Raw genomic sequence first — 284,386 nt, 5'->3', positions numbered from 1 at the left:
CCAAGCACCCTCTGCGTGAAGAGCCTTTTCCTTCTATCCACCCGAAGCCTGCACTGCCACATCTTGCAGCCCATTCTCTTGGCTCCTCCCAGTGGCCCCAGGACTGAAGAGAGTAGTGCATGGCCTTCTGCTTCCCCTCCTCAGGAAGCTGCTGACTGCTAGAGGCTCCTGCCTAGGCAATTCCACCTCAAAAGCACGGCAATGACAGCAAAAAGAAAGGAGCTGGCACAGAGGAGCTCAGGCTTTGCAACGATGAGGTCGAGAAGGAAGGCTACTGACACATCCTGGGCGGAACCATTTCTAACTGGAGCATTGTTTGGATCTTTTGCAGGTGGAAAGGAGAGGCACAATGAAAAGGAAAGCAAGAGGCAACAATCAGCCGTGAGTTTTGGCCTAGGGTTAAAGGACAGCAAACTGGAGGAATGGCCAGGAGGAGCACTGCTCTTTCAGAGTCAGGCTGGGATTGCTTCAAGCCTGTGCATCCACAGCAAGGCTCTCTCGAGCACTTGCCTATCTTACCTTCACCTCTTTCTTCCTTTAGGCACATCAATGTTGGCAGCGACTTTCAGGCTAAGCTCCCAGAGCTGCAGAGCAGAGCACCAAGTGAGGATGAAGAGCCTGCAACCCTGGTCTGGAAGCCCTGGGGAGAAGACGATTCTGACATGGAAAAACCTGACAGAGGTAGCTTCTCTTCAAGCTTTTCTTCCACCCCTGACATACTTGGATCTTTCCAAGTCTCCTTTTGCATAGAAAGGCAGGTTTTTGCAGGCACCGCTTCTCTCCCTGTCTCGCCCATCTTCCCATCTAGAAGTGTTAGAGGCAAGGAGAACGCTCTGCTTCTGCAGCAGAGCAGCAAAAAGAGCAAGCATCTTGCTCTCCAAATTGCTCAGGCCCATTTGCCACTGCAAGAGAGGAGATTGGCCTCCACTTCTTCTACAAGAAGCTGCTCTGAAGGGAGAGCCAGCACTGCGGGGGCCCTTGCTTCAGCTGGCCCTGTCTTTGCTCTCCTTTTCATGCTCTCCAAGCTGCTGCCTTTAGCTCCTGGCCTTTCCTTCCGCCTTGCATGGCAACCTTTGCTCTTGCTGGCCTCAAGGCTGACTTGGGCTGGCTTTTTCTTGTGCTTGCAGTAAGACAACTGCTGGACATGGCCAGCTCCCGTGGCATTGCCGGCCCAGCAGCTGACCTGGAGCGCGCCCTGCACTGCCTGCACCAGGCACGCGGCAGCCTTCCGGTAAGAAGCCGCTCTGTGGGCGCACAGAAGAGGGCACAGGCAATGCACAAGGCCCGGCCACTGGCACAGCCTTTCCTGCCTGCTCCTTGATGAAGGCTCTTCACAGGGAGCAGAGCACCTGCTGCCTGCTGTGTCTCCTCCAGCTGCGGCAGGGCTGAGCCCAAACGGCTCCAGCAGGGAGAATCTCCCTCCTGCAGGCGGCGGCGCAAGCTCCTGCAGCCTGCTGCCTTGGAAATCGCCTGCAGCTCTGGCTGCTCTAAGACATTTGGAGAGGAAATTCCCAGAAGCCTCACTCAGCTGAGGCCATTCTGGCTGCAGCAGCCGCAAAATCATTCGCTTGGGGAGCAAAATGCCACTCTTGGGGACCAGCATCAAAGGGCTGGGCAGCAAAAACTAGGCACTGGGATCAAATCCCAGGCTTTCACCCACATGGCATACAGTTGCTTGAATGTCTGAAGAGGCAAAGTAGCTGAAAGGCAGCATCTGTGCTTTTCGGCTCATTTTGGATGTGGTGGGGTGCCTAAAGCCTTTTCCCCTTGGATCTTGCAGGAGGCTCTGGAGATGTTGCTCTCAGGGGGGCCTGCAACAGCTCAAGGCCATCCCTTGGCTGATTATCATTACGCAGGTAAGCAAAGCAGAGCTTCTTCCTTCACTGACAGATGCTGCCGTCCCCTTCAGTGTTGTGGCAAGTGTTTCTGCTTCAACAAATTGTGCTTAACACCAGCACAAGGGCTTCTCTTCTCGGGGGCTGGGGAAAGCACCAGCATCTAGTCCTTCAGCTTTACTTCTTTTCCAATCCTTTTCCCGGCGGAATGCCTGCTCTTGTCTTCATACCTTCTGAGGGAGCAGACGTGTACTCACATGGGAATGATGGCCTGCAACCATTTTCTTGCGGCGGCCAGTGGGATCTACTTCATGTGGATCGAGGGATCCATTTACCTGCTGCTTTTTATTGCCAGGCTCCGACAGATGGACACCTGAGGAGAAGGACTCCTTCCAAAAGGCTTTCCACACCTACGGCAAGGATTTTCATCTCATCCAGAAGCAGGTAAAGCCGCAGGACATTCTTTACCTGAGTAGATCATCAGGAGGAAAGCTTGCTTCTATCTGGTAACAAACACTGGCCTTCGGTCTCTCTCTTCTCAAGTACCAAAACTGCTCAAGTAGGAACAAAACGGGACATCAAAGGCCTGTGTGAAAAGGATGATCCTGTCTCTCCAGCCCTTTTCTCCAAGCTCCTTTGCAATATGATGATTTATTCTCTCAGACTTGTCGCACACGTCTGCTGCTGCTTCCACAAGACATTGTGCTGGCATAACTGCAGTGAACCCGGCAAAGAAGACCAGTGCTAGATGGATTTCTTGTTGATCTGTGCATTACGTGTGCTACTACCTAGCATGATACACGCTTTACTACATTGCACGATGCCTCTCTTTCTCCATCTTGATTTCATTTTACACCCTACTCCATTTACTTCATGATTTTACTTCCTACTTTACTCCATCTTCTTCTTTTTCCCCAATGCACCCTACAAAGGAATTTTAGATTCCTTCTTTTTCTCTTCACAACAGATCCAGACTAAGACCGTGGCACAGTGTGTGGAGTACTACTACACCTGGAAAAAGGAGCATAGAGTTGCTAGCACTCTTGCTCAGGTGAGGGGCAAGAAAATCCAGGCATGCCAGGAGGGTGGAGAAACTGGGAGAAGGGGAGAAAACCTGCTGGCCAGCCATGCCAGACGCCGCTTTGCCAGGATCACATCGTCCCATGTGCTGGGAAAGGCACAGCAGATGCTGCCCAGGCCTTCCTTCTGCTGCTGCTGCCCTGAAATACGCCATTCTGGAGCCTAACTCTGAGCCAAAAAAGCCGCACCACCACCCAAATGGCCTTGCACTCTCTACAGATGGCTTTCTCAAGGGCTGCCACCTTTGCTGACTCCAATCACACCCTTCATTCCCCACTTCACTCCTCCTGACATCAGCAATCCCTGTCTTCAGGGAGATGTTGCAGATTTTCAGGCAGTTTTTCTAGCACCCCAGCATACTCCCCAAGATGCAGCTGCCAGTGCTGTGGCTCCCCTCAGACTTTCCTTACCAGCAAAGAGCAATTTGGTTGGCAAGAGTGAGAGAGAGAGAGAGAAAGAGAAAGAGAGAGAGAGATTATTCTGGGTTGTAGAAAACGTCTAACCATGTGTCTTCCCTAATTTGACTGAATTTCCATCCCATTCCCTAGACATTTCTGCAGGAAAACCCAAGGGAAATAAATGTTAGGCAGAGAGGTAGAAATAAGAAATGTAGAATTCTAGACAGCCACACATTTATCCCACCCCTTTGGCCTGTAGGAAAGAGGAGCATTTCCCTCCAAGCTCTGCCTTGGCAGCCCGCCGCAGCCCACTGGCAAAGGCAGCCCTTTCCTCAGCTCTTGAGGCTTTGCAAGGATTTGCTTAGGCCAATCGATTTTTGTGCTGGACGCAGGCATTTCCAGCTTTCTGACGGGAAGGAAACATTGAAAGAGGATTCTTTGATTTCCAGGCTGTGGGCGAAGGCAAGAGGAGCAAAAGCCCCCCCAGAAAGGAGGATGGGCAGACAGGCAAGAGAAGCCGCAAGAGGGCTGGCAGCGCCCAGTGTCCCTGCTGCCAACCGCGCCAGCCGCCCCGTTCGGCGGGAGGCCCCTTTCCCTGCGGCCAGTGCAAACGGTGCGCAACTTCCTGCTCTTTCTGCTCCAACCTGCGCCTTGCCACTCAAACAGGCTGACCCTTTGCAAAGCCGCCGCAGGGCAAGCTCAGGCCACTTGCACCATCGCCCCTCGCAGCCCTGCTCAAGCTTACAACCCACCTCAAACCCAAACAGCTCACTTCAAACCCAGCCTTCACAATGAAACCTTACCCTGCCCCAACAACACACACTGCATACAAGGAGCAACAGATCTGTCCAAGCTTGCTTTGATGCTGCTGATCAAATTCCAAATAGGATGCAGCAAAAGGAGGAAGACATTTCAAGGCATTGAAACAAGAAAGATCGGACTCATGCTCTGATCAATTCACAACTTGCCACTGCCCAAAACGACAGAAAGTAGTCATACTAAAAGGCAGATCTTGCCACTTGCTGTAATGGTGTGTACTAAATTGAACAATGGATGGTTTGTTTCCTATCTTCCAGGGTGTTTGAAACCATGCAGGAAAGGAACAAACACAGGAGAAGACATCGCCCTCGCAAAGAAGCAGAGCCTCTCGCCAAGAAGAAAAGACCAAATTAGACAAGCCTGCAGCTTGTCCAGCCAGGCCTAGCAAGGCTTAGGCGTCAATAGGACTAGATAGGAATAGGACTGGTTTTTAAGCTTTTAGACTTGCTGAAATTCTATTTAGTTAGTTTACATGATAGGAATCTCCTCAATTTCTTAGTTAAGGTACATGAGTATTATTCAAGATTCATTAGTAGGATTAGATTGATCAGTCAATGGAAGAGGCTTAGTGTTGGCTATGCTCTGTCTTTTGTCATTTTGCCTTTGTTGAGACACAATCTGTCTTTATCATTAAACCATGTTTGTTCCACTTTGTCTTTTGGTCTGTATGAAATCACTGCGGCAATCAAAGACGGCACTTGCCCTGAGAGGAGAATCTGGGCACGCACCACCTCCCCAAGGCCCGGCCCCTTGCTCAGCTGGCAGGACTGGCAAAGGTGTGTCTCCTTTCCTGCCAGGGAAAGAACGCTGGCGCTTCATCCTTTGATTCCTACAAATCTCAGCTGCCAGTGGAAAGGGAGGCTTTGTTTAATTCAATGAATTGGATCAAAATGAGTGCTCTGCTCTCACCATCATTTCTGCCCTAAAAGCAACAGCTTTAGTCCTTTTTGTAGCCCAGCAACATAACTTTGTTTCATTTTGGGGCACTGATGCACCTGACCACCTTGGAAGACCTTTCTAGAACCCCTCCAATTCTGTCCAATTCATATCCCATGCACCACAAAGGCATCAGTAGTTCAGTTTCAGTTTCTCTTGAAAGGACCTCTCTCCCGCTCTGGGCCTCCACCAATCTCCTTAGCTAAAGCAGAGCGGCTGGGATCATTATCCTCTCTCTGGCTTCCCCCAGCTTAGGTATTTGCACGAAAGAAGAAGCAAACTCCCTCTTTCGTCTAGCCCAGCAAATGGCACTGCCCAGCAAGGCTTTGGTGGCAGGGGCTGTGCAGGGTGGAGAGGGGGCCAGGGAGGGGGCAATTGCCAGGCTGCTTCTGGGAAGCGCAGGGAAGCTTGCCCTTGTCTGATGGAGCCAGTGCAGCTGGGCCTTGGAGCCTACAAAGTATCTGCCTTGCAGTGGCACTTGTTACAGCTGCCCCCTCACTTTGCTGCCCTGTGGGCAACATGCAGCCTGGCAAGGAAGCAAGATTGGGACTGAAGCAAGATTTGCTTTGCCTTAACTAAAGGCCGGGAAGCAGCAAAACTGGCTGGGTTTTATCCTATCTGCCATCTAAGTATTACAAGAAATGCCAAGGCCATCAGTGTGGAAAGATCATTCCATCAGCGTTCCTTTGTTAGAGGAATCCCTGAGTCTTTTGAGACAAACAGCTAGTTTCTCCAAGGGAGCTGGAAGAGGGATATACAAAGTCTGCATTCATGTTTGCTACAGAAATGCCACCGTGCTGTCCCTGTCTGTGTGTCCCCATCAGTTCCCCTGAGAAACATGCTGTTTCTCTAAGTTTCAAGGAAGGAGTGATGAGGTGAGTGACCAGCTCAGAGGCCAAAGGAGGGAAAACATCAAGCCACATTATTGGGCACCAAAAGGAGATTTGAGAAAGGGGGCAGCATGAATGCCTCCACTTGGAGAGGAAGCTTTGGAGTTGCCTCTCGGCCGAACAACTTGCAAATTCTAGCTCCTCTCAGAGCTGGAGGAGAGCCAGCGGGAGGAGTCCTGCTGGTTCTCCAGGACAGGAGATAAGGTTCTGGGCCCTTGGACACAGACAGCCTCCTGGGCACGTTCAGCTGGAGACACCTTGCAGAGAAGCACCGAGAAGAGCCAGGGCTGTCCCTGCACTGCTTTTGCCCGTCTCCTCAGACCACTCAGGAGAAAAACCCAATGGCAAGGCTCTCAGAGCAAGCTTGCAGCAGCAGAAGTAAAAGGGACAGAGGTGGCCCATGCCTCTTTCTCTCTCATGGCTCCCCTGGGGTTCTACATGGAATGTTGGGCTGTGCCCATAGCAACTGTCGTTGTCTCCTGCTCCTGCGGCCCTTGGTGGAACGCTGCTGGAGCAGCGCTGGAGCAGCAGCTGCACGATCAGCTCCTGGGCTGTCCCTGACCAGCCACCTCCTGCACTCAGCGCCACACCCGGCCTCTGCACCCACATCCTCGTCTTCTCGGCTGCCTCCAGGCATCCCCACAGCACTTGGGGATCCTCAAAGGTAAGAAAATCCCCACTTGCCCTCAAAGCACTAACACAAGGGCACCAGGCTCCAGCTGCCTCTCCCACCAACCACCACACACAGGCTGCGTGCTCACTTTCCCCACGCCACCTTCCACGTCAAAGCGGGCTGCAGCTTCTGAAGGCATCGTGTTGCCTCCCAGGCAAACACAGACCTTTCCATAGAGGACGTAGAGAGCTGTCCCAGTGCAGTTGCAGATCCTCCTCCACGCATCACCTGCTTCAAAGTTCCTGGCACCCATTGCAGTCCTAAACCTAGCTTGTGGTGACCCCAAAACAAATTGGTCATGCCTGAGGAGTTCAGGGCTTCAGTGTCAACAAATCCCCTTATGCCCTGACTCAGCTCACACCTGCTCCAAAGCTACAAAAACCAGAATGATGGCACTTCTCCTCTGGGATCCCTCTCATTCAGGCCATGCAAGCATTTCACTGGCCTTGTCCTCAAACACAGGTGTTCAACTTCAAAAATCATCTGCCATCAGCAATCCTTATGTGCTCACATAGTTACATCTCTGATAGATACATTCTATTTTCATATCCTGTAGATACTTCTTTCAATGCATGTAGGGCTGCTTCTACCTCATGCTCAGGGGCAGCTGTGAAATGCCATCTTCTCAAGAACACAATCACAGTACCAGAGAATTTTCTGGCTTGCAAGGGATTCTCAAAGATCACTGAGCCCAACTCCAGGGCCTGCCCGGGGCAGCCTCAACAATCACATGCCCAAGAGCGCTGTCCAAACACTTTTGGAGCTCAGTCAGCCTTGCTGCTGGCACCCCTTCACTGGAGAGCCTGTTCCAGTGGCCAAGCACCCTCTGCGTGAAGAGCCTTTTCCTTCTATCCACCCGAAGCCTGCACTGCCACATCTTGCAGCCCATTCTCTTGGCTCCTGCCAGTGGCCCCAGGACTGAAGAGAGTAGTGCATGGCCTTCTGCTTCCCCTCCTCAGGAAGCTGCTGACTGCTAGAGGCTCCTGCCTAGGCAATTCCACCTCAAAAGCATGGCAATGACAGCAAAAAGAAAGGAGCTGGCACAGAGGAGCTCAGGCTTTGCAACGATGAGGTCGAGAAGGAAGGCTACTGACACATCCTGGGCGGAACCATTTCTAACTGGAGCATTGTTTGGATCTTTTGCAGGTGGAAAGGAGAGGCACAATGAAAAGGAAAGCAAGAGGCAACAATCAGCCGTGAGTTTTGGCCTAGGCTTAAAGGACAGCAAACTGGAGGAATGGCCAGCAGGAGAACTGCTCTTTCAGAGTCAGGCTGGGATTGCTTCAAGCCTCTGCATCCACAGCAAGGCTCTCTCGAGCACTTGCCTATCTTACCTTCACCTCTTTCTTCCTTTAGGCACATCAATGTTGGCAGCGACTTTCAGGCTGAGCTGCCAGAGCTGCAGAGCAGAGCACCAAGTGAGGATGAAGAGCCTGCAACCCTGGTCTGGAAGCCTTGGGGAGAAGACGACTCTGACATGGAAAAACCTGACAGAGGTAGCTTCTCTTCAAGCTTTTCTTCCACCCCTGACATACTTGGATCTTTCCAAGTCTCCTTTTGCATAGAAAGGCAGCTTTTTGCAGGCTCCGCTTCTCTCCCTGTCTCGCCCATCTTCCCATCTAGAAGTGTTAGAGGCAAGGAGAACGCTCTGCTTCTGCAGCAGAGCAGCAAAAAGAGCAAGCATCTTGCTCTCCAAATTGCTCAGGCCCATTTGCCACTGCAAGAGAGGAGATTGGCCTCCACTTCTTCTACAAGAAGCTGCTCTGAAGGGAGAGCCAGCACTGCGGGGGCCCTTGCTTCAGCTGGCCCTGTCTTTGCTCTCCTTTTCATGCTCTCCAAGCTGCTGCCTTTAGCTCCTGGCCTTTCCTTCCGCCTTGCATGGCAACCTTTGCTCTTGCTGGCCTCAAGGCTGACTTGGGCTGGCTTTTTCTTGTGCTTGCAGTAAGACAACTGCTGGACATGGCCAGCTCCCGTGGCATTGCCGGCCCAGCAGCTGACCTGGAGCGCGCCCTGCACTGCCTGCACCAGGCACGCGGCAGCCTTCCGGTAAGAAGCCGCTCTGTGGGCGCACAGAAGAGGGCACAGGGAATGCACAAGGCCCGGCCACTGGCACAGCCTTTCCTGCCTGCTCCTTGATGAAGGCTCTTCACAGGGAGCAGAGCACCTGCTGCCTGCTGTGTCTCCTCCAGCTGCGGCAGGGCTGAGCCCAAACGGCTCCAGCAGGGAGAATCTCCCTCCTGCAGGCGGCGGCGCAAGCTCCTGCAGCCTGCTGCCTTGGAAATCGCCTGCAGCTCTGGCTGCTCTAAGACATTTGGAGAGGAAATTCCCAGAAGCCTCACGCAGCTGAGGCCATTCTGGCTGCAGCAGCCGCAAAATCATTCGCTTGGGGAGCAAAATGCCACTCTTGGGCACCAGCATCAAAGGGCTGGGCAGCAAAAAATAGGCACTGGGATCAAATCCCAGGCTTTCACCCACATGGCATACAGTTGCTTGAATGTCTGAAGAGGCAAAGTAGCTGAAAGGCAGCATCTGTGCTTTTCGGCTCATTTTGGATGTGGTGGGGCGCCTAAAGCCTTTTCCCCTTGGATCTTGCAGGAGGCTCTGGAGATGTTGCTCTCAGGAGGGCCTGCAACAGCTCAAGGCCATCCCTTGGCTGATTATCATTACGCAGGTAAGCAAAGCAGAGCTTCTTCCTTCACTGACAGATGCTGCCGTCCCCTTCAGTGTTGTGGCAAGTGTTTCTGCTTCAACAAATTGTGCTTAACACCAGCACAAGGGCTTCTCTTCTCGGGGGCAGGGGAAAGCACCAGCATCTAGTCCTTCAGCTTTACTTCTTTTCCAATCCTTTTCCCGGCGGAATGCCTGCTCTTGTCTTCATCACCTTCTGAGGGAGCAGACGTGTACTCACACGGCAATGATGGCCTGCAACCATTTTCTTGCGGCGGCCAGTGGGATCTACTTCATGTGGATCGAGGGATCCATTTACCTGCTGCTTTTTATTGCCAGGCTCCGACAGATGGACACCTGAGGAGAAGGACTCCTTCCAAAAGGCTTTCCACACCTACGGCAAGGATTTTCATCTCATCCAGAAGCAGGTAAAGCCGCAGGACATTCTTTACCTCAGCAGATCATCAGGAGGAAAGCTTGCTTCTATCTGGTAACAAACACTGGGCTTCGGTCTCTCTCTTCTCAAGTACCAAAACTGCTCAAGTAGGAACAAAACGGGACATCAAAGGCATGTGTGAAAAGGATGATCCTGTCTCTCCAGCCCTTTTCTCCAAGCTCCTTTGCAATATGATGATTTATTCTCTCAGACTTGTCGCACACGTCTGCTGCTGCTTCCACAAGACATTGTGCTGGCATAACTGCAGTGAACCCGGCAAAGAAGACCTGTGCTAGATGGATTTCTTGTTGATCTGTGCATTACGTGTGCTACCACCTAGCATGATACACGCTTTACTACATTGCACGATGCCTCTCTTTCTCCATCTTGATTTCATTTTACACCCTACTCCATTTACTTCATGATTTTACTTCCTACTTTACTCCATCTTCTTCTTTTTCCCCAATGCACCCTACAAAGGAATTTTAGATTCCTTCTTTTTCTCTTCACAACAGATCCAGACTAAGACCGTGGCACAGTGTGTGGAGTACTACTACACCTGGAAAAAGGAGCATAGAGTTGCTAGCACTCTTGCTCAGGTGAGGGGCAAGAAAATCCAGGCATGCCAGGAGGGTGGAGAAACTGGGAGAAGGGGAGAAAACCTGCTGGCCAGCCATGCCAGACGCCGCTTTGCCAGGATCACATCGTCCCATGTGCTGGGAAAGGCACAGCAGATGCTGCCCAGGCCTTCCTTCTGCTGCTGCTGCCCTGAAATACGCCATTCTGGAGCCTAACTCTGAGCCAAAAAAGCCGCACCACCACCCAAATGGCCTTGCACTCTCTACAGATGGCTTTCTCAAGGGCTGCCACCTTTGCTGACTCCAATCACACCCTTCATTCCCCACTTAACTCCTCCTGACATCAGCAATCCCTGTCTTCAGGGAGATGTTGCAGATTTTCAGGCAGTTTTTCTAGCATCCCAGCATACTCCCCAAGAAGCAGCTGCCAGTGCTGTGGCTCCCCTCAGACTTTCCTTACCAGCAAAGAGCAATTTGGTTGGCAAGAGTGAGAGAGAGAGAGAGAAAGAGAAAGAGAGAGAGAGATTATTCTGGGTTGTAGAAAAGGTCTAACCATGTGTCTTCCCTAATTTGACTGAATTTCCATCCCATTCCCTAGACATTTCTGCAGGAAAACCCAAGGGAAATAAATGTTAGGCAGAGAGGTAGAAATAAGAAATGTAGAATTCTAGACAGCCACACATTTATCCCACCCCTTTGGCCTGTAGGAAAGAGGAGCATTTCCCTCCAAGCTCTGCCTTGGCAGCCCGCCGCAGCCCACTGGCAAAGGCAGCCCTTTCCTCAGCTCTTGAGGCTTTGCAAGGATTTGCTTAGGCCAATCGATTTTTGTGCTGGACGCAGGCATTTCCAGCTTTCTGACGGGAAGGAAACATTGAAAGAGGATTCTTTGATTTCCAGGCTGTGGGCGAAGGCAAGAGGAGCAAAAGCCCCCCCAGAAAGGAGGATGGGCAGACAGGCAAGAGAAGCCGCAAGAGGGCTGGCAGCGCCCAGTGTCCCTGCTGCCAACCGCGCCAGCCGCCCCGTCCGGCGGGAGGCCCCTTTCCCTGCGGCCAGTGCAAACGGTGCGCAACTTCCTGCTCTTTCTGCTCCAACCTGCGCCTTGCCACTCAAACAGGCTGACCCTTTGCAAAGGCGCCGCAGGGCAAGCTCAGGCCACTTGCACCATCGCCCCTCGCAGCCCTGCTCAAGCTTACAACCCACCTCAAAGCCAAACAGCTCACTTCAAACCCAGCCTTCACAATGAAACCTTACCCTGCCCCAACAACACACACTGCATACAAGGAGCAACAGATCCATCCAAGCTTGCTTTGATGCTGCTGATCAAATTCCAAATAGGATGCAGCAAAAGGAGGAAGACATTTCAAGGCATTGAAACAAGAAAGATCGGACTCATGCTCTGATCAATTCACAACCTGCCACTGCCCAAAAAGACAGAAATTCATACTAAAAGGCAGATCTTGCCACTTGCTGTAATGGTGTGTACTAAATGGAACAATGGATGGTTTGTTTCCTATCTTCCAGGGTGTTTGAAACCATGCAGGAAAGGAACAAACACAGGAGAAGACATCGCCCTCGCAAAGAAGCAGAGCCTCTCGCCAAGAAGAAAAGACCAAATTAGACAAGCCTGCAGCTTGTCCAGCCAGGCCTAGCAAGGCTTAGGCGTCAATAGGACTAGATAGGAATAGGACTGGTTTTTAAGCTTTTAGACTTGCTGAAATTCTATTTAGTTAGTTTACATGATAGGAATCTCCTCAATTTCTTAGTTAAGGTACATGAGTATTATTCAAGATTCATTAGTAGGATTAGATTGATCAGTCAATGGAAGAGGCTTGGTGTTGGCTATGCTCTGTCTTTTGTCATTTTGCCTTTGTTGAGACACAATCTGTCTTTATCATTAAACCATGTTTGTTCCACTTTGTCTTTTGGTCCGTATGAAATCACTGCGGCAATCAAAGACGGCACTTGCCCTGAGAGGAGAATCTGGGCACGCACCACCTCCCCAAGGCCCGGCCCCTTGCTCAGCTGGCAGGACTGGCAAAGGTGTGTCTCCTTTCCTGCCAGGGAAAGAACGCTGGCGCTTCATCCTTTGATTCCTACAAATCTCAGCTGCCAGTGGAAAGGGAGGCTTTGTTTAATTCAATGAATTGGATCAAAATGAGTGCTCTGCTCTCACCATCATTTCTGCCCTAAAAGCAACAGCTTTAGTCCTTTTTGTAGCCCAGCAACATAACTTTGTTTCATTTTGGGGCACTGATGCACCTGACCACCTTGGAAGACCTTTCTAGAACCCCTCCAATTCTGTCCAATTCATATCCCATGCACCACAAAGGCATCAGTAGTTCAGTTTCAGTTTCTCTTGAAAGGACCCCTCTCCCGCTCTGGGCCTCCACCAATCTCCTTAGCTAAAGCACAGCTGCTGGGATCATTATCCTCTCTCTGGCTTCCCCCAGCTTAGGTATTTGCACGAAAGAAGAAGCAAACTCCCTCTTTCGTCTAGCCCAGCAAATGGCACTGCCCAGCAAGGCTTTGGTGGCAGGGGCTGTGCAGGGTGGAGAGGGGGCCAGGGAGGGGGCAATTGCCAGGCTGCTTCTGGGAAGCGCAGGGAAGCTTGCCCTTGTCTGATGGAGCCAGTGCAGCTGGGCTTTGGAGCCTACAAAGTATCTGCCTTGCAGTGGCACTTGTTACAGCTGCCCCCTCACTTTGCTGCCCTGTGGGCAACATGCAGCCTGGCAAGGAAGCAAGATTGGGACTGAAGCAAGATTTGCTTTGCCTTAACTAAAGGCCGGGAAGCAGCACACCTGGCTGGGTTTTATCCTATCTGCCATCTAAGTATTAAAAGAAATGCCAAGGCCATCAGTGTGGAAAGATAATTCCATCAGCGTTCCTTTGTTAGAGGAATCCCTGAGTCTTTTGAGACAAACAGCTAGTTTCTCCAAGGGAGCTGGAAGAGGGATATACAAAGTCTGCATTCATGTTTGCTACAGAAATGCCACCGTGCTGTCCCTGTCTGTGTGTCCCCATCAGTTCCCCTGAGAAACATGCTGTTTCTCTAAGTTTCAAGGAAGGAGTGATGAGGTGAGTGACCAGCTCAGAGGCCAAAGGAGGGAAAACATCAAGCCACATTATTGGGCACCAAAAGGAGATTTGAGAAAGGGGGCAGCATGAATGCCTCCACTTGGAGAGGAAGCTTTGGAGTTGCCTCTCGGCCGAACAACTTGCAAATTCTAGCTCCTCTCAGAGCTGGAGGAGAGCCAGCGGGAGGAGTCCTGCTGGTTCTCCAGGGCAGGAGATGAGGTTCTGGGCCCTTGGACACAGACAGCCTCCTGGGCACGTTCAGCTGGAGACACCTTGCAGAGAAGCACCGAGAAGAGCCAGGGCTGTCCCTGCACTGCTTTTGCCCGTCTCCTCAGACCACTCAGGAGAAAAACCCAATGGCAAGGCTCTCAGAGCAAGCTTGCAGCAGCAGAAGTAAAAGGGACAGAGGTGGCCCATGCCTCTTTCTCTCCCATGGCTCCCCTGGGGTTCTACATGGAATGTTGGGCTGTGCCCATAGCAACTGTCGTTGTCTCCTGCTCCTGCGGCCCTTGGTGGAACGCTGCTGGAGCAGCGCTGGAGCAGCAGCTGCACGATCAGCTCCTGGGCTGTCCCTGACCAGCCACCTCCTGCACTCAGCGCCACACCCGGCCTCTGCACCCACATCCTCGTCTCCTCGCCTGCCTCCAGGCATCCCCACAGCACTTGGGCATCCTCAAAGGTAAGAAAATCCCCACTTGCCCTCAAAGCACTAACACAAGGGCACCAGGCTCCAGCTGCCTCTCCCACCAACCACCACACACAGGCTGCGTGCTCACTTTCCCCACGCCACCTTCCACATCAAAGCGGGCTGCAGCTTCTGAAGGAATCGTGTTGCCTCCCAGGCAAACACAAACCTTTCCATAGAGGATGTAGAGAGCTGTCCCAGTGCAGTTGCAGATCCTCCTCCACGCATCACCTGCTTCAAAGTTCCTGGCACCCATTGCAGTCCTAAACCTAGCTTGTGGTGACCCCAAAACAAATTGGTCATGCCTGAGGAGTTCAGGGCTTCAGTGTCAACAAATCCCCTTATGCCCTGACTCAGCTCACACCTGCTCCAAAGCTGCAAAAACCGGAATGATGGCACTTCTCCTCTGGGATCCCTCTCATTCAGGCCATGCAAGCATTTCACTGGCCTTGTCCTCAAACACAGGTGTTCAACTTCAAAAATCATCTGCCATCAGCAATCCTTATGTGCTCACATAGTTACATCTCTGATAGATACATTCTATTTTCATATCCTGTAGATACTTCTTTCAATGCATGTAGGGCTGCTTCTACCTCATGCTCAGGGGCAGCTGTGAAATGCCACCTTCTCAAGAACACAATCACAGTACCAGAGAATTTTCTGGCTTGCAAGGGATTCTCAAAGATCACTGAGCCCAACTCCAGGGCCTGCCTGGGGCAGCCTCAACAATCACATGCCCAAGAGCGCTGTCCAAACACTTTTGGAGCTCAGTCAGCCTTGCTGCTGGCACCCCTTCCCTGGAGAGCCTGTTCCAGTGGCCAAGCACCCTCTGCGTGAAGAGCCTTTTCCTTCTATCCACCCGAAGCCTGCACTGCCACATCTTGCAGCCCATTCTCTTGGCTCCTGCCAGTGGCCCCAGGACTGAAGAGAGTAGTGCATGGCCTTCTGCTTCCCCTCCTCAGGAAGCTGCTGACTGCTAGAGGCTCCTGCCTAGGCAATTCCACCTCAAAAGCATGGCAATGACAGCAAAAAGAAAGGAGCTGGCACAGAGGAGCTCAGGCTTTGCAACGATGAGGTCGAGAAGGAAGGCTACTGACACATCCTGGGCGGAACCATTTCTAACTGGAGCATTGTTTGGATCTTTTGCAGGTGGAAAGGAGAGGCACAATGAAAAGGAAAGCAAGAGGCAACAATCAGCCGTGAGTTTTGGCCTAGGGTTAAAGGACAGCAAACTGGAGGAATGGCCAGGAGGAGAACTGCTCTTTCAGAGTCAGGCTGGGATTGCTTCAAGCCTGTGCATCCACAGCAAGGCTCTCTCGAGCACTTGCCTTTCTTACCTTCACCTCTTTCTTCCTTTAGGCACATCAATGTTGGCAGCGACTTTCAGGCTGAGCTGCCAGAGCTGCAGAGCAGAGCACCAAGTGAGGATGAAGAGCCTGCAACCCTGGTCTGGAAGCCCTGGGGAGAAGACGACTCTGACATGGAAAAACCTGACAGAGGTAGCTTCTCTTCAAGCTTTTCTTCCACCCCTGACATACTTGGATCTTTCCAAGTCTCCTTTTGCATAGAAAGGCAGCTTTTTGCAGGCTCCGCTTCTCTCCCTGTCTCGCCCATCTTCCCATCTAGAAGTGTTAGAGGCAAGGAGAACGCTCTGCTTCTGCAGCAGAGCAGCAAAAAGAGCAAGCATCTTGCTCTCCAAATTGCTCAGGCCCATTTGCCACTGCAAGAGAGGAGATTGGCCTCCACTTCTTCTACAAGAAGCTGCTCTGAAGGGAGAGCCAGCACTGCGGGGGCCCTTGCTTCAGCTGGCCCTGTCTTTGCTCTCCTTTTCATGCTCTCCAAGCTGCTGCCTTTAGCTCCTGGCCTTTCCTTCCGCCTTGCATGGCAACCTTTGCTCTTGCTGGCCTCAAGGCTGACTTGGGCTGGCTTTTTCTTGTGCTTGCAGTAAAACAACTGCTGGACATGGCCAGCTCCTGTGGCATTGCCGGCCCAGCAGCTGACCTGGAGCGCGCCCTGCACTGCCTGCACCAGGCACGCGGCAGCCTTCCGGTAAGAAGCCGCTCTGTGGGCGCACAGAAGAGGGCACAGGGAATGCACAAGGCCCGGCCACTGGCACAGCCTTTCCTGCCTGCTCCTTGATGAAGGCTCTTCACAGGGAGCAGAGCACCTGCTGCCTGCTGTGTCTCCTCCAGCTGCGGCAGGGCTGAGCCCAAACGGCTCCAGCAGGGAGAATCTCCCTCCTGCAGGCGGCGGCGCAAGCTCCTGCAGCCTGCTGCCTTGGAAATCGCCTGCAGCTCTGGCTGCTCGAAGACATTTGGAGAGGAAATTCCCAGAAGCCTCACGCAGCTGAGGCCATTCTGGCTGCAGGAGCCGCTAAATCATTCGCTTGGGGAGCAAAATGCCACTCTTGGGCACCAGCATCAAAGGGCTGGGCAGCAAAAACTAGGCACTGGGATCAAATCCCAGGCTTTCACCCACATGGCATACAGTTGCTTGAATGTCTGAAGAGGCAAAGTAGCTGAAAGGCAGCATCTGTGCTTTTCGGCTCATTTTGGATGTGGTGGGGCGCCTAAAGCCTTTTCCCCTTGGATCTTGCAGGAGGCTCTGGAGATGTTGCTCTCAGGAGGGCCTGCAACAGCTCAAGGCCATCCCTTGGCTGATTATCATTACGCAGGTAAGCAAAGCAGAGCTTCTTCCTTCACTGACAGATGCTGCCGTCCCCTTCAGTGTTGTGGCAAGTGTTTCTGCTTCAACAAATTGTGCTTAACACCAGCACAAGGGCTTCTCTTCTCGGGGGCAGGGGAAAGCACCAGCATCTAGTCCTTCAGCTTTACTTCTTTTCCAATCCTTTTCCCGGCGGAATGCCTGCTCTTGTCTTCATCACCTTCTGAGGGAGCAGACGTGTACTCACACGGCAATGATGGCCTGCAACCATTTTCTTGCGGCGGCCAGTGGGATCTACTTCATGTGGATCGAGGGATCCATTTACCTGCTGCTTTTTATTGCCAGGCTCCGACAGATGGACACCTGAGGAGAAGGACTCCTTCCAAAAGGCTTTCCACACCTACGGCAAGGATTTTCATCTCATCCAGAAGCAGGTAAAGCCGCAGGACATTCTTTACCTCAGCAGATCATCAGGAGGAAAGCTTGCTTCTATCTGGTAACAAACACTGGGCTTCGGTCTCTCTCTTCTCAAGTACCAAAACTGCTCAAGTAGGAACAAAACGGGACATCAAAGGCATGTGTGAAAAGGATGATCCTGTCTCTCCAGCCCTTTTCTCCAAGCTCCTTTGCAATATGATGATTTATTCTCTCAGACTTGTCGCACACGTCTGCTGATGCTTCCACAAGACATTGTGCTGGCATAACTGCAGTGAACCCGGCAAAGAAGACCTGTGCTAGATGGATTTCTTGTTGATCTGTGCATTACGTGTGCTACCACCTAGCATGATACACGCTTTACTACATTGCACGATGCCTCTCTTTCTCCATCTTGATTTCATTTTACACCCTACTCCATTTACTTCATGATTTTACTTCCTACTTTACTCCATCTTCTTCTTTTTCCCCAATGCACCCTACAAAGGAATTTTAGATTCCTTCTTTTTCTCTTCACAACAGATCCAGACTAAGACCGTGGCACAGTGTGTGGAGTACTACTACACCTGGAAAAAGGAGCATAGAGTTGCTAGCACTCTTGCTCAGGTGAGGGGCAAGAAAATCCAGGCATGCCAGGAGGGTGGAGAAACTGGGAGAAGGGGAGAAAACCTGCTGGCCAGCCATGCCAGACGCCGCTTTGCCAGGATCACATCGTCCCATGTGCTGGGAAAGGCACAGCAGATGCTGCCCAGGCCTTCCTTCTGCTGCTGCTGCCCTGAAATACGCCATTCTGGAGCCTAACTCTGAGCCAAAAAAGCCGCACCACCACCCAAATGGCCTTGGACTCTCTACAGATGGCTTTCTCAAGGGCTGCCACCTTTGCTGACTCCAATCACACCCTTCATTCCCCACTTAACTCCTCCTGACATCAGCAATCCCTGTCTTCAGGGAGATGTTGCAGATTTTCAGGCAGTTTTTCTAGCATCCCAGCATACTCCCCAAGATGCAGCTGCCAGTGCTGTGGCTCCCCTCAGACTTTCCTTACCAGCAAAGAGCAATTTGGTTGGCAAGAGTGAGAGAGAGAGAGAGAAAGAGAAAGAGAAAGAGAAAGAGAGATTATTCTGGGTTGTAGAAAAGGTCTAACCATGTGTCTTCCCTAATTTGACTGAATTTCCATCCCATTCCCTAGACATTTCTGCAGGAAAACCCAAGGGAAATAAATGTTAGGCAGAGAGGTAGAAATAAGAAATGTAGAATTCTAGACAGCCACACATTTATCCCACCCCTTTGGCCTGTAGGAAAGAGGAGCATTTCCCTCCAAGCTCTGCCTTGGCAGCCTGCCGCAGCCCACTGGCAAAGGCAGCCCTTTCCTCAGCTCTTGAGGCTTTGCAAGGATTTGCTTAGGCCAATAGATTTTTGTGCTGGACGCAGGCATTTCCAGCTTTCTGACGGGAAGGAAACATTGAAAGAGGATTCTTTGATTTCCAGGCTGTGGGCGAAGGCAAGAGGAGCAAAAGCCCCCCCAGAAAGGAGGATGGGCAGACAGGCAAGAGAAGCCGCAAGAGGGCTGGCAGCGCCCAGTGTCCCTGCTGCCAACCGCGCCAGCCGCCCCGTTCGGCGGGAGGCCCCTTTCCCTGCGGCCAGTGCAAACGGTGCGCAACTTCCTGCTCTTTCTGCTCCAACCTGCGCCTTGCCACTCAAACAGGCTGACCCTTTGCAAAGGCGCCGCAGGGCAAGCTCAGGCCACTTGCACCATCGCCCCTCGCAGCCCTGCTCAAGCTTACAACCCACCTCAAACCCAAACAGCTCACTTCAAACCCAGCCTTCACAATGAAACCTTACCCTGCCCCAACAACACACACTGCATACAAGGAGCAACAGATCCATCCAAGCTTGCTTTGATGCTGCTGATCAAATTCCAAATAGGATGCAGCAAAAGGAGGAAGACATTTCAAGGCATTGAAACAAGAAAGATCGGACTCATGCTCTGATCAATTCACAACCTGCCACTGCCCAAAAAGACAGAAATTCATACTAAAAGGCAGATCTTGCCACTTGCTGTAATGGTGTGTACTAAATTGAACAATGGATGGTTTGTTTCCTATCTTCCAGGGTGTTTGAAACCATGCAGGAAAGGAACAAACACAGGAGAAGACATCGCCCTCGCAAAGAAGCAGAGCCTCTCGCCAAGAAGAAAAGACCAAATTAGACAAGCCTGCAGCTTGTCCAGCCAGGCCTAGCAAGGCTTAGGCGTCAATAGGACTAGATAGGAATAGGACTGGTTTTTAAGCTTTTAGACTTGCTGAAATTCTATTTAGTTAGTTTACATGATAGGAATCTCCTCAATTTCTTAGTTAAGGTACATGAGTATTATTCAAGATTCATTAGTAGGATTAGATTGATCAGTCAATGGAAGAGGCTTAGTGTTGGCTATGCTCTGTCTTTTGTCATTTTGCCTTTGTTGAGACACAATCTGTCTTTATCATTAAACCATGTTTGTTCCACTTTGTCTTTTGGTCTGTATGAAATCACTGCGGCAATCAAAGACGGCACTTGCCCTGAGAGGAGAATCTGGGCACGCACCACCTCCCCAAGGCCCGGCCCCTTGCTCAGCTGGCAGGACTGGCAAAGGTGTGTCTCCTTTCCTGCCAGGGAAAGAACGCTGGCGCTTCATCCTTTGATTCCTACAAATCTCAGCTGCCAGTGGAAAGGGAGGCTTTGTTTAATTCAATGAATTGGATCAAAATGAGTGCTCTGCTCTCACCATCATTTCTGCCCTAAAAGCAACAGCTTTAGTCCTTTTTGTAGCCCAGCAACATAACTTTGTTTCATTTTGGGGCACTGATGCACCTGACCACCTTGGAAGACCTTTCTAGAACCCCTCCAATTCTGTCCAATTCATATCCCATGCACCACCAAGGCATCAGTAGTTCAGTTTCAGTTTCTCTTGAAAGGACCCCTCTCCCGCTCTGGGCCTCCACCAATCTCCTTAGCTAAAGCACAGCGGCTGGGATCATTATCCTCTCTCTGGCTTCCCCCAGCTTAGGTATTTGCACGAAAGAAGAAGCAAACTCCCTCTTTCGTCTAGCCCAGCAAATGGCACTGCCCAGCAAGGCTTTGGTGGCAGGGGCTGTGCAGGGTGGAGAGGGGGCCAGGGAGGGGGCAATTGCCAGGCTGCTTCTGGGAAGCGCAGGGAAGCTTGCCCTTGTCTGATGGAGCCAGTGCAGCTGGGCCTTGGAGCCTACAAAGTATCTGCCTTGCAGTGGCACTTGTTACAGCTGCCCCCTCACTTTGCTGCCCTGTGGGCAACATGCAGCCTGGCAAGGAAGCAAGATTGGGACTGAAGCAAGATTTGCTTTGCCTTAACTAAAGGCCGGGAAGCAGCAAAACTGGCTGGGTTTTATCCTATCTGCCATCTAAGTATTACAAGAAATGCCAAGGCCATCAGTGTGGAAAGATCATTCCATCAGCGTTCCTTTGTTAGAGGAATCCCTGAGTCTTTTGAGACAAACAGCTAGTTTCTCCAAGGGAGCTGGAAGAGGGATATACAAAGTCTGCATTCATGTTTGCTACAGAAATGCCACCGTGCTGTCCCTGTCTGTGTGTCCCCATCAGTTCCCCTGAGAAACATGCTGTTTCTCTAAGTTTCAAGGAAGGAGTGATGAGGTGAGTGACCAGCTCAGAGGCCAAAGGAGGGAATACATCAAGCCACATTATTGGGCACCAAAAGGAGATTTGAGAAAGGGGGCAGCATGAATGCCTCCACTTGGAGAGGAAGCTTTGGAGTTGCCTCTCGGCCGAACAACTTGCAAATTCTAGCTCCTCTCAGAGCTGGAGGAGAGCCAGCGGGAGGAGTCCTGCTGGTTCTCCAGGGCAGGAGATGAGGTTCTGGGCCCTTGGACACAGACAGCCTCCTGGGCACGTTCAGCTGGAGACACCTTGCAGAGAAGCACCGAGAAGAGCCAGGGCTGTCCCTGCACTGCTTTTGCCCGTCTCCTCAGACCACTCAGGAGAAAAACCCAATGGCAAGGCTCTCAGAGCAAGCTTGCAGCAGCAGAAGTAAAAGGGACAGAGGTGGCCCATGCCTCTTTCTGTCCCATGGCTCCCCTGCGGTTCTACATGGAATGTTGGGCTGTGCCCATAGCAACTGTCGTTGTCTCCTGCTCCTGCGGCCCTTGGTGGAACGCTGCTGGAGCAGCGCTGGAGCAGCAGCTGCACGATCAGCTCCTGGGCTGTCCCTGACCAGCCACCTCCTGCACTCAGCGCCACACCCGGCCTCTGCACCCACATCCTCGTCTCCTCGGCTGCCTCCAGGCATCCCCACAGCACTTGGGGATCCTCAAAGGTAAGAAAATCCCCACTTGCCCTCAAAGCACTAACACAAGGGCACCAGGCTCCAGCTGCCTCTCCCACCAACCACCACACACAGGCTGCGTGCTCACTTTCCCCACGCCACCTTCCACATCAAAGCGGGCTGCAGCTTCTGAAGGAATCGTGTTGCCTCCCAGGCAAACACAGACCTTTCCATAGAGGATGTAGAGAGCTGTCCCAGTGCAGTTGCAGATCCTCCTCCACGCATCACCTGCTTCAAAGTTCCTGGCACCCATTGCAGTCCTAAACCTAGCTTGTGGTGACCCCAAAACAAATTGGTCATGCCTGAGGAGTTCAGGGCTTCAGTGTCAACAAATCCCCTTATGCCCTGACTCAGCTCACACCTGCTCCAAAGCTGCAAAAACCAGAATGATGGCACTTCTCCTCTGGGATCCCTCTCATTCAGGCCATGCAAGCATTTCACTGGCCTTGTCCTCAAACACAGGTGTTCAACTTCAAAAATCATCTGCCATCAGCAATCCTTATGTGCTCACATTGTTACATCTCTGATAGATACATTCTATTTTCATATCCTGTAGATACTTCTTTCAATGCATGTAGGGCTGCTTCTACCTCATGCTCAGGGGCAGCTGTGAAATGCCACCTTCTCAAGAACACAATCACAGTACCAGAGAATTTTCTGGCTTGCAAGGGATTCTCAAAGATCACTGAGCCCAACTCCAGGGCCTGCCTGGGGCAGCCTCAACAATCACATGCCCAAGAGCGCTGTCCAAACACTTTTGGAGCTCAGTCAGCCTTGCTGCTGGCACCCCTTCCCTGGAGAGCCTGTTCCAGTGGCCAAGCACCCTCTGCGTGAAGAGCCTTTTCCTTCTATCCACCCGAAGCCTGCACTGCCACATCTTGCAGCCCATTCTCTTGGCTCCTGCCAGTGGCCCCAGGACTGAAGAGAGTAGTGCATGGCCTTCTGCTTCCCCTCCTCAGGAAGCTGCTGACTGCTAGAGGCTCCTGCCTAGGCAATTCCACCTCAAAAGCATGGCAATGACAGCAAAAAGAAAGGAGCTGGCACAGAGGAGCTCAGGCTTTGCAACGATGAGGTCGAGAAGGAAGGCTACTGACACATCCTGGGTGGAACCATTTCTAATTGGAGCATTGTTTGGATCTTTTGCAGGTGGAAAGGAGAGGCACAATGAAAAGGAAAGCAAGAGGCAACAATCAGCCGTGAGTTTTGGCCTAGGGTTAAAGGACAGCAAACTGGAGGAATGGCCAGGAGGAGAACTGCTCTTTCAGAGTCAGGCTGGGATTGCTTCAAGCCTCTGCATCCACAGCAAGGCTCTCTCGAGCACTTGCCTTTCTTACCTTCACCTCTTTCTTCCTTTAGGCACATCAATGTTGGCAGCGACTTTCAGGCTGAGCTGCCAGAGCTGCAGAGCAGAGCACCAAGTGAGGATGAAGAGCCTGCAAGCCTGGTCTGGAAGCCCTGGGGAGAAGACGACTCTGACATGGAAAAACCTGACAGAGGTAGCTTCTCTTCAAGCTTTTCTTCCACCCCTGACATACTTGGATCTTTCCAAGTCTCCTTTTGCATAGAAAGGCTGCTTTTTGCAGGCTCCGCTTCTCTCCCTGTCTCGCCCATCTTCCCATCTAGAAGTGTTAGAGGCAAGGAGAACGCTCTGCTTCTGCAGCAGAGCAGCAAAAAGAGCAAGCATCTTGCTCTCCAAATTGGTCAGGCCCATTTGCCACTGCAAGAGAGGAGATTGGCCTCCACTTCTTCTACAAGAAGCTGCTCTGAAGGGAGAGCCAGCACTGCGGGGGCCCTTGCTTCAGCTGGCCCTGTCTTTGCTCTCCTTTTCATGCTCTCCAAGCTGCTGCCTTTAGCTCCTGGCCTTTCCTTCCGCCTTGCATGGCAACCTTTGCTCTTGCTGGCCTCAAGGCTGACTTGGGCTGGCTTTTTCTTGTGCTTGCAGTAAGACAACTGCTGGACATGGCCAGCTCCCGTGGCATTGCCGGCCCAGCAGCTGACCTGGAGCGCGCCCTGCACTGCCTGCACCAGGCACGCGGCAGCCTTCCGGTAAGAAGCCGCTCTGTGGGCGCACAGAAGAGGGCACAGGCAATGCACAAGGCCCGGCCACTGGCACAGCCTTTCCTGCCTGCTCCTTGATGAAGGCTCTTCACAGGGAGCAGAGCACCTGCTGCCTGCTGTGTCTCCTCCAGCTGCGGCAGGGCTGAGCCCAAACGGCTCCAGCAGGGAGAATCTCCCTCCTGCAGGCGGCGGCGCAAGCTCCTGCAGCCTGCTGCCTTGGAAATCGCCTGCAGCTCTGGCTGCTCTAAGACATTTGGAGAGGAAATTCCCAGAAGCCTCACTCAGCTGAGGCCATTCTGGCTGCAGCAGCCGCAAAATCATTCGCTTGGGGAGCAAAATGCCACTCTTGGGCACCAGCATCAAAGGGCTGGGCAGCAAAAACTAGGCACTGGGATCAAATCCCAGGCTTTCACCCACATGGCATACAGTTGCTTGGATGTCTGAAGAGGCAAAGTAGCTGAAAGGCAGCATCTGTGCTTTTCAGCTCATTTTGGATGTGGTGGGGCGCCTAAAGCCTTTTCCCCTTTGCATCTTGCAGGAGGCTCTGGAGATGTTGCTATCAGGGGGGCCTGCAACAGCTCAAGGCCATCCCTTGGCTGATTATCATTACGCAGGTAAGCAAAGCAGAGCTTCTTCCTTCACTGACAGATGCTGCCGTCCCCTTCAGTGTTGTGGCAAGTGTTTCTGCTTCAACAAATTGTGCTTAACACCAGCACAAGGTCTTGTCTTCTCGGGGGCTGGGGAAAGCACCAGCATCTAGTCCTTCAGCATTACTGCTTTTCCAATCCTTTTCCCGGCGGAATGCCTGCTCTTGTCTTCATCACCTTCTGAGGGAGCAGACATGTACTCACACGGCAATGATGGCCTGCAACCATTTTCTTGCGGCGGCCAGTGGAATCTACTTCATGTGGATCGAGGGATCCATTTACCTGCTGCTTTTTATTGCCAGGCTCCGACAGATGGACACCTGAGGAGAAGGACTCCTTCCAAAAGGCTTTCCACACCTACGGCAAGGATTTTCATCTCATCCAGAAGCAGGTAAAGCCGCAGGACATTCTTTACCTGAGTAGATCATCAGGAGGAAAGCTTGCTTCTATCTGGTAACAAACACTGGCCTTCCCTCTCTCTCTTCTCAAGTACCAAAACTGCTCAAGTAGGAACAAAACGGGACATCAAAGGCCTGTGTGAAAAGGATGATCCTGTCTCTCCAGCCCTTTTCTCCAAGCTCCTTTGCAATATGAGGATTTATTCTCTCAGACTTGTCGCACACGTCTGCTGCTGCTTCCACAAGACATTGTGCTGGCATAACTGCAGTGAACCCGGCAAAGAAGACCTGTGCTAGATGGATTTCTTGTTGATCTGTGCATTACGTGTGCTACCACCTAGCATGATACACGCTTTACTACATTGCACGATGCCTCTCTTTCTCCAGCTTCATTTCATTTTACACCCTACTCCATTTACTTCATGATTTTACTTCCTACTTTACTCCATCTTCTTCTTTTTCCCCAAAGCACCCTACAGAGGAATTTTAGATTCCTTCTTTTTCTCTTCACAACAGATCCAGACTAAGACCGTGGCACAGTGTGTGGAGTACTACTACACCTGGAAAAAGGAGCATAGAGTTGCTAGCACTCTTGCTCAGGTGAGGGGCAAGAAAATCCAGGCATGCCAGGAGGGTGAAGAAACTGGGAGAAGGGGAGAAAACCTGCTGGCCAGCCATGCCAGACGCCGCTTTGCCAGGATCACATCGTCCCATGTGCTGGGAAAGGCACAGCAGATGCTGCCCAGGCCTTCCTTCTGCTGCTGCTGCCCTGAAATACACCATTCTGGAGCCTAACTCTGAGCCAAAAAAGCCGCACCACCACCCAAATGGCCTTGGACTCTCTACAGATGGCTTTCTCAAGGGCTGCCACCTTTGCTGACTCCAATCACACCCTTCATTCCCCACTTCACTCCTCCTGACATCAGCAATCCCTGTCTTCAGGGAGATGTTGCAGATTTTCAGGCAGTTTTTCTAGCCCCCCAGCATACTCCCCAAGAAGCAGCTGCCAGTGCTGTGGCTCCCCTCAGACTTTCCTTACCAGCAAAGAGCAATTTGGTTGGCAAGAGTGAGAGAGAGAGAGAGAGAGATTATTCTGGGTTGTAGAAAACGTCTAACCATGTGTCTTCCCTAATTTGACTGAATTGCCATCCCATTCCCTAGACATTTCTGCAGGAAAACCCAAGGGAAATAAATGTTAGGCAGAGAGGTAGAAATAAGAAATGTAGAATTCTAGATAGCCACACATTTATCCCACCCCTTTGGCCTGTAGGAAAGAGGAGCATTTCCCTCCAAGCTCTGCCTTGGCAGCCCGCCGCAGCCCACTGGCAAAGGCAGCCCTTTCCTCAGCTCTTGAGGCTTTGCAAGGATTTGCTTAGGCCAATCGATTTTTGTGCTGGACGCAGGCATTTCCAGCTTTCTGACGGGAAGGAAACATTGAAAGAGGATTCTTTGATTTCCAGGCTGTGGGCGAAGGCAAGAGGAGCAAAAGCCCCCCGAGAAAGGAGGATGGGCAGACAGGGAAGAGAAGCCGCAAGAGGGCTGGCAGCGCCCAGTGTCCCTGCTGCCAACCGCGCCAGCCGCCCCGTTCGGCGGGAGGCCCCTTTCCCTGCGGCCAGTGCAAACGGTGCGCAACTTCCTGCTCTTTCTGCTCCAACCTGCGCCTTGCCACTCAAACAGGCTGACCCTTTGCAAAGGCGCCGCAGGGCAAGCTCAGGCCACTTGCACCATCGCCCCTCGCAGCCCTGCTCAAGCTTACAACCCACCTCAAACCCAAACAGCTCACTTCAAACCCAGCCTTCACAATGAAACCTTACCCTGCCCCAACAACACACACTGCATACAAGGAGCAACAGATCCATCCAAGCTTGCTTTGATGCTGCTGATCAAATTCCAAATAGGATGCAGCAAAAGGAGGAAGACATTTCAAGGCATTGAAACAAGAAAGATTGGACTCATGCTCTGATCAATTCACAACCTGCCACTGCCCAAAGAGACAGAAATTCATACTAAAAGGCAGATCTTGCCACTTGCTGTAATGGTGTGTACTAAATGGAACAATGGATGGTTTGTTTCCTGTCTTCAAGGCTGTTTGAAACCATGCAGGAAAGGAACAAACACAGGAGAAGACATCGCCCTCGCAAAGAAGCAGAGCCTCTCGCCAAGAAGAAAAGACCAAATTAGACAAGCCTGCAGCTTGTCCAGCCAGGCCTAGCAAGGCTTAGGCATCAATAGGACTAGATAGGAATAGGACTGGTTTTTAAGCCTTTAGACTTGCTGAAATTCTATTTAGTTAGTTTACATGATAGGAATCTCCTCAATTTCTTAGTTAAGGTACATGAGTATTATTCAAGATTCATTAGTAGGATTAGATTTATCAGTCAATGGAAGAGGCTTGGTGTTGGCTACGCTCCGTCTTTTGTCATTTTGCCTTTGTTGAGACACAATCTGTCTTTATCATTAAACCATGTTTGTTCCACTCTGTCTTTTGGTCTGTATGAAATCACTGCGGCAATCAAAGACGGCACTTGCCCTGAGAGGAGAATCTGGGCACGCACCACCTCCCCAAGGCCCGGCCCCTTACTCGGCTGGCAGGACTGGCAAAGGTGTGTCTCCTTTCCTGCCAGGGAAAGAATGCTGGCGCTTCATCCTTTGATTCCTACAAATCTCAGCTGCCAGTGGAAAGGGAGGCTTTGTTTAATTCAATGAATTGGATCAAAATGAGTGCTCTGCTCTCACCATCATTTCTGCCCTAAAAGCAACAGCTTTAGTCCTTTTTGTAGCCCAGCAACATAACTTTGTTTCATTTTGGGGCACTGATGCACCTGACCACCTTGGAAGAACTTTCTAGAACCCCTCCAATTCTGTCCAATTCATATCCCATGCACCACAAAGGCATCAGTAGTTCAGTTTCAGTTTCTCTTGAAAGGACCCCTCTCCTGCTCTGGGCCTCCACCAATCTCCTTAGCTAAAGCACAGCGGCTGGGATCATTATCCTCTCTCTGGCTTCCCACAGCTTAGGTATTTGCACGAAAGAAGAAGCCAAGTCCCTCTTTCATCTAGCCCAGCAAATGGCACTGCCTCGCAAGGCTTTGGTGGCAGGGGCTGTGCAGGGTGGAGAGGGGGCCAGGGAGGGGGCAATTGCCAGGCTGCTTCTGGGAAGCGCAGGGAAGCTTGCCCTTGTCTGATGGAGCCAGTGCAGCTGGGCCTTGGAGCCTACAAAGTATCTGCCTTGCAGTGGCACTTGTTACAGCTGCCCCCTCACTTTGCTGCCCTGTGGGCAACATGCAGCCTGGCAAGGAAGCAAGATTGGGACTGAAGCAAGATTTGCTTTGCCTTAACTAAAGGCCGGGAAGCAGCAAAACTGGCTGGGTTTTATCCTATCTGCCATCTAAGTATTACAAGAAATGCCAAGGCCATCAGTGTGGAAAGATAATTCCATCAGCGTTCCTTTGTTAGAGGAATCCCTGAGTCTTTTGAGACAAACAGCTAGTTTCTCCAAGGGAGCTGGAAGAGGGATATACAAAGTCTGCATTCATGTTTGCTACAGAAATGCCACCGTGCTGTCCCTGTCTGTGTGTCCCCATCAGTTCCCCTGAGAAACATGCTGTTTCTCTAAGTTTCAAGGAAGGAGTGATGAGGTGAGTGACCAGCTCAGAGGCCAAAGGAGGGAAAACATCAAGCCACATTATTGGGCACCAAAAGGAGATTTGAGAAAGGGGGCAGCATGAATGCCTCCACTTGGAGAGGAAGCTTTGGAGTTGCCTCTCGGCTGAACAACTTGCAAATTCTAGCTCCTCTCAGAGCTGGAGGAGAGCCAGCGGGAGGAGTCCTGCTGGTTCTCCAGGGCAGGAGATGAGGTTCTGGGCCCTTGGACACAGACAGACTCCTGGGCACGTTCAGGTGGAGACACCTTGCAGAGAAGCACCGAGAAGAGCCAGGGCTGTCCCTGCACTGCTTTTGCCCGTCTCCTCAGACCACTCAGGAGAAAAACCCAATGGCAAGGCTCTCAGAGCAAGCTTGCAGCAGCAGAAGTAAAAGGGACAGAGGTGGCCCATGCCTCTTTCTGTCCCATGGCTCCCCTGGGGTTCTACATGGAATGTTGGGCTGTGCCCATAGCAACTGTCATTGTCTCCTGCTCCTGCGGCCCTTGGTGGAACGCTGCTGGAGCAGCGCTGGAGCAGCAGCTGCACGATCAGCTCCTGGGCTGTCCCTGACCAGCCACCTCCTGCACTCAGCGCCACACCCGGCCTCTGCACCCACATCCTCGTCTCCTCGGCTGCCTCCAGGCATCCCCACAGCACTTGGGGATCCTCAAAGGTAAGAAAATCCCCACTTGCCTTCAAAGCACTAACACAAGGGCACCAGGCTCCAGCTGCCTCTCCCACCAACCACCACACACAGGCTGCGTGCTCACTTTCCCCACGCCACCTTCCACGTCAAAGCGGGCTGCAGCTTCTGAAGGAATCGTGTTGCCTCCCAGGCAAACACAGACCTTTCCATAGAGGATGTAGAGAGCTGTCCCAGTGCAGTTGCAGATCCTCCTCCACGCATCACCTGCTTCAAAGTTCCTGGCACCCATTGCAGTCCTAAACCTAGCTTGTGGTGACCCCAAAACAAATTGGTCATGCCTGAGGAGTTCAGGGCTTCAGTGTCAACAAATCCCCTTATGCCCTGACTCAGCTCACACCTGCTCCAAAGCTGCAAAAACCAGAATGATGGCACTTCTCCTCTGGGATCCCTCTCATTCAGGCCATGCAAGCATTTCACTGGCCTTGTCCTCAAACACAGGTGTTCAACTTCAAAAATCATCTGCCATCAGCAATCCTTATGTGCTTCCATAGTTACATCTCTGATAGATACATTCTATTTTCATATCCTGTAGACACTTCTTTCAATGCATGTAGGGCTGCTTCTACCTCATGCTCAGGGGCAGCTGTGAAATGCCATCTTCTCAAGAACACAATCACAGTACCGGAGAATTTTCTGGCTTGCAAGGGATTCTCAAAGATCACTGAGCCCAACTCCAGGGCCTGCCCGGGGCAGCCTCAACAATCACATACCCAAGAGCGCTGTCCAAACCGTTTTGGAGCTCAGTCAGCCTTGGTGCTGGCACCCCTTCCCTGGAGAGCCTGTTCCAGTGGCCAAGCACCCTCTGCGTGAAGAGCCTTTTCCTTCTATCCACCCGAAGCCTGCACTGCCACATCTTGCAGCCCATTCTCTTGGCTCCTGCCAGTGGCCCCAGGACTGAAGAGAGTAGTGCATGGCCTTCTGCTTCCCCTCCTCAGGAAGCTGCTGACTGCTAGAGGCTCCTGCCTAGGCAATTCCACCTCAAAAGCACGGCAATGACAGCAAAAAGAAAGGAGCTGGCACAGAGGAGCTCAGGCTTTGCAACGATGAGGTCGAAAAGGAAGGCTACTGACACATCCTGGGTGGAACCATTTCTTATTGGAGCATTGTTTGGATCTTTTTCAGGTGGAAAGGAGAGGCACAATGAAAAGGAAAGCAAGAGGCAACAATCAGCCGTGAGTTTTGGCCTAGGGTTAAAGGACAGCAAACTGGAGGAATGGCCAGGAGGAGAACTGCTCTTTCAGAGTCAGGCTGGGATTGCTTCAAGCCTGTGCATCCACAGCAAGGCTCTCTCGAGCACTTGCCTATCTTACCTTCACCTCTTTCTTCCTTTAGGCACATCAATGTTGGCAGCGACTTTCAGGCTGAGCTGCCAGAGCTGCAGAGCAGAGCACCAAGTGAGGATGAAGAGCCTGCAAGCCTGGTCTGGAAGCCCTGGGGAGAAGACGACTCTGACATGGAAAAACCTGACAGAGGTAGCTTCTCTTCAAGCTTTTCTTCCACCCCTGACATACTTGGATCTTTCCAAGTCTCCTTTTGCATAGAAAGGCAGCTTTTTGCAGGCTCCGCTTCTCTCCCTGTCTCGCCCATCTTCCCATCTAGAAGTGTTAGAGGCAAGGAGAACGCTCTGCTTCTGCAGCAGAGCAGCAAAAAGAGCAAGCATCTTGCTCTCCAAATTGGTCAGGCCCATTTGCCACTGCAAGAGAGGAGATTGGCCTCCACTTCTACAAGAAGCTGCTCTGAAGGGAGAGCCAGCACTGCGGGGGCCCTTGCTTCAGCTGGCCCTGTCTTTGCTCTCCTTTTCATGCTCTCCAAGCTGCTGCCTTTAGCTCCTGGCCTTTCCTTCCGCCTTGCATGGCAACCTTTGCTCTTGCTGGCCTCAAGGCTGACTTGGGCTGGCTTTTTCTTGTGCTTGCAGTAAGACAACTGCTGGACATGGCCAGCTCCCGTGGCATTGCCGGCCCAGCAGCTGACCTGGAGCGCGCCCTGCACTGCCTGCACCAGGCACGCGGCAGCCTTCCGGTAAGAAGCCGCTCTGTGGGCACACAGAAGAGGGCACAGGGAATGCACAAGGCCCGGCCACTGGCACAGCCTTTCCTGCCTGCTCCTTGATGAAGGCTCTTCACAGGGAGCAGAGCACCTGCTGCCTGCTGTGTCTCCTCCAGCTGCGGCAGGGCTGAGCCCAAACGGCTCCAGCAGGGAGAATCTCCCTCCTGCAGGCGGCGGCGCAAGCTCCTGCAGCCTGCTGCCTTGGAAATCGCCTGCAGCTCTGGCTGCTCTAAGACATTTGGAGAGGAAATTCCCAGAAGCCTCACTCAGCTGAGGCCATTCTGGCTGCAGCAGCCGCAAAATCATTCGCTTGGGGAGCAAAATGCCACTCTTGGGCACCAGCATCAAAGGGCTGGGCAGCAAAAACTAGGCACTGGGATCAAATCCCAGGCTTTCACCCACATGGCATACAGTTGCTTGGATGTCTGAAGAGGCAAAGTAGCTGAAAGGCAGCATCTGTGCTTTTCAGCTCATTTTGGATGTGGTGGGGCGCCTAAAGCCTTTTCCCCTTTGCATCTTGCAGGAGGCTCTGGAGATGTTGCTATCAGGGGGGCCTGCAACAGCTCAAGGCCATCCCTTGGCTGATTATCATTACGCAGGTAAGCAAAGCAGAGCTTCTTCCTTCACTGACAGATGCTGCCGTCCCCTTCAGTGTTGTGGCAAGTGTTTCTGCTTCAACAAATTGTGCTTAACACCAGCACAAGGTCTTGTCTTCTCGGGGGCTGGGGAAAGCACCAGCATCTAGTCCTTCAGCATTACTGCTTTTCCAATCCTTTTCCCGGCGGAATGCCTGCTCTTGTCTTCATCACCTTCTGAGGGAGCAGACATGTACTCACACGGCAATGATGGCCTGCAACCATTTTCTTGCGGCGGCCAGTGGAATCTACTTCATGTGGATCGAGGGATCCATTTACCTGCTGCTTTTTATTGCCAGGCTCCGACAGATGGACACCTGAGGAGAAGGACTCCTTCCAAAAGGCTTTCCACACCTACGGCAAGGATTTTCATCTCATCCAGAAGCAGGTAAAGCCGCAGGACATTCTTTACCTGAGTAGATCATCAGGAGGAAAGCTTGCTTCTATCTGGTAACAAACACTGGCCTTCCCTCTCTCTCTTCTCAAGTACCAAAACTGCTCAAGTAGGAACAAAACGGGACATCAAAGGCCTGTGTGAAAAGGATGATCCTGTCTCTCCAGCCCTTTTCTCCAAGCTCCTTTGCAATATGAGGATTTATTCTCTCAGACTTGTCGCACACGTCTGCTGCTGCTTCCACAAGACATTGTGCTGGCATAACTGCAGTGAACCCGGCAAAGAAGACCTGTGCTAGATGGATTTCTTGTTGATCTGTGCATTACGTGTGCTACCACCTAGCATGATACACGCTTTACTACATTGCACGATGCCTCTCTTTCTCCAGCTTCATTTCATTTTACACCCTACTCCATTTACTTCATGATTTTACTTCCTACTTTACTCCATCTTCTTCTTTTTCCCCAAAGCACCCTACAGAGGAATTTTAGATTCCTTCTTTTTCTCTTCACAACAGATCCAGACTAAGACCGTGGCACAGTGTGTGGAGTACTACTACACCTGGAAAAAGGAGCATAGAGTTGCTAGCACTCTTGCTCAGGTGAGGGGCAAGAAAATCCAGGCATGCCAGGAGGGTGAAGAAACTGGGAGAAGGGGAGAAAACCTGCTGGCCAGCCATGCCAGACGCCGCTTTGCCAGGATCACATCGTCCCATGTGCTGGGAAAGGCACAGCAGATGCTGCCCAGGCCTTCCTTCTGCTGCTGCTGCCCTGAAATACGCCATTCTGGAGCCTAACTCTGAGCCAAGAAAGCCGCACCACCACCCAAATGGCCTTGGACTCTCTACAGATGGCTTTCTCAAGGGCTGCCACCTTTGCTGACTCCAATCACACCCTTCATTCCCCACTTCACTCCTCCTGACATCAGCAATCCCTGTCTTCAGGGAGATGTTGCAGATTTTCAGGCAGTTTTTCTAGCCCCCCAGCATACTCCCCAAGAAGCAGCTGCCAGTGCTGTGGCTCCCCTCAGACTTTCCTTACCAGCAAAGAGCAATTTGGTTGGCAAGAGTGAGAGAGAGAGAGAGAGAGATTATTCTGGGTTGTAGAAAACGTCTAACCATGTGTCTTCCCTAATTTGACTGAATTGCCATCCCATTCCCTAGACATTTCTGCAGGAAAACCCAAGGGAAATAAATGTTAGGCAGAGAGGTAGAAATAAGAAATGTAGAATTCTAGATAGCCACACATTTATCCCACCCCTTTGGCCTGTAGGAAAGAGGAGCATTTCCCTCCAAGCTCTGCCTTGGCAGCCCGCCGCAGCCCACTGGCAAAGGCAGCCCTTTCCTCAGCTCTTGAGGCTTTGCAAGGATTTGCTTAGGCCAATCGATTTTTGTGCTGGACGCAGGCATTTCCAGCTTTCTGACGGGAAGGAAACATTGAAAGAGGATTCTTTGATTTCCAGGCTGTGGGCGAAGGCAAGAGGAGCAAAAGCCCCCCCAGAAAGGAGGATGGGCAGACAGGGAAGAGAAGCCGCAAGAGGGCTGGCAGCGCCCAGTGTCCCTGCTGCCAACCGCGCCAGCCGCCCCGTTCGGCGGGAGGCCCCTTTCCCTGCGGCCAGTGCAAACGGTGCGCAACTTCCTGCTCTTTCTGCTCCAACCTGCGCCTTGCCACTCAAACAGGCTGACCCTTTGCAAAGGCGCCGCAGGGCAAGCTCAGGCCACTTGCACCATCGCCCCTCGCAGCCCTGCTCAAGCTTACAACCCACCTCAAACCCAAACAGCTCACTTCAAACCCAGCCTTCACAATGAAACCTTACCCTGCCCCAACAACACACACTGCATACAAGGAGCAACAGATCCATCCAAGCTTGCTTTGATGCTGCTGATCAAATTCCAAATAGGATGCAGCAAAAGGAGGAAGACATTTCAAGGCATTGAAACAAGAAAGATTGGACTCATGCTCTGATCAATTCACAACCTGCCACTGCCCAAAGAGACAGAAATTCATACTAAAAGGCAGATCTTGCCACTTGCTGTAATGGTGTGTACTAAATGGAACAATGGATGGTTTGTTTCCTGTCTTCAAGGCTGTTTGAAACCATGCAGGAAAGGAACAAACACAGGAGAAGACATCGCCCTCGCAAAGAAGCAGAGCCTCTCGCCAAGAAGAAAAGACCAAATTAGACAAGCCTGCAGCTTGTCCAGCCAGGCCTAGCAAGGCTTAGGCATCAATAGGACTAGATAGGAATAGGACTGGTTTTTAAGCCTTTAGACTTGCTGAAATTCTATTTAGTTAGTTTACATGATAGGAATCTCCTCAATTTCTTAGTTAAGGTACATGAGTATTATTCAAGATTCATTAGTAGGATTAGATTTATCAGTCAATGGAAGAGGCTTGGTGTTGGCTACGCTCCGTCTTTTGTCATTTTGCCTTTGTTGAGACACAATCTGTCTTTATCATTAAACCATGTTTGTTCCACTCTGTCTTTTGGTCTGTATGAAATCACTGCGGCAATCAAAGACGGCACTTGCCCTGAGAGGAGAATCTGGGCACGCACCACCTCCCCAAGGCCCGGCCCCTTACTCGGCTGGCAGGACTGGCAAAGGTGTGTCTCCTTTCCTGCCAGGGAAAGAACGCTGGCGCTTCATCCTTTGATTCCTACAAATCTCAGCTGCCAGTGGAAAGGGAGGCTTTGTTTAATTCAATGAATTGGATCAAAATGAGTGCTCTGCTCTCACCATCATTTCTGCCCTAAAAGCAACAGCTTTAGTCCTTTTTGTAGCCCAGCAACATAACTTTGTTTCATTTTGGGGCACTGATGCACCTGACCACCTTGGAAGAACTTTCTAGAACCCCTCCAATTCTGTCCAATTCATATCCCATGCACCACAAAGGCATCAGTAGTTCAGTTTCAGTTTCTCTTGAAAGGACCCCTCTCCTGCTCTGGGCCTCCACCAATCTCCTTAGCTAAAGCACAGCGGCTGGGATCATTATCCTCTCTCTGGCTTCCCACAGCTTAGGTATTTGCACGAAAGAAGAAGCCAAGTCCCTCTTTCATCTAGCCCAGCAAATGGCACTGCCTCGCAAGGCTTTGGTGGCAGGGGCTGTGCAGGGTGGAGAGGGGGCCAGGGAGGGGGCAATTGCCAGGCTGCTTCTGGGAAGCGCAGGGAAGCTTGCCCTTGTCTGATGGAGCCAGTGCAGCTGGGCCTTGGAGCCTACAAAGTATCTGCCTTGCAGTGGCACTTGTTACAGCTGCCCCCTCACTTTGCTGCCCTGTGGGCAACATGCAGCCTGGCAAGGAAGCAAGATTGGGACTGAAGCAAGATTTGCTTTGCCTTAACTAAAGGCCGGGAAGCAGCAAAACTGGCTGGGTTTTATCCTATCTGCCATCTAAGTATTACAAGAAATGCCAAGGCCATCAGTGTGGAAAGATAATTCCATCAGCGTTCCTTTGTTAGAGGAATCCCTGAGTCTTTTGAGACAAACAGCTAGTTTCTCCAAGGGAGCTGGAAGAGGGATATACAAAGTCTGCATTCATGTTTGCTACAGAAATGCCACCGTGCTGTCCCTGTCTGTGTGTCCCCATCAGTTCCCCTGAGAAACATGCTGTTTCTCTAAGTTTCAAGGAAGGAGTGATGAGGTGAGTGACCAGCTCAGAGGCCAAAGGAGGGAAAACATCAAGCCACATTATTGGGCACCAAAAGGAGATTTGAGAAAGGGGGCAGCATGAATGCCTCCACTTGGAGAGGAAGCTTTGGAGTTGCCTCTCGGCTGAACAACTTGCAAATTCTAGCTCCTCTCAGAGCTGGAGGAGAGCCAGCGGGAGGAGTCCTGCTGGTTCTCCAGGGCAGGAGATGAGGTTCTGGGCCCTTGGACACAGACAGACTCCTGGGCACGTTCAGGTGGAGACACCTTGCAGAGAAGCACCGAGAAGAGCCAGGGCTGTCCCTGCACTGCTTTTGCCCGTCTCCTCAGACCACTCAGGAGAAAAACCCAATGGCAAGGCTCTCAGAGCAAGCTTGCAGCAGCAGAAGTAAAAGGGACAGAGGTGGCCCATGCCTCTTTCTGTCCCATGGCTCCCCTGGGGTTCTACATGGAATGTTGGGCTGTGCCCATAGCAACTGTCGTTGTCTCCTGCTCCTGCGGCCCTTGGTGGAACGCTGCTGGAGCAGCGCTGGAGCAGCAGCTGCACGATCAGCTCCTGGGCTGTCCCTGACCAGCCACCTCCTGCACTCAGTGCCACACCCGGCCTCTGCACCCACATCCTCGTCTCCTCGGCTGCCTCCAGGCATCCCCACAGCACTTGGGGATCCTCAAAGGTAAGAAAATCCCCACTTGCCTTCAAAGCACTAACACAAGGGCACCAGGCTCCAGCTGCCTCTCCCACCAACCACCACACACAGGCTGCGTGCTCACTTTCCCCACGCCACCTTCCACGTCAAAGCGGGCTGCAGCTTCTGAAGGAATCGTGTTGCCTCCCAGGCAAACACAGACCTTTCCATAGAGGATGTAGAGAGCTGTCCCAGTGCAGTTGCAGATCCTCCTCCACGCATCACCTGCTTCAAAGTTCCTGGCACCCATTGCAGTCCTAAACCTAGCTTGTGGTGACCCCAAAACAAATTGGTCATGCCTGAGGAGTTCAGGGCTTCAGTGTCAACAAATCCCCTTATGCCCTGACTCAGCTCACACCTGCTCCAAAGCTGCAAAAACCAGAATGATGGCACTTCTCCTCTGGGATCCCTCTCATTCAGGCCATGCAAGCATTTCACTGGCCTTGTCCTCAAACACAGGTGTTCAACTTCAAAAATCATCTGCCATCAGCAATCCTTATGTGCTTCCATAGTTACATCTCTGATAGATACATTCTATTTTCATATCCTGTAGACACTTCTTTCAATGCATGTAGGGCTGCTTCTACCTCATGCTCAGGGGCAGCTGTGAAATGCCATCTTCTCAAGAACACAATCACAGTACCGGAGAATTTTCTGGCTTGCAAGGGATTCTCAAAGATCACTGAGCCCAACTCCAGGGCCTGCCCGGGGCAGCCTCAACAATCACATACCCAAGAGCGCTGTCCAAACCGTTTTGGAGCTCAGTCAGCCTTGGTGCTGGCACCCCTTCCCTGGAGAGCCTGTTCCAGTGGCCAAGCACCCTCTGCGTGAAGAGCCTTTTCCTTCTATCCACCCGAAGCCTGCACTGCCACATCTTGCAGCCCATTCTCTTGGCTCCTGCCAGTGGCCCCAGGACTGAAGAGAGTAGTGCATGGCCTTCTGCTTCCCCTCCTCAGGAAGCTGCTGACTGCTAGAGGCTCCTGCCTAGGCAATTCCACCTCAAAAGCACGGCAATGACAGCAAAAAGAAAGGAGCTGGCACAGAGGAGCTCAGGCTTTGCAACGATGAGGTCGAAAAGGAAGGCTACTGACACATCCTGGGTGGAACCATTTCTTATTGGAGCATTGTTTGGATCTTTTTCAGGTGGAAAGGAGAGGCACAATGAAAAGGAAAGCAAGAGGCAACAATCAGCCGTGAGTTTTGGCCTAGGGTTAAAGGACAGCAAACTGGAGGAATGGCCAGGAGGAGAACTGCTCTTTCAGAGTCAGGCTGGGATTGCTTCAAGCCTGTGCATCCACAGCAAGGCTCTCTCGAGCACTTGCCTATCTTACCTTCACCTCTTTCTTCCTTTAGGCACATCAATGTTGGCAGCGACTTTCAGGCTGAGCTGCCAGAGCTGCAGAGCAGAGCACCAAGTGAGGATGAAGAGCCTGCAAGCCTGGTCTGGAAGCCCTGGGGAGAAGACGACTCTGACATGGAAAAACCTGACAGAGGTAGCTTCTCTTCAAGCTTTTCTTCCACCCCTGACATACTTGGATCTTTCCAAGTCTCCTTTTGCATAGAAAGGCAGCTTTTTGCAGGCTCCGCTTCTCTCCCTGTCTCGCCCATCTTCCCATCTAGAAGTGTTAGAGGCAAGGAGAACGCTCTGCTTCTGCAGCAGAGCAGCAAAAAGAGCAAGCATCTTGCTCTCCAAATTGGTCAGGCCCATTTGCCACTGCAAGAGAGGAGATTGGCCTCCACTTCTACAAGAAGCTGCTCTGAAGGGAGAGCCAGCACTGCGGGGGCCCTTGCTTCAGCTGGCCCTGTCTTTGCTCTCCTTTTCATGCTCTCCAAGCTGCTGCCTTTAGCTCCTGGCCTTTCCTTCCGCCTTGCATGGCAACCTTTGCTCTTGCTGGCCTCAAGGCTGACTTGGGCTGGCTTTTTCTTGTGCTTGCAGTAAGACAACTGCTGGACATGGCCAGCTCCCGTGGCATTGCCGGCCCAGCAGCTGACCTGGAGCGCGCCCTGCACTGCCTGCACCAGGCACGCGGCAGCCTTCCGGTAAGAAGCCGCTCTGTGGGCACACAGAAGAGGGCACAGGGAATGCACAAGGCCCGGCCACTGGCACAGCCTTTCCTGCCTGCTCCTTGATGAAGGCTCTTCACAGGGAGCAGAGCACCTGCTGCCTGCTGTGTCTCCTCCAGCTGCGGCAGGGCTGAGCCCAAACGGCTCCAGCAGGGAGAATCTCCCTCCTGCAGGCGGCGGCGCAAGCTCCTGCAGCCTGCTGCCTTGGAAATCGCCTGCAGCTCTGGCTGCTCTAAGACATTTGGAGAGGAAATTCCCAGAAGCCTCACTCAGCTGAGGCCATTCTGGCTGCAGCAGCCGCAAAATCATTCGCTTGGGGAGCAAAATGCCACTCTTGGGCACCAGCATCAAAGGGCTGGGCAGCAAAAACTAGGCACTGGGATCAAATCCCAGGCTTTCACCCACATGGCATACAGTTGCTTGGATGTCTGAAGAGGCAAAGTAGCTGAAAGGCAGCATCTGTGCTTTTCAGCTCATTTTGGATGTGGTGGGGTGCCTAAAGCCTTTTCCCCTTTGCATCTTGCAGGAGGCTCTGGAGATGTTGCTATCAGGGGGGCCTGCAACAGCTCAAGGCCATCCCTTGGCTGATTATCATTACGCAGGTAAGCAAAGCAGAGCTTCTTCCTTCACTGACAGATGCTGCCGTCCCCTTCAGTGTTGTGGCAAGTGTTTCTGCTTCAACAAATTGTGCTTAACACCAGCACAAGGTCTTGTCTTCTCGGGGGCTGGGGAAAGCACCAGCATCTAGTCCTTCAGCATTACTGCTTTTCCAATCCTTTTCCCGGCGGAATGCCTGCTCTTGTCTTCATCACCTTCTGAGGGAGCAGACATGTACTCACACGGCAATGATGGCCTGCAACCATTTTCTTGCGGCGGCCAGTGGAATCTACTTCATGTGGATCGAGGGATCCATTTACCTGCTGCTTTTTATTGCCAGGCTCCGACAGATGGACACCTGAGGAGAAGGACTCCTTCCAAAAGGCTTTCCACACCTACAGCAAGGATTTTCATCTCATCCAGAAGCAGGTAAAGCCGCAGGACATTCTTTACCTGAGTAGATCATCAGGAGGAAAGCTTGCTTCTATCTGGTAACAAACACTGGCCTTCCCTCTCTCTCTTCTCAAGTACCAAAACTGCTCAAGTAGGAACAAAACGGGACATCAAAGGCCTGTGTGAAAAGGATGATCCTGTCTCTCCAGCCCTTTTCTCCAAGCTCCTTTGCAATATGAGGATTTATTCTCTCAGACTTGTCGCACACGTCTGCTGCTGCTTCCACAAGACATTGTGCTGGCATAACTGCAGTGAACCCGGCAAAGAAGACCTGTGCTAGATGGATTTCTTGTTGATCTGTGCATTACGTGTGCTACCACCTAGCATGATACACGCTTTACTACATTGCACGATGCCTCTCTTTCTCCAGCTTCATTTCATTTTACACCCTACTCCATTTACTTCATGATTTTACTTCCTACTTTACTCCATCTTCTTCTTTTTCCCCAAAGCACCCTACAGAGGAATTTTAGATTCCTTCTTTTTCTCTTCACAACAGATCCAGACTAAGACCGTGGCACAGTGTGTGGAGTACTACTACACCTGGAAAAAGGAGCATAGAGTTGCTAGCACTCTTGCTCAGGTGAGGGGCAAGAAAATCCAGGCATGCCAGGAGGGTGAAGAAACTGGGAGAAGGGGAGAAAACCTGCTGGCCAGCCATGCCAGACGCCGCTTTGCCAGGATCACATCGTCCCATGTGCTGGGAAAGGCACAGCAGATGCTGCCCAGGCCTTCCTTCTGCTGCTGCTGCCCTGAAATACGCCATTCTGGAGCCTAACTCTGAGCCAAGAAAGCCGCACCACCACCCAAATGGCCTTGGACTCTCTACAGATGGCTTTCTCAAGGGCTGCCACCTTTGCTGACTCCAATCACACCCTTCATTCCCCACTTCACTCCTCCTGACATCAGCAATCCCTGTCTTCAGGGAGATGTTGCAGATTTTCAGGCAGTTTTTCTAGCCCCCCAGCATACTCCCCAAGAAGCAGCTGCCAGTGCTGTGGCTCCCCTCAGACTTTCCTTACCAGCAAAGAGCAATTTGGTTGGCAAGAGTGAGAGAGAGAGAGAGAGAGATTATTCTGGGTTGTAGAAAACGTCTAACCATGTGTCTTCCCTAATTTGACTGAATTGCCATCCCATTCCCTAGACATTTCTGCAGGAAAACCCAAGGGAAATAAATGTTAGGCAGAGAGGTAGAAATAAGAAATGTAGAATTCTAGATAGCCACACATTTATCCCACCCCTTTGGCCTGTAGGAAAGAGGAGCATTTCCCTCCAAGCTCTGCCTTGGCAGCCCGCCGCAGCCCACTGGCAAAGGCAGCCCTTTCCTCAGCTCTTGAGGCTTTGCAAGGATTTGCTTAGGCCAATCGATTTTTGTGCTGGACGCAGGCATTTCCAGCTTTCTGACGGGAAGGAAACATTGAAAGAGGATTCTTTGATTTCCAGGCTGTGGGCGAAGGCAAGAGGAGCAAAAGCCCCCCCAGAAAGGAGGATGGGCAGACAGGGAAGAGAAGCCGCAAGAGGGCTGGCAGCGCCCAGTGTCCCTGCTGCCAACCGCGCCAGCCGCCCCGTTCGGCGGGAGGCCCCTTTCCCTGCGGCCAGTGCAAACGGTGCGCAACTTCCTGCTCTTTCTGCTCCAACCTGCGCCTTGCCACTCAAACAGGCTGACCCTTTGCAAAGGCGCCGCAGGGCAAGCTCAGGCCACTTGCACCATCGCCCCTCGCAGCCCTGCTCAAGCTTACAACCCACCTCAAACCCAAACAGCTCACTTCAAACCCAGCCTTCACAATGAAACCTTACCCTGCCCCAACAACACACACTGCATACAAGGAGCAACAGATCCATCCAAGCTTGCTTTGATGCTGCTGATCAAATTCCAAATAGGATGCAGCAAAAGGAGGAAGACATTTCAAGGCATTGAAACAAGAAAGATTGGACTCATGCTCTGATCAATTCACAACCTGCCACTGCCCAAAGAGACAGAAATTCATACTAAAAGGCAGATCTTGCCACTTGCTGTAATGGTGTGTACTAAATGGAACAATGGATGGTTTGTTTCCTGTCTTCAAGGCTGTTTGAAACCATGCAGGAAAGGAACAAACACAGGAGAAGACATCGCCCTCGCAAAGAAGCAGAGCCTCTCGCCAAGAAGAAAAGACCAAATTAGACAAGCCTGCAGCTTGTCCAGCCAGGCCTAGCAAGGCTTAGGCATCAATAGGACTAGATAGGAATAGGACTGGTTTTTAAGCCTTTAGACTTGCTGAAATTCTATTTAGTTAGTTTACATGATAGGAATCTCCTCAATTTCTTAGTTAAGGTACATGAGTATTATTCAAGATTCATTAGTAGGATTAGATTTATCAGTCAATGGAAGAGGCTTGGTGTTGGCTACGCTCCGTCTTTTGTCATTTTGCCTTTGTTGAGACACAATCTGTCTTTATCATTAAACCATGTTTGTTCCACTCTGTCTTTTGGTCTGTATGAAATCACTGCGGCAATCAAAGACGGCACTTGCCCTGAGAGGAGAATCTGGGCACGCACCACCTCCCCAAGGCCCGGCCCCTTGCTCAGCTGGCAGGACTGGCAAAGGTGTGTCTCCTTTCCTGCCAGGGAAAGAACGCTGGCGCTTCATCCTTTGATTCCTACAAATCTCAGCTGCCAGTGGAAAGGGAGGCTTTGTTTAATTCAATGAATTGGATCAAAATGAGTGCTCTGCTCTCACCATCATTTCTGCCCTAAAAGCAACAGCTTTAGTCCTTTTTGTAGCCCAGCAACATAACTTTGTTTCATTTTGGGGCACTGATGCACCTGACCACCTTGGAAGAACTTTCTAGAACCCCTCCAATTCTGTCCAATTCATATCCCATGCACCACAAAGGCATCAGTAGTTCAGTTTCAGTTTCTCTTGAAAGGACCCCTCTCCTGCTCTGGGCCTCCACCAATCTCCTTAGCTAAAGCACAGCGGCTGGGATCATTATCCTCTCTCTGGCTTCCCACAGCTTAGGTATTTGCACGAAAGAAGAAGCCAAGTCCCTCTTTCATCTAGCCCAGCAAATGGCACTGCCTCGCAAGGCTTTGGTGGCAGGGGCTGTGCAGGGTGGAGAGGGGGCCAGGGAGGGGGCAATTGCCAGGCTGCTTCTGGGAAGCGCAGGGAAGCTTGCCCTTGTCTGATGGAGCCAGTGCAGCTGGGCCTTGGAGCCTACAAAGTATCTGCCTTGCAGTGGCACTTGTTACAGCTGCCCCCTCACTTTGCTGCCCTGTGGGCAACATGCAGCCTGGCAAGGAAGCAAGATTGGGACTGAAGCAAGATTTGCTTTGCCTTAACTAAAGGCCGGGAAGCAGCAAAACTGGCTGGGTTTTATCCTATCTGCCATCTAAGTATTACAAGAAATGCCAAGGCCATCAGTGTGGAAAGATAATTCCATCAGCGTTCCTTTGTTAGAGGAATCCCTGAGTCTTTTGAGACAAACAGCTAGTTTCTCCAAGGGAGCTGGAAGAGGGATATACAAAGTCTGCATTCATGTTTGCTACAGAAATGCCACCGTGCTGTCCCTGTCTGTGTGTCCCCATCAGTTCCCCTGAGAAACATGCTGTTTCTCTAAGTTTCAAGGAAGGAGTGATGAGGTGAGTGACCAGCTCAGAGGCCAAAGGAGGGAAAACATCAAGCCACATTATTGGGCACCAAAAGGAGATTTGACAAAGGGGGCAGCATGAATGCCTCCACTTGGAGAGGAAGCTTTGGAGTTGCCTCTCGGCTGAACAACTTGCAAATTCTAGCTCCTCTCAGAGCTGGAGGAGAGCCAGCGGGAGGAGTCCTGCTGGTTCTCCAGGGCAGGAGATGAGGTTCTGGGCCCTTGGACACAGACAGACTCCTGGGCACGTTCAGGTGGAGACACCTTGCAGAGAAGCACCGAGAAGAGCCAGGGCTGTCCCTGCACTGCTTTTGCCCGTCTCCTCAGACCACTCAGGAGAAAAACCCAATGGCAAGGCTCTCAGAGCAAGCTTGCAGCAGCAGAAGTAAAAGGGACAGAGGTGGCCCATGCCTCTTTCTGTCCCATGGCTCCCCTGGGGTTCTACATGGAATGTTGGGCTGTGCCCATAGCAACTGTCGTTGTCTCCTGCTCCTGCGGCCCTTGGTGGAACGCTGCTGGAGCAGCGCTGGAGCAGCAGCTGCACGATCAGCTCCTGGGCTGTCCCTGACCAGCCACCTCCTGCACTCAGCGCCACACCCGGCCTCTGCACCCACATCCTCGTCTCCTCGGCTGCCTCCAGGCATCCCCACAGCACTTGGGGATCCTCAAAGGTAAGAAAATCCCCACTTGCCTTCAAAGCACTAACACAAGGGCACCAGGCTCCAGCTGCCTCTCCCACCAACCACCACACACAGGCTGCGTGCTCACTTTCCCCACGCCACCTTCCACGTCAAAGCGGGCTGCAGCTTCTGAAGGAATCGTGTTGCCTCCCAGGCAAACACAGACCTTTCCATAGAGGATGTAGAGAGCTGTCCCAGTGCAGTTGCAGATCCTCCTCCACGCATCACCTGCTTCAAAGTTCCTGGCACCCATTGCAGTCCTAAACCTAGCTTGTGGTGACCCCAAAACAAATTGGTCATGCCTGAGGAGTTCAGGGCTTCAGTGTCAACAAATCCCCTTACGCCCTGACTCAGCTCACACCTGCTCCAAAGCTGCAAAAACCAGAATGATGGCACTTCTCCTCTGGGATCCCTCTCATTCAGGCCATGCAAGCATTTCACTGGCCTTGTCCTCAAACACAGGTGTTCAACTTCAAAAATCATCTGCCATCAGCAATCCTTATGTGCTTCCATAGTTACATCTCTGATAGATACATTCTATTTTCATATCCTGTAGACACTTCTTTCAATGCATGTAGGGCTGCTTCTACCTCATGCTCAGGGGCAGCTGTGAAATGCCATCTTCTCAAGAACACAATCACAGTACCGGAGAATTTTCTGGCTTGCAAGGGATTCTCAAAGATCACTGAGCCCAACTCCAGGGCCTGCCCGGGGCAGCCTCAACAATCACATACCCAAGAGCGCTGTCCAAACCGTTTTGGAGCTCAGTCAGCCTTGGTGCTGGCACCCCTTCCCTGGAGAGCCTGTTCCAGTGGCCAAGCACCCTCTGCGTGAAGAGCCTTTTCCTTCTATCCACCCGAAGCCTGCACTGCCACATCTTGCAGCCCATTCTCTTGGCTCCTGCCAGTGGCCCCAGGACTGAAGACAGTAGTGCATGGCCTTCTGCTTCCCCTCCTCAGGAAGCTGCTGACTGCTAGAGGCTCCTGCCTAGGCAATTCCACCTCAAAAGCACGGCAATGACAGCAAAAAGAAAGGAGCTGGCACAGAGGAGCTCAGGCTTTGCAACGATGAGGTCGAAAAGGAAGGCTACTGACACATCCTGGGTGGAACCATTTCTTATTGGAGCATTGTTTGGATCTTTTTCAGGTGGAAAGGAGAGGCACAATGAAAAGGAAAGCAAGAGGCAACAATCAGCCATGAGTTTTGGCCTAGGGTTAAAGGACAGCAAACTGGAGGAATGGCCAGGAGGAGAACTGCTCTTTCAGAGTCAGGCTGGGATTGCTTCAAGCCTGTGCATCCACAGCAAGGCTCTCTCGAGCACTTGCCTATCTTACCTTCACCTCTTTCTTCCTTTAGGCACATCAATGTTGGCAGCGACTTTCAGGCTGAGCTGCCAGAGCTGCAGAGCAGAGCACCAAGTGAGGATGAAGAGCCTGCAAGCCTGGTCTGGAAGCCCTGGGGAGAAGACGACTCTGACATGGAAAAACCTGACAGAGGTAGCTTCTCTTCAAGCTTTTCTTCCACCCCTGACATACTTGGATCTTTCCAAGTCTCCTTTTGCATAGAAAGGCAGCTTTTTGCAGGCTCCGCTTCTCTCCCTGTCTCGCCCATCTTCCCATCTAGAAGTGTTAGAGGCAAGGAGAACGCTCTGCTTCTGCAGCAGAGCAGCAAAAAGAGCAAGCATCTTGCTCTCCAAATTGGTCAGGCCCATTTGCCACTGCAAGAGAGGAGATTGGCCTCCACTTCTACAAGAAGCTGCTCTGAAGGGAGAGCCAGCACTGCGGGGGCCCTTGCTTCAGCTGGTCCTGTCTTTGCTCTCCTTTTCATGCTCTCCAAGCTGCTGCCTTTAGCTCCTGGCCTTTCCTTCCGCCTTGCATGGCAACCTTTGCTCTTGCTGGCCTCAAGGCTGACTTGGGCTGGCTTTTTCTTGTGCTTGCAGTAAGACAACTGCTGGACATGGCCAGCTCCCGTGGCATTGCCGGCCCAGCAGCTGACCTGGAGCGCGCCCTGCACTGCCTGCACCAGGCACGCGGCAGCCTTCCGGTAAGAAGCCGCTCTGTGGGCGCACAGAAGAGGGCACAGGCAATGCACAAGGCCCGGCCACTGGCACAGCCTTTCCTGCCTGCTCCTTGATGAAGGCTCTTCACAGGGAGCAGAGCACCTGCTGCCTGCTGTGTCTCCTCCAGCTGCGGCAGGGCTGAGCCCAAACGGCTCCAGCAGGGAGAATCTCCCTCCTGCAGGCGGCGGCGCAAGCTCCTGCAGCCTGCTGCCTTGGAAATCGCCTGCAGCTCTGGCTGCTCTAAGACATTTGGAGAGGAAATTCCCAGAAGCCTCACTCAGCTGAGGCCATTCTGGCTGCAGCAGCCGCAAAATCATTCGCTTGGGGAGCAAAATGCCACTCTTGGGCACCAGCATCAAAGGGCTGGGCAGCAAAAACTAGGCACTGGGATCAAATCCCAGGCTTTCACCCACATGGCATACAGTTGCTTGGATGTCTGAAGAGGCAAAGTAGCTGAAAGGCAGCATCTGTGCTTTTCAGCTCATTTTGGATGTGGTGGGGCGCCTAAAGCCTTTTCCCCTTTGCATCTTGCAGGAGGCTCTGGAGATGTTGCTATCAGGGGGGCCTGCAACAGCTCAAGGCCATCCCTTGGCTGATTATCATTACGCAGGTAAGCAAAGCAGAGCTTCTTCCTTCACTGACAGATGCTGCCGTCCCCTTCAGTGTTGTGGCAAGTGTTTCTGCTTCAACAAATTGTGCTTAACACCAGCACAAGGTCTTGTCTTCTCGGGGGCTGGGGAAAGCACCAGCATCTAGTCCTTCAGCATTACTGCTTTTCCAATCCTTTTCCCGGCGGAATGCCTGCTCTTGTCTTCATCACCTTCTGAGGGAGCAGACATGTACTCACACGGCAATGATGGCCTGCAACCATTTTCTTGCGGCGGCCAGTGGAATCTACTTCATGTGGATCGAGGGATCCATTTACCTGCTGCTTTTTATTGCCAGGCTCCGACAGATGGACACCTGAGGAGAAGGACTCCTTCCAAAAGGCTTTCCACACCTACGGCAAGGATTTTCATCTCATCCAGAAGCAGGTAAAGCCGCAGGACATTCTTTACCTGAGTAGATCATCAGGAGGAAAGCTTGCTTCTATCTGGTAACAAACACTGGCCTTCCCTCTCTCTCTTCTCAAGTACCAAAACTGCTCAAGTAGGAACAAAACGGGACATCAAAGGCCTGTGTGAAAAGGATGATCCTGTCTCTCCAGCCCTTTTCTCCAAGCTCCTTTGCAATATGAGGATTTATTCTCTCAGACTTGTCGCACACGTCTGCTGCTGCTTCCACAAGACATTGTGCTGGCATAACTGCAGTGAACCCGGCAAAGAAGACCTGTGCTAGATGGATTTCTTGTTGATCTGTGCATTACGTGTGCTACCACCTAGCATGATACACGCTTTACTACATTGCACGATGCCTCTCTTTCTCCAGCTTCATTTCATTTTACACCCTACTCCATTTACTTCATGATTTTACTTCCTACTTTACTCCATCTTCTTCTTTTTCCCCAAAGCACCCTACAGAGGAATTTTAGATTCCTTCTTTTTCTCTTCACAACAGATCCAGACTAAGACCGTGGCACAGTGTGTGGAGTACTACTACACCTGGAAAAAGGAGCATAGAGTTGCTAGCACTCTTGCTCAGGTGAGGGGCAAGAAAATCCAGGCATGCCAGGAGGGTGAAGAAACTGGGAGAAGGGGAGAAAACCTGCTGGCCAGCCATGCCAGACGCCGCTTTGCCAGGATCACATCGTCCCATGTGCTGGGAAAGGCACAGCAGATGCTGCCCAGGCCTTCCTTCTGCTGCTGCTGCCCTGAAATACGCCATTCTGGAGCCTAACTCTGAGCCAAGAAAGCCGCACCACCACCCAAATGGCCTTGGACTCTCTACAGATGGCTTTCTCAAGGGCTGCCACCTTTGCTGACTCCAATCACACCCTTCATTCCCCACTTCACTCCTCCTGACATCAGCAATCCCTGTCTTCAGGGAGATGTTGCAGATTTTCAGGCAGTTTTTCTAGCCCCCCAGCATACTCCCCAAGAAGCAGCTGCCAGTGCTGTGGCTCCCCTCAGACTTTCCTTACCAGCAAAGAGCAATTTGGTTGGCAAGAGTGAGAGAGAGAGAGAGAGAGATTATTCTGGGTTGTAGAAAACGTCTAACCATGTGTCTTCCCTAATTTGACTGAATTGCCATCCCATTCCCTAGACATTTCTGCAGGAAAACCCAAGGGAAATAAATGTTAGGCAGAGAGGTAGAAATAAGAAATGTAGAATTCTAGATAGCCACACATTTATCCCACCCCTTTGGCCTGTAGGAAAGAGGAGCATTTCCCTCCAAGCTCTGCCTTGGCAGCCCGCCGCAGCCCACTGGCAAAGGCAGCCCTTTCCTCAGCTCTTGAGGCTTTGCAAGGATTTGCTTAGGCCAATCGATTTTTGTGCTGGACGCAGGCATTTCCAGCTTTCTGACGGGAAGGAAACATTGAAAGAGGATTCTTTGATTTCCAGGCTGTGGGCGAAGGCAAGAGGAGCAAAAGCCCCCCCAGAAAGGAGGATGGGCAGACAGGGAAGAGAAGCCGCAAGAGGGCTGGCAGCGCCCAGTGTCCCTGCTGCCAACCGCGCCAGCCGCCCCGTTCGGCGGGAGGCCCCTTTCCCTGCGGCCAGTGCAAACGGTGCGCAACTTCCTGCTCTTTCTGCTCCAACCTGCGCCTTGCCACTCAAACAGGCTGACCCTTTGCAAAGGCGCCGCAGGGCAAGCTCAGGCCACTTGCACCATCGCCCCTCGCAGCCCTGCTCAAGCTTACAACCCACCTCAAACCCAAACAGCTCACTTCAAACCCAGCCTTCACAATGAAACCTTACCCTGCCCCAACAACACACACTGCATACAAGGAGCAACAGATCCATCCAAGCTTGCTTTGATGCTGCTGATCAAATTCCAAATAGGATGCAGCAAAAGGAGGAAGACATTTCAAGGCATTGAAACAAGAAAGATTGGACTCATGCTCTGATCAATTCACAACCTGCCACTGCCCAAAGAGACAGAAATTCATACTAAAAGGCAGATCTTGCCACTTGCTGTAATGGTGTGTACTAAATGGAACAATGGATGGTTTGTTTCCTGTCTTCAAGGCTGTTTGAAACCATGCAGGAAAGGAACAAACACAGGAGAAGACATCGCCCTCGCAAAGAAGCAGAGCCTCTCGCCAAGAAGAAAAGACCAAATTAGACAAGCCTGCAGCTTGTCCAGCCAGGCCTAGCAAGGCTTAGGCATCAATAGGACTAGATAGGAATAGGACTGGTTTTTAAGCCTTTAGACTTGCTGAAATTCTATTTAGTTAGTTTACATGATAGGAATCTCCTCAATTTCTTAGTTAAGGTACATGAGTATTATTCAAGATTCATTAGTAGGATTAGATTTATCAGTCAATGGAAGAGGCTTGGTGTTGGCTACGCTCCGTCTTTTGTCATTTTGCCTTTGTTGAGACACAATCTGTCTTTATCATTAAACCATGTTTGTTCCACTCTGTCTTTTGGTCTGTATGAAATCACTGCGGCAATCAAAGACGGCACTTGCCCTGAGAGGAGAATCTGGGCACGCACCACCTCCCCAAGGCCCGGCCCCTTACTCGGCTGGCAGGACTGGCAAAGGTGTGTCTCCTTTCCTGCCAGGGAAAGAACGCTGGCGCTTCATCCTTTGATTCCTACAAATCTCAGCTGCCAGTGGAAAGGGAGGCTTTGTTTAATTCAATGAATTGGATCAAAATGAGTGCTCTGCTCTCACCATCATTTCTGCCCTAAAAGCAACAGCTTTAGTCCTTTTTGTAGCCCAGCAACATAACTTTGTTTCATTTTGGGGCACTGATGCACCTGACCACCTTGGAAGAACTTTCTAGAACCCCTCCAATTCTGTCCAATTCATATCCCATGCACCACAAAGGCATCAGTAGTTCAGTTTCAGTTTCTCTTGAAAGGACCCCTCTCCCGCTCTGGGCCTCCACCAATCTCCTTAGCTAAAGCACAGCGGCTGGGATCATTATCCTCTCTCTGGCTTCCCACAGCTTAGGTATTTGCACGAAAGAAGAAGCCAAGTCCCTCTTTCATCTAGCCCAGCAAATGGCACTGCCTCGCAAGGCTTTGGTGGCAGGGGCTGTGCAGGGTGGAGAGGGGGCCAGGGAGGGGGCAATTGCCAGGCTGCTTCTGGGAAGCGCAGGGAAGCTTGCCCTTGTCTGATGGAGCCAGTGCAGCTGGGCCTTGGAGCCTACAAAGTATCTGCCTTGCAGTGGCACTTGTTACAGCTGCCCCCTCACTTTGCTGCCCTGTGGGCAACATGCAGCCTGGCAAGGAAGCAAGATTGGGACTGAAGCAAGATTTGCTTTGCCTTAACTAAAGGCCGGGAAGCAGCAAAACTGGCTGGGTTTTATCCTATCTGCCATCTAAGTATTACAAGAAATGCCAAGGCCATCAGTGTGGAAAGATAATTCCATCAGCGTTCCTTTGTTAGAGGAATCCCTGAGTCTTTTGAGACAAACAGCTAGTTTCTCCAAGGGAGCTGGAAGAGGGATATACAAAGTCTGCATTCATGTTTGCTACAGAAATGCCACCGTGCTGTCCCTGTCTGTGTGTCCCCATCAGTTCCCCTGAGAAACATGCTGTTTCTCTAAGTTTCAAGGAAGGAGTGATGAGGTGAGTGACCAGCTCAGAGGCCAAAGGAGGGAAAACATCAAGCCACATTATTGGGCACCAAAAGGAGATTTGAGAAAGGGGGCAGCATGAATGCCTCCACTTGGAGAGGAAGCTTTGGAGTTGCCTCTCGGCTGAACAACTTGCAAATTCTAGCTCCTCTCAGAGCTGGAGGAGAGCCAGCGGGAGGAGTCCTGCTGGTTCTCCAGGGCAGGAGATGAGGTTCTGGGCCCTTGGACACAGACAGACTCCTGGGCACGTTCAGGTGGAGACACCTTGCAGAGAAGCACCGAGAAGAGCCAGGGCTGTCCCTGCACTGCTTTTGCCCGTCTCCTCAGACCACTCAGGAGAAAAACCCAATGGCAAGGCTCTCAGAGCAAGCTTGCAGCAGCAGAAGTAAAAGGGACAGAGGTGGCCCATGCCTCTTTCTGTCCCATGGCTCCCCTGGGGTTCTACATGGAATGTTGGGCTGTGCCCATAGCAACTGTCGTTGTCTCCTGCTCCTGCGGCCCTTGGTGGAACGCTGCTGGAGCAGCGCTGGAGCAGCAGCTGCACGATCAGCTCCTGGGCTGTCCCTGACCAGCCACCTCCTGCACTCAGTGCCACACCCGGCCTCTGCACCCACATCCTCGTCTCCTCGGCTGCCTCCAGGCATCCCCACAGCACTTGGGGATCCTCAAAGGTAAGAAAATCCCCACTTGCCTTCAAAGCACTAACACAAGGGCACCAGGCTCCAGCTGCCTCTCCCACCAACCACCACACACAGGCTGCGTGCTCACTTTCCCCACGCCACCTTCCACGTCAAAGCGGGCTGCAGCTTCTGAAGGAATCGTGTTGCCTCCCAGGCAAACACAGACCTTTCCATAGAGGATGTAGAGAGCTGTCCCAGTGCAGTTGCAGATCCTCCTCCACGCATCACCTGCTTCAAAGTTCCTGGCACCCATTGCAGTCCTAAACCTAGCTTGTGGTGACCCCAAAACAAATTGGTCATGCCTGAGGAGTTCAGGGCTTCAGTGTCAACAAATCCCCTTATGCCCTGACTCAGCTCACACCTGCTCCAAAGCTGCAAAAACCAGAATGATGGCACTTCTCCTCTGGGATCCCTCTCATTCAGGCCATGCAAGCATTTCACTGGCCTTGTCCTCAAACACAGGTGTTCAACTTCAAAAATCATCTGCCATCAGCAATCCTTATGTGCTTCCATAGTTACATCTCTGATAGATACATTCTATTTTCATATCCTGTAGACACTTCTTTCAATGCATGTAGGGCTGCTTCTACCTCATGCTCAGGGGCAGCTGTGAAATGCCATCTTCTCAAGAACACAATCACAGTACCGGAGAATTTTCTGGCTTGCAAGGGATTCTCAAAGATCACTGAGCCCAACTCCAGGGCCTGCCCGGGGCAGCCTCAACAATCACATACCCAAGAGCGCTGTCCAAACCGTTTTGGAGCTCAGTCAGCCTTGGTGCTGGCACCCCTTCCCTGGAGAGCCTGTTCCAGTGGCCAAGCACCCTCTGCGTGAAGAGCCTTTTCCTTCTATCCACCCGAAGCCTGCACTGCCACATCTTGCAGCCCATTCTCTTGGCTCCTGCCAGTGGCCCCAGGACTGAAGAGAGTAGTGCATGGCCTTCTGCTTCCCCTCCTCAGGAAGCTGCTGACTGCTAGAGGCTCCTGCCTAGGCAATTCCACCTCAAAAGCACGGCAATGACAGCAAAAAGAAAGGAGCTGGCACAGAGGAGCTCAGGCTTTGCAACGATGAGGTCGAAAAGGAAGGCTACTGACACATCCTGGGTGGAACCATTTCTTATTGGAGCATTGTTTGGATCTTTTTCAGGTGGAAAGGAGAGGCACAATGAAAAGGAAAGCAAGAGGCAACAATCAGCCGTGAGTTTTGGCCTAGGGTTAAAGGACAGCAAACTGGAGGAATGGCCAGGAGGAGAACTGCTCTTTCAGAGTCAGGCTGGGATTGCTTCAAGCCTGTGCATCCACAGCAAGGCTCTCTCGAGCACTTGCCTATCTTACCTTCACCTCTTTCTTCCTTTAGGCACATCAATGTTGGCAGCGACTTTCAGGCTGAGCTGCCAGAGCTGCAGAGCAGAGCACCAAGTGAGGATGAAGAGCCTGCAAGCCTGGTCTGGAAGCCCTGGGGAGAAGACGACTCTGACATGGAAAAACCTGACAGAGGTAGCTTCTCTTCAAGCTTTTCTTCCACCCCTGACATACTTGGATCTTTCCAAGTCTCCTTTTGCATAGAAAGGCAGCTTTTTGCAGGCTCCGCTTCTCTCCCTGTCTCGCCCATCTTCCCATCTAGAAGTGTTAGAGGCAAGGAGAACGCTCTGCTTCTGCAGCAGAGCAGCAAAAAGAGCAAGCATCTTGCTCTCCAAATTGGTCAGGCCCATTTGCCACTGCAAGAGAGGAGATTGGCCTCCACTTCTACAAGAAGCTGCTCTGAAGGGAGAGCCAGCACTGCGGGGGCCCTTGCTTCAGCTGGCCCTGTCTTTGCTCTCCTTTTCATGCTCTCCAAGCTGCTGCCTTTAGCTCCTGGCCTTTCCTTCCGCCTTGCATGGCAACCTTTGCTCTTGCTGGCCTCAAGGCTGACTTGGGCTGGCTTTTTCTTGTGCTTGCAGTAAGACAACTGCTGGACATGGCCAGCTCCCGTGGCATTGCCGGCCCAGCAGCTGACCTGGAGCGCGCCCTGCACTGCCTGCATCAGGCACGCGGCAGCCTTCCGGTAAGAAGCCGCTCTGTGGGCACACAGAAGAGGGCACAGGGAATGCACAAGGCCCGGCCACTGGCACAGCCTTTCCTGCCTGCTCCTTGATGAAGGCTCTTCACAGGGAGCAGAGCACCTGCTGCCTGCTGTGTCTCCTCCAGCTGCGGCAGGGCTGAGCCCAAACGGCTCCAGCAGGGAGAATCTCCCTCCTGCAGGCGGCGGCGCAAGCTCCTGCAGCCTGCTGCCTTGGAAATCGCCTGCAGCTCTGGCTGCTCTAAGACATTTGGAGAGGAAATTCCCAGAAGCCTCACTCAGCTGAGGCCATTCTGGCTGCAGCAGCCGCAAAATCATTCGCTTGGGGAGCAAAATGCCACTCTTGGGCACCAGCATCAAAGGGCTGGGCAGCAAAAACTAGGCACTGGGATCAAATCCCAGGCTTTCACCCACATGGCATACAGTTGCTTGGATGTCTGAAGAGGCAAAGTAGCTGAAAGGCAGCATCTGTGCTTTTCAGCTCATTTTGGATGTGGTGGGGCGCCTAAAGCCTTTTCCCCTTTGCATCTTGCAGGAGGCTCTGGAGATGTTGCTATCAGGGGGGCCTGCAACAGCTCAAGGCCATCCCTTGGCTGATTATCATTACGCAGGTAAGCAAAGCAGAGCTTCTTCCTTCACTGACAGATGCTGCCGTCCCCTTCAGTGTTGTGGCAAGTGTTTCTGCTTCAACAAATTGTGCTTAACACCAGCACAAGGTCTTGTCTTCTCGGGGGCTGGGGAAAGCACCAGCATCTAGTCCTTCAGCATTACTGCTTTTCCAATCCTTTTCCCGGCGGAATGCCTGCTCTTGTCTTCATCACCTTCTGAGGGAGCAGACATGTACTCACACGGCAATGATGGCCTGCAACCATTTTCTTGCGGCGGCCAGTGGAATCTACTTCATGTGGATCGAGGGATCCATTTACCTGCTGCTTTTTATTGCCAGGCTCCGACAGATGGACACCTGAGGAGAAGGACTCCTTCCAAAAGGCTTTCCACACCTACGGCAAGGATTTTCATCTCATCCAGAAGCAGGTAAAGCCGCAGGACATTCTTTACCTGAGTAGATCATCAGGAGGAAAGCTTGCTTCTATCTGGTAACAAACACTGGCCTTCCCTCTCTCTCTTCTCAAGTACCAAAACTGCTCAAGTAGGAACAAAACGGGACATCAAAGGCCTGTGTGAAAAGGATGATCCTGTCTCTCCAGCCCTTTTCTCCAAGCTCCTTTGCAATATGAGGATTTATTCTCTCAGACTTGTCGCACACGTCTGCTGCTGCTTCCACAAGACATTGTGCTGGCATAACTGCAGTGAACCCGGCAAAGAAGACCTGTGCTAGATGGATTTCTTGTTGATCTGTGCATTACGTGTGCTACCACCTAGCATGATACACGCTTTACTACATTGCCCGATGCCTCTCTTTCTCCATCTTGATTTCATTTTACACCCTACTCCATTTACTTCATGATTTTACTTCCTACTTTACTCCATCTTCTTCTTTTTCCCCAATGCACCCTACAAAGGAATTTTAGATTCCTTCTTTTTCTCTTCACAACAGATCCAGACTAAGACCGTGGCACAGTGTGTGGAGTACTACTACACCTGGAAAAAGGAGCATAGAGTTGCTAGCACTCTTGCTCAGGTGAGGGGCAAGAAAATCCAGGCATGCCAGGAGGGTGGAGAAACTGGGAGAAGGGGAGAAAACCTGCTGGCCAGCCATGCCAGACGCCGCTTTGCCAGGATCACATCGTCCCATGTGCTGGGAAAGGCACAGCAGATGCTGCCCAGGCCTTCCTTCTGCTGCTGCTGCCCTGAAATACGCCATTCTGGAGCCTAACTCTGAGCCAAAAAAGCCGCACCACCACCCAGATGGCCTTGCACTCTCTACAGATGGCTTTCTCAAGGGCTGCCACCTTTGCTGACTCCAATCACACCCTTCATTCCCCACTTCACTCCTCCTGACATCAGCAATCCCTGTCTTCAGGGAGATGTTGCAGATTTTCAGGCAGTTTTTCTAGCATCCCAGCATACTCCCCAAGAAGCAGCTGCCAGTGCTGTGGCTCCCCTCAGACTTTCCTTACCAGCAAAGAGCAATTTGGTTGGCAAGAGTGAGAGAGAGAGAGAGAAAGAGAAAGAGAGAGAGAGATTATTCTGGGTTGTAGAAAAGGTCTAACCATGTGTCTTCCCTAATTTGACTGAATTGCCATCCCATTCCCTAGACATTTCTGCAGGAAAACCCAAGGGAAATAAATGTTAGGCAGAGAGGTAGAAATAAGAAATGTAGAATTCTAGATAGCCACACATTTATCCCACCCCTTTGGCCTGTAGGAAAGAGGAGCATTTCCCTCCAAGCTCTGCCTTGGCAGCCCGCCGCAGCCCACTGGCAAAGGCAGCCCTTTCCTCAGCTCTTGAGGCTTTGCAAGGATTTGCTTAGGCCAATCGATTTTTGTGCTGGACGCAGGCATTTCCAGCTTTCTGACGGGAAGGAAACATTGAAAGAGGATTCTTTGATTTCCAGGCTGTGGGCGAAGGCAAGAGGAGCAAAAGCCCCCCCAGAAAGGAGGATGGGCAGACAGGCAAGAGAAGCCGCAAGAGGGCTGGCAGTGCCCAGTGTCCCTGCTGCCAACCGCGCCAGCCGCCCCGTTCGGCGGGAGGCCCCTTTCCCTGCGGCCAGTGCAAACGGTGCGCAACTTCCTGCTCTTTCTGCTCCAACCTGCGCCTTGCCACTCAAACAGGCTGACCCTTTGCAAAGGCGCCGCAGGGCAAGCTCAGGCCGCTTGCACCATCGCCCCTCGCAGCCCTGCTCAAGCTTACAACCCACCTCAAACCCAAACAGCTCACTTCAAACCCAGCCTTCACAATGAAACCTTACCCTGCCCCAACAACACACACTGCATACAAGGAGCAACAGATCCGTCCAAGCTTGCTTTGATGCTGCTGATCAAATTCCAAATAGGATGCAGCAAAAGGAGGAAGACATTTCAAGGCATTGAAACAAGAAAGATCGGACTCATGCTCTGATCAATTCACAACCTGCCACTGCCCAAAAAGACAGAAATTCATACTAAAAGGCAGATCTTGCCACTTGCTGTAATGGTGTGTACTAAATGGAACAATGGATGGTTTGTTTCCTGTCTTCCAGGGTGTTTGAAACCATGCAGGAAAGGAACAAACACAGGAGAAGACATCGCCCTCGCAAAGAAGCAGAGCCTCTCGCCAAGAAGAAAAGACCAAATTAGACAAGCCTGCAGCTTGTCCAGCCAGGCCTAGCAAGGCTTAGGCATCAATAGGATTAGATAGGAATAGGACTGGTTTTTAAGCTTTTAGACTTGCTGAAATTCTATTTAGTTAGTTTACATGATAGGAATCTCCTCAATTTCTTAGTTAAGGTACATGAGTATTATTCAAGATTCATTAGTAGGATTAGATTGATCAGTCAATGGAAGAGGCTTAGTGTTGGCTATGCTCCGTCTTTTGTCATTTTGCCTTTGTTGAGACACAATCTGTCTTTATCATTAAACCATGTTTGTTCCACTTTGTCTTTTGGTCTGTATGAAATCACTGCGGCAATCAAAGACGGCACTTGCCCTGAGAGGAGAATTTGGGCACGCACCACCTCCCCAAGGCCCGGCCCCTTGCTCAGCTGGCAGGACTGGCAAAGGTGTGTCTCCTTTCCTGCCAGGGAAAGAACGCTGGCGCTTCATCCTTTGATTCCTACAAATCTCAGCTGCCAGTGGAAAGGGAGGCTTTGTTTAATTCAATGAATTGGATCAAAATGAGTGCTCTGCTCTCACCATCATTTCTGCCCTACAAGCAAGAGCTTTAGTGCTTTTTGTAGCCCAGCAACATAACTTTGTTTCATTTTGGGGCACTGATGCACCTGACCACCTTGGAAGACCTTTCTAGAACCCCTCCAATTCTGTCCAATTCATATCCCATGCACCACAAAGGCATCAGTAGTTCAGTTTCAGTTTCTCTTGAAAGGACCCCTCTCCCGCTCTGGGCCTCCACCAATCTCCTTAGCTAAAGCACAGCTGCTGGGATCATTATCCTCTCTCTGGCTTCCCCCAGCTTAGGTATTTGCACGAAAGAAGAAGCAAACTCCCTCTTTCGTCTAGCCCAGCAAATGGCACTGCCTCGCAAGGCTTTGGTGGCAGGGGCTGTGCAGGGTGGAGAGGGGGCCAGGGAGGGGGCAATTGCCAGGCTGCTTCTGGGAAGCGCAGGGAAGCTTGCCCTTGTCTGATGGAGCCAGTGCAGCTGGGCCTTGGAGCCTACAAAGTATCTGCCTTGCAGTGGCACTTGTTACAGCTGCCCCCTCACTTTGCTGCCCTGTGGGCAACATGCAGCCTGGCAAGGAAGCAAGATTGGGACTGAAGCAAGATTTGCTTTGCCTTAACTAAAGGCCGGGAAGCAGCAAAACTGGCTGGGTTTTATCCTATCTGCCATCTAAGTATTACAAGAAATGCCAAGGCCATCAGTGTGGAAAGATAATTCCATCAGCGTTCCTTTGTTAGAGGAATCCCTGAGTCTTTTGAGACAAACAGCTAGTTTCTCCAAGGGAGCTGGAAGAGGGATATACAAAGTCTGCATTCATGTTTGCTACAGAAATGCCACCGTGCTGTCCCTGTCTGTGTGTCCCCATCAGTTCCCCTGAGAAACATGCTGTTTCTCTAAGTTTCAAGGAAGGAGTGATGAGGTGAGTGACCAGCTCAGAGGCCAAAGGAGGGAAAACATCAAGCCACATTATTGGGCACCAAAAGGAGATTTGAGAAAGGGGGCAGCATGAATGCCTCCACTTGGAGAGGAAGCTTTGGAGTTGCCTCTCGGCTGAACAACTTGCAAATTTTAGCTCCTCTCAGAGCTGGAGGAGAGCCAGCGGGAGGAGTCCTGCTGGTTCTCCGGGGCAGGAGATGAGGTTCTGGGCCCTTGGACACAGACAGACTCCTGGGCACGTTCAGGTGGAGACACCTTGCAGAGAAGCACCGAGAAGAGCCAGGGCTGTCCCTGCACTGCTTTTGCCCGTCTCCTCAGACCACTCAGGAGAAAAACCCAATGGCAAGGCTCTCAGAGCAAGCTTGCAGCAGCAGAAGTAAAAGGGACAGAGGTGGCCCATGCCTCTTTCTGTCCCATGGCTCCCCTGGGGTTCTACATGGAATGTTGGGCTGTGCCCATAGCAACTGTCGTTGTCTCCTGCTCCTGCGGCCCTTGGTGGAACGCTGCTGGAGCAGCGCTGGAGCAGCAGCTGCACGATCAGCTCCTGGGCTGTCCCTGACCAGCCACCTCCTGCACTCAGCGCCACACCCGGCCTCTGCACCCACATCCTCGTCTCCTCGGCTGCCTCCAGGCATCCCCACAGCACTTGGGGATCCTCAAAGGTAAGAAAATCCCCACTTGCCCTCAAAGCACTAACACAAGGGCACCAGGCTCCAGCTGCCTCTCCCACCAACCACCACACACAGGCTGCGTGCTCACTTTCCCCACGCCACCTTCCACGTCAAAGCGGGCTGCAGCTTCTGAAGGAATCGTGTTGCCTCCCAGGCAAACACAGACCTTTCCATAGAGGATGTAGAGAGCTGTCCCAGTGCAGTTGCAGATCCTCCTCCACGCATCACCTGCTTCAAAGTTCCTGGCACCCATTGCAGTCCTAAACCTAGCTTGTGGTGACCCCAAAACAAATTGGTCATGCCTGAGGAGTTCAGGGCTTCAGTGTCAACAAATCCCCTTATGCCCTGACTCAGCTCACACCTGCTCCAAAGCTGCAAAAACCAGAATAATGGCACTTCTCCTCTGGGATCCTTCTCATTCAGGCCATGCAAGCATTTCACTGGCCTTGTCCTCAAACACAGGTGTTCAACTTCAAAAATCATCTGCCATCAGCAATCCTTATGTGCTCACATAGTTACATCTCTGATAGATACATTCTATTTTCATATCCTGTAGATACTTCTTTCAATGCATGTAGGGCTGCTTCTACCTCATGCTCAGGGGCAGCTGTGAAATGCCATCTTCTCAAGAACACAATCACAGTACCAGAGAATTTTCTGGCTTGCAAGGGATTCTCAAAGATCACTGAGCCCAACTCCAGGGCCTGCCCGGGGCAGCCTCAACAATCACATGCCCAAGAGCGCTGTCCAAAGACGTTTGGAGCTCAGTCAGCCTTGCTGCTGGCACCCCTTCCCTGGAGAGCCTGTTCCAGTGGCCAAGCACCCTCTGCGTGAAGAGCCTTTTCCTTCTATCCACCCGAAGCCTGCACTGCCACATCTTGCAGCCCATTCTCTTGGCTCCTCCCAGTGGCCCCAGGACTGAAGAGAGTAGTGCATGGCCTTCTGCTTCCCCTCCTCAGGAAGCTGCTGACTGCTAGAGGCTCCTGCCTAGGCAATTCCACCTCAAAAGCACGGCAATGACAGCAAAAAGAAAGGAGCTGGCACAGAGGAGCTCAGGCTTTGCAACGATGAGTTCGAGAAGGAAGGCTACTGACACATCCTGGGCGGAACCATTTCTAACTGGAGCATTGTTTGGATCTTTTGCAGGTGGAAAGGAGAGGCACAATGAAAAGGAAAGCAAGAGGCAAAAATCAGCCGTGAGTTTTGGCCTAGGGTTAAAGGACAGCAAACTGGAGGAATGGCCAGGAAGAGAACTGCTCTTTCAGAGTCAGGCTGGGATTGCTTCAAGCCTGTGCATCCACAGCAAGGCTCTCTCGAGCACTTGCCTTTCTTACCTTCACCTCTTTCTTCCTTTAGGCACATCAATGTTGGCAGCGACTTTCAGGCTGAGCTCCCAGAGCTGCAGAGCAGAGCACCAAGTGAGGATGAAGAGCCTGCAACCCTGGTCTGGAAGCCCTGGGGAGAAGATGACTCTGACAAGGAAAAACCTGACAGAGGTAGCTTCTCTTCAAGCTTTTCTTCCACCCCTGGCATACTTGGATCTTTCCAAGTCTCCTTTTGCATAGAAAGGCAGCTTTTTGCAGGCTCCGCTTCTCTCCCTGTCTCGCCCATCTTCCCATCTAGAAGTGTTAGAGGCAAGGAGAACGCTCTGCTTCTGCAGCAGAGCAGCAAAAAGAGCAAGCATCTTGCTCTCCAAATTGCTCAGGCCCATTTGCCACTGCAAGAGAGGAGATTGGCCTCCACTTCTTCTACAAGAAGCTGCTCTGAAGGGAGAGCCAGCACTGCGGGGGCCCTTGCTTCAGCTGGCCCTGTCTTTGCTCTCCTTTTCATGCTCTCCAAGCTGCTGCCTTTAGCTCCTGGCCTTTCCTTCCGCCTTGCATGGCAACCTTTGCTCTTGCTGGCCTCAAGGCTGACTTGGGCTGGCTTTTTCTTGTGCTTGCAGTAAGACAACTGCTGGACATGGCCAGCTCCCGTGGCATTGCCGGCCCAGCAGCTGACCTGGAGCGCGCCCTGCACTGCCTGCACCAGGCACGCGGCAGCCTTCCGGTAAGAAGCCGCTCTGTGGGCGCACAGAAGAGGGCACAGGCAATGCACAAGGCCCGGCCACTGGCACAGCCTTTCCTGCCTGCTCCTTGATGAAGGCTCTTCACAGGGAGCAGAGCACCTGCTGCCTGCTGTGTCTCCTCCAGCTGCGGCAGGGCTGAGCCCAAACGGCTCCAGCAGGGAGAATCTCCCTCCTGCAGGCGGCGGCGCAAGCTGCTGCAGCCTGCTGCCTTGGAAATCGCCTGCAGCTCTGGCTGCTCTAAGACATTTGGAGAGGAAATTCCCAGAAGCCTCACTCAGCTGAGGCCATTCTGGCTGCAGCAGCCGCAAAATCATTCGCTTGGGGAGCAAAATGCCACTCTTGGGCACCAGCATCAAAGGGCTGGGCAGCAAAAACTAGGCACTGGGATCAAATCCCAGGCTTTCACCCACATGGCATACAGTTGCTTGAATGTCTGAAGAGGCAAAGTAGCTGAAAGGCAGCATCTGTGCTTTTCGGCTCATTTTGGATGTGGTGGGGCGCCTAAAGCCTTTTCCCCTTGGATCTTGCAGGAGGCTCTGGAGATGTTGCTCTCAGGAGGGCCTGCAACAGCTCAAGGCCATCCCTTGGCTGATTATCATTACGCAGGTAAGCAAAGCAGAGCTTCTTCCTTCACTGACAGATGCTGCCGTCCCCTTCAGTGTTGTGGCAAGTGTTTCTGCTTCAACAAATTGTGCTTAACACCAGCACAAGGGCTTGTCTTCTCGGGGGCAGGGGAAAGCACCAGCATCTAGTCCTTCAGCTTTACTTCTTTTCCAATCCTTTTCCCGGTGGAATGCCTGCTCTTGTCTTCATCACCTTCTGAGGGAGCAGACGTGTACTCACACGGCAATGATGGCCTGCAACCATTTTCTTGCGGCGGCCAGTGGGATCTACTTCATGTGGATCGAGGGATCCATTTACCTGCTGCTTTTTATTGCCAGGCTCCGACAGATGGACACCTGAGGAGAAGGACTCCTTCCAAAAGGCTTTCCACACCTACGGCAAGGATTTTCATCTCATCCAGAAGCAGGTAAAGCCGCAGGACATTCTTTACCTGAGTAGATCATCAGGAGGAAAGCTTGCTTCTATCTGGTAACAAACACTGGCCTTCCCTCTCTCTCTTCTCAAGTACCAAAACTGCTCAAGTAGGAACAAAACGGGACATCAAAGGCCTGTGTGAAAAGGATGATCCTGTCTCTCCAGCCCTTTTCTCCAAGCTCCTTTGCAATATGATGATTTATTCTCTCAGACTTGTCGCACACGTCTGCTGCTGCTTCCACAAGACATTGTGCTGGCATAACTGCAGTGAACCCGGCAAAGAAGACCTGTGCTAGATGGATTTCTTGTTGATCTGTGCATTACGTGTGCTACCACCTAGCATGATACACGCTTTACTACATTGCACGATGCCTCTCTTTCTCCATCTTGATTTCATTTTACACCCTACTCCATTTACTTCATGATTTTACTTCCTACTTTACCCCATCTTCTTCTTTTTCCCCAATGCACCCTACAAAGGAATTTTAGATTCCTTCTTTTTCTCTTCACAACAGATCCAGACTAAGACCGTGGCACAGTGTGTGGAGTACTACTACACCTGGAAAAAGGAGCATAGAGTTGCTAGCACTCTTGCTCAGGTGAGGGGCAAGAAAATCCAGGCATGCCAGGAGGGTGGAGAAACTGGGAGAAGGGGAGAAAACCTGCTGGCCAGCCATGCCAGACGCCGCTTTGCCAGGATCACATCGTCCCATGTGCTGGGAAAGGCACAGCAGATGCTGCCCAGGCCTTCCTTCTGCTGCTGCTGCCCTGAAATACGCCATTCTGGAGCCTAACTCTGAGCCAAAAAAGCCGCACCACCACCCAAATGGCCTTGCACTCTCTACAGATGGCTTTCTCAAGGGCTGCCACCTTTGCTGACTCCAATCGCACCCTTCATTCCCCACTTAACTCCTCCTGACATCAGCAATCCCTGTCTTCAGGGAGATGTTGCAGATTTTCAGGCAGTTTTTCTAGCCCCCCAGCATACTCCCCAAGAAGCAGCTGCCAGTGCTGTGGCTCCCCTCAGACTTTCCTTACCAGCAAAGAGCAATTTGGTTGGCAAGAGTGAGAGAGAGAGAGAGAAAGAGAAAGAGAGAGAGAGATTATTCTAGGTTGTAGAAAACGTCTAACCATGTGTCTTCCCTAATTTGACTGAATTTCCATCCCATTCCCTAGACATTTCTGCAGGAGAACCCAAGGGAAATAAATGTTAGGCAGAGAGGTAGAAATAAGAAATGTAGAATTCTAGACAGCCACACATTTATCCCACCCCTTTGGCCTGTAGGAAAGAGGAGCATTTCCCTCCAAGCTCTGCCTTGGCAGCCCGCCGCAGCCCACTGGCAAAGGCAGCCCTTTCCTCAGCTCTTGAGGCTTTGCAAGGATTTGCTTAGGCCAATCGATTTTTGTGCTGGACGCAGGCATTTCCAGCTTTCTGACGGGAAGGAAACATTGAAAGAGGATTCTTTGATTTCCAGGCTGTGGGCGAAGGCAAGAGGAGCAAAAGCCCCCCAAGAAAGGAGGATGGGCAGACAGGCAAGAGAAGCCGCAAGAGGGCTGGCAGCGCCCAGTGTCCCTGCTGCCAACCGCGCCAGCCGCCCCGTTCGGCGGGAGGCCCCTTTCCCTGCGGCCAGTGCAAACGGTGCGCAACTTCCTGCTCTTTCTGCTCCAACCTGCGCCTTGCCACTCAAACAGGCTGACCCTTTGCAAAGGCGCCGCAGGGCAAGCTCAGGCCACTTGCACCATCGCCCCTCGCAGCCCTGCTCAAGCTTACAACCCACCTCAAACCCAAACAGCTCACTTCAAACCCAGCCTTCACAATGAAACCTTACCCTGCCCCAACAACACACACTGCATACAAGGAGCAACAGATCCATCCAAGCTTGCTTTGATGCTGCTGATCAAATTCCAAATAGGATGCAGCAAAAGGAGGAAGACATTTCAAGGCATTGAAACAAGAAAGATCGGACTCATGCTCTGATCAATTCACAACCTGCCACTGCCCAAAAAGACAGAAATTCATACTAAAAGGCAGATCTTGCCACTTGCTGTAATGGTGTGTACTAAATTGAACAATGGATGGTTTGTTTCCTGTCTTCCAGGGTGTTTGAAACCATGCAGGAAAGGAACAAACACAGGAGAAGACATCGCCCTCGCAAAGAAGCAGAGCCTCTCGCCAAGAAGAAAAGACCAAATTAGACAAGCCTGCAGCTTGTCCAGCCAGGCCTAGCAAGGCTTAGGCGTCAATAGGACTAGATAGGAATAGGACTGGTTTTTAAGCTTTTAGACTTGCTGAAATTCTATTTAGTTAGTTTACATGATAGGAATCTCCTCAATTTCTTAGTTAAGGTACATGAGTATTATTCAAGATTCATTAGTAGGATTAGATTGATCAGTCAATGGAAGAGGCTTAGTGTTGGCTATGCTCTGTCTTTTGTCATTTTGCCTTTGTTGAGACACAATCTGTCTTTATCATTAAACCATGTTTGTTCCACTTTGTCTTTTGGTCCGTATGAAATCACTGCGGCAATCAAAGACGGCACTTGCCCTGAGAGGAGAATCTGGGCACGCACCACCTCCCCAAGGCCCGGCCCCTTGCTCAGCTGGCAGGACTGGCAAAGGTGTGTCTCCTTTCCTGCCAGGGAAAGAACGCTGGCGCTTCATCCTTTGATTCCTACAAATCTCAGCTGCCAGTGGAAAGGGAGGCTTGGTTTAATTCAATGAATTGGATCAAAATGAGTGCTCTGCTCTCACCATCATTTCTGCCCTAAAAGCAACAGCTTTAGTCCTTTTTGTAGCCCAGCAACATAACTTTGTTTCATTTTGGGGCACTGATGCACCTGACCACCTTGGAAGAACTTTCTAGAACCCCTCCAATTCTGTCCAATTCATATCCCATGCACCACAAAGGCATCAGTAGTTCAGTTTCAGTTTCTCTTGAAAGGACCCCTCTCCCGCTCTGGGCCTCCACCAATCTCCTTAGCTAAAGCACAGCGGCTGGGATCATTATCCTCTCTCTGGCTTCCCCCAGCTTAGGTATTTGCACGAAAGAAGAAGCAAACTCCCTCTTTCGTCTAGCCCAGCAAATGGCACTGCCCAGCAAGGCTTTGGTGGCAGGGGCTGTGCAGGGTGGAGAGGGGGCCAGGGAGGGGGCAATTGCCAGGCTGCTTCTGGGAAGCGCAGGGAAGCTTGCCCTTGTCTGATGGAGCCAGTGCAGCTGGGCCTTGGAGCCTACAAAGTATCTGCCTTGCAGTGGCACTTGTTACAGCTGCCCCCTCACTTTGCTGCCCTGTGGGCAACATGCAGCCTGGCAAGGAAGCAAGATTGGGACTGAAGCAAGATTTGCTTTGCCTTAACTAAAGGCCGGGAAGCAGCAAAACTGGCTGGGTTTTATCCTATCTGCCATCTAAGTATTACAAGAAATGCCAAGGCCATCAGTGTGGAAAGATAATTCCATCAGCGTTCCTTTGTTAGAGGAATCCCTGAGTCTTTTGAGACAAACAGCTAGTTTCTCCAAGGGAGCTGGAAGAGGGATATACAAAGTCTGCATTCATGTTTGCTACAGAAATGCCACCGTGCTGTCCCTGTCTGTGTGTCCCCATCAGTTCCCCTGAGAAACATGCTGTTTCTCTAAGTTTCAAGGAAGGAGTGATGAGGTGAGTGACCAGCTCAGAGGCCAAAGGAGGGAAAACATCAAGCCACATTATTGGGCACCAAAAGGAGATTTGAGAAAGGGGGCAGCATGAATGCCTCCACTTGGAGAGGAAGCTTTGGAGTTGCCTCTCGGCCGAACAACTTGCAAATTCTAGCTCCTCTCAGAGCTGGAGGAGAGCCAGCGGGAGGAGTCCTGCTGGTTCTCCAGGGCAGGAGATGAGGTTCTGGGCCCTTGGACACAGACAGGCTCCTGGGCACGGTCAGCTGGAGACACCTTGCAGAGAAGCACCGAGAAGAGCCAGGGCTGTCCCTGCACTGCTTTTGCCCGTCTCCTCAGACCACTCAGGAGAAAAACCCAATGGCAAGGCTCTCAGAGCAAGCTTGCAGCAGCAGAAGTAAAAGGGACAGAGGTGGCCCATGCCTCTTTCTCTCCCATGGCTCCCCTGGGGTTCTACATGGAATGTTGGGCTGTGCCCATAGCAACTGTCGTTGTCTCCTGCTCCTGCGGCCCTTGGTGGAACGCTGCTGGAGCAGCGCTGGAGCAGCAGCTGCACGATCAGCTCCTGGGCTGTCCCTGACCAGCCACCTCCTGCACTCAGCGCCACACCCGGCCTCTGCACCCACATCCTCGTCTCCTCGGCTGCCTCCAGGCATCCCCACAGCACTTGGGGATCCTCAAAGGTAAGAAAATCCCCACTTGCCCTCAAAGCACTAACACAAGGGCACCAGGCTCCAGCTGCCTCTCCCACCAACCACCACACACAGGCTGCGTGCTCACTTTCCCCACGCCACCTTCCACGTCAAAGCGGGCTGCAGCTTCTGAAGGAATCGTGTTGCCTCCCAGGCAAACACAGACCTTTCCATAGAGGATGTAGAGAGCTGTCCCAGTGCAGTTGCAGATCCTCCTCCACGCATCACCTGCTTCAAAGTTCCTGGCACCCATTGCAGTCCTAAACCTAGCTTGTGGTGACCCCAAAACAAATTGGTCATGCCTGAGGAGTTCAGGGCTTCAGTGTCAACAAATCCCCTTATGCCCTGACTCAGCTCACACCTGCTCCAAAGCTGCAAAAACCAGAATGATGGCACTTCTCCTCTGGGATCCCTCTCATTCAGGCCATGCAAGCATTTCACTGGCCTTGTCCTCAAACACAGGTGTTCAACTTCAAAAATCATCTGCCATCAGCAATCCTTATGTGCTCACATAGTTACATCTCTGATAGATACATTCTATTTTCATATCCTGTAGATACTTCTTTCAATGCATGTAGGGCTGCTTCTACCTCATGCTCAGGGGCAGCTGTGAAATGCCATCTTCTCAAGAACACAATCACAGTACCAGAGAATTTTCTGGCTTGCAAGGGATTCTCAAAGATCACTGAGCCCAACTCCAGGGCCTGCCCGGGGCAGCCTCAACAATCACATGCCCAAGAGCGCTGTCCAAAGATGTTTGGAGCTCAGTCAGCCTTGCTGCTGGCACCCCTTCCCTGGAGAGCCTGTTCCAGTGGCCAAGCACCCTCTGCGTGAAGAGCCTTTTCCTTCTATCCACCCGAAGCCTGCACTGCCACATCTTGCAGCCCATTCTCTTGGCTCCTGCCAGTGGCCCCAGGACTGAAGAGAGTAGTGCATGGCCTTCTGCTTCCCCTCCTCAGGAAGCTGCTGACTGCTAGAGGCTCCTGCCTAGGCAATTCCACCTCAAAAGCACGGCAATGACAGCAAAAAGAAAGGAGCTGGCACAGAGGAGCTCAGGCTTTGCAACGATGAGTTCGAGAAGGAAGGCTACTGACACATCCTGGGCGGAACCATTTCTAACTGGAGCATTGTTTGGATCTTTTGCAGGTGGAAAGGAGAGGCACAATGAAAAGGAAAGCAAGAGGCAAAAATCAGCCGTGAGTTTTGGCCTAGGGTTAAAGGACAGCAAACTGGAGGAATGGCCAGGAAGAGAACTGCTCTTTCAGAGTCAGGCTGGGATTGCTTCAAGCCTGTGCATCCACAGCAAGGCTCTCTCGAGCACTTGCCTTTCTTACCTTCACCTCTTTCTTCCTTTAGGCACATCAATGTTGGCAGCGACTTTCAGGCTGAGCTCCCAGAGCTGCAGAGCAGAGCACCAAGTGAGGATGAAGAGCCTGCAACCCTGGTCTGGAAGCCCTGGGGAGAAGATGACTCTGACAAGGAAAAACCTGACAGAGGTAGCTTCTCTTCAAGCTTTTCTTCCACCCCTGGCATACTTGGATCTTTCCAAGTCTCCTTTTGCATAGAAAGGCAGCTTTTTGCAGGCTCCGCTTCTCTCCCTGTCTCGCCCATCTTCCCATCTAGAAGTGTTAGAGGCAAGGAGAACGCTCTGCTTCTGCAGCAGAGCAGCAAAAAGAGCAAGCATCTTGCTCTCCAAATTGCTCAGGCCCATTTGCCACTGCAAGAGAGGAGATTGGCCTCCACTTCTTCTACAAGAAGCTGCTCTGAAGGGAGAGCCAGCACTGCGGGGGCCCTTGCTTCAGCTGGCCCTGTCTTTGCTCTCCTTTTCATGCTCTCCAAGCTGCTGCCTTTAGCTCCTGGCCTTTCCTTCCGCCTTGCATGGCAACCTTTGCTCTTGCTGGCCTCAAGGCTGACTTGGGCTGGCTTTTTCTTGTGCTTGCAGTAAGACAACTGCTGGACATGGCCAGCTCCCGTGGCATTGCCGGCCCAGCAGCTGACCTGGAGCGCGCCCTGCACTGCCTGCACCAGGCACGCGGCAGCCTTCCGGTAAGAAGCCGCTCTGTGGGCGCACAGAAGAGGGCACAGGCAATGCACAAGGCCCGGCCACTGGCACAGCCTTTCCTGCCTGCTCCTTGATGAAGGCTCTTCACAGGGAGCAGAGCACCTGCTGCCTGCTGTGTCTCCTCCAGCTGCGGCAGGGCTGAGCCCAAACGGCTCCAGCAGGGAGAATCTCCCTCCTGCAGGCGGCGGCGCAAGCTGCTGCAGCCTGCTGCCTTGGAAATCGCCTGCAGCTCTGGCTGCTCTAAGACATTTGGAGAGGAAATTCCCAGAAGCCTCACTCAGCTGAGGCCATTCTGGCTGCAGCAGCCGCAAAATCATTCGCTTGGGGAGCAAAATGCCACTCTTGGGCACCAGCATCAAAGGGCTGGGCAGCAAAAACTAGGCACTGGGATCAAATCCCAGGCTTTCACCCACATGGCATACAGTTGCTTGAATGTCTGAAGAGGCAAAGTAGCTGAAAGGCAGCATCTGTGCTTTTCGGCTCATTTTGGATGTGGTGGGGCGCCTAAAGCCTTTTCCCCTTGGATCTTGCAGGAGGCTCTGGAGATGTTGCTCTCAGGAGGGCCTGCAACAGCTCAAGGCCATCCCTTGGCTGATTATCATTACGCAGGTAAGCAAAGCAGAGCTTCTTCCTTCACTGACAGATGCTGCCGTCCCCTTCAGTGTTGTGGCAAGTGTTTCTGCTTCAACAAATTGTGCTTAACACCAGCACAAGGGCTTGTCTTCTCGGGGGCAGGGGAAAGCACCAGCATCTAGTCCTTCAGCTTTACTTCTTTTCCAATCCTTTTCCCGGTGGAATGCCTGCTCTTGTCTTCATCACCTTCTGAGGGAGCAGACGTGTACTCACACGGCAATGATGGCCTGCAACCATTTTCTTGCGGCGGCCAGTGGGATCTACTTCATGTGGATCGAGGGATCCATTTACCTGCTGCTTTTTATTGCCAGGCTCCGACAGATGGACACCTGAGGAGAAGGACTCCTTCCAAAAGGCTTTCCACACCTACGGCAAGGATTTTCATCTCATCCAGAAGCAGGTAAAGCCGCAGGACATTCTTTACCTGAGTAGATCATCAGGAGGAAAGCTTGCTTCTATCTGGTAACAAACACTGGCCTTCCCTCTCTCTCTTCTCAAGTACCAAAACTGCTCAAGTAGGAACAAAACGGGACATCAAAGGCCTGTGTGAAAAGGATGATCCTGTCTCTCCAGCCCTTTTCTCCAAGCTCCTTTGCAATATGATGATTTATTCTCTCAGACTTGTCGCACACGTCTGCTGCTGCTTCCACAAGACATTGTGCTGGCATAACTGCAGTGAACCCGGCAAAGAAGACCTGTGCTAGATGGATTTCTTGTTGATCTGTGCATTACGTGTGCTACCACCTAGCATGATACACGCTTTACTACATTGCACGATGCCTCTCTTTCTCCATCTTGATTTCATTTTACACCCTACTCCATTTACTTCATGATTTTACTTCCTACTTTACCCCATCTTCTTCTTTTTCCCCAATGCACCCTACAAAGGAATTTTAGATTCCTTCTTTTTCTCTTCACAACAGATCCAGACTAAGACCGTGGCACAGTGTGTGGAGTACTACTACACCTGGAAAAAGGAGCATAGAGTTGCTAGCACTCTTGCTCAGGTGAGGGGCAAGAAAATCCAGGCATGCCAGGAGGGTGGAGAAACTGGGAGAAGGGGAGAAAACCTGCTGGCCAGCCATGCCAGACGCCGCTTTGCCAGGATCACATCGTCCCATGTGCTGGGAAAGGCACAGCAGATGCTGCCCAGGCCTTCCTTCTGCTGCTGCTGCCCTGAAATACGCCATTCTGGAGCCTAACTCTGAGCCAAAAAAGCCGCACCACCACCCAAATGGCCTTGGACTCTCTACAGATGGCTTTCTCAAGGGCTGCCACCTTTGCTGACTCCAATCGCACCCTTCATTCCCCACTTAACTCCTCCTGACATCAGCAATCCCTGTCTTCAGGGAGATGTTGCAGATTTTCAGGCAGTTTTTCTAGCCCCCCAGCATACTCCCCAAGAAGCAGCTGCCAGTGCTGTGGCTCCCCTCAGACTTTCCTTACCAGCAAAGAGCAATTTGGTTGGCAAGAGTGAGAGAGAGAGAGAGAAAGAGAAAGAGAGAGAGAGATTATTCTAGGTTGTAGAAAACGTCTAACCATGTGTCTTCCCTAATTTGACTGAATTTCCATCCCATTCCCTAGACATTTCTGCAGGAGAACCCAAGGGAAATAAATGTTAGGCAGAGAGGTAGAAATAAGAAATGTAGAATTCTAGACAGCCACACATTTATCCCACCCCTTTGGCCTGTAGGAAAGAGGAGCATTTCCCTCCAAGCTCTGCCTTGGCAGCCCGCCGCAGCCCACTGGCAAAGGCAGCCCTTTCCTCAGCTCTTGAGGCTTTGCAAGGATTTGCTTAGGCCAATCGATTTTTGTGCTGGACGCAGGCATTTCCAGCTTTCTGACGGGAAGGAAACATTGAAAGAGGATTCTTTGATTTCCAGGCTGTGGGCGAAGGCAAGAGGAGCAAAAGCCCCCCAAGAAAGGAGGATGGGCAGACAGGCAAGAGAAGCCGCAAGAGGGCTGGCAGCGCCCAGTGTCCCTGCTGCCAACCGCGCCAGCCGCCCCGTTCGGCGGGAGGCCCCTTTCCCTGCGGCCAGTGCAAACGGTGCGCAACTTCCTGCTCTTTCTGCTCCAACCTGCGCCTTGCCACTCAAACAGGCTGACCCTTTGCAAAGGCGCCGCAGGGCAAGCTCAGGCCACTTGCACCATCGCCCCTCGCAGCCCTGCTCAAGCTTACAACCCACCTCAAACCCAAACAGCTCACTTCAAACCCAGCCTTCACAATGAAACCTTACCCTGCCCCAACAACACACACTGCATACAAGGAGCAACAGATCCATCCAAGCTTGCTTTGATGCTGCTGATCAAATTCCAAATAGGATGCAGCAAAAGGAGGAAGACATTTCAAGGCATTGAAACAAGAAAGATCGGACTCATGCTCTGATCAATTCACAACCTGCCACTGCCCAAAAAGACAGAAATTCATACTAAAAGGCAGATCTTGCCACTTGCTGTAATGGTGTGTACTAAATTGAACAATGGATGGTTTGTTTCCTGTCTTCCAGGGTGTTTGAAACCATGCAGGAAAGGAACAAACACAGGAGAAGACATCGCCCTCGCAAAGAAGCAGAGCCTCTCGCCAAGAAGAAAAGACCAAATTAGACAAGCCTGCAGCTTGTCCAGCCAGGCCTAGCAAGGCTTAGGCGTCAATAGGACTAGATAGGAATAGGACTGGTTTTTAAGCTTTTAGACTTGCTGAAATTCTATTTAGTTAGTTTACATGATAGGAATCTCCTCAATTTCTTAGTTAAGGTACATGAGTATTATTCAAGATTCATTAGTAGGATTAGATTGATCAGTCAATGGAAGAGGCTTAGTGTTGGCTATGCTCTGTCTTTTGTCATTTTGCCTTTGTTGAGACACAATCTGTCTTTATCATTAAACCATGTTTGTTCCACTTTGTCTTTTGGTCCGTATGAAATCACTGCGGCAATCAAAGACGGCACTTGCCCTGAGAGGAGAATCTGGGCACGCACCACCTCCCCAAGGCCCGGCCCCTTGCTCAGCTGGCAGGACTGGCAAAGGTGTGTCTCCTTTCCTGCCAGGGAAAGAACGCTGGCGCTTCATCCTTTGATTCCTACAAATCTCAGCTGCCAGTGGAAAGGGAGGCTTGGTTTAATTCAATGAATTGGATCAAAATGAGTGCTCTGCTCTCACCATCATTTCTGCCCTAAAAGCAACAGCTTTAGTCCTTTTTGTAGCCCAGCAACATAACTTTGTTTCATTTTGGGGCACTGATGCACCTGACCACCTTGGAAGAACTTTCTAGAACCCCTCCAATTCTGTCCAATTCATATCCCATGCACCACAAAGGCATCAGTAGTTCAGTTTCAGTTTCTCTTGAAAGGACCCCTCTCCCGCTCTGGGCCTCCACCAATCTCCTTAGCTAAAGCACAGCGGCTGGGATCATTATCCTCTCTCTGGCTTCCCCCAGCTTAGGTATTTGCACGAAAGAAGAAGCAAACTCCCTCTTTCGTCTAGCCCAGCAAATGGCACTGCCCAGCAAGGCTTTGGTGGCAGGGGCTGTGCAGGGTGGAGAGGGGGCCAGGGAGGGGGCAATTGCCAGGCTGCTTCTGGGAAGCGCAGGGAAGCTTGCCCTTGTCTGATGGAGCCAGTGCAGCTGGGCCTTGGAGCCTACAAAGTATCTGCCTTGCAGTGGCACTTGTTACAGCTGCCCCCTCACTTTGCTGCCCTGTGGGCAACATGCAGCCTGGCAAGGAAGCAAGATTGGGACTGAAGCAAGATTTGCTTTGCCTTAACTAAAGGCCGGGAAGCAGCAAAACTGGCTGGGTTTTATCCTATCTGCCATCTAAGTATTACAAGAAATGCCAAGGCCATCAGTGTGGAAAGATAATTCCATCAGCGTTCCTTTGTTAGAGGAATCCCTGAGTCTTTTGAGACAAACAGCTAGTTTCTCCAAGGGAGCTGGAAGAGGGATATACAAAGTCTGCATTCATGTTTGCTACAGAAATGCCACCGTGCTGTCCCTGTCTGTGTGTCCCCATCAGTTCCCCTGAGAAACATGCTGTTTCTCTAAGTTTCAAGGAAGGAGTGATGAGGTGAGTGACCAGCTCAGAGGCCAAAGGAGGGAAAACATCAAGCCACATTATTGGGCACCAAAAGGAGATTTGAGAAAGGGGGCAGCATGAATGCCTCCACTTGGAGAGGAAGCTTTGGAGTTGCCTCTCGGCCGAACAACTTGCAAATTCTAGCTCCTCTCAGAGCTGGAGGAGAGCCAGCGGGAGGAGTCCTGCTGGTTCTCCAGGGCAGGAGATGAGGTTCTGGGCCCTTGGACACAGACAGGCTCCTGGGCACGGTCAGCTGGAGACACCTTGCAGAGAAGCACCGAGAAGAGCCAGGGCTGTCCCTGCACTGCTTTTGCCCGTCTCCTCAGACCACTCAGGAGAAAAACCCAATGGCAAGGCTCTCAGAGCAAGCTTGCAGCAGCAGAAGTAAAAGGGACAGAGGTGGCCCATGCCTCTTTCTCTCCCATGGCTCCCCTGGGGTTCTACATGGAATGTTGGGCTGTGCCCATAGCAACTGTCGTTGTCTCCTGCTCCTGCGGCCCTTGGTGGAACGCTGCTGGAGCAGCGCTGGAGCAGCAGCTGCACGATCAGCTCCTGGGCTGTCCCTGACCAGCCACCTCCTGCACTCAGCGCCACACCCGGCCTCTGCACCCACATCCTCGTCTCCTCGGCTGCCTCCAGGCATCCCCACAGCACTTGGGGATCCTCAAAGGTAAGAAAATCCCCACTTGCCCTCAAAGCACTAACACAAGGGCACCAGGCTCCAGCTGCCTCTCCCACCAACCACCACACACAGGCTGCGTGCTCACTTTCCCCACGCCACCTTCCACGTCAAAGCGGGCTGCAGCTTCTGAAGGAATCGTGTTGCCTCCCAGGCAAACACAGACCTTTCCATAGAGGATGTAGAGAGCTGTCCCAGTGCAGTTGCAGATCCTCCTCCACGCATCACCTGCTTCAAAGTTCCTGGCACCCATTGCAGTCCTAAACCTAGCTTGTGGTGACCCCAAAACAAATTGGTCATGCCTGAGGAGTTCAGGGCTTCAGTGTCAACAAATCCCCTTATGCCCTGACTCAGCTCACACCTGCTCCAAAGCTGCAAAAACCAGAATGATGGCACTTCTCCTCTGGGATCCCTCTCATTCAGGCCATGCAAGCATTTCACTGGCCTTGTCCTCAAACACAGGTGTTCAACTTCAAAAATCATCTGCCATCAGCAATCCTTATGTGCTCACATAGTTACATCTCTGATAGATACATTCTATTTTCATATCCTGTAGATACTTCTTTCAATGCATGTAGGGCTGCTTCTACCTCATGCTCAGGGGCAGCTGTGAAATGCCATCTTCTCAAGAACACAATCACAGTACCAGAGAATTTTCTGGCTTGCAAGGGATTCTCAAAGATCACTGAGCCCAACTCCAGGGCCTGCCCGGGGCAGCCTCAACAATCACATGCCCAAGAGCGCTGTCCAAAGACGTTTGGAGCTCAGTCAGCCTTGCTGCTGGCACCCCTTCCCTGGAGAGCCTGTTCCAGTGGCCAAGCACCCTCTGCGTGAAGAGCCTTTTCCTTCTATCCACCCGAAGCCTGCACTGCCACATCTTGCAGCCCATTCTCTTGGCTCCTGCCAGTGGCCCCAGGACTGAAGAGAGTAGTGCATGGCCTTCTGCTTCCCCTCCTCAGGAAGCTGCTGACTGCTAGAGGCTCCTGCCTAGGCAATTCCACCTCAAAAGCACGGCAATGACAGCAAAAAGAAAGGAGCTGGGACAGAGGAGCTCAGGCTTTGCAACGATGAGGTCGAGAAGGAAGGCTACTGACACATCCTGGGCGGAACCATTTCTAACTGGAGCATTGTTTGGATCTTTTGCAGGTGGAAAGGAGAGGCACAATGAAAAGGAAAGCAAGAGGCAACAATCAGCCGTGAGTTTTGGCCTAGGGTTAAAGGACAGCAAACTGGAGGAATGGCCAGGAGGAGAACTGCTCTTTCAGAGTCAGGCTGGGATTGCTTCAAGCCTGTGCATCCACAGCAAGGCTCTCTCGAGCACTTGCCTTTCTTACCTTCACCTCTTTCTTCCTTTAGGCACATCAATGTTGGCAGCGACTTTCAGGCTGAGCTGCCAGAGCTGCAGAGCAGAGCACCAAGTGAGGATGAAGAGCCTGCAACCCTGGTCTGGAAGCCCTGGGGAGAAGACGACTCTGACATGGAAAAACCTGACAGAGGTAGCTTCTCTTCAAGCTTTTCTTCCACCCCTGACATACTTGGATCTTTCCAAGTCTTCTTTTGCATAGAAAGGCAGCTTTTTGCAGGCTCCGCTTCTCTCCCTGTCTCGCCCATCTTCCCATCTACAAGTGTTAGAGGCAAGGAGAACGCTCTGCTTCTGCAGCAGAGCAGCAAAAAGAGCAAGCATCTTGCTCTCCAAATTGGTCAGGCCCATTTGCCACTGCAAGAGAGGAGATTGGCCTCCACTTCTTCTACAAGAAGCTGCTCTGAAGGGAGAGCCAGCACTGCGGGGGCCCTTGCTTCAGCTGGCCCTGTCTTTGCTCTCCTTTTCATGCTCTCCAAGCTGCTGCCTTTAGCTCCTGGCCTTTCCTTCCGCCTTGCATGGCAACCTTTGCTCTTGCTGGCCTCAAGGCTGACTTGGGCTGGCTTTTTCTTGTGCTTGCAGTAAGACAACTGCTGGACATGGCCAGCTCCCGTGGCATTGCCGGCCCAGCAGCTGACCTGGAGCGCGCCCTGCACTGCCTGCACCAGGCACGCGGCAGCCTTCCGGTAAGAAGCCGCTCTGTGGGCGCACAGAAGAGGGCACAGGGAATGCACAAGGCCCGGCCACTGGCACAGCCTTTCCTGCCTGCTCCTTGATGAAGGCTCTTCACAGGGAGCAGAGCACCTGCTGCCTGCTGTGTCTCCTCCAGCTGCGGCAGGGCTGAGCCCAAACGGCTCCAGCAGGGAGAATCTCCCTCCTGCAGGCGGCGGCGCAAGCTCCTGCAGCCTGCTGCCTTGGAAATCGCCTGCAGCTCTGGCTGCTCTAAGACATTTGGAGAGGAAATTCCCAGAAGCCTCACTCAGCTGAGGCCATTCTGGCTGCAGCAGCCGCAAAATCATTCGCTTGGGGAGCAAAATGCCACTCTTGGGCACCAGCATCAAAGGGCTGGGCAGCAAAAACTAGGCACTGGGATCAAATCCCAGGCTTTCACCCACATGGCATACAGTTGCTTGAATGTCTGAAGAGGCAAAGTAGCTGAAAGGCAGCATCCGTGCTTTTCGGCTCATTTTGGATGTGGTGGGGCGCCTAAAGCCTTTTCCCCTTGGATCTTGCAGGAGGCTCTGGAGATGTTGCTCTCAGGAGGGCCTGCAACAGCTCAAGGCCATCCCTTGGCTGATTATCATTACGCAGGTAAGCAAAGCAGAGCTTCTTCCTTCACTGACAGATGCTGCCGTCCCCTTCAGTGTAGTGGCAAGTGTTTCTGCTTCAACAAATTGTGCTTAACACCAGCACAAGGGCTTGTCTTCTCGGGGGCAGGGGAAAGCACCAGCATCTAGTCCTTCAGCTTTACTTCTTTTCCAATCCTTTTCCCGGTGGAATGCCTGCTCTTGTCTTCATCACCTTCTGAGGGAGCAGACGTGTACTCACACGGCAATGATGGCCTGCAACCATTTTCTTGCGGCGGCCAGTGGGATCTACTTCATGTGGATCGAGGGATCCATTTACCTGCTGCTTTTTATTGCCAGGCTCCGACAGATGGACACCTGAGGAGAAGGACTCCTTCCAAAAGGCTTTCCACACCTACGGCAAGGATTTTCATCTCATCCAGAAGCAGGTAAAGCCGCAAGACATTCTTTACCTGAGTAGATCATCAGGAGGAAAGCTTGCTTCTATCTGGTAACAAACACTGGCCTTCCCTCTCTCTCTTCTCAAGTACCAAAACTGCTCAAGTAGGAACAAAACGGGACATCAAAGGCCTGTGTGAAAAGGATGATCCTGTCTCTCCAGCCCTTTTCTCCAAGCTCCTTTGCAATATGATGATTTATTCTCTCAGACTTGTCGCACACGTCTGCTGCTGCTTCCACAAGACATTGTGCTGGCATAACTGCAGTGAACCCGGCAAAGAAGACCTGTGCTAGATGGATTTCTTGTTGATCTGTGCATTACGTGTGCTACCACCTAGCATGATACACGCTTTACTACATTGCACGATGCCTCTCTTTCTCCATCTTGATTTCATTTTACACCCTACTCCATTTACTTCATGATTTTACTTCCTACTTTACCCCATCTTCTTCTTTTTCCCCAATGCACCCTACAAAGGAATTTTAGATTCCTTCTTTTTCTCTTCACAACAGATCCAGACTAAGACCGTGGCACAGTGTGTGGAGTACTACTACACCTGGAAAAAGGAGCATAGAGTTGCTAGCACTCTTGCTCAGGTGAGGGGCAAGAAAATCCAGGCATGCCAGGAGGGTGGAGAAACTGGGAGAAGGGGAGAAAACCTGCTGGCCAGCCATGCCAGACGCCGCTTTGCCAGGATCACATCGTCCCATGTGCTGGGAAAGGCACAGCAGATGCTGCCCAGGCCTTCCTTCTGCTGCTGCTGCCCTGAAATACGCCATTCTGGAGCCTAACTCTGAGCCAAAAAAGCCGCACCACCACCCAAATGGCCTTGGACTCTCTACAGATGGCTTTCTCAAGGGCTGCCACCTTTGCTGACTCCAATCGCACCCTTCATTCCCCACTTAACTCCTCCTGACATCAGCAATCCCTGTCTTCAGGGAGATGTTGCAGATTTTCAGGCAGTTTTTCTAGCATCCCAGCATACTCCCCAAGAAGCAGCTGCCAGTGCTGTGGCTCCCCTCAGACTTTCCTTACCAGCAAAGAGCAATTTGGTTGGCAAGAGTGAGAGAGAGAGAGAGAAAGAGAAAGAGAGAGAGAGATTATTCTGGGTTGTAGAAAACGTCTAACCATGTGTCTTCCCTAATTTGACTGAATTTCCATCCCATTCCCTAGACATTTCTGCAGGAAAACCCAAGGGAAATAAATGTTAGGCAGAGAGGTAGAAATAAGAAATGTAGAATTCTAGACAGCCACACATTTATCCCACCCCTTTGGCCTGTAGGAAAGAGGAGCATTTCCCTCCAAGCTCTGCCTTGGCAGCCCGCCGCAGCCCACTGGCAAAGGCAGCCCTTTCCTCAGCTCTTGAGGCTTTGCAAGGATTTGCTTAGGCCAATCGATTTTTGTGCTGGACGCAGGCATTTCCAGCTTTCTGACGGGAAGGAAACATTCAAACAGGATTCTTTGATTTCCAGGCTGTGGGCGAAGGCAAGAGGAGCAAAAGCCCCCCCAGAAAGGAGGATGGGCAGACAGGCAAGAGAAGCCGCAAGAGGGCTGGCAGCGCCCAGTGTCCCTGCTGCCAACCGCGCCAGCCGCCCCGTTCGGCGGGAGGCCCCTTTCCCTGCGGCCAGTGCAAATGGTGCGCAACTTCCTGCTCTTTCTGCTCCAACCTGCGCCTTGCCACTCAAACAGGCTGACCCTTTGCAAAGGCGCCGCAGGGCAAGCTCAGGCCACTTGCACCATCGCCCCTCGCAGCCCTGCTCAAGCTTACAACCCACCTCAAACCCAAACAGCTCACTTCAAACCCAGCCTTCACAATGAAACCTTACCCTGCCCCAACAACACACACTGCATACAAGGAGCAACAGATCCATCCAAGCTTGCTTTGATGCTGCTGATCAAATTCCAAATAGGATGCAGCAAAAGGAGGAAGACATTTCAAGGCATTGAAACAAGAAAGATCGGACTCATGCTCTGATCAATTCACAACCTGCCACTGCCCAAAAAGACAGAAATTCATACTAAAAGGCAGATCTTGCCACTTGCTGTAATGGTGTGTACTAAATTGAACAATGGATGGTTTGTTTCCTATCTTCCAGGGTGTTTGAAACCATGCAGGAAAGGAACAAACACAGGAGAAGACATCGCCCTCGCAAAGAAGCAGAGCCTCTCGCCAAGAAGAAAAGACCAAATTAGACAAGCCTGCAGCTTGTCCAGCCAGGCCTAGCAAGGCTTAGGCGTCAATAGGACTAGATAGGAATAGGACTGGTTTTTAAGCTTTTAGACTTGCTGAAATTCTATTTAGTTAGTTTACATGATAGGAATCTCCTCAATTTCTTAGTTAAGGTACATGAGTATTATTCAAGATTCATTAGTAGGATTAGATTTATCAGTCAATGGAAGAGGCTTAGTGTTGGCTATGCTCTGTCTTTTGTCATTTTGCCTTTGTTGAGACACAATCTGTCTTTATCATTAAACCATGTTTGTTCCACTTTGTCTTTTGGTCTGTATGAAATCACTGCGGCAATCAAAGACGGCACTTGCCCTGAGAGGAGAATCTGGGCACGCACCACCTCCCCAAGGCCCGGCCCCTTGCTCAGCTGGCAGGACTGGCAAAGGTGTGTCTCCTTTCCTGCCAGGGAAAGAACGCTGGCGCTTCATCCTTTGATTCCTACAAATCTCAGCTGCCAGTGGAAAGGGAGGCTTGGTTTAATTCAATGAATTGGATCAAAATGAGTGCTCTGCTCTCACCATCATTTCTGCCCTAAAAGCAACAGCTTTAGTCCTTTTTGTAGCCCAGCAACATAACTTTGTTTCATTTTGGGGCACTGATGCACCTGACCACCTTGGAAGAACTTTCTAGAACCCCTCCAATTCTGTCCAATTCATATCCCATGCACCACAAAGGCATCAGTAGTTCAGTTTCAGTTTCTCTTGAAAGGACCCCTCTCCCGCTCTGGGCCTCCACCAATCTCCTTAGCTAAAGCACAGCGGCTGGGATCATTATCCTCTCTCTGGCTTCCCCCAGCTTAGGTATTTGCACGAAAGAAGAAGCAAACTCCCTCTTTCGTCTAGCCCAGCAAATGGCACTGCCCAGCAAGGCTTTGGTGGCAGGGGCTGTGCAGGGTGGAGAGGGGGCCAGGGAGGGGGCAATTGCCAGGCTGCTTCTGGGAAGCGCAGGGAAGCTTGCCCTTGTCTGATGGAGCCAGTGCAGCTGGGCCTTGGAGCCTACAAAGTATCTGCCTTGCAGTGGCACTTGTTACAGCTGCCCCCTCACTTTGCTGCCCTGTGGGCAACATGCAGCCTGGCAAGGAAGCAAGATTGGGACTGAAGCAAGATTTGCTTTGCCTTAACTAAAGGCCGGGAAGCAGCAAAACTGGCTGGGTTTTATCCTATCTGCCATCTAAGTATTACAAGAAATGCCAAGGCCATCAGTGTGGAAAGATAATTCCATCAGCGTTCCTTTGTTAGAGGAATCCCTGAGTCTTTTGAGACAAACAGCTAGTTTCTCCAAGGGAGCTGGAAGAGGGATATACAAAGTCTGCATTCATGTTTGCTACAGAAATGCCACCGTGCTGTCCCTGTCTGTGTGTCCCCATCAGTTCCCCTGAGAAACATGCTGTTTCTCTAAGTTTCAAGGAAGGAGTGATGAGGTGAGTGACCAGCTCAGAGGCCAAAGGAGGGAAAACATCAAGCCACATTATTGGGCACCAAAAGGAGATTTGAGAAAGGGGGCAGCATGAATGCCTCCACTTGGAGAGGAAGCTTTGGAGTTGCCTCTCGGCCGAACAACTTGCAAATTCTAGCTCCTCTCAGAGCTGGAGGAGAGCCAGCGGGAGGAGTCCTGCTGGTTCTCCAGGGCAGGAGATGAGGTTCTGGGCCCTTGGACACAGACAGACTCCTGGGCACGGTCAGCTGGAGACACCTTGCAGAGAAGCACCGAGAAGAGCCAGGGCTGTCCCTGCACTGCTTTTGCCCGTCTCCTCAGACCACTCAGGAGAAAAACCCAATGGCAAGGCTCTCAGAGCAAGCTTGCAGCAGCAGAAGTAAAAGGGACAGAGGTGGCCCATGCCTCTTTCTCTCCCATGGCTCCCCTGGGGTTCTACATGGAATGTTGGGCTGTGCCCATAGCAACTGTCGTTGTCTCCTGCTCCTGCGGCCCTTGGTGGAACGCTGCTGGAGCAGCGCTGGAGCAGCAGCTGCACGATCAGCTCCTGGGCTGTCCCTGACCAGCCACCTCCTGCACTCAGCGCCACACCCGGCCTCTGCACCCACATCCTCGTCTCCTCGGCTGCCTCCAGGCATCCCCACAGCACTTGGGGATCCTCAAAGGTAAGAAAATCCCCACTTGCCCTCAAAGCACTAACACAAGGGCACCAGGCTCCAGCTGCCTCTCCCACCAACCACCACACACAGGCTGCGTGCTCACTTTCCCCACGCCACCTTCCACGTCAAAGCGGGCTGCAGCTTCTGAAGGAATCGTGTTGCCTCCCAGGCAAACACAGACCTTTCCATAGAGGATGTAGAGATCTGTCCCAGTGCAGTTGCAGATCCTCCTCCACGCATCACCTGCTTCAAAGTTCCTGGCACCCATTGCAGTCCTAAACCTAGCTTGTGGTGACCCCAAAACAAATTGGTCATGCCTGAGGAGTTCAGGGCTTCAGTGTCAACAAATCCCCTTATGCCCTGACTCAGCTCACACCTGCTCCAAAGCTGCAAAAACCAGAATGATGGCACTTCTCCTCTGGGATCCCTCTCATTCAGGCCATGCAAGCATTTCACTGGCCTTGTCCTCAAACACAGGTGTTCAACTTCAAAAATCATCTGCCATCAGCAATCCTTATGTGCTCACATAGTTACATCTCTGATAGATACATTCTATTTTCATATCCTGTAGATACTTCTTTCAATGCATGTAGGGCTGCTTCTACCTCATGCTCAGGGGCAGCTGTGAAATGCCATCTTCTCAAGAACACAATCACAGTACCAGAGAATTTTCTGGCTTGCAAGGGATTCTCAAAGATCACTGAGCCCAACTCCAGGGCCTGCCCGGGGCAGCCTCAACAATCACATGCCCAAGAGCGCTGTCCAAAGACGTTTGGAGCTCAGTCAGCCTTGCTGCTGGCACCCCTTCCCTGGAGAGCCTGTTCCAGTGGCCAAGCACCCTCTGCGTGAAGAGCCTTTTCCTTCTATCCACCCGAAGCCTGCACTGCCACATCTTGCAGCCCATTCTCTTGGCTCCTGCCAGTGGCCCCAGGACTGAAGAGAGTAGTGCATGGCCTTCTGCTTCCCCTCCTCAGGAAGCTGCTGACTGCTAGAGGCTCCTGCCTAGGCAATTCCACCTCAAAAGCATGGCAATGACAGCAAAAAGAAAGGAGCTGGGACAGAGGAGCTCAGGCTTTGCAACGATGAGGTCGAGAAGGAAGGCTACTGACACATCCTGGGCGGAACCATTTCTAACTGGAGCATTGTTTGGATCTTTTGCAGGTGGAAAGGAGAGGCACAATGAAAAGGAAAGCAAGAGGCAACAATCAAGCCGTGAGTTTTGGCCTAGGGTTAAAGGACAGCACACTGGAGGAATGGCCAGGAGGAGAACTGCTCTTTCAGAGTCAGGCTGGGATTGCTTCAAGCCTGTGCATCCACAGCAAGGCTCTCTCGAGCACTTGCCTATCTTACCTTCACCTCTTTCTTCCTTTAGGCACATCAATGTTGGCAGCGACTTTCAGGCTGAGCTGCCAGAGCTGCAGAGCAGAGCACCAAGTGAGGATGAAGAGCCTGCAACCCTGGTCTGGAAGCCCTGGGGAGAAGACGTCTCTGACATGGAAAAACCTGACAGAGGTAGCTTCTCTTCAAGCTTTTCTTCCACCCCTGACATACTTGGATCTTTCCAAGTCTTCTTTTGCATAGAAAGGCAGCTTTTTGCAGGCTCCGCTTCTCTCCCTGTCTCGCCCATCTTCCCATCTACAAGTGTTAGAGGCAAGGAGAACGCTCTGCTTCTGCAGCAGAGCAGCAAAAAGAGCAAGCATCTTGCTCTCCAAATTGCTCAGGCCCATTTGCCACTGCAAGAGAGGAGATTGGCCTCCACTTCTTCTACAAGAAGCTGCTCTGAAGGGAGAGCCAGCACTGCGGGGGCCCTTGCTTCAGCTGGCCCTGTCTTTGCTCTCCTTTTCATGCTCTCCAAGCTGCTGCCTTTAGCTCCTGGCCTTTCCTTCCGCCTTGCATGGCAACCTTTGCTCTTGCTGGCCTCAAGGCTGACTTGGGCTGGCTTTTTCTTGTGCTTGCAGTAAGACAACTGCTGGACATGGCCAGCTCCCGTGGCATTGCCGGCCCAGCAGCTGACCTGGAGCGCGCCCTGCACTGCCTGCACCAGGCACGCGGCAGCCTTCCGGTAAGAAGCCGCTCTGTGGGCGCACAGAAGAGGGCACAGGCAATGCACAAGGCCCGGCCACTGGCACAGCCTTTCCTGCCTGCTCCTTGATGAAGGCTCTTCACAGGGAGCAGAGCACCTGCTGCCTGCTGTGTCTCCTCCAGCTGCGGCAGGGCTGAGCCCAAACGGCTCCAGCAGGGAGAATCTCCCTCCTGCAGGCGGCGGCGCAAGCTCCTGCAGCCTGCTGCCTTGGAAATCGCCTGCAGCTCTGGCTGCTCTAAGACATTTGGAGAGGAAATTCCCAGAAGCCTCACTCAGCTGAGGCCATTCTGGCTGCAGGAGCCGCTAAATCATTCGCTTGGGGAGCAAAATGCCACTCTTGGGCACCAGCATCAAAGGGCTGGGCAGCAAAAACTAGGCACTGGGATCAAATCCCAGGCTTTCACCCACATGGCATACAGTTGCTTGAATGTCTGAAGAGGCAAAGTAGCTGAAAGGCAGCATCTGTGCTTTTCAGCTCATTTTGGATGTGGTGGGGCGCCTAAAGCCTTTTCCCCTTGGATCTTGCAGGAGGCTCTGGAGATGTTGCTCTCAGGAGGGCCTGCAACAGCTCAAGGCCATCCCTTGGCTGATTATCATTACGCAGGTAAGCAAAGCAGAGCTTCTTCCTTCACTGACAGATGCTGCCGTCCCCTTCAGTGTTGTGGCAAGTGTTTCTGCTTCAACAAATTGTGCTTAACACCAGCACAAGGTCTTGTCTTCTCGGGGGCAGGGGAAAGCACCAGCATCTAGTCCTTCAGCTTTACTTCTTTTCCAATCCTTTTCCCGGCGGAATGCCTGCTCTTGTCTTCATCACCTTCTGCGGGAGCAGACGTGTACTCACACGGCAATGATGGCCTGCAACCATTTTCTTGCGGCGGCCAGTGGGATCTACTTCATGTGGATCGAGGGATCCATTTACCTGCTGCTTTTTATTGCCAGGCTCCGACAGATGGACACCTGAGGAGAAGGACTCCTTCCAAAAGGCTTTCCACACCTACGGCAAGGATTTTCATCTCATCCAGAAGCAGGTAAAGCCGCAAGACATTCTTTACCTCAGCAGATCATCAGGAGGAAAGCTTGCTTCTATCTGGTAACAAACACTGGGCTTCGGTCTCTCTCTTCTCAAGTACCAAAACTGCTCAAGTAGGAACAAAACGGGACATCAAAGGCCTGTGTGAAAAGGATGATCCTGTCTCTCCAGCCCTTTTCTCCAAGCTCCTTTGCAATATGATGATTTATTCTCTCAGACTTGTCGCACACGTCTGCTGCTGCTTCCACAAGACATTGTGCTGGCATAACTGCAGTGAACCCGGCAAAGAAGACCTGTGCTAGATGGATTTCTTGTTGATCTGTGCATTACGTGTGCTACCATCTAGCATGATACACACTTTACTACATTGCACGATGCCTCTCTTTCTCCATCTTGATTTCATTTTACACCCTACTCCATTTACTTCATGATTTTACTTCCTACTTTACCCCATCTTCTTCTTTTTCCCCAATGCACCCTACAAAGGAATTTTAGATTCCTTCTTTTTCTCTTCACAACAGATCCAGACTAAGACCGTGGCACAGTGTGTGGAGTACTACTACACCTGGAAAAAGGAGCATACAGTTGCTAGCACTCTTGCTCAGGTGAGGGGCAAGAAAATCCAGGCATGCCAGGAGGGTGGAGAAACTGGGAGAAGGGGAGAAAACCTGCTGGCCAGCCATGCCAGACGCCGCTTTGCCAGGATCACATCGTCCCATGTGCTGGGAAAGGCACAGCAGATGCTGCCCAGGCCTTCCTTCTGCTGCTGCTGCCCTGAAATACGCCATTCTGGAGCCTAACTCTGAGCCAAAAAAGCCGCACCACCACCCAAATGGCCTTGGACTCTCTACAGATGGCTTTCTCAAGGGCTGCCACCTTTGCTGACTCCAATCGCACCCTTCATTCCCCACTTAACTCCTCCTGACATCAGCAATCCCTGTCTTCAGGGAGATGTTGCAGATTTTCAGGCAGTTTTTCTAGCATCCCAGCATACTCCCCAAGAAGCAGCTGCCAGTGCTGTGGCTCCCCTCAGACTTTCCTTACCAGCAAAGAGCAATTTGGTTGGCAAGAGTGAGAGAGAGAGAGAGAAAGAGAAAGAGTGAGAGAGATTATTCTGGGTTGTAGAAAACGTCTAACCATGTGTCTTCCCTAATTTGACTGAATTTCCATCCCATTCCCTAGACATTTCTGCAGGAAAACCCAAGGGAAATAAATGTTAGGCAGAGAGGTAGAAATAAGAAATGTAGAATTCTAGACAGCCACACATTTATCCCACCCCTTTGGCCTGTAGGAAAGAGGAGCATTTCCCTCCAAGCTCTGCCTTGGCAGCCCGCCGCAGCCCACTGGCAAAGGCAGCCCTTTCCTCAGCTCTTGAGGCTTTGCAAGGATTTGCTTAGGCCAATCGATTTTTGTGCTGGACGCAGGCATTTCCAGCTTTCTGACGGGAAGGAAACATTCAAACAGGATTCTTTGATTTCCAGGCTGTGGGCGAAGGCAAGAGGAGCAAAAGCCCCCCCAGAAAGGAGGATGGGCAGACAGGCAAGAGAAGCCGCAAGAGGGCTGGCAGCGCCCAGTGTCCCTGCTGCCAACCGCGCCAGCCGCCCCGTCCGGCGGGAGGCCCCTTTCCCTGCGGCCAGTGCAAACGGTGCGCAACTTCCTGCTCTTTCTGCTCCAACCTGCGCCTTGCCACTCAAACAGGCTGACCCTTTGCAAAGGCGCCGCAGGGCAAGCTCAGGCCACTTGCACCATCGCCCCTCGCAGCCCTGCTCAAGCTTACAACCCACCTCAAACCCAAACAGCTCACTTCAAACCCAGCCTTCACAATGAAACCTTACCCTGCCCCAACAACACACACTGCATACAAGGAGCAACAGATCCATCCAAGCTTGCTTTGATGCTGCTGATCAAATTCCAAATAGGATGCAGCAAAAGGAGGAAGACATTTCAAGGCATTGAAACAAGAAAGATCGGACTCATGCTCTGATCAATTCACAACCTGCCACTGCCCAAAAAGACAGAAATTCATACTAAAAGGCAGATCTTGCCACTTGCTGTAATGGTGTGTACTAAATTGAACAATGGATGGTTTGTTTCCTATCTTCCAGGGTGTTTGAAACCATGCAGGAAAGGAACAAACACAGGAGAAGACATCGCCCTCGCAAAGAAGCAGAGCCTCTCGCCAAGAAGAAAAGACCAAATTAGACAAGCCTGCAGCTTGTCCAGCCAGGCCTAGCAAGGCTTAGGCGTCAATAGGACTAGATAGGAATAGGACTGGTTTTTAAGCTTTTAGACTTGCTGAAATTCTATTTAGTTAGTTTACATGATAGGAATCTCCTCAATTTCTTAGTTAAGGTACATGAGTATTATTCAAGATTCATTAGTAGGATTAGATTTATCAGTCAATGGAAGAGGCTTAGTGTTGGCTATGCTCTGTCTTTTGTCATTTTGCCTTTGTTGAGACACAATCTGTCTTTATCATTAAACCATGTTTGTTCCACTTTGTCTTTTGGTCTGTATGAAATCACTGCGGCAATCAAAGAGGGCACTTGCCCTGAGAGGAGAATCTGGGCACGCACCACCTCCCCAAGGCCCGGCCCCTTGCTCAGCTGGCAGGACTGGCAAAGGTGTGTCTCCTTTCCTGCCAGGGAAAGAACGCTGGCGCTTCATCCTTTGATTCCTACAAATCTCAGCTGCCAGTGGAAAGGGAGGCTTGGTTTAATTCAATGAATTGGATCAAAATGAGTGCTCTGCTCTCACCATCATTTCTGCCCTAAAAGCAACAGCTTTAGTCCTTTTTGTAGCCCAGCAACATAACTTTGTTTCATTTTGGGGCACTGATGCACCTGACCACCTTGGAAGAACTTTCTAGAACCCCTCCAATTCTGTCCAATTCATATCCCATGCACCACAAAGGCATCAGTAGTTCAGTTTCAGTTTCTCTTGAAAGGACCCCTCTCCCGCTCTGGGCCTCCACCAATCTCCTTAGCTAAAGCACAGCGGCTGGGATCATTATCCTCTCTCTGGCTTCCCCCAGCTTAGGTATTTGCACGAAAGAAGAAGCAAACTCCCTCTTTCGTCTAGCCCAGCAAATGGCACTGCCCAGCAAGGCTTTGGTGGCAGGGGCTGTGCAGGGTGGAGAGGGGGCCAGGGAGGGGGCAATTGCCAGGCTGCTTCTGGGAAGCGCAGGGAAGCTTGCCCTTGTCTGATGGAGCCAGTGCAGCTGGGCCTTGGAGCCTACAAAGTATCTGCCTTGCAGTGGCACTTGTTACAGCTGCCCCCTCACTTTGCTGCCCTGTGGGCAACATGCAGCCTGGCAAGGAAGCAAGATTGGGACTGAAGCAAGATTTGCTTTGCCTTAACTAAAGGCCGGGAAGCAGCAAAACTGGCTGGGTTTTATCCTATCTGCCATCTAAGTATTACAAGAAATGCCAAGGCCATCAGTGTGGAAAGATAATTCCATCAGCGTTCCTTTGTTAGAGGAATCCCTGAGTCTTTTGAGACAAACAGCTAGTTTCTCCAAGGGAGCTGGAAGAGGGATATACAAAGTCTGCATTCATGTTTGCTACAGAAATGCCACCGTGCTGTCCCTGTCTGTGTGTCCCCATCAGTTCCCCTGAGAAACATGCTGTTTCTCTAAGTTTCAAGGAAGGAGTGATGAGGTGAGTGACCAGCTCAGAGGCCAAAGGAGGGAAAACATCAAGCCACATTATTGGGCACCAAAAGGAGATTTGAGAAAGGGGGCAGCATGAATGCCTCCACTTGGAGAGGAAGCTTTGGAGTTGCCTCTCGGCCGAACAACTTGCAAATTCTAGCTCCTCTCAGAGCTGGAGGAGAGCCAGCGGGAGGAGTCCTGCTGGTTCTCCAGGGCAGGAGATGAGGTTCTGGGCCCTTGGACACAGACAGACTCCTGGGCACGGTCAGCTGGAGACACCTTGCAGAGAAGCACCGAGAAGAGCCAGGGCTGTCCCTGCACTGCTTTTGCCCGTCTCCTCAGACCACTCAGGAGAAAAACCCAATGGCAAGGCTCTCAGAGCAAGCTTGCAGCAGCAGAAGTAAAAGGGACAGAGGTGGCCCATGCCTCTTTCTCTCCCATGGCTCCCCTGGGGTTCTACATGGAATGTTGGGCTGTGCCCATAGCAACTGTCGTTGTCTCCTGCTCCTGCGGCCCTTGGTGGAACGCTGCTGGAGCAGCGCTGGAGCAGCAGCTGCACGATCAGCTCCTGGGCTGTCCCTGACCAGCCACCTCCTGCACTCAGCGCCACACCCGGCCTCTGCACCCACATCCTCGTCTCCTCGCCTGCCTCCAGGCATCCCCACAGCACTTGGGGATCCTCAAAGGTAAGAAAATCCCCACTTGCCCTCAAAGCACTAACACAAGGGCACCAGGCTCCAGCTGCCTCTCCCACCAACCACCACACACAGGCTGCGTGCTCACTTTCCCCACGCCACCTTCCACGTCAAAGCGGGCTGCAGCTTCTGAAGGAATCGTGTTGCCTCCCAGGCAAACACAGACCTTTCCATAGAGGATGTAGAGAGCTGTCCCAGTGCAGTTGCAGATCCTCCTCCACGCATCACCTGCTTCAAAGTTCCTGGCACCCATTGCAGTCCTAAACCTAGCTTGTGGTGACCCCAAAACAAATTGGTCATGCCTGAGGAGTTCAGGGCTTCAGTGTCAACAAATCCCCTTATGCCCTGACTCAGCTCACACCTGCTCCAAAGCTGCAAAAACCAGAATGATGGCACTTCTCCTCTGGGATCCCTCTCATTCAGGCCATGCAAGCATTTCACTGGCCTTGTCCTCAAACACAGGTGTTCAACTTCAAAAATCATCTGCCATCAGCAATCCTTATGTGCTCACATAGTTACATCTCTGATAGATACATTCTATTTTCATATCCTGTAGATACTTCTTTCAATGCATGTAGGGCTGCTTCTACCTCATGCTCAGGGGCAGCTGTGAAATGCCATCTTCTCAAGAACACAATCACAGTACCAGAGAATTTTCTGGCTTGCAAGGGATTCTCAAAGATCACTGAGCCCAACTCCAGGGCCTGCCCGGGGCAGCCTCAACAATCACATGCCCAAGAGCGCTGTCCAAAGACGTTTGGAGCTCAGTCAGCCTTGGTGCTGGCACCCCTTCCCTGGAGAGCCTGTTCCAGTGGCCAAGCACCCTCTGCGTGAAGAGCCTTTTCCTTCTATCCACCCGAAGCCTGCACTGCCACATCTTGCAGCCCATTCTCTTGGCTCCTGCCAGTGGCCCCAGGACTGAAGAGAGTAGTGCATGGCCTTCTGCTTCCCCTCCTCAGGAAGCTGCTGACTGCTAGAGGCTCCTGCCTAGGCAACTCCACCTCAAAAGCATGGCAATGACAGCAAAAAGAAAGGAGCTGGCACAGAGGAGCTCAGGCTTTGCAACGATGAGGTCGAGAAGGAAGGCTACTGACACATCCTGGGCGGAACCATTTCTAACTGGAGCATTGTTTGGATCTTTTGCAGGTGGAAAGGAGAGGCACAATGAAAAGGAAAGCAAGAGGCAACAATCAGCCGTGAGTTTTGGCCTAGGGTTAAAGGACAGCAAACTGGAGGAATGGCCAGGAGGAGAACTGCTCTTTCAGAGTCAGGCTGGGATTGCTTCAAGCCTGTGCATCCACAGCAAGGCTCTCTCGAGCACTTGCCTATCTTACCTTCACCTCTTTCTTCCTTTAGGCACATCAATGTTGGCAGCGACTTTCAGGCTGAGCTGCCAGAGCTGCAGAGCAGAGCACCAAGTGAGGATGAAGAGCCTGCAACCCTGGTCTGGAAGCCCTGGGGAGAAGACGTCTCTGACATGGAAAAACCTGACAGAGGTAGCTTCTCTTCAAGCTTTTCTTCCACCCCTGACATACTTGGATCTTTCCAAGTCTTCTTTTGCATAGAAAGGCAGCTTTTTGCAGGCTCCGCTTCTCTCCCTGTCTCGCCCATCTTCCCATCTACAAGTGTTAGAGGCAAGGAGAACGCTCTGCTTCTGCAGCAGAGCAGCAAAAAGAGCAAGCATCTTGCTCTCCAAATTGCTCAGGCCCATTTGCCACTGCAAGAGAGGAGATTGGCCTCCACTTCTTCTACAAGAAGCTGCTCTGAAGGGAGAGCCAGCACTGCGGGGGCCCTTGCTTCAGCTGGCCCTGTCTTTGCTCTCCTTTTCATGCTCTCCAAGCTGCTGCCTTTAGCTCCTGGCCTTTCCTTCCGCCTTGCATGGCAACCTTTGCTCTTGCTGGCCTCAAGGCTGACTTGGGCTGGCTTTTTCTTGTGCTTGCAGTAAGACAACTGCTGGACATGGCCAGCTCCCGTGGCATTGCCGGCCCAGCAGCTGACCTGGAGCGCGCCCTGCACTGCCTGCACCAGGCACGCGGCAGCCTTCCGGTAAGAAGCCGCTCTGTGGGCGCACAGAAGAGGGCACAGGCAATGCACAAGGCCCGGCCACTGGCACAGCCTTTCCTGCCTGCTCCTTGATGAAGGCTCTTCACAGGGAGCAGAGCACCTGCTGCCTGCTGTGTCTCCTCCAGCTGCGGCAGGGCTGAGCCCAAACGGCTCCAGCAGGGAGAATCTCCCTCCTGCAGGCGGCGGCGCAAGCTCCTGCAGCCTGCTGCCTTGGAAATCGCCTGCAGCTCTGGCTGCTCTAAGACATTTGGAGAGGAAATTCCCAGAAGCCTCACTCAGCTGAGGCCATTCTGGCTGCAGGAGCCGCTAAATCATTCGCTTGGGGAGCAAAATGCCACTCTTGGGCACCAGCATCAAAGGGCTGGGCAGCAAAAACTAGGCACTGGGATCAAATCCCAGGCTTTCACCCACATGGCATACAGTTGCTTGAATGTCTGAAGAGGCAAAGTAGCTGAAAGGCAGCATCTGTGCTTTTCGGCTCATTTTGGATGTGGTGGGGCGCCTAAAGCCTTTTCTCCTTGGATCTTGCAGGAGGCTCTGGAGATGTTGCTCTCAGGAGGGCCTGCAACAGCTCAAGGCCATCCCTTGGCTGATTATCATTACGCAGGTAAGCAAAGCAGAGCTTCTTCCTTCACTGACAGATGCTGCCGTCCCCTTCAGTGTAGTGGCAAGTGTTTCTGCTTCAACAAATTGTGCTTAACACCAGCACAAGGGCTTGTCTTCTCGGGGGCAGGGGAAAGCACCAGCATCTAGTCCTTCAGCTTTACTTCTTTTCCAATCCTTTTCCCGGTGGAATGCCTGCTCTTGTCTTCATCACCTTCTGAGGGAGCAGACGTGTACTCACACGGCAATGATGGCCTGCAACCATTTTCTTGCGGCGGCCAGTGGGATCTACTTCATGTGGATCGAGGGATCCATTTACCTGCTGCTTTTTATTGCCAGGCTCCGACAGATGGACACCTGAGGAGAAGGACTCCTTCCAAAAGGCTTTCCACACCTACGGCAAGGATTTTCATCTCATCCAGAAGCAGGTAAAGCCGCAAGACATTCTTTACCTGAGTAGATCATCAGGAGGAAAGCTTGCTTCTATCTGGTAACAAACACTGGCCTTCCCTCTCTCTCTTCTCAAGTACCAAAACTGCTCAAGTAGGAACAAAACGGGACATCAAAGGCCTGTGTGAAAAGGATGATCCTGTCTCTCCAGCCCTTTTCTCCAAGCTCCTTTGCAATATGATGATTTATTCTCTCAGACTTGTCGCACACGTCTGCTGCTGCTTCCACAAGACATTGTGCTGGCATAACTGCAGTGAACCCGGCAAAGAAGACCTGTGCTAGATGGATTTCTTGTTGATCTGTGCATTACGTGTGCTACCACCTAGCATGATACACGCTTTACTACATTGCACGATGCCTCTCTTTCTCCATCTTGATTTCATTTTACACCCTACTCCATTTACTTCATGATTTTACTTCCTACTTTACCCCATCTTCTTCTTTTTCCCCAATGCACCCTACAAAGGAATTTTAGATTCCTTCTTTTTCTCTTCACAACAGATCCAGACTAAGACCGTGGCACAGTGTGTGGAGTACTACTACACCTGGAAAAAGGAGCATAGAGTTGCTAGCACTCTTGCTCAGGTGAGGGGCAAGAAAATCCAGGCATGCCAGGAGGGTGGAGAAACTGGGAGAAGGGGAGAAAACCTGCTGGCCAGCCATGCCAGACGCCGCTTTGCCAGGATCACATCGTCCCATGTGCTGGGAAAGGCACAGCAGATGCTGCCCAGGCCTTCCTTCTGCTGCTGCTGCCCTGAAATACGCCATTCTGGAGCCTAACTCTGAGCCAAAAAAGCCGCACCACCACCCAAATGGCCTTGGACTCTCTACAGATGGCTTTCTCAAGGGCTGCCACCTTTGCTGACTCCAATCGCACCCTTCATTCCCCACTTAACTCCTCCTGACATCAGCAATCCCTGTCTTCAGGGAGATGTTGCAGATTTTCAGGCAGTTTTTCTAGCATCCCAGCATACTCCCCAAGAAGCAGCTGCCAGTGCTGTGGCTCCCCTCAGACTTTCCTTACCAGCAAAGAGCAATTTGGTTGGCAAGAGTGAGAGAGAGAGAGAGAAAGAGAAAGAGAGAGAGAGATTATTCTGGGTTGTAGAAAACGTCTAACCATGTGTCTTCCCTAATTTGACTGAATTTCCATCCCATTCCCTAGACATTTCTGCAGGAAAACCCAAGGGAAATAAATGTTAGGCAGAGAGGTAGAAATAAGAAATGTAGAATTCTAGACAGCCACACATTTATCCCACCCCTTTGGCCTGTAGGAAAGAGGAGCATTTCCCTCCAAGCTCTGCCTTGGCAGCCCGCCGCAGCCCACTGGCAAAGGCAGCCCTTTCCTCAGCTCTTGAGGCTTTGCAAGGATTTGCTTAGGCCAATCGATTTTTGTGCTGGACGCAGGCATTTCCAGCTTTCTGACGGGAAGGAAACATTCAAACAGGATTCTTTGATTTCCAGGCTGTGGGCGAAGGCAAGAGGAGCAAAAGCCCCCCCAGAAAGGAGGATGGGCAGACAGGCAAGAGAAGCCGCAAGAGGGCTGGCAGCGCCCAGTGTCCCTGCTGCCAACCGCGCCAGCCGCCCCGTTCGGCGGGAGGCCCCTTTCCCTGCGGCCAGTGCAAACGGTGCGCAACTTCCTGCTCTTTCTGCTCCAACCTGCGCCTTGCCACTCAAACAGGCTGACCCTTTGCAAAGGCGCCGCAGGGCAAGCTCAGGCCACTTGCACCATCGCCCCTCGCAGCCCTGCTCAAGCTTACAACCCACCTCAAACCCAAACAGCTCACTTCAAACCCAGCCTTCACAATGAAACCTTACCCTGCCCCAACAACACACACTGCATACAAGGAGCAACAGATCCATCCAAGCTTGCTTTGATGCTGCTGATCAAATTCCAAATAGGATGCAGCAAAAGGAGGAAGACATTTCAAGGCATTGAAACAAGAAAGATCGGACTCATGCTCTGATCAATTCACAACCTGCCACTGCCCAAAAAGACAGAAATTCATACTAAAAGGCAGATCTTGCCACTTGCTGTAATGGTGTGTACTAAATTGAACAATGGATGGTTTGTTTCCTATCTTCCAGGGTGTTTGAAACCATGCAGGAAAGGAACAAACACAGGAGAAGACATCGCCCTCGCAAAGAAGCAGAGCCTCTCGCCAAGAAGAAAAGACCAAATTAGACAAGCCTGCAGCTTGTCCAGCCAGGCCTAGCAAGGCTTAGGCGTCAATAGGACTAGATAGGAATAGGACTGGTTTTTAAGCTTTTAGACTTGCTGAAATTCTATTTAGTTAGTTTACATGATAGGAATCTCCTCAATTTCTTAGTTAAGGTACATGAGTATTATTCAAGATTCATTAGTAGGATTAGATTTATCAGTCAATGGAAGAGGCTTAGTGTTGGCTATGCTCTGTCTTTTGTCATTTTGCCTTTGTTGAGACACAATCTGTCTTTATCATTAAACCATGTTTGTTCCACTTTGTCTTTTGGTCTGTATGAAATCACTGCGGCAATCAAAGACGGCACTTGCCCTGAGAGGAGAATCTGGGCACGCACCACCTCCCCAAGGCCCGGCCCCTTGCTCAGCTGGCAGGACTGGCAAAGGTGTGTCTCCTTTCCTGCCAGGGAAAGAACGCTGGCGCTTCATCCTTTGATTCCTACAAATCTCAGCTGCCAGTGGAAAGGGAGGCTTGGTTTAATTCAATGAATTGGATCAAAATGAGTGCTCTGCTCTCACCATCATTTCTGCCCTAAAAGCAACAGCTTTAGTCCTTTTTGTAGCCCAGCAACATAACTTTGTTTCATTTTGGGGCACTGATGCACCTGACCACCTTGGAAGAACTTTCTAGAACCCCTCCAATTCTGTCCAATTCATATCCCATGCACCACAAAGGCATCAGTAGTTCAGTTTCAGTTTCTCTTGAAAGGACCCCTCTCCCGCTCTGGGCCTCCACCAATCTCCTTAGCTAAAGCACAGCGGCTGGGATCATTATCCTCTCTCTGGCTTCCCCCAGCTTAGGTATTTGCACGAAAGAAGAAGCAAACTCCCTCTTTCGTCTAGCCCAGCAAATGGCACTGCCCAGCAAGGCTTTGGTGGCAGGGGCTGTGCAGGGTGGAGAGGGGGCCAGGGAGGGGGCAATTGCCAGGCTGCTTCTGGGAAGCGCAGGGAAGCTTGCCCTTGTCTGATGGAGCCAGTGCAGCTGGGCCTTGGAGCCTACAAAGTATCTGCCTTGCAGTGGCACTTGTTACAGCTGCCCCCTCACTTTGCTGCCCTGTGGGCAACATGCAGCCTGGCAAGGAAGCAAGATTGGGACTGAAGCAAGATTTGCTTTGCCTTAACTAAAGGCCGGGAAGCAGCAAAACTGGCTGGGTTTTATCCTATCTGCCATCTAAGTATTACAAGAAATGCCAAGGCCATCAGTGTGGAAAGATAATTCCATCAGCGTTCCTTTGTTAGAGGAATCCCTGAGTCTTTTGAGACAAACAGCTAGTTTCTCCAAGGGAGCTGGAAGAGGGATATACAAAGTCTGCATTCATGTTTGCTACAGAAATGCCACCGTGCTGTCCCTGTCTGTGTGTCCCCATCAGTTCCCCTGAGAAACATGCTGTTTCTCTAAGTTTCAAGGAAGGAGTGATGAGGTGAGTGACCAGCTCAGAGGCCAAAGGAGGGAAAACATCAAGCCACATTATTGGGCACCAAAAGGAGATTTGAGAAAGGGGGCAGCATGAATGCCTCCACTTGGAGAGGAAGCTTTGGAGTTGCCTCTCGGCCGAACAACTTGCAAATTCTAGCTCCTCTCAGAGCTGGAGGAGAGCCAGCGGGAGGAGTCCTGCTGGTTCTCCAGGGCAGGAGATGAGGTTCTGGGCCCTTGGACACAGACAGACTCCTGGGCACGGTCAGCTGGAGACACCTTGCAGAGAAGCACCGAGAAGAGCCAGGGCTGTCCCTGCACTGCTTTTGCCCGTCTCCTCAGACCACTCAGGAGAAAAACCCAATGGCAAGGCTCTCAGAGCAAGCTTGCAGCAGCAGAAGTAAAAGGGACAGAGGTGGCCCATGCCTCTTTCTCTCCCATGGCTCCCCTGGGGTTCTACATGGAATGTTGGGCTGTGCCCATAGCAACTGTCGTTGTCTCCTGCTCCTGCGGCCCTTGGTGGAACGCTGCTGGAGCAGCGCTGGAGCAGCAGCTGCACGATCAGCTCCTGGGCTGTCCCTGACCAGCCACCTCCTGCACTCAGCGCCACACCCGGCCTCTGCACCCACATCCTCGTCTCCTCGGCTGCCTCCAGGCATCCCCACAGCACTTGGGGATCCTCAAAGGTAAGAAAATCCCCACTTGCCCTCAAAGCACTAACACAAGGGCACCAGGCTCCAGCTGCCTCTCCCACCAACCACCACACACAGGCTGCGTGCTCACTTTCCCCACGCCACCTTCCACGTCAAAGCGGGCTGCAGCTTCTGAAGGAATCGTGTTGCCTCCCAGGCAAACACAGACCTTTCCATAGAGGATGTAGAGAGCTGTCCCAGTGCAGTTGCAGATCCTCCTCCACGCATCACCTGCTTCAAAGTTCCTGGCACCCATTGCAGTCCTAAACCTAGCTTGTGGTGACCCCAAAACAAATTGGTCATGCCTGAGGAGTTCAGGGCTTCAGTGTCAACAAATCCCCTTATGCCCTGACTCAGCTCACACCTGCTCCAAAGCTGCAAAAACCAGAATGATGGCACTTCTCCTCTGGGATCCCTCTCATTCAGGCCATGCAAGCATTTCACTGGCCTTGTCCTCAAACACAGGTGTTCAACTTCAAAAATCATCTGCCATCAGCAATCCTTATGTGCTCACATAGTTACATCTCTGATAGATACATTCTATTTTCATATCCTGTAGATACTTCTTTCAATGCATGTAGGGCTGCTTCTACCTCATGCTCAGGGGCAGCTGTGAAATGCCATCTTCTCAAGAACACAATCACAGTACCAGAGAATTTTCTGGCTTGCAAGGGATTCTCAAAGATCACTGAGCCCAACTCCAGGGCCTGCCCGGGGCAGCCTCAACAATCACATGCCCAAGAGCGCTGTCCAAAGACGTTTGGAGCTCAGTCAGCCTTGCTGCTGGCACCCCTTCCCTGGAGAGCCTGTTCCAGTGGCCAAGCACCCTCTGCGTGAAGAGCCTTTTCCTTCTATCCACCCGAAGCCTGCACTGCCACATCTTGCAGCCCATTCTCTTGGCTCCTGCCAGTGGCCCCAGGACTGAAGAGAGTAGTGCATGGCCTTCTGCTTCCCCTCCTCAGGAAGCTGCTGACTGCTAGAGGCTCCTGCCTAGGCAATTCCACCTCAAAAGCACGGCAATGACAGCAAAAAGAAAGGAGCTGGCACAGAGGAGCTCAGGCTTTGCAACGATGAGGTCGAGAAGGAAGGCTACTGACACATCCTGGGCGGAACCATTTCTAACTGGAGCATTGTTTGGATCTTTTGCAGGTGGAAAGGAGAGGCACAATGAAAAGGAAAGCAAGAGGCAACAATCAGCCGTGAGTTTTGGCCTAGGGTTAAAGGACAGCAAACTGGAGGAATGGCCAGGAGGAGAACTGCTCTTTCAGAGTCAGGCTGGGATTGCTTCAAGCCTGTGCATCCACAGCAAGGCTCTCTCCAGCACTTGCCTATCTTACCTTCACCTCTTTCTTCCTTTAGGCACATCAATGTTGGCAGCGACTTTCAGGCTGAGCTGCCAGAGCTGCAGAGCAGAGCACCAAGTGAGGATGAAGAGCCTGCAACCCTGGTCTGGAAGCCCTGGGGAGAAGACGACTCTGACATGGAAAAACCTGACAGAGGTAGCTTCTCTTCAAGCTTTTCTTCCACCCCTGACATACTTGGATCTTTCCAAGTCTTCTTTTGCATAGAAAGGCAGCTTTTTGCAGGCTCCGCTTCTCTCCCTGTCTCGCCCATCTTCCCATCTACAAGTGTTAGAGGCAAGGAGAACGCTCTGCTTCTGCAGCAGAGCAGCAAAAAGAGCAAGCATCTTGCTCTCCAAATTGCTCAGGCCCATTTGCCACTGCAAGAGAGGAGATTGGCCTCCACTTCTTCTACAAGAAGCTGCTCTGAAGGGAGAGCCAGCACTGCGGGGGCCCTTGCTTCAGCTGGCCCTGTCTTTGCTCTCCTTTTCATGCTCTCCAAGCTGCTGCCTTTAGCTCCTGGCCTTTCCTTCCGCCTTGCATGGCAACCTTTGCTCTTGCTGGCCTCAAGGCTGACTTGGGCTGGCTTTTTCTTGTGCTTGCAGTAAGACAACTGCTGGACATGGCCAGCTCCCGTGGCATTGCCGGCCCAGCAGCTGACCTGGAGCGCGCCCTGCACTGCCTGCACCAGGCACGCGGCAGCCTTCCGGTAAGAAGCCGCTCTGTGGGCGCACAGAAGAGGGCACGGGGAATGCACAAGGCCCGGCCACTGGCACAGCCTTTCCTGCCTGCTCCTTGATGAAGGCTCTTCACAGGGAGCAGAGCACCTGCTGCCTGCTGTGTCTCCTCCAGCTGCGGCAGGGCTGAGCCCAAACGGCTCCAGCAGGGAGAATCTCCCTCCTGCAGGCGGCGGCGCAAGCTGCTGCAGCCTGCTGCCTTGGAAATCGCCTGCAGCTCTGGCTGCTCTAAGACATTTGGAGAGGAAATTCCCAGAAGCCTCACTCAGCTGAGGCCATTCTGGCTGCAGCAGCCGCAAAATCATTCGCTTGGGGAGCAAAATGCCACTCTTGGGCACCAGCATCAAAGGGCTGGGCAGCAAAAACTAGGCACTGGGATCAAATCCCAGGCTTTCACCCACATGGCATACAGTTGCTTGAATGTCTGAAGAGGCAAAGTAGCTGAAAGGCAGCATCTGTGCTTTTCGGCTCATTTTGGATGTGGTGGGGCGCCTAAAGCCTTTTCCCCTTGGATCTTGCAGGAGGCTCTGGAGATGTTGCTCTCAGGAGGGCCTGCAACAGCTCAAGGCCATCCCTTGGCTGATTATCATTACGCAGGTAAGCAAAGCAGAGCTTCTTCCTTCACTGACAGATGCTGCCGTCCCCTTCAGTGTAGTGGCAAGTGTTTCTGCTTCAACAAATTGTGCTTAACACCAGCACAAGGGCTTCTCTTCTCGGGGGCAGGGGAAAGCACCAGCATCTAGTCCTTCAGCTTTACTTCTTTTCCAATCCTTTTCCCGGCGGAATGCCTGCTCTTGTCTTCATCACCTTCTGAGGGAGCAGACGTGTACTCACACGGCAATGATGGCCTGCAACCATTTTCTTGCGGCGGCCAGTGGGATCTACTTCATGTGGATCGAGGGATCCATTTACCTGCTACTTTTTATTGCCAGGCTCCGACAGATGGACACCTGAGGAGAAGGACTCCTTCCAAAAGGCTTTCCACACCTACGGCAAGGATTTTCATCTCATCCAGAAGCAGGTAAAGCCGCAAGACATTCTTTACCTGAGTAGATCATCAGGAGGAAAGCTTGCTTCTATCTGGTAACAAACACTGGCCTTCGGTCTCTCTCTTCTCAAGTACCAAAACTGCTCAAGTAGGAACAAAACGGGACATCAAAGGCCTGTGTGAAAAGGATGATCCTGTCTCTCCAGCCCTTTTCTCCAAGCTCCTTTGCAATATGATGATTTATTCTCTCAGACTTGTCGCACACGTCTGCTGCTGCTTCCACAAGACATTGTGCTGGCATAACTGCAGTGAACCCGGCAAAGAAGACCTGTGCTAGATGGATTTCTTGTTGATCTGTGCATTACGTGTGCTACCACCTAGCATGATACACGCTTTACTACATTGCACGATGCCTCTCTTTCTCCATCTTGATTTCATTTTACACCCTACTCCATTTACTTCATGATTTTACTTCCTACTTTACCCCATCTTCTTCTTTTTCCCCAATGCACCCTACAAAGGAATTTTAGATTCCTTCTTTTTCTCTTCACAACAGATCCAGACTAAGACCGTGGCACAGTGTGTGGAGTACTACTACACCTGGAAAAAGGAGCATAGAGTTGCTAGCACTCTTGCTCAGGTGAGGGGCAAGAAAATCCAGGCATGCCAGGAGGGTGGAGAAACTGGGAGAAGGGGAGAAAACCTGCTGGCCAGCCATGCCAGACGCCGCTTTGCCAGGATCACATCGTCCCATGTGCTGGGAGAGGCACAGCAGATGCTGCCCAGGCCTTCCTTCTGCTGCTGCTGCCCTGAAATACGCCATTCTGGAGCCTAACTCTGAGCCAAAAAAGCCGCACCACCACCCAAATGGCCTTGGACTCTCTACAGATGGCTTTCTCAAGGGCTGCCACCTTTGCTGACTCCAATCGCACCCTTCATTCCCCACTTAACTCCTCCTGACATCAGCAATCCCTGTCTTCAGGGAGATGTTGCAGATTTTCAGGCAGTTTTTCTAGCATCCCAGCATACTCCCCAAGAAGCAGCTGCCAGTGCTGTGGCTCCCCTCAGACTTTCCTTACCAGCAAAGAGCAATTTGGTTGGCAAGAGTGAGAGAGAGAGAGAGAAAGAGAAAGAGAGAGAGAGATTATTCTGGGTTGTAGAAAACGTCTAACCATGTGTCTTCCCTAATTTGACTGAATTTCCATCCCATTCCCTAGACATTTCTGCAGGAGAACCCAAGGGAAATAAATGTTAGGCAGAGAGGTAGAAATAAGAAATGTAGAATTCTAGACAGCCACACATTTATCCCACCCCTTTGGCCTGTAGGAAAGAGGAGCATTTCCCTCCAAGCTCTGCCTTGGCAGCCCGCCGCAGCCCACTGGCAAAGGCAGCCCTTTCCTCAGCTCTTGAGGCTTTGCAAGGATTTGCTTAGGCCAATCGATTTTTGTGCTGGACGCAGGCATTTCCAGCTTTCTGACGGGAAGGAAACATTGAAAGAGGATTCTTTGATTTCCAGGCTGTGGGCGAAGGCAAGAGGAGCAAAAGCCCCCCCAGAAAGGAGGATGGGCAGACAGGCAAGAGAAGCCGCAAGAGGGCTGGCAGCGCCCAGTGTCCCTGCTGCCAACCGCGCCAGCCGCCCCGTTCGGCGGGAGGCCCCTTTCCCTGCGGCCAGTGCAAACGGTGCGCAACTTCCTGCTCTTTCTGCTCCAACCTGCGCCTTGCCACTCAAACAGGCTGACCCTTTGCAAAGGCGCCGCAGGGCAAGCTCAGGCCACTTGCACCATCGCCCCTCGCAGCCCTGCTCAAGCTTACAACCCACCTCAAACCCAAACAGCTCACTTCAAACCCAGCCTTCACAATGAAACCTTACCCTGCCCCAACAACACACACTGCATACAAGGAGCAACAGATCCATCCAAGCTTGCTTTGATGCTGCTGATCAAATTCCAAATAGGATGCAGCAAAAGGAGGAAGACATTTCAAGGCATTGAAACAAGAAAGATCGGACTCATGCTCTGATCAATTCACAACCTGCCACTGCCCAAAAAGACAGAAATTCATACTAAAAGGCAGATCTTGCCACTTGCTGTAATGGTGTGTACTAAATTGAACAATGGATGGTTTGTTTCCTATCTTCCAGGGTGTTTGAAACCATGCAGGAAAGGAACAAACACAGGAGAAGACATCGCCCTCGCAAAGAAGCAGAGCCTCTCGCCAAGAAGAAAAGACCAAATTAGACAAGCCTGCAGCTTGTCCAGCCAGGCCTAGCAAGGCTTAGGCGTCAATAGGACTAGATAGGAATAGGACTGGTTTTTAAGCTTTTAGACTTGCTGAAATTCTATTTAGTTAGTTTACATGATAGGAATCTCCTCAATTTCTTAGTTAAGGTACATGAGTATTTTATTTTTTTTATTTTTTTTATATTTTCTTTATTTTAAGGAAAAGATTCATTAGTAGGATTAGATTTATCAGTCAATGGAAGAGGCTTAGTGTTTGGCTATGCTCTGTCTTTTGTCATTTTGCCTTTGTTGAGACACAATCTGTCTTTATCATTAAACCATGTTTGTTCCACTTTGTCTTTTGGTCTGTATGAAATCACTGCGGCAATCAAAGACGGCACTTGCCCTGAGAGGAGAATCTGGGCACGCACCACCTCCCCAAGGCCCGGCCCCTTGCTCAGCTGGCAGGACTGGCAAAGGTGTGTCTCCTTTCCTGCCAGGGAAAGAACGCTGGCGCTTCATCCTTTGATTCCTACAAATCTCAGCTGCCAGTGGAAAGGGAGGCTTGGTTTAATTCAATGAATTGGATCAAAATGAGTGCTCTGCTCTCACCATCATTTCTGCCCTAAAAGCAACAGCTTTAGTCCTTTTTGTAGCCCAGCAACATAACTTTGTTTCATTTTGGGGCACTGATGCACCTGACCACCTTGGAAGAACTTTCTAGAACCCCTCCAATTCTGTCCAATTCATATCCCATGCACCACAAAGGCATCAGTAGTTCAGTTTCAGTTTCTCTTGAAAGGACCCCTCTCCCGCTCTGGGCCTCCACCAATCTCCTTAGCTAAAGCACAGCGGCTGGGATCATTATCCTCTCTCTGGCTTCCCCCAGCTTAGGTATTTGCACGAAAGAAGAAGCAAACTCCCTCTTTCGTCTAGCCCAGCAAATGGCACTGCCCAGCAAGGCTTTGGTGGCAGGGGCTGTGCAGGGTGGAGAGGGGGCCAGGGAGGGGGCAATTGCCAGGCTGCTTCTGGGAAGCGCAGGGAAGCTTGCCCTTGTCTGATGGAGCCAGTGCAGCTGGGCCTTGGAGCCTACAAAGTATCTGCCTTGCAGTGGCACTTGTTACAGCTGCCCCCTCACTTTGCTGCCCTGTGGGCAACATGCAGCCTGGCAAGGAAGCAAGATTGGGACTGAAGCAAGATTTGCTTTGCCTTAACTAAAGGCCGGGAAGCAGCAAAACTGGCTGGGTTTTATCCTATCTGCCATCTAAGTATTACAAGAAATGCCAAGGCCATCAGTGTGGAAAGATAATTCCATCAGCGTTCCTTTGTTAGAGGAATCCCTGAGTCTTTTGAGACAAACAGCTAGTTTCTCCAAGGGAGCTGGAAGAGGGATATACAAAGTCTGCATTCATGTTTGCTACAGAAATGCCACCGTGCTGTCCCTGTCTGTGTGTCCCCATCAGTTCCCCTGAGAAACATGCTGTTTCTCTAAGTTTCAAGGAAGGAGTGATGAGGTGAGTGACCAGCTCAGAGGCCAAAGGAGGGAAAACATCAAGCCACATTATTGGGCACCAAAAGGAGATTTGAGAAAGGGGGCAGCATGAATGCCTCCACTTGGAGAGGAAGCTTTGGAGTTGCCTCTCGGCCGAACAACTTGCAAATTCTAGCTCCTCTCAGAGCTGGAGGAGAGCCAGCGGGAGGAGTCCTGCTGGTTCTCCAGGGCAGGAGATGAGGTTCTGGGCCCTTGGACACAGACAGACTCCTGGGCACGGTCAGCTGGAGACACCTTGCAGAGAAGCACCGAGAAGAGCCAGGGCTGTCCCTGCACTGCTTTTGCCCGTCTCCTCAGACCACTCAGGAGAAAAACCCAATGGCAAGGCTCTCAGAGCAAGCTTGCAGCAGCAGAAGTAAAAGGGACAGAGGTGGCCCATGCCTCTTTCTCTCCCATGGCTCCCCTGGGGTTCTACATGGAATGTTGGGCTGTGCCCATAGCAACTGTCGTTGTCTCCTGCTCCTGCGGCCCTTGGTGGAACGCTGCTGGAGCAGCGCTGGAGCAGCAGCTGCACGATCAGCTCCTGGGCTGTCCCTGACCAGCCACCTCCTGCACTCAGCGCCACACCCGGCCTCTGCACCCACATCCTCGTCTCCTCGGCTGCCTCCAGGCATCCCCACAGCACTTGGGGATCCTCAAAGGTAAGAAAATCCCCACTTGCCCTCAAAGCACTAACACAAGGGCACCAGGCTCCAGCTGCCTCTCCCACCAACCACCACACACAGGCTGCGTGCTCACTTTCCCCACGCCACCTTCCACGTCAAAGCGGGCTGCAGCTTCTGAAGGAATCGTGTTGCCTCCCAGGCAAACACAGACCTTTCCATAGAGGACGTAGAGAGCTGTCCCAGTGCAGTTGCAGATCCTCCTCCACGCATCACCTGCTTCAAAGTTCCTGGCACCCATTGCAGTCCTAAACCTAGCTTGTGGTGACCCCAAAACAAATTGGTCATGCCTGAGGAGTTCAGGGCTTCAGTGTCAACAAATCCCCTTATGCCCTGACTCAGCTCACACCTGCTCCAAAGCTGCAAAAACCAGAATGATGGCACTTCTCCTCTGGGATCCCTCTCATTCAGGCCATGCAAGCATTTCACTGGCCTTGTCCTCAAACACAGGTGTTCAACTTCAAAAATCATCTGCCATCAGCAATCCTTATGTGCTCACATAGTTACATCTCTGATAGATACATTCTATTTTCATATCCTGTAGATACTTCTTTCAATGCATGTAGGGCTGCTTCTACCTCATGCTCAGGGGCAGCTGTGAAATGCCATCTTCTCAAGAACACAATCACAGTACCAGAGAATTTTCTGGCTTGCAAGGGATTCTCAAAGATCACTGAGCCCAACTCCAGGGCCTGCCCGGGGCAGCCTCAACAATCACATGCCCAAGAGCGCTGTCCAAACACTTTTGGAGCTCAGTCAGCCTTGCTGCTGGCACCCCTTCCCTGGAGAGCCTGTTCCAGTGGCCAAGCACCCTCTGCGTGAAGAGCCTTTTCCTTCTATCCACCCGAAGCCTGCACTGCCACATCTTGCAGCCCATTCTCTTGGCTCCTGCCAGTGGCCCCAGGACTGAAGAGAGTAGTGCATGGCCTTCTGCTTCCCCTCCTCAGGAAGCTGCTGACTGCTAGAGGCTCCTGCCTAGGCAATTCCACCTCAAAAGCACGGCAATGACAGCAAAAAGAAAGGAGCTGGGACAGAGGAGCTCAGGCTTTGCAACGATGAGGTCGAGAAGGAAGGCTACTGACACATCCTGGGTGGAACCATTTCTAACTGGAGCATTGTTTGGATCTTTTGCAGGTGGAAAGGAGAGGCACAATGAAAAGGAAAGCAAGAGGCAACAATCAGCCGTGAGTTTTGGCCTAGGGTTAAAGGACAGCAAACTGGAGGAATGGCCAGGAGGAGAACTGCTCTTTCAGAGTCAGGCTGGGATTGCTTAAAGCCTGTGCATCCACAGCAAGGCTCTCTCCAGCACTTGCCTTTCTTACCTTCACCTCTTTCTTCCTTTAGGCACATCAATGTTGGCAGCGACTTTCAGGCTGAGCTGCCAGAGCTGCAGAGCAGAGCACCAAGTGAGGATGAAGAGCCTGCAAGCCTGGTCTGGAAGCCCTGGGGAGAAGACGACTCTGACATGGAGAAACCTGACAGAGGTAGCTTCTCTTCAAGCTTTTCTTCCACCCCTGACATACTTGGATCTTTCCAAGTCTTCTTTTGCATAGAAAGGCAGCTTTTTGCAGGCTCCGCTTCTCTCCCTGTCTCGCCCATCTTCCCATCTAGAAGTGTTAGAGGCAAGGAGAACGCTCTGCTTCTGCAGCAGAGCAGCAAAAAGAGCAAGCATCTTGCTCTCCAAATTGCTCAGGCCCATTTGCCACTGCAAGAGAGGAGATTGGCCTCCACTTCTTCTACAAGAAGCTGCTCTGAAGGGAGAGCCAGCACTGCGGGGGCCCTTGCTTCAGCTGGCCCTGTCTTTGCTCTCCTTTCCTTCCGCCTTGCATGGCAACCTTTGCTCTTGCTGGCCTCAAGGCTGACTTGGGCTGGCTTTTTCTTGTGCTTGCAGTAAGACAACTGCTGGACATGGCCAGCTCCCGTGGCATTGCCGGCCCAGCAGCTGACCTGGAGCGCGCCCTGCACTGCCTGCACCAGGCACGCGGCAGCCTTCCGGTAAGAAGCCGCTCTCTGGGCGCACAGAAGAGGGCACAGGGAATGCACAAGGCCCGGCCACTGGCACAGCCTTTCCTGCCTGCTCCTTGATGAAGGCTCTTCACAGGGAGCAGAGCACCTGCTGCCTGCTGTGTCTCCTCCAGCTGCGGCAGGGCTGAGCCCAAACGGCTCCAGCAGGGAGAATCTCCCTCCTGCAGGCGGCGGCGCAAGCTCCTGCAGCCTGCTGCCTTGGAAATCGCCTGCAGCTCTGGCTGCTCTAAGACATTTGGAGAGGAAATTCCCAGAAGCCTCACTCAGCTGAGGCCATTCTGGCTGCAGGAGCCGCTAAATCATTCGCTTGGGGAGCAAAATGCCACTCTTGGGCACCAGCATCAAAGGGCTGGGCAGCAAAAACTAGGCACTGGGATCAAATCCCAGGCTTTCACCCACATGGCATACAGTTGCTTGAATGTCTGAAGAGGCAAAGTAGCTGAAAGGCAGCATCCGTGCTTTTCGGCTCATTTTGGATGTGGTGGGGCGCCTAAAGCCTTTTCCCCTTGGATCTTGCAGGAGGCTCTGGAGATGTTGCTCTCAGGAGGGCCTGCAACAGCTCAAGGCCATCCCTTGGCTGATTATCATTACGCAGGTAAGCAAAGCAGAGCTTCTTCCTTCACTGACAGATGCTGCCGTCCCCTTCAGTGTTGTGGCAAGTGTTTCTGCTTCAACAAATTGTGCTTAACACCAGCACAAGGGCTTCTCTTCTCGGGGGCAGGGGAAAGCACCAGCATCTAGTCCTTCAGCTTTACTTCTTTTCCAATCCTTTTCCCGCCGGAATGCCTGCTCTTGTCTTCATCACCTTCTGAGGGAGCAGACGTGTACTCACACGGCAATGATGGCCTGCAACCATTTTCTTGCGGCGGCCAGTGGCATCTACTTCATGTGGATCGAGGGATCCATTTACCTGCTGCTTTTTATTGCCAGGCTCCGACAGATGGACACCTGAGGAGAAGGACTCCTTCCAAAAGGCTTTCCACACCTACGGCAAGGATTTTCATCTCATCCAGAAGCAGGTAAAGCCGCAGGACATTCTTTACCTGAGTAGATCATCAGGAGGAAAGCTTGCTTCTATCTGGTAACAAACACTGGCCTTCGGTCTCTCTCTTCTCAAGTACCAAAACTGCTCAAGTAGGAACAAAACGGGACATCAAAGGCCTGTGTGAAAAGGATGATCCTGTCTCTCCAGCCCTTTTCTCCAAGCTCCTTTGCAATATGATGATTTATTCTCTCAGACTTGTCGCACACGTCTGCTGCTGCTTCCACAAGACATTGTGCTGGCATAACTGGAGTGAACCCGGCAAAGAAGACCTGTGCTAGATGGATTTCTTGTTGATCTGTGCATTACGTGTGCTACCATCTAGCATGATACACGCTTTACTACATTGCACGATGCCTCTCTTTCTCCATCTTGATTTCATTTTACACCCTACTCCATTTACTTCATGATTTTACTTCCTACTTTACCCCATCTTCTTCTTTTTCCCCAATGCACCCTACAAAGGAATTTTAGATTCCTTCTTTTTCTCTTCACAACAGATCCAGACTAAGACCGTGGCACAGTGTGTGGAGTACTACTACACCTGGAAAAAGGAGCATAGAGTTGCTAGCACTCTTGCTCAGGTGAGGGGCAAGAAAATCCAGGCATGCCAGGAGGGTGGAGAAACTGGGAGAAGGGGAGAAAACCTGCTGGCCAGCCATGCCAGACGCCGCTTTGCCAGGATCACATCGTCCCATGTGCTGGGAAAGGCACAGCAGATGCTGCCCAGGCCTTCCTTCTGCTGCTGCTGCCCTGAAATACGCCATTCTGGAGCCTAACTCTGAGCCAAAAAAGCCGCACCACCACCCAAATGGCCTTGCATTCTCTACAGATGGCTTTCTCAAGGGCTGCCACCTTTGCTGACTCCAATCGCACCCTTCATTCCCCACTTCACTCCTCCTGACATCAGCAATCCCTGTCTTCAGGGAGATGTTGCAGATTTTCAGGCAGTTTTTCTAGCATCCCAGCATACTCCCCAAGAAGCAGCTGCCAGTGCTGTGGCTCCCCTCAGACTTTCCTTACCAGCAAAGAGCAATTTGGTTGGCAAGAGTGAGAGAGAGAGAGAGAAAGAGAAAGAGAGAGAGAGATTATTCTGGGTTGTAGAAAACGTCTAACCATGTGTCTTCCCTAATTTGACTGAATTTCCATCCCATTCCCTAGACATTTCTGCAGGAAAACCCAAGGGAAATAAATGTTAGGCAGAGAGGTAGAAATAAGAAATGTAGAATTCTAGACAGCCACACATTTATCCCACCCCTTTGGCCTGTAGGAAAGAGGAGCATTTCCCTCCAAGCTCTGCCTTGGCAGCCCGCCGCAGCCCACTGGCAAAGGCAGCCCTTTCCTCAGCTCTTGAGGCTTTGCAAGGATTTGCTTAGGCCAATCGATTTTTGTGCTGGACGCAGGCATTTCCAGCTTTCTGACGGGAAGGAAACATTGAAAGAGGATTCTTTGATTTCCAGGCTGTGGGCGAAGGCAAGAGGAGCAAAAGCCCCCCCAGAAAGGAGGATGGGCAGACAGGCAAGAGAAGCCGCAAGAGGGCTGGCAGCGCCCAGTGTCCCTGCTGCCAACCGCGCCAGCCGCCCCGTTCGGCGGGAGGCCCCTTTCCCTGCGGCCAGTGCAAACGGTGCGCAACTTCCTGCTCTCTCTGCTCCAACCTGCGCCTTGCCACTCAAACAGGCTGACCCTTTGCAAAGGCGCCGCAGGGCAAGCTCAGGCCACTTGCACCATCGCCCCTCGCAGCCCTGCTCAAGCTTACAACCCACCTCAAACCCAAACAGCTCACTTCAAACCCAGCCTTCACAATGAAACCTTACCCTGCCCCAACAACACACACTGCATACAAGGAGCAACAGATCCATCCAAGCTTGCTTTGATGCTGCTGATCAAATTCCAAATAGGATGCAGCAAAAGGAGGAAGACATTTCAAGGCATTGAAACAAGAAAGATCGGACTCATGCTCTGATCAATTCACAACCTGCCACTGCCCAAAAAGACAGAAATTCATACTAAAAGGCAGATCTTGCCACTTGCTGTAATGGTGTGTACTAAATTGAACAATGGATGGTTTGTTTCCTATCTTCCAGGGTGTTTGAAACCATGCAGGAAAGGAACAAACACAGGAGAAGACATCGCCCTCGCAAAGAAGCAGAGCCTCTCGCCAAGAAGAAAAGACCAAATTAGACAAGCCTGCAGCTTGTCCAGCCAGGCCTAGCAAGGCTTAGGCGTCAATAGGACTAGATAGGAATAGGACTGGTTTTTAAGCTTTTAGACTTGCTGAAATTCTATTTAGTTAGTTTACATGATAGGAATCTCCTCAATTTCTTAGTTAAGGTACATGAGTATTATTCAAGATTCATTAGTAGGATTAGATTGATCAGTCAATAGAAGAGGCTTAGTGTTGGCTATGCTCTGTCTTTTGTCATTTTGCCTTTGTTGAGACACAATCTGTCTTTATCATTAAACCATGTTTGTTCCACTTTGTCTTTTGGTCTGTATGAAATCACTGCGGCAATCAAAGACGGCACTTGCCCTGAGAGGAGAATCTGGGCACGCACCACCTCCCCAAGGCCCGGCCCCTTGCTCAGCTGGCAGGACTGGCAAAGGTGTGTCTCCTTTCCTGCCAGGGAAAGAACGCTGGCGCTTCATCCTTTGATTCCTACAAATCTCAGCTGCCAGTGGAAAGGGAGGCTTGGTTTAATTCAATGAATTGGATCAAAATGAGTGCTCTGCTCTCACCATCATTTCTGCCCTAAAAGCAACAGCTTTAGTCCTTTTTGTAGCCCAGCAACATAACTTTGTTTCATTTTGGGGCGCTGATGCACCTGACCACCTTGGAAGACCTTTCTAGAACCCCTCCAATTCTGTCCAATTCATATCCCATGCACCACAAAGGCATCAGTAGTTCAGTTTCAGTTTCTCTTGAAAGGACCCCTCTCCCGCTCTGGGCCTCCACCAATCTCCTTAGCTAAAGCACAGCGGCTGGGATCATTATCCTCTCTCTGGCTTCCCCCAGCTTAGGTATTTGCACGAAAGAAGAAGCAAACTCCCTCTTTCGTCTAGCCCAGCAAATGGCACTGCCCAGCAAGGCTTTGGTGGCAGGGGCTGTGCAGGGTGGAGAGGGGGCCAGGGAGGGGGCAATTGCCAGGCTGCTTCTGGGAAGCGCAGGGAAGCTTGCCCTTGTCTGATGGAGCCAGTGCAGCTGGGCCTTGGAGCCTACAAAGTATCTGCCTTGCAGTGGCACTTGTTACAGCTGCCCCCTCACTTTGCTGCCCTGTGGGCAACATGCAGCCTGGCAAGGAAGCAAGATTGGGACTGAAGCAAGATTTGCTTTGCCTTAACTAAAGGCCGGGAAGCAGCAAAACTGGCTGGGTTTTATCCTATCTGCCATCTAAGTATTACAAGAAATGCCAAGGCCATCAGTGTGGAAAGATAATTCCATCAGCGTTCCTTTGTTAGAGGAATCCCTGAGTCTTTTGAGACAAACAGCTAGTTTCTCCAAGGGAGCTGGAAGAGGGATATACAAAGTCTGCATTCATGTTTGCTACAGAAATGCCACCGTGCTGTCCCTGTCTGTGTGTCCCCATCAGTTCCCCTGAGAAACATGCTGTTTCTCTAAGTTTCAAGGAAGGAGTGATGAGGTGAGTGACCAGCTCAGAGGCCAAAGGAGGGAAAACATCAAGCCACATTATTGGGCACCAAAAGGAGATTTGAGAAAGGGGGCAGCATGAATGCCTCCACTTGGAGAGGAAGCTTTGGAGTTGCCTCTCGGCCGAACAACTTGCAAATTCTAGCTCCTCTCAGAGCTGGAGGAGAGCCAGCGGGAGGAGTCCTGCTGGTTCTCCAGGGCAGGAGATGAGGTTCTGGGCCCTTGGACACAGACAGACTCCTGGGCACGGTCAGCTGGAGACACCTTGCAGAGAAGCACCGAGAAGAGCCAGGGCTGTCCCTGCACTGCTTTTGCCCGTCTCCTCAGACCACTCAGGAGAAAAACCCAATGGCAAGGCTCTCAGAGCAAGCTTGCAGCAGCAGAAGTAAAAGGGACAGAGGTGGCCCATGCCTCTTTCTCTCCCATGGCTCCCCTGGGGTTCTACATGGAATGTTGGGCTGTGCCCATAGCAACTGTCGTTGTCTCCTGCTCCTGCGGCCCTTGGTGGAACGCTGCTGGAGCAGCGCTGGAGCAGCAGCTGCACGATCAGCTCCTGGGCTGTCCCTGACCAGCCACCTCCTGCACTCAGCGCCACACCCGGCCTCTGCACCCACATCCTCGTCTCCTCGGCTGCCTCCAGGCATCCCCACAGCACTTGGGGATCCTCAAAGGTAAGAAAATCCCCACTTGCCCTCAAAGCACTAACACAAGGGCACCAGGCTCCAGCTGCCTCTCCCACCAACCACCACACACAGGCTGCGTGCTCACTTTCCCCACGCCACCTTCCACGTCAAAGCGGGCTGCAGCTTCTGAAGGAATCGTGTTGCCTCCCAGGCAAACACAGACCTTTCCATAGAGGACGTAGAGAGCTGTCCCAGTGCAGTTGCAGATCCTCCTCCACGCATCACCTGCTTCAAAGTTCCTGGCACCCATTGCAGTCCTAAACCTAGCTTGTGGTGACCCCAAAACAAATTGGTCATGCCTGAGGAGTTCAGGGCTTCAGTGTCAACAAATCCCCTTATGCCCTGACTCAGCTCACACCTGCTCCAAAGCTGCAAAAACCAGAATGATGGCACTTCTCCTCTGGGATCCCTCTCATTCAGGCCATGCAAGCATTTCACTGGCCTTGTCCTCAAACACAGGTGTTCAACTTCAAAAATCATCTGCCATCAGCAATCCTTATGTGCTCACATAGTTACATCTCTGATAGATACATTCTATTTTCATATCCTGTAGATACTTCTTTCAATGCATGTAGGGCTGCTTCTACCTCATGCTCAGGGGCAGCTGTGAAATGCCATCTTCTCAAGAACACAATCACAGTACCAGAGAATTTTCTGGCTTGCAAGGGATTCTCAAAGATCACTGAGCCCAACTCCAGGGCCTGCCCGGGGCAGCCTCAACAATCACATGCCCAAGAGCGCTGTCCAAACACTTTTGGAGCTCAGTCAGCCTTGCTGCTGGCACCCCTTCACTGGAGAGCCTGTTCCAGTGGCCAAGCACCCTCTGCGTGAAGAGCCTTTTCCTTCTATCCACCCGAAGCCTGCACTGCCACATCTTGCAGCCCATTCTCTTGGCTCCTGCCAGTGGCCCCAGGACTGAAGAGAGTAGTGCATGGCCTTCTGCTTCCCCTCCTCAGGAAGCTGCTGACTGCTAGAGGCTCCTGCCTAGGCAATTCCACCTCAAAAGCATGGCAATGACAGCAAAAAGAAAGGAGCTGGCACAGAGGAGCTCAGGCTTTGCAACGATGAGGTCGAGAAGGAAGGCTACTGACACATCCTGGGTGGAACCATTTCTAACTGGAGCATTGTTTGGATCTTTTGCAGGTGGAAAGGAGAGGCACAATGAAAAGGAAAGCAAGAGGCAACAATCAGCCGTGAGTTTTGGCCTAGGGTTAAAGGACAGCAAACTGGAGGAATGGCCAGGAGGAGAACTGCTCTTTCAGAGTCAGGCTGGGATTGCTTCAAGCCTGTGCATCCACAGCAAGGCTCTCTCCAGCACTTGCCTTTCTTACCTTCACCTCTTTCTTCCTTTAGGCACATCAATGTTGGCAGCGACTTTCAGGCTGAGCTGCCAGAGCTGCAGAGCAGAGCACCAAGTGAGGATGAAGAGCCTGCAACCCTGGTCTGGAAGCCCTGGGGAGAAGACGACTCTGACATGGAGAAACCTGACAGAGGTAGCTTCTCTTCAAGCTTTTCTTCCACCCCTGACATACTTGGATCTTTCCAAGTCTTCTTTTGCATAGAAAGGCAGCTTTTTGCAGGCTCCGCTTCTCTCCCTGTCTCGCCCATCTTCCCATCTAGAAGTGTTAGAGGCAAGGAGAACGCTCTGCTTCTGCAGCAGAGCAGCAAAAAGAGCAAGCATCTTGCTCTCCAAATTGCTCAGGCCCATTTGCCACTGCAAGAGAGGAGATTGGCCTCCACTTCTTCTACAAGAAGCTGCTCTGAAGGGAGAGCCAGCACTGCGGGGGCCCTTGCTTCAGCTGGCCCTGTCTTTGCTCTCCTTTTCATGCTCTCCAAGCTGCTGCCTTTAGCTCCTGGCCTTTCCTTCCGCCTTGCATGGCAACCTTTGCTCTTGCTGGCCTCAAGGCTGACTTGGGCTGGCTTTTTCTTGTGCTTGCAGTAAGACAACTGCTGGACATGGCCAGCTCCCGTGGCATTGCCGGCCCAGCAGCTGACCTGGAGCGCGCCCTGCACTGCCTGCACCAGGCACGCGGCAGCCTTCCGGTAAGAAGCCGCTCTCTGGGCGCACAGAAGAGGGCACAGGGAATGCACAAGGCCCGGCCACTGGCACAGCCTTTCCTGCCTGCTCCTTGATGAAGGCTCTTCACAGGGAGCAGAGCACCTGCTGCCTGCTGTGTCTCCTCCAGCTGCGGCAGGGCTGAGCCCAAACGGCTCCAGCAGGGAGAATCTCCCTCCTGCAGGCGGCGGCGCAAGCTCCTGCAGCCTGCTGCCTTGGAAATCGCCTGCAGCTCTGGCTGCTCTAAGACATTTGGAGAGGAAATTCCCAGAAGCCTCACTCAGCTGAGGCCATTCTGGCTGCAGGAGCCGCTAAATCATTCGCTTGGGGAGCAAAATGCCACTCTTGGGCACCAGCATCAAAGGGCTGGGCAGCAAAAACTAGGCACTGGGATCAAATCCCAGGCTTTCACCCACATGGCATACAGTTGCTTGAATGTCTGAAGAGGCAAAGTAGCTGAAAGGCAGCATCCGTGCTTTTCGGCTCATTTTGGATGTGGTGGGGCGCCTAAAGCCTTTTCCCCTTGGATCTTGCAGGAGGCTCTGGAGATGTTGCTCTCAGGAGGGCCTGCAACAGCTCAAGGCCATCCCTTGGCTGATTATCATTACGCAGGTAAGCAAAGCAGAGCTTCTTCCTTCACTGACAGATGCTGCCGTCCCCTTCAGTGTTGTGGCAAGTGTTTCTGCTTCAACAAATTGTGCTTAACACCAGCACAAGGGCTTCTCTTCTCGGGGGCAGGGGAAAGCACCAGCATCTAGTCCTTCAGCTTTACTTCTTTTCCAATCCTTTTCCCGCCGGAATGCCTGCTCTTGTCTTCATCACCTTCTGAGGGAGCAGACGTGTACTCACACGGCAATGATGGCCTGCAACCATTTTCTTGCGGCGGCCAGTGGCATCTACTTCATGTGGATCGAGGGATCCATTTACCTGCTGCTTTTTATTGCCAGGCTCCGACAGATGGACACCTGAGGAGAAGGACTCCTTCCAAAAGGCTTTCCACACCTACGGCAAGGATTTTCATCTCATCCAGAAGCAGGTAAAGCCGCAGGACATTCTTTACCTGAGTAGATCATCAGGAGGAAAGCTTGCTTCTATCTGGTAACAAACACTGGCCTTCGGTCTCTCTCTTCTCAAGTACCAAAACTGCTCAAGTAGGAACAAAACGGGACATCAAAGGCCTGTGTGAAAAGGATGATCCTGTCTCTCCAGCCCTTTTCTCCAAGCTCCTTTGCAATATGATGATTTATTCTCTCAGACTTGTCGCACACGTCTGCTGCTGCTTCCACAAGACATTGTGCTGGCATAACTGCAGTGAACCCGGCAAAGAAGACCTGTGCTAGATGGATTTCTTGTTGATCTGTGCATTACGTGTGCTACCATCTAGCATGATACACGCTTTACTACATTGCACGATGCCTCTCTTTCTCCATCTTGATTTCATTTTACACCCTACTCCATTTACTTCATGATTTTACTTCCTACTTTACCCCATCTTCTTCTTTTTCCCCAATGCACCCTACAAAGGAATTTTAGATTCCTTCTTTTTCTCTTCACAACAGATCCAGACTAAGACCGTGGCACAGTGTGTGGAGTACTACTACACCTGGAAAAAGGAGCATAGAGTTGCTAGCACTCTTGCTCAGGTGAGGGGCAAGAAAATCCAGGCATGCCAGGAGGGTGGAGAAACTGGGAGAAGGGGAGAAAACCTGCTGGCCAGCCATGCCAGACGCCGCTTTGCCAGGATCACATCGTCCCATGTGCTGGGAAAGGCACAGCAGATGCTGCCCAGGCCTTCCTTCTGCTGCTGCTGCCCTGAAATACGCCATTCTGGAGCCTAACTCTGAGCCAAAAAAGCCGCACCACCACCCAAATGGCCTTGCATTCTCTACAGATGGCTTTCTCAAGGGCTGCCACCTTTGCTGACTCCAATCGCACCCTTCATTCCCCACTTCACTCCTCCTGACATCAGCAATCCCTGTCTTCAGGGAGATGTTGCAGATTTTCAGGCAGTTTTTCTAGCATCCCAGCATACTCCCCAAGAAGCAGCTGCCAGTGCTGTGGCTCCCCTCAGACTTTCCTTACCAGCAAAGAGCAATTTGGTTGGCAAGAGTGAGAGAGAGAGAGAGAAAGAGAAAGAGAGAGAGAGATTATTCTGGGTTGTAGAAAACGTCTAACCATGTGTCTTCCCTAATTTGACTGAATTTCCATCCCATTCCCTAGACATTTCTGCAGGAAAACCCAAGGGAAATAAATGTTAGGCAGAGAGGTAGAAATAAGAAATGTAGAATTCTAGACAGCCACACATTTATCCCACCCCTTTGGCCTGTAGGAAAGAGGAGCATTTCCCTCCAAGCTCTGCCTTGGCAGCCCGCCGCAGCCCACTGGCAAAGGCAGCCCTTTCCTCAGCTCTTGAGGCTTTGCAAGGATTTGCTTAGGCCAATCGATTTTTGTGCTGGACGCAGGCATTTCCAGCTTTCTGACGGGAAGGAAACATTGAAAGAGGATTCTTTGATTTCCAGGCTGTGGGCGAAGGCAAGAGGAGCAAAAGCCCCCCCAGAAAGGAGGATGGGCAGACAGGCAAGAGAAGCCGCAAGAGGGCTGGCAGCGCCCAGTGTCCCTGCTGCCAACCGCGCCAGCCGCCCCGTTCGGCGGGAGGCCCCTTTCCCTGCGGCCAGTGCAAACGGTGCGCAACTTCCTGCTCTCTCTGCTCCAACCTGCGCCTTGCCACTCAAACAGGCTGACCCTTTGCAAAGGCGCCGCAGGGCAAGCTCAGGCCACTTGCACCATCGCCCCTCGCAGCCCTGCTCAAGCTTACAACCCACCTCAAACCCAAACAGCTCACTTCAAACCCAGCCTTCACAATGAAACCTTACCCTGCCCCAACAACACACACTGCATACAAGGAGCAACAGATCCATCCAAGCTTGCTTTGATGCTGCTGATCAAATTCCAAATAGGATGCAGCAAAAGGAGGAAGACATTTCAAGGCATTGAAACAAGAAAGATCGGACTCATGCTCTGATCAATTCACAACCTGCCACTGCCCAAAAAGACAGAAATTCATACTAAAAGGCAGATCTTGCCACTTGCTGTAATGGTGTGTACTAAATTGAACAATGGATGGTTTGTTTCCTATCTTCCAGGGTGTTTGAAACCATGCAGGAAAGGAACAAACACAGGAGAAGACATCGCCCTCGCAAAGAAGCAGAGCCTCTCGCCAAGAAGAAAAGACCAAATTAGACAAGCCTGCAGCTTGTCCAGCCAGGCCTAGCAAGGCTTAGGCGTCAATAGGACTAGATAGGAATAGGACTGGTTTTTAAGCTTTTAGACTTGCTGAAATTCTATTTAGTTAGTTTACATGATAGGAATCTCCTCAATTTCTTAGTTAAGGTACATGAGTATTATTCAAGATTCATTAGTAGGATTAGATTTATCAGTCAATGGAAGAGGCTTAGTGTTGGCTATGCTCTGTCTTTTGTCATTTTGCCTTTGTTGAGACACAATCTGTCTTTATCATTAAACCATGTTTGTTCCACTTTGTCTTTTGGTCTGTATGAAATCACTGCGGCAATCAAAGACGGCACTTGCCCTGAGAGGAGAATCTGGGCACGCACCACCTCCCCAAGGCCCGGCCCCTTACTCGGCTGGCAGGACTGGCAAAGGTGTGTCTCCTTTCCTGCCAGGGAAAGAACGCTGGCGCTTCATCCTTTGATTCCTACAAATCTCAGCTGCCAGTGGAAAGGGAGGCTTGGTTTAATTCAATGAATTGGATCAAAATGAGTGCTCTGCTCTCACCATCATTTCTGCCCTAAAAGCAACAGCTTTAGTCCTTTTTGTAGCCCAGCAACATAACTTTGTTTCATTTTGGGGCGCTGATGCACCTGACCACCTTGGAAGACCTTTCTAGAATCCCTCCAATTCTGTCCAATTCATATCCCATGCACCACAAAGGCATCAGTAGTTCAGTTTCAGTTTCTCTTGAAAGGACCCCTCTCCCGCTCTGGGCCTCCACCAATCTCCTTAGCTAAAGCACAGCGGCTGGGATCATTATCCTCTCTCTGGCTTCCCCCAGCTTAGGTATTTGCACGAAAGAAGAAGCAAACTCCCTCTTTCGTCTAGCCCAGCAAATGGCACTGCCCAGCAAGGCTTTGGTGGCAGGGGCTGTGCAGGGTGGAGAGGGGGCCAGGGAGGGGGCAATTGCCAGGCTGCTTCTGGGAAGCGCAGGGAAGCTTGCCCTTGTCTGATGGAGCCAGTGCAGCTGGGCCTTGGAGCCTACAAAGTATCTGCCTTGCAGTGGCACTTGTTACAGCTGCCCCCTCACTTTGCTGCCCTGTGGGCAACATGCAGCCTGGCAAGGAAGCAAGATTGGGACTGAAGCAAGATTTGCTTTGCCTTAACTAAAGGCCGGGAAGCAGCAAAACTGGCTGGGTTTTATCCTATCTGCCATCTAAGTATTACAAGAAATGCCAAGGCCATCAGTGTGGAAAGATAATTCCATCAGCGTTCCTTTGTTAGAGGAATCCCTGAGTCTTTTGAGACAAACAGCTAGTTTCTCCAAGGGAGCTGGAAGAGGGATATACAAAGTCTGCATTCATGTTTGCTACAGAAATGCCACCGTGCTGTCCCTGTCTGTGTGTCCCCATCAGTTCCCCTGAGAAACATGCTGTTTCTCTAAGTTTCAAGGAAGGAGTGATGAGGTGAGTGACCAGCTCAGAGGCCAAAGGAGGGAAAACATCAAGCCACATTATTGGGCACCAAAAGGAGATTTGAGAAAGGGGGCAGCATGAATGCCTCCACTTGGAGAGGAAGCTTTGGAGTTGCCTCTCGGCCGAACAACTTGCAAATTCTAGCTCCTCTCAGAGCTGGAGGAGAGCCAGCGGGAGGAGTCCTGCTGGTTCTCCAGGGCAGGAGATGAGGTTCTGGGCCCTTGGACACAGACAGCCTCCTGGGCACGTTCAGCTGGAGACACCTTGCAGAGAAGCACCGAGAAGAGCCAGGGCTGTCCCTGCACTGCTTTTGCCCGTCTCCTCAGACCACTCAGGAGAAAAACCCAATGGCAAGGCTCTCAGAGCAAGCTTGCAGCAGCAGAAGTAAAAGGGACAGAGGTGGCCCATGCCTCTTTCTCTCCCATGGCTCCCCTGGGGTTCTACATGGAATGTTGGGCTGTGCCCATAGCAACTGTCGTTGTCTCCTGCTCCTGCGGCCCTTGGTGGAACGCTGCTGGAGCAGCGCTGGAGCAGCAGCTGCACGATCAGCTCCTGGGCTGTCCCTGACCAGCCACCTCCTGCACTCAGCGCCACACCCGGCCTCTGCACCCACATCCTCGTCTCCTCGCCTGCCTCCAGGCATCCCCACAGCACTTGGGGATCCTCAAAGGTAAGAAAATCCCCACTTGCCCTCAAAGCACTAACACAAGGGCACCAGGCTCCAGCTGCCTCTCCCACCAACCACCACACACAGGCTGCGTGCTCACTTTCCCCACGCCACCTTCCACGTCAAAGCGGGCTGCAGCTTCTGAAGGAATCGTGTTGCCTCCCAGGCAAACACAGACCTTTCCATAGAGGATGTAGAGAGCTGTCCCAGTGCAGTTGCAGATCCTCCTCCACGCATCACCTGCTTCAAAGTTCCTGGCACCCATTGCAGTCCTAAACCTAGCTTGTGGTGACCCCAAAACAAATTGGTCATGCCTGAGGAGTTCAGGGCTTCAGTGTCAACAAATCCCCTTATGCCCTGACTCAGCTCACACCTGCTCCAAAGCTGCAAAACCAGAATGATGGCACTTCTCCTCTGGGATCCCTCTCATTCAGGCCATGCAAGCATTTCACTGGCCTTGTCCTCAAACACAGGTGTTCAACTTCAAAAATCATCTGCTATCAGCAATCCTTATGTGCTCACATAGTTACATCTCTGATAGATACATTCTATTTTCATATCCTGTAGATACTTCTTTCAATGCATGTAGGGCTGCTTCTACCTCATGCTCAGGGGCAGCTGTGAAATGCCATCTTCTCAAGAACACAATCACAGTACCAGAGAATTTTCTGGCTTGCAAGGGATTCTCAAAGATCACTGAGCCCAACTCCAGGGCCTGCCTGGGGCAGCCTCAACAATCACATGCCCAAGAGCGCTGTCCAAACACTTTTGGAGCTCAGTCAGCCTTGCTGCTGGCACCCCTTGCCTGGAGAGCCTGTTCCAGTGGCCAAGCACCCTCTGCGTGAAGAGCCTTTTCCTTCTATCCACCCGAAGCCTGCACTGGCACATCTTGCAGCCCATTCTCTTGGCTCCTGCCAGTGGCCCCAGGACTGAAGAGAGTAGTGCATGGCCTTCTGCTTCCCCTCCTCAGGAAGCTGCTGACTGCTAGAGGCTCCTGCCTAGGCAATTCCACCTCAAAAGCATGGCAATGACAGCAAAAAGAAAGGAGCTGGCACAGAGGAGCTCAGGCTTTGCAACGATGAGGTCGAGAAGGAAGGCTACTGACACATCCTGGGCGGAACCATTTCTAACTGGAGCATTGTTTGGATCTTTTGCAGGTGGAAAGGAGAGGCACAATGAAAAGGAAAGCAAGAGGCAACAATCAGCCGTGAGTTTTGGCCTAGGGTTAAAGGACAGCAAACTGGAGGAATGGCCAGGAGGAGAACTGCTCTTTCAGAGTCAGGCTGGGATTGCTTCAAGCCTGTGCATCCACAGCAAGGCTCTCTCCAGCACTTGCCTATCTTACCTTCACCTCTTTCTTCCTTTAGGCACATCAATGTTGGCAGCGACTTTCAGGCTGAGCTGCCAGAGCTGCAGAGCAGAGCACCAAGTGAGGATGAAGAGCCTGCAACCCTGGTCTGGAAGCCCTGGGGAGAAGACGTCTCTGACATGGAAAAGCCTGACAGAGGTAGCTTCTCTTCAAGCTTTTCTTCCACCCCTGACATACTTGGATCTTTCCAAGTCTCCTTTTGCATAGAAAGGCAGCTTTTTGCAGGCTCCGCTTCTCTCCCTGTCTCACCCATCTTCCCATCTAGAAGTGTTAGAGGCAAGGAGAACGCTCTGCTTCTGCAGCAGAGCAGCAAAAAGAGCAAGCATCTTGCTCTCCAAATTGGTCAGGCCCATTTGCCACTGCAAGAGAGGAGATTGGCCTCCACTTCTTCTACAAGAAGCTGCTCTGAAGGGAGAGCCAGCACTGCGGGGGCCCTTGCTTCAGCTGGCCCTGTCTTTGCTCTCCTTTTCATGCTCTCCAAGCTGCTGCCTTTAGCTCCTGGCCTTTCCTTCCGCCTTGCATGGCAACCTTTGCTCTTGCTGGCCTCAAGGCTGACTTGGGCTGGCTTTTTCTTGTGCTTGCAGTAAGACAACTGCTGGACATGGCCAGCTCCCGTGGCATTGCCGGCCCAGCAGCTGACCTGGAGCGCGCCCTGCACTGCCTGCACCAGGCACGCGGCAGCCTTCCGGTAAGAAGCCGCTCTGTGGGCGCACAGAAGAGGGCACAGGGAATGCACAAGGCCCGGCCACTGGCACAGCCTTTCCTGCCTGCTCCTTGATGAAGGCTCTTCACAGGGAGCAGAGCACCTGCTGCCTGCTGTGTCTCCTCCAGCTGCGGCAGGGCTGAGCCCAAACGGCTCCAGCAGGGAGAATCTCCCTCCTGCAGGCGGCGGCGCAAGCTCCTGCAGCCTGCTGCCTTGGAAATCGCCTGCAGCTCTGGCTGCTCTAAGACATTTGGAGAGGAAATTCCCAGAAGCCTCACTCAGCTGAGGCCATTCTGGCTGCAGGAGCCGCTAAATCATTCGCCTGGGGAGCAAAATGCCACTCTTGGGCACCAGCATCAAAGGGCTGGGCAGCAAAAACTAGGCACTGGGATCAAATCCCAGGCTTTCACCCACATGGCATACAGTTGCTTGAATGTCTGAAGAGGCAAAGTAGCTGAAAGGCAGCATCTGTGCTTTTCGGCTCATTTTGGATGTGGTGGGGCGCCTAAAGCCTTTTCCCCTTGGATCTTGCAGGAGGCTCTGGAGATGTTGCTCTCAGGAGGGCCTGCAACAGCTCAAGGCCATCCCTTGGCTGATTATCATTACGCAGGTAAGCAAAGCAGAGCTTCTTCCTTCACTGACAGACGCTGCCGTCCCCTTCAGTGTTGTGGCAAGTGTTTCTGCTTCAACAAATTGTGCTTAACACCAGCACAAGGACTTCTCTTCTCGGGGGCAGGGGAAAGCACCAGCATCTAGTCCTTCAGCTTTACTTCTTTTCCAATCCTTTTCCCGGCGGAATGCCTGCTCTTGTCTTCATCACCTTCTGAGGGAGCAGACGTGTACTCACACGGCAATGATGGCCTGCAACCATTTTCTTGCGGCGGCCCGTGGGATCTACTTCATGTGGATCGAGGGATCCATTTACCTGCTGCTTTTTATTGCCAGGCTCCGACAGATGGACACCTGAGGAGAAGGACTCCTTCCAAAAGGCTTTCCACACCTACGGCAAGGATTTTCATCTCATCCAGAAGCAGGTAAAGCCGCAGGACATTCTTTACCTGAGTAGATCATCAGGAGGAAAGCTTGCTTCTATCTGGTAACAAACACTGGCCTTCGGTCTCTCTCTTCTCAAGTACCAAAACTGCTCAAGTAGGAACAAAACGGGACATCAAAGGCCTGTGTGAAAAGAATGATCCTGTCTCTCCAGCCCTTTTCTCCAAGCTCCTTTGCAATATGATGATTTATTCTCTCAGACTTGTCGCACACGTCTGCTGCTGCTTCCACAAGACATTGTGCCGGCATAACTGCAGTGAACCCGGCAAAGAAGACCTGTGCTAGATGGATTCCTTGTTGATCTGTGCATTACGTGTGCTACCACCTAGCATGATACACGCTTTACTACATTGCACGATGCCTCTCTTTCTCCATCTTGATTTCATTTTACACCCTACTCCATTTACTTCATGATTTTACTTCCTACTTTGCTCCATCTTCTTCTTTTTCCCCAATGCACCCTACAAAGTAATTTTAGATTCCTTCTTTTTCTCTTCACAACAGATCCAGACTAAGACCGTGGCACAGTGTGTGGAGTACTACTACACCTGGAAAAAGGAGCATAGAGTTGCTAGCACTCTTGCTCAGGTGAGGGGCAAGAAAATCCAGGCATGCCAGGAGGGTGGAGAAACTGGGAGAAGGGGAGAAAACCTGCTGGCCAGCCATGCCAGACGCCGCTTTGCCAGGATCACATCGTCCCATGTGCTGGGAAAGGCACAGCAGATGCTGCCCAGGCCTTCCTTCTGCTGCTGCTGCCCTGAAATACGCCATTCTGGAGCCTAACTCTGAGCCAAAAAAGCCGCACCACCACCCAAATGGCCTTGCACTCTCTACAGATGGCTTTCTCAAGGGCTGCCACCTTTGCTGACTCCAATCACACCCTTCATTCCCCACTTAACTCCTCCTGACATCAGCAATCCCTGTCTTCAGGGAGATGTTGCAGATTTTCAGGGAGTTTTTCTAGCATCCCAGCATACTCCCCAAGATGCAGCTGCCAGTGCTGTGGCTCCCCTCAGACTTTCCTTACCAGCAAAGAGCAATTTGGTTGGCAAGAGTGAGAGAGAGAGAGAGAAAGAGAAAGAGAGAGAGAGATTATTCTGGGTTGTAGAAAACGTCTAACCATGTGTCTTCCCTAATTTGACTGAATTTCCATCCCATTCCCTAGACATTTCTGCAGGAAAACCCAAGGGAAATAAATGTTAGGCAGAGAGAGAGAAATAAGAAATGTAGAATTCTAGACAGCCACACATTTATCCCACCCCTTTGGCCTGTAGGAAAGAGGAGCATTTCCCTCCAAGCTCTGCCTTGGCAGCCCGCCGCAGCCCACTGGCAAAGGCAGCCCTTTCCTCAGCTCTTGAGGCTTTGCAAGGATTTGCTTAGGACAATCGATTTTTGTGCTGGACGCAGGCATTTCCAGCTTTCTGACGGGAAGGAAACATTGAAAGAGGATTCTTTGATTTCCAGGCTGTGGGCGAAGGCAAGAGGAGCAAAAGCCCCCCCAGAAAGGAGGATGGGCAGACAGGCAAGAGAAGCCGCAAGAGGGCTGGCAGCGCCCAGTGTCCCTGCTGCCAACCGCGCCAGCCGCCCCGTCCGGCGGGAGGCCCCTTTCCCTGCGGCCAGTGCAAACGGTGCGCAACTTCCTGCTCTTTCTGCTCCAACCTGCGCCTTGCCACTCAAACAGGCTGACCCTTTGCAAAGGCGCCGCAGGGCAAGCTCAGGCCACTTGCACCATCGCCCCTCGCAGCCCTGCTCAAGCTTACAACCCACCTCAAACCCAAACAGCTCACTTCAAACCCAGCCTTCACAATGAAACCTTACCCTGCCCCAACAACACACACTGCATACAAGGAGCAACAGATCCATCCAAGCTTGCTTTGATGCTGCTGATCAAATTCCAAATAGGATGCAGCAAAAGGAGGAAGACATTTCAAGGCATTGAAACAAGAAAGATCGGACTCATGCTCTGATCAATTCACAACCTGCCACTGCCCAAAAAGACAGAAATTCATACTAAAAGGCAGATCTTGCCACTTGCTTTAATGGTGTGTACTAAATGGAACAATGGATGGTTTGTTTCCTATCTTCCAGGGTGTTTGAAACCATGCAGGAAAGGAACAAACACAGGAGAAGACATCGCCCTCGCAAAGAAGCAGAGCCTCTCGCCAAGAAGAAAAGACCAAATTAGACAAGCCTGCAGCTTGTCCAGCCAGGCCTAGCAAGGCTTAGGCGTCAATAGGACTAGATAGGAATAGGACTGGTTTTTAAGCTTTTAGACTTGCTGAAATTCTATTTAGTTAGTTTACATGATAGGAATCTCCTCAATTTCTTAGTTAAGGTCCATGAGTATTATTCAAGATTCATTAGTAGGATTAGATTGATCAGTCAGTGGAAGAGGCTTAGTGTTGGCTATGCTCTGTCTTTTGTCATTTTGCCTTTGTTGAGACACAATCTGTCTTTATCATTAAACCATGTTTGTTCCACTTTGTCTTTTGGTCTGTATGAAATCACTGCGGCAATCAAAGACGGCACTTGCCCTGAGAGGAGAATCTGGGCACGCACCACCTCCCCAAGGCCCGGCCCCTTGCTCAGCTGGCAGGACTGGCAAAGGTGTGTCTCCTTTCCTGCCAGGGAAAGAACGCTGGCGCTTCATCCTTTGATTCCTACAAATCTCAGCTGCCAGTGGAAAGGGAGGCTTTGTTTAATTCAATGAATTGGATCAAAATGAGTGCTCTGCTCTCACCATCATTTCTGCCCTAAAAGCAACAGCTTTAGTCCTTTTTGTAGCCCAGCAACATAACTTTGTTTCATTTTGGGGCACTGAAGCACCTGACCACCTTGGAAGACCTTTCTAGAACCCCTCCAATTCTGTCCAATTCATATCCCATGCACCACAAAGGCATCAGTAGTTCAGTTTCAGTTTCTCTTGAAAGGACCCCTCTCCCGCTCTGGGCCTCCACCAATCTCCTTAGCTAAAGCACAGCGGCTGGGATCATTATCCTCTCTCTGGCTTCCCCCAGCTTAGGTATTTGCACGAAAGAAGAAGCAAACTCCCTCTTTCGTCTAGCCCAGCAAATGGCACTGCCCTGCAAGGCTTTGGTGGCAGGGGCTGTGCAGGGTGGAGAGGGGGCCAGGGAGGGGGCAATTGCCAGGCTGCTTCTGGGAAGCGCAGGGAAGCTTGCCCTTGTCTGATGGAGCCAGTGCAGCTGGGCTTTGGAGCCTACAAAGTATCTGCCTTGCAGTGGCACTTGTTACAGCTGCCCCCTCACTTTGCTGCCCTGTGGGCAACATGCAGCCTGGCAAGGAAGCAAGATTGGGACTGAAGCAAGATTTGCTTTGCCTTAACTAAAGGCCGGGAAGCAGCAAAACTGGCTGGGTTTTATCCTATCTGCCATCTAAGTATTAAAAGAAATGCCAAGGCCATCAGTGTGGAAAGATAATTCCATCAGCGTTCCTTTGTTAGAGGAATCCCTGAGTCTTTTGAGACAAACAGCTAGTTTCTCCAAGGGAGCTAGAAGAGGGATATACAAAGTCTGCATTCATGTTTGCTACAGAAATGCCACCGTGCTGTCCCTGTCTGTGTGTCCCCATCAGTTCCCCTGAGAAACATGCTGTTTCTCTAAGTTTCAAGGAAGGAGTGATGAGGTGAGTGACCAGCTCAGAGGCCAAAGGAGGGAAAACATCAAGCCACATTATTGGGCACCAAAAGGAGATTTGAGAAAGGGGGCAGCATGAATGCCTCCACTTGGAGAGGAAGCTTTGGAGTTGCCTCTCGGCCGAACAACTTGCAAATTCTAGCTCCTCTCAGAGCTGGAGGAGAGCCAGCGGGAGGAGTCCTGCTGGTTCTCCAGGGCAGGAGATGAGGTTCTGGGCCCTTGGACACAGACAGCCTCCTGGGCACGTTCAGCTGGAGACACCTTGTAGAGAAGCACCGAGAAGAGCCAGGGCTGTCCCTGCACTGCTTGTGCCCGTCTCCTCAGACCACTCAGGAGAAAAACCCAATGGCAAGGCTCTCAGAGCAAGCTTGCAGCAGCAGAAGTAAAAGGGACAGAGGTGGCCCATGCCTCTTTCTGTCCCATGGCTCCCCTGGGGTTCTACATGGAATGTTGGGCTGTGCCCATAGCAACTGTCGTTGTCTCCTGCTCCTGCGGCCCTTGGTGGAACGCTGCTGGAGCAGCGCTGGAGCAGCAGCTGCACGATCAGCTCCTGGGCTGTCCCTGACCAGCCACCTCCTGCACTCAGCGCCACACCCGGCCTCTGCACCCACATCCTCGTCTCCTCGCCTGCCTCCAGGCATCCCCACAGCACTTGGGGATCGTCAAGGGTAAGAAAATCCCCACTTGCCCTCAAAGCACTAACACAAGGGCACCAGGCTCCAGCTGCCTCTCCCACCAACCACCACACACAGGCTGCGTGCTCACTTTCCCCACGCCACCTTCCACGTCAAAGCGGGCTGCAGCTTCTGAAGGAATCGTGTTGCCTCCCAGGCAAACACAGACCTTTCCATAGAGGATGTAGAGAGCTGTCCCAGTGCAGTTGCAGATCCTCCTCCACGCATCACCTGCTTCAAAGTTCCTGGCACCCATTGCAGTCCTAAACCTAGCTTGTGGTGACCCCAAAACAAATTGGTCATGCCTGAGGAGTTCAGGGCTTCAGTGTCAACAAATCCCCTTACGCCCTGACTCAGCTCACACCTGCTCCAAAGCTGCAAAACCAGAATGATGGCACTTCTCCTCTGGGATCCCTCTCATTCAGGCCATGCAAGCATTTCACTGGCCTTGTCCTCAAACACAGGTGTTCAACTTCAAAAATCATCTGCTATCAGCAATCCTTATGTGCTCACATAGTTACATCTCTGATAGATACATTCTATTTTCATATCCTGTAGATACTTCTTTCAATGCATGTAGGGCTGCTTCTACCTGATGCTCAGGGGCAGCTGTGAAATGCCATCTTCTCAAGAACACAATCACAGTACCAGAGAATTTTCTGGCTTGCAAGGGATTCTCAAAGATCACTGAGCCCAACTCCAGGGCCTGCCTGGGGCAGCCTCAACAATCACATGCCCAAGAGCGCTGTCCAAACACTTTTGGAGCTCAGTCAGCCTTGCTGCTGGCACCCCTTCCCTGGAGAGCCTGTTCCAGTGGCCAAGCACCCTCTGCGTGAAGAGCCTTTTCCTTCTATCCACCCGAAGCCTGCACTGCCACATCTTGCAGCCCATTCTCTTGGCTCCTCCCAGTGGCCCCAGGACTGAAGAGAGTAGTGCATGGCCTTCTGCTTCCCCTCCTCAGGAAGCTGCTGACTGCTAGAGGCTCCTGCCTAGGCAATTCCACCTCAAAAGCATGGCAATGACAGCAAAAAGAAAGGAGCTGGCACAGAGGAGCTCAGGCTTTGCAACGATGAGGTCGAGAAGGAAGGCTACTGACACATCCTGGGCGGAACCATTTCTAACTGGAGCATTGGATCTTTTGCAGGTGGAAAGGAGAGGCACAATGAAAAGGAAAGCAAGAGGCAACAATCAGCCGTGAGTTTTGGCCTAGGGTTAAAGGACAGCAAACTGGAGGAATGGCCAGGAGGAGAACTGCTCTTTCAGAGTCAGGCTGGGATTGCTTCAAGCCTGTGCATCCACAGCAAGGCTCTCTCCAGCACTTGCCTATCTTACCTTCACCTCTTTCTTCCTTTAGGCACATCAATGTTGGCAGCGACTTTCAGGCTGAGCTGCCAGAGCTGCAGAGCAGAGCACCAAGTGAGGATGAAGAGCCTGCAACCCTGGTCTGGAAGCCCTGGGGAGAAGACGTCTCTGACATGGAAAAGCCTGACAGAGGTAGCTTCTCTTCAAGCTTTTCTTCCACCCCTGACATACTTGGATCTTTCCAAGTCTCCTTTTGCATAGAAAGGCAGCTTTTTGCAGGCTCCGCTTCTCTCCCTGTCTCACCCATCTTCCCATCTAGAAGTGTTAGAGGCAAGGAGAACGCTCTGCTTCTGCAGCAGAGCAGCAAAAAGAGCAAGCATCTTGCTCTCCAAATTGGTCAGGCCCATTTGCCACTGCAAGAGAGGAGATTGGCCTCCACTTCTTCTACAAGAAGCTGCTCTGAAGGGAGAGCCAGCACTGCGGGGGCCCTTGCTTCAGCTGGCCCTGTCTTTGCTCTCCTTTTCATGCTCTCCAAGCTGCTGCCTTTAGCTCCTGGCCTTTCCTTCCGCCTTGCATGGCAACCTTTGCTCTTGCTGGCCTCAAGGCTGACTTGGGCTGGCTTTTTCTTGTGCTTGCAGTAAGACAACTGCTGGACATGGCCAGCTCCCGTGGCATTGCCGGCCCAGCAGCTGACCTGGAGCGCGCCCTGCACTGCCTGCACCAGGCACGCGGCAGCCTTCCGGTAAGAAGCCGCTCTGTGGGCGCACAGAAGAGGGCACAGGGAATGCACAAGGCCCGGCCACTGGCACAGCCTTTCCTGCCTGCTCCTTGATGAAGGCTCTTCACAGGGAGCAGAGCACCTGCTGCCTGCTGTGTCTCCTCCAGCTGCGGCAGGGCTGAGCCCAAACGGCTCCAGCAGGGAGAATCTCCCTCCTGCAGGCGGCGGCGCAAGCTCCTGCAGCCTGCTGCCTTGGAAATCGCCTGCAGCTCTGGCTGCTCTAAGACATTTGGAGAGGAAATTCCCAGAAGCCTCACTCAGCTGAGGCCATTCTGGCTGCAGCAGCCGCAAAATCATTCGCTTGGGGAGCAAAATGCCACTCTTGGGCACCAGCATCAAAGGGCTGGGCAGCAAAAACTAGGCACTGGGATCAAATCCCAGGCTTTCACCCACATGGCATACAGTTGCTTGAATGTCTGAAGAGGCAAAGTAGCTGAAAGGCAGCATCTGTGCTTTTCGGCTCATTTTGGATGTGGTGGGGCGCCTAAAGCCTTTTCCCCTTGGATCTTGCAGGAGGCTCTGGAGATGTTGCTCTCAGGAGGGCCTGCAACAGCTCAAGGCCATCCCTTGGCTGATTATCATTACGCAGGTAAGCAAAGCAGAGCTTCTTCCTTCACTGACAGATGCTGCCGTCCCCTTCAGTGTTGTGGCAAGTGTTTCTGCTTCAACAAATTGTGCTTAACACCAGCACAAGGGCTTCTCTTCTCGGGGGCAGGGGAAAGCACCAGCATCTAGTCCTTCAGCTTTACTTCTTTTCCAATCCTTTTCCCGGCGGAATGCCTGCTCTTGTCTTCATCACCTTCTGAGGGAGCAGACGTGTACTCACACGGGAATGATGGCCTGCAACCATTTTCTTGCGGCGGCCAGTGGGATCTACTTCATGTGGATCGAGGGATCCATTTACCTGCTGCTTTTTATTGCCAGGCTCCGACAGATGGACACCTGAGGAGAAGGACTCCTTCCAAAAGGCTTTCCACACCTACGGCAAGGATTTTCATCTCATCCAGAAGCAGGTAAAGCCGCAGGACATTCTTTACCTGAGTAGATCATCAGGAGGAAAGCTTGCTTCTATCTGGTAACAAACACTGGGCTTCGGTCTCTCTCTTCTCAAGTACCAAAACTGCTCAAGTAGGAACAAAACGGGACATCAAAGGCATGTGTGAAAAGGATGATCCTGTCTCTCCAGCCCTTTTCTCCAAGCTCCTTTGCAATATGATGATTTATTCTCTCAGACTTGTCGCACACGTCTGCTGCTGCTTCCACAAGACATTGTGCTGGCATAACTGCAGTGAACCCGGCAAAGAAGACCTGTGCTAGATGGATTTCTTGTTGATCTGTGCATTACGTGTGCTACCACCTAGCATGATACACGCTTTACTACATTGCACGATGCCTCTCTTTCTCCATCTTGATTTCATTTTACACCCTACTCCATTTACTTCATGATTTTACTTCCTACTTTACTCCATCTTCTTCTTTTTCCCCAATGCACCCTACAAAGGAATTTTAGATTCCTTCTTTTTCTCTTCACAACAGATCCAGACTAAGACCGTGGCACAGTGTGTGGAGTACTACTACACCTGGAAAAAGGAGCATAGAGTTGCTAGCACTCTTGCTCAGGTGAGGGGCAAGAAAATCCAGGCATGCCAGGAGGGTGGAGAAACTGGGAGAAGGGGAGAAAACCTGCTGGCCAGCCATGCCAGACGCCGCTTTGCCAGGATCACATCGTCCCATGTGCTGGGAAAGGCACAGCAGATGCTGCCCAGGCCTTCCTTCTGCTGCTGCTGCCCTGAAATACGCCATTCTGGAGCCTAACTCTGAGCCAAAAAAGCCGCACCACCACCCAAATGGCCTTGGACTCTCTACAGATGGCTTTCTCAAGGGCTGCCACCTTTGCTGACTCCAATCACACCCTTCATTCCCCACTTCACTCCTCCTGACATCAGCAATCCCTGTCTTCAGGGAGATGTTGCAGATTTTCAGGCAGTTTTTCTAGCATCCCAGCATACTCCCCAAGATGCAGCTGCCAGTGCTGTGGCTCCCCTCAGACTTTCCTTACCAGCAAAGAGCAATTTGGTTGGCAAGAGTGAGAGAGAGAGAGAGAAAGAGAAAGAGAGAGAGAGATTATTCTGGGTTGTAGAAAACGTCTAACCATGTGTCTTCCCTAATTTGACTGAATTTCCATCCCATTCCCTAGACATTTCTGCAGGAAAACCCAAGGGAAATAAATGTTAGGCAGAGAGGTAGAAATAAGAAATGTAGAATTCTAGACAGCCACACATTTATCCCACCCCTTTGGCCTGTAGGAAAGAGGAGCATTTCCCTCCAAGCTCTGCCTTGGCAGCCTGCCGCAGCCCACTGGCAAAGGCAGCCCTTTCCTCAGCTCTTGAGGCTTTGCAAGGATTTGCTTAGGCCAATCGATTTTTGTGCTGGACGCAGGCATTTCCAGCTTTCTGACGGGAAGGAAACATTGAAAGAGGATTCTTTGATTTCCAGGCTGTGGGCGAAGGCAAGAGGAGCAAAAGCCCCCCCAGAAAGGAGGATGGGCAGACAGGGAAGAGAAGCCGCAAGAGGGCTGGCAGCGCCCAGTGTCCCTGCTGCCAACCGCGCCAGCCGCCCCGTCCGGCGGGAGGCCCCTTTCCCTGCGGCCAGTGCAAACGGTGCGCAACTTCCTGCTCTTTCTGCTCCAACCTGCGCCTTGCCACTCAAACAGGCTGGCCCTTTGCAAAGGCGCCGCAGGGCAAGCTCAGGCCACTTGCACCGTCACCCCTCGCAGCCCTGCTCAAGCTTACAACCCACCTCAAACCCAAACAGCTCACTTCAAACCCAGCCTTCACAATGAAACCTTACCCTGCCCCAACAACACACACTGCATACAAGGAGCAACAGATCCATCCAAGCTTGCCTTGATGCTGCTGATCAAATTCCAAATAGGATGCAGCAAAAGGAGGAAGACATTTCAAGGCATTGAAACAAGAAAGATCGGACTCATGCTCTGATCAATTCACAACCTGCCACTGCCCAAAAAGACAGAAATTCATACTAAAAGGCAGATCTTGCCACTTGCTTTAATGGTGTGTACTAAATGGAACAATGGATGGTTTGTTTCCTATCTTCCAGGGTGTTTGAAACCATGCAGGAAAGGAACAAACACAGGAGAAGACATCGCCCTCGCAAAGAAGCAGAGCCTCTCGCCAAGAAGAAAAGACCAAATTAGACAAGCCTGCAGCTTGTCCAGCCAGGCCTAGCAAGGCTTAGGCGTCAATAGGACTAGATAGGAATAGGACTGGTTTTTAAGCTTTTAGACTTGCTGAAATTCTATTTAGTTAGTTTACATGATAGGAATCTCCTCAATTTCTTAGTTAAGGTACATGAGTATTATTCAAGATTCATTAGTAGCATTAGATTGATCAGTCAATGGAAGAGGCTTAGTGTTGGCTATGCTCTGTCTTTTGTCATTTTGCCTTTGTTGAGACACAATCTGTCTTTATCATTAAACCATGTTTGTTCCACTTTGTCTTTTGGTCTGTATGAAATCACTGCGGCAATCAAAGACGGCACTTGCCCTGAGAGGAGAATCTGGGCACGCACCACCTCCCCAAGGCCCGGCCCCTTGCTCAGCTGGCAGGACTGGCAAAGGTGTGTCTCCTTTCCTGCCAGGGAAAGAACGCTGGCGCTTCATCCTTTGATTCCTACAAATCTCAGCTGCCAGTGGAAAGGGAGGCTTTGTTTAATTCAATGAATTGGATCAAAATGAGTGCTCTGCTCTCACCATCATTTCTGCCCTAAAAGCAACAGCTTTAGTCCTTTTTGTAGCCCAGCAACATAACTTTGTTTCATTTTGGGGCACTGAAGCACCTGACCACCTTGGAAGACCTTTCTAGAACCCCTCCAATTCTGTCCAATTCATATCCCATGCACCACAAAGGCATCAGTAGTTCAGTTTCAGTTTCTCTTGAAAGGACCCCTCTCCCGCTCTGGGCCTCCACCAATCTCCTTAGCTAAAGCACAGCGGCTGGGATCATTATCCTCTCTCTGGCTTCCCCCAGCTTAGGTATTTGCACGAAAGAAGAAGCAAACTCCCTCTTTCGTCTAGCCCAGCAAATGGCACTGCCCTGCAAGGCTTTGGTGGCAGGGGCTGTGCAGGGTGGAGAGGGGGCCAGGGAGGGGGCAATTGCCAGGCTGCTTCTGGGAAGCGCAGGGAAGCTTGCCCTTGTCTGATGGAGCCAGTGCAGCTGGGCTTTGGAGCCTACAAAGTATCTGCCTTGCAGTGGCACTTGTTACAGCTGCCCCCTCACTTTGCTGCCCTGTGGGCAACATGCAGCCTGGCAAGGAAGCAAGATTGGGACTGAAGCAAGATTTGCTTTGCCTTAACTAAAGGCCGGGAAGCAGCAAAACTGGCTGGGTTTTATCCTATCTGCCATCTAAGTATTAAAAGAAATGCCAAGGCCATCAGTGTGGAAAGATAATTCCATCAGCGTTCCTTTGTTAGAGGAATCCCTGAGTCTTTTGAGACAAACAGCTAGTTTCTCCAAGGGAGCTGGAAGAGGGATATACAAAGTCTGCATTCATGTTTGCTACAGAAATGCCACCGTGCTGTCCCTGTCTGTGTGTCCCCATCAGTTCCCCTGAGAAACATGCTGTTTCTCTAAGTTTCAAGGAAGGAGTGATGAGGTGAGTGACCAGCTCAGAGGCCAAAGGAGGGAAAACATCAAGCCACATTATTGGGCACCAAAAGGAGATTTGAGAAAGGGGGCAGCATGAATGCCTCCACTTGGAGAGGAAGCTTTGGAGTTGCCTCTCGGCCGAACAACTTGCAAATTCTAGCTCCTCTCAGAGCTGGAGGAGAGCCAGCGGGAGGAGTCCTGCTGGTTCTCCAGGGCAGGAGATGAGGTTCTGGGCCCTTGGACACAGACAGACTCCTGGGCACGTTCAGCTGGAGACACCTTGCAGAGAAGCACCGAGAAGAGCCAGGGCTGTCCCTGCACTGCTTGTGCCCGTCTCCTCAGACCACTCAGGAGAAAAACCCAATGGCAAGGCTCTCAGAGCAAGCTTGCAGCAGCAGAAGTAAAAGGGACAGAGGTGGCCCATGCCTCTTTCTGTCCCATGGCTCCCCTGGGGTTCTACATGGAATGTTGGGCTGTGCCCATAGCAACTGTCGTTGTCTCCTGCTCCTGCGGCCCTTGGTGGAACGCTGCTGGAGCAGCGCTGGAGCAGCAGCTGCACGATCAGCTCCTGGGCTGTCCCTGACCAGCCACCTCCTGCACTCAGCGCCACACCCGGCCTCTGCACCCACATCCTCGTCTCCTCGCCTGCCTCCAGGCATCCCCACAGCACTTGGGGATCGTCAAGGGTAAGAAAATCCCCACTTGCCCTCAAAGCACTAACACAAGGGCACCAGGCTCCAGCTGCCTCTCCCACCAACCACCACACACAGGCTGCGTGCTCACTTTCCCCACGCCACCTTCCACGTCAAAGCGGGCTGCAGCTTCTGAAGGAATCGTGTTGCCTCCCAGGCAAACACAGACCTTTCCATAGAGGATGTAGAGAGCTGTCCCAGTGCAGTTGCAGATCCTCCTCCACGCATCACCTGCTTCAAAGTTCCTGGCACCCATTGCAGTCCTAAACCTAGCTTGTGGTGACCCCAAAACAAATTGGTCATGCCTGAGGAGTTCAGGGCTTCAGTGTCAACAAATCCCCTTACGCCCTGACTCAGCTCACACCTGCTCCAAAGCTGCAAAACCAGAATGATGGCACTTCTCCTCTGGGATCCCTCTCATTCAGGCCATGCAAGCATTTCACTGGCCTTGTCCTCAAACACAGGTGTTCAACTTCAAAAATCATCTGCTATCAGCAATCCTTATGTGCTCACATAGTTACATCTCTGATAGATACATTCTATTTTCATATCCTGTAGATACTTCTTTCAATGCATGTAGGGCTGCTTCTACCTGATGCTCAGGGGCAGCTGTGAAATGCCATCTTCTCAAGAACACAATCACAGTACCAGAGAATTTTCTGGCTTGCAAGGGATTCTCAAAGATCACTGAGCCCAACTCCAGGGCCTGCCTGGGGCAGCCTCAACAATCACATGCCCAAGAGCGCTGTCCAAACACTTTTGGAGCTCAGTCAGCCTTGCTGCTGGCACCCCTTCCCTGGAGAGCCTGTTCCAGTGGCCAAGCACCCTCTGCGTGAAGAGCCTTTTCCTTCTATCCACCCGAAGCCTGCACTGCCACATCTTGCAGCCCATTCTCTTGGCTCCTCCCAGTGGCCCCAGGACTGAAGAGAGTAGTGCATGGCCTTCTGCTTCCCCTCCTCAGGAAGCTGCTGACTGCTAGAGGCTCCTGCCTAGGCAATTCCACCTCAAAAGCATGGCAATGACAGCAAAAAGAAAGGAGCTGGCACAGAGGAGCTCAGGCTTTGCAACGATGAGGTCGAGAAGGAAGGCTACTGACACATCCTGGGCGGAACCATTTCTAACTGGAGCATTGGATCTTTTGCAGGTGGAAAGGAGAGGCACAATGAAAAGGAAAGCAAGAGGCAACAATCAGCCGTGAGTTTTGGCCTAGGGTTAAAGGACAGCAAACTGGAGGAATGGCCAGGAGGAGAACTGCTCTTTCAGAGTCAGGCTGGGATTGCTTCAAGCCTGTGCATCCACAGCAAGGCTCTCTCCAGCACTTGCCTATCTTACCTTCACCTCTTTCTTCCTTTAGGCACATCAATGTTGGCAGCGACTTTCAGGCTGAGCTGCCAGAGCTGCAGAGCAGAGCACCAAGTGAGGATGAAGAGCCTGCAACCCTGGTCTGGAAGCCCTGGGGAGAAGACGTCTCTGACATGGAAAAGCCTGACAGAGGTAGCTTCTCTTCAAGCTTTTCTTCCACCCCTGACATACTTGGATCTTTCCAAGTCTCCTTTTGCATAGAAAGGCAGCTTTTTGCAGGCTCCGCTTCTCTCCCTGTCTCACCCATCTTCCCATCTAGAAGTGTTAGAGGCAAGGAGAACGCTCTGCTTCTGCAGCAGAGCAGCAAAAAGAGCAAGCATCTTGCTCTCCAAATTGGTCAGGCCCATTTGCCACTGCAAGAGAGGAGATTGGCCTCCACTTCTTCTACAAGAAGCTGCTCTGAAGGGAGAGCCAGCACTGCGGGGGCCCTTGCTTCAGCTGGCCCTGTCTTTGCTCTCCTTTTCATGCTCTCCAAGCTGCTGCCTTTAGCTCCTGGCCTTTCCTTCCGCCTTGCATGGCAACCTTTGCTCTTGCTGGCCTCAAGGCTGACTTGGGCTGGCTTTTTCTTGTGCTTGCAGTAAGACAACTGCTGGACATGGCCAGCTCCCGTGGCATTGCCGGCCCAGCAGCTGACCTGGAGCGCGCCCTGCACTGCCTGCACCAGGCACGCGGCAGCCTTCCGGTAAGAAGCCGCTCTCTGGGCGCACAGAAGAGGGCACAGGGAATGCACAAGGCCCGGCCACTGGCACAGCCTTTCCTGCCTGCTCCTTGATGAAGGCTCTTCACAGGGAGCAGAGCACCTGCTGCCTGCTGTGTCTCCTCCAGCTGCGGCAGGGCTGAGCCCAAACGGCTCCAGCAGGGAGAATCTCCCTCCTGCAGGCGGCGGCGCAAGCTCCTGCAGCCTGCTGCCTTGGAAATCGCCTGCAGCTCTGGCTGCTCTAAGACATTTGGAGAGGAAATTCCCAGAAGCCTCACTCAGCTGAGGCCATTCTGGCTGCAGCAGCCGCAAAATCATTCGCTTGGGGAGCAAAATGCCACTCTTGGGCACCAGCATCAAAGGGCTGGGCAGCAAAAACTAGGCACTGGGATCAAATCCCAGGCTTTCACCCACATGGCATACAGTTGCTTGAATGTCTGAAGAGGCAAAGTAGCTGAAAGGCAGCATCTGTGCTTTTCGGCTCATTTTGGATGTGGTGGGGCGCCTAAAGCCTTTTCCCCTTGGATCTTGCAGGAGGCTCTGGAGATGTTGCTCTCAGGAGGGCCTGCAACAGCTCAAGGCCATCCCTTGGCTGATTATCATTACGCAGGTAAGCAAAGCAGAGCTTCTTCCTTCACTGACAGATGCTGCCGTCCCCTTCAGTGTTGTGGCAAGTGTTTCTGCTTCAACAAATTGTGCTTAACACCAGCACAAGGGCTTCTCTTCTCGGGGGCAGGGGAAAGCACCAGCATCTAGTCCTTCAGCTTTACTTCTTTTCCAATCCTTTTCCCGGCGGAATGCCTGCTCTTGTCTTCATCACCTTCTGAGGGAGCAGACGTGTACTCACACGGGAATGATGGCCTGCAACCATTTTCTTGCGGCGGCCAGTGGGATCTACTTCATGTGGATCGAGGGATCCATTTACCTGCTGCTTTTTATTGCCAGGCTCCGACAGATGGACACCTGAGGAGAAGGACTCCTTCCAAAAGGCTTTCCACACCTACGGCAAGGATTTTCATCTCATCCAGAAGCAGGTAAAGCCGCAGGACATTCTTTACCTGAGTAGATCATCAGGAGGAAAGCTTGCTTCTATCTGGTAACAAACACTGGGCTTCGGTCTCTCTCTTCTCAAGTACCAAAACTGCTCAAGTAGGAACAAAACGGGACATCAAAGGCATGTGTGAAAAGGATGATCCTGTCTCTCCAGCCCTTTTCTCCAAGCTCCTTTGCAATATGATGATTTATTCTCTCAGACTTGTCGCACACGTCTGCTGCTGCTTCCACAAGACATTGTGCTGGCATAACTGCAGTGAACCCGGCAAAGAAGACCTGTGCTAGATGGATTTCTTGTTGATCTGTGCATTACGTGTGCTACCACCTAGCATGATACACGCTTTACTACATTGCACGATGCCTCTCTTTCTCCATCTTGATTTCATTTTACACCCTACTCCATTTACTTCATGATTTTACTTCCTACTTTACTCCATCTTCTTCTTTTTCCCCAATGCACCCTACAAAGGAATTTTAGATTCCTTCTTTTTCTCTTCACAACAGATCCAGACTAAGACCGTGGCACAGTGTGTGGAGTACTACTACACCTGGAAAAAGGAGCATAGAGTTGCTAGCACTCTTGCTCAGGTGAGGGGCAAGAAAATCCAGGCATGCCAGGAGGGTGGAGAAACTGGGAGAAGGGGAGAAAACCTGCTGGCCAGCCATGCCAGACGCCGCTTTGCCAGGATCACATCGTCCCATGTGCTGGGAAAGGCACAGCAGATGCTGCCCAGGCCTTCCTTCTGCTGCTGCTGCCCTGAAATACGCCATTCTGGAGCCTAACTCTGAGCCAAAAAAGCCGCACCACCACCCAAATGGCCTTGGACTCTCTACAGATGGCTTTCTCAAGGGCTGCCACCTTTGCTGACTCCAATCACACCCTTCATTCCCCACTTCACTCCTCCTGACATCAGCAATCCCTGTCTTCAGGGAGATGTTGCAGATTTTCAGGCAGTTTTTCTAGCATCCCAGCATACTCCCCAAGATGCAGCTGCCAGTGCTGTGGCTCCCCTCAGACTTTCCTTACCAGCAAAGAGCAATTTGGTTGGCAAGAGTGAGAGAGAGAGAGAGAAAGAGAAAGAGAGAGAGAGATTATTCTGGGTTGTAGAAAACGTCTAACCATGTGTCTTCCCTAATTTGACTGAATTTCCATCCCATTCCCTAGACATTTCTGCAGGAAAACCCAAGGGAAATAAATGTTAGGCAGAGAGGTAGAAATAAGAAATGTAGAATTCTAGACAGCCACACATTTATCCCACCCCTTTGGCCTGTAGGAAAGAGGAGCATTTCCCTCCAAGCTCTGCCTTGGCAGCCCGCCGCAGCCCACTGGCAAAGGCAGCCCTTTCCTCAGCTCTTGAGGCTTTGCAAGGATTTGCTTAGGCCAATCGATTTTTGTGCTGGACGCAGGCATTTCCAGCTTTCTGACGGGAAGGAAACATTGAAAGAGGATTCTTTGATTTCCAGGCTGTGGGCGAAGGCAAGAGGAGCAAAAGCCCCCCCAGAAAGGAGGATGGGCAGACAGGCAAGAGAAGCCGCAAGAGGGCTGGCAGCGCCCAGTGTCCCTGCTGCCAACCGCGCCAGCCGCCCCGTCCGGCGGGAGGCCCCTTTCCCTGCGGCCAGTGCAAACGGTGCGCAACTTCCTGCTCTTTCTGCTCCAACCTGCGCCTTGCCACTCAAACAGGCTGGCCCTTTGCAAAGGCGCCGCAGGGCAAGCTCAGGCCACTTGCACCGTCACCCCTCGCAGCCCTGCTCAAGCTTACAACCCACCTCAAACCCAAACAGCTCACTTCAAACCCAGCCTTCACAATGAAACCTTACCCTGCCCCAACAACACACACTGCATACAAGGAGCAACAGATCCATCCAAGCTTGCCTTGATGCTGCTGATCAAATTCCAAATAGGATGCAGCAAAAGGAGGAAGACATTTCAAGGCATTGAAACAAGAAAGATCGGACTCATGCTCTGATCAATTCACAACCTGCCACTGCCCAAAAAGACAGAAATTCATACTAAAAGGCAGATCTTGCCACTTGCTTTAATGGTGTGTACTAAATGGAACAATGGATGGTTTGTTTCCTATCTTCCAGGGTGTTTGAAACCATGCAGGAAAGGAACAAACACAGGAGAAGACATCGCCCTCGCAAAGAAGCAGAGCCTCTCGCCAAGAAGAAAAGACCAAATTAGACAAGCCTGCAGCTTGTCCAGCCAGGCCTAGCAAGGCTTAGGCGTCAATAGGACTAGATAGGAATAGGACTGGTTTTTAAGCTTTTAGACTTGCTGAAATTCTATTTAGTTAGTTTACATGATAGGAATCTCCTCAATTTCTTAGTTAAGGTACATGAGTATTATTCAAGATTCATTAGTAGCATTAGATTGATCAGTCAATGGAAGAGGCTTAGTGTTGGCTATGCTCTGTCTTTTGTCATTTTGCCTTTGTTGAGACACAATCTGTCTTTATCATTAAACCATGTTTGTTCCACTTTGTCTTTTGGTCTGTATGAAATCACTGCGGCAATCAAAGACGGCACTTGCCCTGAGAGGAGAATCTGGGCACGCACCACCTCCCCAAGGCCCGGCCCCTTGCTCAGCTGGCAGGACTGGCAAAGGTGTGTCTCCTTTCCTGCCAGGGAAAGAACGCTGGCGCTTCATCCTTTGATTCCTACAAATCTCAGCTGCCAGTGGAAAGGGAGGCTTTGTTTAATTCAATGAATTGGATCAAAATGAGTGCTCTGCTCTCACCATCATTTCTGCCCTAAAAGCAACAGCTTTAGTCCTTTTTGTAGCCCAGCAACATAACTTTGTTTCATTTTGGGGCACTGAAGCACCTGACCACCTTGGAAGACCTTTCTAGAACCCCTCCAATTCTGTCCAATTCATATCCCATGCACCACAAAGGCATCAGTAGTTCAGTTTCAGTTTCTCTTGAAAGGACCCCTCTCCCGCTCTGGGCCTCCACCAATCTCCTTAGCTAAAGCACAGCTGCTGGGATCATTATCCTCTCTCTGGCTTCCCCCAGCTTAGGTATTTGCACGAAAGAAGAAGCAAACTCCCTCTTTCGTCTAGCCCAGCAAATGGCACTGCCCAGCAAGGCTTTGGTGGCAGGGGCTGTGCAGGGTGGAGAGGGGGCCAGGGAGGGGGCAATTGCCAGGCTGCTTCTGGGAAGCGCAGGGAAGCTTGCCCTTGTCTGATGGAGCCAGTGCAGCTGGGCTTTGGAGCCTACAAAGTATCTGCCTTGCAGTGGCACTTGTTACAGCTGCCCCCTCACTTTGCTGCCCTGTGGGCAACATGCAGCCTGGCAAGGAAGCAAGATTGGGACTGAAGCAAGATTTGCTTTGCCTTAACTAAAGGCCGGGAAGCAGCAAAACTGGCTGGGTTTTATCCTATCTGCCATCTAAGTATTAAAAGAAATGCCAAGGCCATCAGTGTGGAAAGATAATTCCATCAGCGTTCCTTTGTTAGAGGAATCCCTGAGTCTTTTGAGACAAACAGCTAGTTTCTCCAAGGGAGCTGGAAGAGGGATATACAAAGTCTGCATTCATGTTTGCTACAGAAATGCCACCGTGCTGTCCCTGTCTGTGTGTCCCCATCAGTTCCCCTGAGAAACATGCTGTTTCTCTAAGTTTCAAGGAAGGAGTGATGAGGTGAGTGACCAGCTCAGAGGCCAAAGGAGGGAAAACATCAAGCCACATTATTGGGCACCAAAAGGAGATTTGAGAAAGGGGGCAGCATGAATGCCTCCACTTGGAGAGGAAGCTTTGGAGTTGCCTCTCGGCCGAACAACTTGCAAATTCTAGCTCCTCTCAGAGCTGGAGGAGAGCCAGCGGGAGGAGTCCTGCTGGTTCTCCAGGGCAGGAGATGAGGTTCTGGGCCCTTGGACACAGACAGCCTCCTGGGCACGTTCAGCTGGAGACACCTTGCAGAGAAGCACCGAGAAGAGCCAGGGCTGTCCCTGCACTGCTTTTGCCCGTCTCCTCAGACCACTCAGGAGAAAAACCCAATGGCAAGGCTCTCAGAGCAAGCTTGCAGCAGCAGAAGTAAAAGGGACAGAGGTGGCCCATGCCTCTTTCTGTCCCATGGCTCCCCTGGGGTTCTACATGGAATGTTGGGCTGTGCCCATAGCAACTGTCGTTGTCTCCTGCTCCTGCGGCCCTTGGTGGAACGCTGCTGGAGCAGCGCTGGAGCAGCAGCTGCACGATCAGCTCCTGGGCTGTCCCTGACCAGCCACCTCCTGCACTCAGCGCCACACCCGGCCTCTGCACCCACATCCTCGTCTCCTCGGCTGCCTCCAGGCATCCCCACAGCACTTGGGGATCGTCAAGGGTAAGAAAATCCCCACTTGCCCTCAAAGCACTAACACAAGGGCACCAGGCTCCAGCTGCCTCTCCCACCAACCACCACACACAGGCTGCGTGCTCACTTTCCCCACGCCACCTTCCACGTCAAAGCGGGCTGCAGCTTCGAAGGAATCGTGTTGCCTCCCAGGCAAACACAGACCTTTCCATAGAGGATGTAGAGAGCTGTCCCAGTGCAGTTGCAGATCCTCCTCCACGCATCACCTGCTTCAAAGTTCCTGGCACCCATTGCAGTCCTAAACCTAGCTTGTGGTGACCCCAAAACAAATTGGTCATGCCTGAGGAGTTCAGGGCTTCAGTGTCAACAAATCCCCTTATGCCCTGACTCAGCTCACACCTGCTCCAAAGCTGCAAAACCAGAATGATGGCACTTCTCCTCTGGGATCCCTCTCATTCAGGCCATGCAAGCATTTCACTGGCCTTGTCCTCAAACACAGGTGTTCAACTTCAAAAATCATCTGCTATCAGCAATCCTTATGTGCTCACATAGTTACATCTCTGATAGATACATTCTATTTTCATATCCTGTAGATACTTCTTTCAATGCATGTAGGGCTGCTTCTACCTGATGCTCAGGGGCAGCTGTGAAATGCCATCTTCTCAAGAACACAATCACAGTACCAGAGAATTTTCTGGCTTGCAAGGGATTCTCAAAGATCACTGAGCCCAACTCCAGGGCCTGCCTGGGGCAGCCTCAACAATCACATGCCCAAGAGCGCTGTCCAAACACTTTTGGAGCTCAGTCAGCCTTGCTGCTGGCACCCCTTCCCTGGAGAGCCTGTTCCAGTGGCCAAGCACCCTCTGCGTGAAGAGCCTTTTCCTTCTATCCACCCGAAGCCTGCACTGCCACATCTTGCAGCCCATTCTCTTGGCTCCTGCCAGTGGCCCCAGGACTGAAGAGAGTAGTGCATGGCCTTCTGCTTCCCCTCCTCAGGAAGCTGCTGACTGCTAGAGGCTCCTGCCTAGGCAATTCCACCTCAAAAGCATGGCAATGACAGCAAAAAGAAAGGAGCTGGCACAGAGGAGCTCAGGCTTTGCAACGATGAGGTCGAGAAGGAAGGCTACTGACACATCCTGGGCGGAACCATTTCTAACTGGAGCATTGGATCTTTTGCAGGTGGAAAGGAGAGGCACAATGAAAAGGAAAGCAAGAGGCAACAATCAGCCGTGAGTTTTGGCCTAGGGTTAAAGGACAGCAAACTGGAGGAATGGCCAGGAGGAGAACTGCTCTTTCAGAGTCAGGCTGGGATTGCTTCAAGCCTGTGCATCCACAGCAAGGCTCTCTCCAGCACTTGCCTATCTTACCTTCACCTCTTTCTTCCTTTAGGCACATCAATGTTGGCAGCGACTTTCAGGCTGAGCTGCCAGAGCTGCAGAGCAGAGCACCAAGTGAGGATGAAGAGCCTGCAACCCTGGTCTGGAAGCCCTGGGGAGAAGACGTCTCTGACATGGAAAAGCCTGACAGAGATAGCTTCTCTTCAAGCTTTTCTTCCACCCCTGACATACTTGGATCTTTCCAAGTCTCCTTTTGCATAGAAAGGCAGCTTTTTGCAGGCTCCGCTTCTCTCCCTGTCTCGCCCATCTTCCCATCTAGAAGTGTTAGAGGCAAGGAGAACGCTCTGCTTCTGCAGCACAGCAGCAAAAAGAGCAAGCATCTTGCTCTCCAAATTGCTCAGGCCCATTTGCCACTGCAAGAGAGGAGATTGGCCTCCACTTCTTCTACAAGAAGCTGCTCTGAAGGGAGAGCCAGCACTGCGGGGGCCCTTGCTTCAGCTGGCCCTGTCTTTGCTCTCCTTTTCATGCTCTCCAAGCTGCTGCCTTTAGCTCCTGGCCTTTCCTTCCGCCTTGCATGGCAACCTTTGCTCTTGCTGGCCTCAAGGCTGACTTGGGCTGGCTTTTTCTTGTGCTTGCAGTAAGACAACTGCTGGACATGGCCAGCTCCCGTGGCATTGCCGGCCCAGCAGCTGACCTGGAGCGCGCCCTGCACTGCCTGCACCAGGCACGCGGCAGCCTTCCGGTAAGAAGCCGCTCTGTGGGCGCACAGAAGAGGGCACAGGCAATGCACAAGGCCCGGCCACTGGCACAGCCTTTCCTGCCTGCTCCTTGATGAAGGCTCTTCACAGGGAGCAGAGCACCTGCTGCCTGCTGTGTCTCCTCCAGCTGCGGCAGGGCTGAGCCCAAACGGCTCCAGCAGGGAGAATCTCCCTCCTGCAGGCGGCGGCGCAAGCTCCTGCAGCCTGCTGCCTTGGAAATCGCCTGCAGCTCTGGCTGCTCTAAGACATTTGGAGAGGAAATTCCCAGAAGCCTCACGCAGCTGAGGCCATTCTGGCTGCAGCAGCCGCAAAATCATTCGCTTGGGGAGCAAAATGCCACTCTTGGGCACCAGCATCAAAGGGCTGGGCAGCAAAAACTAGGCACTGGGATCAAATCCCAGGCTTTCACCCACATGGCATACAGTTGCTTGAATGTCTGAAGAGGCAAAGTAGCTGAAAGGCAGCATCTGTGCTTTTCGGCTCATTTTGGATGTGGTGGGGCGCCTAAAGCCTTTTCCCCTTGGATCTTGCAGGAGGCTCTGGAGATGTTGCTCTCAGGAGGGCCTGCAACAGCTCAAGGCCATCCCTTGGCTGATTATCATTACGCAGGTAAGCAAAGCAGAGCTTCTTCCTTCACTGACAGATGCTGCCGTCCCCTTCAGTGTTGTGGCAAGTGTTTCTGCTTCAACAAATTGTGCTTAACACCAGCACAAGGGCTTCTCTTCTCGGGGGCAGGGGAAAGCACCAGCATCTAGTCCTTCAGCTTTACTTCTTTTCCAATCCTTTTCCCGCCGGAATGCCTGCTCTTGTCTTCATCACCTTCTGAGGGAGCAGACGTGTACTCACACGGCAATGATGGCCTGCAACCATTTTCTTGCGGCGGCCAGTGGGATCTACTTCATGTGGATCGAGGGATCCATTTACCTGCTGCTTTTTATTGCCAGGCTCCGACAGATGGACACCTGAGGAGAAGGACTCCTTCCAAAAGGCTTTCCACACCTACGGCAAGGATTTTCATCTCATCCAGAAGCAGGTAAAGCCGCAGGACATTCTTTACCTGAGTAGATCATCAGGAGGAAAGCTTGCTTCTATCTGGTAACAAACACTGGGCTTCGGTCTCTCTCTTCTCAAGTACCAAAACTGCTCAAGTAGGAACAAAACGGGACATCAAAGGCATGTGTGAAAAGGATGATCCTGTCTCTCCAGCCCTTTTCTCCAAGCTCCTTTGCAATATGATGATTTATTCTCTCAGACTTGTCGCACACGTCTGCTGCTGCTTCCACAAGACATTGTGCTGGCATAACTGCAGTGAACCCGGCAAAGAAGACCTGTGCTAGATGGATTTCTTGTTGATCTGTGCATTACGTGTGCTACCACCTAGCATGATACACGCTTTACTACATTGCACGATGCCTCTCTTTCTCCATCTTGATTTCATTTTACACCCTACTCCATTTACTTCATGATTTTACTTCCTACTTTACTCCATCTTCTTCTTTTTCCCCAATGCACCCTACAAAGGAATTTTAGATTCCTTCTTTTTCTCTTCACAACAGATCCAGACTAAGACCGTGGCACAGTGTGTGGAGTACTACTACACCTGGAAAAAGGAGCATAGAGTTGCTAGCACTCTTGCTCAGGTGAGGGGCAAGAAAACCCAGGCATGCCAGGAGGGTGGAGAAACTGGGAGAAGGGGAGAAAACCTGCTGGCCAGCCATGCCAGACGCCGCTTTGCCAGGATCACATCGTCCCATGTGCTGGGAAAGGCACAGCAGATGCTGCCCAGGCCTTCCTTCTGCTGCTGCTGCCCTGAAATACGCCATTCTGGAGCCTAACTCTGAGCCAAAAAAGCCGCGCCACCACCCAAATGGCCTTGGACTCTCTACAGATGGCTTTCTCAAGGGCTGCCACCTTTGCTGACTCCAATCACACCCTTCATTCCCCACTTAACTCCTCCTGACATCAGCAATCCCTGTCTTCAGGGAGATGTTGCAGATTTTCAGGCAGTTTTTCTAGCATCCCAGCATACTCCCCAAGATGCAGCTGCCAGTGCTGTGGCTCCCCTCAGACTTTCCTTACCAGCAAAGAGCAATTTGGTTGGCAAGAGTGAGAGAGAGAGAGAGAAAGAGAAAGAGAGAGAGAGATTATTCTGGGTTGTAGAAAACGTCTAACCATGTGTCTTCCCTAATTTGACTGAATTTCCATCCCATTCCCTAGACATTTCTGCAGGAAAACCCAAGGGAAATAAATGTTAGGCAGAGAGGTAGAAATAAGAAATGTAGAATTCTAGACAGCCACACATTTATCCCACCCCTTTGGCCTGTAGGAAAGAGGAGCATTTCCCTCCAAGCTCTGCCTTGGCAGCCCGCCGCAGCCCACTGGCAAAGGCAGCCCTTTCCTCAGCTCTTGAGGCTTTGCAAGGATTTGCTTAGGCCAATCGATTTTTGTGCTGGACGCAGGCATTTCCAGCTTTCTGACGGGAAGGAAACATTGAAAGAGGATTCTTTGATTTCCAGGCTGTGGGCGAAGGCAAGAGGAGCAAAAGCCCCCCCAGAAAGGAGGATGGGCAGACAGGCAAGAGAAGCCGCAAGAGGGCTGGCAGCGCCCAGTGTCCCTGCTGCCAACCGCGCCAGCCGCCCCGTCCGGCGGGAGGCCCCTTTCCCTGCGGCCAGTGCAAACGGTGCGCAACTTCCTGCTCTTTCTGCTCCAACCTGCGCCTTGGCACTCAAACAGGCTGACCCTTTGCAAAGGCGCCGCAGGGCAAGCCCAGGCCACTTGCACCATCGCCCCTCGCAGCCCTGCTCAAGCTTACAACCCACCTCAAACCCAAACAGCTCACTTCAAACCCAGCCTTCACAATGAAACCTTACCCTGCCCCAACAACACACACTGCATACAAGGAGCAACAGATCCATCCAAGCTTGCTTTGATGCTGCTGATCAAATTCCAAATAGGATGCAGCAAAAGGAGGAAGACATTTCAAGGCATTGAAACAAGAAAGATCGGACTCATGCTCTGATCAATTCACAACCTGCCACTGCCCAAAAAGACAGAAATTCATACTAAAAGGCAGATCTTGCCACTTGCTTTAATGGTGTGTACTAAATGGAACAATGGATGGTTTGTTTCCTATCTTCCAGGGTGTTTGAAACCATGCAGGAAAGGAACAAACACAGGAGAAGACATCGCCCTCGCAAAGAAGCAGAGCCTCTCGCCAAGAAGAAAAGACCAAATTAGACAAGCCTGCAGCTTGTCCAGCCAGGCCTAGCAAGGCTTAGGCGTCAATAGGACTAGATAGGAATAGGACTGGTTTTTAAGCTTTTAGACTTGCTGAAATTCTATTTAGTTAGTTTACATGATAGGAATCTCCTCAATTTCTTAGTTAAGGTACATGAGTATTATTCAAGATTCATTAGTAGGATTAGATTGATCAGTCAATGGAAGAGGCTTAGTGTTGGCTATGCTCTGTCTTTTGTCATTTTGCCTTTGTTGAGACACAATCTGTCTTTATCATTAAACCATGTTTGTTCCACTTTGTCTTTTGGTCTGTATGAAATCACTGCGGCAATCAAAGACGGCACTTGCCCTGAGAGGAGAATCTGGGCACGCACCACCTCCCCAAGGCCCGGCCCCTTGCTCAGCTGGCAGGACTGGCAAAGGTGTGTCTCCTTTACTGCCGGGGAAAGAACGCTGGCGCTTCATCCTTTGATTCCTACAAATCTCAGCTGCCAGTGGAAAGGGAGGCTTTGTTTAATTCAATGAATTGGATCAAAATGAGTGCTCTGCTCTCACCATCATTTCTGCCCTAAAAGCAACAGCTTTAGTCCTTTTTGTAGCCCAGCAACATAACTTTGTTTCATTTTGGGGCACTGATGCACCTGACCACCTTGGAAGACCTTTCTAGAACCCCTCCAATTCTGTCCAATTCATATCCCATGCACCACAAAGGCATCAGTAGTTCAGTTTCAGTTTCTCTTGAAAGGACCCCTCTCCCGCTCTGGGCCTCCACCAATCTCCTTAGCTAAAGCACAGCTGCTGGGATCATTATCCTCTCTCTGGCTTCCCCCAGCTTAGGTATTTGCACGAAAGAAGAAGCAAACTCCCTCTTTCGTCTAGCCCAGCAAATGGCACTGCCCAGCAAGGCTTTGGTGGCAGGGGCTGTGCAGGGTGGAGAGGGGGCCAGGGAGGGGGCAATTGCCAGGCTGCTTCTGGGAAGCGCAGGGAAGCTTGCCCTTGTCTGATGGAGCCAGTGCAGCTGGGCCTTGGAGCCTACAAAATATCTGCCTTGCAGTGGCACTTGTTACAGCTGCCCCCTCACTTTGCTGCCCTGTGGGCAACATGCAGCCTGGCAAGGAAGCAAGATTGCGACTGAAGCAAGATTTGCTTTGCCTTAACTAAAGGCCGGGAAGCAGCAAAACTGGCTGGGTTTTATCCTATCTGCCATCTAAGTATTAAAAGAAATGCCAAGGCCATCAGTGTGGAAAGATAATTCCATCAGCGTTCCTTTGTTGGAGGAATCCCTGAGTCTTTTGAGACAAACAGCTAGTTTCTCCAAGGGAGCTGGAAGAGGGATATACAAAGTCTGCATTCATGTTTGCTACAGAAATGCCACCGTGCTGTCCCTGTCTGTGTGTCCCCATCAGTTCCCCTGAGAAACATGCTGTTTCTCTAAGTTTCAAGGAAGGAGTGATGAGGTGAGTGACCAGCTCAGAGGCCAAAGGAGGGAAAACATCAAGCCACATTATTGGGCACCAAAAGGAGATTTGAGAAAGGGGGCAGCATGAATGCCTCCACTTGGAGAGGAAGCTTTGGAGTTGCCTCTCGGCCGAACAACTTGCAAATTCTAGCTCCTCTCAGAGCTGGAGGAGAGCCAGCGGGAGGAGTCCTGCTGGTTCTCCAGGGCAGGAGATGAGGTTCTGGGCCCTTGGACACAGACAGCCTCCTGGGCACGTTCAGCTGGAGACACCTTGCAGAGAAGCACCGAGAAGAGCCAGGGCTGTCCCTGCACTGCTTTTGCCCGTCTCCTCAGACCACTCAGGAGAAAAACCCAATGGCAAGGCTCTCAGAGCAAGCTTGCAGCAGCAGAAGTAAAAGGGACAGAGGTGGCCCATGCCTCTTTCTGTCCCATGGCTCCCCTGGGGTTCTACATGGAATGTTGGGCTGTGCCCATAGCAACTGTCGTTGTCTCCTGCTCCTGCGGCCCTTGGTGGAACGCTGCTGGAGCAGCGCTGGAGCAGCAGCTGCACGATCAGCTCCTGGGCTGTCCCTGACCAGCCACCTCCTGCACTCAGCGCCACACCCGGCCTCTGCACCCACATCCTCGTCTCCTCGCCTGCCTCCAGGCATCCCCACAGCACTTGGGGATCGTCAAGGGTAAGAAAATCCCCACTTGCCCTCAAAGCACTAACACAAGGGCACCAGGCTCCAGCTGCCTCTCCCACCAACCACCACACACAGGCTGCGTGCTCACTTTCCCCACGCCACCTTCCACGTCAAAGCGGGCTGCAGCTTCTGAAGGAATCGTCTTGCCTCCCAGGCAAACACAGACCTTTCCATAGAGGATGTAGAGAGCTGTCCCAGTGCAGTTGCAGATCCTCCTCCACGCATCACCTGCTTCAAAGTTCCTGGCACCCATTGCAGTCCTAAACCTAGCTTGTGGTGACCCCAAAACAAATTGGTCATGCCTGAGGAGTTCAGGGCTTCAGTGTCAACAAATCCCCTTACGCCCTGACTCAGCTCACACCTGCTCCAAAGCTGCAAAACCAGAATGATGGCACTTCTCCTCTGGGATCCCTCTCATTCAGGCCATGCAAGCATTTCACTGGCCTTGTCCTCAAACACAGGTGTTCAACTTCAAAAATCATCTGCTATCAGCAATCCTTATGTGCTCACATAGTTACATCTCTGATAGATACATTCTATTTTCATATCCTGTAGATACTTCTTTCAATGCATGTAGGGCTGCTTCTACCTCATGCTCAGGGGCAGCTGTGAAATGCCATCTTCTCAAGAACACAATCACAGTACCAGAGAATTTTCTGGCTTGCAAGGGATTCTCAAAGATCACTGAGCCCAACTCCAGGGCCTGCCTGGGGCAGCCTCAACAATCACATGCCCAAGAGCGCTGTCCAAACACTTTTGGAGCTCAGTCAGCCTTGCTGCTGGCACCCCTTCCCTGGAGAGCCTGTTCCAGTGGCCAAGCACCCTCTGCGTGAAGAGCCTTTTCCTTCTATCCACCCGAAGCCTGCACTGCCACATCTTGCAGCCCATTCTCTTGGCTCCTGCCAGTGGCCCCAGGACTGAAGAGAGTAGTGCATGGCCTTCTGCTTCCCCTCCTCAGGAAGCTGCTGACTGCTAGAGGCTCCTGCCTAGGCAATTCCACCTCAAAAGCATGGCAATGACAGCAAAAAGAAAGGAGCTGGCACAGAGGAGCTCAGGCTTTGCAACGATGAGGTCGAGAAGGAAGGCTACTGACACATCCTGGGCGGAACCATTTCTAACTGGAGCATTGGATCTTTTGCAGGTGGAAAGGAGAGGCACAATGAAAAGGAAAGCAAGAGGCAACAATCAGCCGTGAGTTTTGGCCTAGGGTTAAAGGACAGCAAACTGGAGGAATGGCCAGGAGGAGAACTGCTCTTTCAGAGTCAGGCTGGGATTGCTTCAAGCCTGTGCATCCACAGCAAGGCTCTCTCCAGCACTTGCCTATCTTACCTTCACCTCTTTCTTCCTTTAGGCACATCAATGTTGGCAGCGACTTTCAGGCTGAGCTGCCAGAGCTGCAGAGCAGAGCACCAAGTGAGGATGAAGAGCCTGCAACCCTGGTCTGGAAGCCCTGGGGAGAAGACGTCTCTGACATGGAAAAGCCTGACAGAGGTAGCTTCTCTTCAAGCTTTTCTTCCACCCCTGACATACTTGGATCTTTCCAAGTCTCCTTTTGCATAGAAAGGCAGCTTTTTGCAGGCTCCGCTTCTCTCCCTGTCTCACCCATCTTCCCATCTAGAAGTGTTAGAGGCAAGGAGAACGCTCTGCTTCTGCAGCAGAGCAGCAAAAAGAGCAAGCATCTTGCTCTCCAAATTGGTCAGGCCCATTTGCCACTGCAAGAGAGGAGATTGGCCTCCACTTCTTCTACAAGAAGCTGCTCTGAAGGGAGAGCCAGCACTGCGGGGGCCCTTGCTTCAGCTGGCCCTGTCTTTGCTCTCCTTTTCATGCTCTCCAAGCTGCTGCCTTTAGCTCCTGGCCTTTCCTTCCGCCTTGCATGGCAACCTTTGCTCTTGCTGGCCTCAAGGCTGACTTGGGCTGGCTTTTTCTTGTGCTTGCAGTAAGACAACTGCTGGACATGGCCAGCTCCCGTGGCATTGCCGGCCCAGCAGCTGACCTGGAGCGCGCCCTGCACTGCCTGCACCAGGCACGCGGCAGCCTTCCGGTAAGAAGCCGCTCTGTGGGCGCACAGAAGAGGGCACAGGCAATGCACAAGGCCCGGCCACTGGCACAGCCTTTCCTGCCTGCTCCTTGATGAAGGCTCTTCACAGGGAGCAGAGCACCTGCTGCCTGCTGTGTCTCCTCCAGCTGCGGCAGGGCTGAGCCCAAACGGCTCCAGCAGGGAGAATCTCCCTCCTGCAGGCGGCGGCGCAAGCTCCTGCAGCCTGCTGCCTTGGAAATCGCCTGCAGCTCTGGCTGCTCTAAGACATTTGGAGAGGAAATTCCCAGAAGCCTCACTCAGCTGAGGCCATTCTGGCTGCAGCAGCCGCAAAATCATTCGCTTGGGGAGCAAAATGCCTCTCTTGGGCACCAGCATCAAAGGGCTGGGCAGCAAAAACTAGGCACTGGGATCAAATCCCAGGCTTTCACCCACATGGCATACAGTTGCTTGAATGTCTGAAGAGGCAAAGTAGCTGAAAGGCAGCATCTGTGCTTTTCGGCTCATTTTGGATGTGGTGGGGCGCCTAAAGCCTTTTCCCCTTGGATCTTGCAGGAGGCTCTGGAGATGTTGCTCTCAGGAGGGCCTGCAACAGCTCAAGGCCATCCCTTGGCTGATTATCATTACGCAGGTAAGCAAAGCAGAGCTTCTTCCTTCACTGACAGATGCTGCCGTCCCCTTCAGTGTTGTGGCAAGTGTTTCTGCTTCAACAAATTGTGCTTAACACCAGCACAAGGGCTTCTCTTCTCGGGGGCAGGGGAAAGCACCAGCATCTAGTCCTTCAGCTTTACTTCTTTTCCAATCCTTTTCCCGCCGGAATGCCTGCTCTTGTCTTCATCACCTTCTGAGGGAGCAGACGTGTACTCACACGGGAATGATGGCCTGCAACCATTTTCTTGCGGCGGCCAGTGGGATCTACTTCATGTGGATCGAGGGATCCATTTACCTGCTGCTTTTTATTGCCAGGCTCCGACAGATGGACACCTGAGGAGAAGGACTCCTTCCAAAAGGCTTTCCACACCTACGGCAAGGATTTTCATCTCATCCAGAAGCAGGTAAAGCCGCAGGACATTCTTTACCTGAGTAGATCATCAGGAGGAAAGCTTGCTTCTATCTGGTAACAAACACTGGGCTTCGGTCTCTCTCTTCTCAAGTACCAAAACTGCTCAAGTAGGAACAAAACGGGACATCAAAGGCATGTGTGAAAAGGATGATCCTGTCTCTCCAGCCCTTTTCTCCAAGCTCCTTTGCAATATGATGATTTATTCTCTCAGACTTGTCGCACACGTCTGCTGCTGCTTCCACAAGACATTGTGCTGGCATAACTGCAGTGAACCCGGCAAAGAAGACCTGTGCTAGATGGATTTCTTGTTGATCTGTGCATTACGTGTGCTACCACCTAGCATGATACACGCTTTACTACATTGCACGATGCCTCTCTTTCTCCATCTTGATTTCATTTTACACCCTACTCCATTTACTTCATGATTTTACTTCCTACTTTACTCCATCTTCTTCTTTTTCCCCAATGCACCCTACAAAGGAATTTTAGATTCCTTCTTTTTCTCTTCACAACAGATCCAGACTAAGACCGTGGCACAGTGTGTGGAGTACTACTACACCTGGAAAAAGGAGCATAGAGTTGCTAGCACTCTTGCTCAGGTGAGGGGCAAGAAAATCCAGGCATGCCAGGAGGGTGGAGAAACTGGGAGAAGGGGAGAAAACCTGCTGGCCAGCCATGCCAGACGCCGCTTTGCCAGGATCACATCGTCCCATGTGCTGGGAAAGGCACAGCAGATGCTGCCCAGGCCTTCCTTCTGCTGCTGCTGCCCTGAAATACGCCATTCTGGAGCCTAACTCTGAGCCAAAAAAGCCGCACCACCACCCAAATGGCCTTGGACTCTCTACAGATGGCTTTCTCAAGGGCTGCCACCTTTGCTGACTCCAATCACACCCTTCATTCCCCACTTCACTCCTCCTGACATCAGCAATCCCTGTCTTCAGGGAGATGTTGCAGATTTTCAGGCAGTTTTTCTAGCATCCCAGCATACTCCCCAAGATGCAGCTGCCAGTGCTGTGGCTCCCCTCAGACTTTCCTTACCAGCAAAGAGCAATTTGGTTGGCAAGAGTGAGAGAGAGAGAGAGAAAGAGAAAGAGAGAGAGAGATTATTCTGGGTTGTAGAAAACGTCTAACCATGTGTCTTCCCTAATTTGACTGAATTTCCATCCCATTCCCTAGACATTTCTGCAGGAAAACCCAAGGGAAATAAATGTTAGGCAGAGAGGTAGAAATAAGAAATGTAGAATTCTAGACAGCCACACATTTATCCCACCCCTTTGGCCTGTAGGAAAGAGGAGCATTTCCCTCCAAGCTCTGCCTTGGCAGCCTGCCGCAGCCCACTGGCAAAGGCAGCCCTTTCCTCAGCTCTTGAGGCTTTGCAAGGATTTGCTTAGGCCAATCGATTTTTGTGCTGGACGCAGGCATTTCCAGCTTTCTGACGGGAAGGAAACATTGAAAGAGGATTCTTTGATTTCCAGGCTGTGGGCGAAGGCAAGAGGAGCAAAAGCCCCCCCAGAAAGGAGGATGGGCAGACAGGCAAGAGAAGCCGCAAGAGGGCTGGCAGCGCCCAGTGTCCCTGCTGCCAACCGCGCCAGCCGCCCCGTCCGGCGGGAGGCCCCTTTCCCTGCGGCCAGTGCAAACGGTGCGCAACTTCCTGCTCTTTCTGCTCCAACCTGCGCCTTGCCACTCAAACAGGCTGGCCCTTTGCAAAGGCGCCGCAGGGCAAGCTCAGGCCACTTGCACCGTCACCCCTCGCAGCCCTGCTCAAGCTTACAACCCACCTCAAACCCAAACAGCTCACTTCAAACCCAGCCTTCACAATGAAACCTTACCCTGCCCCAACAACACACACTGCATACAAGGAGCAACAGATCCATCCAAGCTTGCCTTGATGCTGCTGATCAAATTCCAAATAGGATGCAGCAAAAGGAGGAAGACATTTCAAGGCATTGAAACAAGAAAGATCGGACTCATGCTCTGATCAATTCACAACCTGCCACTGCCCAAAAAGACAGAAATTCATACTAAAAGGCAGATCTTGCCACTTGCTTTAATGGTGTGTACTAAATGGAACAATGGATGGTTTGTTTCCTATCTTCCAGGGTGTTTGAAACCATGCAGGAAAGGAACAAACACAGGAGAAGACATCGCCCTCGCAAAGAAGCAGAGCCTCTCGCCAAGAAGAAAAGACCAAATTAGACAAGCCTGCAGCTTGTCCAGCCAGGCCTAGCAAGGCTTAGGCGTCAATAGGACTAGATAGGAATAGGACTGGTTTTTAAGCTTTTAGACTTGCTGAAATTCTATTTAGTTAGTTTACATGATAGGAATCTCCTCAATTTCTTAGTTAAGGTACATGAGTATTATTCAAGATTCATTAGTAGCATTAGATTGATCAGTCAATGGAAGAGGCTTAGTGTTGGCTATGCTCTGTCTTTTGTCATTTTGCCTTTGTTGAGACACAATCTGTCTTTATCATTAAACCATGTTTGTTCCACTTTGTCTTTTGGTCTGTATGAAATCACTGCGGCAATCAAAGACGGCACTTGCCCTGAGAGGAGAATCTGGGCACGCACCACCTCCCCAAGGCCCGGCCCCTTGCTCAGCTGGCAGGACTGGCAAAGGTGTGTCTCCTTTCCTGCCAGGGAAAGAACGCTGGCGCTTCATCCTTTGATTCCTACAAATCTCAGCTGCCAGTGGAAAGGGAGGCTTTGTTTAATTCAATGAATTGGATCAAAATGAGTGCTCTGCTCTCACCATCATTTCTGCCCTAAAAGCAACAGCTTTAGTCCTTTTTGTAGCCCAGCAACATAACTTTGTTTCATTTTGGGGCACTGAAGCACCTGACCACCTTGGAAGACCTTTCTAGAACCCCTCCAATTCTGTCCAATTCATATCCCATGCACCACAAAGGCATCAGTAGTTCAGTTTCAGTTTCTCTTGAAAGGACCCCTCTCCCGCTCTGGGCCTCCACCAATCTCCTTAGCTAAAGCACAGCTGCTGGGATCATTATCCTCTCTCTGGCTTCCCCCAGCTTAGGTATTTGCACGAAAGAAGAAGCAAACTCCCTCTTTCGTCTAGCCCAGCAAATGGCACTGCCCAGCAAGGCTTTGGTGGCAGGGGCTGTGCAGGGTGGAGAGGGGGCCAGGGAGGGGGCAATTGCCAGGCTGCTTCTGGGAAGCGCAGGGAAGCTTGCCCTTGTCTGATGGAGCCAGTGCAGCTGGGCTTTGGAGCCTACAAAGTATCTGCCTTGCAGTGGCACTTGTTACAGCTGCCCCCTCACTTTGCTGCCCTGTGGGCAACATGCAGCCTGGCAAGGAAGCAAGATTGGGACTGAAGCAAGATTTGCTTTGCCTTAACTAAAGGCCGGGAAGCAGCAAAACTGGCTGGGTTTTATCCTATCTGCCATCTAAGTATTAAAAGAAATGCCAAGGCCATCAGTGTGGAAAGATAATTCCATCAGCGTTCCTTTGTTAGAGGAATCCCTGAGTCTTTTGAGACAAACAGCTAGTTTCTCCAAGGGAGCTGGAAGAGGGATATACAAAGTCTGCATTCATGTTTGCTACAGAAATGCCACCGTGCTGTCCCTGTCTGTGTGTCCCCATCAGTTCCCCTGAGAAACATGCTGTTTCTCTAAGTTTCAAGGAAGGAGTGATGAGGTGAGTGACCAGCTCAGAGGCCAAAGGAGGGAAAACATCAAGCCACATTATTGGGCACCAAAAGGAGATTTGAGAAAGGGGGCAGCATGAATGCCTCCACTTGGAGAGGAAGCTTTGGAGTTGCCTCTCGGCCGAACAACTTGCAAATTCTAGCTCCTCTCAGAGCTGGAGGAGAGCCAGCGGGAGGAGTCCTGCTGGTTCTCCAGGGCAGGAGATGAGGTTCTGGGCCCTTGGACACAGACAGCCTCCTGGCCACGTTCAGCTGGAGACACCTTGCAGAGAAGCACCGAGAAGAGCCAGGGCTGTCCCTGCACTGCTTTTGCCCGTCTCCTCAGACCACTCAGGAGAAAAACCCAATGGCAAGGCTCTCAGAGCAAGCTTGCAGCAGCAGAAGTAAAAGGGACAGAGGTGGCCCATGCCTCTTTCTGTCCCATGGCTCCCCTGGGGTTCTACATGGAATGTTGGGCTGTGCCCATAGCAACTGTCGTTGTCTCCTGCTCCTGCGGCCCTTGGTGGAACGCTGCTGGAGCAGCGCTGGAGCAGCAGCTGCACGATCAGCTCCTGGGCTGTCCCTGACCAGCCACCTCCTGCACTCAGCGCCACACCCGGCCTCTGCACCCACATCCTCGTCTCCTCGGCTGCCTCCAGGCATCCCCACAGCACTTGGGGATCCTCAAAGGTAAGAAAATCCCCACTTGCCCTCAAAGCACTAACACAAGGGCACCAGGCTCCAGCTGCCTCTCCCACCAACCACCACACACAGGCTGCGTGCTCACTTTCCCCACGCCACCTTCCACGTCAAAGCGGGCTGCAGCTTCGAAGGAATCGTGTTGCCTCCCAGGCAAACACAGACCTTTCCATAGAGGATGTAGAGAGCTGTCCCAGTGCAGTTGCAGATCCTCCTCCACGCATCACCTGCTTCAAAGTTCCTGGCACCCATTGCAGTCCTAAACCTAGCTTGTGGTGACCCCAAAACAAATTGGTCATGCCTGAGGAGTTCAGGGCTTCAGTGTCAACAAATCCCCTTATGCCCTGACTCAGCTCACACCTGCTCCAAAGCTGCAAAACCAGAATGATGGCACTTCTCCTCTGGGATCCCTCTCATTCAGGCCATGCAAGCATTTCACTGGCCTTGTCCTCAAACACAGGTGTTCAACTTCAAAAATCATCTGCTATCAGCAATCCTTATGTGCTCACATAGTTACATCTCTGATAGATACATTCTATTTTCATATCCTGTAGATACTTCTTTCAATGCATGTAGGGCTGCTTCTACCTGATGCTCAGGGGCAGCTGTGAAATGCCATCTTCTCAAGAACACAATCACAGTACCAGAGAATTTTCTGGCTTGCAAGGGATTCTCAAAGATCACTGAGCCCAACTCCAGGGCCTGCCTGGGGCAGCCTCAACAATCACATGCCCAAGAGCGCTGTCCAAACACTTTTGGAGCTCAGTCAGCCTTGCTGCTGGCACCCCTTCCCTGGAGAGCCTGTTCCAGTGGCCAAGCACCCTCTGCGTGAAGAGCCTTTTCCTTCTATCCACCCGAAGCCTGCACTGCCACATCTTGCAGCCCATTCTCTTGGCTCCTGCCAGTGGCCCCAGGACTGAAGAGAGTAGTGCATGGCCTTCTGCTTCCCCTCCTCAGGAAGCTGCTGACTGCTAGAGGCTCCTGCCTAGGCAATTCCACCTCAAAAGCATGGCAATGACAGCAAAAAGAAAGGAGCTGGCACAGAGGAGCTCAGGCTTTGCAACGATGAGGTCGAGAAGGAAGGCTACTGACACATCCTGGGCGGAACCATTTCTAACTGGAGCATTGGATCTTTTGCAGGTGGAAAGGAGAGGCACAATGAAAAGGAAAGCAAGAGGCAACAATCAGCCGTGAGTTTTGGCCTAGGGTTAAAGGACAGCAAACTGGAGGAATGGCCAGGAGGAGAACTGCTCTTTCAGAGTCAGGCTGGGATTGCTTCAAGCCTGTGCATCCACAGCAAGGCTCTCTCCAGCACTTGCCTATCTTACCTTCACCTCTTTCTTCCTTTAGGCACATCAATGTTGGCAGCGACTTTCAGGCTGAGCTGCCAGAGCTGCAGAGCAGAGCACCAAGTGAGGATGAAGAGCCTGCAACCCTGGTCTGGAAGCCCTGGGGAGAAGACGTCTCTGACATGGAAAAGCCTGACAGAGATAGCTTCTCTTCAAGCTTTTCTTCCACCCCTGACATACTTGGATCTTTCCAAGTCTCCTTTTGCATAGAAAGGCAGCTTTTTGCAGGCTCCGCTTCTCTCCCTGTCTCGCCCATCTTCCCATCTAGAAGTGTTAGAGGCAAGGAGAACGCTCTGCTTCTGCAGCACAGCAGCAAAAAGAGCAAGCATCTTGCTCTCCAAATTGCTCAGGCCCATTTGCCACTGCAAGAGAGGAGATTGGCCTCCACTTCTTCTACAAGAAGCTGCTCTGAAGGGAGAGCCAGCACTGCGGGGGCCCTTGCTTCAGCTGGCCCTGTCTTTGCTCTCCTTTTCATGCTCTCCAAGCTGCTGCCTTTAGCTCCTGGCCTTTCCTTCCGCCTTGCATGGCAACCTTTGCTCTTGCTGGCCTCAAGGCTGACTTGGGCTGGCTTTTTCTTGTGCTTGCAGTAAGACAACTGCTGGACATGGCCAGCTCCCGTGGCATTGCCGGCCCAGCAGCTGACCTGGAGCGCGCCCTGCACTGCCTGCACCAGGCACGCGGCAGCCTTCCGGTAAGAAGCCGCTCTGTGGGCGCACAGAAGAGGGCACAGGCAATGCACAAGGCCCGGCCACTGGCACAGCCTTTCCTGCCTGCTCCTTGATGAAGGCTCTTCACAGGGAGCAGAGCACCTGCTGCCTGCTGTGTCTCCTCCAGCTGCGGCAGGGCTGAGCCCAAACGGCTCCAGCAGGGAGAATCTCCCTCCTGCAGGCGGCGGCGCAAGCTCCTGCAGCCTGCTGCCTTGGAAATCGCCTGCAGCTCTGGCTGCTCTAAGACATTTGGAGAGGAAATTCCCAGAAGCCTCACGCAGCTGAGGCCATTCTGGCTGCAGCAGCCGCAAAATCATTCGCTTGGGGAGCAAAATGCCACTCTTGGGCACCAGCATCAAAGGGCTGGGCAGCAAAAACTAGGCACTGGGATCAAATCCCAGGCTTTCACCCACATGGCATACAGTTGCTTGAATGTCTGAAGAGGCAAAGTAGCTGAAAGGCAGCATCTGTGCTTTTCGGCTCATTTTGGATGTGGTGGGGCGCCTAAAGCCTTTTCCCCTTGGATCTTGCAGGAGGCTCTGGAGATGTTGCTCTCAGGAGGGCCTGCAACAGCTCAAGGCCATCCCTTGGCTGATTATCATTACGCAGGTAAGCAAAGCAGAGCTTCTTCCTTCACTGACAGATGCTGCCGTCCCCTTCAGTGTTGTGGCAAGTGTTTCTGCTTCAACAAATTGTGCTTAACACCAGCACAAGGGCTTCTCTTCTCGGGGGCAGGGGAAAGCACCAGCATCTAGTCCTTCAGCTTTACTTCTTTTCCAATCCTTTTCCCGCCGGAATGCCTGCTCTTGTCTTCATCACCTTCTGAGGGAGCAGACGTGTACTCACACGGCAATGATGGCCTGCAACCATTTTCTTGCGGCGGCCAGTGGGATCTACTTCATGTGGATCGAGGGATCCATTTACCTGCTGCTTTTTATTGCCAGGCTCCGACAGATGGACACCTGAGGAGAAGGACTCCTTCCAAAAGGCTTTCCACACCTACGGCAAGGATTTTCATCTCATCCAGAAGCAGGTAAAGCCGCAGGACATTCTTTACCTGAGTAGATCATCAGGAGGAAAGCTTGCTTCTATCTGGTAACAAACACTGGGCTTCGGTCTCTCTCTTCTCAAGTACCAAAACTGCTCAAGTAGGAACAAAACGGGACATCAAAGGCATGTGTGAAAAGGATGATCCTGTCTCTCCAGCCCTTTTCTCCAAGCTCCTTTGCAATATGATGATTTATTCTCTCAGACTTGTCGCACACGTCTGCTGCTGCTTCCACAAGACATTGTGCTGGCATAACTGCAGTGAACCCGGCAAAGAAGACCTGTGCTAGATGGATTTCTTGTTGATCTGTGCATTACGTGTGCTACCACCTAGCATGATACACGCTTTACTACATTGCACGATGCCTCTCTTTCTCCATCTTGATTTCATTTTACACCCTACTCCATTTACTTCATGATTTTACTTCCTACTTTACTCCATCTTCTTCTTTTTCCCCAATGCACCCTACAAAGGAATTTTAGATTCCTTCTTTTTCTCTTCACAACAGATCCAGACTAAGACCGTGGCACAGTGTGTGGAGTACTACTACACCTGGAAAAAGGAGCATAGAGTTGCTAGCACTCTTGCTCAGGTGAGGGGCAAGAAAACCCAGGCATGCCAGGAGGGTGGAGAAACTGGGAGAAGGGGAGAAAACCTGCTGGCCAGCCATGCCAGACGCCGCTTTGCCAGGATCACATCGTCCCATGTGCTGGGAAAGGCACAGCAGATGCTGCCCAGGCCTTCCTTCTGCTGCTGCTGCCCTGAAATACGCCATTCTGGAGCCTAACTCTGAGCCAAAAAAGCCGCGCCACCACCCAAATGGCCTTGGACTCTCTACAGATGGCTTTCTCAAGGGCTGCCACCTTTGCTGACTCCAATCACACCCTTCATTCCCCACTTAACTCCTCCTGACATCAGCAATCCCTGTCTTCAGGGAGATGTTGCAGATTTTCAGGCAGTTTTTCTAGCATCCCAGCATACTCCCCAAGATGCAGCTGCCAGTGCTGTGGCTCCCCTCAGACTTTCCTTACCAGCAAAGAGCAATTTGGTTGGCAAGAGTGAGAGAGAGAGAGAGAAAGAGAAAGAGAGAGAGAGATTATTCTGGGTTGTAGAAAACGTCTAACCATGTGTCTTCCCTAATTTGACTGAATTTCCATCCCATTCCCTAGACATTTCTGCAGGAAAACCCAAGGGAAATAAATGTTAGGCAGAGAGGTAGAAATAAGAAATGTAGAATTCTAGACAGCCACACATTTATCCCACCCCTTTGGCCTGTAGGAAAGAGGAGCATTTCCCTCCAAGCTCTGCCTTGGCAGCCCGCCGCAGCCCACTGGCAAAGGCAGCCCTTTCCTCAGCTCTTGAGGCTTTGCAAGGATTTGCTTAGGCCAATCGATTTTTGTGCTGGACGCAGGCATTTCCAGCTTTCTGACGGGAAGGAAACATTGAAAGAGGATTCTTTGATTTCCAGGCTGTGGGCGAAGGCAAGAGGAGCAAAAGCCCCCCCAGAAAGGAGGATGGGCAGACAGGCAAGAGAAGCCGCAAGAGGGCTGGCAGCGCCCAGTGTCCCTGCTGCCAACCGCGCCAGCCGCCCCGTCCGGCGGGAGGCCCCTTTCCCTGCGGCCAGTGCAAACGGTGCGCAACTTCCTGCTCTTTCTGCTCCAACCTGCGCCTTGGCACTCAAACAGGCTGACCCTTTGCAAAGGCGCCGCAGGGCAAGCCCAGGCCACTTGCACCATCGCCCCTCGCAGCCCTGCTCAAGCTTACAACCCACCTCAAACCCAAACAGCTCACTTCAAACCCAGCCTTCACAATGAAACCTTACCCTGCCCCAACAACACACACTGCATACAAGGAGCAACAGATCCATCCAAGCTTGCTTTGATGCTGCTGATCAAATTCCAAATAGGATGCAGCAAAAGGAGGAAGACATTTCAAGGCATTGAAACAAGAAAGATCGGACTCATGCTCTGATCAATTCACAACCTGCCACTGCCCAAAAAGACAGAAATTCATACTAAAAGGCAGATCTTGCCACTTGCTTTAATGGTGTGTACTAAATGGAACAATGGATGGTTTGTTTCCTATCTTCCAGGGTGTTTGAAACCATGCAGGAAAGGAACAAACACAGGAGAAGACATCGCCCTCGCAAAGAAGCAGAGCCTCTCGCCAAGAAGAAAAGACCAAATTAGACAAGCCTGCAGCTTGTCCAGCCAGGCCTAGCAAGGCTTAGGCGTCAATAGGACTAGATAGGAATAGGACTGGTTTTTAAGCTTTTAGACTTGCTGAAATTCTATTTAGTTAGTTTACATGATAGGAATCTCCTCAATTTCTTAGTTAAGGTACATGAGTATTATTCAAGATTCATTAGTAGGATTAGATTGATCAGTCAATGGAAGAGGCTTAGTGTTGGCTATGCTCTGTCTTTTGTCATTTTGCCTTTGTTGAGACACAATCTGTCTTTATCATTAAACCATGTTTGTTCCACTTTGTCTTTTGGTCTGTATGAAATCACTGCGGCAATCAAAGACGGCACTTGCCCTGAGAGGAGAATCTGGGCACGCACCACCTCCCCAAGGCCCGGCCCCTTGCTCAGCTGGCAGGACTGGCAAAGGTGTGTCTCCTTTACTGCCGGGGAAAGAACGCTGGCGCTTCATCCTTTGATTCCTACAAATCTCAGCTGCCAGTGGAAAGGGAGGCTTTGTTTAATTCAATGAATTGGATCAAAATGAGTGCTCTGCTCTCACCATCATTTCTGCCCTAAAAGCAACAGCTTTAGTCCTTTTTGTAGCCCAGCAACATAACTTTGTTTCATTTTGGGGCACTGATGCACCTGACCACCTTGGAAGACCTTTCTAGAACCCCTCCAATTCTGTCCAATTCATATCCCATGCACCACAAAGGCATCAGTAGTTCAGTTTCAGTTTCTCTTGAAAGGACCCCTCTCCCGCTCTGGGCCTCCACCAATCTCCTTAGCTAAAGCACAGCTGCTGGGATCATTATCCTCTCTCTGGCTTCCCCCAGCTTAGGTATTTGCACGAAAGAAGAAGCAAACTCCCTCTTTCGTCTAGCCCAGCAAATGGCACTGCCCAGCAAGGCTTTGGTGGCAGGGGCTGTGCAGGGTGGAGAGGGGGCCAGGGAGGGGGCAATTGCCAGGCTGCTTCTGGGAAGCGCAGGGAAGCTTGCCCTTGTCTGATGGAGCCAGTGCAGCTGGGCCTTGGAGCCTACAAAATATCTGCCTTGCAGTGGCACTTGTTACAGCTGCCCCCTCACTTTGCTGCCCTGTGGGCAACATGCAGCCTGGCAAGGAAGCAAGATTGCGACTGAAGCAAGATTTGCTTTGCCTTAACTAAAGGCCGGGAAGCAGCAAAACTGGCTGGGTTTTATCCTATCTGCCATCTAAGTATTAAAAGAAATGCCAAGGCCATCAGTGTGGAAAGATAATTCCATCAGCGTTCCTTTGTTGGAGGAATCCCTGAGTCTTTTGAGACAAACAGCTAGTTTCTCCAAGGGAGCTGGAAGAGGGATATACAAAGTCTGCATTCATGTTTGCTACAGAAATGCCACCGTGCTGTCCCTGTCTGTGTGTCCCCATCAGTTCCCCTGAGAAACATGCTGTTTCTCTAAGTTTCAAGGAAGGAGTGATGAGGTGAGTGACCAGCTCAGAGGCCAAAGGAGGGAAAACATCAAGCCACATTATTGGGCACCAAAAGGAGATTTGAGAAAGGGGGCAGCATGAATGCCTCCACTTGGAGAGGAAGCTTTGGAGTTGCCTCTCGGCCGAACAACTTGCAAATTCTAGCTCCTCTCAGAGCTGGAGGAGAGCCAGCGGGAGGAGTCCTGCTGGTTCTCCAGGGCAGGAGATGAGGTTCTGGGCCCTTGGACACAGACAGCCTCCTGGGCACGTTCAGCTGGAGACACCTTGCAGAGAAGCACCGAGAAGAGCCAGGGCTGTCCCTGCACTGCTTTTGCCCGTCTCCTCAGACCACTCAGGAGAAAAACCCAATGGCAAGGCTCTCAGAGCAAGCTTGCAGCAGCAGAAGTAAAAGGGACAGAGGTGGCCCATGCCTCTTTCTCTCCCATGGCTCCCCTGGGGTTCTACATGGAATGTTGGGCTGTGCCCATAGCAACTGTCGTTGTCTCCTGCTCCTGCGGCCCTTGGTGGAACGCTGCTGGAGCAGCGCTGGAGCAGCAGCTGCACGATCAGCTCCTGGGCTGTCCCTGACCAGCCACCTCCTGCACTCAGCGCCACACCCGGCCTCTGCACCCACATCCTCGTCTCCTCGCCTGCCTCCAGGCATCCCCACAGCACTTGGGGATCGTCAAGGGTAAGAAAATCCCCACTTGCCCTCAAAGCACTAACACAAGGGCACCAGGCTCCAGCTGCCTCTCCCACCAACCACCACACACAGGCTGCGTGCTCACTTTCCCCACGCCACCTTCCACGTCAAAGCGGGCTGCAGCTTCTGAAGGAATCGTCTTGCCTCCCAGGCAAACACAGACCTTTCCATAGAGGATGTAGAGAGCTGTCCCAGTGCAGTTGCAGATCCTCCTCCACGCATCACCTGCTTCAAAGTTCCTGGCACCCATTGCAGTCCTAAACCTAGCTTGTGGTGACCCCAAAACAAATTGGTCATGCCTGAGGAGTTCAGGGCTTCAGTGTCAACAAATCCCCTTACGCCCTGACTCAGCTCACACCTGCTCCAAAGCTGCAAAACCAGAATGATGGCACTTCTCCTCTGGGATCCCTCTCATTCAGGCCATGCAAGCATTTCACTGGCCTTGTCCTCAAACACAGGTGTTCAACTTCAAAAATCATCTGCTATCAGCAATCCTTATGTGCTCACATAGTTACATCTCTGATAGATACATTCTATTTTCATATCCTGTAGATACTTCTTTCAATGCATGTAGGGCTGCTTCTACCTCATGCTCAGGGGCAGCTGTGAAATGCCATCTTCTCAAGAACACAATCACAGTACCAGAGAATTTTCTGGCTTGCAAGGGATTCTCAAAGATCACTGAGCCCAACTCCAGGGCCTGCCTGGGGCAGCCTCAACAATCACATGCCCAAGAGCGCTGTCCAAACACTTTTGGAGCTCAGTCAGCCTTGCTGCTGGCACCCCTTCCCTGGAGAGCCTGTTCCAGTGGCCAAGCACCCTCTGCGTGAAGAGCCTTTTCCTTCTATCCACCCGAAGCCTGCACTGCCACATCTTGCAGCCCATTCTCTTGGCTCCTGCCAGTGGCCCCAGGACTGAAGAGAGTAGTGCATGGCCTTCTGCTTCCCCTCCTCAGGAAGCTGCTGACTGCTAGAGGCTCCTGCCTAGGCAATTCCACCTCAAAAGCATGGCAATGACAGCAAAAAGAAAGGAGCTGGCACAGAGGAGCTCAGGCTTTGCAACGATGAGGTCGAGAAGGAAGGCTACTGACACATCCTGGGCGGAACCATTTCTAACTGGAGCATTGGATCTTTTGCAGGTGGAAAGGAGAGGCACAATGAAAAGGAAAGCAAGAGGCAACAATCAGCCGTGAGTTTTGGCCTAGGGTTAAAGGACAGCAAACTGGAGGAATGGCCAGGAGGAGAACTGCTCTTTCAGAGTCAGGCTGGGATTGCTTCAAGCCTGTGCATCCACAGCAAGGCTCTCTCCAGCACTTGCCTATCTTACCTTCACCTCTTTCTTCCTTTAGGCACATCAATGTTGGCAGCGACTTTCAGGCTGAGCTGCCAGAGCTGCAGAGCAGAGCACCAAGTGAGGATGAAGAGCCTGCAACCCTGGTCTGGAAGCCCTGGGGAGAAGATGACTCTGACATGGAAAAACCTGACAGAGGTAGCTTCTCTTCAAGCTTTTCTTCCACCCCTGACATACTTGGATCTTTCCAAGTCTCCTTTTGCATAGAAAGGCAGCTTTTTGCAGGCTCCGCTTCTCTCCCTGTCTTGCCCATCTTCCCATCTAGAAGTGTTAGAGGCAAGGAGAACGCTCTGCTTCTGCAGCAGAGCAGCAAAAAGAGCAAGCATCTTGCTCTCCAAATTGGTCAGGCCCATTTGCCACTGCAAGAGAGGAGATTGGCCTCCACTTCTTCTACAAGAAGCTGCTCTGAAGGGAGAGCCAGCACTGCGGGGGCCCTTGCTTCAGCTGGCCCTGTCTTTGCTCTCCTTTTCATGCTCTCCAAGCTGCTGCCTTTAGCTCCTGGCCTTTCCTTCCGCCTTGCATGGCAACCTTTGCTCTTGCTGGCCTCAAGGCTGACTTGGGCTGGCTTTTTCTTGTGCTTGCAGTAAGACAACTGCTGGACATGGCCAGCTCCCGTGGCATTGCCGGCCCAGCAGCTGACCTGGAGCGCGCCCTGCACTGCCTGCACCAGGCACGCGGCAGCCTTCCGGTAAGAAGCCGCTCTGTGGGCGCACAGAAGAGGGCACAGGGAATGCACAAGGCCCGGCCACTGGCACAGCCTTTCCTGCCTGCTCCTTGATGAAGGCTCTTCACAGGGAGCAGAGCACCTGCTGCCTGCTGTGTCTCCTCCAGCTGCGGCAGGGCTGAGCCCAAACGGCTCCAGCAGGGAGAATCTCCCTCCTGCAGCCGGCGGCGCAAGCTCCTGCAGCCTGCTGCCTTGGAAATCGCCTGCAGCTCTGGCTGCTCTAAGACATTTGGAGAGGAAATTCCCAGAAGCCTCACTCAGCTGAGGCCATTCTGGCTGCAGGAGCCGCTAAATCATTCGCTTGGGGAGCAAAATGCCACTCTTGGGCACCAGCATCAAAGGGCTGGGCAGCAAAAACTAGGCACTGGGATCAAATCCCAGGCTTTCACCCACATGGCATACAGTTGCTTGAATGTCTGAAGAGGCAAAGTAGCTGAAAGGCAGCATCTGTGCTTTTCGGCTCATTTTGGATGTGGTGGGGCACCTAAAGCCTTTTCCCCTTGGATCTTGCAGGAGGCTCTGGAGATGTTGCTCTCAGGAGGGCCTGCAACAGCTCAAGGCCATCCCTTGGCTGATTATCATTACGCAGGTAAGCAAAGCAGAGCTTCTTCCTTCACTGACAGATGCTGCCGTCCCCTTCAGTGTTGTGGCAAGTGTTTCTGCTTCAACAAATTGTGCTTAACACCAGCACAAGGGCTTCTCTTCTCGGGGGCAGGGGAAAGCACCAGCATCTAGTCCTTCAGCTTTACTTCTTTTCCAATCCTTTTCCTGGCGGAATGCCTGCTCTTGTCTTCATCACCTTCTGAGGGAGCAGACGTGTACTCACACGGGAATGATGGCCTGCAACCATTTTCTTGCGGCGGCCAGTGGGATCTACTTCATGTGGATCGAGGGATCCATTTACCTGCTGCTTTTTATTGCCAGGCTCCGACAGATGGACACCTGAGGAGAAGGACTCCTTCCAAAAGGCTTTCCACACCTACGGCAAGGATTTTCATCTCATCCAGAAGCAGGTAAAGCCGCAGGACATTCTTTACCTCAGCAGATCATCAGGAGGAAAGCTTGCTTCTATCTGGTAACAAACACTGGGCATCGGTCTCTCTCTTCTCAAGTACCAAAACTGCTCAAGTAGGAACAAAACGGGACATCAAAGGCCTGTGTGAAAAGGATGATCCTGTCTCTCCAGCCCTTTTCTCCAAGCTCCTTTGCAATATGATGATTTATTCTCTCAGACTTGTCGCACACGTCTGCTGCTGCTTCCACAAGACATTGTGCTGGCATAACTGCAGTGAACCCGGCAAAGAAGACCTGTGCTAGATGGATTTCTTGTTGATCTGTGCATTACGTGTGCTACCACCTAGCATGATACACGCTTTACTACATTGCACGATGCCTCTCTTTCTCCATCTTGATTTCATTTTACACCCTACTCCATTTACTTCATGATTTTACTTCCTACTTTACTCCATCTTCTTCTTTTTCCCCAATGCACCCTACAAAGGAATTTTAGATTCCTTCTTTTTCTCTTCACAACAGATCCAGACTAAGACCGTGGCACAGTGTGTGGAGTACTACTACACCTGGAAAAAGGAGCATAGAGTTGCTAGCACTCTTGCTCAGGTGAGGGGCAAGAAAATCCAGGCATGCCAGGAGGGTGGAGAAACTGGGAGAAGGGGAGAAAACCTGCTGGCCAGCCATGCCAGACGCCGCTTTGCCAGGATCACATCGTCCCATGTGCTGGGAAAGGCACAGCAGATGCTGCCCAGGCCTTCCTTCTGCTGCTGCTGCCCTGAAATACGCCATTCTGGAGCCTAACTCTGAGCCAAAAAAGCCGCACCACCACCCAAATGGCCTTGCACTCTCTACAGATGGCTTTCTCAAGGGCTGCCACCTTTGCTGACTCCAATCACACCCTTCATTCCCCACTTAACTCCTCCTGACATCAGCAATCCCTGTCTTCAGGGAGATGTTGCAGATTTTCATGCAGTTTTTCTAGCACCCCAGCATACTCCCCAAGATGCAGCTGCCAGTGCTGTGGCTCCCCTCAGACTTTCCTTACCAGCAAAGAGCAATTTGGTTGGCAAGAGTGAGAGAGAGAGAGAGAAAGAGAAAGAGAGAGAGAGATTATTCTGGGTTGTAGAAAACGTCTAACCATGTGTCTTCCCTAATTTGACTGAATTTCCATCCCATTCCCTAGACATTTCTGCAGGAAAACCCAAGGGAAATAAATGTTAGGCAGAGAGGTAGAAATAAGAAATGTAGAATTCTAGACAGCCACACATTTATCCCACCCCTTTGGCCTGTAGGAAAGAGGAGCATTTCCCTCCAAGCTCTGCCTTGGCAGCCCGCCGCAGCCCACTGGCAAAGGCAGCCCTTTCCTCAGCTCTTGAGGCTTTGCAAGGATTTGCTTAGGCCAATCGATTTTTGTGCTGGACGCAGGCATTTCCAGCTTTCTGACGGGAAGGAAACATTGAAAGAGGATTCTTTGATTTCCAGGCTGTGGGCGAAGGCAAGAGGAGCAAAAGCCCCCCCAGAAAGGAGGATGGGCAGACAGGCAAGAGAAGCCGCAAGAGGGCTGGCAGCGCCCAGTGTCCCTGCTGCCAACCGCGCCAGCCGCCCCGTTCGGCGGGAGGCCCCTTTCCCTGCGGCCAGTGCAAACGGTGCGCAACTTCCTGCTCTTTCTGCTCCAACCTGCGCCTTGCCACTCAAACAGGCTGACCCTTTGCAAAGGCGCCGCAGGGCAAGCTCAGGCCACTTGCACCATCGCCCCTCGCAGCCCTGCTCAAGCTTACAACCCACCTCAAACCCAAACAGCTCACTTCAAACCCAGCCTTCACAATGAAACCTTACCCTGCCCCAACAACACACACTGCATACAAGGAGCAACAGATCCATCCAAGCTTGTTTTGATGCTGCTGATCAAATTCCAAATAGGATGCAACAAAAGGAGGAAGACATTTCAAGGCATTGAAACAAGAAAGATCGGACTCATGCTCTGATCAATTCACAACCTGCCACTGCCCAAAAAGACAGAAATTCATACTAAAAGGCAGATCTTGCCACTTGCTTTAATGGTGTGTACTAAATTGAACAATGGATGGTTTGTTTCCTATCTTCCAGGGTGTTTGAAACCATGCAGGAAAGGAACAAACACAGGAGAAGACATCGCCCTCGCAAAGAAGCAGAGCCTCTCGCCAAGAAGAAAAGACCAAATTAGACAAGCCTGCAGCTTGTCCAGCCAGGCCTAGCAAGGCTTAGGCGTCAATAGGACTAGATAGGAATAGGACTGGTTTTTAAGCTTTTAGACTTGCTGAAATTCTATTTAGTTAGTTTACATGATAGGAATCTCCTCAATTTCTTAGTTAAGGTACATGAGTATTATTCAAGATTCATTAGTAGGATTAGATTGATCAGTCAATGGAAGAGGCTTAGTGTTGGCTATGCTCTGTCTTTTGTCATTTTGCCTTTGTTGAGACACAATCTGTCTTTATCATTAAACCATGTTTGTTCCACTTTGTCTTTTGGTCTGTATGAAATCACTGCGGCAATCAAAGACGGCACTTGCCCTGAGAGGAGAATCTGGGCACGCACCACCTCCCCAAGGCCCGGCCCCTTGCTCAGCTGGCAGGACTGGCAAAGGTGTGTCTCCTTTCCTGCCAGGGAAAGAACGCTGGCGCTTCATCCTTTGATTCCTACAAATCTCAGCTGCCAGTGGAAAGGGAGGCTTTGTTTAATTCAATGAATTGGATCAAAATGAGTGCTCTGCTCTCACCATCATTTCTGCCCTAAAAGCAACAGCTTTAGTCCTTTTTGTAGCCCAGCAACATAACTTTGTTTCATTTTGGGGCACTGAAGCACCTGACCACCTTGGAAGACCTTTCTAGAACCCCTCCAATTCTGTCCAATTCATATCCCATGCACCACAAAGGCATCAGTAGTTCAGTTTCAGTTTCTCTTGAAAGGACCCCTCTCCCGCTCTGGGCCTCCACCAATCTCCTTAGCTAAAGCACAGCGGCTGGGATCATTATCCTCTCTCTGGCTTCCCCCAGCTTAGGTATTTGCACGAAAGAAGAAGCAAACTCCCTCTTTCGTCTAGCCCAGCAAATGGCACTGCCCAGCAAGGCTTTGGTGGCAGGGGCTGTGCAGGGTGGAGAGGGGGCCAGGGAGGGGGCAATTGCCAGGCTGCTTCTGGGAAGCGCAGGGAAGCTTGCCCTTGTCTGATGGAGCCAGTGCAGCTGGGCCTTGGAGCCTACAAAGTATCTGCCTTGCAGTGGCACTTGTTACAGCTGCCCCCTCACTTTGCTGCCCTGTGGGCAACATGCAGCCTGGCAAGGAAGCAAGATTGGGACTGAAGCAAGATTTGCTTTGCCTTAACTAAAGGCCGGGAAGCAGCAAAACTGGCTGGGTTTTATCCTATCTGCCATCTAAGTATTAAAAGAAATGCCAAGGCCATCAGTGTGGAAAGATAATTCCATCAGCGTTCCTTTGTTAGAGGAATCCCTGAGTCTTTTGAGACAAACAGCTAGTTTCTCCAAGGGAGCTGGAAGAGGGATATACAAAGTCTGCATTCATGTTTGCTACAGAAATGCCACCGTGCTGTCCCTGTCTGTGTGTCCCCATCAGTTCCCCTGAGAAACATGCTGTTTCTCTAAGTTTCAAGGAAGGAGTGATGAGGTGAGTGACCAGCTCAGAGGCCAAAGGAGGGAAAACATCAAGGCACATTATTGGGCACCAAAAGGAGATTTGAGAAAGGGGGCAGCATGAATGCCTCCACTTGGAGAGGAAGCTTTGGAGTTGCCTCTCGGCCGAACAACTTGCAAATTCTAGCTCCTCTCAGAGCTGGAGGAGAGCCAGCGGGAGGAGTCCTGCTGGTTCTCCAGGGCAGGAGATGAGGTTCTGGGCCCTTGGACACAGACAGCCTCCTGGGCACGTTCAGCTGGAGACACCTTGCAGAGAAGCACCGAGAAGAGCCAGGGCTGTCCCTGCACTGCTTGTGCCCGTCTCCTCAGACCACTCAGGAGAAAAACCCAATGGCAAGGCTCTCAGAGCAAGCTTGCAGCAGCAGAAGTAAAAGGGACAGAGGTGGCCCATGCCTCTTTCTCTCCCATGGCTCCCCTGGGGTTCTACATGGAATGTTGGGCTGTGCCCATAGCAACTGTCGTTGTCTCCTGCTCCTGCGGCCCTTGGTGGAACGCTGCTGGAGCAGCGCTGGAGCAGCAGCTGCACGATCAGCTCCTGGGCTGTCCCTGACCAGCCACCTCCTGCACTCAGCGCCACACCCGGCCTCTGCACCCACATCCTCGTCTCCTCGCCTGCCTCCAGGCATCCCCACAGCACTTGGGGATCGTCAAGGGTAAGAAAATCCCCACTTGCCCTCAAAGCACTAACACAAGGGCACCAGGCTCCAGCTGCCTCTCCCACCAACCACCACACACAGGCTGCGTGCTCACTTTCCCCACGCCACCTTCCACGTCAAAGCGGGCTGCAGCTTCTGAAGGAATCGTGTTGCCTCCCAGGCAAACACAGACCTTTCCATAGAGGATGTAGAGAGCTGTCCCAGTGCAGTTGCAGATCCTCCTCCACGCATCACCTGCTTCAAAGTTCCTGGCACCCATTGCAGTCCTAAACCTAGCTTGTGGTGACCCCAAAACAAATTGGTCATGCCTGAGGAGTTCAGGGCTTCAGTGTCAACAAATCCCCTTATGCCCTGACTCAGCTCACACCTGCTCCAAAGCTGCAAAACCAGAATGATGGCACTTCTCCTCTGGGATCCCTCTCATTCAGGCCATGCAAGCATTTCACTGGCCTTGTCCTCAAACACAGGTGTTCAACTTCAAAAATCATCTGCTATCAGCAATCCTTATGTGCTTCCATAGTTACATCTCTGATAGATACATTCTATTTTCATATCCTGTAGATACTTCTTTCAATGCATGTAGGGCTGCTTCTACCTCATGCTCAGGGGCAGCTGTGAAATGCCATCTTCTCAAGAACACAATCACAGTACCAGAGAATTTTCTGGCTTGCAAGGGATTCTCAAAGATCACTGAGCCCAACTCCAGGGCCTGCCTGGGGCAGCCTCAACAATCACATGCCCAAGAGCGCTGTCCAAACACTTTTGGAGCTCAGTCAGCCTTGCTGCTGGCACCCCTTGCCTGGAGAGCCTGTTCCAGTGGCCAAGCACCCTCTGCGTGAAGAGCCTTTTCCTTCTATCCACCCGAAGCCTGCACTGGCACATCTTGCAGCCCATTCTCTTGGCTCCTGCCAGTGGCCCCAGGACTGAAGAGAGTAGTGCATGGCCTTCTGCTTCCCCTCCTCAGGAAGCTGCTGACTGCTAGAGGCTCCTGCCTAGGCAATTCCACCTCAAAAGCATGGCAATGACAGCAAAAAGAAAGGAGCTGGCACAGAGGAGCTCAGGCTTTGCAACGATGAGGTCGAGAAGGAAGGCTACTGACACATCCTGGGCGGAACCATTTCTAACTGGAGCATTGGATCTTTTGCAGGTGGAAAGGAGAGGCACAATGAAAAGGAAAGCAAGAGGCAACAATCAGCCGTGAGTTTTGGCCTAGGGTTAAAGGACAGCAAACTGGAGGAATGGCCAGGAGGAGAACTGCTCTTTCAGAGTCAGGCTGGGATTGCTTCAAGCCTGTGCATCCACAGCAAGGCTCTCTCCAGCACTTGCCTATCTTACCTTCACCTCTTTCTTCCTTTAGGCACATCAATGTTGGCAGCGACTTTCAGGCTGAGCTGCCAGAGCTGCAGAGCAGAGCACCAAGTGAGGATGAAGAGCCTGCAACCCTGGTCTGGAAGCCCTGGGGAGAAGACGTCTCTGACATGGAAAAGCCTGACAGAGGTAGCTTCTCTTCAAGCTTTTCTTCCACCCCTGACATACTTGGATCTTTCCAAGTCTCCTTTTGCATAGAAAGGCAGCTTTTTGCAGGTTCCGCTTCTCTCCCTGTCTCGCCCATCTTCCCATCTAGAAGTGTTAGAGGCAAGGAGAACGCTCTGCTTCTGCAGCAGAGCAGCAAAAAGAGCAAGCATCTTGCTCTCCAAATTGCTCAGGCCCATTTGCCACTGCAAGAGAGGAGATTGGCCTCCACTTCTTCTACAAGAAGCTGCTCTGAAGGGAGAGCCAGCACTGCGGGGGCCCTTGCTTCAGCTGGCCCTGTCTTTGCTCTCCTTTTCATGCTCTCCAAGCTGCTGCCTTTAGCTCCTGGCCTTTCCTTCCGCCTTGCATGGCAACCTTTGCTCTTGCTGGCCTCAAGGCTGACTTGGGCTGGCTTTTTCTTGTGCTTGCAGTAAGACAACTGCTGGACATGGCCAGCTCCCGTGGCATTGCCGGCCCAGCAGCTGACCTGGAGCGCGCCCTGCACTGCCTGCACCAGGCACGCGGCAGCCTTCCGGTAAGAAGCCGCTCTGTGGGTGCACAGAAGAGGGCACAGGGAATGCACAAGGCCCGGCCACTGGCACAGCCTTTCCTGCCTGCTCCTTGATGAAGGCTCTTCACAGGGAGCAGAGCACCTGCTGCCTGCTGTGTCTCCTCCAGCTGCGGCAGGGCTGAGCCCAAACGGCTCCAGCAGGGAGAATCTCCCTCCTGCAGGCGGCGGCGCAAGCTCCTGCAGCCTGCTGCCTTGGAAATCGCCTGCAGCTCTGGCTGCTCTAAGACATTTGGAGAGGAAATTCCCAGAAGCCTCACTCAGCTGAGGCCATTCTGGCTGCAGCAGCCGCAAAATCATTCGCTTGGGGAGCAAAATGCCACTCTTGGGCACCAGCATCAAAGAGCTGGGCAGCAAAAACTAGGCACTGGGATCAAATCCCAGGCTTTCACCCACATGGCATACAGTTGCTTGAATGTCTGAAGAGGCAAAGTAGCTGAAAGGCAGCATCTGTGCTTTTCGGCTCATTTTGGATGTGGTGGGGCGCCTAAAGCCTTTTCCCCTTGGATCTTGCAGGAGGCTCTGGAGATGTTGCTCTCAGGAGGGCCTGCAACAGCTCAAGGCCATCCCTTGGCTGATTATCATTACGCAGGTAAGCAAAGCAGAGCTTCTTCCTTCACTGACAGATGCTGCCGTCCCCTTCAGTGTTGTGGCAAGTGTTTCTGCTTCAACAAATTGTGCTTAACACCAGCACAAGGGCTTCTCTTCTCGGGGGCAGGGGAAAGCACCAGCATCTAGTCCTTCAGCTTTACTTCTTTTCCAATCCTTTTCCTGGCGGAATGCCTGCTCTTGTCTTCATCACCTTCTGAGGGAGCAGACGTGTACTCACACGGGAATGATGGCCTGCAACCATTTTCTTGCGGCGGCCAGTGGGATCTACTTCATGTGGATCGAGGGATCCATTTACCTGCTGCTTTTTATTGCCAGGCTCCGACAGATGGACACCTGAGGAGAAGGACTCCTTCCAAAAGGCTTTCCACACCTACGGCAAGGATTTTCATCTCATCCAGAAGCAGGTAAAGCCGCAGGACATTCTTTACCTGAGTAGATCATCAGGAGGAAAGCTTGCTTCTATCTGGTAACAAACACTGGGCTTCGGTCTCTCTCTTCTCAAGTACCAAAACTGCTCAAGTAGGAACAAAACGGGACATCAAAGGCATGTGTGAAAAGGATGATCCTGTCTCTCCAGCCCTTTTCTCCAAGCTCCTTTGCAATATGATGATTTATTCTCTCAGACTTGTCGCACACGTCTGCTGCTGCTTCCACAAGACATTGTGCTGGCATAACTGCAGTGAACCCGGCAAAGAAGACCTGTGCTAGATGGATTTCTTGTTGATCTGTGCATTACGTGTGCTACCACCTAGCATGATACACGCTTTACTACATTGCACGATGCCTCTCTTTCTCCATCTTGATTTCATTTTACACCCTACTCCATTTACTTCATGATTTTACTTCCTACTTTACTCCATCTTCTTCTTTTTCCCCAATGCACCCTACAAAGGAATTTTAGATTCCTTCTTTTTCTCTTCACAACAGATCCAGACTAAGACCGTGGCACAGTGTGTGGAGTACTACTACACCTGGAAAAAGGAGCATAGAGTTGCTAGCACTCTTGCTCAGGTGAGGGGCAAGAAAATCCAGGCATGCCAGGAGGGTGGAGAAACTGGGAGAAGGGGAGAAAACCTGCTGGCCAGCCATGCCAGACGCCGCTTTGCCAGGATCACATCGTCCCATGTGCTGGGAAAGGCACAGCAGATGCTGCCCAGGCCTTCCTTCTGCTGCTGCTGCCCTGAAATACGCCATTCTGGAGCCTAACTCTGAGCCAAAAAAGCCGCACCACCACCCAAATGGCCTTGCACTCTCTACAGATGGCTTTCTCAAGGGCTGCCACCTTTGCTGACTCCAATCACACCCTTCATTCCCCACTTAACTCCTCCTGACATCAGCAATCCCTGTCTTCAGGGAGATGTTGCAGATTTTCAGGCAGTTTTTCTAGCATCCCAGCATACTCCCCAAGATGCAGCTGCCAGTGCTGTGGCTCCCCTCAGACTTTCCTTACCAGCAAAGAGCAATTTGGTTGGCAAGAGTGAGAGAGAGAGAGAGAAAGAGAAAGAGAGAGAGAGATTATTCTGGGTTGTAGAAAACGTCTAACCATGTGTCTTCCCTAATTTGACTGAATTTCCATCCCATTCCCTAGACATTTCTGCAGGAAAACCCAAGGGAAATAAATGTTAGGCAGAGAGGTAGAAATAAGAAATGTAGAATTCTAGACAGCCACACATTTATCCCACCCCTTTGGCCTGTAGGAAAGAGGAGCATTTCCCTCCAAGCTCTGCCTTGGCAGCCCGACGCAGCCCACTGGCAAAGGCAGCCCTTTCCTCAGCTCTTGAGGCTTTGCAAGGATTTGCTTAGGCCAATCGATTTTTGTGCTGGACGCAGGCATTTCCAGCTTTCTGATGGGAAGGAAACATTGAAAGAGGATTCTTTGATTTCCAGGCTGTGGGCGAAGGCAAGAGGAGCAAAAGCCCCCCCAGAAAGGAGGATGGGCAGACAGGCAAGAGAAGCCGCAAGAGGGCTGGCAGCGCCCAGTGTCCCTGCTGCCAACCGCGCCAGCCGCCCCGTCCGGCGGGAGGCCCCTTTCCCTGCGGCCAGTGCAAACGGTGCGCAACTTCCTGCTCTTTCTGCTCCAACCTGCGCCTTGCCATTCAAACAGGCTGACCCTTTGCAAAGGCGCCGCAGGGCAAGCTCAGGCCACTTGCACCGTCGCCCCTCGCAGCCCTGCTCCAGCTTACAACCCACCTCAAACCCAAACAGCTCACTTCAAACCCAGCCTTCACAATGAAACCTTACCCTGCCCCAACAACACACACTGCATACAAGGAGCAACAGATCCATCCAAGCTTGCTTTGATGCTGCTGATCAAATTCCAAATAGGATGCAGCAAAAGGAGGAAGACATTTCAAGGCATTGAAACAAGAAAGATCGGACTCATGCTCTGATCAATTCACAACCTGCCACTGCCCAAAAAGACAGAAATTCATACTAAAAGGCAGATCTTGCCACTTGCTGTAATGGTGTGTACTAAATTGAACAATGGATGGTTTGTTTCCTATCTTCCAGGGTGTTTGAAACCATGCAGGAAAGGAACAAACACAGGAGAAGACATCGCCCTCGCAAAGAAGCAGAGCCTCTCGCCAAGAAGAAAAGACCAAATTAGACAAGCCTGCAGCTTGTCCAGCCAGGCCTAGCAAGGCTTAGGCGTCAATAGGACTAGATAGGAATAGGACTGGTTTTTAAGCTTTTAGACTTGCTGAAATTCTATTTAGTTAGTTTACATGATAGGAATCTCCTCAATTTCTTAGTTAAGGTACATGAGTATTATTCAAGATTCATTAGTAGGATTAGATTGATCAGTCAATGGAAGAGGCTTAGTGTTGGCTATGCTCTGTCTTTTGTCATTTTGCCTTTGTTGAGACACAATCTGTCTTTATCATTAAACCATGTTTGTTCCACTTTGTCTTTTGGTCCGTATGAAATCACTGCGGCAATCAAAGACGGCACTTGCCCTGAGAGGAGAATCTGGGCACGCACCACCTCCCCAAGGCCCGGCCCCTTGCTCAGCTGGCAGGACTGGCAAAGGTGTGTCTCCTTTCCTGCCAGGGAAAGAACGCTGGCGCTTCATCCTTTGATTCCTACAAATCTCAGCTGCCAGTGGAAAGGGAGGCTTTGTTTAATTCAATGAATTGGATCAAAATGAGTGCTCTGCTCTCACCATCATTTCTGCCCTAAAAGCAACAGCTTTAGTCCTTTTTGTAGCCCAGCAACATAACTTTGTTTCATTTTGGGGCACTGATGCACCTGACCACCTTGGAAGACCTTTCTAGAACCCCTCCAATTCTGTCCAATTCATATCCCATGCACCACAAAGGCATCAGTAGTTCAGTTTCAGTTTCTCTTGAAAGGACCCCTCTCCCGCTCTGGGCCTCCACCAATCTCCTTAGCTAAAGCACAGCGGCTGGGATCATTATCCTCTCTCTGGCTTCCCCCAGCTTAGGTATTTGCACGAAAGAAGAAGCAAACTCCCTCTTTCGTCTAGCCCAGCAAATGGCACTGCCCAGCAAGGCTTTGGTGGCAGGGGCTGTGCAGGGTGGAGAGGGGGCCAGGGAGGGGGCAATTGCCAGGCTGCTTCTGGGAAGCGCAGGGAAGCTTGCCCTTGTCTGATGGAGCCAGTGCAGCTGGGCCTTGGAGCCTACAAAGTATCTGCCTTGCAGTGGCACTTGTTACAGCTGCCCCCTCACTTTGCTGCCCTGTGGGCAACATGCAGCCTGGCAAGGAAGCAAGATTGGGACTGAAGCAAGATTTGCTTTGCCTTAACTATAGGCCGGGAAGCAGCAAAACTGGCTGGGTTTTATCCTATCTGCCATCTAAGTATTAAAAGAAATGCCAAGGCCATCAGTGTGGAAAGATAATTCCATCAGCGTTCCTTTGTTAGAGGAATCCCTGAGTCTTTTGAGACAAACAGCTAGTTTCTCCAAGGGAGCTGGAAGAGGGATATACAAAGTCTGCATTCATGTTTGCTACAGAAATGCCACCGTGCTGTCCCTGTCTGTGTGTCCCCATCAGTTCCCCTGAGAAACATGCTGTTTCTCTAAGTTTCAAGGAAGGAGTGATGAGGTGAGTGACCAGCTCAGAGGCCAAAGGAGGGAAAACATCAAGCCACATTATTGGGCACCAAAAGGAGATTTGAGAAAGGGGGCAGCATGAATGCCTCCACTTGGAGAGGAAGCTTTGGAGTTGCCTCTCGGCCGAACAACTTGCAAATTCTAGCTCCTCTCAGAGCTGGAGGAGAGCCAGCGGGAGGAGTCCTGCTGGTTCTCCAGGGCAGGAGATGAGGTTCTGGGCCCTTGGACACAGACAGCCTCCTGGGCACGTTCAGCTGGAGACACCTTGCAGAGAAGCACCGAGAAGAGCCAGGGCTGTCCCTGCACTGCTTTTGCCCGTCTCCTCAGACCACTCAGGAGAAAAACCCAATGGCAAGGCTCTCAGAGCAAGCTTGCAGCAGCAGAAGTAAAAGGGACAGAGGTGGCCCATGCCTCTTTCTCTCCCATGGCTCCCCTGGGGTTCTACATGGAATGTTGGGCTGTGCCCATAGCAACTGTCGTTGTCTCCTGCTCCTGCGGCCCTTGGTGGAACGCTGCTGGAGCAGCGCTGGAGCAGCAGCTGCACGATCAGCTCCTGGGCTGTCCCTGACCAGCCACCTCCTGCACTCAGCGCCACACCCGGCCTCTGCACCCACATCCTCGTCTCCTCGCCTGCCTCCAGGCATCCCCACAGCACTTGGGGATCGTCAAGGGTAAGAAAATCCCCACTTGCCCTCAAAGCACTAACACAAGGGCACCAGGCTCCAGCTGCCTCTCCCACCAACCACCACACACAGGCTGCGTGCTCACTTTCCCCACGCCACCTTCCACGTCAAAGCGGGCTGCAGCTTCTGAAGGAATCGTGTTGCCTCCCAGGCAAACACAGACCTTTCCATAGAGGATGTAGAGAGCTGTCCCAGTGCAGTTGCAGATCCTCCTCCACGCATCACCTGCTTCAAAGTTCCTGGCACCCATTGCAGTCCTAAACCTAGCTTGTGGTGACCCCAAAACAAATTGGTCATGCCTGAGGAGTTCAGGGCTTCAGTGTCAACAAATCCCCTTATGCCCTGACTCAGCTCACACCTGCTCCAAAGCTACAAAAACCAGAATGATGGCACTTCTCCTCTGGGATCCCTCTCATTCAGGCCATGCAAGCATTTCACTGGCCTTGTCCTCAAACACAGGTGTTCAACTTCAAAAATCATCTGCCATCAGCAATCCTTATGTGCTCACATAGTTACATCTCTGATAGATACATTCTATTTTCATATCCTGTAGATACTTCTTTCAATGCATGTAGGGCTGCTTCTACCTGATGCTCAGGGGCAGCTGTGAAATGCCATCTTCTCAAGAACACAATCACAGTACCAGAGAATTTTCTGGCTTGCAAGGGATTCTCAAAGATCACTGAGCCCAACTCCAGGGCCTGCCCGGGGCAGCCTCAACAATCACATGCCCAAGAGCGCTGTCCAAACACTTTTGGAGCTCAGTCAGCCTTGCTGCTGGCACCCCTTCCCTGGAGAGCCTGTTCCAGTGGCCAAGCACCCTCTGCATGAAGAGCCTTTTCATTCTATCCACCCGAAGCCTGCACTGCCACATCTTGCAGCCCATTCTCTTGGCTCCTCCCAGTGGCCCCAGGACTGAAGAGAGTAGTGCATGGCCTTCTGCTTCCCCTCCTCAGGAAGCTGCTGACTGCTAGAGGCTCCTGCCTAGGCAATTCCACCTCAAAAGCACGGCAATGACAGCAAAAAGAAAGGAGCTGGCACAGAGGAGCTCAGGCTTTGCAACGATGAGGTCGAGAAGGAAGGCTACTGACACATCCTGGGCGGAACCATTTCTAACTGGAGCATTGTTTGGATCTTTTGCAGGTGGAAAGGAGAGGCACAATGAAAAGGAAAGCAAGAGGCAACAATCAGCCGTGAGTTTTGGCCTAGGCTTAAAGGACAGCAAACTGGAGGAATGGCCAGGAGGAGAACTGCTCTTTCAGAGTCAGGCTGGGATTGCTTCAAGCCTGTGCATCCACAGCAAGGCTCTCTCGAGCACTTGCCTATCTTACCTTCACCTCTTTCTTCCTTTAGGCACATCAATGTTGGCAGCGACTTTCAGGCTGAGCTGCCAGAGCTGCAGAGCAGAGCACCAAGTGAGGATGAAGAGCCTGCAAGCCTGGTCTGGAAGCCCTGGGGAGAAGACGACTCTGACATGGAAAAACCTGACAGAGGTAGCTTCTCTTCAAGCTTTTCTTCCACCCCTGACATACTTGGATCTTTCCAAGTCTCCTTTTGCATAGAAAGGCAGCTTTTTGCAGGCTCCGCTTCTCTCCCTGTCTCGCCCATCTTCCCATCTAGAAGTGTTAGAGGCAAGGAGAACGCTCTGCTTCTGCAGCAGAGCAGCAAAAAGAGCAAGCATCTTGCTCTCCAAATTGGTCAGGCCCATTTGCCACTGCAAGAGAGGAGATTGGCCTCCACTTCTTCTACAAGAAGCTGCTCTGAAGGGAGAGCCAGCACTGCGGGGGCCCTTGCTTCAGCTGGCCCTGTCTTTGCTCTCCTTTTCATGCTCTCCAAGCTGCTGCCTTTAGCTCCTGGCCTTTCCTTCCGCCTTGCATGGCAACCTTTGCTCTTGCTGGCCTCAAGGCTGACTTGGGCTGGCTTTTTCTTGTGCTTGCAGTAAGACAACTGCTGGACATGGCCAGCTCCCGTGGCATTGCCGGCCCAGCAGCTGACCTGGAGCGCGCCCTGCACTGCCTGCACCAGGCACGCGGCAGCCTTCCGGTAAGAAGCCGCTCTGTGGGCGCACAGAAGAGGGCACAGGGAATGCACAAGGCCCGGCCACTGGCACAGCCTTTCCTGCCTGCTCCTTGATGAAGGCTCTTCACAGGGAGCAGAGCACCTGCTGCCTGCTGTGTCTCCTCCAGCTGCGGCAGGGCTGAGCCCAAACGGCTCCAGCAGGGAGAATCTCCCTCCTGCAGGCGGCGGCGCAAGCTGCTGCAGCCTGCTGCCTTGGGAATCGCCTGCAGCTCTGGCTGCTCTAAGACATTTGGAGAGGAAATTCCCAGAAGCCTCACTCAGCTGAGGCCATTCTGGCTGCAGCAGCCGCAAAATCATTCGCTTGGGGAGCAAAATGCCACTCTTGGGCACCAGCATCAAAGGGCTGGGCAGCAAAAACTAGGCACTGGGATCAAATCCCAGGCTTTCACCCACATGGCATACAGTTGCTTGAATGTCTGAAGAGGCAAAGTAGCTGAAAGGCAGCATCTGTGCTTTTCGGCTCATTTTGGATGTGGTGGGGCGCCTAAAGCCTTTTCCCCTTGGATCTTGCAGGAGGCTCTGGAGATGTTGCTCTCAGGAGGGCCTGCAACAGCTCAAGGCCATCCCTTGGCTGATTATCATTACGCAGGTAAGCAAAGCAGAGCTTCTTCCTTCACTGACAGATGCTGCCGTCCCCTTCAGTGTTGTGGCAAGTGTTTCTGCTTCAACAAATTGTGCTTAACACCAGCACAAGGGCTTCTCTTCTCGGGGGCAGGGGAAAGCACCAGCATCTAGTCCTTCAGCTTTACTTCTTTTCCAATCCTTTTCCCGGCGGAATGCCTGCTCTTGTCTTCATCACCTTCTGAGGGAGCAGACGTGTACTCACACGGCAATGATGGCCTGCAACCATTTTCTTGCGGCGGCCAGTGGGATCTACTTCATGTGGATCGAGGGATCCATTTATCTGCTGCTTTTTATTGCCAGGCTCCGACAGATGGACACCTGAGGAGAAGGACTCCTTCCAAAAGGCTTTCCACACCTACGGCAAGGATTTTCATCTCATCCAGAAGCAGGTAAAGCCGCAGGACATTCTTTACCTCAGCAGATCATCAGGAGGAAAGCTTGCTTCTATCTGGTAACAAACACTGGCCTTCGGTCTCTCTCTTCTCAAGTACCAAAACTGCTCAAGTAGGAACAAAACGGGACATCAAAGGCCTGTGTGAAAAGGATGATCCTGTCTCTCCAGCCCTTTTCTCCAAGCTCCTTTGCAATATGATGATTTATTCTCTCAGACTTGTCGCACACGTCTGCTGCTGCTTCCACAAGACATTGTGCTGGCATAACTGCAGTGAACCCGGCAGAGAAGACCTGTGCTAGATGGATTTCTTGTTGATCTGTGCATTACGTGTGCTACCACCTAGCATGATACACGCTTTACTACATTGCACGATGCCTCTCTTTCTCCATCTTGATTTCATTTTACACCCTACTCCATTTACTTCATGATTTTACTTCCTACTTTACTCCATCTTCTTCTTTTTCCCCAATGCACCCTACAAAGGAATTTTAGATTCCTTCTTTTTCTCTTCACAACAGATCCAGACTAAGACCGTGGCACAGTGTGTGGAGTACTACTACACCTGGAAAAAGGAGCATAGAGTTGCTAGCACTCTTGCTCAGGTGAGGGGCAAGAGAATCCAGGCATGCCAGGAGGGTGGAGAAACTGGGAGAAGGGGAGAAAACCTGCTGGCCAGCCATGCCAGACGCCGCTTTGCCAGGATCACATCGTCCCATGTGCTGGGAAAGGCACAGCAGATGCTGCCCAGGCCTTCCTTCTGCTGCTGCTGCCCTGAAATACGCCATTCTGGAGCCTAACTCTGAGCCAAAAAAGCCGCACCACCACCCAAATGGCCTTGCACTCTCTACAGATGGCTTTCTCAAGGGCTGCCACCTTTGCTGACTCCAATCACACCCTTCATTCCCCACTTAACTCCTCCTGACATCAGCAATCCCTGTCTTCAGGGAGATGTTGCAGATTTTCAGGCAGTTTTTCTAGCATCCCAGCATACTCCCCAAGGTGCAGCTGCCAGTGCTGTGGCTCCCCTCAGACTTTCCTTACCAGCAAAGAGCAATTTGGTTGGCAAGAGTGAGAGAGAGAGAGAGAAAGAGAAAGAGAGAGAGAGATTATTCTGGGTTGTAGAAAACGTCTAACCATGTGTCTTCCCTAATTTGACTGAATTTCCATCCCATTCCCTAGACATTTCTGCAGGAAAACCCAAGGGAAATAAATGTTAGGCAGAGAGGTAGAAATAAGAAATGTAGAATTCTAGACAGCCACACATTTATCCCACCCCTTTGGCCTGTAGGAAAGAGGAGCATTTCCCTCCAAGCTCTGCCTTGGCAGCCCGCCGCAGCCCACTGGCAAAGGCAGCCCTTTCCTCAGCTCTTGAGGCTTTGCAAGGATTTGCTTAGGCCAATCGATTTTTGTGCTGGACGCAGGCATTTCCAGCTTTCTGACGGGAAGGAAACATTGAAAGAGGATTCTTTGATTTCCAGGCTGTGGGCGAAGGCAAGAGGAGCAAAAGCCCCCCCAGAAAGGAGGATGGGCAGACAGGCAAGAGAAGCCGCAAGAGGGCTGGCAGCGCCCAGTGTCCCTGCTGCCAACCGCGCCAGCCGCCCCGTCCGGCGGGAGGCCCCTTTCCCTGCAGCCAGTGCAAACGGTGCGCAACTTCCTGCTCTCTCTGCTCCAACCTGCGCCTTGCCACTCAAACAGGCTGACCCTTTGCAAAGGCGCCGCAGGGCAAGCTCAGGCCACTTGCACTATCGCCCCTCGCAGCCCTGCTCAAGCTTACAACCCACCTCAAACCCAAACAGCTCACTTCAAACCCAGCCTTCACAATGAAACCTTACCCTGCCCCAACAACACACACTGCATACAAGGAGCAACAGATCCATCCAAGCTTGCTTTGATGCTGCTGATCAAATTCCAAATAGGATGCAGCAAAAGGAGGAAGACATTTCAAGGCATTGAAACAAGAAAGATCGGACTCATGCTCTGATCAATTCACAACCTGCCACTGCCCAAAAAGACAGAAATTCATACTAAAAGGCAGATCTTGCCACTTGCTGTAATGGTGTGTACTAAATGGAACAATGGATGGTTTGTTTCCTATCTTCCAGGGTGTTTGAAACCATGCAGGAAAGGAACAAACACAGGAGAAGACATCGCCCTCGCAAAGAAGCAGAGCCTCTCGCCAAGAAGAAAAGACCAAATTAGACAAGCCTGCAGCTTGTCCAGCCAGGCCTAGCAAGGCTTAGGCGTCAATAGGACTAGATAGGAATAGGACTGGTTTTTAAGCTTTTAGACTTGCTGAAATTCTATTTAGTTAGTTTACATGATAGGAATCTCCTCAATTTCTTAGTTAAGGTACATGAGTATTATTCAAGATTCATTAGTAGGATTAGATTGATCAGTCAATGGAAGAGGCTTAGTGTTGGCTATGCTCTGTCTTTTGTCATTTTGCCTTTGTTGAGACACAATCTGTCTTTATCATTAAACCATGTTTGTTCCACTTTGTCTTTTGGTCTGTATGAAATCACTGCGGCAATCAAAGACGGCACTTGCCCTGAGAGGAGAATCTGGGCACGCACCACCTCCCCAAGGCCCGGCCCCTTGCTCAGCTGGCAGGACTGGCAAAGGTGTGTCTCCTTTCCTGCCAGGGAAAGAACGCTGGCGCTTCATCCTTTGATTCCTACAAATCTCAGCTGCCAGTGGAAAGGGAGGCTTTGTTGAATTCAATGAATTGGATCAAAATGAGTGCTCTGCTCTCACCATCATTTCTGCCCTAAAAGCAACAGCTTTAGTCCTTTTTGTAGCCCAGCAACATAACTTTGTTTCATTTTGGGGCACTGATGCACCTGACCACCTTGGAAGACCTTTCTAGAACCCCTCCAATTCTGTCCAATTCATATCCCATGCACCACCAAGGCATCAGTAGTTCAGTTTCAGTTTCTCTTGAAAGGACCCCTCTCCCGCTCTGGGCCTCCACCAATCTCCTTAGCTAAAGCACAGCTGCTGGGATCATTATCCTCTCTCTGGCTTCCCCCAGCTTAGGTATTTGCACGAAAGAAGAAGCAAACTCCCTCTTTCGTCTAGCCCAGCAAATGGCACTGCCCAGCAAGGCTTTGGTGGCAGGGGCTGTGCAGGGTGGAGAGGGGGCCAGGGAGGGGGCAATTGCCAGGCTGCTTCTGGGAAGCGCAGGGAAGCTTGCCCTTGTCTGATGGAGCCAGTGCAGCTGGGCCTTGGAGCCTACAAAGTATCTGCCTTGCAGTGGCACTTGTTACAGCTGCCCCCTCACTTTGCTGCCCTGTGGGCAACATGCAGCCTGGCAAGGAAGCAAGATTGGGACTGAAGCAAGATTTGCTTTGCCTTAACTAAAGGCCGGGAAGCAGCAAAACTGGCTGGGTTTTATCCTATCTGCCATCTAAGTATTAAAAGAAATGCCAAGGCCATCAGTGTGGAAAGATAATTCCATCAGCGTTCCTTTGTTAGAGGAATCCCTGAGTCTTTTGAGACAAACAGCTAGTTTCTCCAAGGGAGCTGGAAGAGGGATATACAAAGTCTGCATTCATGTTTGCTACAGAAATGCCACCGCGCTGTCCCTGTCTGTGTGTCCCCATCAGTTCCCCTGAGAAACATGCTGTTTCTCTAAGTTTCAAGGAAGGAGTGATGAGGTGAGTGACCAGCTCAGAGGCCAAAGGAGGGAAAACATCAAGCCACATTATTGGGCACCAAAAGGAGATTTGAGAAAGGGGGCAGCATGAATGCCTCCACTTGGAGAGGAAGCTTTGGAGTTGCCTCTCGGCCGAACAACTTGCAAATTCTAGCTCCTCTCAGAGCTGGAGGAGAGCCAGTGGGAGGAGTCCTGCTGGTTCTCCAGGGCAGGAGATGAGGTTCTGGGCCCTTGGACACAGACAGCCTCCTGGGCACGTTCAGCTGGAGACACCTTGCAGAGAAGCACCGAGAAGAGCCAGGGCTGTCCCTGCACTGCTTTTGCCCGTCTCCTCAGACCACTCAGGAGAAAAACCCAATGGCAAGGCTCTCAGATCAAGCTTGCAGCAGCAGAAGTAAAAGGGACAGAGGTGGCCCATGCCTCTTTGTGTCCCATGGCTCCCCTGGGGTTCTACATGGAATGTTGGGCTGTGCCCATAGCAACTGTCGTTGTCTCCTGCTCCTGCGGCCCTTGGTGGAACGCTGCTGGAGCAGCGCTGGAGCAGCAGCTGCACGATCAGCTCCTGGGCTGTCCCTGACCAGCCACCTCCTGCACTCAGCGCCACACCCGGCCTCTGCACCCACATCCTCGTCTCCTCGCCTGCCTCCAGGCATCCCCACAGCCCTTGGGGATCCTCAAAGGTAAGAAAATCCCCACTTGCCCTCAAAGCACTAACACAAGGGCACCAGGCTCCAGCTGCCTCTCCCACCAACCACCACACACAGGCTGCGTGCTCACTTTCCCCACGCCACCTTCCACGTCAAAGCGGGCTGCAGCTTCTGAAGGAATCGTGTTGCTTCCCAGGCAAACACAGACCTTTCCACAGAGGATGTAGAGAGCTGTCCCAGTGCAGTTGCAGATCCTCCTCCACGCATCACCTGCTTCAAAGTTCCTGGCACCCATTGCAGTCCTAAACCTAGCTTGTGGTGACCCCAAAACAAATTGGTCATGCCTGAGGAGTTCAGGGCTTCAGTGTCAACAAATCCCCTTATGCCCTGACTCAGCTCACACCTGCTCCAAAGCTACAAAAACCAGAATGATGGCACTTCTCCTCTGGGATCCCTCTCATTCAGGCCATGCAAGCATTTCACTGGCCTTGTCCTCAAACACAGGTGTTCAACTTCAAAAATCATCTGCCATCAGCAATCCTTATGTGCTCACATAGTTACATCTCTGATAGATACATTCTATTTTCATATCCTGTAGATACTTCTTTCAATGCATGTAGGGCTGCTTCTACCTGATGCTCAGGGGCAGCTGTGAAATGCCATCTTCTCAAGAACACAATCACAGTACCAGAGAATTTTCTGGCTTGCAAGGGATTCTCAAAGATCACTGAGCCCAACTCCAGGGCCTGCCCGGGGCAGCCTCAACAATCACATGCCCAAGAGCGCTGTCCAAACACTTTTGGAGCTCAGTCAGCCTTGCTGCTGGCACCCCTTCCCTGGAGAGCCTGTTCCAGTGGCCAAGCACCCTCTGCATGAAGAGCCTTTTCATTCTATCCACCCGAAGCCTGCACTGCCACATCTTGCAGCCCATTCTCTTGGCTCCTCCCAGTGGCCCCAGGACTGAAGAGAGTAGTGCATGGCCTTCTGCTTCCCCTCCTCAGGAAGCTGCTGACTGCTAGAGGCTCCTGCCTAGGCAATTCCACCTCAAAAGCACGGCAATGACAGCAAAAAGAAAGGAGCTGGCACAGAGGAGCTCAGGCTTTGCAACGATGAGGTCGAGAAGGAAGGCTACTGACACATCCTGGGCGGAACCATTTCTAACTGGAGCATTGTTTGGATCTTTTGCAGGTGGAAAGGAGAGGCACAATGAAAAGGAAAGCAAGAGGCAACAATCAGCCGTGAGTTTTGGCCTAGGCTTAAAGGACAGCAAACTGGAGGAATGGCCAGGAGGAGAACTGCTCTTTCAGAGTCAGGCTGGGATTGCTTCAAGCCTGTGCATCCACAGCAAGGCTCTCTCGAGCACTTGCCTATCTTACCTTCACCTCTTTCTTCCTTTAGGCACATCAATGTTGGCAGCGACTTTCAGGCTGAGCTGCCAGAGCTGCAGAGCAGAGCACCAAGTGAGGATGAAGAGCCTGCAAGCCTGGTCTGGAAGCCCTGGGGAGAAGACGACTCTGACATGGAAAAACCTGACAGAGGTAGCTTCTCTTCAAGCTTTTCTTCCACCCCTGACATACTTGGATCTTTCCAAGTCTCCTTTTGCATAGAAAGGCAGCTTTTTGCAGGCTCCGCTTCTCTCCCTGTCTCGCCCATCTTCCCATCTAGAAGTGTTAGAGGCAAGGAGAACGCTCTGCTTCTGCAGCAGAGCAGCAAAAAGAGCAAGCATCTTGCTCTCCAAATTGGTCAGGCCCATTTGCCACTGCAAGAGAGGAGATTGGCCTCCACTTCTTCTACAAGAAGCTGCTCTGAAGGGAGAGCCAGCACTGCGGGGGCCCTTGCTTCAGCTGGCCCTGTCTTTGCTCTCCTTTTCATGCTCTCCAAGCTGCTGCCTTTAGCTCCTGGCCTTTCCTTCCGCCTTGCATGGCAACCTTTGCTCTTGCTGGCCTCAAGGCTGACTTGGGCTGGCTTTTTCTTGTGCTTGCAGTAAGACAACTGCTGGACATGGCCAGCTCCCGTGGCATTGCCGGCCCAGCAGCTGACCTGGAGCGCGCCCTGCACTGCCTGCACCAGGCACGCGGCAGCCTTCCGGTAAGAAGCCGCTCTGTGGGCGCACAGAAGAGGGCACAGGGAATGCACAAGGCCCGGCCACTGGCACAGCCTTTCCTGCCTGCTCCTTGATGAAGGCTCTTCACAGGGAGCAGAGCACCTGCTGCCTGCTGTGTCTCCTCCAGCTGCGGCAGGGCTGAGCCCAAACGGCTCCAGCAGGGAGAATCTCCCTCCTGCAGGCGGCGGCGCAAGCTGCTGCAGCCTGCTGCCTTGGGAATCGCCTGCAGCTCTGGCTGCTCTAAGACATTTGGAGAGGAAATTCCCAGAAGCCTCACTCAGCTGAGGCCATTCTGGCTGCAGCAGCCGCAAAATCATTCGCTTGGGGAGCAAAATGCCACTCTTGGGCACCAGCATCAAAGGGCTGGGCAGCAAAAACTAGGCACTGGGATCAAATCCCAGGCTTTCACCCACATGGCATACAGTTGCTTGAATGTCTGAAGAGGCAAAGTAGCTGAAAGGCAGCATCTGTGCTTTTCGGCTCATTTTGGATGTGGTGGGGCGCCTAAAGCCTTTTCCCCTTGGATCTTGCAGGAGGCTCTGGAGATGTTGCTCTCAGGAGGGCCTGCAACAGCTCAAGGCCATCCCTTGGCTGATTATCATTACGCAGGTAAGCAAAGCAGAGCTTCTTCCTTCACTGACAGATGCTGCCGTCCCCTTCAGTGTTGTGGCAAGTGTTTCTGCTTCAACAAATTGTGCTTAACACCAGCACAAGGGCTTCTCTTCTCGGGGGCAGGGGAAAGCACCAGCATCTAGTCCTTCAGCTTTACTTCTTTTCCAATCCTTTTCCCGGCGGAATGCCTGCTCTTGTCTTCATCACCTTCTGAGGGAGCAGACGTGTACTCACACGGCAATGATGGCCTGCAACCATTTTCTTGCGGCGGCCAGTGGGATCTACTTCATGTGGATCGAGGGATCCATTTATCTGCTGCTTTTTATTGCCAGGCTCCGACAGATGGACACCTGAGGAGAAGGACTCCTTCCAAAAGGCTTTCCACACCTACGGCAAGGATTTTCATCTCATCCAGAAGCAGGTAAAGCCGCAGGACATTCTTTACCTCAGCAGATCATCAGGAGGAAAGCTTGCTTCTATCTGGTAACAAACACTGGCCTTCGGTCTCTCTCTTCTCAAGTACCAAAACTGCTCAAGTAGGAACAAAACGGGACATCAAAGGCCTGTGTGAAAAGGATGATCCTGTCTCTCCAGCCCTTTTCTCCAAGCTCCTTTGCAATATGATGATTTATTCTCTCAGACTTGTCGCACACGTCTGCTGCTGCTTCCACAAGACATTGTGCTGGCATAACTGCAGTGAACCCGGCAGAGAAGACCTGTGCTAGATGGATTTCTTGTTGATCTGTGCATTACGTGTGCTACCACCTAGCATGATACACGCTTTACTACATTGCACGATGCCTCTCTTTCTCCATCTTGATTTCATTTTACACCCTACTCCATTTACTTCATGATTTTACTTCCTACTTTACTCCATCTTCTTCTTTTTCCCCAATGCACCCTACAAAGGAATTTTAGATTCCTTCTTTTTCTCTTCACAACAGATCCAGACTAAGACCGTGGCACAGTGTGTGGAGTACTACTACACCTGGAAAAAGGAGCATAGAGTTGCTAGCACTCTTGCTCAGGTGAGGGGCAAGAGAATCCAGGCATGCCAGGAGGGTGGAGAAACTGGGAGAAGGGGAGAAAACCTGCTGGCCAGCCATGCCAGACGCCGCTTTGCCAGGATCACATCGTCCCATGTGCTGGGAAAGGCACAGCAGATGCTGCCCAGGCCTTCCTTCTGCTGCTGCTGCCCTGAAATACGCCATTCTGGAGCCTAACTCTGAGCCAAAAAAGCCGCACCACCACCCAAATGGCCTTGCACTCTCTACAGATGGCTTTCTCAAGGGCTGCCACCTTTGCTGACTCCAATCACACCCTTCATTCCCCACTTAACTCCTCCTGACATCAGCAATCCCTGTCTTCAGGGAGATGTTGCAGATTTTCAGGCAGTTTTTCTAGCATCCCAGCATACTCCCCAAGGTGCAGCTGCCAGTGCTGTGGCTCCCCTCAGACTTTCCTTACCAGCAAAGAGCAATTTGGTTGGCAAGAGTGAGAGAGAGAGAGAGAAAGAGAAAGAGAGAGAGAGATTATTCTGGGTTGTAGAAAACGTCTAACCATGTGTCTTCCCTAATTTGACTGAATTTCCATCCCATTCCCTAGACATTTCTGCAGGAAAACCCAAGGGAAATAAATGTTAGGCAGAGAGGTAGAAATAAGAAATGTAGAATTCTAGACAGCCACACATTTATCCCACCCCTTTGGCCTGTAGGAAAGAGGAGCATTTCCCTCCAAGCTCTGCCTTGGCAGCCCGCCGCAGCCCACTGGCAAAGGCAGCCCTTTCCTCAGCTCTTGAGGCTTTGCAAGGATTTGCTTAGGCCAATCGATTTTTGTGCTGGACGCAGGCATTTCCAGCTTTCTGACGGGAAGGAAACATTGAAAGAGGATTCTTTGATTTCCAGGCTGTGGGCGAAGGCAAGAGGAGCAAAAGCCCCCCCAGAAAGGAGGATGGGCAGACAGGCAAGAGAAGCCGCAAGAGGGCTGGCAGCGCCCAGTGTCCCTGCTGCCAACCGCGCCAGCCGCCCCGTCCGGCGGGAGGCCCCTTTCCCTGCAGCCAGTGCAAACGGTGCGCAACTTCCTGCTCTCTCTGCTCCAACCTGCGCCTTGCCACTCAAACAGGCTGACCCTTTGCAAAGGCGCCGCAGGGCAAGCTCAGGCCACTTGCACTATCGCCCCTCGCAGCCCTGCTCAAGCTTACAACCCACCTCAAACCCAAACAGCTCACTTCAAACCCAGCCTTCACAATGAAACCTTACCCTGCCCCAACAACACACACTGCATACAAGGAGCAACAGATCCATCCAAGCTTGCTTTGATGCTGCTGATCAAATTCCAAATAGGATGCAGCAAAAGGAGGAAGACATTTCAAGGCATTGAAACAAGAAAGATCGGACTCATGCTCTGATCAATTCACAACCTGCCACTGCCCAAAAAGACAGAAATTCATACTAAAAGGCAGATCTTGCCACTTGCTGTAATGGTGTGTACTAAATGGAACAATGGATGGTTTGTTTCCTATCTTCCAGGGTGTTTGAAACCATGCAGGAAAGGAACAAACACAGGAGAAGACATCGCCCTCGCAAAGAAGCAGAGCCTCTCGCCAAGAAGAAAAGACCAAATTAGACAAGCCTGCAGCTTGTCCAGCCAGGCCTAGCAAGGCTTAGGCGTCAATAGGACTAGATAGGAATAGGACTGGTTTTTAAGCTTTTAGACTTGCTGAAATTCTATTTAGTTAGTTTACATGATAGGAATCTCCTCAATTTCTTAGTTAAGGTACATGAGTATTATTCAAGATTCATTAGTAGGATTAGATTGATCAGTCAATGGAAGAGGCTTAGTGTTGGCTATGCTCTGTCTTTTGTCATTTTGCCTTTGTTGAGACACAATCTGTCTTTATCATTAAACCATGTTTGTTCCACTTTGTCTTTTGGTCTGTATGAAATCACTGCGGCAATCAAAGACGGCACTTGCCCTGAGAGGAGAATCTGGGCACGCACCACCTCCCCAAGGCCCGGCCCCTTGCTCAGCTGGCAGGACTGGCAAAGGTGTGTCTCCTTTCCTGCCAGGGAAAGAACGCTGGCGCTTCATCCTTTGATTCCTACAAATCTCAGCTGCCAGTGGAAAGGGAGGCTTTGTTGAATTCAATGAATTGGATCAAAATGAGTGCTCTGCTCTCACCATCATTTCTGCCCTAAAAGCAACAGCTTTAGTCCTTTTTGTAGCCCAGCAACATAACTTTGTTTCATTTTGGGGCACTGATGCACCTGACCACCTTGGAAGACCTTTCTAGAACCCCTCCAATTCTGTCCAATTCATATCCCATGCACCACCAAGGCATCAGTAGTTCAGTTTCAGTTTCTCTTGAAAGGACCCCTCTCCCGCTCTGGGCCTCCACCAATCTCCTTAGCTAAAGCACAGCTGCTGGGATCATTATCCTCTCTCTGGCTTCCCCCAGCTTAGGTATTTGCACGAAAGAAGAAGCAAACTCCCTCTTTCGTCTAGCCCAGCAAATGGCACTGCCCAGCAAGGCTTTGGTGGCAGGGGCTGTGCAGGGTGGAGAGGGGGCCAGGGAGGGGGCAATTGCCAGGCTGCTTCTGGGAAGCGCAGGGAAGCTTGCCCTTGTCTGATGGAGCCAGTGCAGCTGGGCCTTGGAGCCTACAAAGTATCTGCCTTGCAGTGGCACTTGTTACAGCTGCCCCCTCACTTTGCTGCCCTGTGGGCAACATGCAGCCTGGCAAGGAAGCAAGATTGGGACTGAAGCAAGATTTGCTTTGCCTTAACTAAAGGCCGGGAAGCAGCAAAACTGGCTGGGTTTTATCCTATCTGCCATCTAAGTATTAAAAGAAATGCCAAGGCCATCAGTGTGGAAAGATAATTCCATCAGCGTTCCTTTGTTAGAGGAATCCCTGAGTCTTTTGAGACAAACAGCTAGTTTCTCCAAGGGAGCTGGAAGAGGGATATACAAAGTCTGCATTCATGTTTGCTACAGAAATGCCACCGCGCTGTCCCTGTCTGTGTGTCCCCATCAGTTCCCCTGAGAAACATGCTGTTTCTCTAAGTTTCAAGGAAGGAGTGATGAGGTGAGTGACCAGCTCAGAGGCCAAAGGAGGGAAAACATCAAGCCACATTATTGGGCACCAAAAGGAGATTTGAGAAAGGGGGCAGCATGAATGCCTCCACTTGGAGAGGAAGCTTTGGAGTTGCCTCTCGGCCGAACAACTTGCAAATTCTAGCTCCTCTCAGAGCTGGAGGAGAGCCAGTGGGAGGAGTCCTGCTGGTTCTCCAGGGCAGGAGATGAGGTTCTGGGCCCTTGGACACAGACAGCCTCCTGGGCACGTTCAGCTGGAGACACCTTGCAGAGAAGCACCGAGAAGAGCCAGGGCTGTCCCTGCACTGCTTTTGCCCGTCTCCTCAGACCACTCAGGAGAAAAACCCAATGGCAAGGCTCTCAGATCAAGCTTGCAGCAGCAGAAGTAAAAGGGACAGAGGTGGCCCATGCCTCTTTGTGTCCCATGGCTCCCCTGGGGTTCTACATGGAATGTTGGGCTGTGCCCATAGCAACTGTCGTTGTCTCCTGCTCCTGCGGCCCTTGGTGGAACGCTGCTGGAGCAGCGCTGGAGCAGCAGCTGCACGATCAGCTCCTGGGCTGTCCCTGACCAGCCACCTCCTGCACTCAGCGCCACACCCGGCCTCTGCACCCACATCCTCGTCTCCTCGCCTGCCTCCAGGCATCCCCACAGCCCTTGGGGATCCTCAAAGGTAAGAAAATCCCCACTTGCCCTCAAAGCACTAACACAAGGGCACCAGGCTCCAGCTGCCTCTCCCACCAACCACCACACACAGGCTGCGTGCTCACTTTCCCCACGCCACCTTCCACGTCAAAGCGGGCTGCAGCTTCTGAAGGAATCGTGTTGCTTCCCAGGCAAACACAGACCTTTCCACAGAGGATGTAGAGAGCTGTCCCAGTGCAGTTGCAGATGCTCCTCCACGCATCACCTGCTTCAAAGTTCCTGGCACCCATTGCAGTCCTAAACCTAGCTTGTGGTGACCCCAAAACAAATTGGTCATGCCTGAGGAGTTCAGGGCTTCAGTGTCAACAAATCCCCTTATGCCCTGACTCAGCTCACACCTGCTCCAAAGCTACAAAAACCAGAATGATGGCACTTCTCCTCTGGGATCCCTCTCATTCAGGCCATGCAAGCATTTCACTGGCCTTGTCCTCAAACACAGGTGTTCAACTTCAAAAATCATCTGCCATCAGCAATCCTTATGTGCTCACATAGTTACATCTCTGATAGATACATTCTATTTTCATATCCTGTAGATACTTCTTTCAATGCATGTAGGGCTGCTTCTACCTGATGCTCAGGGGCAGCTGTGAAATGCCATCTTCTCAAGAACACAATCACAGTACCAGAGAATTTTCTGGCTTGCAAGGGATTCTCAAAGATCACTGAGCCCAACTCCAGGGCCTGCCCGGGGCAGCCTCAACAATCACATGCCCAAGAGCGCTGTCCAAACACTTTTGGAGCTCAGTCAGCCTTGCTGCTGGCACCCCTTCCCTGGAGAGCCTGTTCCAGTGGCCAAGCACCCTCTGCATGAAGAGCCTTTTCATTCTATCCACCCGAAGCCTGCACTGCCACATCTTGCAGCCCATTCTCTTGGCTCCTCCCAGTGGCCTCAGGACTGAAGAGAGTAGTGCATGGCCTTCTGCTTCCCCTCCTCAGGAAGCTGCTGACTGCTAGAGGCTCCTGCCTAGGCAATTCCACCTCAAAAGCACGGCAATGACAGCAAAAAGAAAGGAGCTGGCACAGAGGAGCTCAGGCTTTGCAACGATGAGGTCGAGAAGGAAGGCTACTGACACATCCTGGGCGGAACCATTTCTAACTGGAGCATTGTTTGGATCTTTTGCAGGTGGAAAGGAGAGGCACAATGAAAAGGAAAGCAAGAGGCAACAATCAGCCGTGAGTTTTGGCCTAGGCTTAAAGGACAGCAAACTGGAGGAATGGCCAGGAGGAGAACTGCTCTTTCAGAGTCAGGCTGGGATTGCTTCAAGCCTGTGCATCCACAGCAAGGCTCTCTCGAGCACTTGCCTTTCTTACCTTCACCTCTTTCTTCCTTTAGGCACATCAATGTTGGCAGCGACTTTCAGGCTGAGCTGCCAGAGCTGCAGAGCAGAGCACCAAGTGAGGATGAAGAGCCTGCAAGCCTGGTCTGGAAGCCCTGGGGAGAAGACGACTCTGACATGGAAAAACCTGACAGAGGTAGCTTCTCTTCAAGCTTTTCTTCCACCCCTGACATACTTGGATCTTTCCAAGTCTCCTTTTGCATAGAAAGGCAGCTTTTTGCAGGCTCCGCTTCTCTCCCTGTCTCGCCCATCTTCCCATCTAGAAGTGTTAGAGGCAAGGAGAACGCTCTGCTTCTGCAGCAGAGCAGCAAAAAGAGCAAGCATCTTGCTCTCCAAATTGCTCAGGCCCATTTGCCACTGCAAGAGAGGAGATTGGCCTCCACTTCTTCTACAAGAAGCTGCTCTGAAGGGAGAGCCAGCACTGCGGGGGCCCTTGCTTCAGCTGGCCCTGTCTTTGCTCTCCTTTTCATGCTCTCCAAGCTGCTGCCTTTAGCTCCTGGCCTTTCCTTCCGCCTTGCATGGCAACCTTTGCTCTTGCTGGCCTCAAGGCTGACTTGGGCTGGCTTTTTCTTGTGCTTGCAGTAAGACAACTGCTGGACATGGCCAGCTCCCGTGGCATTGCCGGCCCAGCAGCTGACCTGGAGCGCGCCCTGCACTGCCTGCACCAGGCACGCGGCAGCCTTCCGGTAAGAAGCCGCTCTGTGGGCGCACAGAAGAGGGCACAGGGAATGCACAAGGCCCGGCCACTGGCACAGCCTTTCCTGCCTGCTCCTTGATGAAGGCTCTTCACAGGGAGCAGAGCACCTGCTGCCTGCTGTGTCTCCTCCAGCTGCGGCAGGGCTGAGCCCAAACGGCTCCAGCAGGGAGAATCTCCCTCCTGCAGGCGGCGGCGCAAGCTCCTGCAGCCTGCTGCCTTGGAAATCGCCTGCAGCTCTGGCTGCTCTAAGACATTTGGAGAGGAAATTCCCAGAAGCCTCACTCAGCTGAGGCCATTCTGGCTGCAGCAGCCGCAAAATCATTCGCTTGGGGAGCAAAATGCCACTCTTGGGCACCAGCATCAAAGGGCTGGGCAGCAAAAACTAGGCACTGGGATCAAATCCCAGGCTTTCACCCACATGGCATACAGTTGCTTGAATGTCTGAAGAGGCAAAGTAGCTGAAAGGCAGCATCTGTGCTTTTCGGCTCATTTTGGATGTGGTGGGGCGCCTAAAGCCTTTTCCCCTTGGATCTTGCAGGAGGCTCTGGAGATGTTGCTCTCAGGAGGGCCTGCAACAGCTCAAGGCCATCCCTTGGCTGATTATCATTACGCAGGTAAGCAAAGCAGAGCTTCTTCCTTCACTGACAGATGCTGCCGTCCCCTTCAGTGTTGTGGCAAGTGTTTCTGCTTCAACAAATTGTGCTTAACACCAGCACAAGGGCTTCTCTTCTCGGGGGCAGGGGAAAGCACCAGCATCTAGTCCTTCAGCTTTACTTCTTTTCCAATCCTTTTCCCGGCGGAATGCCTGCTCTTGTCTTCATCACCTTCTGAGGGAGCAGACGTGTACTCACACGGCAATGATGGCCTGCAACCATTTTCTTGCGGCGGCCAGTGGGATCTACTTCATGTGGATCGAGGGATCCATTTACCTGCTGCTTTTTATTGCCAGGCTCCGACAGATGGACACCTGAGGAGAAGGACTCCTTCCAAAAGGCTTTCCACACCTACGGCAAGGATTTTCATCTCATCCAGAAGCAGGTAAAGCCGCAGGACATTCTTTACCTCAGCAGATCATCAGGAGGAAAGCTTGCTTCTATCTGGTAACAAACACTGGGCTTCGGTCTCTCTCTTCTCAAGTACCAAAACTGCTCAAGTAGGAACAAAACGGGACATCAAAGGCCTGTGTGAAAAGGATGATCCTGTCTCTCCAGCCCTTTTCTCCAAGCTCCTTTGCAATATGATAATTTATTCTCTCAGACTTGTCGCACACGTCTGCTGCTGCTTCCACAAGACATTGTGCTGGCATAACTGCAGTGAACCCGGCAAAGAAGACCTGTGCTAGATGGATTTCTTGTTGATCTGTGCATTACGTGTGCTACCACCTAGCATGATACACGCTTTACTACATTGCACGATGCCTCTCTTTCTCCATCTTGATTTCATTTTACACCCTACTCCATTTACTTCATGATTTTACTTCCTACTTTACTCCATCTTCTTCTTTTTCCCCAATGCACCCTACAAAGGAATTTTAGATTCCTTCTTTTTCTCTTCACAACAGATCCAGACTAAGACCGTGGCACAGTGTGTGGAGTACTACTACACCTGGAAAAAGGAGCATAGAGTTGCTAGCACTCTTGCTCAGGTGAGGGGCATGAGAATCCAGGCATGCCAGGAGGGTGGAGAAACTGGGAGAAGGGGAGAAAACCTGCTGGCCAGCCATGCCAGACGCCGCTTTGCCAGGATCACATCGTCCCATGTGCTGGGAAAGGCACAGCAGATGCTGCCCAGGCCTTCCTTCTGCTGCTGCTGCCCTGAAATACGCCATTCTGGAGCCTAACTCTGAGCCAAAAAAGCCGCACCACCACCCAAATGGCCTTGCACTCTCTACAGATGGCTTTCTCAAGGGCTGCCACCTTTGCTGACTCCAATCACACCCTTCATTCCCCACTTAACTCCTCCTGACATCAGCAATCCCTGTCTTCAGGGAGATGTTGCAGATTTTCAGGCAGTTTTTCTAGCATCCCAGCATACTCCCCAAGGTGCAGCTGCCAGTGCTGTGGCTCCCCTCAGACTTTCCTTACCAGCAAAGAGCAATTTGGTTGGCAAGAGTGAGAGAGAGAGAGAGAAAGAGAAAGAGAGAGAGAGATTATTCTGGGTTGTAGAAAACGTCTAACCATGTGTCTTCCCTAATTTGACTGAATTTCCATCCCATTCCCTAGACATTTCTGCAGGAAAACCCAAGGGAAATAAATGTTAGGCAGAGAGGTAGAAATAAGAAATGTAGAATTCTAGACAGCCACACATTTATCCCACCCCTTTGGCCTGTAGGAAAGAGGAGCATTTCCCTCCAAGCTCTGCCTTGGCAGCCCGCCGCAGCCCACTGGCAAAGGCAGCCCTTTCCTCAGCTCTTGAGGCTTTGCAAGGATTTGCTTAGGCCAATCGATTTTTGTGCTGGACGCAGGCATTTCCAGCTTTCTGACGGGAAGGAAACATTGAAAGAGGATTCTTTGATTTCCAGGCTGTGGGCGAAGGCAAGAGGAGCAAAAGCCCCCCCAGAAAGGAGGATGGGCAGACAGGCAAGAGAAGCCGCAAGAGGGCTGGCAGCGCCCAGTGTCCCTGCTGCCAACCGCGCCAGCCGCCCCGTCCGGCGGGAGGCCCCTTTCCCTGCGGCCAGTGCAAACGGTGCGCAACTTCCTGCTCTTTCTGCTCTAGCCTGCGCCTTGCCACTCAAACAGGCTGACCCTTTGCAAAGGCGCCGCAGGGCAAGCTCAGGCCACTTGCACTATCGCCCCTCGCAGCCCTGCTCAAGCTTACAACCCACCTCAAACCCAAACAGCTCACTTCAAACCCAGCCTTCACAATGAAACCTTACCCTGCCCCAACAACACACACTGCATACAAGGAGCAACAGATCCATCCAAGCTTGCTTTGATGCTGCTGATCAAATTCCAAATAGGATGCAGCAAAAGGAGGAAGACATTTCAAGGCATTGAAACAAGAAAGATCGGACTCATGCTCTGATCAATTCACAACCTGCCACTGCCCAAAAAGACAGAAATTCATACTAAAAGGCAGATCTTGCCACTTGCTGTAATGGTGTGTACTAAATGGAACAATGGATGGTTTGTTTCCTATCTTCCAGGGTGTTTGAAACCATGCAGGAAAGGAACAAACACAGGAGAAGACATCGCCCTCGCAAAGAAGCAGAGCCTCTCGCCAAGAAGAAAAGACCAAATTAGACAAGCCTGCAGCTTGTCCAGCCAGGCCTAGCAAGGCTTAGGCGTCAATAGGACTAGATAGGAATAGGACTGGTTTTTAAGCTTTTAGACTTGCTGAAATTCTATTTAGTTAGTTTACATGATAGGAATCTCCTCAATTTCTTAGTTAAGGTACATGAGTATTATTCAAGATTCATTAGTAGGATTAGATTGATCAGTCAATGGAAGAGGCTTAGTGTTGGCTATGCTCTGTCTTTTGTCATTTTGCCTTTGTTGAGACACAATCTGTCTTTATCATTAAACCATGTTTGTTCCACTTTGTCTTTTGGTCTGTATGAAATCACTGCGGCAATCAAAGACGGCACTTGCCCTGAGAGGAGAATCTGGGCACGCACCACCTCCCCAAGGCCCGGCCCCTTGCTCAGCTGGCAGGACTGGCAAAGGTGTGTCTCCTTTCCTGCCAGGGAAAGAACGCTGGCGCTTCATCCTTTGATTCCTACAAATCTCAGCTGCCAGTGGAAAGGGAGGCTTTGTTTAATTCAATGAATTGGATCAAAATGAGTGCTCTGCTCTCACCATCATTTCTGCCCTAAAAGCAACAGCTTTAGTCCTTTTTGTAGCCCAGCAACATAACTTTGTTTCATTTTGGGGCACTGATGCACCTGACCACCTTGGAAGACCTTTCTAGAACCCCTCCAATTCTGTCCAATTCATATCCCATGCACCACCAAGGCATCAGTAGTTCAGTTTCAGTTTCTCTTGAAAGGACCCCTCTCCCGCTCTGGGCCTCCACCAATCTCCTTAGCTAAAGCACAGCTGCTGGGATCATTATCCTCTCTCTGGCTTACCCCAGCTTAGGTATTTGCACGAAAGAAGAAGCAAACTCCCTCTTTCGTCTAGCCCAGCAAATGGCACTGCCCAGCAAGGCTTTGGTGGCAGGGGCTGTGCAGGGTGGAGAGGGGGCCAGGGAGGGGGCAATTGCCAGGCTGCTTCTGGGAAGCGCAGGGAAGCTTGCCCTTGTCTGATGGAGCCAGTGCAGCTGGGCCTTGGAGCCTACAAAGTATCTGCCTTGCAGTGGCACTTGTTACAGCTGCCCCCTCACTTTGCTGCCCTGTGGGCAACATGCAGCCTGGCAAGGAAGCAAGATTGGGACTGAAGCAAGATTTGCTTTGCCTAAACTAAAGGCCGGGAAGCAGCAAAACTGGCTGGGTTTTATCCTATCTGCCATCTAAGTATTAAAAGAAATGCCAAGGCCATCAGTGTGGAAAGATAATTCCATCAGCGTTCCTTTGTTAGAGGAATCCCTGAGTCTTTTGAGACAAACAGCTAGTTTCTCCAAGGGAGCTGGAAGAGGGATATACAAAGTCTGCATTCATGTTTGCTACAGAAATGCCACTGTGCTGTCCCTGTCTGTGTGTCCCCATCAGTTCCCCTGAGAAACATGCTGTTTCTCTAAGTTTCAAGGAAGGAGTGATGAGGTGAGTGACCAGCTCAGAGGCCAAAGGAGGGAAAACATCAAGCCACATTATTGGGCACCAAAAGGAGATTTGAGAAAGGGGGCAGCATGAATGCCTCCACTTGGAGAGGAAGCTTTGGAGTTGCCTCTCGGCCGAACAACTTGCAAATTCTAGCTCCTCTCAGAGCTGGAGGAGAGCCAGTGGGAGGAGTCCTGCTGGTTCTCCAGGGCAGGAGATGAGGTTCTGGGCCCTTGGACACAGACAGCCTCCTGGGCACGTTCAGCTGGAGACACCTTGCAGAGAAGCACCGAGAAGAGCCAGGGCTGTCCCTGCACTGCTTTTGCCCGTCTCCTCAGACCACTCAGGAGAAAAACCCAATGGCAAGGCTCTCAGAGCAAGCTTGCAGCAGCAGAAGTAAAAGGGACAGAGGTGGCCCATGCCTCTTTCTGTCCCATGGCTCCCCTGGGGTTCTACATGGAATGTTGGGCTGTGCCCATAGCAACTGTCGTTGTCTCCTGCTCCTGCGGCCCTTGGTGGAACGCTGCTGGAGCAGCGCTGGAGCAGCAGCTGCACGATCAGCTCCTGGGCTGTCCCTGACCAGCCACCTCCTGCACTCAGCGCCACACCCGGCCTCTGCACCCACATCCTCGTCTCCTCGCCTGCCTCCAGGCATCCCCACAGCACTTGGGGATCCTCAAAGGTAAGAAAATCCCCACTTGCCCTCAAAGCACTAACACAAGGGCACCAGGCTCCAGCTGCCTCTCCCACCAACCACCACACACAGGCTGCGTGCTCACTTTCCCCACGCCACCTTCCACGTCAAAGCGGGCTGCAGCTTCTGAAGGAATCGTGTTGCCTCCCAGGCAAACACAGACCTTTCCATAGAGGATGTAGAGAGCTGTCCCAGTGCAGTTGCAGATCCTCCTCCACGCATCACCTGCTTCAAAGTTCCTGGCACCCATTGCAGTCCTAAACCTAGCTTGTGGTGACCCCAAAACAAATTGGTCATGCCTGAGGAGTTCAGGGCTTCAGTGTCAACAAATCCCCTTATGCCCTGACTCAGCTCACACCTGCTCCAAAGCTACAAAAACCAGAATGATGGCACTTCTCCTCTGGGATCCCTCTCATTCAGGCCATGCAAGCATTTCACTGGCCTTGTCCTCAAACACAGGTGTTCAACTTCAAAAATCATCTGCCATCAGCAATCCTTATGTGCTCACATAGTTACATCTCTGATAGATACATTCTATTTTCATATCCTGTAGATACTTCTTTCAATGCATGTAGGGCTGCTTCTACCTGATGCTCAGGGGCAGCTGTGAAATGCCATCTTCTCAAGAACACAATCACAGTACCAGAGAATTTTCTGGCTTGCAAGGGATTCTCAAAGATCACTGAGCCCAACTCCAGGGCCTGCCTGGGGCAGCCTCAACAATCACATGCCCAAGAGCGCTGTCCAAACACTTTTGGAGCTCAGTCAGCCTTGCTGCTGGCACCCCTTCCCTGGAGAGCCTGTTCCAGTCGCCAAGCACCCTCTGCGTGAAGAGCCTTTTCCTTCTATCCACCCGAAGCCTGCACTGCCACATCTTGCAGCCCATTCTCTTGGCTCCTGCCAGTGGCCCCAGGACTGAAGAGAGTAGTGCATGGCCTTCTGCTTCCCCTCCTCAGGAAGCTGCTGACTGCTAGAGGCTCCTGCCTAGGCAATTCCACCTCAAAAGCATGGCAATGACAGCAAAAAGAAAGGAGCTGGCACAGAGGAGCTCAGGCTTTGCAACGATGAGGTCGAGAAGGAAGGCTACTGACACATCCTGGGCGGAACCATTTCTAACTGGAGCATTGTTTGGATCTTTTTCAGGTGGAAAGGAGAGGCACAATGAAAAGGAAAGCAAGAGGCAACAATCAGCCGTGAGTTTTGGCCTAGGGTTAAAGGACAGCAAACTGGAGGAATGGCCAGGAGGAGAACTGCTCTTTCAGAGTCAGGCTGGGATTGCTTCAAGCCTGTGCATCCACAGCAAGGCTCTCTCGAGCACTTGCCTTTCTTACCTTCACCTCTTTCTTCCTTTAGGCACATCAATGTTGGCAGCGACTTTCAGGCTGAGCTGCCAGAGCTGCAGAGCAGAGCACCAAGTGAGGATGAAGAGCCTGCAACCCTGGTCTGGAAGCCCTGGGGAGAAGACGACTCTGACATGGAAAAACCTGACAGAGGTAGCTTCTCTTCAAGCTTTTCTTCCACCCCTGACATACTTGGATCTTTCCAAGTCTCCTTTTGCATAGAAAGGCAGCTTTTTGCAGGCTCCGCTTCTCTCCCTGTCTCGCCCATCTTCCCATCTAGAAGTGTTAGAGGCAAGGAGAACGCTCTGCTTCTGCAGCAGAGCAGCAAAAAGAGCAAGCATCTTGCTCTCCAAATTGCTCAGGCCCATTTGCCACTGCAAGAGAGGAGATTGGCCTCCACTTCTTCTACAAGAAGCTGCTCTGAAGGGAGAGCCAGCACTGCGGGGGCCCTTGCTTCAGCTGGCCCTGTCTTTGCTCTCCTTTTCATGCTCTCCAAGCTGCTGCCTTTAGCTCCTGGCCTTTCCTTCCGCCTTGCATGGCAACCTTTGCTCTTGCTGGCCTCAAGGCTGACTTGGGCTGGCTTTTTCTTGTGCTTGCAGTAAGACAACTGCTGGACATGGCCAGCTCCCGTGGCATTGCCGGCCCAGCAGCTGACCTGGAGCGCGCCCTGCACTGCCTGCACCAGGCACGCGGCAGCCTTCCGGTAAGAAGCCGCTCTGTGGGCGCACAGAAGAGGGCACAGGGAATGCACAAGGCCCGGCCACTGGCACAGCCTTTCCTGCCTGCTCCTTGATGAAGGCTCTTCACAGGGAGCAGAGCACCTGCTGCCTGCTGTGTCTCCTCCAGCTGCGGCAGGGCTGAGCCCAAACGGCTCCAGCAGGGAGAATCTCCCTCCTGCAGCCGGCGGCGCAAGCTCCTGCAGCCTGCTGCCTTGGAAATCGCCTGCAGCTCTGGCTGCTCTAAGACATTTGGAGAGGAAATTCCCAGAAGCCTCACTCAGCTGAGGCCATTCTGGCTGCAGGAGCCGCTAAATCATTCGCTTGGGGAGCAAAATGCCACTCTTGGGCACCAGCATCAAAGGGCTGGGCAGCAAAAACTAGGCACTGGGATCAAATCCCAGGCTTTCACCCACATGGCATACAGTTGCTTGAATGTCTGAAGAGGCAAAGTAGCTGAAAGGCAGCATCTGTGCTTTTCGGCTCATTTTGGATGTGGTGGGGCGCCTAAAGCCTTTTCCCCTTGGATCTTGCAGGAGGCTCTGGAGATGTTGCTCTCAGGAGGGCCTGCAACAGCTCAAGGCCATCCCTTGGCTGATTATCATTACGCAGGTAAGCAAAGCAGAGCTTCTTCCTTCACTGACAGATGCTGCCGTCCCCTTCAGTGTTGTGGCAAGTGTTTCTGCTTCAACAAATTGTGCTTAACACCAGCACAAGGGCTTCTCTTCTCGGGGGCAGGGGAAAGCACCAGCATCTAGTCCTTCAGCTTTACTTCTTTTCCAATCCTTTTCCCGGCGGAATGCCTGCTCTTGTCTTCATCACCTTCTGAGGGAGCAGACGTGTACTCACACGGCAATGATGGCCTGCAACCATTTTCTTGTGGCGGCCAGTGGGATCTACTTCATGTGGATCGAGGGATCCATTTACCTGCTGCTTTTTATTGCCAGGCTCCGACAGATGGACACCTGAGGAGAAGGACTCCTTCCAAAAGGCTTTCCACACCTACGGCAAGGATTTTCATCTCATCCAGAAGCAGGTAAAGCCGCAGGACATTCTTTACCTCAGCAGATCATCAGGAGGAAAGCTTGCTTCTATCTGGTAACAAACACTGGGCTTCGGTCTCTCTCTTCTCAAGTACCAAAACTGCTCAAGTAGGAACAAAACGGGACATCAAAGGCCTGTGTGAAAATGATCCTGTCTCTCCAGCCCTTTTCTCCAAGCTCCTTTGCAATATGATGATTTATTCTCTCAGACTTGTCGCACACGTCTGCTGCTGCTTCCACAAGACATTGTGCTGGCATAACTGCAGTGAACCCGGCAAAGAAGACCTGTGCTAGATGGATTTCTTGTTGATCTGTGCATTACGTGTGCTACCACCTAGCATGATACACGCTTTACTACATTGCACGATGCCTCTCTTTCTCCATCTTGATTTCATTTTACACCCTACTCCATTTACTTCATGAGTTTACTTCCTACTTTACTCCATCTTCTTCTTTTTCCCCAATGCACCCTACAAAGGAATTTTAGATTCCTTCTTTTTCTCTTCACAACAGATCCAGACTAAGACCGTGGCACAGTGTGTGGAGTACTACTACACCTGGAAAAAGGAGCATAGAGTTGCTAGCACTCTTGCTCAGGTGAGGGGCAAGAAAATCCAGGCATGCCAGGAGGGTGGAGAAACTGGGAGAAGGGGAGAAAACCTGCTGGCCAGCCATGCCAGACGCCGCTTTGCCAGGATCACATCGTCCCATGTGCTGGGAAAGGCACAGCAGATGCTGCCCAGGCCTTCCTTCTGCTGCTGCTGCCCTGAAATACGCCATTCTGGAGCCTAACTCTGAGCCAAAAAAGCCGCACCACCACCCAAATGGCCTTGCACTCTCTACAGATGGCTTTCTCAAGGGCTGCCACCTTTGCTGACTCCAATCACACCCTTCATTCCCCACTTAACTCCTCCTGACATCAGCAATCCCTGTCTTCAGGGAGATGTTGCAGATTTTCAGGCAGTTTTTCTAGCATCCCAGCATACTCCCCAAGATGCAGCTGCCAGTGCTGTGGCTCCCCTCAGACTTTCCTTACCAGCAAAGAGCAATTTGGTTGGCAAGAGTGAGAGAGAGAGAGAGAAAGAGAAAGAGAGAGAGAGATTATTCTGGGTTGTAGAAAACGTCTAACCATGTGTCTTCCCTAATTTGACTGAATTTCCATCCCATTCCCTAGACATTTCTGCAGGAAAACCCAAGGGAAATAAATGTTAGGCAGAGAGAGAGAAATAAGAAATGTAGAATTCTAGACAGCCACACATTTATCCCACCCCTTTGGCCTGTAGGAAAGAGGAGCATTTCCCTCCAAGCTCTGCCTTGGCAGCCCGCCGCAGCCCACTGGCAAAGGCAGCCCTTTCCTCAGCTCTTGAGGCTTTGCAAGGATTTGCTTAGGCCAAGAGATTTTTGTGGTGGACGCAGGCATTTCCAGCTTTCTGACGGGAAGGAAACATTGAAAGAGGATTCTTTGATTTCCAGGCTGTGGGCGAAGGCAAGAGGAGCAAAAGCCCCCCCAGAAAGGAGGATGGGCAGACAGGCAAGAGAAGCCGCAAGAGGGCTGGCAGCGCCCAGTGTCCCTGCTGCCAACCGCGCCAGCCGCCCCGTCCGGCGGGAGGCCCCTTTCCCTGCGGCCAGTGCAAACGGTGCGCAACTTCCTGCTCTTTCTGCTCCAACCTGCGCCTTGCCACTCAAACAGGCTGGCCCTTTGCAAAGGCGCCGCAGGGCAAGCTCAGGCCACTTGCACCATCGCCCCTCGCAGCCCTGCTCAAGCTTACAACCCACCTCAAACCCAAACAGCTCACTTCAAACCCAGCCTTCACAATGAAACCTTACCCTGCCCCAACAACACACACTGCATACAAGGAGCAACAGATCCGTCCAAGCTTGCTTTGATGCTGCTGATCAAATTCCAAATAGGATGCAGCAAAAGGAGGAAGACATTTCAAGGCATTGAAACAAGAAAGATCGGACTCATGCTCTGATCAATTCACAACCTGCCACTGCCCAAAAAGACAGAAATTCATACTAAAAGGCAGATCTTGCCACTTGCTGTAATGGTGTGTACTAAATTGAACAATGGATGGTTTGTTTCCTATCTTCCAGGGTGTTTGAAACCATGCAGGAAAGGAACAAACACAGGAGAAGACATCACCCTCGCAAAGAAGCAGAGCCTCTCGCCAAGAAGAAAAGACCAAATTAGACAAGCCTGCAGCTTGTCCAGCCAGGCCTAGCAAGGCTTAGGCGTCAATAGGACTAGATAGGAATAGGACTGGTTTTTAAGCTTTTAGACTTGCTGAAATTCTATTTAGTTAGTTTACATGATAGGAATCTCCTCAATTTCTTAGTTAAGGTACATGAGTATTATTCAAGATTCATTAGTAGGATTAGATTTATCAGTCAATGGAAGAGGCTTAGTGTTGGCTATGCTCTGTCTTTTGTCATTTTGCCTTTGTTGAGACACAATCTGTCTTTATCATTAAACCATGTTTGTTCCACTTTGTCTTTTGGTCCGTATGAAATCACTGCGGCAATCAAAGACGGCACTTGCCCTGAGAGGAGAATCTGGGCACGCACCACCTCCCCAAGGCCCGGCCCCTTGCTCAGCTGGCAGGACTGGCAAAGGTGTGTCTCCTTTCCTGCCAGGGAAAGAACGCTGGCGCTTCATCCTTTGATTCCTACAAATCTCAGCTGCCAGTGGAAAGGGAGGCTTTGTTTAATTCAATGAATTGGATCAAAATGAGTGCTCTGCTCTCACCATCATTTCTGCCCTAAAAGCAACAGCTTTAGTCCTTTTTGTAGCCCAGCAACATAACTTTGTTTCATTTTGGGGCACTGATGCACCTGACCACCTTGGAAGACCTTTCTAGAACCCCTCCAATTCTGTCCAATTCATATCCCATGCACCACAAAGGCATCAGTAGTTCAGTTTCAGTTTCTCTTGAAAGGACCCCTCTCCCGCTCTGGGCCTCCACCAATCTCCTTAGCTAAAGCACAGCGGCTGGGATCATTATCCTCTCTCTGGCTTCCCCGAGCTTAGGTATTTGCACGAAAGAAGAAGCAAACTCCCTCTTTCGTCTAGCCCAGCAAATGGCACTGCCCAGCAAGGCTTTGGTGGCAGGGGCTGTGCAGGGTGGAGAGGGGGCCAGGGAGGGGGCAATTGCCAGGCTGCTTCTGGGAAGCGCAGGGAAGCTTGCCCTTGTCTGATGGAGCCAGTGCAGCTGGGCCTTGGAGCCTACAAAGTATCTGCCTTGCAGTGGCACTTGTTACAGCTGCCCCCTCACTTTGCTGCCCTGTGGGCAACATGCAGCCTGGCAAGGAAGCAAGATTGGGACTGAAGCAAGATTTGCTTTGCCTTAACTAAAGGCCGGGAAGCAGCAAAACTGGCTGGGTTTTATCCTATCTGCCATCTAAGTATTACAAGAAATGCCAAGGCCATCAGTGTGGAAAGATAATTCCATCAGCGTTCCTTTGTTAGAGGAATCCCTGAGTCTTTTGAGACAAACAGCTAGTTTCTCCAAGGGAGCTGGAAGAGGGATATACAAAGTCTGCATTCATGTTTGCTACAGAAATGCCACCGGGCTGTCCCTGTCTGTGTGTCCCCATCAGTTCCCCTGAGAAACATGCTGTTTCTCTAAGTTTCAAGGAAGGAGTGATGAGGTGAGTGACCAGCTCAGAGGCCAAAGGAGGGAAAACATCAAGCCACATTATTGGGCACCAAAAGGAGATTTGAGAAAGGGGGCAGCATGAATGCCTCCACTTGGAGAGGAAGCTTTGGAGTTGCCTCTCGGCCGAACAACTTGCAAATTCTAGCTCCTCTCAGAGCTGGAGGAGAGCCAGCGGGAGGAGTCCTGCTGGTTCTCCAGGGCAGGAGATGAGGTTCTGGGCCCTTGGACACAGACAGCCTCCTGGGCACGTTCAGCTGGAGACACCTTGCAGAGAAGCACCGAGAAGAGCCAGGGCTGTCCCTGCACTGCTTTTGCCCGTCTCCTCAGACCACTCAGGAGAAAAACCCAATGGCATGGCTCTCAGAGCAAGCTTGCAGCAGCAGAAGTAAAAGGGACAGAGGTGGCCCATGCCTCTTTCTGTCCCATGGCTCCCCTGGGGTTCTACATGGAATGTTGGGCTGTGCCCATAGCAACTGTCGTTGTCTCCTGCTCCTGCGGCCCTTGGTGGAACGCTGCTGGAGCAGCGCTGGAGCAGCAGCTGCACAATCAGCTCCTGGGCTGTCCCTGACCAGCCACCTCCTGCACTCAGCGCCACACCCGGCCTCTGCACCCACATCCTCGTCTCCTCGGCTGCCTCCAGGCATCCCCACAGCACTTGGGGATCCTCAAAGGTAAGAAAATCCCCACTTGCCCTCAAAGCACTAACACAAGGGCACCAGGCTCCAGCTGCCTCTCCCACCAACCACCACACACAGGCTGCGTGCTCACTTTCCCCACGCCACCTTCCACGTCAAAGCGGGCTGCAGCTTCTGAAGGAATCGTGTTGCCTCCCAGGCAAACACAGACCTTTCCATAGAGGATGTAGAGAGCTGTCCCAGTGCAGTTGCAGATCCTCCTCCACGCATCACCTGCTTCAAAGTTCCTGGCACCCATTGCAGTCCTAAACCTAGCTTGTGGTGACCCCAAAACAAATTGGTCATGCCTGAGGAGTTCAGGGCTTCAGTGTCAACAAATCCCCTCATGCCCTGACTCAGCTCACACCTGCTCCAAAGCTGCAAAAACCAGAATGATGGCACTTCTCCTCTGGGATCCCTCTCATTCAGGCCATGCAAGCATTTCACTGGCCTTGTCCTCAAACACAGGTGTTCAACTTCAAAAATCATCTGCCATCAGCAATCCTTATGTGCTCACATAGTTACATCTCTGATAGATACATTCTATTTTCATATCCTGTAGATACTTCTTTCAATGCATGTAGGGCTGCTTCTACCTCATGCTCAGGGGCAGCTGTGAAATGCCATCTTCTCAAGAACACAATCACAGTACCAGAGAATTTTCTGGCTTGCAAGGGATTCTCAAAGATCACTGAGCCCAACTCCAGGGCCTGCCTGGGGCAGCCTCAACAATCACATGCCCAAGAGCGCTGTGCAAACACTTTTGGAGCTCAGTCAGCCTTGCTGCTGGCACCCCTTCCCTGGAGAGCCTGTTCCAGTGGCCAAGCACCCTCTGCGTGAAGAGCCTTTTCCTTCTATCCACCCGAAGCCTGCACTGCCACATCTTGCAGCCCATTCTCTTGGCTCCTGCCAGTGGCCCCAGGACTGAAGAGAGTAGTGCATGGCCTTCTGCTTCCCCTCCTCAGGAAGCTGCTGACTGCTAGAGGCTCCTGCCTAGGCAATTCCACCTCAAAAGCACGGCAATGACAGCAAAAAGAAAGGAGCTGGCACAGAGGAGCTCAGGCTTTGCAACGATGAGGTCGAGAAGGAAGGCTACTGACACATCCTGGGCGGAACCATTTCTAGCTGGAGCATTGTTTGGATCTTTTGCAGGTGGAAAGGAGAGGCACAATGAAAAGGAAAGCAAGAGGCAACAATCAGCCGTGAGTTTTGGCCTAGGGTTAAAGGACAGCAAACTGGAGGAAAGGCCAGGAGGAGAACTGCTCTTTCAGAGTCAGGCTGGGATTGCTTCAATCCTGTGCATCCACAGCAAGGCTCTCTCGAGCACTTGCCTATCTTACCTTCACCTCTTTCTTCCTTTAGGCACATCAATGTTGGCAGCGACTTTCAGGCTGAGCTGCCAGAGCTGCAGAGCAGAGCACCAAGTGAGGATGAAGAGCCTGCAACCCTGGTCTGGAAGCCCTGGGGAGAAGACGACTCTGACATGGAAAAACCTGACAGAGGTAGCTTCTCTTCAAGCTTTTCTTCCACCCCTGACATACTTGGATCTTTCCAAGTCTCCTTTTGCATAGAAAGGCAGCTTTTTACAGGCTCCGCTTCTCTCCCTGTCTCGCCCATCTTCCCATCTAGAAGTGTTAGAGGCAAGGAGAACGCTCTGCTTCTGCAGCAGAGCAGCAAAAAGAGCAAGCATCTTGCTCTCCAAATTGCTCAGGCCCATTTGCCACTGCAAGAGAGGAGATTGGCCTCCACTTCTTCTACAAGAAGCTGCTCTGAAGGGAGAGCCAGCACTGCGGGGGCCCTTGCTTCAGCTGGCCCTGTCTTTGCTCTCCTTTTCATGCTCTCCAAGTTGCTGCCTTTAGCTCCTGGCCTTTCCTTCCGCCTTGCATGGCAACCTTTGCTCTTGCTGGCCTCAAGGCTGACTTGGGCTGGCTTTTTCTTGTGCTTGCAGTAAGACAACTGCTGGACATGGCCAGCTCCCGTGGCATTGCCGGCCCAGCAGCTGACCTGGAGCGCGCCCTGCACTGCCTGCACCAGGCACGCGGCAGCCTTCCGGTAAGAAGCCGCTCTGTGGGCGCACAGAAGAGGGCACAGGCAATGCACAAGGCCCGGCCACTGGCACAGCCTTTCCTGCCTGCTCCTTGATGAAGGCTCTTCACAGGGAGCAGAGCACCTGCTGCCTGCTGTGTCTCCTCCAGCTGCGGCAGGGCTGAGCCCAAACGGCTCCAGCAGGGAGAATCTCCCTCCTGCAGGCGGCGGCGCAAGCTCCTGCAGCCTGCTGCCTTGGAAATCGCCTGCAGCTCTGGCTGCTCTAAGACATTTGGAGAGGAAATTCCCAGAAGCCTCACTCAGCTGAGGCCATTCTGGCTGCAGCAGCCGCTAAATCATTCGCTTGGGGAGCAAAATGCCACTCTTGGGCACCAGCATCAAAGGGCTGGGCAGCAAAAACTAGGCACTGGGATCAAATCCCAGGCTTTCACCCACATGGCATACAGTTGCTTGAATGTCTGAAGAGGCAAAGTAGCTGAAAGGCAGCATCTGTGCTTTTCGGCTCATTTTGGATGTGGTGGGGTGCCTAAAGCCTTTTCCCCTTGGATCTTGCAGGAGGCTCTGGAGATGTTGCTCTCAGGGGGGCCTGCAACAGCTCAAGGCCATCCCTTGGCTGATTATCATTACGCAGGTAAGCAAAGCAGAGCTTCTTCCTTCACTGACAGATGCTGCCGTCCCCTTCAGTGTTGTGGCAAGTGTTTCTGCTTCAACAAATTGTGCTTAACACCAGCACAAGGGCTTCTCTTCTCGGCGGCTGGGGAAAGCACCAGCATCTAGTCCTTCAGCTTTACTTCTTTTCCAATCCTTTTCCCGGCGGAATGCCTGCTCTTGTCTTCATCACCTTCTGAGGGAGCAGACGTGTACTCACACGGCAATGATGGCCTGCAACCATTTTCTTGCGGCGGCCAGTGGGATCTACTTCATGTGGATCGAGGGATCCATTTACCTGCTGCTTTTTATTGCCAGGCTCCGACAGATGGACACCTGAGGAGAAGGACTCCTTCCAAAAGGCTTTCCACACCTACGGCAAGGATTTTCATCTCATCCAGAAGCAGGTAAAGCCACAGGACATTCTTTACCTCAGCAGATCATCAGGAGGAAAGCTTGCTTCTATCTGGTAACAAACACTGGCCTTCGGTCTCTCTCTTCTCAAGTACCAAAACTGCTCAAGTAGGAACAAAACGGGACATCAAAGGCATGTGTGAAAAGGATGATCCTGTCTCTCCAGCCCTTTTCTCCAAGCTCCTTTGCAATATGATGATTTATTCTCTCAGACTTGTCGCACACGTCTGCTGCTGCTTCCACAAGACATTGTGCTGGCATAACTGCAGTGAACCCGGCAAAGAAGACCTGTGCTAGATGGATTTCTTGTTGATCTGTGCATTACGTGTGCTACCACCTAGCATGATACACGCTTTACTACATTGCACGATGCCTCTCTTTCTCCATCTTGATTTCATTTTACACCCTACTCCATTTACTTCATGATTTTACTTCCTACTTTACTCCATCTTCTTCTTTTTCCCCAATGCACCCTACAAAGGAATTTTAGATTCCTTCTTTTTCTCTTCACAACAGATCCAGACTAAGACCGTGGCACAGTGTGTGGAGTACTACTACACCTGGAAAAAGGAGCATAGAGTTGCTAGCACTCTTGCTCAGGTGAGGGGCAAGAAAATCCAGGCATGCCAGGAGGGTGGAGAAACTGGGAGAAGGGGAGAAAACCTGCTGGCCAGCCATGCCAGACGCCGCTTTGCCAGGATCACATCGTCCCATGTGCTGGGAAAGGCACAGCAGATGCTGCCCAGGCCTTCCTTCTGCTGCTGCTGCCCTGAAATACGCCATTCTGGAGCCTAACTCTGAGCCAAAAAAGCCGCACCACCACCCAAATGGCCTTGCACTCTCTACAGATGGCTTTCTCAAGGGCTGCCACCTTTGCTGACTCCAATCACACCCTTCATTCCCCACTTAACTCCTCCTGACATCAGCAATCCCTGTCTTCAGGGAGATGTTGCAGATTTTCAGGCACTTTTTCTAGCATCCCAGCATACTCCCCAAGAAGCAGCTGCCAGTGCTGTGGCTCCCCTCAGACTTTCCTTACCAGCAAAGAGCAATTTGGTTGGCAAGAGTGAGAGAGAGAGAGAGAAAGAGAAAGAGAGAGAGAGATTATTCTGGGTTGTAGAAAACGTCTAACCATGTGTCTTCCCTAATTTGACTGAATTTCCATCCCATTCCCTAGACATTTCTGCAGGAAAACCCAAGGGAAATAAATGTTAGGCAGAGAGAGAGAAATAAGAAATGTAGAATTCTAGACAGCCACACATTTATCCCACCCCTTTGGCCTGTAGGAAAGAGGAGCATTTCCCTCCAAGCTCTGCCTTGGCAGCCCGCCGCAGCCCACTGGCAAAGGCAGCCCTTTCCTCAGCTCTTGAGGCTTTGCAAGGATTTGCTTAGGCCAAGAGATTTTTGTGGTGGACGCAGGCATTTCCAGCTTTCTGACGGGAAGGAAACATTGAAAGAGGATTCTTTCATTTCCAGGCTGTGGGCGAAGGCAAGAGGAGCAAAAGCCCCCCCAGAAAGGAGGATGGGCAGACAGGCAAGAGAAGCCGCAAGAGGGCTGGCAGCGCCCAGTGTCCCTGCTGCCAACCGCGCCAGCCGCCCCGTCCGGCGGGAGGCCCCTTTCCCTGCGGCCAGTGCAAACGGTGCGCAACTTCCTGCTCTTTCTGCTCCAACCTGCGCCTTGCCACTCAAACAGGCTGGCCCTTTGCAAAGGCGCCGCAGGGCAAGCTCAGGCCACTTGCACCATCGCCCCTCGCAGCCCTGCTCAAGCTTACAACCCACCTCAAACCCAAACAGCTCACTTCAAACCCAGCCTTCACAATGAAACCTTACCCTGCCCCAACAACACACACTGCATACAAGGAGCAACAGATCCGTCCAAGCTTGCTTTGATGCTGCTGATCAAATTCCAAATAGGATGCAGCAAAAGGAGGAAGACATTTCAAGGCATTGAAACAAGAAAGATCGGACTCATGCTCTGATCAATTCACAACCTGCCACTGCCCAAAAAGACAGAAATTCATACTAAAAGGCAGATCTTGCCACTTGCTGTAATGGTGTGTACTAAATTGAACAATGGATGGTTTGTTTCCTATCTTCCAGGGTGTTTGAAACCATGCAGGAAAGGAACAAACACAGGAGAAGACATCACCCTCGCAAAGAAGCAGAGCCTCTCGCCAAGAAGAAAAGACCAAATTAGACAAGCCTGCAGCTTGTCCAGCCAGGCCTAGCAAGGCTTAGGCGTCAATAGGACTAGATAGGAATAGGACTGGTTTTTAAGCTTTTAGACTTGCTGAAATTCTATTTAGTTAGTTTACATGATAGGAATCTCCTCAATTTCTTAGTTAAGGTACATGAGTATTATTCAAGATTCATTAGTAGGATTAGATTTATCAGTCAATGGAAGAGGCTTAGTGTTGGCTATGCTCTGTCTTTTGTCATTTTGCCTTTGTTGAGACACAATCTGTCTTTATCATTAAACCATGTTTGTTCCACTTTGTCTTTTGGTCCGTATGAAATCACTGCGGCAATCAAAGACGGCACTTGCCCTGAGAGGAGAATCTGGGCACGCACCACCTCCCCAAGGCCCGGCCCCTTGCTCAGCTGGCAGGACTGGCAAAGGTGTGTCTCCTTTCCTGCCAGGGAAAGAACGCTGGCGCTTCATCCTTTGATTCCTACAAATCTCAGCTGCCAGTGGAAAGGGAGGCTTTGTTTAATTCAATGAATTGGATCAAAATGAGTGCTCTGCTCTCACCATCATTTCTGCCCTAAAAGCAACAGCTTTAGTCCTTTTTGTAGCCCAGCAACATAACTTTGTTTCATTTTGGGGCACTGATGCACCTGACCACCTTGGAAGACCTTTCTAGAACCCCTCCAATTCTGTCCAATTCATATCCCATGCACCACAAAGGCATCAGTAGTTCAGTTTCAGTTTCTCTTGAAAGGACCCCTCTCCCGCTCTGGGCCTCCACCAATCTCCTTAGCTAAAGCACAGCGGCTGGGATCATTATCCTCTCTCTGGCTTCCCCCAGCTTAGGTATTTGCACGAAAGAAGAAGCAAACTCCCTCTTTCGTCTAGCCCAGCAAATGGCACTGCCCAGCAAGGCTTTGGTGGCAGGGGCTGTGCAGGGTGGAGAGGGGGCCAGGGAGGGGGCAATTGCCAGGCTGCTTCTGGGAAGCGCAGGGAAGCTTGCCCTTGTCTGATGGAGCCAGTGCAGCTGGGCCTTGGAGCCTACAAAGTATCTGCCTTGCAGTGGCACTTGTTACAGCTGCCCCCTCACTTTGCTGCCCTGTGGGCAACATGCAGCCTGGCAAGGAAGCAAGATTGGGACTGAAGCAAGATTTGCTTTGCCTTAACTAAAGGCCGGGAAGCAGCAAAACTGGCTGGGTTTTATCCTATCTGCCATCTAAGTATTACAAGAAATGCCAAGGCCATCAGTGTGGAAAGATAATTCCATCAGCGTTCCTTTGTTAGAGGAATCCCTGAGTCTTTTGAGACAAACAGCTAGTTTCTCCAAGGGAGCTGGAAGAGGGATATACAAAGTCTGCATTCATGTTTGCTACAGAAATGCCACCGGGCTGTCCCTGTCTGTGTGTCCCCATCAGTTCCCCTGAGAAACATGCTGTTTCTCTAAGTTTCAAGGAAGGAGTGATGAGGTGAGTGACCAGCTCAGAGGCCAAAGGAGGGAAAACATCAAGCCACATTATTGGGCACCAAAAGGAGATTTGAGAAAGGGGGCAGCATGAATGCCTCCACTTGGAGAGGAAGCTTTGGAGTTGCCTCTCGGCCGAACAACTTGCAAATTCTAGCTCCTCTCAGAGCTGGAGGAGAGCCAGCGGGAGGAGTCCTGCTGGTTCTCCAGGGCAGGAGATGAGGTTCTGGGCCCTTGGACACAGACAGCCTCCTGGGCACGTTCAGCTGGAGACACCTTGCAGAGAAGCACCGAGAAGAGCCAGGGCTGTCCCTGCACTGCTTTTGCCCGTCTCCTCAGACCACTCAGGAGAAAAACCCAATGGCATGGCTCTCAGAGCAAGCTTGCAGCAGCAGAAGTAAAAGGGACAGAGGTGGCCCATGCCTCTTTCTGTCCCATGGCTCCCCTGGGGTTCTACATGGAATGTTGGGCTGTGCCCATAGCAACTGTCGTTGTCTCCTGCTCCTGCGGCCCTTGGTGGAACGCTGCTGGAGCAGCGCTGGAGCAGCAGCTGCACAATCAGCTCCTGGGCTGTCCCTGACCAGCCACCTCCTGCACTCAGCGCCACACCCGGCCTCTGCACCCACATCCTCGTCTCCTCGGCTGCCTCCAGGCATCCCCACAGCACTTGGGGATCCTCAAAGGTAAGAAAATCCCCACTTGCCCTCAAAGCACTAACACAAGGGCACCAGGCTCCAGCTGCCTCTCCCACCAACCACCACACACAGGCTGCGTGCTCACTTTCCCCACGCCACCTTCCACGTCAAAGCGGGCTGCAGCTTCTGAAGGAATCGTGTTGCCTCCCAGGCAAACACAGACCTTTCCATAGAGGATGTAGAGAGCTGTCCCAGTGCAGTTGCAGATCCTCCTCCACGCATCACCTGCTTCAAAGTTCCTGGCACCCATTGCAGTCCTAAACCTAGCTTGTGGTGACCCCAAAACAAATTGGTCATGCCTGAGGAGTTCAGGGCTTCAGTGTCAACAAATCCCCTCATGCCCTGACTCAGCTCACACCTGCTCCAAAGCTGCAAAAACCAGAATGATGGCACTTCTCCTCTGGGATCCCTCTCATTCAGGCCATGCAAGCATTTCACTGGCCTTGTCCTCAAACACAGGTGTTCAACTTCAAAAATCATCTGCCATCAGCAATCCTTATGTGCTCACATAGTTACATCTCTGATAGATACATTCTATTTTCATATCCTGTAGATACTTCTTTCAATGCATGTAGGGCTGCTTCTACCTCATGCTCAGGGGCAGCTGTGAAATGCCATCTTCTCAAGAACACAATCACAGTACCAGAGAATTTTCTGGCTTGCAAGGGATTCTCAAAGATCACTGAGCCCAACTCCAGGGCCTGCCTGGGGCAGCCTCAACAATCACATGCCCAAGAGCGCTGTGCAAACACTTTTGGAGCTCAGTCAGCCTTGCTGCTGGCACCCCTTCCCTGGAGAGCCTGTTCCAGTGGCCAAGCACCCTCTGCGTGAAGAGCCTTTTCCTTCTATCCACCCGAAGCCTGCACTGCCACATCTTGCAGCCCATTCTCTTGGCTCCTGCCAGTGGCCCCAGGACTGAAGAGAGTAGTGCATGGCCTTCTGCTTCCCCTCCTCAGGAAGCTGCTGACTGCTAGAGGCTCCTGCCTAGGCAATTCCACCTCAAAAGCACGGCAATGACAGCAAAAAGAAAGGAGCTGGCACAGAGGAGCTCAGGCTTTGCAACGATGAGGTCGAGAAGGAAGGCTACTGACACATCCTGGGCGGAACCATTTCTAGCTGGAGCATTGTTTGGATCTTTTGCAGGTGGAAAGGAGAGGCACAATGAAAAGGAAAGCAAGAGGCAACAATCAGCCGTGAGTTTTGGCCTAGGGTTAAAGGACAGCAAACTGGAGGAAAGGCCAGGAGGAGAACTGCTCTTTCAGAGTCAGGCTGGGATTGCTTCAATCCTGTGCATCCACAGCAAGGCTCTCTCGAGCACTTGCCTATCTTACCTTCACCTCTTTCTTCCTTTAGGCACATCAATGTTGGCAGCGACTTTCAGGCTGAGCTGCCAGAGCTGCAGAGCAGAGCACCAAGTGAGGATGAAGAGCCTGCAAGCCTGGTCTGGAAGCCCTGGGGAGAAGACGACTCTGACATGGAAAAACCTGACAGAGGTAGCTTCTCTTCAAGCTTTTCTTCCACCCCTGACATACTTGGATCTTTCCAAGTCTCCTTTTGCATAGAAAGGCAGCTTTTTACAGGCTCCGCTTCTCTCCCTGTCTCGCCCATCTTCCCATCTAGAAGTGTTAGAGGCAAGGAGAACGCTCTGCTTCTGCAGCAGAGCAGCAAAAAGAGCAAGCATCTTGCTCTCCAAATTGCTCAGGCCCATTTGCCACTGCAAGAGAGGAGATTGGCCTCCACTTCTTCTACAAGAAGCTGCTCTGAAGGGAGAGCCAGCACTGCGGGGGCCCTTGCTTCAGCTGGCCCTGTCTTTGCTCTCCTTTTCATGCTCTCCAAGTTGCTGCCTTTAGCTCCTGGCCTTTCCTTCCGCCTTGCATGGCAACCTTTGCTCTTGCTGGCCTCAAGGCTGACTTGGGCTGGCTTTTTCTTGTGCTTGCAGTAAGACAACTGCTGGACATGGCCAGCTCCCGTGGCATTGCCGGCCCAGCAGCTGACCTGGAGCGCGCCCTGCACTGCCTGCACCAGGCACGCGGCAGCCTTCCGGTAAGAAGCCGCTCTGTGGGCGCACAGAAGAGGGCACAGGCAATGCACAAGGCCCGGCCACTGGCACAGCCTTTCCTGCCTGCTCCTTGATGAAGGCTCTTCACAGGGAGCAGAGCACCTGCTGCCTGCTGTGTCTCCTCCAGCTGCGGCAGGGCTGAGCCCAAACGGCTCCAGCAGGGAGAATCTCCCTCCTGCAGGCGGCGGCGCAAGCTCCTGCAGCCTGCTGCCTTGGAAATCGCCTGCAGCTCTGGCTGCTCTAAGACATTTGGAGAGGAAATTCCCAGAAGCCTCACTCAGCTGAGGCCATTCTGGCTGCAGCAGCCGCTAAATCATTCGCTTGGGGAGCAAAATGCCACTCTTGGGCACCAGCATCAAAGGGCTGGGCAGCAAAAATTAGGCACTGGGATCAAATCCCAGGCTTTCACCCACATGGCATACAGTTGCTTGAATGTCTGAAGAGGCAAAGTAGCTGAAAGGCAGCATCTGTGCTTTTCGGCTCATTTTGGATGTGGTGGGGTGCCTAAAGCCTTTTCCCCTTGGATCTTGCAGGAGGCTCTGGAGATGTTGCTCTCAGGGGGGCCTGCAACAGCTCAAGGCCATCCCTTGGCTGATTATCATTACGCAGGTAAGCAAAGCAGAGCTTCTTCCTTCACTGACAGATGCTGCCGTCCCCTTCAGTGTTGTGGCAAGTGTTTCTGCTTCAACAAATTGTGCTTAACACCAGCACAAGGGCTTCTCTTCTCGGCGGCTGGGGAAAGCACCAGCATCTAGTCCTTCAGCTTTACTTCTTTTCCAATCCTTTTCCCGGCGGAATGCCTGCTCTTGTCTTCATCACCTTCTGAGGGAGCAGACGTGTACTCACACGGCAATGATGGCCTGCAACCATTTTCTTGCGGCGGCCAGTGGGATCTACTTCATGTGGATCGAGGGATCCATTTACCTGCTGCTTTTTATTGCCAGGCTCCGACAGATGGACACCTGAGGAGAAGGACTCCTTCCAAAAGGCTTTCCACACCTACGGCAAGGATTTTCATCTCATCCAGAAGCAGGTAAAGCCACAGGACATTCTTTACCTCAGCAGATCATCAGGAGGAAAGCTTGCTTCTATCTGGTAACAAACACTGGCCTTCGGTCTCTCTCTTCTCAAGTACCAAAACTGCTCAAGTAGGAACAAAACGGGACATCAAAGGCATGTGTGAAAAGGATGATCCTGTCTCTCCAGCCCTTTTCTCCAAGCTCCTTTGCAATATGATGATTTATTCTCTCAGACTTGTCGCACACGTCTGCTGCTGCTTCCACAAGACATTGTGCTGGCATAACTGCAGTGAACCCGGCAAAGAAGACCTGTGCTAGATGGATTTCTTGTTGATCTGTGCATTACGTGTGCTACCACCTAGCATGATACACGCTTTACTACATTGCACGATGCCTCTCTTTCTCCATCTTGATTTCATTTTACACCCTACTCCATTTACTTCATGATTTTACTTCCTACTTTACTCCATCTTCTTCTTTTTCCCCAATGCACCCTACAAAGGAATTTTAGATTCCTTCTTTTTCTCTTCACAACAGATCCAGACTAAGACCGTGGCACAGTGTGTGGAGTACTACTACACCTGGAAAAAGGAGCATAGAGTTGCTAGCACTCTTGCTCAGGTGAGGGGCAAGAAAATCCAGGCATGCCAGGAGGGTGGAGAAACTGGGAGAAGGGGAGAAAACCTGCTGGCCAGCCATGCCAGACGCCGCTTTGCCAGGATCACATCGTCCCATGTGCTGGGAAAGGCACAGCAGATGCTGCCCAGGCCTTCCTTCTGCTGCTGCTGCCCTGAAATACGCCATTCTGGAGCCTAACTCTGAGCCAAAAAAGCCGCACCACCACCCAAATGGCCTTGCACTCTCTACAGATGGCTTTCTCAAGGGCTGCCACCTTTGCTGACTCCAATCACACCCTTCATTCCCCACTTAACTCCTCCTGACATCAGCAATCCCTGTCTTCAGGGAGATGTTGCAGATTTTCAGGCACTTTTTCTAGCATCCCAGCATACTCCCCAAGAAGCAGCTGCCAGTGCTGTGGCTCCCCTCAGACTTTCCTTACCAGCAAAGAGCAATTTGGTTGGCAAGAGTGAGAGAGAGAGAGAGAAAGAGAAAGAGAGAGAGAGAATATTCTGGGTTGTAGAAAACGTCTAACCATGTGTCTTCCCTAATTTGACTGAATTTCCATCCCATTCCCTAGACATTTCTGCAGGAAAACCCAAGGGAAATAAATGTTAGGCAGAGAGGTAGAAATAAGAAATGTAGAATTCTAGACAGCCACACATTTATCCCACCCCTTTGGCCTGTAGGAAAGAGGAGCATTTCCCTCCAAGCTCTGCCTTGGCAGCCCGCCGCAGCCCACTGGCAAAGGCAGCCCTTTCCTCAGCTCTTGAGGCTTTGCAAGGATTTGCTTAGGCCAATCGATTTTTGTGCTGGACGCAGGCATTTCCAGCTTTCTGACGGGAAGGAAACATTGAAAGAGGATTCTTTGATTTCTAGGCTGTGGGCGAAGGCAAGAGGAGCAAAAGCCCCCCCAGAAAGGAGGATGGGCAGACAGGCAAGAGAAGCCGCAAGAGGGCTGGCAGCGCCCAGTGTCCCTGCTGCCAACCGCGCCAGCCGCCCCGTCCGGCGGGAGGCCCCTTTCCCTGCGGCCAGTGCAAACGGTGCGCAACTTCCTGCTCTTTCTGCTCCAACCTGCGCCTTGCCACTCAAACAGGCTGACCCTTTGCAAAGGCGCCGCAGGGCAAGCTCAGGCCACTTGCACCATCGCCCCTCGCAGCCCTGCTCAAGCTTACAACCCACCTCAAACCCAAACAGCTCACTTCAAACCCAGCCTTCACAATGAAACCTTACCCTGCCCCAACAACACACACTGCATACAAGGAGCAACAGATCCATCCAAGCTTGCTTTGATGCTGCTGATCAAATTCCAAATAGGATGCAGCAAAAGGAGGAAGACATTTCAAGGCATTGAAACAAGAAAGATCGGACTCATGCTCTGATCAATTCACAACCTGCCACTGCCCAAAAAGACAGAAATTCATACTAAAAGGCAGATCTTGCCACTTGCTGTAATGGTGTGTACTAAATTGAACAATGGATGGTTTGTTTCCTATCTTCCAGGGTGTTTGAAACCATGCAGGAAAGGAACAAACACAGGAGAAGACATCGCCCTCGCAAAGAAGCAGAGCCTCTCGCCAAGAAGAAAAGACCAAATTAGACAAGCCTGCAGCTTGTCCAGCCAGGCCTAGCAAGGCTTAGGCGTCAATAGGACTAGATAGGAATAGGACTGGTTTTTAAGCTTTTAGACTTGCTGAAATTCTATTTAGTTAGTTTACATGATAGGAATCTCCTCAATTTCTTAGTTAAGGTACATGAGTATTATTCAAGATTCATTAGTAGGATTAGATTGATCAGTCAATGGAAGAGGCTTAGTGTTGGCTATGCTCTGTCTTTTGTCATTTTGCCTTTGTTGAGACACAATCTGTCTTTATCATTAAACCATGTTTGTTCCACTTTGTCTTTTGGTCTGTATGAAATCACTGTGGCAATCAAAGACGGCACTTGCCCTGAGAGGAGAATCTGGGCACGCACCACCTCCCCAAGGCCCGGCCCCTTGCTCAGCTGGCAGGACTGGCAAAGGTGTGTCTCCTTTCCTGCCAGGGAAAGAACGCTGGCGCTTCATCCTTTGATTCCTACAAATCTCAGCTGCCAGTGGAAAGGGAGGCTTTGTTTAATTCAATGAATTGGATCAAAATGAGTGCTCTGCTCTCACCATCATTTCTGCCCTAAAAGCAACAGCTTTAGTCCTTTTTGTAGCCCAGCAACATAACTTTGTTTCATTTTGGGGCACTGATGCACCTGACCACCTTGGAAGACCTTTCTAGAACCCCTCCAATTCTGTCCAATTCATATCCCATGCACCACAAAGGCATCAGTAGTTCAGTTTCAGTTTCTCTTGAAAGGACCCCTCTCCCGCTCTGGGCCTCCACCAATCTCCTTAGCTAAAGCACAGCTGCTGGGATCATTATCCTCTCTCTGGCTTCCCCCAGCTTAGGTATTTGCACGAAAGAAGAAGCAAACTCCCTCTTTCGTCTAGCCCAGCAAATGGCACTGCCCAGCAAGGCTTTGGTGGCAGGGGCTGTGCAGGGTGGAGAGGGGGCCAGGGAGGGGGCAATTGCCAGGCTGCTTCTGGGAAGCGCAGGGAAGCTTGCCCTTGTCTGATGGAGCCAGTGCAGCTGGGCCTTGGAGCCTACAAAGTATCTGCCTTGCAGTGGCACTTGTTACAGCTGCCCCCTCACTTTGCTGCCCTGTGGGCAACATGCAGCCTGGCAAGGAAGCAAGATTGGGACTGAAGCAAGATTTGCTTTGCCTTAACTAAAGGCCGGGAAGCAGCAAAACTGGCTGGGTTTTATCCTATCTGCCATCTAAGTATTAAAAGAAATGCCAAGGCCATCAGTGTGGAAAGATAATTCCATCAGCGTTCCGTTGTTAGAGGAATCCCTGAGTCTTTTGAGACAAACAGCTAGTTTCTCCAAGGGAGCTGGAAGAGGGATATACAAAGTCTGCATTCATGTTTGCTACAGAAATGCCACCGTGCTGTCCCTGTCTGTGTGTCCCCATCAGTTCCCCTGAGAAACATGCTGTTTCTCTAAGTTTCAAGGAAGGAGTGATGAGGTGAGTGACCAGCTCAGAGGCCAAAGGAGGGAAAACATCAAGCCACATTATTGGGCACCAAAAGGAGATTTGAGAAAGGGGGCAGCATGAATGCCTCCACTTGGAGAGGAAGCTTTGGAGTTGCCTCTCGGCTGAACAACTTGCAAATTCTAGCTCCTCTCAGAGCTGGAGGAGAGCCAGCGGGAGGAGTCCTGCTGGTTCTCCAGGGCAGGAGATGAGGTTCTGGGCCCTTGGACACAGACAGCCTCCTGGGCACGTTCAGCTGGAGACACCTTGCAGAGAAGCACCGAGAAGAGCCAGGGCTGTCCCTGCACTGCTTTTGCCCGTCTCCTCAGACCACTCAGGAGAAAAACCCAATGGCAAGGCTCTCAGAGCAAGCTTGCAGCAGCAGAAGTAAAAGGGACAGAGGTGGCCCATGCCTCTTTCTCTCCCATGGCTCCCCTGGGGTTCTACATGGAATGTTGGGCTGTGCCCATAGCAACTGTCGTTGTCTCCTGCTCCTGCGGCCCTTGGTGGAACGCTGCTGGAGCAGCGCTGGAGCAGCAGCTGCACGATCAGCTCCTGGGCTGTCCCTGACCAGCCACCTCCTGCACTCAGCGCCACACCCGGCCTCTGCACCCACATCCTCGTCTCCTCGGCTGCCTCCAGGCATCCCCACAGCACTTGGGGATCCTCAAAGGTAAGAAAATCCCCACTTGCCCTCAAAGCACTAACACAAGGGCACCAGGCTCCAGCTGCCTCTCCCACCAACCACCACACACAGGCTGCGTGCTCACTTTCCCCACGCCACCTTCCACGTCAAAGCGGGCTGCAGCTTCTGAAGGAATCGTGTTGCCTCCCAGGCAAACACAGACCTTTCCATAGAGGATGTAGAGAGCTGTCCCAGTGCAGTTGCAGATCCTCCTCCACGCATCACCTGCTTCAAAGTTCCTGGCACCCATTGCAGTCCTAAACCTAGCTTGTGGTGACCCCAAAACAAATTGGTCATGCCTGAGGAGTTCAGGGCTTCAGTGTCAACAAATCCCCTTATGCCCTGACTCAGCTCACACCTGCTCCAAAGCTGCAAAAACCAGAATGATGGCACTTCTCCTCTGGGATCCCTCTCATTCAGGCCATGCAAGCATTTCACTGGCCTTGTCCTCAAACACAGGTGTTCAACTTCAAAAATCATCTGCCATCAGCAATCCTTATGTGCTCACATAGTTACATCTCTGATAGATACATTCTATTTTCATATCCTGTAGATACTTCTTTCAATGCATGTAGGGCTGCTTCTACCTCATGCTCAGGGGCAGCTGTGAAATGCCATCTTCTCAAGAACACAATCACAGTACCAGAGAATTTTCTGGCTTGCAAGGGATTCTCAAAGATCACTGAGCCCAACTCCAGGGCCTGCCCGGGGCAGCCTCAACAATCACATGCCCAAGAGCGCTGTCCAAACACTTTTGGAGCTCAGTCAGCCTTGCTGCTGGCACCCCTTCCCTGGAGAGCCTGTTCCAGTGGCCAAGCACCCTGTGGGTGAAGAGCCTTTTCCTTCTATCCACCCGAAGCCTGCACTGCCACATCTTGCAGCCCATTCTCTTGGCTCCTCCCAGCGGCCCCAGGACTGAAGAGAGTAGTGCATGGCCTTCTGCTTCCCCTCCTCAGGAAGCTGCTGACTGCTAGAGGCTCCTGCCTAGGCAATTCCACCTCAAAAGCACGGCAATGACAGCAAAAAGAAAGGAGCTGGCACAGAGGAGCTCAGGCTTTGCAACGATGAGGTCGAGAAGGAAGGCTACTGACACATCCTGGGCGGAACCATTTCTAACTGGAGCATTGTTTGGATCTTTTGCAGGTGGAAAGGAGAGGCACAATGAAAAGGAAAGCAAGAGGCAACAATCAGCCGTGAGTTTTGGCCTAGGGTTAAAGGACAGCAAACTGGAGGAATGGCCAGGAGGAGAACTGCTCTTTCAGAGTCAGGCTGGGATTGCTTCAAGCCTGTGCATCCACAGCAAGGCTCTCTCGAGCACTTGCCTATCTTACCTTCACCTCTTTCTTCCTTTAGGCACATCAATGTTGGCAGCGACTTTCAGGCTGAGCTGCCAGAGCTGCAGAGCAGAGCACCAAGTGAGGATGAAGAGCCTGCAAGCCTGGTCTGGAAGCCCTGGGGAGAAGACGTCTCTGACATGGAAAAACCTGACAGAGGTAGCTTCTCTTCAAGCTTTTCTTCCACCCCTGACATACTTGGATCTTTCCAAGTCTCCTTTTGCATAGAAAGGCAGCTTTTTGCAGGCTCCGCTTCTCTCCCTGTCTCGCCCATCTTCCCATCTAGAAGTGTTAGAGGCAAGGAGAACGCTCTGCTTCTGCAGCAGAGCAGCAAAAAGAGCAAGCATCTTGCTCTCCAAATTGCTCAGGCCCATTTGCCACTGCAAGAGAGGAGATTGGCCTCCACTTCTTCTACAAGAAGCTGCTCTGAAGGGAGAGCCAGCACTGCGGGGGCCCTTGCTTCAGCTGGCCCTGTCTTTGCTCTCCTTTTCATGCTCTCCAAGCTGCTGCCTTTAGCTCCTGGCCTTTCCTTCCGCCTTGCATGGCAACCTTTGCTCTTGCTGACCTCAAGGCTGACTTGGGCTGGCTTTTTCTTGTGCTTGCAGTAAGACAACTGCTGGACATGGCCAGCTCCCGTGGCATTGCCGGCCCAGCAGCTGACCTGGAGCGCGCCCTGCACTGCCTGCACCAGGCACGCGGCAGCCTTCCGGTAAGAAGCCGCTCTGTGGGCGCACAGAAGAGGGCACAGGCAATGCACAAGGCCCGGCCACTGGCACAGCCTTTCCTGCCTGCTCCTTGATGAAGGCTCTTCACAGGGAGCAGAGCACCTGCTGCCTGCTGTGTCTCCTCCAGCTGCGGCAGGGCTGAGCCCAAACGGCTCCAGCAGGGAGAATCTCCCTCCTGCAGGCGGCGGCGCAAGCTCCTGCAGCCTACTGCCTTGGAAATCGCCTGCAGCTCTGGCTGCTCTAAGACATTTGGAGAGGAAATTCCCAGAAGCCTCACTCAGCTGAGGCCATTCTGGCTGCAGCAGCCGCTAAATCATTCGCTTGGGGAGCAAAATGCCACTCTTGGGCACCAGCATCAAAGGGCTGGGCAGCAAAAACTAGGCACTGGGATCAAATCCCAGGCTTTCACCCACATGGCATACAGTTGCTTGAATGTCTGAAGAGGCAAAGTAGCTGAAAGGCAGCATCTGTGCTTTTCGGCTCATTTTGGATGTGGTGGGGCGCCTAAAGCCTTTTCCCCTTGGATCTTGCAGGAGGCTCTGGAGATGTTGCTCTCAGGAGGGCCTGCAACAGCTCAAGGCCATCCCTTGGCTGATTATCATTACGCAGGTAAGCAAAGCAGAGCTTCTTCCTTCACTGACAGATGCTGCCGTCCCCTTCAGTGTTGTGGCAAGTGTTTCTGCTTCAACAAATTGTGCTTAACACCAGCACAAGGGCTTCTCTTCTCGGGGGCAGGGGAAAGCACCAGCATCTAGTCCTTCAGCTTTACTTCTTTTCCAATCCTTTTCCCGGCGGAATGCCTGCTCTTGTCTTCATCACCTTCTGAGGGAGCAGACGTGTACTCACACGGCAATGATGGCCTGCAACCATTTTCTTGCGGCGGCCAGTGGGATCTACTTCATGTGGATCGAGGGATCCATTTACCTGCTGCTTTTTATTGCCAGGCTCCGACAGATGGACACCTGAGGAGAAGGACTCCTTCCAAAAGGCTTTCCACACCTACGGCAAGGATTTTCATCTCATCCAGAAGCAGGTAAAGCCGCAGGACATTCTTTACCTCAGTAGATCATCAGGAGGAAAGCTTGCTTCTATCTGGTAACAAACACTGGGCTTCGGTCTCTCTCTTCTCAAGTACCAAAACTGCTCAAGTAGGAACAAAACGGGACATCAAAGGCCTGTGTGAAAAGGATGATCCTGTCTCTCCAGCCCTTTTCTCCAAGCTCCTTTGCAATATGATGATTTATTCTCTCAGACTTGTCGCACACGTCTGCTGCTGCTTCCACAAGACATTGTGCTGGCATAACTGCAGTGAACCCGGCAAAGAAGACCTGTGCTAGATGGATTTCTTGTTGATCTGTGCATTACGTGTGCTACCACCTAGCATGATACACGCTTTACTACATTGCACGATGCCTCTCTTTCTCCATCTTGATTTCATTTTACACCCTACTCCATTTACTTCATGATTTTACTTCCTACTTTACTCCATCTTCTTCTTTTTCCCCAATGCACCCTACAAAGGAATTTTAGATTCCTTCTTTTTCTCTTCACAACAGATCCAGACTAAGACCGTGGCACAGTGTGTGGAGTACTACTACACCTGGAAAAAGGAGCATAGAGTTGCTAGCACTCTTGCTCAGGTGAGGGGCAAGAAAATCCAGGCATGCCAGGAGGGTGGAGAAACTGGGAGAAGGGGAGAAAACCTGCTGGCCAGCCATGCCAGACGCCGCTTTGCCAGGATCACATCGTCCCATGTGCTGGGAAAGGCACAGCAGATGCTGCCCAGGCCTTCCTTCTGCTGCTGCTGCCCTGAAATACGCCATTCTGGAGCCTAACTCTGAGCCAAAAAAGCCGCACCACCACCCAAATGGCCTTGCACTCTCTACAGATGGCTTTCTCAAGGGCTGCCACCTTTGCTGACTCCAATCACACCCTTCATTCCCCACTTAACTCCTCCTGACATCAGCAATCCCTGTCTTCAGGGAGATGTTGCAGATTTTCAGGCAGTTTTTCTAGCATCCCAGCATACTCCCCAAGATGCAGCTGCCAGTGCTGTGGCTCCCCTCAGACTTTCCTTACCAGCAAAGAGCAATTTGGTTGGCAAGAGTGAGAGAGAGAGAGAGAAAGAGAAAGAGAGAGAGAGATTATTCTGGGTTGTAGAAAACGTCTAACCATGTGTCTTCCCTAATTTGACTGAATTTCCATCCCATTCCCTAGACATTTCTGCAGGAAAACCCAAGGGAAATAAATGTTAGGCAGAGAGGTAGAAATAAGAAATGTAGAATTCTAGACAGCCACACATTTATCCCACCCCTTTGGCCTGTAGGAAAGAGGAGCATTTCCCTCCAAGCTCTGCCTTGGCAGCCCGCCGCAGCCCACTGGCAAAGGCAGCCCTTTCCTCAGCTCTTGAGGCTTTGCAAGGATTTGCTTAGGCCAATAGATTTTTGTGCTGGACGCAGGCATTTCCAGCTTTCTGACGGGAAGGAAACATTCAAACAGGATTCTTTGATTTCCAGGCTGTGGGCGAAGGCAAGAGGAGCAAAAGCCCCCCCAGAAAGGAGGATGGGCAGACAGGCAAGAGAAGCCGCAAGAGGGCTGGCAGCGCCCAGTGTCCCTGCTGCCAACCGCGCCAGCCGCCCCGTCCGGCGGGAGGCCCCTTTCCCTGCGGCCAGTGCAAACGGTGCGCAACTTCCTGCTCTTTCTGCTCCAACCTGTGCCTTGCCACTCAAACAGGCTGACCCTTTGCAAAGGCGCCGCAGGGCAAGCTCAGGCCACTTGCACCATCGCCCCTCGCAGCCCTGCTCAAGCTTACAACCCACCTCAAACCCAAACAGCTCACTTCAAACCCAGCCTTCACAATGAAACCTTACCCTGCCCCAACAACACACACTGCATACAAGGAGCAACAGATCCATCCAAGCTTGCTTTGATGCTGCTGATCAAATTCCAAATAGGATGCAGCAAAAGGAGGAAGACATTTCAAGGCATTGAAACAAGAAAGATCGGACTCATGCTCTGATCAATTCACAACCTGCCACTGCCCAAAAAGACAGAAATTCATACTAAAAGGCAGATCTTGCCACTTGCTGTAATGGTGTGTACTAAATTGAACAATGGATGGTTTGTTTCCTATCTTCCAGGGTGTTTGAAACCATGCAGGAAAGGAACAAACACAGGAGAAGACATCGCCCTCGCAAAGAAGCAGAGCCTCTCGCCAAGAAGAAAAGACCAAATTAGACAAGCCTGCAGCTTGTCCAGCCAGGCCTAGCAAGGCTTAGGCGTCAATAGGACTAGATAGGAATAGGACTGGTTTTTAAGCTTTTAGACTTGCTGAAATTCTATTTAGTTAGTTTACATGATAGGAATCTCCTCAATTTCTTAGTTAAGGTACATGAGTATTATTCAAGATTCATTAGTAGGATTAGATTGATCAGTCAATGGAAGAGGCTTAGTGTTGGCTATGCTCTGTCTTTTGTCATTTTGCCTTTGTTGAGACACAATCTGTCTTTATCATTAAACCATGTTTGTTCCACTTTGTCTTTTGGTCTGTATGAAATCACTGCGGCAATCAAAGACGGCACTTGCCCTGAGAGGAGAATCTGGGCACGCACCACCTCCCCAAGGCCCGGCCCCTTGCTCAGCTGGCAGGACTGGCAAAGGTGTGTCTCCTTTCCTGCCAGGGAAAGAACGCTGGCGCTTCATCCTTTGATTCCTACAAATCTCAGCTGCCAGTGGAAAGGGAGGCTTTGTTGAATTCAATGAATTGGATCAAAATGAGTGCTCTGCTCTCACCATCATTTCTGCCCTAAAAGCAACAGCTTTAGTCCTTTTTGTAGCCCAGCAACATAACTTTGTTTCATTTTGGGGCACTGATGCACCTGACCACCTTGGAAGACCTTTCTAGAACCCCTCCAATTCTGTCCAATTCATATCCCATGCACCACCAAGGCATCAGTAGTTCAGTTTCAGTTTCTCTTGAAAGGACCCCTCTCCCGCTCTGGGCCTCCACCAATCTCCTTAGCTAAAGCACAGCTGCTGGGATCATTATCCTCTCTCTGGCTTCCCCCAGCTTAGGTATTTGCACGAAAGAAGAAGCAAACTCCCTCTTTCGTCTAGCCCAGCAAATGGCACTGCCCAGCAAGGCTTTGGTGGCAGGGGCTGTGCAGGGTGGAGAGGGGGCCAGGGAGGGGGCAATTGCCAGGCTGCTTCTGGGAAGCGCAGGGAAGCTTGCCCTTGTCTGATGGAGCCAGTGCAGCTGGGCCTTGGAGCCTACAAAGTATCTGCCTTGCAGTGGCACTTGTTACAGCTGCCCCCTCACTTTGCTGCCCTGTGGGCAACATGCAGCCTGGCAAGGAAGCAAGATTGGGACTGAAGCAAGATTTGCTTTGCCTTAACTAAAGGCCGGGAAGCAGCAAAACTGGCTGGGTTTTATCCTATCTGCCATCTAAGTATTACAAGAAATGCCAAGGCCATCAGTGTGGAAAGATAATTCCATCAGCGTTCCGTTGTTAGAGGAATCCCTGAGTCTTTTGAGACAAACAGCTAGTTTCTCCAAGGGAGCTGGAAGAGGGATATACAAAGTCTGCATTCATGTTTGCTACAGAAATGCCACCGTGCTGTCCCTGTCTGTGTGTCCCCATCAGTTCCCCTGAGAAACATGCTGTTTCTCTAAGTTTCAAGGAAGGAGTGATGAGGTGAGTGACCAGCTCAGAGGCCAAAGGAGGGAAAACATCAAGCCACATTATTGGGCACCAAAAGGAGATTTGAGAAAGGGGGCAGCATGAATGCCTCCACTTGGAGAGGAAGCTTTGGAGTTGCCTCTCGGCCGAACAACTTGCAAATTCTAGCTCCTCTCAGAGCTGGAGGAGAGCCAGCGGGAGGAGTCCTGCTGGTTCTCCAGGGCAGGAGATGAGGTTCTGGGCCCTTGGACACAGACAGCCTCCTGGGCACGTTCAGCTGGAGACACCTTGCAGAGAAGCACCGAGAAGAGCCAGGGCTGTCCCTGCACTGCTTTTGCCCGTCTCCTCAGACCACTCAGGAGAAAAACCCAATGGCAAGGCTCTCAGAGCAAGCTTGCAGCAGCAGAAGTAAAAGGGACAGAGGTGGCCCATGCCTCTTTCTCTCCCATGGCTCCCCTGGGGTTCTACATGGAATGTTGGGCTGTGCCCATAGCAACTGTCGTTGTCTCCTGCTCCTGCGGCCCTTGGTGGAACGCTGCTGGAGCAGCGCTGGAGCAGCAGCTGCACGATCAGCTCCTGGGCTGTCCCTGACCAGCCACCTCCTGCACTCAGCGCCACACCCGGCCTCTGCACCCACATCCTCGTCTCCTCGGCTGCCTCCAGGCATCCCCACAGCACTTGGGGATCCTCAAAGGTAAGAAAATCCCCACTTGCCCTCAAAGCACTAACACAAGGGCACCAGGCTCCAGCTGCCTCTCCCACCAACCACCACACACAGGCTGCGTGCTCACTTTCCCCACGCCACCTTCCACGTCAAAGCGGGCTGCAGCTTCTGAAGGAATCGTGTTGCCTCCCAGGCAAACACAGACCTTTCCATAGAGGATGTAGAGAGCTGTCCCAGTGCAGTTGCAGATCCTCCTCCACGCATCACCTGCTTCAAAGTTCCTGGCACCCATTGCAGTCCTAAACCTAGCTTGTGGTGACCCCAAAACAAATTGGTCATGCCTGAGGAGTTCAGGGCTTCAGTGTCAACAAATCCCCTTATGCCCTGACTCAGCTCACACCTGCTCCAAAGCTGCAAAAACCAGAATGATGGCACTTCTCCTCTGGGATCCCTCTCATTCAGGCCATGCAAGCATTTCACTGGCCTTGTCCTCAAACACAGGTGTTCAACTTCAAAAATCATCTGCCATCAGCAATCCTTATGTGCTCACATAGTTACATCTCTGATAGATACATTCTATTTTCATATCCTGTAGATACTTCTTTCAATGCATGTAGGGCTGCTTCTACCTCATGCTCAGGGGCAGCTGTGAAATGCCATCTTCTCAAGAACACAATCACAGTACCAGAGAATTTTCTGGCTTGCAAGGGATTCTCAAAGATCACTGAGCCCAACTCCAGGGCCTGCCCGGGGCAGCCTCAACAATCACATGCCCAAGAGCGCTGTCCAAACACTTTTGGAGCTCAGTCAGCCTTGCTGCTGGCACCCCTTCCCTGGAGAGCCTGTTCCAGTGGCCAAGCACCCTGTGGGTGAAGAGCCTTTTCCTTCTATCCACCCGAAGCCTGCACTGCCACATCTTGCAGCCCATTCTCTTGGCTCCTCCCAGCGGCCCCAGGACTGAAGAGAGTAGTGCATGGCCTTCTGCTTCCCCTCCTCAGGAAGCTGCTGACTGCTAGAGGCTCCTGCCTAGGCAATTCCACCTCAAAAGCACGGCAATGACAGCAAAAAGAAAGGAGCTGGCACAGAGGAGCTCAGGCTTTGCAACGATGAGGTCGAGAAGGAAGGCTACTGACACATCCTGGGCGGAACCATTTCTAACTGGAGCATTGTTTGGATCTTTTGCAGGTGGAAAGGAGAGGCACAATGAAAAGGAAAGCAAGAGGCAACAATCAGCCGTGAGTTTTGGCCTAGGGTTAAAGGACAGCAAACTGGAGGAATGGCCAGGAGGAGAACTGCTCTTTCAGAGTCAGGCTGGGATTGCTTCAAGCCTGTGCATCCACAGCAAGGCTCTCTCGAGCACTTGCCTATCTTACCTTCACCTCTTTCTTCCTTTAGGCACATCAATGTTGGCAGCGACTTTCAGGCTGAGCTGCCAGAGCTGCAGAGCAGAGCACCAAGTGAGGATGAAGAGCCTGCAAGCCTGGTCTGGAAGCCCTGGGGAGAAGACGTCTCTGACATGGAAAAACCTGACAGAGGTAGCTTCTCTTCAAGCTTTTCTTCCACCCCTGACATACTTGGATCTTTCCAAGTCTCCTTTTGCATAGAAAGGCAGCTTTTTGCAGGCTCCGCTTCTCTCCCTGTCTCGCCCATCTTCCCATCTAGAAGTGTTAGAGGCAAGGAGAACGCTCTGCTTCTGCAGCAGAGCAGCAAAAAGAGCAAGCATCTTGCTCTCCAAATTGCTCAGGCCCATTTGCCACTGCAAGAGAGGAGATTGGCCTCCACTTCTTCTACAAGAAGCTGCTCTGAAGGGAGAGCCAGCACTGCGGGGGCCCTTGCTTCAGCTGGCCCTGTCTTTGCTCTCCTTTTCATGCTCTCCAAGCTGCTGCCTTTAGCTCCTGGCCTTTCCTTCCGCCTTGCATGGCAACCTTTGCTCTTGCTGACCTCAAGGCTGACTTGGGCTGGCTTTTTCTTGTGCTTGCAGTAAGACAACTGCTGGACATGGCCAGCTCCCGTGGCATTGCCGGCCCAGCAGCTGACCTGGAGCGCGCCCTGCACTGCCTGCACCAGGCACGCGGCAGCCTTCCGGTAAGAAGCCGCTCTGTGGGCGCACAGAAGAGGGCACAGGCAATGCACAAGGCCCGGCCACTGGCACAGCCTTTCCTGCCTGCTCCTTGATGAAGGCTCTTCACAGGGAGCAGAGCACCTGCTGCCTGCTGTGTCTCCTCCAGCTGCGGCAGGGCTGAGCCCAAACGGCTCCAGCAGGGAGAATCTCCCTCCTGCAGGCGGCGGCGCAAGCTCCTGCAGCCTACTGCCTTGGAAATCGCCTGCAGCTCTGGCTGCTCTAAGACATTTGGAGAGGAAATTCCCAGAAGCCTCACTCAGCTGAGGCCATTCTGGCTGCAGCAGCCGCTAAATCATTCGCTTGGGGAGCAAAATGCCACTCTTGGGCACCAGCATCAAAGGGCTGGGCAGCAAAAACTAGGCACTGGGATCAAATCCCAGGCTTTCACCCACATGGCATACAGTTGCTTGAATGTCTGAAGAGGCAAAGTAGCTGAAAGGCAGCATCTGTGCTTTTCGGCTCATTTTGGATGTGGTGGGGCGCCTAAAGCCTTTTCCCCTTGGATCTTGCAGGAGGCTCTGGAGATGTTGCTCTCAGGAGGGCCTGCAACAGCTCAAGGCCATCCCTTGGCTGATTATCATTACGCAGGTAAGCAAAGCAGAGCTTCTTCCTTCACTGACAGATGCTGCCGTCCCCTTCAGTGTTGTGGCAAGTGTTTCTGCTTCAACAAATTGTGCTTAACACCAGCACAAGGGCTTCTCTTCTCGGGGGCAGGGGAAAGCACCAGCATCTAGTCCTTCAGCTTTACTTCTTTTCCAATCCTTTTCCCGGCGGAATGCCTGCTCTTGTCTTCATCACCTTCTGAGGGAGCAGACGTGTACTCACACGGCAATGATGGCCTGCAACCATTTTCTTGCGGCGGCCAGTGGGATCTACTTCATGTGGATCGAGGGATCCATTTACCTGCTGCTTTTTATTGCCAGGCTCCGACAGATGGACACCTGAGGAGAAGGACTCCTTCCAAAAGGCTTTCCACACCTACGGCAAGGATTTTCATCTCATCCAGAAGCAGGTAAAGCCGCAGGACATTCTTTACCTCAGTAGATCATCAGGAGGAAAGCTTGCTTCTATCTGGTAACAAACACTGGGCTTCGGTCTCTCTCTTCTCAAGTACCAAAACTGCTCAAGTAGGAACAAAACGGGACATCAAAGGCCTGTGTGAAAAGGATGATCCTGTCTCTCCAGCCCTTTTCTCCAAGCTCCTTTGCAATATGATGATTTATTCTCTCAGACTTGTCGCACACGTCTGCTGCTGCTTCCACAAGACATTGTGCTGGCATAACTGCAGTGAACCCGGCAAAGAAGACCTGTGCTAGATGGATTTCTTGTTGATCTGTGCATTACGTGTGCTACCACCTAGCATGATACACGCTTTACTACATTGCACGATGCCTCTCTTTCTCCATCTTGATTTCATTTTACACCCTACTCCATTTACTTCATGATTTTACTTCCTACTTTACTCCATCTTCTTCTTTTTCCCCAATGCACCCTACAAAGGAATTTTAGATTCCTTCTTTTTCTCTTCACAACAGATCCAGACTAAGACCGTGGCACAGTGTGTGGAGTACTACTACACCTGGAAAAAGGAGCATAGAGTTGCTAGCACTCTTGCTCAGGTGAGGGGCAAGAAAATCCAGGCATGCCAGGAGGGTGGAGAAACTGGGAGAAGGGGAGAAAACCTGCTGGCCAGCCATGCCAGACGCCGCTTTGCCAGGATCACATCGTCCCATGTGCTGGGAAAGGCACAGCAGATGCTGCCCAGGCCTTCCTTCTGCTGCTGCTGCCCTGAAATACGCCATTCTGGAGCCTAACTCTGAGCCAAAAAAGCCGCACCACCACCCAAATGGCCTTGCACTCTCTACAGATGGCTTTCTCAAGGGCTGCCACCTTTGCTGACTCCAATCACACCCTTCATTCCCCACTTAACTCCTCCTGACATCAGCAATCCCTGTCTTCAGGGAGATGTTGCAGATTTTCAGGCAGTTTTTCTAGCATCCCAGCATACTCCCCAAGATGCAGCTGCCAGTGCTGTGGCTCCCCTCAGACTTTCCTTACCAGCAAAGAGCAATTTGGTTGGCAAGAGTGAGAGAGAGAGAGAGAAAGAGAAAGAGAGAGAGAGATTATTCTGGGTTGTAGAAAACGTCTAACCATGTGTCTTCCCTAATTTGACTGAATTTCCATCCCATTCCCTAGACATTTCTGCAGGAAAACCCAAGGGAAATAAATGTTAGGCAGAGAGGTAGAAATAAGAAATGTAGAATTCTAGACAGCCACACATTTATCCCACCCCTTTGGCCTGTAGGAAAGAGGAGCATTTCCCTCCAAGCTCTGCCTTGGCAGCCCGCCGCAGCCCACTGGCAAAGGCAGCCCTTTCCTCAGCTCTTGAGGCTTTGCAAGGATTTGCTTAGGCCAATAGATTTTTGTGCTGGACGCAGGCATTTCCAGCTTTCTGACGGGAAGGAAACATTCAAACAGGATTCTTTGATTTCCAGGCTGTGGGCGAAGGCAAGAGGAGCAAAAGCCCCCCCAGAAAGGAGGATGGGCAGACAGGCAAGAGAAGCCGCAAGAGGGCTGGCAGCGCCCAGTGTCCCTGCTGCCAACCGCGCCAGCCGCCCCGTCCGGCGGGAGGCCCCTTTCCCTGCGGCCAGTGCAAACGGTGCGCAACTTCCTGCTCTTTCTGCTCCAACCTGTGCCTTGCCACTCAAACAGGCTGACCCTTTGCAAAGGCGCCGCAGGGCAAGCTCAGGCCACTTGCACCATCGCCCCTCGCAGCCCTGCTCAAGCTTACAACCCACCTCAAACCCAAACAGCTCACTTCAAACCCAGCCTTCACAATGAAACCTTACCCTGCCCCAACAACACACACTGCATACAAGGAGCAACAGATCCATCCAAGCTTGCTTTGATGCTGCTGATCAAATTCCAAATAGGATGCAGCAAAAGGAGGAAGACATTTCAAGGCATTGAAACAAGAAAGATCGGACTCATGCTCTGATCAATTCACAACCTGCCACTGCCCAAAAAGACAGAAATTCATACTAAAAGGCAGATCTTGCCACTTGCTGTAATGGTGTGTACTAAATTGAACAATGGATGGTTTGTTTCCTATCTTCCAGGGTGTTTGAAACCATGCAGGAAAGGAACAAACACAGGAGAAGACATCGCCCTCGCAAAGAAGCAGAGCCTCTCGCCAAGAAGAAAAGACCAAATTAGACAAGCCTGCAGCTTGTCCAGCCAGGCCTAGCAAGGCTTAGGCGTCAATAGGACTAGATAGGAATAGGACTGGTTTTTAAGCTTTTAGACTTGCTGAAATTCTATTTAGTTAGTTTACATGATAGGAATCTCCTCAATTTCTTAGTTAAGGTACATGAGTATTATTCAAGATTCATTAGTAGGATTAGATTGATCAGTCAATGGAAGAGGCTTAGTGTTGGCTATGCTCTGTCTTTTGTCATTTTGCCTTTGTTGAGACACAATCTGTCTTTATCATTAAACCATGTTTGTTCCACTTTGTCTTTTGGTCTGTATGAAATCACTGCGGCAATCAAAGACGGCACTTGCCCTGAGAGGAGAATCTGGGCACGCACCACCTCCCCAAGGCCCGGCCCCTTGCTCAGCTGGCAGGACTGGCAAAGGTGTGTCTCCTTTCCTGCCAGGGAAAGAACGCTGGCGCTTCATCCTTTGATTCCTACAAATCTCAGCTGCCAGTGGAAAGGGAGGCTTTGTTGAATTCAATGAATTGGATCAAAATGAGTGCTCTGCTCTCACCATCATTTCTGCCCTAAAAGCAACAGCTTTAGTCCTTTTTGTAGCCCAGCAACATAACTTTGTTTCATTTTGGGGCACTGATGCACCTGACCACCTTGGAAGACCTTTCTAGAACCCCTCCAATTCTGTCCAATTCATATCCCATGCACCACCAAGGCATCAGTAGTTCAGTTTCAGTTTCTCTTGAAAGGACCCCTCTCCCGCTCTGGGCCTCCACCAATCTCCTTAGCTAAAGCACAGCTGCTGGGATCATTATCCTCTCTCTGGCTTCCCCCAGCTTAGGTATTTGCACGAAAGAAGAAGCAAACTCCCTCTTTCGTCTAGCCCAGCAAATGGCACTGCCCAGCAAGGCTTTGGTGGCAGGGGCTGTGCAGGGTGGAGAGGGGGCCAGGGAGGGGGCAATTGCCAGGCTGCTTCTGGGAAGCGCAGGGAAGCTTGCCCTTGTCTGATGGAGCCAGTGCAGCTGGGCCTTGGAGCCTACAAAGTATCTGCCTTGCAGTGGCACTTGTTACAGCTGCCCCCTCACTTTGCTGCCCTGTGGGCAACATGCAGCCTGGCAAGGAAGCAAGATTGGGACTGAAGCAAGATTTGCTTTGCCTTAACTAAAGGCCGGGAAGCAGCAAAACTGGCTGGGTTTTATCCTATCTGCCATCTAAGTATTACAAGAAATGCCAAGGCCATCAGTGTGGAAAGATAATTCCATCAGCGTTCCGTTGTTAGAGGAATCCCTGAGTCTTTTGAGACAAACAGCTAGTTTCTCCAAGGGAGCTGGAAGAGGGATATACAAAGTCTGCATTCATGTTTGCTACAGAAATGCCACCGTGCTGTCCCTGTCTGTGTGTCCCCATCAGTTCCCCTGAGAAACATGCTGTTTCTCTAAGTTTCAAGGAAGGAGTGATGAGGTGAGTGACCAGCTCAGAGGCCAAAGGAGGGAAAACATCAAGCCACATTATTGGGCACCAAAAGGAGATTTGAGAAAGGGGGCAGCATGAATGCCTCCACTTGGAGAGGAAGCTTTGGAGTTGCCTCTCGGCCGAACAACTTGCAAATTCTAGCTCCTCTCAGAGCTGGAGGAGAGCCAGCGGGAGGAGTCCTGCTGGTTCTCCAGGGCAGGAGATGAGGTTCTGGGCCCTTGGACACAGACAGCCTCCTGGGCACGTTCAGCTGGAGACACCTTGCAGAGAAGCACCGAGAAGAGCCAGGGCTGTCCCTGCACTGCTTTTGCCCGTCTCCTCAGACCACTCAGGAGAAAAACCCAATGGCAAGGCTCTCAGAGCAAGCTTGCAGCAGCAGAAGTAAAAGGGACAGAGGTGGCCCATGCCTCTTTCTCTCCCATGGCTCCCCTGGGGTTCTACATGGAATGTTGGGCTGTGCCCATAGCAACTGTCGTTGTCTCCTGCTCCTGCGGCCCTTGGTGGAACGCTGCTGGAGCAGCGCTGGAGCAGCAGCTGCACGATCAGCTCCTGGGCTGTCCCTGACCAGCCACCTCCTGCACTCAGCGCCACACCCGGCCTCTGCACCCACATCCTCGTCTCCTCGGCTGCCTCCAGGCATCCCCACAGCCCTTGGGGATCCTCAAAGGTAAGAAAATCCCCACTTGCCCTCAAAGCACTAACACAAGGGCACCAGGCTCCAGCTGCCTCTCCCACCAACCACCACACACAGGCTGCGTGCTCACTTTCCCCACGCCACCTTCCACGTCAAAGCGGGCTGCAGCTTCTGAAGGAATCGTGTTGCCTCCCAGGCAAACACAGACCTTTCCATAGAGGATGTAGAGAGCTGTCCCAGTGCAGTTGCAGATCCTCCTCCACGCATCACCTGCTTCAAAGTTCCTGGCACCCATTGCAGTCCTAAACCTAGCTTGTGGTGACCCCAAAACAAATTGGTCATGCCTGAGGAGTTCAGGGCTTCAGTGTCAACAAATCCCCTTATGCCCTGACTCAGCTCACACCTGCTCCAAAGCTGCAAAAACCAGAATGATGGCACTTTTCCTCTGGGATCCCTCTCATTCAGGCCATGCAAGCATTTCACTGGCCTTGTCCTCAAACACAGGTGTTCAACTTCAAAAATCATCTGCCATCAGCAATCCTTATGTGCTCACATAGTTACATCTCTGATAGATACATTCTATTTTCATATCCTGTAGATACTTCTTTCAATGCATGTAGGGCTGCTTCTACCTCATGCTCAGGGGCAGCTGTGAAATGCCATCTTCTCAAGAACACAATCACAGTACCAGAGAATTTTCTGGCTTGCAAGGGATTCTCAAAGATCACTGAGCCCAACTCCAGGGCCTGCCCGGGGCAGCCTCAACAATCACAGGCCCAAGAGCGCTGTCCAAACACTTTTGGAGCTCAGTCAGCCTTGCTGCTGGCACCCCTTCCCTGGAGAGCCTGTTCCAGTGGCCAAGCACCCTCTGCGTGAAGAGCCTTTTCCTTCTATCCACCCGAAGCCTGCACTGCCACATCTTGCAGCCCATTCTCTTGGCTCCTCCCAGCGGCCCCAGGACTGAAGAGAGTAGTGCATGGCCTTCTGCTTCCCCTCCTCAGGAAGCTGCTGACTGCTAGAGGCTCCTGCCCAGGCAATTCCACCTCAAAAGCACGGCAATGACAGCAAAAAGAAAGGAGCTGGCACAGAGGAGCTCAGGCTTTGCAACGATGAGGTCGAGAAGGAAGGCTACTGACACATCCTGGGTGGAACCATTTCTAACTGGAGCATTGTTTGGATCTTTTGCAGGTGGAAAGGAGAGGCACAATGAAAAGGAAAGCAAGAGGCAACAATCAGCCGTGAGTTTTGGCCTAGGGTTAAAGGACAGCAAACTGGAGGAATGGCCAGGAGGAGAACTGCTCTTTCAGAGTCAGGCTGGGATTGCTTCAAGCCTGTGCATCCACAGCAAGGCTCTCTCGAGCACTTGCCTATCTTACCTTCACCTCTTTCTTCCTTTAGGCACATCAATGTTGGCAGCGACTTTCAGGCTGAGCTGCCAGAGCTGCAGAGCAGAGCACCAAGTGAGGATGAAGAGCCTGCAAGCCTGGTCTGGAAGCCCTGGGGAGAAGACGTCTCTGACATGGAAAAACCTGACAGAGGTAGCTTCTCTTCAAGCTTTTCTTCCACCCCTGACATACTTGGATCTTTCCAAGTCTCCTTTTGCATAGAAAGGCAGCTTTTTGCAGGCTCCGCTTCTCTCCCTGTCTCGCCCATCTTCCCATCTAGAAGTGTTAGAGGCAAGGAGAACGCTCTGCTTCTGCAGCAGAGCAGCAAAAAGAGCAAGCATCTTGCTCTCCAAATTGCTCAGGCCCATTTGCCACTGCAAGAGAGGAGATTGGCCTCCACTTCTTCTACAAGAAGCTGCTCTGAAGGGAGAGCCAGCATTGCGGGGGCCCTTGCTTCAGCTGGCCCTGTCTTTGCTCTCCTTTTCATGCTCTCCAAGCTGCTGCCTTTAGCTCCTGGCCTTTCCTTCCGCCTTGCATGGCAACCTTTGCTCTTGCTGGCCTCAAGGCTGACTTGGGCTGGCTTTTTCTTGTGCTTGCAGTAAGACAACTGCTGGACATGGCCAGCTCCCGTGGCATTGCCGGCCCAGCAGCTGACCTGGAGCGCGCCCTGCACTGCCTGCACCAGGCACGCGGCAGCCTTCCGGTAAGAAGCCGCTCTGTGGGCGCACAGAAGAGGGCACAGGGAATGCACAAGGCCCGGCCACTGGCACAGCCTTTCCTGCCTGCTCCTTGATGAAGGCTCTTCACAGGGAGCAGAGCACCTGCTGCCTGCTGTGTCTCCTCCAGCTGCGGCAGGGCTGAGCCCAAACGGCTCCAGCAGGGAGAATCTCCCTCCTGCAGCCGGCGGCGCAAGCTCCTGCAGCCTGCTGCCTTGGAAATCGCCTGCAGCTCTGGCTGCTCTAAGACATTTGGAGAGGAAATTCCCAGAAGCCTCACTCAGCTGAGGCCATTCTGGCTGCAGCAGCCGCTAAATCATTCGCTTGGGGAGCAAAATGCCACTCTTGGGCACCAGCATCAAAGGGCTGGGCAGCAAAAACTAGGCACTGGGATCAAATCCCAGGCTTTCACCCACATGGCATACAGTTGCTTGAATGTCTGAAGAGGCAAAGTAGCTGAAAGGCAGCATCTGTGCTTTTCGGCTCATTTTGGATGTGGTGGGGCGCCTAAAGCCTTTTCCCCTTGGATCTTGCAGGAGGCTCTGGAGATGTTGCTCTCAGGAGGGCCTGCAACAGCTCAAGGCCATCCCTTGGCTGATTATCATTACGCAGGTAAGCAAAGCAGAGCTTCTTCCTTCACTGACAGATGCTGCCGTCCCCTTCAGTGTTGTGGCAAGTGTTTCTGCTTCAACAAATTGTGCTTAACACCAGCACAAGGGCTTCTCTTCTCGGGGGCAGGGGAAAGCACCAGCATCTAGTCCTTCAGCTTTACTTCTTTTCCAATCCTTTTCCCGGCGGAATGCCTGCTCTTGTCTTCATCACCTTCTGAGGGAGCAGACGTGTACTCACACGGCAATGATGGCCTGCAACCATTTTCTTGCGGCGGCCAGTGGGATCTACTTCATGTGGATCGAGGGATCCATTTACCTGCTGCTTTTTATTGCCAGGCTCCGACAGATGGACACCTGAGGAGAAGGACTCCTTCCAAAAGGCTTTCCACACCTACGGCAAGGATTTTCATCTCATCCAGAAGCAGGTAAAGCCGCAAGACATTCTTTACCTGAGTAGATCATCAGGAGGAAAGCTTGCTTCTATCTGGTAACAAACACTGGGCTTTGGTCTCTCTCTTCTCAAGTACCAAAACTGCTCAAGTAGGAACAAAACGGGACATCAAAGGCCTGTGTGAAAAGGATGATCCTGTCTCTCCAGCCCTTTTCTCCAAGCTCCTTTGCAATATGATGATTTATTCTCTCAGACTTGTCGCACACGTCTGCTGCTGCTTCCACAAGACATTGTGCTGGCATAACTGCAGTGAACCCGGCAAAGAAGACCTGTGCTAGATGGATTTCTTGTTGATCTGTGCATTACGTGTGCTACCACCTAGCATGATACACGCTTTACTACATTGCACGATGCCTCTCTTTCTCCATCTTGATTTCATTTTACACCCTACTCCATTTACTTCATGATTTTACTTCCTACTTTACCCCATCTTCTTGTTTTTCCCCAATGCACCCTACAAAGGAATTTTAGATTCCTTCTTTTTCTCTTCACAACAGATCCAGACTAAGACCGTGGCACAGTGTGTGGAGTACTACTACACCTGGAAAAAGGAGCATAGAGTTGCTAGCACTCTTGCTCAGGTGAGGGGCAAGAAAATCCAGGCATGCCAGGAGGGTGGAGAAACTGGGAGAAGGGGAGAAAACCTGCTGGCCAGCCATGCCAGACGCCGCTTTGCCAGGATCACATCGTCCCATGTGCTGGGAAAGGCACAGCAGATGCTGCCCAGGCCTTCCTTCTGCTGCTGCTGCCCTGAAATACGCCATTCTGGAGCCTAACTCTGAGCCAAAAAAGCCGCACCACCACCCAAATGGCCTTGCACTCTCTACAGATGGCTTTCTCAAGGGCTGCCACCTTTGCTGACTCCAATCGCACCCTTCATTCCCCACTTAACTCCTCCTGACATCAGCAATCCCTGTCTTCAGGGAGATTTTGCAGATTTTCAGGCAGTTTTTCTAGCATCCCAGCATACTCCCCAAGAAGCAGCTGCCAGTGCTGTGGCTTTCCTCAGACTTTCCTTACCAGCAAAGAGCAATTTGGTTGGCAAGAGTGAGAGAGAGAGAGAGAAAGAGAAAGAGAGAGAGAGATTATTCTGGGTTGTAGAAAACGTCTAACCATGTGTCTTCCCTAATTTGACTGAATTTCCATCCCATTCCCTAGACATTTCTGCAGGAAAACCCAAGGGAAATAAATGTTAGGCAGAGAGGTAGAAATAAGAAATGTAGAATTCTAGACAGCCACACATTTATCCCACCCCTTTGGCCTGTAGGAAAGAGGAGCATTTCCCTCCAAGCTCTGCCTTGGCAGCCCGCCGCAGCCCACTGGCAAAGGCAGCCCTTTCCTCAGCTCTTGAGGCTTTGCAAGGATTTGCTTAGGCCAATCGATTTTTGTGCTGGACGCAGGCATTTCCAGCTTTCTGACGGGAAGGAAACATTGAAAGAGGATTCTTTGATTTCCAGGCTGTGGGCGAAGGCAAGAGGAGCAAAAGCCCCCCCAGAAAGGAGGATGGGCAGACAGGCAAGAGAAGCCGCAAGAGGGCTGGCAGCGCCCAGTGTCCCTGCTGCCAACCGCGCCAGCCGCCCCGTCCGGCGGGAGGCCCCTTTCCCTGCGGCCAGTGCAAACGGTGCGCAACTTCCTGCTCTTTCTGCTCCAACCTGCGCCTTGCCACTCAAACAGGCTGACCCTTTGCAAAGGCACCGCAGGGCAAGCTCAGGCCACTTGCACCATCGCCCCTCGCAGCCCTGCTCAAGCTTACAACCCACCTCAAACCCAAACAGCTCACTTCAAACCCAGCCTTCACAATGAAACCTTACCCTGCCCCAACAACACACACTGCATACAAGGAGCAACAGATCCATCCAAGCTTGCTTTGATGCTGCTGATCAAATTCCAAATAGGATGCAGCAAAAGGAGGAAGACATTTCAAGGCATTGAAACAAGAAAGATCGGACTCATGCTCTGATCAATTCACAACCTGCCACTGCCCAAAAAGACAGAAATTCATACTAAAAGGCAGATCTTGCCACTTGCTGTAATGGTGTGTACTAAATTGAACAATGGATGGTTTGTTTCCTATCTTCCAGGGTGTTTGAAACCATGCAGGAAAGGAACAAACACAGGAGAAGACATCGCCCTCGCAAAGAAGCAGAGCCTCTCCCCAAGAAGAAAAGACCAAATTAGACAAGCCTGCAGCTTGTCCAGCCAGGCCTAGCAAGGCTTAGGCGTCAATAGGACTAGATAGGAATAGGACTGGTTTTTAAGCTTTTAGACTTGCTGAAATTCTATTTAGTTAGTTTACATGATAGGAATCTCCTCAATTTCTTAGTTAAGGTACATGAGTATTATTCAAGATTCATTAGTGGGATTAGATTGATCAGTCAATGGAAGAGGCTTAGTGTTGGCTATGCTCTGTCTTTTGTCATTTTGCCTTTGTTGAGACACAATCTGTCTTTATCATTAAACCATGTTTGTTCCACTTTGTCTTTTGGTCTGTATGAAATCACTGCGGCAATCAAAGACGGCACTTGCCCTGAGAGGAGAATCTGGGCACGCACCACCTCCCCAAGGCCCGGCCCCTTGCTCAGCTGGCAGGACTGGCAAAGGTGTGTCTCCTTTACTGCCAGGGAAAGAACGCTGGCGCTTCATCCTTTGATTCCTACAAATCTCAGCTGCCAGTGGAAAGGGAGGCTTTGTTTAATTCAATGAATTGGATCAAAATGAGTGCTCTGCTCTCACCATCATTTCTGCCCTAAAAGCAACAGCTTTAGTCCTTTTTGTAGCCCAGCAACATAACTTTGTTTCATTTTGGGGCACTGATGCACCTGACCACCTTGGAAGACCTTTCTAGAACCCCTCCAATTCTATCCACATGCACCACTAAGGCATCAGTAGTTCAGTTTCAGTTTCTCTTGAAAGGACCCCTCTCCCGCTCTGGGCCTCCACCAATCTCCTTAGCTAAAGCACAGCTGCTGGGATCATTATCCTCTCTCTGGCTTCCCACAGCTTAGGTATTTGCACGAAAGAAGAAGCCAAGTCCCTCTTTCATCTAGCCCAGCAAATGGCACTGCCCAGCAAGGCTTTGGTGGCAGGGGCTGTGCAGGGTGGAGAGGGGGCCAGGGAGGGGGCAATTGCCAGGCTGCTTCTGGGAAGCGCAGGGAAGCTTGCCCTTGTCTGATGGAGCCAGTGCAGCTGGGCCTTGGAGCCTACAAAGTATCTGCCTTGCAGTGGCACTTGTTACAGCTGCCCCCTCACTTTGCTGCCCTGTGGGCAACATGCAGCCTGGCAAGGAAGCAAGATTGGGACTGAAGCAAGATTTGCTTTGCCTTAACTATAGGCCGGGAAGCAGCAAAACTGGCTGGGTTTTATCCTATCTGCCATCTAAGTATTAAAAGAAATGCCAAGGCCATCAGTGTGGAAAGGTAATTCCATCAGAGTTCCTTTGTTAGAGGAATCCCTGAGTCTTTTGAGACAAACAGCTAGTTTCTCCAAGGGAGCTGGAAGAGGGATATACAAAGTCTGCATTCATGTTTGCTACAGAAATGCCACCGTGCTGTCCCTGTCTGTGTGTCCCCATCAGTTCCCCTGAGAAACATGCTGTTTCTCTAAGTTTCAAGGAAGGAGTGATGAGGTGAGTGACCAGCTCAGAGGCCAAAGGAGGGAAAACATCAAGCCACATTATTGGGCACCAAAAGGAGATTTGAGAAAGGGGGCAGCATGAATGCCTCCACTTGGAGAGGAAGCTTTGGAGTTGCCTCTCGGCTGAACAACTTGCAAATTCTAGCTCCTCTCAGAGCTGGAGGAGAGCCAGCGGGAGGAGTCCTGCTGGTTCTCCAGGGCAGGAGATGAGGTTCTGGGCCCTTGGACACAGACAGACTCCTGGGCACGGTCAGCTGGAGACACCTTGCAGAGAAGCACCGAGAAGAGCCAGGGCTGTCCCTGCACTGCTTTTGCCCGTCTCCTCAGACCACTCAAGAGAAAAACCCAATGGCAAGGCTCTCAGAGCAAGCTTGCAGCAGCAGAAGTAAAAGGGACAGAGGTGGCCCATGCCTCTTTCTGTCCCATGGCTCCCCTGCGGTTCTACATGGAATGTTGGGCTGTGCCCATAGCAACTGTCGTTGTCTCCTGCTCCTGCGGCCCTTGGTGGAACGCTGCTGGAGCAGCGCTGGAGCAGCAGCTGCACGATCAGCTCCTGGGCTGTCCCTGACCAGCCACCTCCTGCACTCAGCGCCACACCCGGCCTCTGCACCCACATCCTCGTCTCCTCGGCTGCCTCCAGGCATCCCCACAGCACTTGGGCATCCTCAAAGGTAAGAAAATCCCCACTTGCCCTCAAAGCACTAACACAAGGGCACCAGGCTCCAGCTGCCTCTCCCACCAACCACCACACACAGGCTGCGTGCTCACTTTCCCCACGCCACCTTCCACGTCAAAGCGGGCTGCAGCTTCTGAAGGAATCGTGTTGCCTCCCAGGCAAACACAGACCTTTCCAAAGAGGACGTAGAGAGCTGTCCCACTGCAGTTGCAGATCCTCCTCCATGGATCACCTGCTTCAACGTTCTTGGCACCCATTGCAGTCCTAAACCTAGCTTGTGGTGACCCCAAAACAAATTGGTCATGCCTGAGGAGTTCAGGGCTTCAGTGTCAACAAATCCCCTTATGCCCTGACTCAGCTCACACCTGCTCCAAAGCTGCAAAAACCAGAATGATGGCACTTCTCCTCTGGGATCCCTCTCATTCAGGCCATGCAAGCATTTCACTGGCCTTGTCCTCAAACACAGGTGTTCAACTTCAAAAATGATCTGCTATCAGCAATCCTTATGTGCTCACATAGTTACATCTCTGATAGATACATTCTATTTTCATATCCTGTAGATACTTCTTTCAATGCATGCAGGGCTGCTTCTACCTCATGCTCAGGGGCAGCTGTGAAATGCCATCTTCTCAAGAACACAATCACAGTACCAGAGAATTTTCTGGCTTGCAAGGGATTCTCAAAGATCACTGAGCCCAACTCCAGGGCCTGCCTGGGGCAGCCTCAACAATCACATGCCCAAGAGCGCTGTGCAAACACGTTTGGAGCTCAGTCAGCCTTGCTGCTGGCACCCCTTCCCTGGAGAGCCTGTTCCAGTGGCCAAGCACCCTCTGCGTGACGAGCCTTTTCCTTCTATCCACCCGAAGCCTGCACTGCCACATCTTGCAGCCCATTCTCTTGGCTCCTGCCAGTGGCCCCAGGACTGAAGAGAGTAGTGCATGGCCTTCTGCTTCCCCTCCTCAGGAAGCTGCTGACTGCTAGAGGCTCCTGCCTAGGCAATTCCACCTCAAAAGCATGGCAATCACAGCAAAAAGAAAGGAGCTGGCACAGAGGAGCTCAGGCTTTGCAACGATGAGGTCGAGAAGGAAGGCTACTGACACATCCTGGGTGGAACCATTTCTAACTGGAGCATTGTTTGGATCTTTTGCAGGTGGAAAGGAGAGGCACAATGAAAAGGAAAGCAAGAGGCAACAATCAGCCGTGAGTTTTGGCCTAGGGTTAAAGGACAGCAAACTGGAGGAATGGCCAGGAGGAGAACTGCTCTTTCAGAGTCAGGCTGGGATTGCTTCAAGCCTGTGCATCCACAGCAAGGCTCTCTCGAGCACTTGCCTATCTTACCTTCACCTCTTTCTTCCTTTAGGCACATCAATGTTGGCAGCGACTTTCAGGCTGAGCTGCCAGAGCTGCAGAGCAGAGCACCAAGTGAGGATGAAGAGCCTGCAACCCTGGTCTGGAAGCCCTGGGGAGAAGACGACTCTGACATGGAAAAACCTGACAGAGGTAGCTTCTCTTCAAGCTTTTCTTCCACCCCTGACATACTTGGATCTTTCCAAGTCTCCTTTTGCATAGAAAGGCAGCTTTTTGCAGGCTCCGCTTCTCTCCCTGTCTCGCCCATCTTCCCATCTAGAAGTGTTAGAGGCAAGGAGAACGCTCTGCTTCTGCAGCAGAGCAGCAAAAAGAGCAAGCATCTTGCTCTCCAAATTGCTCAGGCCCATTTGCCACTGCAAGAGAGGAGACTGGCCTCCACTTCTTCTACAAGAAGCTGCTCTGAAGGGAGAGCCAGCACTGCGGGGGCCCTTGCTTCAGCTGGCCCTGTCTTTGCTCTCCTTTTCATGCTCTCCAAGCTGCTGCCTTTAGCTCCTGGCCTTTCCTTCCGCCTTGCATGGCAACCTTTGCTCTTGCTGGCCTCAAGGCTGACTTGGGCTGGCTTTTTCTTGTGCTTGCAGTAAGACAACTGCTGGACATGGCCAGCTCCCGTGGCATTGCCGGCCCAGCAGCTGACCTGGAGCGCGCCCTGCACTGCCTGCACCAGGCACGCGGCAGCCTTCCGGTAAGAAGCCGCTCTGTGGGTGCACAGAAGAGGGCACAGGCAATGCACAAGGCCCGGCCACTGGCACAGCCTTTCCTGCCTGCTCCTTGATGAAGGCTCTTCACAGGGAGCAGAGCACCTGCTGCCTGCTGTGTCTCCTCCAGCTGCGGCAGGGCTGAGCCCAAACGGCTCCAGCAGGGAGAATCTCCCTCCTGCAGCCGGCGGCGCAAGCTCCTGCAGCCTGCTGCCTTGGAAATCGCCTGCAGCTCTGGCTGCTCTAAGACATTTGGAGAGGAAATTCCCAGAAGCCTCACTCAGCTGAGGCCATTCTGGCTGCAGCAGCCGCTAAATCATTCGCTTGGGGAGCAAAATGCCACTCTTGGGCACCAGCATCAAAGGGCTGGGCAGCAAAAACTAGGCACTGGGATCAAATCCCAGGCTTTCACCCACATGGCATACAGTTGCTTGAATGTCTGAAGAGGCAAAGTAGCTGAAAGGCAGCATCTGTGCTTTTCGGCTCATTTTGGATGTGGTGGGGCGCCTAAAGCCTTTTCCCCTTGGATCTTGCAGGAGGCTCTGGAGATGTTGCTCTCAGGAGGGCCTGCAACAGCTCAAGGCCATCCCTTGGCTGATTATCATTACGCAGGTAAGCAAAGCAGAGCTTCTTCCTTCACTGACAGATGCTGCCGTCCCCTTCAGTGTTGTGGCAAGTGTTTCTGCTTCAACAAATTGTGCTTAACACCAGCACAAGGGCTTCTCTTCTCGGGGGCAGGGGAAAGCACCAGCATCTAGTCCTTCAGCTTTACTTCTTTTCCAATCCTTTTCCCGGCGGAATGCCTGCTCTTGTCTTCATCACCTTCTGAGGGAGCAGATGTGTACTCACACGGGAATGATGGCCTGCAACCATTTTCTTGCGGCGGCCCGTGGGATCTACTTCATGTGGATCGAGGGATCCATTTACCTGCTGCTTTTTATTGCCAGGCTCCGACAGATGGACACCTGAGGAGAAGGACTCCTTCCAAAAGGCTTTCCACACCTACGGCAAGGATTTTCATCTCATCCAGAAGCAGGTAAAGCCGCAGGACATTCTTTACCTGAGTAGATCATCAGGAGAAAAGCTTGCTTCTATCTGGTAACAAACACTGGGCTTCGGTCTCTCTCTTCTCAAGTACCAAAACTGCTCAAGTAGGAACAAAACGGGACATCAAAGGCCTGTGTGAAAAGGATGATCCTGTCTCTCCAGCCCTTTTCTCCAAGCTCCTTTGCAATATGATGATTTATTCTCTCTTTATTCTTGTCGCACACGTCTGCTGCTGCTTCCACAAGACATTGTGCTGGCATAACTGCAGTGAACCCGGCAAAGAAGACCTGTGCTAGATGGATTTCTTGTTGATCTGTGCATTACGTGTGCTACCACCTAGCATGATACATGCTTTACTACATTGCACGATGCCTCTCTTTCTCCATCTTGATTTCATTTTACACCCTACTCCATTTACTTCATGATTTTACTTCCTACTTTACTCCATCTTCTTCTTTTTCCCCAATGCACCCTACAAAGGAATTTTAGATTCCTTCTTTTTCTCTTCACAACAGATCCAGACTAAGACCGTGGCACAGTGTGTGGAGTACTACTACACCTGGAAAAAGGAGCATAGAGTTGCTAGCACTCTTGCTCAGGTGAGGGGCAAGAAAATCCAGGCATGCCAGGAGGGTGGAGAAACTGGGAGAAGGGGAGAAAACCTGCTGGCCAGCCATGCCAGACGCCGCTTTGCCAGGATCACATCGTCCCATGTACTGGGAAAGGCACAGCAGATGCTGCCCAGGCCTTCCTTCTGCTGCTGCTGCCCTGAAATACGCCATTCTGGAGCCTAACTCTGAGCCAAAAAAGCCGCACCACCACCCAAATGGCCTTGCACTCTCTACAGATGGCTTTCTCAAGGGCTGCCACCTTTGCTGACTCCAATCGCACCCTTCATTCCCCACTTAACTCCTCCTGACATCAGCAATCCCTGTCTTCAGGGAGATGTTGCAGATTTTCAGGCAGTTTTTCTAGCATCCCAGCATACTCCCCAAGATGCAGCTGCCAGTGCTGTGGCTCCCCTCAGACTTTCCTTACCAGCAAAGAGCAATTTGGTTGGCAAGAGTGAGAGAGAGAGAGAGAAAGAGAAAGAGAGAGAGAGATTATTCTGGGTTGTAGAAAACGTCTAACCATGTGTCTTCCCTAATTTGACTGAATTTCCATCCCATTCCCTAGACATTTCTGCAGGAAAACCCAAGGGAAATAAATGTTAGGCAGAGAGGTAGAAATAAGAAATGTAGAATTCTAGACAGCCACACATTTATCCCACCCCTTTGGCCTGTAGGAAAGAGGAGCATTTCCCTCCAAGCTCTGCCTTGGCAGCCCGCCGCAGCCCACTGGCAAAGGCAGCCCTTTCCTCAGCTCTTGAGGCTTTGCAAGGATTTGCTTAGGCCAATCGATTTTTGTGCTGGACGCAGGCATTTCCAGCTTTCTGACGGGAAGGAAACATTGAAAGAGGATTCTTTGATTTCCAGGCTGTGGGCGAAGGCAAGAGGAGCAAAAGCCCCCCCAGAAAGGAGGATGGGCAGACAGGCAAGAGAAGCCGCAAGAGGGCTGGCAGCGCCCAGTGTCCCTGCTGCCAACCGCGCCAGCCGCCCCGTCCGGCGGGAGGCCCCTTTCCCTGCGGCCAGTGCAAACGGTGCGCAACTTCCTGCTCTTTCTGCTCCAATCTGCGCCTTGCCACTCAAACAGGCTGGCCCTTTGCAAAGGCGCCGCAGGGCAAGCTCAGGCCACTTGCACCATCGCCCCTCGCAGCCCTGCTCAAGCTTACAACCCACCTCAAACCCAAACAGCTCACTTCAAACCCAGCCTTCACAATGAAACCTTACCCTGCCCCAACAACACACACTGCATACAAGGAGCAACAGATCCATCCAAGCTTGCTTTGATGCTGCTGATCAAATTCCAAATAGGATGCAGCAAAAGGAGGAAGACATTTCAAGGCATTGAAACAAGAAAGATCGGACTCATGCTCTGATCAATTCACAACCTGCCACTGCCCAAAAAGACAGAAATTCATACTAAAAGGCAGATCTTGCCACTTGCTGTAATGGTGTGTACTAAATTGAACAATGGATGGTTTGTTTCCTATCTTCCAGGCTGTTTGAAACCATGCAGGAAAGGAACAAACACAGGAGAAGACATCGCCCTCGCAAAGAAGCAGAGCCTCTCGCCAAGAAGAAAAGACCAAATTAGACAAGCCTGCAGCTTGTCCAGCCAGGCCTAGCAAGGCTTAGGCGTCAATAGGACTAGATAGGAATAGGACTGGTTTTTAAGCTTTTAGACTTGCTGAAATTCTATTTAGTTAGTTTACATGATAGGAATCTCCTCAATTTCTTAGTTAAGGTACATGAGTATTATTCAAGATTCATTAGTAGGATTAGATTGATCAGTCAATGGAAGAGGCTTAGTGTTGGCTATGCTCTGTCTTTTGTCATTTTGCCTTTGTTGAGACACAATCTGTCTTTATCATTAAACCATGTTTGTTCCACTTTGTCTTTTGGTCCGTATGAAATCACTGCGGCAATCAAAGACGGCACTTGCCCTGAGAGGAGAATCTGGGCACGCACCACCTCCCCAAGGCCCGGCCCCTTGCTCAGCTGGCAGGACTGGCAAAGGTGTGTCTCCTTTCCTGCCAGGGAAAGAACGCTGGCGCTTCATCCTTTGATTCCTACAAATCTCAGCTGCCAGTGGAAAGGGAGGCTTGGTTTAATTCAATGAATTGGATCAAAATGAGTGCTCTGCTCTCACCATCATTTCTGCCCTAATAGCAACAGCTTTAGTCCTTTTTGTAGCCCAGCAACATAACTTTGTTTCATTTTGGGGCACTGATGCACCTGACCACCTTGGAAGACCTTTCTAGAACCCCTCCAATTCTGTCCAATTCATATCCCATGCACCACAAAGGCATCAGTAGTTCAGTTTCAGTTTCTCTTGAAAGGACCCCTCTCCCGCTCTGGGCCTCCACCAATCTCCTTAGCTAAAGCACAGCTGCTGGGATCATTATCCTCTCTCTGGCTTCCCCCAGCTTAGGTATTTGCACGAAAGAAGAAGCAAACTCCCTCTTTCGTCTAGCCCAGCAAATGGCACTGCCCAGCAAGGCTTTGGTGGCAGGGGCTGTGCAGGGTGGAGAGGGGGCCAGGGAGGGGGCAATTGCCAGGCTGCTTCTGGGAAGCGCAGGGAAGCTTGCCCTTGTCTGATGGAGCCAGTGCAGCTGGGCTTTGGAGCCTACAAAGTATCTGCCTTGCAGTGGCACTTGTTACAGCTGCCCCCTCACTTTGCTGCCCTGTGGGCAACATGCAGCCTGGCAAGGAAGCAAGATTGGGACTGAAGCAACATTTGCTTTGCCTTAACTAAAGGCCGGGAAGCAGCAAAACTGGCTGGGTTTTATCCTATCTGCCATCTAAGTATTAAAAGAAATGCCAAGGCCATCAGTGTGGAAAGATAATTCCATCAGCGTTCCTTTGTTAGAGGAATCCCTGAGTCTTTTGAGACAAACAGCTAGTTTCTCCAAGGGAGCTGGAAGAGGGATATACAAAGTCTGCATTCATGTTTGCTACAGAAATGCCACCGTGCTGTCCCTGTCTGTGTGTCCCCATCAGTTCCCCTGAGAAACATGCTGTTTCTCTAAGTTTCAAGGAAGGAGTGATGAGGTGAGTGACCAGCTCAGAGGCCAAAGGAGGGAAAACATCAAGCCACATTATTGGGCACCAAAAGGAGATTTGAGAAAGGGGGCAGCATGAATGCCTCCACTTGGAGAGGAAGCTTTGGAGTTGCCTCTCGGCCGAACAACTTGCAAATTCTAGCTCCTCTCAGAGCTGGAGGAGAGCCAGCGGGAGGAGTCCTGCTGGTTCTCCAGGGCAGGAGATGAGGTTCTGGGCCCTTGGACACAGACAGCCTCCTGGGCACGTTCAGCTGGAGACACCTTGCAGAGAAGCACCGAGAAGAGCCAGGGCTGTCCCTGCACTGCTTTTGCCCGTCTCCTCAGACCACTCAGGAGAAAAACCCAATGGCAAGGCTCTCAGAGCAAGCTTGCAGCAGCAGAAGTAAAAGGGACAGAGGTGGCCCATGCCTCTTTCTCTCCCATGGCTCCCCTGGGGTTCTACATGGAATGTTGGGCTGTGCCCATAGCAACTGTCGTTGTCTCCTGCTCCTGCGGCCCTTGGTGGAACGCTGCTGGAGCAGCGCTGGAGCAGCAGCTGCACGATCAGCTCCTGGGCTGTCCCTGACCAGCCACCTCCTGCACTCAGCGCCACACCCGGCCTCTGCACCCACATCCTCGTCTCCTCGGCTGCCTCCAGGCATCCCCACAGCACTTGGGCATCCTCAAAGGTAAGAAAATCCCCACTTGCCCTCAAAGCACTAACACAAGGGCACCAGGCTCCAGCTGCCTCTCCCACCAACCACCACACACAGGCTGCGTGCTCACTTTCCCCACGCCACCTTCCACGTCAAAGCGGGCTGCAGCTTCTGAAGGAATCGTCTTGCCTCCCAGGCAAACACAGACCTTTCCATAGAGGATGTAGAGAGCTGTCACAGTGCAGTTGCAGATCCTCCTCCACGCATCACCTGCTTCAAAGTTCCTGGCACCCATTGCAGTCCTAAACCTAGCTTGTGGTGACCCCAAAACAAATTGGTCATGCCTGAGGACTTCAGGGCTTCAGTGTCAACAAATCCCCTTATGCCCTGACTCAGCTCACACCTGCTCCAAAGCTGCAAAAACCAGAATGATGGCACTTCTCCTCTGGGATCCCTCTCATTCAGGCCATGCAAGCATTTCACTGGCCTTGTCCTCAAACACAGGTGGTCAACTTCAAAAATCATCTGCCATCAGCAATCCTTATGTGCTCACATAGTTACATCTCTGATAGATACATTCTATTTTCATATCCTGTAGATACTTCTTTCAATGCATGTAGGGCTGCTTCTACCTCATGCTCAGGGGCAGCTGTGAAATGCCATCTTCTCAAGAACACAATCACAGTTCCGGAGAATTTTCTGGCTTGTAAGGGATTCTCAAAGATCACTGAGCCCAACTCCAGGGCCTGCCTGGGGCAGCCTCAACAACCACATGCCCAAGAGCGCTGTCCAAACACGTTTGGAGCTCAGTCAGCCTTGGTGCTGGCACTCCTTCTCTGGAGAGCCTTTTCCAGTGGCCAAGCACCCTCTGCGTGAAGAGCCTTTTCCTTCTATCCACCCGAAGCCTGCACTGCCACATCTTGCAGCCCATTCTCTTGGCTCCTGCCAGTGGCCCCAGGACTGAAGAGAGTAGTGCATGGCCTTCTGCTTCCCCTCCTCAGGAAGCTGCTGACTGCTAGAGGCTCCTGCCTAGGCAATTCCACCTCAAAAGCACGGCAATGACAGCAAAAAGAAAGGAGCTGGCACAGAGGAGCTCAGGCTTTGCAACGATGAGGTCGAGAAGGAAGGCTACTGACACATCCTGGGCGGAACCATTTCTAACTGGAGCATTGTTTGGATCTTTTGCAGGTGGAAAGGAGAGGCACAATGAAAAGGAAAGCAAGAGGCAACAATCAGCCGTGAGTTTTGGCCTAGGGTTAAAGGACAGCAAACTGGAGGAATGGCCAGGAGGAGAACTGCTCTTTCAGAGTCAGGCTGGGATTGCTTCAAGCCTCTGCATCCACAGGAAGGCTCTCTCGAGCACTTGCCTATCTTACCTTCACCTCTTTCTTCCTTTAGGCACATCAATGTTGGCAGCGACTTTCAGGCTGAGCTGCCAGAGCTGCAGAGCAGAGCACCAAGTGAGGATGAAGAGCCTGCAACCCTGGTCTGGAAGCCCTGGGGAGAAGACGACTCTGACATGGAAAATCCTGACAGAGGTAGCTTCTCTTCAAGCTTTTCTTCCACCCCTGACATACTTGGATCTTTCAAAGTCTCCTTTTGCATAGAAAGGCAGCTTTTTGCAGGCTCCGCTTCTCTCCCTGTCTTGCCCATCTTCCCATCTAGAAGTGTTAGAGGCAAGGAGAACGCTCTGCTTCTGCAGCAGAGCAGCAAAAAGAGCAAGCATCTTGCTCTCCAAATTGGTCAGGCCCATTTGCCACTGCAAGAGAGGAGATTGGCCTCCACTTCTTCTACAAGAAGCTGCTCTGAAGGGAGAGCCAGCACTGCGGGGGCCCTTGCTTCAGCTGGCCCTGTCTTTGCTCTCCTTTTCATGCTCTCCAAGCTGCTGCCTTTAGCTCCTGGCCTTTCCTTCCGCCTTGCATGGCAACCTTTGCTCTTGCTGGCCTCAAGGCTGACTTGGGCTGGCTTTTTCTTGTGCTTGCAGTAAGACAACTGCTGGACATGGCCAGCTCCCGTGGCATTGCCGGCCCAGCAGCTGACCTGGAGCGCGCCCTGCACTGCCTGCACCAGGCACGCGGCAGCCTTCCGGTAAGAAGCCGCTCTGTGGGCGCACAGAAGAGGGCACAGGCAATGCACAAGGCCCGGCCACTGGCACAGCCTTTCCTGCCTGCTCCTTGATGAAGGCTCTTCACAGGGAGCAGAGCACCTGCTGCCTGCTGTGTCTCCTCCAGCTGCGGCAGGGCTGAGCCCAAACGGCTCCAGCAGGGAGAATCTCCCTCCTGCAGGCGGCGGCGCAAGCTCCTGCAGCCTGCTGCCTTGGAAATCGCCTGCAGCTCTGGCTGCTCTAAGACATTTGGAGAGGAAATTCCCAGAAGCCTCACGCAGCTGAGGCCATTCTGGCTGCAGCAGCCGCTAAATCATTCGCTTTGGGAGCAAAATGCCACTCTTGGGCACCAGCATGAAAGGGCTGGGCAGCAAAAACTAGGCACTGGGATCAAATCCCAGGCTTTCACCCACATGGCATACATTTGCTTGAATGTCTGAAGAGGCAAAGTAGCTGAAAGGCAGCATCTGTGCTTTTCGGCTCATTTTGGATGTGGTGGGGCGCCTAAAGCCTTTTCCCCTTGGATCTTGCAGGAGGCTCTGGAGACGTTGCTCTCAGGAGGGCCTGCAACAGCTCAAGGCCATCCCTTGGCTGATTATCATTACGCAGGTAAGCAAAGCAGAGCTTCTTCCTTCACTGACAGATGCTGCCGTCCCCTTCAGTGTTGTGGCAAGTGTTTCTGCTTCAACAAATTGTGCTTAACACCAGCACAAGGGCTTCTCTTCTCGGGGGCAGGGGAAAGCACCAGCATCTAGTCCTTCAGCTTTACTTCTTTTCCAATCCTTTTCCCGGCGGAATGCCTGCTCTTGTCTTCATCACCTTCTGAGGGAGCAGATGTGTACTCACATGGGAATGATGGCCTGCAACCATTTTCTTGCGGCGGCCCGTGGGATCTACTTCATGTGGATCGAGGGATCCATTTACCTGCTGCTTTTTATTGCCAGGCTCCGACAGATGGACACCTGAGGAGAAGGACTCCTTCCAAAAGGCTTTCCACACCTACGGCAAGGATTTTCATCTCATCCAGAAGCAGGTAAATCCGCAGGACATTCTTTACCTGAGTAGATCATCAGGAGAAAAGCTTGCTTCTATCTGGTAACAAACACTGGGCTTCGGTCTCTCTCTTCTCAAGTACCAAAACTGCTCAAGTAGGAACAAAACGGGACATCAAAGGCCTGTGTGAAAAGGATGATCCTGTCTCTCCAGCCCTTTTCTCCAAGCTCCTTTGCAATATGATGATTTATTCTCTCTTTATTCTTGTCGCACACGTCTGCTGCTGCTTCCACAAGACATTGTGCTGGCATAACTGCAGTGAACCCGGCAAAGAAGACCTGTGCTAGATGGATTTCTTGTTGATCTGTGCATTACGTGTGCTACCACCTAGCATGATACACGCTTTACTACATTGCACGATGCCTCTCTTTCTCCATCTTGATTTCATTTTACACCCTACTCCATTTACTTCATGATTTTACTTCCTACTTTACTCCATCTTCTTCTTTTTCCCCAATGCACCCTACAAAGGAATTTTAGATTCCTTCTTTTTCTCTTCACAACAGATCCAGACTAAGACCGTGGCACAGTGTGTGGAGTACTACTACACCTGGAAAAAGGAGCATAGAGTTGCTAGCACTCTTGCTCAGGTGAGGGGCAAGAAAATCCAGGCATGCCAGGAGGGTGGAGAAACTGGGAGAAGGGGAGAAAACCTGCTGGCCAGCCATGCCAGACGCCACTTTGCCAGGATCACATCGTCCCATGTGCTGGGAAAGGCACAGCAGATGCTGCCCAGGCCTTCCTTCTGCTGCTGCTGCCCTGAAATACGCCATTCTGGAGCCTAACTCTGAGCCAAAAAAGCCGCACCACCACCCAAATGGCCTTGCACTCTCTACAGATGGCTTTCTCAAGGGCTGCCACCTTTGCTGACTCCAATCGCACCCTTCATTCCCCACTTCACTCCTCCTGACATCAGCAATCCCTGTCTTCAGGGAGATGTTGCAGATTTTCAGGCAGTTTTTCTAGCATCCCAGCATACTCCCCAAGATGCAGCTGCCAGTGCTGTGGCTCCCCTCAGACTTTCCTTACCAGCAAAGAGCAATTTGGTTGGCAAGAGTGAGAGAGAGAGAGAGAAAGAGAAAGAGAGAGAGAGATTATTCTGGGTTGTAGAAAACGTCTAACCATGTGTCTTCCCTAATTTGACTGAATTTCCATCCCATTCCCTAGACATTTCTGCAGGAAAACCCAAGGGAAATAAATGTTAGGCAGAGAGGTAGAAATAAGAAATGTAGAATTCTAGACAGCCACACATTTATCCCACCCCTTTGGCCTGTAGGAAAGAGGAGCATTTCCCTCCAAGCTCTGCCTTGGCAGCCCGCCGCAGCCCACTGGCAAAGGCAGCCCTTTCCTCAGCTCTTGAGGCTTTGCAAGGATTTGCTTAGGCCAATCGATTTTTGTGCTGGACGCAGGCATTTCCAGCTTTCTGACGGGAAGGAAACATTGAAAGAGGATTCTTTGATTTCCAGGCTGTGGGCGAAGGCAAGAGGAGCAAAAGCCCCCCCAGAAAGGAGGATGGGCAGACAGGCAAGAGAAGCCGCAAGAGGGCTGGCAGCGCCCAGTGTCCCTGCTGCCAACCGCGCCAGCCGCCCCGTCCGGCGGGAGGCCCCTTTCCCTGCGGCCAGTGCAAACGGTGCGCAACTTCCTGCTCTTTCTGCTCCAACCTGCGCCTTGCCACTCAAACAGGCTGGCCCTTTGCAAAGGCGCCGCAGGGCAAGCTCAGGCCACTTGCACCATCGCCCCTCGCAGCCCTGCTCAAGCTTACAACCCACCTCAAACCCAAACAGCTCACTTCAAACCCAGCCTTCACAATGAAACCTTACCCTGCCCCAACAACACACACTGCATACAAGGAGCAACAGATCCATCCAAGCTTGCTTTGATGCTGCTGATCACATTCCAAATAGGATGCAGCAAAAGGAGGAAGACATTTCAAGGCATTGAAACAAGAAAGATCGGACTCATGCTCTGATCAATTCACAACCTGCCACTGCCCAAAAAGACAGAAATTCATACTAAAAGGCAGATCTTGCCACTTGCTGTAATGGTGTGTACTAAATTGAACAATGGATGGTTTGTTTCCTATCTTCCAGGGTGTTTGAAACCATGCAGGAAAGGAACAAACACAGGAGAAGACATCGCCCTCGCAAAGAAGCAGAGCCTCTCGCCAAGAAGAAAAGACCAAATTAGACAAGCCTGCAGCTTGTCCAGCCAGGCCTAGCAAGGCTTAGGCGTCAATAGGACTAGATAGGAATAGGACTGGTTTTTAAGCTTTTAGACTTGCTGAAATTCTATTTAGTTAGTTTACATGATAGGAATCTCCTCAATTTCTTAGTTAAGGTACATGAGTATTATTCAAGATTCATTAGTAGGATTAGATTTATCAGTCAATGGAAGAGGCTTAGTGTTGGCTATGCTCTGTCTTTTGTCATTTTGCCTTTGTTGAGACACAATCTGTCTTTATCATTAAACCATGTTTGTTCCACTTTGTCTTTTGGTCCGTATGAAATCACTGCGGCAATCAAAGACGGCACTTGCCCTGAGAGGAGAATCTGGGCACGCACCACCTCCCCAAGGCCCGGCCCCTTGCTCAGCTGGCAGGACTGGCAAAGGTGTGTCTCCTTTCCTGCCAGGGAAAGAACGCTGGCGCTTCATCCTTTGATTCCTACAAATCTCAGCTGCCAGTGGAAAGGGAGGCTTGGTTTAATTCAATGAATTGGATCAAAATGAGTGCTCTGCTCTCACCATCATTTCTGCCCTAATAGCAACAGCTTTAGTCCTTTTTGTAGCCCAGCAACATAACTTTGTTTCATTTTGGGCCACTGATGCACCTGACCACCTTGGAAGACCTTTCTAGAACCCCTCCAATTCTGTCCAATTCATATCCCATGCACCACAAAGGCATCAGTAGTTCAGTTTCAGTTTCTCTTGAAAGGACCCCTCTCCCGCTCTGGGCCTCCACCAATCTCCTTAGCTAAAGCACAGCTGCTGGGATCATTATCCTCTCTCTGGCTTCCCCCAGCTTAGGTATTTGCACGAAAGAAGAAGCAAACTCCCTCTTTCGTCTAGCCCAGCAAATGGCACTGCCCAGCAAGGCTTTGGTGGCAGGGGCTGTGCAGGGTGGAGAGGGGGCCAGGGAGGGGGCAATTGCCAGGCTGCTTCTGGGAAGCGCAGGGAAGCTTGCCCTTGTCTGATGGAGCCAGTGCAGCTGGGCCTTGGAGCCTACAAAGTATCTGCCTTGCAGTGGCACTTGTTACAGCTGCCCCCTCACTTTGCTGCCCTGTGGGCAACATGCAGCCTGGCAAGGAAGCAAGATTGGGACTGAAGCAACATTTGCTTTGCCTTAACTAAAGGCCGGGAAGCAGCAAAACTGGCTGGGTTTTATCCTATCTGCCATCTAAGTATTAAAAGAAATGCCAAGGCCATCAGTGTGGAAAGATAATTCCATCAGCGTTCCTTTGTTAGAGGAATCCCTGAGTCTTTTGAGACAAACAGCTAGTTTCTCCAAGGGAGCTGGAAGAGGGATATACAAAGTCTGCATTCATGTTTGCTACAGAAATGCCACCGTGCTGTCCCTGTCTGTGTGTCCCCATCAGTTCCCCTGAGAAACATGCTGTTTCTCTAAGTTTCAAGGAAGGAGTGATGAGGTCAGTGACCAGCTCAGAGGCCAAAGGAGGGAAAACATCAAGCCACATTATTGGGCACCAAAAGGAGATTTGAGAAAGGGGGCAGCATGAATGCCTCCACTTGGAGAGGAAGCTTTGGAGTTGCCTCTCGGCCGAACAACTTGCAAATTCTAGCTCCTCTCAGAGCTGGAGGAGAGCCAGCGGGAGGAGTCCTGCTGGTTCTCCAGGGCAGGAGATGAGGTTCTGGGCCCTTGGACACAGACAGCCTCCTGGGCACGTTCAGCTGGAGACACCTTGCAGAGAAGCACCGAGAAGAGCCAGGGCTGTCCCTGCACTGCTTTTGCCCGTCTCCTCAGACCACTCAGGAGAAAAACCCAATGGCAAGGCTCTCAGAGCAAGCTTGCAGCAGCAGAAGTAAAAGGGACAGAGGTGGCCCATGCCTCTTTCTCTCCCATGGCTCCCCTGGGGTTCTACATGGAATGTTGGGCTGTGCCCATAGCAACTGTCGTTGTCTCCTGCTCCTGCGGCCCTTGGTGGAACGCTGCTGGAGCAGCGCTGGAGCAGCAGCTGCACGATCAGCTCCTGGGCTGTCCCTGACCAGCCACCTCCTGCACTCAGCGCCACACCCGGCCTCTGCACCCACATCCTCGTCTCCTCGGCTGCCTCCAGGCATCCCCACAGCACTTGGGCATCCTCAAAGGTAAGAAAATCCCCACTTGCCCTCAAAGCACTAACACAAGGGCACCAGGCTCCAGCTGCCTCTCCCACCAACCACCACACACAGGCTGCGTGCTCACTTTCCCCACGCCACCTTCCACGTCAAAGCGGGCTGCAGCTTCTGAAGGAATCGTCTTGCCTCCCAGGCAAACACAGACCTTTCCATAGAGGATGTAGAGAGCTGTCACAGTGCAGTTGCAGATCCTCCTCCACGCATCACCTGCTTCAAAGTTCCTGGCACCCATTGCAGTCCTAAACCTAGCTTGTGGTGACCCCAAAACAAATTGGTCATGCCTGAGGACTTCAGGGCTTCAGTGTCAACAAATCCCCTTATGCCCTGACTCAGCTCACACCTGCTCCAAAGCTGCAAAAACCAGAATGATGGCACTTCTCCTCTGGGATCCCTCTCATTCAGGCCATGCAAGCATTTCACTGGCCTTGTCCTCAAACACAGGTGTTCAACTTCAAAAATCATCTGCCATCAGCAATCCTTATGTGCTCACATAGTTACATCTCTGATAGATACATTCTATTTTCATATCCTGTAGATACTTCTTTCAATGCATGTAGGGCTGCTTCTACCTCATGCTCAGGGGCAGCTGTGAAATGCCATCTTCTCAAGAACACAATCACAGTTCCGGAGAATTTTCTGGCTTGTAAGGGATTCTCAAAGATCACTGAGCCCAACTCCAGGGCCTGCCTGGGGCAGCCTCAACAACCACATGCCCAAGAGCGCTGTCCAAACACGTTTGGAGCTCAGTCAGCCTTGGTGCTGGCACCCCTTCTCTGGAGAGCCTTTTCCAGTGGCCAAGCACCCTCTGCGTGAAGAGCCTTTTCCTTCTATCCACCCGAAGCCTGCACTGCCACATCTTGCAGCCCATTCTCTTGGCTCCTGCCAGTGGCCCCAGGACTGAAGAGAGTAGTGCATGGCCTTCTGCTTCCCCTCCTCAGGAAGCTGCTGACTGCTAGAGGCTCCTGCCTAGGCAATTCCACCTCAAAAGCACGGCAATGACAGGAAAAAGAAAGGAGCTGGGACAGAGGAGCTCAGGCTTTGCAACGATGAGGTCGAGAAGGAAGGCTACTGACACATCCTGGGTGGAACCATTTCTAACTGGAGCATTGTTTGGATCTTTTGCAGGTGGAAAGGAGAGGCACAATGAAAAGGAAAGCAAGAGGCAACAATCAGCCGTGAGTTTTGGCCTAGGGTTAAAGGACAGCAAACTGGAGGAATGGCCAGGAGGAGAACTGCTCTTTCAGAGTCAGGCTGGGATTGCTTCAAGCCTGTGCATCCACAGGAAGGCTCTCTCGAGCACTTGCCTATCTTACCTTCACCTCTTTCTTCCTTTAGGCACATCAATGTTGGCAGCGACTTTCAGGCTGAGCTGCCAGAGCTGCAGAGCAGAGCACCAAGTGAGGATGAAGAGCCTGCAACCCTGGTCTGGAAGCCCTGGGGAGAAGACGACTCTGACATGGAGAAACCTGACAGAGGTAGCTTCTCTTCAAGCTTTTCTTCCACCCCTGACATACTTGGATTTTTCCAAGTCTCCTTTTGCATAGAAAGGCAGCTTTTTGCAGGCTCCGCTTCTCTCCCTGTCTCGCCCATCTTCCCATCTAGAAGTGTTAGAGGCAAGGAGAACGCTCTGCTTCTGCAGCAGAGCAGCAAAAAGAGCAAGCATCTTGCTCTCCAAATTGCTCAGGCCCATTTGCCACTGCAAGAGAGGAGATTGGCCTCCACTTCTTCTACAAGAAGCTGCTCTGAAGGGAGAGCCAGAACTGCGGGGGCCCTTGCTTCAGCTGGCCCTGTCTTTGCTCTCCTTTTCATGCTCTCCAAGCTGCTGCCTTTAGCTCCTGGCCTTTCCTTCCACCTTGCATGGCAACCTTTGCTCTTGCTGGCCTCAAGGCTGACTTGGGCTGGCTTTTTCTTGTGCTTGCAGTAAGACAACTGCTGGACATGGCCAGCTCCCGTGGCATTGCCGGCCCAGCAGCTGACCTGGAGCGCGCCCTGCACTGCCTGCACCAGGCACGCGGCAGCCTTCCGGTAAGAAGCCGCTCTGTGGGCGCACAGAAGAGGGCACAGGGAATGCACAAGGCCCGGCCACTGGCACAGCCTTTCCTGCCTGCTCCTTGATGAAGGCTCTTCACAGGGAGCAGAGCACCTGCTGCCTGCTGTGTCTCCTCCAGCTGCGGCAGGGCTGAGCCCAAACGGCTCCAGCAGGGAGAATCTCCCTCCTGCAGGCGGCGGCGCAAGCTCCTGCAGCCTGCTGCCTTGGAAATCGCCTGCAGCTCTGGCTGCTCTAAGACATTTGGAGAGGAAATTCCCAGAAGCCTCACTCAGCTGAGGCCATTCTGGCTGCAGCAGCCGCTAAATCATTCGCTTGGGGAGCAAAATGCCACTCTTGGGCACCAGCATCAAAGGGCTGGGCAGCAAAAACTAGGCACTGGGATCAAATCCCAGGCTTTCACCCACATGGCATACAGTTGCTTGAATGTCTGAAGAGGCAAAGTAGCTGAAAGGCAGCATCTGTGCTTTTCGGCTCATTTTGGATGTGGTGGGGCGCCTAAAGCCTTTTCCCCTTGGATCTTGCAGGAGGCTCTGGAGATGTTGCTCTCAGGAGGGCCTGCAACAGCTCAAGGCCATCCCTTGGCTGATTATCATTATGCAGGTAAGCAAAGCAGAGCTTCTTCCTTCACTGACAGATGCTGCCGTCCCCTTCAGTGTTGTGGCAAGTGTTTCTGCTTCAACAAATTGTGCTTAACACCAGCACAAGGTCTTGTCTTCTCGGGGGCAGGGGAAAGCACCAGCATCTAGTCCTTCAGCTTTACTTCTTTTCCAATCCTTTTCCCGGCGGAATGCCTGCTCTTGTCTTCATCACCTTCTGAGGGAGCAGACGTGTACTCACACGGCAATGATGGCCTGCAACCATTTTCTTGCGGCGGCCAGTGGGATCTACTTCATGTGGATCGAGGGATCCATTTACCTGCTGCTTTTTATTGCCAGGCTCCGACAGATGGACACCTGAGGAGAAGGACTCCTTCCAAAAGGCTTTCCACACCTACGGCAAGGATTTTCATCTCATCCAGAAGCAGGTAAAGCCGCAGGACATTCTTTACCTCAGCAGATCATCAGGAGGAAAGCTTGCTTCTATCTGGTAACAAACACTGGCCTTCGGTCTCTCTCTTCTCAAGTACCAAAACTGCTCAAGTAGGAACAAAACGGGACATCAAAGGCCTGTGTGAAAAGGATGATCCTGTCTCTCCAGCCCTTTTCTCCAAGCTCCTTTGCAATATGATGATTTATTCTCTCTTTATTCTTGTCGCACACGTCTGCTGCTGCTTCCACAAGACATTGTGCTGGCATAACTGCAGTGAACCCGGCAAAGAAGACCTGTGCTAGATGGATTTCTTGTTGATCTGTGCATTACGTGTGCTACCACCTAGCATGATACACGCTTTACTACATTGCACGATGCCTCTCTTTCTCCATCTTGATTTCATTTTACACCCTACTCCATTTACTTCATGATTTTACTTCCTACTTTACTCCATCTTCTTCTTTTTCCCCAATGCACCCTACAAAGGAATTTTAGATTCCTTCTTTTTCTCTTCACAACAGATCCAGACTAAGACCGTGGCACAGTGTGTGGAGTACTACTACACCTGGAAAAAGGAGCATAGAGTTGCTAGCACTCTTGCTCAGGTGAGGGGCAAGAAAATCCAGGCATGCCAGGAGGGTGGAGAAACTGGGAGAAGGGGAGAAAACCTGCTGGCCAGCCATGCCAGACGCCGCTTTGCCAGGATCACATCGTCCCATGTGCTGGGAAAGGCACAGCAGATGCTGCCCAGGCCTTCCTTCTGCTGCTGCTGCCCTGAAATACGCCATTCTGGAGCCTAACTCTGAGCCAAAAAAGCCGCACCACCACCCAAATGGCCTTGCACTCTCTACAGATGGCTTTCTCAAGGGCTGCCATCTTTGCTGACTCCAATCGCACCCTTCATTCCCCACTTCACTCCTCCTGACATCAGCAATCCCTGTCTTCAGGGAGATGTTGCAGATTTTCAGGCAGTTTTTCTAGCATCCCAGCATACTCCCCAAGATGCAGCTGCCAGTGCTGTGGCTCCCCTCAGACTTTCCTTACCAGCAAAGAGCAATTTGGTTGGCAAGAGTGAGAGAGAGAGAGAGAAAGAGAAAGAGAGAGAGAGATTATTCTGGGTTGTAGAAAACGTCTAACCATGTGTCTTCCCTAATTTGACTGAATTTCCATCCCATTCCCTAGACATTTCTGCAGGAAAACCCAAGGGAAATAAATGTTAGGCAGAGAGGTAGAAATAAGAAATGTAGAATTCTAGACAGCCACACATTTATCCCACCCCTTTGGCCTGTAGGAAAGAGGAGCATTTCCCTCCAAGCTCTGCCTTGGCAGCCCGCCGCAGCCCACTGGCAAAGGCAGCCCTTTCCTCAGCTCTTGAGGCTTTGCAAGGATTTGCTTAGGCCAATCGATTTTTGTGCTGGACGCAGGCATTTCCAGCTTTCTGACGGGAAGGAAACATTGAAAGAGGATTCTTTGATTTCCAGGCTGTGGGCGAAGGCAAGAGGAGCAAAAGCCCCCCCAGAAAGGAGGATGGGCAGACAGGCAAGAGAAGCCGCAAGAGGGCTGGCAGCGCCCAGTGTCCCTGCTGCCAACCGCGCCAGCCGCCCCGTCCGGCGGGAGGCCCCTTTCCCTGCGGCCAGTGCAAACGGTGCGCAACTTCCTGCTCTTTCTGCTCCAATCTGCGCCTTGCCACTCAAACAGGCTGGCCCTTTGCAAAGGCGCCGCAGGGCAAGCTCAGGCCACTTGCACCATCGCCCCTCGCAGCCCTGCTCAAGCTTACAACCCACCTCAAACCCAAACAGCTCACTTCAAACCCAGCCTTCACAATGAAACCTTACCCTGCCCCAACAACACACACTGCATACAAGGAGCAACAGATCCATCCAAGCTTGCTTTGATGCTGCTGATCAAATTCCAAATAGGATGCAGCAAAAGGAGGAAGACATTTCAAGGCATTGAAACAAGAAAGATCGGACTCATGCTCTGATCAATTCACAACCTGCCACTGCCCAAAAAGACAGAAATTCATACTAAAAGGCAGATCTTGCCACTTGCTGTAATGGTGTGTACTAAATTGAACAATGGATGGTTTGTTTCCTATCTTCCAGGGTGTTTGAAACCATGCAGGAAAGGAACAAACACAGGAGAAGACATCGCCCTCGCAAAGAAGCAGAGCCTCTCGCCAAGAAGAAAAGACCAAATTAGACAAGCCTGCAGCTTGTCCAGCCAGGCCTAGCAAGGCTTAGGCGTCAATAGGACTAGATAGGAATAGGACTGGTTTTTAAGCTTTTAGACTTGCTGAAATTCTATTTAGTTAGTTTACATGATAGGAATCTCCTCAATTTCTTAGTTAAGGTACATGAGTATTATTCAAGATTCATTAGTAGGATTAGATTGATCAGTCAATGGAAGAGGCTTAGTGTTGGCTATGCTCTGTCTTTTGTCATTTTGCCTTTGTTGAGACACAATCTGTCTTTATCATTAAACCATGTTTGTTCCACTTTGTCTTTTGGTCCGTATGAAATCACTGCGGCAATCAAAGACGGCACTTGCCCTGAGAGGAGAATCTGGGCACGCACCACCTCCCCAAGGCCCGGCCCCTTGCTCAGCTGGCAGGACTGGCAAAGGTGTGTCTCCTTTCCTGCCAGGGAAAGAACGCTGGCGCTTCATCCTTTGATTCCTACAAATCTCAGCTGCCAGTGGAAAGGGAGGCTTTGTTTAATTCAATGAATTGGATCAAAATGAGTGCTCTGCTCTCACCATCATTTCTGCCCTAAAAGCAACAGCTTTAGTCCTTTTTGTAGCCCAGCAAGAAAACTTTGTTTCATTTTGGGGCACTGATGCACCTGACCACCTTGGAAGACCTTTCTAGAACCCCTCCAATTCTATCCACATGCACCACAAAGGCATCAGTAGTTCAGTTTCAGTTTCTCTTGAAAGGACCCCTCTCCCGCTCTGGGCCTCCACCAATCTCCTTAGCTAAAGCACAGCTGCTGGGATCATTATCCTCTCTCTGGCTTCCCCCAGCTTAGGTATTTGCACGAAAGAAGAAGCAAACTCCCTCTTTCGTCTAGCCCAGCAAATGGCACTGCCCAGCAAGGCTTTGGTGGCAGGGGCTGTGCAGGGTGGAGAGGGGGCCAGGGAGGGGGCAATTGCCAGGCTGCTTCTGGGAAGCGCAGGGAAGCTTGCCCTTGTCTGATGGAGCCAGTGCAGCTGGGCTTTGGAGCGTACAAAGTATCTGCCTTGCAGTGGCACTTGTTACAGCTGCCCCCTCACTTTGCTGCCCTGTGGGCAACATGCAGCCTGGCAAGGAAGCAAGATTGGGACTGAAGCAAGATTTGCTTTGCCTTAACTAAAGGCCGGGAAGCAGCAAAACTGGCTGGGTTTTATCCTATCTGCCATCTAAGTATTAAAAGAAATGCCAAGGCCATCAGTGTGGAAAGATAATTCCATCAGCGTTCCTTTGTTAGAGGAATCCCTGAGTCTTTTGAGACAAACAGCTAGTTTCTCCAAGGGAGCTGGAAGAGGGATATACAAAGTCTGCATTCATGTTTGCTGCAGAAATGCCACCGTGCTGTCCCTGTCTGTGTGTCCCCATCAGTTCCCCTGAGAAACATGCTGTTTCTCTAAGTTTCAAGGAAGGAGTGATGAGGTGAGTGACCAGCTCAGAGGCCAAAGGAGGGAAAACATCAAGCCACATTATTGGGCACCAGAAGGAGATTTGAGAAAGGGGGCAGCATGAATGCCTCCACTTGGAGAGGAAGCTTTGGATTTGCCTCTCGGCTGAACAACTTGCAAATTCTAGCTCCTCTCAGAGCTGGAGGAGAGCCAGCGGGAGGAGTCCTGCTGGTTCTCCAGGGCAGGAGATGAGGTTCTGGGCCCTTGGACACAGACAGCCTCCTGGGCACGTTCAGCTGGAGACACCTTGCAGAGAAGCACCGAGAAGAGCCAGGGCTGTCCCTGCACTGCTTTTGCCCGTCTCCTCAGACCACTCAGGAGAAAAACCCAATGGCAAGGCTCTCAGAGCAAGCTTGCAGCAGCAGAAGTAAAAGGGACAGAGGTGGCCCATGCCTCTTTCTCTCCCATGGCTCCCCTGGGGTTCTACATGGAATGTTGGGCTGTGCCCATAGCAACTGTCGTTGTCTCCTGCTCCTGCGGCCCTTGGTGGAACGCTGCTGGAGCAGCGCTGGAGCAGCAGCTGCACGATCAGCTCCTGGGCTGTCCCTGACCAGCCACCTCCTGCACTCAGCGCCACACCCGGCCTCTGCACCCACATCCTCGTCTCCTCGCCTGCCTCCAGGCATCCCCACAGCACTTGGGGATCCTCAAAGGTAAGAAAATCCCCACTTGCCCTCAAAGCACTAACACAAGGGCACCAGGCTCCAGCTGCCTCTCCCACCAACCACCACACACAGGCTGCGTGCTCACTTTCCCCACGCCACCTTCCACGTCAAAGCGGGCTGCAGCTTCTGAAGGAATCGTCTTGCCTCCCAGGCAAACACAGACCTTTCCATACAGGATGTAGAGAGCTGTCCCAGTGCAGTTGCAGATCCTCCTCCACGCATCACCTGCTTCAAAGTTCCTGGCACCCATTGCTGTCCTAAACCTAGCTTGTGGTGACCCCAAAACAAATTGGTCATGCCTGAGGACTTCAGGGCTTCAGTGTCAACAAATCCCCTTATGCCCTGACTCAGCTCACACCTGCTCCAAAGCTGCAAAAACCAGAATGATGGCACTTCTCCTCTGGGATCCCTCTCATTCAGGCCATGCAAGCATTTCACTGGCCTTGTCCTCAAACACAGGTGTTCAACTTCAAAAATCATCTGCCATCAGCAATCCTTATGTGCTCACATAGTTACATCTCTGATAGATACATTCTATTTTCATATCCTGTAGATACTTCTTTCAATGCATGTAGGGCTGCTTCTACCTCATGCTCAGGGGCAGCTGTGAAATGCCATCTTCTCAAGAACACAATCACAGTTCCGGAGAATTTTCTGGCTTGTAAGGGATTCTCAAAGATCACTGAGCCCAACTCCAGGGCCTGCCTGGGGCAGCCTCAACAACCACATGCCCAAGAGCGCTGTCCAAACACGTTTGGAGCTCAGTCAGCCTTGGTGCTGGCACCCCTTCTCTGGAGAGCCTTTTCCAGTGGCCAAGCACCCTCTGCGTGAAGAGCCTTTTCCTTCTATCCACCCGAAGCCTGCACTGCCACATCTTGCAGCCCATTCTCTTGGCTCCTGCCAGTGGCCCCAGGACTGAAGAGAGTAGTGCATGGCCTTCTGCTTCCCCTCCTCAGGAAGCTGCTGACTGCTAGAGGCTCCTGCCTAGGCAATTCCACCTCAAAAGCACGGCAATGACAGAAAAAAGAAAGGAGCTGGGACAGAGGAGCTCAGGCTTTGCAACGATGAGGTCGAGAAGGAAGGCTACTGACACATCCTGGGTGGAACCATTTCTAACTGGAGCATTGTTTGGATCTTTTGCAGGTGGAAAGGAGAGGCACAATGAAAAGGAAAGCAAGAGGCAACAATCAGCCGTGAGTTTTGGCCTAGGGTTAAAGGACAGCAAACTGGAGGAATGGCCAGGAGGAGAACTGCTCTTTCAGAGTCAGGCTGGGATTGCTTCAAGCCTGTGCATCCACAGGAAGGCTCTCTCGAGCACTTGCCTATCTTACCTTCACCTCTTTCTTCCTTTAGGCACATCAATGTTGGCAGCGACTTTCAGGCTGAGCTGCCAGAGCTGCAGAGCAGAGCACCAAGTGAGGATGAAGAGCCTGCAACCCTGGTCTGGAAGCCCTGGGGAGAAGACGACTCTGACATGGAGAAACCTGACAGAGGTAGCTTCTCTTCAAGCTTTTCTTCCACCCCTGACATACTTGGATCTTTCCAAGTCTCCTTTTGCATAGAAAGGCAGCTTTTTGCAGGCTCCGCTTCTCTCCCTGTCTTGCCCATCTTCCCATCTAGAAGTGTTAGAGGCAAGGAGAACGCTCTGCTTCTGCAGCAGAGCAGCAAAAAGAGCAAGCATCTTGCTCTCCAAATTGCTCAGGCCCATTTGCCACTGCAAGAGAGGAGATTGGCCTCCACTTCTTCTACAAGAAGCTGCTCTGAAGGGAGAGCCAGCACTGCGGGGGCCCTTGCTTCAGCTGGCCCTGTCTTTGCTCTCCTTTTCATGCTCTCCAAGCTGCTGCCTTTAGCTCCTGGCCTTTCCTTCCGCCTTGCATGGCAACCTTTGCTCTTGCTGGCCTCAAGGCTGACTTGGGCTGGCTTTTTCTTGTGCTTGCAGTAAGACAACTGCTGGACATGGCCAGCTCCCGTGGCATTGCCGGCCCAGCAGCTGACCTGGAGTGCGCCCTGCACTGCCTGCACCAGGCACGCGGCAGCCTTCCGGTAAGAAGCCGCTCTGTGGGCGCACAGAAGAGGGCACAGGGAATGCACAAGGCCCGGCCACTGGCACAGCCTTTCCTGCCTGCTCCTTGATGAAGGCTCTTCACAGGGAGCAGAGCACCTGCTGCCTGCTGTGTCTCCTCCAGCTGCGGCAGGGCTGAGCCCAAACGGCTCCAGCAGGGAGAATCTCCCTCCTGCAGGCGGCGGCGCAAGCTCCTGCAGCCTGCTGCCTTGGAAATCGCCTGCAGCTCTGGCTGCTCGAAGACATTTGGAGAGGAAATTCCCAGAAGCCTCACGCAGCTGAGGCCATTCTGGCTGCAGCAGCCGCAAAATCATTCGCTTGGGGAGCAAAATGCCACTCTTGGGCACCAGCATCAAAGGGCTGGGCAGCAAAAACTAGGCACTGGGATCAAATCCCAGGCTTTCACCCACATGGCATACAGTTGCTTGAATGTCTGAAGAGGCAAAGTAGCTGAAAGGCAGCATCTGTGCTTTTCGGCTCATTTTGGATGTGGTGGGGCGCCTAAAGCCTTTTCCCCTTGGATCTTGCAGGAGGCTCTGGAGATGTTGCTCTCAGGAGGGCCTGCAACAGCTCAAGGCCATCCCTTGGCTGATTATCATTACGCAGGTAAGCAAAGCAGAGCTTCTTCCTTCACTGACAGATGCTGCCGTCCCCTTCAGTGTTGTGGCAAGTGTTTCTGCTTCAACAAATTGTGCTTAACACCAGCACAAGGGCTTCTCTTCTCGGGGGCAGGGGAAAGCACCAGCATCTAGTCCTTCAGCTTTACTTCTTTTCCAATCCTTTTCCCGGCGGAATGCCTGCTCTTGTCTTCATCACCTTCTGAGGGAGCAGACGTGTACTCACACGGCAATGATGGCCTGCAACCATTTTCTTGCGGCGGCCAGTGGGATCTACTTCATGTGGATCGAGGGATCCATTTACCTGCTGCTTTTTATTGCCAGGCTCCGACAGATGGACACCTGAGGAGAAGGATTCCTTCCAAAAGGCTTTCCACACCTACGGCAAGGATTTTCATCTCATCCAGAAGCAGGTAAAGCCGCAGGACATTCTTTACCTCAGCAGATCATCAGGAGGAAAGCTTGCTTCTCTCTGGTAACAAACACTGGGCTTCGGTCTCTCTCTTCTCAAGTACCAAAACTGCTCAAGTAGGAACAAAACGGGACATCAAAGGCCTGTGTGAAAAGGATGATCCTGTCTCTCCAGCCCTTTTCTCCAAGCTCCTTTGCAAGATGATGATTTATTCTCTCAGACTTGTCGCACACGTCTGCTGCTGCTTCCACAAGACATTGTGCTGGCATAACTGCAGTGAACCCGGCAAAGAAGACCTGTGCTAGATGGATTTCTTGTTGATCTGTGCATTACGTGTGCTACCACCTAGCATGATACACGCTTTACTACATTGCATGATGCCTCTCTTTCTCCATCTTGATTTCATTTTACACCCTACTCCATTTACTTCATGATTTTACTTCCTACTTTACTCCATCTTCTTCTTTTTCCCCAATGCACCCTACAAAGGAATTTTAGATTCCTTCTTTTTCTCTTCACAACAGATCCAGACTAAGACCGTGGCACAGTGTGTGGAGTACTACTACACCTGGAAAAAGGAGCATAGAGTTGCTAGCACTCTTGCTCAGGTGAGGGGCAAGAAAATCCAGGCATGCCAGGAGGGTGGAGAAACTGGGAGAAGGGGAGAAAACCTGCTGGCCAGCCATGCCAGACGCCGCTTTGCCAGGATCACATCGTCCCATGTGCTGGGAAAGGCACAGCAGATGCTGCCCAGGCCTTCCTTCTGCTGCTGCTGCCCTGAAATACGCCATTCTGGAGCCTAACTCTGAGCCAAAAAAGCCGCACCACCACCCAAATGGCCTTGCACTCTCTACAGATGGCTTTCTCAAGGGCTGCCACCTTTGCTGACTCCAATCACACCCTTCATTCCCCACTTAACTCCTCCTGACATCAGCAATCCCTGTCTTCAGGGAGATGTTGCAGATTTTCAGGCAGTTTTTCTAGCATCCCAGCATACTCCCCAAGAAGCAGTTGCCAGTGCTGGGGCTCCCCTCAGACTTTCCTTACCAGCAAAGAGCAATTTGGTTGGCAAGAGTGAGAGAGAGAGAGAGGAAGAGAAAGAGAGAGAGAGATTATTCTGGGTTGTAGAAAACGTCTAACCATGTGTCTTCCCCAATTTGACTGAATTTCCATCCCATTCCCTAGACATTTCTGCAGGAAAACCCAAGGGAAATAAATGTTAGGCAGAGAGGTAGAAATAAGAAATGTAGAATTCTAGACAGCCACACATTTATCCCACCCCTTTGGCCTGTAGGAAAGAGGAGCATTTCCCTCCAAGCTCTGCCTTGGCAGCCCGCCGCAGCCCACTGGCAAAGGCAGCCCTTTCCTCAGCTCTTGAGCCTTTGCAAGGATTTGCTTAGGCCAATCGATTTTTGTGCTGGACGCAGGCATTTCCAGCTTTCTGATGGGAAGGAAAAATTGAAAGAGGATTCTTTGATTTCCAGGCTGTGGGCGAAGGCAAGAGGAGCAAAAGCCCCCCCAGAAAGGAGGATGGGCAGACAGGCAAGAGAAGCCGCAAGAGGGCTGGCAGCGCCCAGTGTCCCTGCTGCCAACCGCGCCAGCCGCCCCGTTCGGCGGGAGGCCCCTTTCCCTGCGGCCAGTGCAAACGGTGCGCAACTTCCTGCTCTTTCTGCTCCAACCTGCGCCTTGCCACTCAAACAGGCTGACCCTTTGCAAAGACGCCGCAGGGCAAGCTCAGGCCACTTGCACCATCGCCCCTCGCAGCCCTGCTCAAGCTTACAACCCACCTCAAACCCAAACAGCTCACTTCAAACCCAGCCTTCACAATGAAACCTTACCCTGCCCCAACAACACACACTGCATACAAGGAGCAACAGATCCATCCAAGCTTGCTTTGATGCTGCTGATCAAATTCCAAATAGGATGCAGCAAAAGGAGGAAGACATTTCAAGGCATTGAAACAAGAAGGATCGGACTCATGCTCTGATCAATTCACAACCTGCCACTGCCCAAAAAGACAGAAATTCATACTAAAAGGCAGATCTTGCCACTTGCTGTAATGGTGTGTACTAAATGGAACAATGGATGGTTTGTTTCCTATCTTCCAGGGTGTTTGAAACCATGCAGGAAAGGAACAAACACAGGAGAAGACATCGCCCTCGCAAAGAAGCAGAGCCTCTCGCCAAGAAGAAAAGACCAAATTAGACAAGCCTGCAGCTTGTCCAGCCAGGCCTAGCAAGGCTTAGGCGTCAATAGGACTAGATAGGAATAGGACTGGTTTTTAAGCTTTTAGACTTGCTGAAATTCTATTTAGTTAGTTTACATGATAGGAATCTCCTCAATTTCTTAGTTAAGGTACATGAGTATTATTCAAGATTCATTAGTAGGATTAGATTGATCAGTCAATGGAAGAGGCTTGGTGTTGGCTATGCTCTGTCTTTTGTCATTTTGCCTTTGTTGAGACACAATCTGTCTTTATCATTAAACCATGTTTGTTCCACTTTGTCTTTTGGTCCGTATGAAATCACTGCGGCAATCAAAGACGGCACTTGCCCTGAGAGGAGAATCTGGGCACGCACCACCTCCCCAAGGCCCGGCCCCTTGCTCAGCTGGCAGGACTGGCAAAGGTGTGTCTCCTTTCCTGCCAGGGAAAGAACGCTGGCGCTTCATCCTTTGATTCCTACAAATCTCAGCTGCCAGTGGAAAGGGAGGCTTGGTTTAATTCAATGAATTGGATCAAAATGAGTGCTCTGCTCTCACCATCATTTCTGCCCTAAAAGCAACAGCTTTAGTCCTTTTTGTAGCCCAGCAACATAACTTTGTTTCATTTTGGGGCACTGATGCACCTGACCACCTTGGAAGACCTTTCTAGAACCCCTCCAATTCTGTCCAATTCATATCCCATGCACCACAAAGGCATCAGTAGTTCAGTTTCAGTTTCTCTTGAAAGGACCCCTCTCCCGCTCTGGGCCTCCACCAATCTCCTTAGCTAAAGCACAGCGGCTGGGATCATTATCCTCTCTCTGGCTTCCCACAGCTTAGGTATTTGCACAAAAGAAGAAGCCAAGTCCCTCTTTCGTCTAGCCCAGCAAATGGCACTGCCCAGCAAGGCTTTGGTGGCAGGGGCTGTGCAGGGTGGAGAGGGGGCCAGGGAGGGGGCAATTGCCAGGCTGCTTCTGGGAAGCGCAGGGAAGCTTGCCCTTGTCTGATGGAGCCAGTGCAGCTGGGCTTTGGAGCCTACAAAGTATCTGCCTTGCAGTGGCACTTGTTACAGCTGCCCCCTCACTTTGCTGCCCTGTGGGCAACATGCAGCCTGGCAAGGAAGCAAGATTGGGACTGAAGCAAGATTTGCTTTGCCTTAACTAAAGGCCGGGAAGCAGCAAAACTGGCTGAGTTTTATCCTATCTGCCATCTAAGTATTAAAAGAAATGCCAAGGCCATCAGTGTGGAAAGATAATTCCATCAGCGTTCCTTTGTTGGAGGAATCCCTGAGTCTTTTGAGACAAACAGCTAGTTTCTCCAAGGGAGCTGGAAGAGGGATATACAAAGTCTGCATTCATGTTTGCTACAGAAATGCCACCGTGCTGTCCCTGTCTGTGTGTCCCCATCAGTTCCCCTGAGAAACATGCTGTTTCTCTAAGTTTCAAGGAAGGAGTGATGAGGTGAGTGACCAGCTCAGAGGCCAAAGGAGGGAAAACATCAAGCCACATTATTGGGCACCAAAAGGAGATTTGAGAAAGGGGGCAGCATGAATGCCTCCACTTGGAGAGGAGGCTTTGGAGTTGCCTCTCGGCTGAACAACTTGCAAATTCTAGCTCCTCTCAGAGCTGGAGGAGAGCCAGCGGGAGGAGTCCTGCTGGCTCTCCAGGGCAGGAGATGAGGTTCTGGGCCCTTGGACACAGACAGCCTCCTGGGCACGTTCAGCTGGAGACACCTTGCAGAGAAGCACCGAGAAGAGCCAGAGCTCTCCCTGCACTGCTTTTGCCCGTCTCCTCAGACCATTCAGGGGAAAAACCCAATGGCAAGGCTCTCGGAGCAAGCTTGCAGCAGCAGAAGTAAAAGGGACAGAGGTGGCCCATGCTTCGTTCTGTCCCATGGCTCCCCTGGGGTTCTACATGGAATGTTGGGCTGTGCCCATAGCAACTGTCGTTGTCTCCTGCTCCTGCGGCCCTTGGTGGAACGCTGCTGGAGCAGCGCTGGAGCAGCAGCTGCACGATCAGCTCCTGGGCTGTCCCTGACCAGCCACCTCCTGCACTCAGCGCCACACCCGGCCTCTGCACCCACATCCTCGTCTCCTCGGCTGCCTCCAGGCATCCCCACATCACTTGGGGATCCTCAAAGGTAAGAAAATCCCCACTTGCCCTCAAAGCACTAACACAAGGGAACCAGGCACCAGCTGCCTCTCCCACCAACCACCACACACAGGCTGCGTGCTCACTTTCCCCACGCCACCTTCCACGTCAAAGCGGGCTGCAGCTTCTGAAGGAATCGTGTTGCCTCCCAGGCAAACACAGACCTTTCCATAGAGGATGTAGAGAGCTGTCACAGTGCAGTTGCAGATCCTCCTCCACGCATCACCTGCTTCAAAGTTCCTGGCACCCATTGCAGTCCTAAACCTAGCTTGTGGTGACCCCAAAACAAATTGGTCATGCCTGAGGAGTTCAGGGCTTCAGTGTCAACAAATCCCCTTATGCCCTGACTCAGCTCACACCTGCTCCAAAGCTGCAAAAACCGGAATGATGGCACTTCTCCTATGGGATCCCTCTCATTCAGGCCATGCAAGCATTTCACTGGCCTTGTCCTCAAACACAGGTGGTCAACTTCAAAAATGATCTGCTATCAGCAATCCTTATGTGCTCACATAGTTACATCTCTGATAGATTAATTCTATTTTCATATCCTGTAGATACTTTTTCAATGCATGCAGGGCTGCTTCTACCTCATGCTCAGGGGCAGCTGTGAAATGCCATCTTCTCAAGAACACAATCACAGTACCAGAGAATTTTCTGGCTTGCAAGGGATTCTCAAAGATCACTGAGCCCAACTCCAGGGCCTGCCCGGGGCAGCCTCAACAATCACATGCCCAAGAGCGCTGTCCAAACACTTTTGGAGATCAGTCAGCCTTGGTGCTGGCACCCCTTCCCTTGAGAGCCTGTTCCAGTGGCCAAGCACCCTCTGCGTGAAGAGCCTTTTCCTTCTATCCACCCGAAGCCTGCACTGGCACATCTTGCAGCCCATTCTCTTGGCTCCTCCCAGTGGCCCCAGGACTGAAGAGAGTAGTGCATGGCCTTCTGCTTCCCCTCCTCAGGAAGCTGCTGACTGCTAGAGGCTCCTGCCTAGGCAATTCCACCTCAAAAGCACAGCAATGACAGCAAAAAGAAAGGAGCTGGCACAGAGGAGCTCAGGCTTTGCAACGATGAGGTCGAGAAGGAAGGCTACTGACACATCCTGGGCGGAACCATTTCTAACTGGAGCATTGTTTGGATCTTTTGCAGGTGGAAAGGAGAGGCACAATGAAAAGGAAAGCAAGAGGCAACAATCAGCCGTGAGTTTTGGCCTAGGGTTAAAGGACAGCAAACTGGAGGAATGGCCAGGAGGAGAACTGCTCTTTCAGAGTCAGGCTGGGATTGCTTCAAGCCTGTGCATCCACAGGAAGGCTCTCTCGAGCACTTGCCTATCTTACCTTCACCTCTTTCTTCCTTTAGGCACATCAATGTTGGCAGCGACTTTCAGGCTGAGCTGCCAGAGCTGCAGATCAGAGCACCAAGTGAGGATGAAGAGCCTGCAACCCTGGTCTGGAAGCCCTGGGGAGAAGACGACTCTGACATGGAAAAACCTGACAGAGGTAGCTTCTCTTCAAGCTTTTCTTCCACCCCTGACGTACTTGGATCTTTCCAAGTCTCCTTTTGCATAGAAAGGCAGCTTTTTGCAGGCTCCGCTTCTCTCCCTGTCTCACCCATCTTCCCATCTAGAAGTGTTAGAGGCAAGGACAAAGCTCTGCTTCTGCAGCAGAGCAGCAAAAAGAGCAAGCATCTTGCTCTCCAAATTGGTCAGGCCCATTTGCCACTGCAAGAGAGGAGATTGGCCTCCACTTCTTCTACAAGAAGCTGCTCTGAAGGGAGAGCCAGCACTGCGGGGGCCCTTACTTCAGCTGGCCCTGTCTTTGCTCTCCTTTTCATGCTCTCCAAGCTGCTGCCTTTAGCTCCTGGCCTTTCCTTCCGCCTTGCATGGCAACCTTTGCTCTTGCTGGCCTCAAGGCTGACTTGGGCTGGCTTTTTCTTGTGCTTGCAGTAAGACAACTGCTGGACATGGCCAGCTCCCGTGGCATTGCCGGCCCAGCAGCTGACCTGGAGCGCGCCCTGCACTGCCTGCACCAGGCACGCGGCAGCCTTCCGGTAAGAAGCCGCTCTGTGGGCGCACAGAAGAGGGCACAGGGAATGCACAAGGCCCGGCCACTGGCACAGCCTTTCCTGCCTGCTCCTTGATGAAGACTCTTCACAGGGAGCAGAGCACCTGCTGCCTGCTGTGTCTCCTCCAGCTGCGGCAGGGCTGAGCCCAAACGGCTCCAGCAGGGAGAATCTCCCTCCTGCAGGCGGCAGCGCAAGCTCCTGCAGCCTGCTGCCTTGGAAATCGCCTGCAGCTCTGGCTGCTCTAAGACATTTGGAGAGGAAATTCCCAGAAGCCTCACGCAGCTGAGGCCATTCTGGCTGCAGGAGCCGCAAAATCATTCGCTTGGGGAGCAAAATGCCACTCTTGGGCACCAGCATGAAAGGGCTGGGCAGCAAAAACTAGGCACTGGGATCAAATCCCAGGCTTTCACCCACATGGCATACAGTTGCTTGAATGTCTGAAGAGGCAAAGTAGCTGAAAGGCAGCATCTGTGCTTTTCGGCTCATTTTGGATGTGGTGGGGCGCCTAAAGCCTTTTCCCCTTGGATCTTGCAGGAGGCTCTGGAGATGTTGCTCTCAGGAGGGCCTGCAACAGCTCAAGGCCATCCCTTGGCTGATTATCATTACGCAGGTAAGCAAAGCAGAGCTTCTTCCTTCACTGACAGATGCTGCCGTCCCCTTCAGTGTTGTGGCAAGTGTTTCTGCTTCAACAAATTGTGCTTAACACCAGCACAAGGGCTTCTCTTCTCGGGGGCAGGGGAAAGCACCAGCATCTAGTCCTTCAGCTTTACTTCTTTTCCAATCCTTTTCCCGGCGGAATGCCTGCTCTTGTCTTCATCACCTTCTGAGGGAGCAGATGTGTACTCACACGGCAATGATGGCCTGCAACCATTTTCTTGCGGCGGCCAGTGGGATCTACTTCATGTGGATCGAGGGATCCATTTACCTGCTGCTTTTTATTGCCAGGCTCCGACAGATGGACACCTGAGGAGAAGGACTCCTTCCAAAAGGCTTTCCACACCTACGGCAAGGATTTTCATCTCATCCAGAAGCAGGTAAAGCCGCAGGACATTCTTTACCTCAGCAGATCATCAGGAGGAAAGCTTGCTTCTATCTGGTAACAAACACTGGGCTTCGGTCTCTCTCTTCTCAAGTACCAAAACTGCTCAAGTAGGAACAAAACGGGACATCAAAGGCCTGTGTGAAAAGGATGATCCTGTCTCTCCAGCCCTTTTCTCCAAGCTCCTTTGCAATATGATGATTTATTCTCTCTTTATTCTTGTCGCACACGTCTGCTGCTGCTTCCACAAGACATTGTGCTGGCATAACTGCAGTGAACCCGGCAAAGAAGACCTGTGCTAGATGGATTTCTTGTTGATCTGTGCATTACGTGTGCTACCACCTAGCATGATACACGCTTTACTACATTGCACGATGCCTCTCTTTCTCCATCTTGATTTCATTTTACACCCTACTCCATTTACTTCATGATTTTACTTCCTACTTTACTCCATCTTCTTCTTTTTCCCCAATGCACCCTACAAAGGAATTTTAGATTCCTTCTTTTTCTCTTCACAACAGATCCAGACTAAGACCGTGGCACAGTGTGTGGAGTACTACTACACCTGGAAAAAGGAGCATAGAGTTGCTAGCACTCTTGCTCAGGTGAGGGGCAAGAAAATCCAGGCATGCCAGGAGGGTGGAGAAACTGGGAGAAGGGGAGAAAACCTGCTGGCCAGCCATGCCAGACGCCGCTTTGCCAGGATCACATCGTCCCATGTGCTGGGAAAGGCACAGCAGATGCTGCCCAGGCCTTCCTTCTGCTGCTGCTGCCCTGAAATACGCCATTCTGGAGCCTAACTCTGAGCCAAAAAAGCCGCACCACCACCCAAATGGCCTTGCACTCTCTACAGATGGCTTTCTCAAGGGCTGCCACCTTTGCTGACTCCAATCACACCCTTCATTCCCCACTTAACTCCTCCTGACATCAGCAATCCCTGTCTTCAGGGAGATGTTGCAGATTTTCAGGCAGTTTTTCTAGCATCCCAGCATACTCCCCAAGAAGCAGTTGCCAGTGCTGGGGCTCCCCTCAGACTTTCCTTACCAGCAAAGAGCAATTTGGTTGGCAAGAGTGAGAGAGAGAGAGAGGAAGAGAAAGAGAGAGAGAGATTATTCTGGGTTGTAGAAAACGTCTAACCATGTGTCTTCCCCAATTTGACTGAATTTCCATCCCATTCCCTAGACATTTCTGCAGGAAAACCCAAGGGAAATAAATGTTAGGCAGAGAGGTAGAAATAAGAAATGTAGAATTCTAGACAGCCACACATTTATCCCACCCCTTTGGCCTGTAGGAAAGAGGAGCATTTCCCTCCAAGCTCTGCCTTGGCAGCCCGCCGCAGCCCACTGGCAAAGGCAGCCCTTTCCTCAGCTCTTGAGCCTTTGCAAGGATTTGCTTAGGCCAATAGATTTTTGTGCTGGACGCAGGCATTTCCAGCTTTCTGACGGGAAGGAAAAATTGAAAGAGGATTCTTTGATTTCCAGGCTGTGGGCGAAGGCAAGAGGAGCAAAAGCCCCCCCAGAAAGGAGGATGGGCAGACAGGCAAGAGAAGCCGCAAGAGGGCTGGCAGCGCCCAGTGTCCCTGCTGCCAACCGCGCCAGCCGCCCCGTTCGGCGGGAGGCCCCTTTCCCTGCGGCCAGTGCAAACGGTGCGCAACTTCCTGCTCTTTCTGCTCCAACCTGCGCCTTGCCACTCAAACAGGCTGACCCTTGGCAAAGGCGCCGCAGGGCAAGCTCAGGCCACTTGCACCATCGCCCCTCGCAGCCCTGCTCAAGCTTACAACCCACCTCAAACCCAAACAGCTCACTTCAAACCCAGCCTTCACAATGAAACCTTACCCTGCCCCAACAACACACACTGCATACAAGGAGCAACAGATCCATCCAAGCTTGCTTTGATGCTGCTGATCAAATTCCAAATAGGATGCAGCAAAAGGAGGAAGACATTTCAAGGCATTGAAACAAGAAGGATCGGACTCATGCTCTGATCAATTCACAACCTGCCACTGCCCAAAAAGACAGAAATTCATACTAAAAGGCAGATCTTGCCACTTGCTGTAATGGTGTGTACTAAATGGAACAATGGATGGTTTGTTTCCTATCTTCCAGGGTGTTTGAAACCATGCAGGAAAGGAACAAACACAGGAGAAGACATCGCCCTCGCAAAGAAGCAGAGCCTCTCGCCAAGAAGAAAAGACCAAATTAGACAAGCCTGCAGCTTGTCCAGCCAGGCCTAGCAAGGCTTAGGCGTCAATAGGACTAGATAGGAATAGGACTGGTTTTTAAGCTTTTAGACTTGCTGAAATTCTATTTAGTTAGTTTACATGATAGGAATCTCCTCAATTTCTTAGTTAAGGTACATGAGTATTATTCAAGATTCATTAGTAGGATTAGATTGATCAGTCAATGGAAGAGGCTTGGTGTTGGCTATGCTCTGTCTTTTGTCATTTTGCCTTTGTTGAGACACAATCTGTCTTTATCATTAAACCATGTTTGTTCCACTTTGTCTTTTGGTCCGTATGAAATCACTGCGTCAATCAAAGACGGCACTTGCCCTGAGAGGAGAATCTGGGCACGCACCACCTCCCCAAGGCCCGGCCCCTTGCTCAGCTGGCAGGACTGGCAAAGGTGTGTCTCCTTTCCTGCCAGGGAAAGAACGCTGGCGCTTCATCCTTTGATTCCTACAAATCTCAGCTGCCAGTGGAAAGGGAGGCTTGGTTTAATTCAATGAATTGGATCAAAATGAGTGCTCTGCTCTCACCATCATTTCTGCCCTAAAAGCAACAGCTTTAGTCCTTTTTGTAGCCCAGCAAGAAAACTTTGTTTCATTTTGGGGCACTGATGCACCTGACCACCTTGGAAGACCTTTCTAGAACCCCTCCAATTCTGTCCAATTCATATCCCATGCACCACAAAGGCATCAGTAGTTCAGTTTCAGTTTCTCTTGAAAGGACCCCTCTCCCGCTCTGGGCCTCCACCAATCTCCTTAGCTAAAGCACAGCGGCTGGGATCATTATCCTCTCTCTGGCTTCCCCCAGCTTAGGTATTTGCACAAAAGAAGAAGCCAAGTCCCTCTTTCGTCTAGCCCAGCAAATGGCACTGCCCAGCAAGGCTTTGGTGGCAGGGGCTGTGCAGGGTGGAGAGGGGGCCAGGGAGGGGGCAATTGCCAGGCTGCTTCTGGGAAGCGCAGGGAAGCTTGCCCTTGTCTGATGGAGCCAGTGCAGCTGGGCTTTGGAGCCTACAAAGTATCTGCCTTGCAGTGGCACTTGTTACAGCTGCCCCCTCACTTTGCTGCCCTGTGGGCAACAGGCAGCCTGGCAAGGAAGCAAGATTGGGACTGAAGCAAGATTTGCTTTGCCTTAACTAAAGGCCGGGAAGCAGCAAAACTGCCTGGGTTTTATCCTATCTGCCATCTAAGTATTAAAAGAAATGCCAAGGCCATCAGTGTGGAAAGATAATTCCATCAGCGTTCCTTTGTTAGAGGAATCCCTGAGTCTTTTGAGACAAGTTTCTCCAAGGGAGCTGGAAGAGGGATATACAAAGTCTGCATTCATGTTTGCTACAGAAATGCCACCGTGCTGTCCCTGTCTGTGTGTCCCCATCAGTTCCCCTGAGAAACATGCTGTTTCTCTAAGTTTCAAGGAAGGAGTGATGAGGTGAGTGACCAGCTCAGAGGCCAAAGGAGGGAAAACATCAAGCCACATTATTGGGCACCAAAAGGAGATTTGAGAAAGGGGGCAGCATGAATGCCTCCACTTGGAGAGGAGGCTTTGGAGTTGCCTCTCGGCTGAACAACTTGCAAATTCTAGCTCCTCTCAGAGCTGGAGGAGAGCCAGCGGGAGGAGTCCTGCTGGCTCTCCAGGGCAGGAGATGAGGTTCTGGGCCCTTGGACACAGACAGCCTCCTGGGCACGTTCAGCTGGAGACACCTTGCAGAGAAGCACCGAGAAGAGCCAGAGCTCTCCCTGCACTGCTTTTGCCCGTCTCCTCAGACCACTCAGGAGAAAAACCCAATGGCAAGGCTCTCGGAGCAAGCTTGCAGCAGCAGAAGTAAAAGGGACAGAGGTGGCCCATGCTTCTTTCTGTCCCATGGCTCCCCTGGGGTTCTACATGGAATGTTGGGCTGTGCCCATAGCAACTGTCGTTGTCTCCTGCTCCTGCGGCCCTTGGTGGAACGCTGCTGGAGCAGCGCTGGAGCAGCAGCTGCACGATCAGCTCCTGGGCTGTCCCTGACCAGCCACCTCCTGCACTCAGCGCCACACCCGGCCTCTGCACCCACATCCTCGTCTCCTCGGCTGCCTCCAGGCATCCCCACATCACTTGGGGATCCTCAAAGGTAAGAAAATCCCCACTTGCCCTCAAAGCACTAACACAAGGGCACCAGGCACCAGCTGCCTCTACCACCAACCACCACACACAGGCTGCGTGCTCACTTTCCCCACGCCACCTTCCACGTCAAAGCGGGCTGCAGCTTCTGAAGGAATCGTGTTGCCTCCCAGGCAAACACAGACCTTTCCATAGAGGATGTAGAGAGCTGTCCCAGTGCAGTTGCAGATCCTCCTCCACGCATCACCTGCTTCAAAGTTCCTGGCACCCATTGCAGTCCTAAACCTAGCTTGTGGTGACCCCAAAACAAATTGGTCATGCCTGAGGAGTTCAGGGCTTCAGTGTCAACAAATCCCCTTATGCCCTGACTCAGCTCACACCTGCTCCAAAGCTGCAAAAACCGGAATGATGGCACTTCTCCTATGGGATCCCTCTCATTCAGGCCATGCAAGCATTTCACTGGCCTTGTCCTCAAACACAGGTGGTCAACTTCAAAAATGATCTGCTATCAGCAATCCTTATGTGCTCACATAGTTACATCTCTGATAGATACATTCTATTTTCATATCCTGTAGATACTTTTTCAATGCATGCAGGGCTGCTTCTACCTCATGCTCAGGGGCAGCTGTGAAATGCCATCTTCTCAAGAACACAATCACAGTACCAGAGAATTTTCTGGCTTGCAAGGGATTCTCAAAGATCACTGAGCCCAACTCCAGGGCCTGCCCGGGGCAGCCTCAACAATCACATGCCCAAGAGCGCTGTCCAAACACTTTTGGAGATCAGTCAGCCTTGGTGCTGGCACCCCTTCCCTTGAGAGCCTGTTCCAGTGGCCAAGCACCCTCTGCGTGAAGAGCCTTTTCCTTCTATCCACCCGAAGCCTGCACTGGCACATCTTGCAGCCCATTCTCTTGGCTCCTCCCAGTGGCCCCAGGACTGAAGAGAGTAGTGCATGGCCTTCTGCTTCCCCTCCTCAGGAAGCTGCTGACTGCTAGAGGCTCCTGCCTAGGCAATTCCACCTCAAAAGCACAGCAATGACAGCAAAAAGAAAGGAGCTGGCACAGAGGAGCTCAGGCTTTGCAACGATGAGGTCGAGAAGGAAGGCTACTGACACATCCTGGGCGGAACCATTTCTAACTGGAGCATTGTTTGGATCTTTTGCAGGTGGAAAGGAGAGGCACAATGAAAAGGAAAGCAAGAGGCAACAATCAGCCGTGAGTTTTGGCCTAGGGTTAAAGGACAGCAAACTGGAGGAATGGCCAGGAGGAGAACTGCTCTTTCAGAGTCAGGCTGGGATTGCTTCAAGCCTGTGCATCCACAGGAAGGCTCTCTCGAGCACTTGCCTATCTTACCTTCACCTCTTTCTTCCTTTAGGCACATCAATGTTGGCAGCGACTTTCAGGCTGAGCTGCCAGAGCTGCAGAGCAGAGCACCAAGTGAGGATGAAGAGCCTGCAACCCTGGTCTGGAAGCCCTGGGGAGAAGACGACTCTGACATGGAAAAACCTGACAGAGGTAGCTTCTCTTCAAGCTTTTCTTCCACCCCTGACGTACTTGGATCTTTCCAAGTCTCCTTTTGCATAGAAAGGCAGCTTTTTGCAGGCTCCGCTTCTCTCCCTGTCTCACCCATCTTCCCATCTAGAAGTGTTAGAGGCAAGGAGAACGCTCTGCTTCTGCAGCAGAGCAGCAAAAAGAGCAAGCATCTTGCTCTCCAAATTGCTCAGGCCCATTTGCCACTGCAAGAGAGGAGATTGGCCTCCACTTCTTCTACAAGAAGCTGCTCTGAAGGGAGAGCCAGCACTGCGGGGGCCCTTGCTTCAGCTGGCCCTGTCTTTGCTCTCCTTTTCATGCTCTCCAAGCTGCTGCCTTTAGCTCCTGGCCTTTCCTTCCGCCTTGCATGGCAACCTTTGCTCTTGCTGGCCTCAAGGCTGACTTGGGCTGGCTTTTTCTTGTGCTTGCAGTAAGACAACTGCTGGACATGGCCAGCTCCCGTGGCATTGCCGGCCCAGCAGCTGACCTGGAGCGCGCCCTGCACTGCCTGCACCAGGCACGCGGCAGCCTTCCGGTAAGAAGCCGCTCTGTGGGCGCACAGAAGAGGGCACAGGCAATGCACAAGGCCCGGCCACTGGCACAGCCTTTCCTGCCTGCTCCTTGATGAAGGCTCTTCACAGGGAGCAGAGCACCTGCTGCCTGCTGTGTCTCCTCCAGCTGCGGCAGGGCTGAGCCCAAACGGCTCCAGCAGGGAGAATCTCCCTCCTGCAGGCGGCAGCGCAAGCTCCTGCAGCCTGCTGCCTTGGAAATCGCCTGCAGCTCTGGCTGCTCTAAGACATTTGGAGAGGAAATTCCCAGAAGCCTCACGCAGCTGAGGCCATTCTGGCTGCAGCAGCCGCTAAATCATTCGCTTGGGGAGCAAAATGCCACTCTTGGGCACCAGCATGAAAGGGCTGGGCAGCAAAAACTAGGCACTG

Source organism: Melospiza georgiana, chromosome Z, assembly GCF_028018845.1.
Source record: "Melospiza georgiana isolate bMelGeo1 chromosome Z, bMelGeo1.pri, whole genome shotgun sequence".
Classification (NCBI taxonomy): Eukaryota; Metazoa; Chordata; class Aves; order Passeriformes; family Passerellidae; genus Melospiza; species Melospiza georgiana.
The sequence above is the reverse complement of the archived record's forward strand: the minus strand, read 5'-3'. Positions refer to the sequence as shown.